The sequence below is a fragment of the Hyperolius riggenbachi genome, chromosome 9 (assembly GCF_040937935.1).
Source record: "Hyperolius riggenbachi isolate aHypRig1 chromosome 9, aHypRig1.pri, whole genome shotgun sequence".
NCBI classification, from domain to species: domain Eukaryota; kingdom Metazoa; phylum Chordata; class Amphibia; order Anura; family Hyperoliidae; genus Hyperolius; species Hyperolius riggenbachi.
The window spans coordinates 115969534-116175237 of record NC_090654.1 but is presented as its reverse complement, the minus strand read 5'-3'; the positions used below and the strand labels follow the sequence as shown (position 1 = coordinate 116175237).

Genomic DNA, 205704 nt, shown 5'->3' with positions numbered 1-205704 from the left:
TTCACAGTATTTTCTATGGAGCTGAACTCCCCATCAGAAAAAAAACTTTGCAAGATGCTTCACACAAAGATGCTGTAGACATTCAAAAGATCAGTATCTGCAAAAGATCTGTTCCTGCAAAAGATCCATTCCTGCAAATTGCATTCATAGTCTATGAGATCTGCAGATCATCATACACACCTTGTTTAACTGACATTCATCTGCAGATCACACAATCATCTGCAGATCTGAAAATACATCCTGGTGGATCTGATCTGCAGATGATCTGCAGATGATTGTCTGTTAAACAAGGTGTGTATGAGGATCTGCAGATATCAGACTATGAATGCATTTTGCAGGAATGGATCTTTCGCAGGAACAGATCTTTTGCAGATAATGATCTTTTGAATGTGTACAGGCATCTTTGTGTACAGCATCTTGCAAAGATTGTATCTGATGGGGAGTGCAGCTCCATAGAATAGACTGTGTAGAGTAAGGCTCTCATACTACATGGAAGGGGGTACAATTTGTCTGTGATCTTGCCTTTTCCAAAGACTTTTATCTCAAGTGTGTATGTAGCATTAAGGTGCCCATTAGGGATGATCACAGATATGCAAATTCTTCCAAGTTGATGCAAATATATGCAACTTGAAAATTGACCAACCAATTTAAACCCAGGTTTAAATTGATTGGTCCTTTTTCAAGCTGCATATATTTGTATAAAATTTGCATAATTTCAGAAGTATTTGCATCTCATTGATGTGCCCTAGTGCCCATACATGGTACAATTTTTCATTTTTTTCCCCCGAATAGATAATTTAGTTCGCTTATTCCATTAGATCGAATATAAAGATTTTTCCAACATGTCTGATCAGATTTTTATAGAAAAAAAAAACATGGGAATAATCGTTCGTTTTTCTTGATCGACAAAAAAAATATTTTCAACTTTCGTTCAATTCGATCGTCTTGTTAAAAAAAAACAGGAAAATCTAACGTTACTGTACCATTAGGGCTGGAACCCACAGGAGCGCTTTTGGCAGCGTTTTGGCAGCACTGCGATACGCTAGCAGTTTGCCAAAACGCTGGGCTAATGTTAATGGATGGGGCAACTTCCACAGGAGCATTTGCGTTTCTCAGAAACGCAAACGCAGGACGTGCAGCATTTTGGGAGCGTTAGCGCTTCAATGTAAAGTATTGAACCGCTAGCGGAAACGCTCAGCAAAACCTAAACTGAGCGGTTTTGCTAGCGTTTTGCGGTTCAGCACACTGTAACAAAATGAAAAATAATTCACAGGACCAATCAGGATAAAAACGCAAAACGCTACACACCCGCTGGGCAAAAAAATACAATGTTGCAAAACACGACCAAAAACGCGCATGAATCCGCTTGCAAACCGCTCAGACAAAACGCTAGCGGTTGCGTTTGCGGATTTCAGTGGGTTCCAGGCCTCAGTGTTAGAACAGCTGTCCCAGGAAAAACAAGGTCCTGTGGACAGTGGGATTATGTCAACATTATAGTCTGTAGAAAGCCTAATAAGTAGTATTGTGCAATCTGTGCACCATGACAACAGATCATCTCAGTCTGCACCTGGTGAGGATGATAATTACCAAAGTAACTTGTCAACAGTATGTCCAGCGTTATAATCCAAGCGTTAGTTGTTAAGATGCATGGTTTAATAATTGATCAATATTTGTGGCACAGCATTGGATAACTGTCATCTATTGCCTACCAGCAATGTAAATCGTTATAAAGGAGATGAAAAGAAAAGGGAAACTGTAGAGTTTCCTAATTTACTTTGCTTGTGAGGAAGACCCATTGTTGTGATATACTCGGCAATTAGATTCTTTAGTGCAATCCACTGCAGTAAGCCACACAAAGGTCATCAAATAGACTGTTACTGCTGAGCACTTACACGAGCGGAGCAGCATTAAGCCCCCTCTACACCATTCAACTCCAGGCGCGATCGATCGAATTCGATTGGATCAAAGTCGATTAGATCGATTAAATCTGACATGTCTGATCAGGATTCGATCGATCGTGTGATCAATTTTGGAATAGTTTACAATGCAAATCGATCACACGATCGATCGAATCCAGAACTGGCATGTCGGATTTAACCGATCTAATTGAATTCCAGCGATCGCGCCTGGAATTTAATGGTGTAGAGGGTGCTTTAAAGAAAAGGGGGAGAAAAAAAAACAAAAACGAAAAAAAAAAAACCTTATGTCATTAATATTAGCATTATAGTGTATGTTGTCCTATGTACTAAAGACTCTCTTAGTTACGCATCTCAGACACTATTTTTGTAAGTGACTCAGGGGAGAACAAACTTCACACTCACACTTTTAAATAATACCAGTTGCTTGGCTATCCTGCTGATCCTCAGCCTCTAATACTGTTATCCATAGACCCTGAACAAGCATGCAGCAGATCTGGTGTTTCTGACATTGTCAGATCTGACACTATAAGCTTCAGGCTTGTTTCTGGTGTTATTCAGACACTACTGCAGCCAAATAGAGATCAGCAGGGCTGCCAGGCAACTGGTATTGTTTAAAAGGAAGTAAATATAGCAGCCTCCATATTCTTCTCACTACAGTTGTCCTTTTAGGTGGTACTGAACTTGCTTGTGACAGTGAAATCTACACGTGGGCAGCCTTGCTGTAATGCACTGCGCATCATTCTCAAGGTTTTGTTGTAGCCCTCTACATGAGGACATCATGTATTACATGAAGGGGAGGGCTCCTATCCAGCCCTCTTCCCCAACATTAGGGTGGAGCAGAATCACAAGTGGGGAGGGGGCAGAGGAGGAGGGCTGTCAAGTAAGGGCAAGAGAGTAGATAGGTCCAATACGCAGAAGAGGATAATACATAATCCGACACCCCTCCCCCCCCTCACAGTGCCCTACTATGATGACCCTTTTGCCATGGCAATATACATTATAGGACAACTGAAGCGAAAGGGACATGGAGGCTGCCATATTTATTTCCTTTTAAGCAATACCAGTTGCCTGGCTGTCCTGCTGATCCTCTGCCTCTAATATTTTTAGCCACAGACCCTGAACAAGCATACAGCAGATCAGGTGTTTCTGACATTATTGTCAGATCTGACAAGATTAGCTGCATGCTTGTTTCTGGTGTAATTATGGGTCAAACACTACTGCATTTAAATAGATCAGCAGGACTGCTAGGTAACTGGTATTGTTTAAAAGGAAATACATATGGCAGCCTCCATAGCCCTCTCCCTACAGTTGGCAAATGATCAAGTACAACCGTTCGCTTGCTGTAGATTACCTTCTGTATTCCTACAAGCCAAGCTTCATAAAAGTAAACCTGAAAGGAAAAAAAGAGCCCATTTTGGGTACTTACCCCAGGAGAGGGAAACCTCTGGATGCTCCAGAAATTTCCCCGTCACCATTCTCCTTGCCATTCCAGTACTGAGAACCCCACAAGCCAGTAAACAAGGGCAGCTCTGTGGTGGCAGCTCTGTGCTACTGGACAGGCATGAGCTGTCTGTGTGTGCACAGTGCAGGCAAGCACCAGAACTTTGGGGGTCCCAGCACTGGAATGGAGAACAGGGGAAGCCTCTGTGGGATCCAGAGTCTTCCCTCTCCTCAGGTAAAAATATCCAAATTTTCTACCTAAGGAGCTTCCAGATTTCCTTTAAGTTCAGGGATATCGGTAGTGACAAGGCATACATTATTGCTCAAGACACACTTTGTTTTAGCGGGAAAACAGAAGCCTTAGCATCAGCTTCCTGTTGAAATGACTCCCTTAAAGTGTACCCGAGACGATGGGACATGAAAGTTTTATACATACCTGGGCCTTCCTCCAGCCCCCTTAACACAGATTGTTCCTTCGCCGGCATCCTCCGCCACCTGGGTCCATCGGTAGAAGCTCCGTTACCTTCGGACAGATGCTGCAGACGCAGTCTGCCCGCGTGCGCTCCCCATCTCACTCCCACTGCCAGGAGCATTCTGCACATGTGCAGTAGTACTGTGTAGGCGCAGAATGCTCCACGCCGCACATGTCCAGGACGCCCCAATACGCAAAGATAATGGAGCTTCTACCGATAGGTCCAGGAGGATGAGGGAGCTATCGGCTTGGAGGGGCCTGGAGGAAGACCCACATATGCATAAAACGTTTATTTCCTGCTGTCTCAGGTGCACTTTACATTCAGCAATGAGGCAGTAAGTAAGTAATCTATACTGGATATTAAACACTGAGAAGAGATACTGGAGAGATGTTCTACAATTGATTTACACATCTATTTTGTTCAGATACACGTTCCATTCTGTGTGGATTACAAGTACACTTGATGTGGGCACTTCTCACACACATTTCTTAGACTTGCACTAAGACAGAACTATAACTATTAATATTAAGAGAACAAAAGTTACCGTATTTATGTAAATGAAATGACTTGTGTTTCATCAAATACAAAAGATTTTTGGGAAAGAAATTACATCGCACAGCTTTTCTCTCTATACAAATGGAATGAAAGGGCTCATCTGTAATGCTGGGAATACACGTTAAGTTTTTACTTTAGATAGATGGGTTCGATAGATAAATTCCAACCTGTTGGATCTGGTCGATTCTACTTTCGTTTCGATTCTCCTCATTCAAGTGAATGTAATTGATAAGAAGAGATAAGGAATCGAGAGGGGAATCGAGCAGTGAATCGAGAGTAGAATCGATTGAAAGCGAAAACGACGGCAAAAACGAACGCAAAAACGCATCGTGTATTCCCAGCATAAGACAGGTTCATCCACCAACAAACACTTCCCACCAACTGTCCGGATATTAGGAGAAGATCAGATGAATAACAGGCAGCAGTTGAATAAACCACTTCAGGGCTCCGCAGCTGCAGGATCCTGATCCTTCTCACTGGGTGTCAAAGGAGTCTCGCCAGGTATGAGACACTGTACTTCCTCTGCATTTAGTGCAACTTTCTCTGGCTGCAGCCACCGCTTTAAATGTTCCAGTGTGCTGGGAAAGTGAGAATTGAAAAAAGGGAAGAAATCAATAGGCTTAGGCAGCTAAAGGAAAAAGAGCCGAAACAAGATTAAGCAAGGGTAATGAGCTGTGATTTTATATCATGTCATGTTCAGGTAATGGGTTGAAATAAGTGTTGTAAGATAAAAATAGTTGGGTGGAAGAGGAATAGGTATTGTTTTTTTATTAACTAAATCATTTCTGAATGAGTCACGCAATACAATTATGGAATTGAGAAAAGTAAAGTGAAACATTATTAGACATGTAAAATAAAAAACTACAAAAACAGTAAAGGCATCAAATGTATAATTCAGCCAACCCCCTATAGGTTTCTTAGCCAGCTTTCAAGTAAACAGGAGTTCTCTGCTCAGCCTTGCCACAGGTCTACCTTAGGAGGCAAGGCCATGAATGACTTACTGGAGTTGGTATCTTCCAAGACAGCCACCTGAAACCATTTACTCATCTCGCGATGCAGGGAGATCGATCCAACGACATCTCCCTGACGACGAGTGCTCATCCCTATCCATCTTCTGGCCGGCGGGTATGCGCCACATAACACAACAGGCACAAATGAGACTTCAAGCAATCGCGGTACATTGCACGGGAGTCATCGGGGATCTTAAAGATCCGTCGTGACCATGGATGTCCGCACGTCTGGCAAAATAGGGCATTGGCCCTCCCCTAGCCAGCTGCTGCGACCCCCCCCCCCAGACTGCCAAACCCGGAAGTATGAGGAGGTCGCGGCCGACAGTCCTGCTGCTGCTGCACTGCCTTATGAGTCTCTCGACTCTCACCGACTCTGACACAGGCTGGGCTGCAGCTGGGCACCGGGCGGGCAGCTGGCTGATGATCAGCGATAGCCGCCCGCATCCGCAGCACGATCTGACGCTGGCTGGCCGCTCTGCTCACAGGGGGGTCCCTGTCACTACCTAACCTGGGGGGTCCCTGTCACTACCTAATCTGGTGGGTGCCTGGTCACTACCTAACCTGGGCGGCACCTGTCTCTACCTAAACTGGGGGTCCCTGTCACTACTACCTAACCTGGGGGGGTCCCTGTCACTACCTAACCTGGGGGGAACCCTGTCTCTACCTAACCTGGGGGGGAACCCTGTCCCTACCTAACCTGGGGGGAACCCTGTCCCTACCTAACCTGGGGGGAACCCTGTCACTACTACCTAACCTGGGGGGTCCCTGTCACTACCTAACCTGGGGGTCCCTGTCACTACTACCTAACCTGGGAGGTCCCTGTCACTACCTAAACTGGGGGTCCCTGTCACTACTACCTAACCTGGGGGGGTCCCTGTCACTACTACCTAACCTAGGGGGGTCCCTGTCACTACCTTACCTGGGGGGGGTCCCTGTCACTACCTAATCTGGGGCACCTGTCACTTCCTAACCTGGGGAGCGCCTGTCACTTCCTAACCTGGGGGGCTCCTGGCGCTACCTAAATTAGGGGGGCACGTGTCACTAACTAAACTATCCAGGCCAGCCAGCCCAGCATCACCACCAGCCCAGAATCACTGTCAAAAAGGCCACAGCATCACCGCCAGTCAGGCCAGCATTTACTTCGACCAGCCAAGCACAACCCAGCATCACCGCCAGCCAGCCCAGCCACAGCATCACCGCAAGGCCTTTCAGCCCACAAATCATCCCCAATCCAGCCAAAAACACTATTGCCAGACAGGCACAGCAGCCAGTAGAGGAGAATTGAGAAGCCAGGTATGAAGTGTCTACCATATTAAGGGGGCATTCTGCCTATTTATGTGAAATGCTGTCTATTTATGTGCTTCATGACTGCTGAATTTGTCTTGTTGGGGGCATCACGATTGCTGAATTTGTCTTTTTTGGGGGTCACATGATTGCTAACTGCGAGACTAATGCTGCATACACACTTGAGATAAAAGTCTTTGGAAAAGGCAAGATCACAGACCAATTATACCCCATTCCATGTAGTATGAGAGCCATACTCTACACATTCTATTCTATAGAGCTGCACTCCCCATCAGATAAAATCTTTGCAAGATGCTGCACACAAAGATGCCCGTACACATTCAAAAGATCATTATCTGCAAAAGATCTCTTCCTGCAATAGATCCATTCCTGCAAAATGCATTCATAGTCTATGAGATCTGCAGATCATCATACACACCTTGTTTAACAGGCAATCATCTGCAGATCAGATCCACCAGGATGGATTTTCAGTTCTGCAGATGATTGCCAGATATGCAGATGAAGTCTGTTAACCTCCTTAGCGGTAACCCCGTGCTGGACACGGGGTAAGCCGCCGGAGGGTGCCGCTCAGGCCCTGCTGGGCCGATTTTCATAATTTTTTTTTTGCTGGACGCAGCTAGCACTTTGCTAGCTGCGCCAGCACTCTGATCGCCGCCGGCCCCCGCCCGATCGCCGCTATCTGCTGCGGCGCGCGCCCCCCCCCCCCAGATCCCGTGCGCTGCCTGGCCAATCAGTGCCAGGCAGCGCCGAGGGGTTGTTCGGGACTCCCAATGACGTCCCGACGTCGCTGACGTCATCCCGCCCCGTCACCATGGCGACGGGGGAAGCCCTCCAGGAAATCCCGTTCTTTGAACGGGATTTCCTGATCGCCTATCGCCGGAGGCGATCGGCGGGGCTGGGGGGATGCCGCTGAGCAGCGGCTATCATGTAGCGAGCCCTGGGCTCGCTACATGATTTAAAAAAAAAAAACAAAAAAAAACTGCTGCGCTGCCCCCTGGTGGAATTTTTCATACCGCCAGGGGGGTTAAACAAGGTGTGTATGAGGATCTGCAGATCTCAAAGACTATGAATGCATTTTGCAGGAATGGATCTATTGTAGGAAGAGATCTTTTGCAGATAATGATCTTTTGAATGTGTACAGCATCTTGCAAAGATTTTATCTTATGGGGAGTGCAGCTCCATAGAATAGACTGTGTAGAGTATGGCTCTCATACTATATGGAATGGGGTAAAATTGGTCTGTGATCTTGCCTTTTCCAAAGACTTTTATCTCAAGTGTGTATGCAGCATAAGGTTGAAGCTGAATCATCATCATCATATGAGACAATAGCATTAAACCTACTTTCTTAGCTTTTTAAAACAGAAAATAAAACTGGGAGGTTCTAAAATAAAAAAAAAAGAATACATTTTTCAGGAGTAGGATGGATGAAATTGTTTATCTTCACAGTTTATTTTTAACTTGGATTTTCCATAATGTTCATGTATGAGTTAAAACGTTTGTATTTAGTTTAAATTGCTGTTGCCACTTTGGGCCCGTTTCCACTATAGCGTTGCGGAATCGCCGGCGAATCACCGCAGGCAAATCGCATGCGGGTGCGATTCCGCATGCGTTTTTTTGCCGCGATTTCGCATAGGTAAGGCTGTATGCGAATTTAACCATGTCACTGCCTGTGTAAATTAACATTAATACCCATGCGAAATCGCGGCAAAAAACGCATGGGGAAAACGCATGCGATTTCCCTATTAAATACATTGCGTGCGATTCGCCTGCATTCCACACGCAGGCGAATTCTGAGGACCCTACCCTGCAGATTTTTTCTGCACAGAAAAACGTGCGGGGAAACGCACAAGTGGAAACAGTCCCATCCACTTGTACTGACTGTGCGAATCCGCATGCGGGAAACGCATGCGGATTCGCGATAGTGGAAACGGGCCCTTTGCGATAGACAGACTAGTGACTTTTGGGTTGCAGTTTGGGCACTCGGCCTCCACTGTCCTAATCTAATGTTCCACATTGCCAAGTTCATGTAAATTTGTCTCCCCTCATGGCCACACCCACATTCTGGTCCATGGCCACACCCATTTTTCAGCCGACGCGCTATACGCGCCACACAACGTAAGCCTCATATTTTTCGGCGGGCTGCACGCGCCGCACAAATTCACTAGAGTCTTCACCACACCCCTTCTTCCCTGCCTTTTTGCCCCCCCCCTGGAAAATCCAAAATGGATTACATTCTTTGTTTCCCTTAATTCTACACACAACACCCCATAATGACAATGTGAAAAATGTACTTGAGGTTTTGGTAAATTTATTAAAAAAACAAACAAACAAACAAAACAAAAAAAAAATGAGAAAGTACAGCCTTTGCCATGAAGCTCAAAATTGAGCTCAGGTGCATCCCATTTTCCCTGATCATAGTTGAGAGGTTTCTGCAGCTTAATTGGAGTCAATCTGTGGTAAAATCAGCCGATTTGACATGATTTGAAAAGGCAAACACCACTCTATAGGAGGTCCCCACAGTTGACAGTTCATTTGAAAGCACAAACCAAGGATGACGTCAAAGGAGTTGTCTGTAGACCTCCGAGGCAGGTTTGTATTGTGTGCTGTGAATACTTTCTGGATGCACTGTGTATCTACTATGTCAGAAAGAAGGAAATCATAAATCTAGCTTTTTCAGACAACTCTTCATATGACACAAAAAAAAATTGTAATATACAATCTAGAAAAGACAAGGTCATGGAGAAGATCTATTTATTCATGTACACCTTTTTTTGTTTTAATAATGCCTTAAGGACCAATGTCGGGAGAAATTCTAAAATGCTTGTCACCGAACAGTGATATACCTCTGTTTAACCATTTCAGCCAACAGGTTGTTTTCACCATACGGACGAGAGAAATGTTCACATTTCAGCGCTCCTACCTTTCATTCCCCAATAACTTTATCACTGCTAAGCACAACAAAATAATCTAGACCTTGTTTTTTCCCGCCACAAATTAGGCTTTCTTTGGGTAGTACATTATGCTAAGACTTATTTCATTCTAAATGCATTTTAATGGGAATAATCAGAAAAGGGGGGAAAAAAAAAAAAAAAAAAAGAAAAAAAGGGAAAAAAAAATTCATTTTTCAGTTTCGGCCATTATAGTTTTAAAATAAAATGTTCTCCTGTGAATAAAAGTCACACATTTTATTTGCCCATTTGTACCGGTTATTGCAACATTTAAATTATATCCCTAGTACAATGTATGGTGACAATATTTAAATTTGGAAATAAAGATGCATTTTTTTCAGTTTTACATCCATCACTACTGCCATGCCCATAATATAATAATAATAATAATAGATAATAATAATGAACCCTCTTGGCATACATATAGAGAAAAAATTATTCACTAATGTATCAAGGTGTACTATTACTATTTGGCCACAAGATGTCCTTGCGCATTATTTCCTATAAGCGTACAATAAGTACGCATAATTGAAAGTAATGTATAGCTGTGTTACTCGGAAGTAACGCAGCCATCTTATTGATGCCTGCGATCACGGTGGCCTAGAGGGGAGATGAATCAATGGGAACAAAGTTCCCATTCATTAATCTAATGATCGGCGACAGGAAGCACCAATTGAGAATGATCACCGGTTTTTGAACAAAAAAAGTGATCATTCTCGGCGGATATGCACGGATTGGCTCAGGGAGACTTCTGTCCCCTGCCACTTCTGTCCCCTGGAGTTAGGGCTGGTTCAGACGGACGTCTGCGTGGCGTCGCGTCTGGGGGCGTTGCGGCGGCTGCGCGGTCAGGCTTTCAGTAGCCTTCGGTCGCGTTTTTTTCCCCCCTAGGGGAACATTAGCCGTCGCGGTTGGCCACTCCCTGGAAGCTACATGTCGCTTCCAGGGGCAGCTCGAACGCAAACGAAAATCGGGACCCGAACGCCGCTTTCAGGTAAAAGCGTGCAAAAGCTTGGTGTAAAACGCTCCCATTCACTTGAATGTAAGCGTTTACCGCGACGTTCCGAACGCTTGCGGTAAACGCTCTGCAAGCGTCCATCTGAACCAACTCTTAGAGGGATACTGTGGGGGCAGGGAGGGGGGGGGGGGGGGGGGAGTTGGGGGAAATTGAGTTGAAGTTACCCAGGGCTTCTAATGGTCCCCCGCAGATATCCTGTACCCGTGCAGCCACTCACTGATGCTCCGGCCCCGCCTCCGGTTCACATCTGGAATTTCAGACTTAAGTCTGAAAACCACTGCGCCTGCGTTGCCGTGTCCTCGCTTCCCCTGATGTCACCAGGAGCGCACGGCGCAGGCACAGACCATAATGGGCCTGCACAGTACGCTCCTGGTGCCATCAGCGGGAGTGATGACACGGCAACGCAGGCGCAGTGGTTTTCAGACTTAAGTCTGAAATTCCAGATGTGAACCGGAGGCGGGCCGGAACATTGGGGAGTGGCTGCGTGGGCACAGGATGTCTGTGGGGACCATTAGAAGCCCCGGGTAAGTTCAACTAATTTTCCCCTGACCCCCCCCCCCCCCCCCACCCCCGTGTCCCTTTAAGAAAAAAAACAAACTGCCTGTACTTTGCTATTTATTTTTCTAGTAACTGGATTAGGACTTGAGAAGTTTGATCAACAATCTGAACAACCCTTAGCATTTATGAATCATTTCAAGATCCAGACTATTAACTGCAGCATCTAAGGTTTCAGATGGAGCATTGTTCTTTATTGCAGCAATTCCTGCCTGATGAATAATCTCAGAAAAGGTCCAGTGGCTTTGAAGTACTGGGAACCATGCACTTCTGGAGAACCAGAATGACCTTCACCTATTCCTCCTGAATTCTCCTTAGATCCCGTAGAATTAGATGGAACACAAGAAAATGCATACAGAGGCTGCTGTGGCCAAGTGATTGCTAAGGCAACTATGTAAGCTTCTGAAAAGAAGTGGTGAAGAGGAAAGGAACAACATTTTGCTATTCCAAGGTAAAGCTAATAAGTCAATCATGGGGATTTTCCATCTTCATCAGAATGGGAACTAAAACTTATGATTTTTAGTATCATCAAATTCCAGAAGAGTGTGCTGTACAGCATTGTCTCAATGATTTTTTTATTTTTTTTTAATAAAGAGGACTACTGTACCTACAGGTAAAGAAGTTACAGGTGTTGATAATTACCCTTGTTAGAAAATTAATCACTGTGTGTCAATGTGTGTGTATATTATCAGGTCAAAACGTCAAGGGTATGTAAATCTTAGATCAAGGCCATCTGGGGCTTTGAGATTATAACTATGCGATAACAGCTTCAGCCAACCACTAATCATGAATGTAAAGGTACGTACACACCTCTGATTTTTCAAAACGGCATGTGTACAAACGATCGTTCGGCTGATAAGATTGATTTTGACCGATCCGCCAAACGGATCCGTCAAAACCAGCATTATCAGCTGAACAACGGTTTGTACACATACCTGATTTGACGTCCAAACGACCGGTCGTTTGGAAAAACCAGACGTGTGTACACACCTCAGAGAACATTTTGGGCATGCTCAATTATAATTCCCCCCCCCCCCCCCAAAAAAGTCAAAGAGTATTTATCTTTTTTTTATAAAAAAACAAACAAAACAATCAACCAACCTTAGATTAAAGGGGCACTACAGCGAAAAAGTGTAAAATTTTAAATATGTACAAATATATACAAATAAGAAGCACATTTTTTTCAGAGTAAAAGGAGCCATAAATTACTTTTCTACTATATTGCTGTCACTTACAGTAAGTTGTAGAAATCTGACAGAAGTGACAGGTTTTGGACTAGTGTCACTAGTCCATCTCATTATAGGGGATTCTCAGGGATATATTTATTTTCAAAACCACTTAGTGAATGGCAGTTACTGTGTCCAACTACCAAAAAAACGGTGTAGGGAGCAGGGAAGCCGGCCAGTATCTTTGTATAAATACTTTTTAGGGAATATCTTTATAAAGAATAAAAGTCTTGCTGAGAATCGCCTATGAAGAGATGGACTAGCCCAAAACCTGTCACTTATGTCAGATTTCTACTGCCTACATTAAGTGACAGCAACATAGGAGAAAAGTAATGTATGGCTCCTTTTACTCTGGAAAAAAATGTACTTCTCATTTGTCTATGTTTGCACATATTTTAAATTTTACAATTTTTCGCTGTAGTGCCCCTTTAAGGCTGTAGACACACTACAAGCACGTTCGGAGTGCTTTTTTGACCATCAGAGCTTTCTGCCCGTTTTTAAAAAACACTCCCATTAACTTGCATTAAAATCACAAGGGAAAAAAAAAAAAAAAAATCAAAAAAAAAAAAATCGCAACAGCAGCAATTTTACCGCAATTTTGATGCAAGTCAACGGAGCGAGTTTTTGTTAAAAAGGTCAGTTTAGACTTACCTGGTAAAGATGTTTCTAAACATCTCAGTGTACGGCAGGAAAAGGAGAGACTCCAGGCTCCTCCTCCAAGGGAAACACAATTGACAAGAAGTTTAAAAGGCCCCCACCCCCTGCTACCCTCAGTATATAGACAAGAAATCCGGCCAATGAGACACCCAAACGTGACCCAGACTCCTGTCTACTGCTCAATCCACACCAAAACAGTGCAAAAAAAGTCAGGAAGAAAGGATAGAAGGCAGCATAGAGGGAGGGATGTAGTATGCCGTACACTGAGATGTTTAGAAACATCTTTACCAGGTAAGTCTAAACTGACCTTTCTCTAACCATCTCAGTGTACGGCAGGAAAAGGAGAGATAGGCAAGTAACCCCCTACTCATATGAGGGAGGGACTGCTGCCTGAAGCACCTTTCGACCAAAATGTTGGCCCTGACTGAAGAAGAGTCCCATCTAAAATGCATATCTGGACCAATCAGTCTTTGGTTCTCCCAAAAAGCTTATCGCTTCAATTCTCTGTAGATTGAAGATTGAAAATAATGCAAGGCAAACAGGCCTATGCGAATGAGCGCAAGGCTAACGAGCCTATGCGAATGAGCGCAAGGCTAACGAGCCTATGCGAATGAGCGCAAGGCTAACGAGCCTATGCGAATGAGCGCAAGGCTAACGAGCCTATGCGAATGAGCGCAAGGCTAACGAGCCTATGCGAATGAGCTGCAAGGCTAACGAGCCTATGCGAATGAGCGCAAGGCTAACGAGCCTATGCGAATGAGCGCAAGGCTAACGAGCCTATGCGAATGAGCGCAAGGCTAACGAGCCTATGCGAATGAGCGCAAGGCTAACGAGCCTATGCGAATGAGCGCAAGGCTAACGAGCCTATGCGAATGAGCGCAAGGCTAACGAGCCTATGCGAATGAGCGCAAGGCTAACGAGCCTATGCGAATGAGCGCAAGGCTAACGAGCCTATGCGAATGAGCGCAAGGCTAACGAGCCTATGCGAATGAGCGCAAGGCTAACGAGCCTATGCGAATGAGCGCAAGGCTAACGAGCCTATGCGAATGAGCGCAAGGCTAACGAGCCTATGCGAATGAGCGCAAGGCTAACGAGCCTATGCGAATGAGCGCAAGGCTAACGGGCCTATGCGAATGAGCGCAAGGCTAACGGGCCCTATGCGAATGAGCGCAAGGCTAACGGGCCTATGCGAATGAGCGCAAGGCTAACGGGCCTATGCGAATGAGCGCAAGGCTAACGGGCCTATGCGAATGAGCGCAAGGCAAACGGGCCTATGCGAATGAGCGCAAGGCAAACGGGCCTATGCGAATGAGCGCAAGGCAAACGGGCCTATGCGAATGAGCGCAAGGCAAACGGGCCTATGCGAATGAGCGCAAGGCAAACGGGCCTATGCGAATGAGCGCAAGGCTAACGGGCCTATGCGAATGAACGCAAGGCTAACGGGCCTATGCGAATGAACGCAAGGCTAACGGGCCTATGCGACATGAACGCAAGGCTAACGGGCCTATGCGAATGAACGCAAGGCTAACGGGCCTATGCGAATGAACGCAAGGCTAACGGGCCTATGCGAATGAACGCAAGGCTAACGGGCCTATGCGAATGAACGCAAGGCTAACGGGCCTATGCGAATGAACGCAAGGCTAACGGGCCTATGCGAATGAACGCAAGGCTAACGGGCCTATGCGAATGAACGCAAGGCTAACAGGCCTATGCGAATGAACGCAAGGCTAACAGGCCTATGCGAATGAACGCAAGGCTAACAGGCCTATGCGAATGAACGCAAGGCTAACAGGCCTATGCGAATGAACGCAAGGCTAACAGGCCTATGCGAATGAACGCAAGGCTAACAGGCCTATGCGAATGAACGCAAGGCTAACAGGCCTATGCGAATGAACGCAAGGCTAACAGGCCTATGCGAATGAACGCAAGGCTAACAGGCCTATGCGAATGAACGCAAGGCTAACAGGCCTATGCGAATGAACGCAAGGCTAACAGGCCTATGCGAATGAACGCAAGGCTAACAGGCCTATGCGAATGAACGCAAGGCTAACAGGCCTATGCGAATGAACGCAAGGCTAACAGGCCTATGCGAATGAACGCAAGGCTAACAGGCCTATGCGAATGAACGCAAGGCTAACAGGCCTATGCGAATTGAACGCAAGGCTAACAGGCCTATGCGAATGAACGCAAGGCTAACAGGCCTATGCGAATGAACGCAAGGCTAACAGGCCTATGCGAATGAACGCAAGGCTAACAGGCCTATGCGAATGAACGCAAGGCTAACAGGCCTATGCGAATGAACGCAAGGCTAACAGGCCTATGCGAATGAACGCAAGGCTAACAGGCCTATGCGAATGAACGCAAGGCTAACAGGCCTATGCGAATGAACGCAAGGCTAACAGGCCTATGCGAATGAACGCAAGGCTAACAGGCCTATGCGAATGAACGCAAGGCTAACAGGCCTATGCGAATGAACGCAAGGCTAACAGGCCTATGCGAATGAACGCAAGGCTAACAGGCCTATGCGAATGAACGCAAGGCTAACAGGCCTATGCGAATGAACGCAAGGCTAACAGGCCTATGCGAATGAACGCAAGGCTAACAGGCCTATGCGAATGAACGCAAGGCTAACAGGCCTATGCGAATGAACGCAAGGCTAACAGGCCTATGCGAATGAACGCAAGGCTAACAGGCCTATGCGAATGAACGCAAGGCTAACAGGCCTATGCGAATGAACGCAAGGCTAACAGGCCTATGCGAATGAACGCAAGGCTAACAGGCCTATGCGAATGAACGCAAGGCTAACAGGCCTATGCGAATGAACGCAAGGCTAACAGGCCTATGCGAATGAACGCAAGGCTAACAGGCCTATGCGAATGAACGCAAGGCTAACAGGCCTATGCGAATGAACGCAAGGCTAACAGGCCTATGCGAATGAACGCAAGGCTAACAGGCCTATGCGAATGAACGCAAGGCTAACAGGCCTATGCGAATGAACGCAAGGCTAACAGGCCTATGCGAATGAACGCAAGGCTAACAGGCCTATGCGAATGAACGCAAGGCTAACAGGCCTATGCGAATGAACGCAAGGCTAACAGGCCTATGCGAATGAACGCAAAGCTATCAAGCGTCTGCAAATGAACGCAAAGCTATCAAGCGTCTGCAAATGAACGCAAAGCTATCAAGCGTCTGCAAATGAACGCAAAGCTATCAAGCGTCTGCAAATGAACGCAAAGCTATCAAGCGTCTGCAAATGAACGCAAAGCTATCAAGCGTCTGCAAATGAACGCAAAGCTATCAAGCGTCTGCAAATGAACGCAAAGCTATCAAGCGTCTGCAAATGAACGCAAAGCTATCAAGCGTCTGCAAATGAACGCAAAGCTATCAAGCGTCTGCAAATGAACGCAAAGCTATCAAGCGTCTGCAAATGAACGCAAAGCTATCAAGCGTCTGCAAATGAACGCAAAGCTATCAAGCGTCTGCAAATGAACGCAAAGCTATCAAGCGTCTGCAAATGAACGCAAAGCTATCAAGCGTCTGCAAATGAACGCAAAGCTATCAAGCGTCTGCAAATGAACGCAAAGCTATCAAGCGTCTGCAAATGAACGCAAAGCTATCAAGCGTCTGCAAATGAACGCAAAGCTATCAAGCGTCTGCAAATGAACGCAAAGCTATCAAGCGTCTGCAAATGAACGCAAAGCTATCAAGCGTCTGCAAATGAAAGCAAAGCTATCAAGCGTCTGCGAATGAAAGCAAAGCTATCAAGCGTCTGCAAAATGAAAGCAAAGCTATCAAGCGTCTGCAAAATGAAAGCAAAGCTATCAAGCGTCTGCAAATGAAAGCAAAACTATCAAGCGTCTGCAAATGAAAGCAAAGCTATCCAGCGTCTGCAAATGAAAGCAAAGCTATCAAGCGTCTGCAAATGAACGCAAAGCTATCACGCGTCTGCAAAATGAAAGCAAAGCTATCAAGCGTCTGCAAAATGAAAGCAAAGCTATCAAGCGTCTGCAAATGAAAGCAAAGCTATCAAGCGTCTGCAAATGAACGCAAAGCTATCACGCGTCTGCAAAATGAAAGCAAAGCTATCAAGCGTCTGCAAAATGAAAGCAAAGCTATCAAGCGTCTGCAAAATGAAAGCAAAGCTATCAAGCGTCTGCAAAATGAAAGCAAAGCTATCAAGCGTCTGCAAAATGAAAGCAAAGCTATCAAGCGTCTGCAAAATGAAAGCAAAGCTATCAAGCGTCTGCAAATGAAAGCAAAGCTATCAAGCGTCTGCAAATGAAAGCAAAGCTATCAAGCGTCTGCAAATGAAAGCAAAGCTATCAAGCGTCTGCAAATGAAAGCAAAGCTATCAAGCGTCTGCAAATGAAAGCAAAGCTATCAAGCGTATGCAAATAAATGCAAGGCTTAACAAGCTTCTGCAAAAGAAGTCAAGTCTTGCGAGCCTATGCACATGAAAGCAAGGTTAACAAGCATATGCAAATAAATGCTAATGAATGCAAATGCAAGGCTGACAATCTTCTGTAAATTGAAGCAAAGCTATCATGCATATGTAAATAAAAGCAAAGCTGACAAGTATATGCAGATAAATGCAAGGCTTAACAAGCCTCTGCAAAAGAAATTAAGTCTTGCAAGCCTATGCAAAATGAAAGCAAGGCTAACAAGCATATGCAAAGAAAATCAAGGTTAACAAGTCTCAGCAAATAAATGCAGGGCTAACCAGCCTAAGCAAATTATAATCTGCACACAAATGCAAATCAGGGGACCACCTGAAATTATTCAGAGATTTGTTGGGTGAAAGTTTCTATACCCCTAATTCTGCCAATCAACTTTATTCCTGTGCAGGCTTGACCAGCTAATTTGTTATAATCCCAGGGAAGCCTATTGTTGCAATGGCAACATTCCACCTTCATCCAGTCCTGCATCTATTGCTTGCTTGTTTGGACACAGGAGAAGAAATAGCACAAAACATACAAGGGAAACCACTCTAATCTCAGCCATGTGAATGCATTTCCCCAGCAAATAATTATCAGTCCCCACAGCTAGCATGTAACAATCCTATGCAAATGCTAGACCTGAAAATTACTTCTGTAAACTCACAGGAATAGGATCAGGGGTAAGGGCTTTTAGCAATCGCTGAGCCCCATCTGGAGAAAAGAGAAACTTAGGGATTCTAATCTTTGTACTGTCCCCTCAGATTCTCCCCCCAAGCAAATACATGGTAAACGCTACATCACCGTGTTGTCTGCCGACAGAGGATCCGCCATGACTTGCAACAGCAACCGCTCAGCCGGCGTCTCTGTCTCCTCCATTATACTGGAGTGATCCGGAAGTACCACATCCTTAAGCTTCTGCTGTGATCACTTCCTACGGCTGCTGGAGGACGGCGTTGTCCATATACAAAAATGTTGGTGCCGTCTCATCCTAGCCATCTCCCCCTTGTCAGATGCCACTGTGCACCCACGTGCACTCACCGCTCAAACTGCCCACCTGGCCGAGCTAAGTGAGATCATCTGCGACCCTTCAGGCTACCGAAGGGGGGAGATTCCCAGCGTCATAACACACACAGACATGATGACAACCTGGGAACAGAAGCACTATGTCTAACTATTGCAGGCAGGATAAACTTCCCAACGCCTGATCACAGGCCAGGATAGGATCTTATCCCAAACAAACTGCTCTGCATAGCTACACAAAGTCGCCAAATAGATAAATAAACTAAAGCTGTCAACTGTGTCCTCGGCAGGCCGGAAACACAAGATACTGAGGGTAGCAGGGGGTGGGGGCCTTTTAAACTTCTTGTCAATTGTGTTTCCCTTGGAGGAGGAGCCTGGAGTCTCTCCTTTTCCTGCCGTACACTGAGATGGTTAGAGAAAAAATGCTCAAAGCTCTAGTGGTCAGAAAAGTTCTCAGAAAGCACTCATAGGCATAGGGCTCTATTCTCAAAGAGCCAAAAGTACCGCAAAATTTTAGCGCTAAATTCCCGCCAGCGGTAAACTCCGCATTTTTTCAGCATTCACTAACATTTTCCGCATGTTTTCCGCATGCGGGAAAAAAGATGCGGAAACAGGCATTATTCATGCGGGAATCATGCGGTAAAAAGGTCGCATGAAAAAGTGTTTAAAAAAAAAAAGTTAAAGTCCACCAAGCACAGCCCTTAAGCCTCCACACTTCATTAAAGTCAATGGGATGCGGAATATATCACCTACTACTTGTAGGTGATAAAAATTCGGTAATTAACGAAGAAATGATGCGCCTGAACATCTTTGAGAATTGATCTTTTATTGCGGAAAATACCGACTTTTGTGGAAATTTTACCGCATGAATCCCGCACTTTTATCACACTTTTTCCGCATGCGGAAAAAACATGCGGAACATTTTGAGAATCCCAACTTGCCGGTATTTTGGGTGCAAACTTCCCGCATGTACTTTACCGCATGCGGGAAGTCTTTGAGAATAGAGCCCAATGTGTGTTTATAACGTTTCTAAGATTGTCCCCAGTGTGACCATTTCCAATAACAACTGCATTGATTTAAGTTAACAGATCAAGCAGAACAACATTGCTAGTTGGTGATTCTATAAACTGTTGTGTTGGGAGTGTATAAACTTTTTGGCCTTTTTACTACCTACAGATATAAATAGATAGATAGATAGATAGATAGATAGGATAGATAATTTTTACCTGGGTAAGGTGTGTGCTACTAACTGTGCATGCAAATCAGAGCAATAATGTCATGAATTAACAAAGGTTTCAGAAACTGCAATGAAGTCACAAAATTTGGTATTTGTATTTTGTTATAAACTGTGGAATTTGGAATTACAAAACAGTGGTGAGCTCACACATACCTGTTGTCTGTGTCGCTTGTTCCAACATAAGCCTCAGGTTCATCTGTCTCCTGCATAAATCTATCCCAGCATTCCTTCTTTGCCTGGCCTAATGAATGTAGCATTTCCTTAGACGTCAGTTCACGAGACTGGCCTTTAATTTTCTGTAACCTGCGTTCTAAGGATAGAATATCAAGTTTATTATCACTGGTTACTATAAAGGAAAAAAAAAGCTTTTGCAATGATAATACAAATAATAATTACAGTGACATACTTGGCACAGTACCCTATAGGTCTACTAAATTATTGTACTAAGAAAGTAACATGACAAAAAAGCTCAGATCCGTAGTCTTCATAATATGTTAAACGTTTGGTAACTAGCATGCCTTAAAGGGATACTGCAGTCACTTTAACCTCTTAGGGCTTGTTCACACTAGAGGCGCTTTTTCATTTTCTTTTTTTTTTTACGCTTTTTAAAAATCGCCCTGAAAGCGTTTAAATCAGGCTTTCCTATGCGCTAGTTCAGATTGGGGCATTCCATTCGCTTTACGATTTGAAAACCGCTGCATGGACCATTTTGGGGCGATTTTGCAATAATGGGGGGGGGGGGGGGGGTATAGGAAAAGTGCAAAGCTAGAAAAAGCGCTTTTGCCAGCGATTTTGTGGGCGTTTTCCCTGTAAATTTAAATTTGAAGTGTTTCTGGGATTTTTAGGTCCTTTTCCCTTTAAAAATAAGGCCTAGGACACTTAGAAATAGCAAAACGCCCAAAAAAGCACTTACAAAAACGCTTACCAAAAACATCCAATGCACAGAAATTGCCAGGAATCGAAAAAAAAATGCGTAAAAAAAATGTCCAACGCGATCGGAACGCAATGTGAACAAGGCCTTAGCGACTACAGGGCATACGATATTAACCCATTTTTACAATTTTGATTTATGGTGAATGGGTTTATCTGCACAATCGATTCTGAAATACAGTGTGTAATTTTCACCTTGATCTGAGAAAATAAATAATAAAAATTAGGGAGAAGAGCTTAATGGGGAAGATAAATTAATACTTTTATTATGTAGAAGGTGTGGTCTTAAAAGTGGCCATGATTAAACAGTATATTTTACTGTAATAGTTTCCCCTGTATTCCTATTATTATGGTTTCCTTATTCTATGCCCCCATTTAACCTGTCCTCCTTTTATTTGCCCCATGAAAGCGTCTGATGCTAACCCACCGATCCTGGAGGCATTAAAGGACAACTGAAGTGAGAAGAATATGGCTGCAATATTTATCTCCTTTTAAACTATACCAGTTGCCTGGAAGCCCTGCTGATATATTTGGCTGAAATAGTGTCTGAATCACACTAGAAACAAGCATGCCGCTAATCTTGTCATAGCTAACAATGTTATAAACATTTGATCTGCACATGTCTGTTCAGGGTCTATGGCTAAAAGAATTAGAAGCAGAGGATTGGCAGGATAGCCAGGCAACTGGTATTGTTTAATTGGAAATAAATATGGCAACCTCCATATCCCTCTTGCATCAGTTGTCCTAGGTGTTTATACTGAAAGCACTCTTTAAAAGGGACGCCGAGCACCTTTCATGTGCATGCCTTTAAGACTCCGACCAGTACTGCAAAGCACTTAAAGATGCATACCTTCCTGTAGCTTGTGCTCTCCTCTTTCGTTTGATGCCTGAATCACCGTTCTACACCAAATAGTTTTCATTAGATTTCAATTTAAAAATCGTGGCTGCCCTCTTGGCTATGTTATAACTTCTGGGTCACCCCTGTCTTCTCAGTTAGAAAAAAGCATCACTGAGTGAAGCAGGAAGAGGAAGTGACACATGGCCATTGCAAGAGGCAATATACACATATACAGTGGCTTGCAAAAGTATTCGGCCCCCTTGAAGTTTTCCACATTTTGTCACATTACTGCCACAAACATGAATCAATTTCATTGGAATTCCACGTGAAAGACCAATACAAAGTGGTGTACACGTGAGAAGTGGAACGAAAATCATACATGATGTCAAACATTTTTTACAAATAAATAACTGCAAAGTGGGGTGTGCGTAATTATTCAGCCCCCTTTGGCTTGAGTGCAGTCAGTTGCCCATAGACATTGCCTGATGAGTGCTAATGACTAAATAGAGTGCACCTGTGTGTATTCCAATGTCAGTACAAATACAGCTGCTCTGTGACGGCCTAAGAGGTTGTCTAAGAGAATCTTGGGAGCAACAACACCATGAAGTCCAAAGAACACACCAGACAGGTCAGGGATAAAGTTATTGAGAAATTTAAAGCAGGCTTAGGCTACAAAAAGATTTCCGAAGCCTTGAACATCCCACAAAGCACTGTTCAAGCGATCATTCAGAAATGAAAGTAGTATGGCACAACTGTAAACCTATCAAGACAAGGCCGTCTACCTAAACTCACAGGCCGAACAAGGAGAGCACTGATCAGAAATGCAGTCAAGAGGCCCATGGTGACTCTGGATGAGCTGCAGAGATCTACAGCTCAGGTGGGGGAATCTGTCCATAGGAAAACTATTAGTTGTGCACTGCACAAAGATGGCCTTTATGGAAGAGTGACAAGAAGAAAGCAATTGTGAACAGAAAAGCATAGGAAATCCCGTTTGCAGTTAGCCACAAGCCATGTGGGGGACACAGCAAACATGTGGAAAAAGGTGCTCTGGTCAGATAAGACCAAAATGGAACTTTTTGGCCAAAATGCAAAACGCTGTGTGGCGGTAAACTAACACTGCACATCATTTAGAACACACCATCCCCACTGTCAAATATGGTGGTGGCAGCATCATGCTCGGGGGGTGCTTCTCTTCAGCAGGGACAGGGAAGCTGGTCAGAGTTGATGGGAAGATGTATGGAGCCAAATACAGGGCAATCTTGGAAGAAAACCTCTTGGAGTCTGCAATAGACTTGAGACTGGGGCGGAGGTTCACCTTCCAGCAGGACAACGACCCTAAACATAAAGCCAGGGCAACAATGGAATGGTTTAAAACAAAACATATCCATGTGTTAGAATGGCCCAGTCAAAGTCCAGATCTAAATCCAATTGAGAATCTGTGGCAAGATCTGAAAACTGCTGTTAACAAACGCTGTCCATCTAATCTGGCTGAGCTGGAGCTGTTTTGCAAAGAAGAATGGGCAAGGATTTCAGTCTCTAGATGTGCAAAGCTGGTAGAGACATACCCTAAAAGACTGGCAGCTGTAATTGCAGCAAAAGGTGGTTCTACAAAGTATTGACTCAGGGGGCTGAATAATTACGCACACCCCACTTTGCAGTCATTGATTTGTAAAAAAAGGTTTGGGAGCATGTATGATTTTCGTTCCACTTCTTACGTGTACACCACTTTGTATTGGTCTTTCACGTGAAATTCCAATAAAATTGATGCATGTTTGTGGCAGTAATGTGACAAGATGTGGAAAACTTCATGTTTTTAGCTTTCAAATACAAAATACTACTGCTGGATTGTTAAAAAAAAAAAAAAAACAGGAAGAAGAAAAATCCTATTTAGGAGTAGGAATATATGTTTCAGGTTTCTTTGGGTTCACGTTTGCATAAAAGTGCTTACAATGTTCTCTGTGTGTAGATAAATCATGAGTAACATTTGTGAATACTGATACGTAAGAAATGACACAAAATCAGTAGATAAGGATATAGTTGCTAACCTAGAGATGCTAAATAGACTTCAGAATCTTGTAAGGGAGCCCAGGGCTTCTGAATGTAGCTAAGAGTGGCACATGTATTGTCATGACTGGTTTCAGTGACGGGAGAACCCAGAAAGGAGTCTGAAAAGGCTACTTCATGACTTTGCTCCTCTGCGTCTGGAGCACATGGACAGATCTCCGCCCATAAATCCTGACTGGACACAGGGCTGCCACAGTCTAGGCCTTCTAACATCCTCATTGATGCACAACGATCTGTGAGAAAAATAAAGACAAAATGTTGTATTACGATATTGTTATTCTGGAGGATACAAAAAACATTCAATATGAATCAAAAACCTACAGGTAGGTTAATAACTTCCCTCAGAATTGCCTAGCCATGCTATCTTCTGAGAGGCATGGCAGGGCTTCCATGCATCACACCTCTCAGATTGCTGGGAGAGGGTGTGGCTGGCATAATGCTCAAAGACCCTTATTCAATTAAATTGTTCTTATTTTTCATCTTCTGTTTAAAATAACTTTTCAGCACTGTGCAAAGTATCAAATAGTACCGTAGGTGAAAAAGTATTCTCAAAATTGTTTGCTGGTGGCTTAAAATGCATTTTATTGACAATGTATCTACGCAATTAACTTTTTCTCCTGAGTTTTCACCTAGGAGATAATTTTTCATCTTTTATTTAAAATAACTTTTCAGCACTTTGCAACTGAAAAAAGTACCAAGCAGTAGGTAAAAAAAGTACTATCAAAATTATTTTGAGTATTTTATTGCTTGCTGGTGGTTTAAAGGACATTTCATTCACAGTACACAGGACATCTAGTGGTCAAAAAGTAAAATTCCACCTATATACATTGAAATGTATACATTTGGAGAAACAACGGACGGGGGTTTCTGCTGTGCCTGTCATTCGTCATTATCGCACGCCGATACTGCCACGCACCCAATCAACCACATTGACCTAAGCTTTCCAAGCATCTCAGATTGATCCATCTGAACAATTTCTGCTTCAAATCAGTCAAATCTTCGAGTGGGGATGCTTGAGGTGGCACCAATTTTCATTCGATTTGATAATTATGAAACTGCTTGGTCGATCGACTGCTAAGTCAACAGATGTATGGCCACCTTAATTCCCCAAGGCTAAATCACCCCACACACACTTATGTCCTCCCCTTCACCCCCATCTCTACTTATCCCTCATATATGCCTCTCTTCCATTTCAGATACCTCTTCCCCCTTTACCAGACCACCCTCTCCCTCAGTCAGGTAACACATCTTTACTAATCTCCCATCACTGTTGACGCTCCCCCCACCCTTTCCCCCCCAACATCCATGCCTTGCTTGCCAGATTTTTATTGGGGGTCAGTGACAGCGCCTCGCTGTCTGCCCACTATAGTAAGACAAGACAAATAACTTAGATCGTGCTTTTCTCCTGGCGGACTCAAAGCGCCAGAGCTGCAGCAACTACGACGCGCTCTATAGGCAGTAGCAGTGTTAGGGAGACTTGTCTAAGGTCTCCTACTGAATAGGTGCTGGCTTACTGAACAGGCAGCGCCGAGATTCGAACCCTGGTCTCCTGCGTCAGAGGCAGAGTGTCACAGGAGCCCTAGTGGCTGACCGCACTTAGCCTTCTAAACGGTGCCAGCGCACAGATCGTGCGAACTCTGGTCGCAGTCAATGCGCAGGAACCGTTAAGAATTAGCCGCAGACAACTCAGAAGGGAGCCTGTGAGACACGGGTAATTACAACGTCACCTACTGGTTCAGAGTAAACTGCCACCACCGCGGTTACCATGGGACCGTGGAGCCCACTAACTGACTGACTAGTCCTGCGAATAAAACTGTTAAACACACGGTATTCTGTCTAGCCAACAACAAACAAACAGTAGCGTATCTTCAGAGACCCGGGATCAGTTCTGTGTGTGTGCTGATAAGCAGGGTAGCGGACAGTGAATGACTTGGAGAAAGTCGTTTATTCACGCAATATAAATAATTAATATATACAGACAATTATTAAAATCACAATTATTAAGACAGTAATAGCCAGTATAAAAAATAAAAGAAGGGAGAAAAATACTTAGTTCCTGGAAAGATGTCCTTTGTGGGAAAATCAGAAAGTTCAAGCAAAACGGTTTCAAAGTTCAGCAGAATTCTTTGTTCCAGGTTACAGAAGATGGCCAATCAAGATGGCCGCCAGCACATGTTCCTTTGTTTCAGAGCTTCATTCAAAGTTCAGCAAAATGGCCACCAGCCCTATGTCCTCTGAGCTGGCAGCAGGATGTTCTCATATGGATGGAATGGGAGGACCCCTTTCCCAGGCAGCTTATTCACTTTTAATAGAGCTGAGATCAGAGGCGGGCTTCCAGAGTCGGCCCCCAGGCCGGACTTTGGTAATCACATCTGGGCAGGGGCTTTAGCAACCTCATAATCCTGACATGTTCCCTAGGCAGACCTGCGCGGCCGGCACACAAATAATAATTACATATTCTCGATCCCCAGAACCTACCGATTAATATGATATCAAACTTGGGCATGTTTGCATGCCCGGCTAAAAAACGGTGGAATTCCCCGAGTTCTGATTCTGCCAGTGGCCCCAATTTAATATCAAAATACTCACAAGATCCGGACCAGCAGAAGGATATAACTCCCACAGCTCTCCGATGTATGGTACTTCTAAAACATGCATAAAGATCATAACTCTATGTTTCCCTATCCTGGCTGAATGGTTCCGCTAAGTCTGCCCCCTGCTGGGATTAGCTTCCTTGGCTCTGAAAAGACTCCTGGTTTGTTAATTAACATCTGAGTGTTACCCCTCTGGCTTCATTAGCAAGTCACAGGGCACAGGCTTCATGGAAAGAACTCTGCTAACTACTCCCCTGAAGACAGCAGAGACTCCCCAGGCTGGACTGCCTGGTGTCCACAGACATGAGATTCTGATTGGGGCAGTGCAACGACAACCGAGGCAGGAAGTCGATTGCGGCTGCGTTTTCTGCGCACTGACGGCTCGTCCGTCACACCTCCCCTTTCCGATGCTGTGTAGGGGGTTGTCACCAAGACATCCTCCGTAGCAGCCATTGGCGCTGTTGGGTCTAGTTCCCCCTGACACCGGGACAGCCCATCAGCGTTCCGGTGTCGGCCAACCTGGCTGACGGGTCTCGGGTTGCCGGTGCGGTGGGGAAACCTATTGGAGCCCGGGGCTCGGTTCCCCTGGACCGGTCGCGGTCTGCTACCCTCAGGGTTGACCCGACATGGACCGTTCTGGACAGGGCGTTTGCGCCACTGCAGTCGGACGTGGTGTCTGCCGGGACTGCTGACAACGGGCAGTGGGTTGGTTAGGTCAACAGCCAGCCCACGCAGGGTTCCCCTGCTAAGTGGCTGTGGACCTAAGGTAACCCCGCGGGAATCCCTGGACCTTCCCAGCTCCTGACAGACGGCACATGCCACGCAGTAGTTTGCTACATCCCTGTTCATTCGGGGCCAATAAAACTGGTTCCGAATACCGGCAAGTGTCTTGCGGACACCCGAGTGCCCTGTCAGAGGATGACCATGTGCGGATTTCAGCACATGTCCCCTGAACGCACTCGGGACCACAAGCCATTTGGTATTCGCGTGGGATCTACCTGTAGGGGGCTGTACAGACTCACTGTACAGTCTCCCACCTTCCCAGTACACCTTGAAAGCGGCCCCGTCTGCGAGGGGCTCAGCGGCTTGCTGCCTGAGCACCTCCAGGCTTGGGTCACTTTGTAGTGCGGCTGAAAATACGGCGCTGTCAGTTTCAGCCAACTGGCTCATGTCACACGAGGCCAGCGGCTGAAAGGTCTCATCCCTGCGGTCAGAGGAGGGGGAGGAGGCCGGAACCCCCTCCACCTGTTCTGAGCTCGGGTTCTGAGCAGTGCAGCTGCGCGGTACTGCTAGCACAGGTACACTGTCAGAATGGCACAGACGGACATTACTCAAATCATCATTGCATGCAGTAATGACATTGACAGGTATAGACATTTTTTCATTACAGACAGGTTGTACAGTAAACTCAGGTACAGTTACAGCATCATCACAGCAGACAGTCTGTACATCAAACTCAGGTGCCTTTGAAGCAGGCACTATTGAACCTGGTACCCTTGAACTGGGCACATTCAACCCGCCTCCCCCTGGTGCTCCCCCAAGTGTATAAAGTACCTGGTGGTGGGTGGAGGGTCCGTCTCCTTCCGTGAGCGACAAGGCGGTCGTGGCAGGTTCATAGTAGGACACAAGCTTGCCCAAATCAGTCCCCAGCAACACAGGGACTGGGAGATCCTTCATAATCCCAACAACCCTTTCATGGATCCCTAATCCCCAATCCAGCTTCACTGTCGCGTGGGCTATGTGAAAAAGGGTGCCCTCTACTCCAGTAAGGGCAAGGGATCGGCTGGAGCTGATGCTCTCCTTTGGCACAAGGTGTGAGTGAACTAACGTGATGTCAGCTCCGGTGTCTTGAAATCCGGTGACAACTTTTCCGTTCACTCTAACAAGTTGCTGCTGGTCGGTTCGGTCGCGGATTTCCTTTCCGCGGGCAAACAGGACAAAATCTGATGATCCAGGCTGTGGTTCGCTGGCGGGCTGCCTCTGCTGTGGGTGAGGTGCAGGTGATGCAGATGATCCAGGTGCTGGTGGTGTCTGTCTCCGCTCCAGACAGTCGAATTTCATGTGTCCGGGCTGGCGGCAGTAGTGACAGGTGACCTCTCCAGGCACTGCAGGCCTGGGTGCAGCAGCTGCGCTGGGTGGCCTCTGTGGCGGATGGCTCACAGGGGCAGGAGGGTCTGCCGAGGTATTGGGCTGACCTCCTCTCCAGCTGGATGGGACAGTTCTGCGGGTATCAGCCACCCGGGTAGTTGCAAAAGTCTCAGCAAGGTCTGCAGCGACAGTGGCTGAAGCCGGCCTGCATTCTAACACAAACTGTCGTACATCAGCAGGGCAAATGTTCAGAAATTGTTCGAGGACTATCAAGTCCTCCAGGACGCCATAAGACCCTTTGGTGAGGCCTAGTGTCCACTGGCGGAGTGTGGTGAGCAAGCTGCTGACCACATCTCGGTACGAATCAGAAGACTTTTTCTGCCAGGCCCTGAACTTTTTCCGATAGGCTTCTGGCGTCAGCTGGTACTTAGTAATGATAGCGTCTTTTATAGCAGCATAATCATTATCCTTCTCCGCAGGCAATTCTGCGAAGGCATCAAGCGCTTTGTAGCGCAGCAAAGGTGTCAGATGTCTGGCCCACTGGTCTTGGGACAGACGATACTGACGGCATGCTTTTTCAAAAGACCGCAAAAACAAGTCAATGTCTGTGTCTTTTTCAATATTAGCAAATTTAAATTTTGCACTTACGGGTGGTGCAGCTCCTTCAGCAGGGAGGCTGGGCGGTGAACTCCGGCTGGCCTGTTGCACTTTTGCCATGTTTAGCTCATGCTGTCGTTGGCGCTCCCGTTCTCGCTCAGCGGCATCCCTCTCCGCGTGGCGTTCAGCAGCAGCAGCTTGCCGCTCCCGTTCCTCCCGCATTTGGCGCTCTGTCCGCGCTTCTGCAGATTGGTGCTCCTCACGCATGTACTGCAGGTACTTGTCCAGGTCAGTGTCCATCAGCTTTTGTAATGCCTGCTGCATTAGCGGATCAGTACAAACGGACAGTCCAGTACTGGCCGGTTCCAGGCGAGTACTTTCAGAAACTCTGGGATTGGGGTCCATACTGACAGTCTCTGGCGTAACTGTTGCAACAGGGCCCGCAGGATGCTCAACCTCTGTACGCCTAGGATCTTCAGCCTCTGGTTCCCCTTGCCTTGAGTCAGATGGGGCAGCGTCTACCTCAGCAGACACATCCAGCTCCCGCGGTTGCTGGGTATTCCATTGAAACAAGTCATTTACCATGTCCTGTTTGTTCCTGCGGAGGGTGTCAATGCCCCGCAGCTGACAAAGATTTTCCAGGTCGGATACGGCCATGAGCTTGTAGTTCCCGGACATTTCCATGCCAAATAAAATAAAACTTTTGGGGAGGGGTACTGGCTACACAGTCTCTCTGTATATATAAAAAATATATTGCCTTCCAGCTACACCAACGAATTAGTTCGTTTCTCGATAGCGCTATCGCAGATACTTTCAGCACAACACAGGTCCCAACCGCTGCCTAACACTGTCACAGGAGCCCTAGTGGCTGACCGCACTTAGCCTTCTAAACGGTGCCAGCGCACAGATCGTGCGAACTCTGGTCGCAGTCAATGCGCAGGAACCGTTAAGAATTAGCCGCAGACAACTCAGAAGGGAGCCTGTGAGACACGGGTAATTACAACGTCACCTACTGGTTCAGAGTAAACTGCCACCACCGCGGTTACCATGGGACCGTGGAGCCCACTAACTGACTGACTAGTCCTGCGAATAAAACGGTTAAACACACGGTATTCTGTCTAGCCAACAACAAACAAACAGTAGCGTATCTTCAGAGACCCGGGATCAGTTCTGTGTGTGTGCTGATAAGCAGGGTAGCGGACAGTGAATGACTTGGAGAAAGTTGTTTATTCACGCAATATAAATAATTAATATATACAGACAATTATTAAAATCACAATTATTAAGACAGTAATAGCCAGTATAAAAAATAAAAGAAGGGAGAAAAATACTTAGTTCCTGGAAAGATGTCCTTTGTGGGAAAATCAGAAAGTTCAAGCAAAACGGTTTCAATCAAAGTTCAGCAGAATTCTTTGTTCCAGGTTACAGAAGATGGCCAATCAAGATGGCCGCCAGCACATGTTCCTTTGTTTCAGAGCTTCATTCAAAGTTCAGCAAAATGGCCACCAGCCCTATGTCCTCTGAGCTGGCAGCAGGATGTTCTCATATGGATGGAATGGGAGGACCCCTTTCCCAGGCAGCTTATTCACTTTTAATAGAGCTGAGATCAGAGGCGGGCTTCCAGAGTCGGCCCCCAGGCCGGACTTTGGTAATCACATCTGGGCAGGGGCTTTAGCAACCTCATAATCCTGACATGTTCCCTAGGCAGACCTGCGCGGCCGGCACACAAATAATAATTACATATTCTCGATCCCCAGAACCTACCGATTAATATGATATCAAACTTGGGCATGTTTGCATGCCCGGCTAAAAAACGGTGGAATTCCCCGAGTTCTGATTCTGCCAGTGGCCCCAATTTAATATCAAAATACTCACAAGATCCGGACCAGCAGAAGGATATAACTCCCACAGCTCTCCGATGTATGGTACTTCTAAAACATGCATAAAGATCATAACTCTATGTTTCCCTATCCTGGCTGAATGGTTCCGCTAAGTCTGCCCCCTGCTGGGATTAGCTTCCTTGGCTCTGAAAAGACTCCTGGTTTGTTAATTAACATCTGAGTGTTACCCCTCTGGCTTCATTAGCAAGTCACAGGGCACAGGCTTCATGGAAAGAACTCTGCTAACTACTCCCCTGAAGACAGCAGAGACTCCCCAGGCTGGACTGCCTGGTGTCCACAGACATGAGATTCTGATTGGGGCAGTGCAACGACAACCGAGGCAGGAAGTCGATTGCGGCTGCGTTTTCTGCGCACTGACGGCTCGTCCGTCACACCTCCCCTTTCCGATGCTGTGTAGGGGGTTGTCACCAAGACATCCTCCGTAGCAGCCATTGGCGCTGTTGGGTCTAGTTCCCCCTGACACCGGGACAGCCCATCAGCGTTCCGGTGTCGGCCAACCTGGCTGACGGGTCTCGGGTTGCCGGTGCGGTGGGGAAACCTATTGGAGCCCGGGGCTCGGTTCCCCTGGACCGGTCGCGGTCTGCTACCCTCAGGGTTGACCCGACATGGACCGTTCTGGACAGGGCGTTTGCGCCACTGCAGTCGGACGTGGTGTCTGCCGGGACTGCTGACACGGGCAGTGGGTTGGTTAGGTCAACAGCCAGCCCACGCAGGGTTCCCCTGCTAAGTGGCTGTGGACCTAAGGTAACCCCGCGGGAATCCCTGGACCTTCCCAGCTCCTGACAGACGGCACATGCCACGCAGTAGTTTGCTACATCCCTGTTCATTCGGGGCCAATAAAACTGGTTCCGAATACCGGCAAGTGTCTTGCGGACACCCGAGTGCCCTGTCAGAGGATGACCATGTGCGGATTTCAGCACATGTCCCCTGAACGCACTCGGGACCACAAGCCATTTGGTATTCGCGTGGGATCTACCTGTAGGGGGCTGTACAGACTCACTGTACAGTCTCCCACCTTCCCAGTACACCTTGAAAGCGGCCCCGTCTGCGAGGGGCTCAGCGGCTTGCTGCCTGAGCACCTCCAGGCTTGGGTCACTTTGTAGTGCGGCTGAAAATACGGCGCTGTCAGTTTCAGCCAACTGGCTCATGTCACACGAGGCCAGCGGCTGAAAGGTCTCATCCCTGCGGTCAGAGGAGGGGGAGGAGGCCGGAACCCCCTCCACCTGTTCTGAGCTCGGGTTCTGAGCAGTGCAGCTGCGCGGTACTGCTAGCACAGGTACACTGTCAGAATGGCACAGACGGACATTACTCAAATCATCATTGCATGCAGTAATGACATTGACAGGTATAGACATTTTTTCATTACAGACAGGTTGTACAGTAAACTCAGGTACAGTTACAGCATCATCACAGCAGACAGTCTGTACATCAAACTCAGGTGCCTTTGAAGCAGGCACTATTGAACCTGGTACCCTTGAACTGGGCACATTCAACCCGCCTCCCCCTGGTGCTCCCCCAAGTGTATAAAGTACCTGGTGGTGGGTGGAGGGTCCGTCTCCTTCCGTGAGCGACAAGGCGGTCGTGGCAGGTTCATAGTAGGACACAAGCTTGCCCAAATCAGTCCCCAGCAACACAGGGACTGGGAGATCCTTCATAATCCCAACAACCCTTTCATGGATCCCTAATCCCCAATCCAGCTTCACTGTCGCGTGGGCTATGTGAAAAAGGGTGCCCTCTACTCCAGTAAGGGCAAGGGATCGGCTGGAGCTGATGCTCTCCTTTGGCACAAGGTGTGAGTGAACTAACGTGATGTCAGCTCCGGTGTCTTGAAATCCGGTGACAACTTTTCCGTTCACTCTAACAAGTTGCTGCTGGTCGGTTCGGTCGCGGATTTCCTTTCCGCGGGCAAACAGGACAAAATCTGATGATCCAGGCTGTGGTTCGCTGGCGGGCTGCCTCTGCTGTGGGTGAGGTGCAGGTGATGCAGATGATCCAGGTGCTGGTGGTGTCTGTCTCCGCTCCAGACAGTCGAATTTCATGTGTCCGGGCTGGCGGCAGTAGTGACAGGTGACCTCTCCAGGCACTGCAGGCCTGGGTGCAGCAGCTGCGCTGGGTGGCCTCTGTGGCGGATGGCTCACAGGGGCAGGAGGGTCTGCCGAGGTATTGGGCTGACCTCCTCTCCAGCTGGATGGGACAGTTCTGCGGGTATCAGCCACCCGGGTAGTTGCAAAAGTCTCAGCAAGGTCTGCAGCGACAGTGGCTGAAGCCGGCCTGCATTCTAACACAAACTGTCGTACATCAGCAGGGCAAATGTTCAGAAATTGTTCGAGGACTATCAAGTCCTCCAGGACGCCATAAGACCCTTTGGTGAGGCCTAGTGTCCACTGGCGGAGTGTGGTGAGCAAGCTGCTGACCACATCTCGGTACGAATCAGAAGACTTTTTCTGCCAGGCCCTGAACTTTTTCCGATAGGCTTCTGGCGTCAGCTGGTACTTAGTAATGATAGCGTCTTTTATAGCAGCATAATCATTATCCTTCTCCGCAGGCAATTCTGCGAAGGCATCAAGCGCTTTGTAGCGCAGCAAAGGTGTCAGATGTCTGGCCCACTGGTCTTGGGACAGACGATACTGACGGCATGCTTTTTCAAAAGACCGCAAAAACAAGTCAATGTCTGTGTCTTTTTCAATATTAGCAAATTTAAATTTTGCACTTACGGGTGGTGCAGCTCCTTCAGCAGGGAGGCTGGGCGGTGAACTCCGGCTGGCCTGTTGCACTTTTGCCATGTTTAGCTCATGCTGTCGTTGGCGCTCCCGTTCTCGCTCAGCGGCATCCCTCTCCGCGTGGCGTTCAGCAGCAGCAGCTTGCCGCTCCCGTTCCTCCCGCATTTGGCGCTCTGTCCGCGCTTCTGCAGATTGGTGCTCCTCACGCATGTACTGCAGGTACTTGTCCAGGTCAGTGTCCATCAGCTTTTGTAATGCCTGCTGCATTAGCGGATCAGTACAAACGGACAGTCCAGTACTGGCCGGTTCCAGGCGAGTACTTTCAGAAACTCTGGGATTGGGGTCCATACTGACAGTCTCTGGCGTAACTGTTGCAACAGGGCCCGCAGGATGCTCAACCTCTGTACGCCTAGGATCTTCAGCCTCTGGTTCCCCTTGCCTTGAGTCAGATGGGGCAGCGTCTACCTCAGCAGACACATCCAGCTCCCGCGGTTGCTGGGTATTCCATTGAAACAAGTCATTTACCATGTCCTGTTTGTTCCTGCGGAGGGTGTCAATGCCCCGCAGCTGACAAAGATTTTCCAGGTCGGATACGGCCATGAGCTTGTAGTTCCCGGACATTTCCATGCCAAATAAAATAAAACTTTTGGGGAGGGGTACTGGCTACACAGTCTCTCTGTATATATAAAAAATATATTGCCTTCCAGCTACACCAACGAATTAGTTCGTTTCTCGATAGCGCTATCGCAGATACTTTCAGCACAACACAGGTCCCAACCGCTGCCTAACACTGTCACAGGAGCCCTAGTGGCTGACCGCACTTAGCCTTCTAAACGGTGCCAGCGCACAGATCGTGCGAACTCTGGTCGCAGTCAATGCGCAGGAACCGTTAAGAATTAGCCGCAGACAACTCAGAAGGGAGCCTGTGAGACACGGGTAATTACAACGTCACCTACTGGTTCAGAGTAAACTGCCACCACCGCGGTTACCATGGGACCGTGGAGCCCACTAACTGACTGACTAGTCCTGCGAATAAAACGGTTAAACACACGGTATTCTGTCTAGCCAACAACAAACAAACAGTAGCGTATCTTCAGAGACCCGGGATCAGTTCTGTGTGTGTGCTGATAAGCAGGGTAGCGGACAGTGAATGACTTGGAGAAAGTCGTTTATTCACGCAATATAAATAATTAATATATACAGACAATTATTAAAATCACAATTATTAAGACAGTAATAGCCAGTATAAAAAATAAAAGAAGGGAGAAAAATACTTAGTTCCTGGAAAGATGTCCTTTGTGGGAAAATCAGAAAGTTCAAGCAAAACGGTTTCAATCAAAGTTCAGCAGAATCCTTTGTTCCAGGTTACAGAAGATGGCCAATCAAGATGGCCGCCAGCACATGTTCCTTTGTTTCAGAGCTTCATTCAAAGTTCAGCAAAATGGCCACCAGCCCTATGTCCTCTGAGCTGGCAGCAGGATGTTCTCATATGGATGGAATGGGAGGACCCCTTTCCCAGGCAGCTTATTCACTTTTAATAGAGCTGAGATCAGAGGCGGGCTTCCAGAGTCGGCCCCCAGGCCGGACTATGGTAATCACATCTGGGCAGGGGCTTTAGCAACCTCATAATCCTGACATGTTCCCTAGGCAGACCTGCGCGGCCGGCACACAAATAATAATTACATATTCTCGATCCCCAGAACCTACCGATTAATATGATATCAAACTTGGGCATGTTTGCATGCCCGGCTAAAAAACGGTGGAATTCCCCGAGTTCTGATTCTGCCAGTGGCCCCAATTTAATATCAAAATACTCACAAGATCCGGACCAGCAGAAGGATATAACTCCCACAGCTCTCCGATGTATGGTACTTCTAAAACATGCATAAAGATCATAACTCTATGTTTCCCTATCCTGGCTGAATGGTTCCGCTAAGTCTGCCCCCTGCTGGGAATAGCTTCCTTGGCTCTGAAAAGACTCCTGGTTTGTTAATTAACATCTGAGTGTTACCCCTCTGGCTTCATTAGCAAGTCACAGGGCACAGGCTTCATGGAAAGAACTCTGCTAACTACTCCCCTGAAGACAGCAGAGACTCCCCAGGCTGGACTGCCTGGTGTCCACAGACATGAGATTCTGATTGGGGCAGTGCAACGACAACCGAGGCAGGAAGTAGATTGCGGCTGCGTTTTCTGCGCACTGACGGCTCGTCCGTCACACAGAGCCTTTAATCATTACACCATCCAGCCCCCCTACAGGCCACATACATACTCGGTAATGATAGGTAAAGAAGTCATTACTATACCCTGAGTGTAACACCCAGGCAGTTCTATATCCCTCTAGTTCCCCATGACCTTTCTACCAGTGAAGTTTTTCTAGCGGCCACCTCAGACCTCAGCTCATCCGTCCTCAGAGTCAGGCTAAATGTGGTTTCGAGGCAGTGTCTCACCCTCAAGTGCAGGCACTGTCTGGCAGCCATCAAGGATCCCGCTCTCCTCCAATCCAGCATCACTGAAGTCTCTCACAGCTTGCAGCTAGGTCACAGCACGTTGCCTGTGACTGAGTCTGCAGTTTGACCAGGCAGCACCAATCAGAAAGCACCTATCAAAGTGCCGTGCACCAAGGCGGCAGACAGGGCCAGCCGGGTGCATGCATGTATGTATGATGCATCCAGGACCGCTATCAGAAATCTCTGGTCCCCATACTCGGCAAACCTACGTAGCTCCCTACTCCTAATCTCAATCTGCTGAAAAAAAGCTTTTTGAGCAAAACAAAAAAATAGTGTTTCCCACATAAGGCACCACCAAACAAAAGTGGGCAGAGTATCCCCATAAATGCAGTGTTCCCTGGTGGTCTAGTGCCACCACAGTATTCCCTGTAGTAGTCCCCCCTCCCTTATAGTATTCCATGGAGGTCTAATGGTCCCTCAATCCTTATATAAAACTTTCCCTTGTGGTATAGTTACCCCCCCCCCATCCTAAAAAAAAAAAAAACCTCCCTGGTGATCTTGCGGTACACCCACATAGCTCTTCCTGGTGGTCCCCCTAAATCCCTCACAATATTCCCTGGTGGTGGTCTAACGTTCCCAAAGCAGGAAATTTCGGCACCCGGCAGTGAGCCAGGCGCCCCATAGCAGCAATGCTACGTGGGGCGTGTAAGGGTAATTTGGGGCTCCGGCGGTTGTCAGACGCTGAATTACATCTCCCTCCGAGTTGCAAAAACTCAGAGGGGGAATAGTATTGAACAGCACCAGGGAGTTTGGGGTAGCAGGGAGAGCCGTCATTCAACTCTTCCGGCGCTCACTGGCGACATGTACATACGCACACAATGTTCCCCCCTTACCCACATAGCTTTCATTTCCTGGTGGTCTAGTGTACCCCCAGTAGATGCAGTGCTATGTGCTGTACTGGGTTTTCAGATAAGACCCTCAACTCCAACGCTGGATGTCTCATCTATCCTCAACTGGCCTCTCTCCACCTGTCTTGATTTCCTGCAGGAGAACTAGGCAGTAGACAGCTAGTGGCCGCTGCAGAGGATGCACAGGACATCCAGCCCTGGAAAAGGTGTGGCTCTAGATCAGTTCCCATGCCTAGAGAGTAAGAGAGTAAAGGAGGTAGGCCTTGGGAGAATGAGGATCCGCCTGACAGATTGCTTTAGCCAATGCGACAGCCAAGAGCTTTGTTGTCCCCACTGACCACACCCACTGTTACAACTGTTCTGCTCCACCCCCCCCCCCCCACACACACATCGCTAGCCTGCAGGCTAGAGATACGGCTGTATAGGGTCAGCCTACAGTGTCGCCTGAGGGCTAGGGTACTGATCCCTGTCGGGTGGAATTCCTTACACATATGTACAAGGTTTTAAAGAGTAACTGTCAGGCATAAAATCCAAAATTAATTCTCTATTTTTATCAGTTAAATAAGTAAAACAAGTAAACAGGCAATCCAAACGTTCATAATCGATCTCACTTTTCTTTTCCAGAAGAATATCATTTCCCAATTACCCTGACTCTTATTTCGTACATCTGCCGCACTAAGGAATTTGCAGTGCATGCCCCCCCTTTTTTTTTTTTTCATTCTTTACTTTCCTCCCCTTCCCCTCAGACACAGCTAATTCAATCTGATTGGCTGAAGCCTCTATTCCTCCCACGCCTCTCTGATTGACCGCCGAAGTGTGCCACCGTCCGCCCCCTCCCTGCACTCCAGCTAGTCCAGCATCCCCCCTCCTCCCTGCGGCATCTCCCCTCCGTAGTGCAGAGTATAGATGGAAACTCCATTGCCTGGAATCATAAGAAGGGGAGTCTGTGTGCGCTGTCTTTATTCCTCTCTGCTGCACTATGTAATGCTGCAGGGAGGAAGGGGGGATGCCGGGGAAGTAAGGGAGGAAATTACATCAAGATTGGCTTCAACCTGTGGGAGCCAAGATGGCAACTGCCTACAACAGAATTCTCTTTATTTACTATATAGATTTTATTGAAATCAAAACTTGGACAGTGTAATACATGTTATGTAAGTAGAGCAAGTATTTGTCAACTTACATATGTGGTTTTTTCTCCTGGCATAGTATAGCTAACAGCTCCTCTTTAAAATTAGGGCTATCTGTTATGGGAAATACGTGTTTTAAGAGTATTGAGAAATCAGGGCATCAGTGTTAGGAATTTGAGTAGGAAGGAGTTCACAAACGTCTGACCCAGTACCTCAATGCCAAATCACTACTAGACCCACTGCAATCTGGATTTCGGCCTGCCCACTCAACCGAAACGGCTCTCACCAAAGTAGTCAATGACCTTGCCTTAGCTAAAGCTGAAGGTAAATACTCCATTCTCCTCCTCCTTGACCTTTCAGCAGCTTTTGATACAGTAGATCATCTCCTACTCCTCCAGTCCCTCCAATCCATGGGCATTCACGATCTCGCCCTGACCTGGCTTTCATCCTACCTCTCCAACCGCTCCTTCACAACCTCCTTCAATGAGTCCTCGTCCATCACCAACCACCTCTCAGTGGGAGTCCCCCAAGGCTCGGTCCTTGGCCCTCTACTGTTCTCCCTATACACATCCTTCATTGGCAAGGTTATCTCCTCCATGGGTTTTAACTATCATCTGTATGCAGATGACACCCAAATCTACCTCCATACCCCTGACATATCCACCACTACCTACCATGGACAAGGTCTCCTCCTGCCTATCTGCCATCTCCTCCTGGATGTCCGCTAGGTTCCTGAAACAAAATCTAGACAAAACGGAAATTATGATCTTCCCAAACCAGTCAACCCTGGACCACCCAGATGTGCAGGTCACTGTTAACCACACTACCATTCGCCCTACCTCTCAAGCCCGCTGTCTGGGTGTCACCCTGGACTCCGCACTCTCCTTCACTCCCCACATCCAAAACCTCACAAAGTCCTGCAACTTCCACCTTCATAACATCTGTAAGATTCGCCCTTTCCTGACCTCTGCCACCACCAAACTCCTCATCCATGCCCTCATAATTTCCCACCTCGACTACTGAAATGCCCTTCTGTCTGGTCTCCCTATGACCTGAATAGCCCCACTGCAGTCCATCATGAATGCGGCTGCCAGAATTATCCACTCCTCCCATCGGCTCCACCAGGGCGGCTCCCCTCCGTGAATCCCTCCACTGGCTTCCTATCCAGTCCAGAATCAGATTCAAGATATTGTGTCTGACCTACAAATCCGTCCACAATACCTGTCCAACCTACATTTCTGATCTAAGGCCTGAAACACACCAGAGGAGTTTTTCTGAGCGTTTTGAGTTTTTAAATCTGCTGCTAATGTTATCCTATGTGTCTGTGCACACTGGAGCAATGAGGTTTTGTAAAAAACCCCATAGCATTACATTGGGAAGAGCTTTTAGAGGTTTCAAAACCTCTTCCCAATGTAATGCTATGGGGTTTTTTACAAAACCTCATCGCTCCAGTGTGCACAGACACATAGGATAACCTTAGCAGCAGATTTAAAAACTCAAAAACGCTCAGAAAAACTCCTCTGGTGTGTTTCAGGCCTTACTCAGAGATACACACCAAGCCGCTCACTCCGCTCCTCCAATGAACTTCGCCTGACCGTCCTCCACATCACCCAGTCCCAGGCACGCCTTCTCAAGAGCCGCTCCAACACTATGGAACTCCCTACCTCCACCCATTAGGGCAGCCCCCTCCTTCGACACCTTCAAGAAGGCCCTCAAAACTCACCTTTTCACTCTGGCCTACCACCCCTCACAATTGCTCTAAACCCACAGCTGAACTCTGGTCCCCTACCTCTCGTGTCCCTACCTCTCCCTCTAGATTGTAAGCCTTTGGGCAGGGTCCTCCTCCTTTTGTGTCCTACCGGATCATGCACCTCCATTACTGTGCACCCATGCTATGCATTTGAGTGAACCTAACTTGCCTAATCTCCATGCTCCCCTCCAGTCACTGACTAAGCATTACCTTGTACTCATACTGTGCTGTGTGATCTGGTTTTCTTGTATTCCTGTATTGTCATATTGCTGTTTGTCACCCCTAAATATTGTCTGTAACCTAAATTAATGTCCAGCGCTGCGTAATAGGTTGGCGCTTCATAAATACAATAAATAATAATAATAATAATAATGAGTTCTAGTTAGGTCAAAGTATCTAACATGGAGGAGGTTAGGGGAAATTAGCACTAAGGTTAGGAGAGGGACCGCCAAAAGTGAGGTAGTCCTCGTAAGGCAGCAAGCCAAGCAGGAAGTGACACTCACTTACTGTGGCTTAATCAATGATCTGCGCGAAAGCATACTGCTAAAATATGCTTCCACGCATGCACGACACAAAACTTGCAGCGGTCATTTTAAAAACCACGCATCGCTATAGACTTACATTACCTTCAGTCCGCGGCATGGTAATGTAGGTATGCAGCACTCCGTGTCGCATGTAGTGTGATATGACCCCATGGACTTTTATTGCCCTAGCGTTAAGCTGCAGTAAATGCTGCTTAACGCTACATTTTGCACAGATCGTTTGAAATTACCATCGATGTGGCTGGTCGATAATCAGCAGATTCGATGATAGTGAAAGAATCTGTTGGTAAAAATGTATGCATGTATTGCCAGCTTTAGGTTAGGGTTACTAATAGCAAGATTGGGGTGATTAAATTGTGAGGGTAAGATGGGGGGGTGCAAAGTAGAAAGTGACAGAGGAGAAAAAAAAGGGGAAAGACAAGACAAAGAACATTTATATTGCGCTTTTCTCCTGGCGGACTCAAAGCGCGCTCAGGCAGTGGCTCACTCCGTAGGCGTTATTAAGCTATGTATTAACCACCAGTCCAGTGACGTCCCCTTGACGACGAGTGTGTGGCAATTCCTTTTCTTGCTTGCAAAGTCACCTGATGTTACACGATGGACACGAACAGGAAGTCAAACGACCGCGGTACTTTGTGTGGAGTTGTCGGGGATCTTAAAAATCCAATTCCACCATGACTGTCATTATCAGCGCGTCGCTAAAAGTTGCTCGCGTAATGACACGGCTGTACCCACGTCGCGAGATCACAGAAACGACTACATCACTCAAGCAAATCGGCGTTCGGGAAAACCACATGGTGGGTAAACGCCTCAATTAAAGTTATCCCAAGGTGGGGATTAAAATGTAAAAAAAAAAAAAGCAATGCTACCTGATCCAGGGGGCTGGGCGTATCAGGTAGCTGTACTCCCCACCACTCCAGTGGTTTGCCATCCATTACTTTAGTTTTCGTGACCCCAGGGGTCACGATGCTAGAAAAGCAGCTCTGTGTGTCTTACACACAGAGCAGCGTGCAGGGAGGCGGGGGAGCGGCCAGGGAGAGACAGAGCTGCCCAATGACAGCTGGGGAAGGCCTGCAAGAACTCACCCAGTGAGCCTTTAAGTAGGCAATACCTCCACTCCCTTCCCCTCGAAATTGGCGACAATCGCATGTTACCAATCTTGGGGGGGGGGGTGATAGAGCAGCAGTTGGGGGAGGCAGAGAACAGCACGGGGGGGGGGGGGGTCACAGAGGCTTGCCTCTGTGTCCCATCTTTCCCCCCTCCCTCCCCCCACCGTGGGTACACTTAAAGGGAGTCTAGCCCAAGGACTCCTTTGCTGAATAGGTGCTTGGCTTACTGAACAGGAAGAACCAAGATTTAAACCCAGATCTCATGTAGACACACCTCCAGAACCGCTGGAATGCAATGATGTGTCAGCTTGTTAATATGTACAGAGCCATAATAATCCAACATGCATACAGACTGTTTCGGATTGTTTGATCCTCATCAGTGCATGGCATGGATTAATTTGGCTCTATGGAGTAGGGCTTGTAAATCCGAGAGGCACAGACTAACCAGCAAGCTCATGGTGACCCAGAACTCATTGGGGTGTGTAAGGGACTACAATGGTCCTAAAAGCCCCCTTACTGGAGGTGTGTTTAGCTTCTAAGGGTACAATGGTTAATTTGCATATATTCAGCAGTGGTGCCTGGGAGACATCTCGAGCTCACTCCAACCTGAATTATCGCAAATTCTTTCTGTTTTAGGAAAGCAAACTTTTGTTTTTCTTAACATCTTAGTAAGGGGGCTTTTAGGACCATTGTAGTCCCTTACACACCCCAATGAGTTCTGGGTCACCATGAGCTTGCTGGTTAGTCTGTGCCTCTCGGATTTACAAGCCCTACTCCATAGTAGAGATGGGAAGTTCGGATCTTTTCAATGATCCGGATGATTCGAATCAGATCATTGAAGAGATCTGGTTCTTTGATCCGAATCTCGGATCATTTTACTACCGGAAGCATTCGGGTGTGAAATGAACAGCAGGACAGGTCTGTGGACAGGAGAAGGGGAGGGAGTGGACACACAGAGAAGGTGAGAAGATGGACAGAGGGCAGGGAGTGGACAGAGAAGGGAGGAGGGACGAGCAGAGAGCAGAAATGTTTGCACGTAATACCCACATGCTGAAGTCATATGCTTTACATATATTTCACCTATATGTTCATCTGTACACTTTAAAAGAAAAGGTCGCACAGTGAAAGAAAGCATTCCCAGAAGATAAGTGCAGCTGTTTAGTGCTGAGTGCAGGAGGATTATATTGCCTTTCAATCACACTGTCTGCAAAGTTACTGAGCTGTGCTGAGCCAAAAGTTTCCCATGTGTTCACTGTGCAGCACTACGGAACAGACAGCCTGTAATGAGCAGCACATTATAGCCAGTATGTGTGCTCTACACATATCTGGCAGTGGCACCCATGTCCCCTCTCTCTCAACTACCTGTGGCTGCAAGGCTGGCTCCCCTCCAACTCAGCGATCCATCCCTGCTCTGCTTCCAGGACCCCGCTGCCCGCTGAGAGGGGGCGTGTCGCTCCTGACCCCGCCCCTTTTGCAATCCGAATCACTCATTTTGATGATTCGGATGATCGACTCATAAAATAGATTCGGATCAAAGATCCGAATCGTTCATGATCCGGACAACACTACTCCATAGAGCCAAATTAATCCATGCCATGCACTGATGAGGATCAAACAATCCGAAACAGTCTGTATGCATGTTGGATTATTATGGCTCTGTACATATTAACAAGCTGACACATCATTGCATTCCAGCGGTTCTGGAGGTGTGTTTAGCTTCTAAGGGTACAATGGTTAATTTGCATATATTCAGCAGTGGTGCCTGGGAGACATCTCGAGCTCACTCCAACCTGAATTATCGCAAATTCTTTCTGTTTTAGGTAAGCAAACTTTTGTTTTTCTTAACATCTTAGTAAGGGGGCTTTTAGGACCATTGTAGTCCCTTACACACCCCAATGAGTTCTGGGTCACCATGAGCTTGCTGGTTAGTCTGTGCCATGTAGACACATGAGATCTGGGTTTAAATCTTGGGCCATTACACCATCTAGAGAAAGGGGCGAAAGGCTAAGGCCCGGTTCACATTAGCGGTTGTTTGCCAAACGGACCGGATGACCTGACCGGATCCGGATCCGGTCAGGTTGCATCAGGTGGTAATCAGGATGCGATCCGGATCCGTTTGGCAAAGTTAACGTAAAAAAAAAAAAAATGTTGGGGTCTGGGAGGTCAGCAGAAGAGGGACCTGTGGAATCAGGCCCTCTGCTGTTTAGCACTCACCTCCACCTCCGACATGCTGCCAACATCCTGCCAACACCTCCAGCTCGTGCTGCTCCACTCCAAAATGCTTGCCCATGTGTCCCCAGCCAATATCGCCGCAAAAATCCGCATAGGAAGTGGGGTAGAACATCCGGATTTCTCAGCCAGTGTGTTGTGCGGCCTCCGGTTCCCATTTGTTTGTATTGGCCGGATGGTGCAGTCCGGCTCCGCCCCGGATACGGCTGCCGGAGGGGCCGGATGAAAAAATAGCGCATGTTGGAACGGAGGCCGGATCCGGCCCGGATCCGGTCCGGCTCCGGTTCTGCAGAACGGACCCATGTGAACGGACGCATAGGCTTTAATTGCTATGCCGTGCGTCCGTTCCGTCCGTTCTGCAGGCGGTGCGGCTCCGGCACGGCGATTCCGGAGGGCCACCGCAAGTGTGAACCGGGCCTAAAAGGGAAGGAAAAAGATTTACCTCGCCAGGATTGTTTTATTTCCTGGATGACAAGAAGACACAGACAGCCAGCACTAAGGGAAGGGGGAAACAAAGGGGAATGAGGGAGGGAAGAGGAGTGGAGAGACTGAGAATAGCTTGAGATGGAGCAGAAAGCTTATCTGTATAGCATTCCCACATCCTGTAATATGACTCATGTCCCTGCCAATCTCTCACACAAGCTGCAAGCAGCCCTCCTGGAGTCAAGGGACTGTCAACATTTTTTTCAATCTGTGCAATACCTTATCTAGCCCAAGCTGGTCCATATGCAGTCTTTACAATAGTGAGAGAGCAGGCAATTTTTTTTTCTACCGACCCTGCAGAAAGCAAGCCTCCAAATCTTATTATACTGTACAGTCCATATTCAGTCTCAATGCAGAGCAAGAGAATTACATTTCACAACGCATTCAGTAGTAATATTAAGAATAGCTGCCCTAAATGACTGCCTCGGGTGTTGCTAGCATTACAAAGCTGTCACAATCTGTTCACACAGAAGCCATGCATCTACTGTCCAGCTCAATATTAGACTGTGCTTCGCCCTCCCATAAACACAACGCTGAGATAAACACACTGTACCAGTCTATGGCCACCCCACTACATACAGCCCAGCTCAACCTACAACTCACCCTCTTTTTCTTCTCTCTGGCACTTCCGCCCTTCTCTGGGTTTGTCTAACCTCCACTTATCACAGCACCTCATAGTGGAAGCTGATAGGATGTCTCCTCTGTCAATCCTCAGCAGCAGCAGCCATTTGTACAGTACGTCTTTGAATAGAAGGCGGAACGGCTTGGTTGTTAGGGGGAAAAGGAGACGTCCTCAGGAAGCTATCTTAGCAACCAACCAATTGCGTTCTTCACTGTTTATATACGGCTGTCGCGAAGACTAATGTGGGTGTGCAGGTGAGTGTGGAACAGAGTTGCCAACCCCCAGTAAATAAAGTGATTTATTATTTCCAGGGGAGATTCACCCCCAGGCTGCCTCTTAATGATTTAGGACGAGTAGCAGTGCAGTGCCTGGTGCATTCAGGTTTTTGAAGTACTAGGCTGGCTGAGGGAAATAAAAAGTGCAATTACAGAGTGAGGGAAGCTGGTAAGTGTACACAGCATGATACAGAGCACAGACTTGCCTGCATGAGGGTCTGTAGGAAAAAAAACTGCTTTCTCACCGATGTAAAGACTGCATGTGAGCAGCAAGATGAGGTACTACATCATAGCTCCCAACTGTCCCTCTTTCGGAGGGACAGTCCCTTTTTGGGAGCCCTGTCCCTCTTTCCCCCTCATTTGTCCCTCTTTCAGGACTTTGTCCCTCTTTCAGGACTTTGTCCCTCTTTCTATATAAATATTTATATTGCTATACTAAAAATGTGTTTGATTGACTCTAAACTTTATTCCCATCCTTTAAATTGATATATTACTAATATTACAATGTAACTATGAAGGAAAATGAACCAGGATAGAAAGGTTTGAATTATAAAACATATTTTTCTTATGAAATCTTTATGGTATGCATGACTAGGGCATGGTGGGGGCGTGATCAGGGGTGTGGCATGGGCGTGGCTTAAGTGTCCCTTTTTCTCATCTCAAAATGTTGGGAGGTATGCTACATGGGTTGAAAAATTTTCCACAGTCCCTAGACTCCAGGTGGGCTGCTTGCAGACTTGTGTGACTGCCAGGGACAGGCGTATGAGATGCACCATGTGTGGGAGATTGGCCCCTACAAGATGCACCATCTTTTCCACTCAAGTGGCAGCTTCTGGCTTATGTAATAACTGGTGTGGACTGCGGCAGCGGCAAGCAACGCAGTAAAACATCCTGTCGCTGTCAACGGGGACAAACAGGACATTTTAATGTGTATAGTGGCCATTATGTGTTTAAACAAAAAAGAAAAGCAGCACCAAGTGATTTGGGTGCTGAATCATGCGGTAAACCAGTGTTGTCCAACTTTATGTGTAGGGGGTGTGCCTAGCACTGGATTTTTTGGCTGGAGGGGAAAGAGCATCCATGTCCTGGCTTCAGGGGGCGGAGACAAGGGGTGGGCCTGCCATAGGAGGTGGACTGACAGAAAAAATAGTCCGAGTGCGGCCCGTGGGCTGTCAGTTGGACAGCCCTCTGTAAACTATTTATGATAGTTAAGACATCAGTGATGTTACAGACAGTGGCTTAGGGATCACCATAGCAGCCATAGTGGGTGCTATGGGACCCGTAGTCAATGGGGGGGGGGGGGGGGGGGGCAATGTTTTTTTCCGATGATAAAGGAGTCTGCTGCAGGGGGGGCTTTTTCCTCTGTACTGCCTCCTCAAAAGATCAGGACCAGCTGCATCAGTGTAATAGAAAGTACAGCTATAGCTGCAGACACAGACAATGCTGCGGCTGCACAAATAGGCCCACCCCCATACCTGTTCCCCTGGCTGTCACTCCTCTTTGCTGCTGTTGCTTCTTATGTCGGGAACTAGTGACGTTCCTCTGTCTTGCTCCTGCTATTGGGTGCAGTGCTCCGCCTCCCTGACCTGGAACTTCAAACTGCAAACCACTGCTCGGTGCAGCAGGTACTGTGTGCTGCATTTTAAATGTGTGCTAACGTGTTACATTATATATGTGAGCTAATGCATGCCGCATTTTAACGCGTGACACAATTTATTTGTGGGCTAACACGTGCCGCATTCATATGAGGAGTAACTTCTACTGCATTTCCTATGTAAAGTAATGTTTGCTGCCTTTCATACATGGGGTAATGATTACTACAGTACTAACCCCTGGAGTGGAGTGCTGGAGGGAAGTATACCTGTCCTGGCTCCACCTATGATCTACTTTTCTCATAGTGCCCTTGTATCTATGACTACTGCGCCCTCTGTGGAAAAAGAAAAAGAAGCTGCTCCACCTCACGACATATAGCTGTTCTGTGTGTAGAAGAGGGCAAGAGACAGGAACACCACTCCAAACGACCATATGAAGCAAAGTTGTCCACATTCCTTCATCGTATTAATAATCCATATCTTTATCCAGTTCGGCCTATCTGGACGAGCTTCCTCGTCCAGATAGGCACTGCTGCTCCCGCCGCATGGTGCGCGCGATCAGGCGTGCTCCCGCGCGCGCACCTGCCGCCCACCACTAGCCCCCCGATCAGTGAATGGGAATATAATTCCCATTCACCGATCTAACTTCCCTGCAGAAATAACAACACTTTCTATCCAGAGAGCGCGGTTTTTCTGCCCCCAGGAAACTTCTCACCTGTTTTTAAGTTCCTGGATGCGAGATCGTTCGTATCCAGGACTTTTTTCACTGTGGCCATCTTGTGGCCAAATAGTAAACTGCACCCACATACATTTTAGATTAAACAATTATAATATTTTACATATAAAATAAGCAGTTTCCCTCACACACCAAAAATTACCCACATACATTTTTTATTTAAAAAAAAAATACAAACAAACAAAAACAACATAAATAGTTACCCAAGGGTCTAAACTTTTTAAATATGCATGTCAAGAGAGTATGTTATTATATTATTTAAAATTCTAAGCTTATAAATAGTGATGGACGCAAATTGAAAAAACGCACCTTTATTTCTAAATGAAATATCGGCACCATAAATTGTGATAGGGACATCGTTTAAAGTGAACCTCCAGACTAAAAATTGACTCAGCAGCACTGGAAAGGTCTGGTGTTTCTTTAACTGTTTCACAGCATCAGAACTTTTTTTCTCTTATACCAGCCTCATTTTTAGCTGCACAGAAAAAAACTGCCCAGGCATTTTTCCCCTAATGCTGTGCAAAGCATGATGGGATTTCTGAAGTTGTTCTCGTTCTGCTGTTTTGGTGCAATTTTTTTTTTTTTTTACATTTTGAATTTGACATTTGAAGCCTAGTGTGTGCAGCTGGGAGGGGATATCAGGACACAGGACAGTTAGAACTGTGTCTCATGCTCCCTGTCACCTCCTTTCAACCAAAAAGATGGCTGCCCCCATGACAAAGATGGCAGCCCCCATGAATCACAAACATTTGTCTGTTCTTTTAAAACGGGGTCGGTAAGAGATTATATTACCTATCTATTCTAATTAACATAACTAATGTAACTTAATGACAGTATGTTTGTTTAGGCTGAAGTTCCCCTTTAAACGGGTTAATAACTGGGACAGATTGGCAAATAAAATACATGGGTTTTAATTACGGTAGCGTATATTAATTTCAAACTATAATGGCCAAAAACTGAGAAATAATGAATTTTTTTCATTTCTTTCTTAATCTTCCTGTTAAAATGGATTTAGAAAAAAATAATTCTTAGCAAAATGTACTACTAGTGGCGGAAAAAAACAAGATATAGATCTATTAATTGTGATAAGTAGCAATAAAGTTATAGGCGAATGAATGGGATGTGAACGTTGCTCGGATGCATGAGATTTTCGGCACTGCGGTGCTGAACCGGTTATTTGATCATCATTAAAAGGTACAACAGTGGTACATGGCAGTGCAAGATCTACTTTCCTCATAGCGCCCTTGTATCCATGACTACTGCACCCTCTCTCCTTACGAGGTTATGTGATGAGAGAGGTGCTGTAATCATAGAGACCTGAACAAAAGCAGAAAAGTAGATTATCGGTGGAGCCACTGAGTAGTATGTCACTTCCTTCCAGTGCTCTGCTCACTTACTACTCTGCATATTGGAGGACTAATCTGCTACCTATACTTTAGGATGAGCTAATCTGACTACCTTTACTGGGGCCCTTCTGGCTACCCACACAAGGGGTACCTATACTGTGGGTTACCTAATACTGGGGGATATCTCTAGCTCCCCATACTACCTGAGGCACAAAAATACCTTTTTGGTTTTTTTTGGGGAGGAGGGGGAAGATCAACAGCGCCACCTGCCGGATGCGCCCGGCTAACGGATAAGTACCAAAACATTTATCAGGTTTTTATTTAAATTTGAGCAAAAAGTGTCTAGTCCAAAATTATTCATACCCTTCACAAACTGTCACAGTCTGTGGAAAAATCCAAAGTTCTATACCATTCCAAATAGTCCAAGCTGTTCTAAAGCATCCTAATTACCCTGATTAATTGGGAACAGCTGTTTTAATCAACTCATCAGGTGAAAAACAGCAGCTCTCTGCAGTTGGTTTGTGGACAGTCATGGTTAAGACAAAGGAGCTCGGTGAGGACCTGCGGCTGCGCATTGTGGCTGCTCACAAGTCAGGAAAGGGCCACAAGGCCATTTCTAAATGTTTTACAGTACCATTGGCTACAGTGCAAAGTATTATTAAAAAATACAAGATGTTCTGTACTGTGGAAAATCTCAGAGAACATGGTTGAAAGCCAAAAGTGACACCTGTGCTGGCCAGGAGGATAGTGAGAGAGGTGATAACGAATCCAAGGATCACCACCAAGGCCATCCTGATGAATCTGGGCTCTGCTGGTGGCATTCAATATCATTCATATAAGTATGTGCGGTAAAAAAAATATGGGCGGTAAAATGCTGCATTCGGTGTGCTAATTCATAAACATTTTCACAGCTGCGATAGAAATGCTGTGTTTTCCCGAAGCCCAGCTGTTGGTAACATTGGCCTCAATTCACTAAGCTTATCTCCTGTCTTTAATGTAGTATTCAGGAAACCTTTTACCTCAGGCAGACCTAAAGTTAACTCTTCAATTCTAAGGCTGCTTACACACTAAGACGTTACAGGCGCACGTTAGTGCAGCCTGTAATGCTCCCCCAACGCACAGCAATGTAACACAAGTGGGCTGTTCACACTGCCCACGTTGCGTTACATGTAACGCTGCACGTTCTTCCGAAAGTGCAGCATGGTACGGCGTTACAGCGGCTTAAGCCGCGTTACACTGTTTGCACACAGGGCTGTGGAGTCGGTCCGAAAATCCACCGATTCCCACTCCGACTCCTCAGTTTAGGATTCCTCCGACTCCACGACTCCGACTCCTCTAATTTGCATATTACAATTTTGTTGATTAAAAGTATGTAACATGAAATTCGTCTCTTAACTGCCAACGCTTAGGAATTTTACAAGACAACTGAAGTGAGAAGGATATGTAGACTACTATATTTATTCCCTTTTAGACTAAAACTAGTCCTTGGTAAGAGTACTTGTAAAAGGTACAAACCGGAACAAAGAACATCTATCAGGCCCTAGGCAATGTAAGTGTGGGTACATGTACAGGTACTCTGCAGGGGAATGAGGAGATTGTAAACAGACAACACCTCTGTGTTCAATGTGCACAGCATTCTCAGTGGATTCCCTGCAGCTCTGTGGGGAGTGCATATGTAGAGTATAGTACTACTGTGTAACAAAGTAAACCTGAGACAGATGAAATTAAAGTTTTATACATACCTGGGGCTTCCTCCAGCCGCCTTCAGAATAATCAGTCCCTCGTTGTCCTCCTCCACCACCTGGATCTTCTGCTATGAGTCCAGGTACTTGAGCCAGTCAGGCGTAGTGCGCATGCACACACTCCGCTGCCAGGAGCATACTACACCTGTGCAGCACTATTGCGCAGGTGCAAAATGTTCCTGGCTGTGGGAGCGGCATGCGGCCGGACAGCGCTGACTGGCTGAATTACCAGGACTCATAGCAGAAGATCCGGGTGGTGGAGGACAGCGAGGGACTGATTAGCCTGAAGGGGGCTGGAGGAAGCCCCAGGTATGTATAAAACTTTACTTTTCATCCGTCTCAGTTACCCTTTAATTTGTAGTCACCAAACCAAATTTTAATAACATATCAAATTATTTGATTTCATCAGCAAAGGGAGTGCATACATTTGCATAAATCAGCATCAATGCGGAATTATTTCCATCTCATTGACCATCTCTATTAGTGACACAGCTACACATCAGGCTTTATACTTACAGCATAGATGTTATTTAGTGCGGTATATATAAGAGATTCCTGTGTACACATCATATATACAGTCACAATCAGATATGTATATCTGACCTTAAAAATACGGGAACTGCTTTATTGAAGCAGCACAAGTAACTAATTTTGATTGGTTTATTTCATTTTTGTGGACAAAGCACAGCTATTACTGTATATATACTGTATATATACATTATTTTTAATGACTATTATCTGAGAAATAGAACATTTTATCATATTTTCTATTTTAATTACAGTTACAAATTCATTAGGAGTCGGAGTCGGTGCATTTTTTCCCGACTCCGACTCCAGGCACCCAAAATTGCCCGACTCTCCGACTCCACGACTCCGACTCCGACTCCACAGCCCTAATGCGCAGTCATGTTGGGGAGGAGCGGAGAGCGGCCAGGCACATGGCTAATTAATATTCACTGCACGTTGTGACGTGCAGTGTTTACTTCCTGGTGCAGCCGCTCTGTGCGGCGATTGGCCGGCGGGACCACGTGATGCCGCATGCGTCCAAGAGTACGCATCACGGACGCCAGAGTGAGCTGCACAACGCGGCTCACGCTGACGTCCACATCGAAGAGCACCAGGCCTTGCGTTAGGTGCACGTTATGCGACCTTAACGTAGCACCTAACGCAACGTCTTGTTGTGCAAGTAGCCTAATTCTAAAGTTTAAAAACAGTCTGTTAATTAACTGTGTGAAAATAACTACAGAGGAGGTAACTTAACTACAGGCAGGGGCGTTCCTAGGGTCCTTGGAGATCGGGGCACCTGTGGGCACTAGGTGAGGGTATATTAAAAATGGGCGTGGCCATGCAGTGAGTGGGCATGGCCATGGGTGGGGCCAAATGTACATGAACTTAGCGTCCCACGCCGGCATGCGCAGTACAGCTCGGGGGACGTCCGATGACGTCAGCGCGCCGGCGTGGGACGCAGAAGTGCCAGGAAATGGAGCGCAGAAGAGCCCGACCTGGCAGCCGGCCTGGCCAGGTCGGCGAGGGCACTGGAGACCACCGGGAGCCTGCGGAGCGGCGGCGAGGGCACCTCCTGCCTGCCACGGGCTGGAGGAAGCCCCAGGTAAGTGGAAATTTATTTTTATTTTTTTAATCCCCTCCCTGAACCTGAATGGTTAGCAGACAACCACATTAACGTTTTTGAGTAGCCCAGCCAGAGTCCTGACTTGAATCCAATTGAGAATCAGTGGAAGGAGCTAAAGATCAGGGTGATGGCAAGAAGACCCTCCAACCTGAAAGATTTCGAGTTCATTGCTAGCGATGAATGGGCAAAAATACCTGTGGAGACATGCAAAAAGCTGGTCTGCAATTATAGGAAGTGGTTGCTGTAATAGCTAATAAGGATTTTCTATTGATTATTGAGAAGGGTATGAATCATTTTGGGCTGGACACTTTATGCTTAAATGTAAATAAAACCCGAGAAATGTTTTTTTTCCACAATAGTTCCTCTTGTACATTGTCTTATCTTTTGGGAGACACCAATGTCATTTCCTGTCAAAAAATTACTTGCTGGTTGAATAAAAGTACGGTAACTTTAAGTCAAAATTTGCCAGGGGTATTAATAATGGGCAGCACTGCATATCTTGAGTTCAGCTATATGATAGCCAAGATACAAGCTACACTGGGCATGATTCACAAAGCTTTTTCACCTGTTTTCACCTTATCTATGTTACTTTTTTTTAAGCTTCCAAAGAACAAAAATATAATATAGGTAAGAAAAGTAATATTAACCTCCCTGGCGGTTTATTTATTTTGCCAGGGAGGCTGCAATGTGGTTTTTTTTAAATTAAAAAAAAAATATTTCATGCAGCCAACTGAAAGTTGGCTGCATGAAAGCCCACTAGAGGGCGCTCCGGAAGCGTACTTTCGATCGCCTCCGGCAATCGAAAGTAACAAGATAGGCCGCAATGAGCGGCCTATCTTGTTTCACTTTCCTCGTCGCCATGGCGACGAGCGGAGTGACGTCATGGACGTCAGTCGACGTCCTGACGTCAGAGCCGCCCGATCCAGCCCCTAGCGCCGGCCGGAACTGTTTGTTCCGGCTGCGCTGGGCTCGGGCGGCTGGGGGGACCCTCTTTCGCCGCTGCACGCGGCAGATCGCCGCGGAGCAGCGGCGATCGGGCAGCACACGCGGCTGGCAAAATGCCGGCTGCGTGTGCTGCTTTTTTCAGAACGAAAATCGGCCCAGCAGGGCCTGAGCGGCGACCTCCGGCGGCATACCCCGAGCTCAGCTCGGGATTACCGCCAAGGAGGTTAAAATGAAGTTAATCAGGAACAACTTACTTTTGAGTGACTATTTGGCTTGTAAATGTGCTGAAAGGTTATTTTTATCAATTGGGTGATAAATAAGTAATTTATGAGCAGTTTTGTGAATAGAGCCCATTATGGTCTGTGGCTGCGCCCAATATATTGATCAAGCTGTGAACCCAAATCTCCTGCTTTGTTAAACCATGTGTAGTTTATAGCTCCACATGATTTGCTTTCCCTAGTGTTTCGGTCCAGCTGTTCCCATGATTCATTGATTCATATTGTTTCAAATGCTTCGGGCCCATTCCCACTTACAATTGCAAAACGGTAGCTCTTAGCGCTACCGTTTTGCACAAGTGATTTTACAGTGATTAGCACGGTTAAAATTACTGTACACTTCCATGATTCAAAGCGATCACAATCAACGCTTTATTAACTATTTGACATTCCTGGACGTGAAACTCACGTCCAGGAAGCCATGTGCGCTTCTGCGCGTTCCCGCGGCCGATCGCGCGCGTGCACGCGCGCTCCCGGCCCGCGGTTTGTTAGCCAGCGAATCAGTGAATCGGGCAACGGTGCCCGATCACTGATTCCTCTCCCCCGCAGAAAAAGCGACAGCTTCTCTCAGAAGCCTAGCTTTTTCTGCTTCCTATTTCCCCTACGTCGCTCTAAGCGTACGTGTTACAAACGTACGTGTTGTAAACAAACTCATGACTGCCATCTTGTGGCCAGAAAGTAAACTACAGCTAAATGTTAAATAAAAATAAAAATACACATATTTACTCAAAAAAATACAATTTAAATCCCACCCTCCCAAAAATACCCACATAAAATGTTTAATTAAAAAAAAAAAAAAAAACATTACAATTAAAAAAAACAAAAAACACAAATATTTACCTAAGGGTCTAAACTTTTTAAATATCTATGTAAAGATGAAATATTTCAATTTTTTTTTTTATTATAAGCTTGCAAATAGTGATGAATGCAAAACGGAAAAAATGCACTGTTATTTCCAAATAAAATATTGTCGCCATACATTATGATAGGGTCATAATTTAAACGGTGTAATAACCGGGACAAATGGGCATATACAATACGTGAGTTTTAAATATGGAGGCATGTTTTATTTTAAAACTATAATTGCCGAAAAGTGAGAAATAATGATTTTTTGCCGTTTTTTTTCTTATTCTTCCTTTTAAAATGCATTTACAGTAAAGTGGCTCTTAGTAAAATGTACCCCCCAAAGAAAGCCTAATTGGTGGCGGAAAAAATAAGATATAGATCAGTTCATTGTGATAAGTAGTAATAAAGTTATAGGCTAATGAATGGGAGGTGAACATTGCTCGGATGCATAAAGTGAAAAACGACTGAATGCGAACTGGTTAAGCACTGTATTGCGTTCGCTCCAGAATTGCGGCAAAATGCTGCAGGTAACACATTTTTCGATTGGCGCTAATTGCCCGTGATCAGCACCAATCGCCGCAGTGAAATCACTGCCATAGGGTTAGAATAGCACTAGCGCTTTACAAAAAGGAATCGCCTGCTGATCACCATAGTGAGAATGGACCCTTCACTGACTGCTAAACCTGATCCCTGAATTTGCTGTTCTCTGCTACTCTCCAAGCAGATACTGTAAAAACTTGGATTGAGAGTAACTTGGTTTAAGAGTGCTTTGCAATGCAAGCAAAAATTTTTGCGAAATTTTGATTTGATATACAAGCAAAAAAAGTATGCATGAGTGACGTCATCACAACTGAGCCAATAGTTCTTCTTGCTTCGGCGCTGCGGGATTGTACTTAATTGTACTTAAAGTGAACCCGAGCTGAAGCTCGGTTTCCAAACTTGCTACTTACTATTTAGTGAGGGAAGCCTCAGGATCCTAATGAGGCTTCCCTTGTTGTAACAAGCCCCCCATTGCTGAGCGTATCCCCTCTTCACATCGGTGCCGCACAGCTCCTCTTCCTGGTTTAAGCGCGTGCAATGGCCATGCAAGCCCATCTGAGCATGCGCAGTGGTATGGAGCCCGAAGTTCCGTGCTACTGTGCATGTGCTGGTGGGCTCAGTCGGCTATTTTTCGCACTTGAACCAGGAAGAGGAGCTGCGCGGGCCGGATGTGATTAGGGACAATGCATTGTCGCTAATCTTCCAGGGCCACGCTCAGTGACTGGGGACAATGGAGTAGCCTCAATAGGACCCTGGGGCTTCCCTCTCTTAAAGGTAAGTATCTGATTTTGTACCCAAGCTTCAGCTCAGGATCACTTTAACCTAAGTGTAGAGACTGTGCAAAGTCACATCTCCATGAAATCCTCAAAAGTAACTGTCATTGGATAAGTTCCTTGTTAACCACTTCAGGACCTCAGGCTTACACCCCCCTAGTGACCAGGCCATTTTTCATAACATAGGGCTGTGCAGCTGTGTTAGCGTGCTGCACAGCCCTTCAACTCAGCACACAAATGAATTTCACCTCCTTTTAATGTCCTTAACCACTTGCCGACCGCGCACTCATAACGCGCGTCGGCAAAGTCGTAGCTGCAGGACCAGCGACGCAGATCTGCGTCGCCGGCTGCAGTCTAATTAATCAGGAAACAGCCGCTTGCGCGAGCGGCTGTTTCCTGTCATTTCACGGCGGGGGGCTCCGTGAATAGCCTGCGGGCTGCCGATCGCAGCTCGCAGGCTAAATGTAAACACAAGCGGAAATAATCCACTTTGTTTACATTTTTACAACGCTGCTACAGTAGCAGCGTTGTAGTAGATCAGCGATCCCTGGCCAATCAGCAGCCGGTGGATCGCTGTCACATGACAGCGGGGAGCCTGTTAAAGGCTGCACAGGACAGATCCGTTCCTGTGCAGCCTCCGATCTCTCGGGCAGGGAGAGAGAAGAGGGAGAGGGGGAATCTTGCGGTGGAGGGGGCTTTGAGGTGCCCCCCCCCCCCCCGCCACTCACAGCATGCAGGAGCGATCAGACCCCCCCCCCCCCCAGCACATCATCCCCCTAGTGGGGAAAAAAGGGGGGCGATCTGGTCGCTCTGCCTGTCATTTGATCTGTGCTGGGGGCTGTAGAGCCCACCCAGCACAGATCTGAAAAAACAGCGCTGGTCCTTAAAGAGAATCTGTATTGTTAAAATCGCTCAAAAGTAAACATACCAGTGCGTTAGGGGACATCTCCTATTACCCTCTGTCACAATTTCGCCGCTCCTCGCCGCATTAAAAGTGGTTAAAAACAGTTTTAAAAAGTTTGTTTGTAAACAAACAAAATGGCCAACAAAACAGGAAGTAGGTTGATGTACAGTATGTCCACACATAGAAAAATACATCCATACACAAGCAGACTGTATACACCCTTCCTTTTGCATCTCAAGAGATCCTTTGTGTGTTTCTTTCCCCCATGCACTGAAGTTTCAGGCTGCTCTTTTCTTCCTGCAAACAGCTTTGCCCTTGTTTGTAATTCCTCAGTATGTGAAAGCCCAGCCAGCTCAGAGGACGATTTATCCAGCTTGTAAAAGATAAGAGAGAAGAGAGAAGCTGCTCTAATCTAAATAACACACAGGCAGTGTGCAGAGGGGGCCTGAAAGGGGGAGTTCATAGCAGAACCACAACACTGAAGAACTTGGCAGCCTTCCAGACACAGGCCGACAAGTCTGACAGGGGAAAGATACATTGATTTATTACAGAGACAGTGATAGTATAAAGTGCTGCAGTAAGCCACAACACATTAGAATAGCTTTTGGAACTTGTAGGATGATAAAAAACAGGATGCAATTTTTGTTACGGAGACTCTTCAAGGGGGGGGGGGGTAAAGGCTAGGTCCTCAAGTGGTTAATAGGACACTCTGCCAAAAGCCTCTGATCACTGCTGCAATGTGTTTTTTTTTTTTTTTTTGTTCTTTTAAAAGAAGGGAAGCTTTTCCCTCCCTCTTTCCTCCCTCTCCCTCCTTCCCTGCTGTGCCTTCCTAAATCGCCACAGGATGGCGATCGGCACTGTTTCCCGCCTCTCATAGGCGTTAGCCTATGAGAGGCCACGCAGTATGAGCCGCTCTGAGAGACAGCCCAGTGTCCCTCGGAGATCGCAGCGCTGTACAAATGTAAACAAAGGGGAATACTTTACCCTTTCAGCCCTAAACAGTCTTCTAGTCGCGATCGTTCCCTGCTAAACTGCAGCTCCAGGAATTGACGCCAATCGGTGTTAGGCAGTCCTGGGGCTGCCGCCGCGGTCACGCCAATCAACGTGACGCGGTCGTTAGGTAGTTTAAAAAAAAAAGTTGGGGCGAGCCAACAGATGGCAATGATTCTGTTAGTTATAGTGAAAGACTTGTTTACATTTTTATTTTATAGTATTTTGCTATAACTTTGTGGATTGTGGAACAAATTAACTGGGTTTCCATTTATTCTTATGGGGAAATTTTGCTTTGATATAAGAAGCAAGCTTCCAGAATGAATGATGCTCGCAAACCAAGGTTCCACTGTACAAATTTGGCACATGAAAGTCCAGTCCGGTACTCGGACTATGAAAAGCAGCAGCATGATGATGAAATAATAATAAAACGAACATTCAGGAAATGCTGATCTATTAAAGAACTGCAGGATATTCTAAATAAAAGTATCCTCCTGGTTATATCCATTATTGCAATTATCTTTTGAATATGCTTTTTTGCCCACTTGCTTATAACCTGCTTTAAGAGATAGCTGAAAGAAGCCTTCTGCTGTTGAAAGCATTATGCATTGTGTATTGTAGCGTTAGTGCAAATGTGCTCTTATTCTTACCCCCTGCAGTTTAGATCCTGGTCATTATTTTGTGTTTTTAAAAGTAAGCCAGTTGTCTTCACAGAAATGCAAAAATGCTAGCAGATTTTGAAATGCTTTTTCTTATTTTTCTGTAGCGTTTCAGCTAGCAATTTGCGGTTTTGGGAAGCGTTTTTGGTGTAGTACATTTCATATATTGTTACAGTAAAGCTGTTACTGAACAGCTTCTGTAACAAAAACGCCTTGAAAACCACTCTGAACTGCCGTTTTTCAGAGCGGTTTGCGTTTTTTCTATACTTTACATTGGAGGCAGAAACTTCTCCGCTTTTCAAAAAATGCCTCACCCCGGGAGTATGCGTTTCAGCAAAACGCCTCCCGCTCTGTTGTGACCCACCCCATTGAGATACATTGACCAAGCGTATCTGCAGCCACAAGCGGCTGCAAAAACGCCAAAAAAACCACTCGGTGTGCACCAGCCCTTTCTCTGCTCATCTACTGATTCATTTAAACAAGTGGCTGGTTAGAGCAAGTGCTTAAAATGTGTGCAGTTGCATGTTCATTTTGTAAAGGAAGGATGGATAGAAAGGCAGTGGATCTCCTGCTGAGAGTGCCTGCAGTAAAGACAGGCTAAAAAAAAAAAAATCAATCCATGCAGACTTATTATGCAGTCATTGTTTAAGCAGCTTAAAGTGGGTCGTAGCATCCAATATAAAAAATATATTAAATACAGTATATTATATCCCTTTTTTTCCCCCTAAAATTCTGTCCCTATATGTGACATTTGTTTTATTTTATTTTTTTACCTGGTGTTTTTTTCCCCCTACAGTACCAAGCTTATCCCAAAATGCAAATAAAGCTGGCCATACACTAGGCCGATTACCCGCCGATCGACAGCAGATTCGATCACTGGGATTGAATCTGCTGTCACATCATTCACGCTAAACGCTAAATTTTGATCTATTTCGTCCTGAAATAGATCGGTCCCGTCGATCGCTCCGTGTGGGAATTTACCGTTGATCGCCCGCGGGTAGGGAGCGCATCGCTAGCGGCGAATGATTGACGCAGGTATACATTACCTGAAGCTGGCTCCCGGCATCTTCTCCGCATCGCCTCCCGGCTGGCATCTTCTCCGCATCACCTTCCACATCATGGCATCCGTGTATAACTTCCTGTGTCACTGCAGTGACAGTGGAAGTACAAATAGAGGGCGCTCTATTTGAACTTCCGCTGTCACCGGAGTGACAGAAAGTTATACGCGGATGCCGTGATGCGGAGAAGATGCCCGGGACCAGGCTTCAGGTAGTGTATGCGGGGGGGGGGGGGGGCAGGCGGCAGCTCAGCAGATGGTGAATCGGTTTCAGGCTGAAATCTATTCACAATCTGTTTGCAGTAAAGGCAGCCATACAATCCCTCTGGAGGGATCTATCTGTTGGTCGAAACTGATGGCAAATCGACCAGTGTATGGCTACCTTAACAGAAACTTCACATTTCAGATAAGAGAAGGACCCTATGACAAGAAGAATTATCCTTCCCTTTAGGTGGCCATACATTAGACCGATTATGGGCAGATTCGACCAAGAGACAAATTTATCTCTAATCGAATCTGATTAGAGATAAATTTGACTCTACTCGAATCTGCCCATACACTACAGGCCGATTCCCGTCCGATTTCAGCAGGGAATCGGCTGAGCCGCGCCATCCACCCCGCCGATGCCCCCAAAATAAATGTATGAGATGTAGTGCATATATACATTACCTGTCCTGTAGCAGCTTCCGCACTGTGTCCATCCATCTCGCCGGGTAACAGCCGCATACATGCTAGCGGCGCATAGCCTCTGACGTCAGACGCTATGCGCCGCCGGCGTGTATGCGGAACCCGGCGAAATGGACGGAAACCGCGTGAAGGCTGACACCGGACAGGTAATGTATAAATGCACTACACTACATACATTTATTCATTGCGGCGGGGCTTTTGTTGCCCGTCGCTCATTCGCAATTCGGCCGCCATACCGCCGTGCACCTGACCAACCAACTTCGGCCCAACATCTTCCAGCATGCGCGATCGACCGTGCGGCCAATTTCTGTCCCGAAATTGGTCGCTTTGTCGGTCATACACTTGGCAGCACCAATTTTCATCCAATTCAATTATAATAATCGAATTGGATGGTCGGTTGGTTGGTTGGCTAGTGCATGGCCCCGTTTTGAGGAGTTTACACAGTGGTATAAGTCTGTTATCTAAGTAACGTTTGCTGTGGCAGGGACAGGAATCTGTAAAATAAGTAGTAAATTACTGAGATGGATTAAAAACAGAAAAAGGCAGAAGTAATATCACTTTCTGCATCGCAGGGAAAAAGAAAAATGGAAACCAGCAGAAATATTCTATTCTCTTTTCATATCACATTTCTCTTAGCTCTGACACTGAACACTAAAAATAACTCGGCCCCCCTACAACATCGCAAAGGCTGAGTGAGCCTCAGTGAACTTTTGACTTTTATAAAAATGTAAATATATCTAACTATAAAAGATAGAAAGATGATTTTTACAGTACAAATGAGCACATACACAGCACTACCCATGCATATCAGTTTTTATGTCTGTAGGTTGTTGTATGAGTGCTAAGGCCCAGTGCACATCGAGCGGATTTGGATGTGATCTGACGGCCGCATCCACCTGTAAATCCGCTTGGCTAATGTATTTCAATGGGCTGGTGCACACCAGAGCGGTAGGCGTTTTGCAGAAACGCATACTCCCGGACTACAGCATTTTTTGGGATTTCGGAGGCGTTTCTGCCTCCAATGTTAAGTATAGGAAAAACGCCAGATCAGAGCGGTTTTCCAGGCGTTTTTGTTACAGTAGCTGTTCAGTAACAGCTTTACTGTAACAATATCTGTAATCTGCTACACAAAAAAAGCTACACAAATCCACAAAACGCTTGCAACACGCTTCATAATAATAAGTAAAAACGCATCAAAATCTGCTAGCGTTTTGCGGATCTGCTAGCGGTTTTTGGTGTGCACTAGGCCTGAGGAAACACTAGGCTTCACACAGCCTAGTGTTTCCTATTCCTGCTATACTTTATCAAATGAACAGGTATCAGTACTGGTGACATTTCAAACCACACATCAAGTATGTCTGTATTTTGTACTTGTGTTGAAGGATGTCCTGATTGTACTGTGTGTTGAACTACTCCTGTATCTATGCTCCCCACTGATGTCTGTTCCGTACTTTGTACATCGCTGTGGAAGATGCTATCGATTTATATAAATAAAAAATAACAATCTCTTCCACAGAACACACAGCTCTCAAGAGTAATGAGTTTGATGTCATGGAGGCCTGCGTAAAGCCTCAGAAAAGCAAACCTCCCTAGTAGGGATGGTCAATGAGAGGCAAACCATTTCAGCTTGCATCCAAATTGTATGCAGATTGGAAGTGCAGTCAGATGCAGCATGAAGTAAATATGATCGGCTCAGTTACAACACACATACAATTTGCATGCAAGCTCCAATTATTTTCATTCTATTGACCATCTCTGCTCTATTAAATGAGAGCTAATAAATGGGCTGGTCAATTTTCAGGCATGTTCTACAGCTGAGTTCATAGTTGTCATCTCTTCATGATGTCACACATTATACAGTAGGCTTGGCAAGTGACTGACTTGAGAATCAGGATGGAGGGGTGTCACACGCCCCCTGGTCGCCAGATCGCACAAGGCCTTCCAATCGGTTTCAGCACACAGACCATCCAATCTCGTGGACGCAATCGGTGTGTGGAAACCGCTGGAATTCGTCTGCAGACAGACTAGAAGGAGGCGTGCAAACTATAAAACACAAAATACTAGGCTGCCACCATCTCTTTTTAAGTGGGAAAGAGAAGCCTACTCTGACTGATTCTAATGATGACCTGTAAATAAAAATTACACAGGCTATTCTGCATAATAACAACATTTCTCGGTAGTGAATCTTCAGAAAGCGCGGATGCGTTCTGATTGGCTGAAACAGGGTGTAGCTAGGCAACAAATGAATTCAGGTCTTTTATTATAAATGCAATATACAATAATTAATATATACAGAAAATTGTTAAAAGTAACAATTATAGAGACAAGAGTAGCTCAATGCAAAAATAAAAAAAGGGAAAAAACCAAGCGAAACAGTATACTTAGAGTTCAGGTGGAAATGTCCTTTTTGTGGAAGAAATGGCTAAGTCCTCGATTTCAGAGTCAGGGGACTCAGCATCAAAGTCCAAACAAGATGGATGCCAGCATATCCTCAAGCTGGCAATATGTAATCCGGATGATGTTCAAGTTGGAGAACCTGGAGCTTGGGTGCACTGCTCTGGTTATACTCCTGGCACAGGAGGGTGGGAACCACACACCCCTTGGAATCTGAGATGAGCCACCCCCCTTCTCATGGAGACAGAGCCCATATATAGTTTAGATCTGGTTTTCTATCTCCCAGATCTGCACATGTCAGGGCAGATTTAATAACATTTTCAGGTCAGTCAGGATTTATCCAGAACAATGATACCAAACAAGGTAAGCGGGTTACTTTGCACCTGTCTTACTTTTGGTCTATACGTATTGTTCTGGAATCTTCTCAGTACCAGTGCCAGGTAAGGTCCGACACACTCTGCGAGTTTGAAGGGCCTGGCAGCTTTGCAACATAGGAAATATGAGAAATCTAGCAGTTTATGGATTATCTTATAAATAACAGTTCACTAGGAGTTTATAGTTCCCAGCTGGAGAAATTTGTTTTCCTTTGAACTCCTCAGCTCAGGGCCTACGTGACAATTCCTGCCGGGGATGGTCCCGCTTCGGCTTCACCAGGACTCTCTTTGAGGTTCTGTCATCTTAGAAGTGCGGAGACCTGATTGGTGAGCACTAAGCTGGCTCCATATTCTGTATCAAGCCTATTTAACCCACTCTCGCCTATTCAGTTCCCATACATCCCCAAATTGCCCTAGGCGTGGAATGGTAGACCCCTACTTTTGGTCTCTAATATAGGAATGCTCACCAATACTGAAGTTATGGAAACAAGTTCAACATTTTTTGTATGACAGCCTGTATTAAAAAAACAAAGGATGTTCCAACGATGTAGCACCGAAGATAGAGAAAAGGAAGCCTTTTTCTTCAAGGAGGTGGAACTATGTGCCAGAGCCTAGCTGAAATGGGACTCTTATAAGACACAATGGGCTCAATTCTGGTAGCTATGTGAGGTAAATATTTTTTTGTAGGTAAAATACCTCATGAGGTATTTTCCTCTTCTTTTATCAATTCTGAAAGATTTTTCTCCATTTCCAAACATGAGGTAAATGCATGCGCTTTGAGTCCGCAGGGAGAAAAGCGCAATATAAATGTCATTTGTCTTGTCTTGTCATAGAGTGAGATAAAACATGAGGTATTTCAGTGGTAAGCCTGCAGCAAATAAGTAAGTCTTTAATTGTCTTCCATAAGTTAGGATAGTCATTGGAAGATTTTTTTTTTCTTTTTGAGGAGGGAAGGTGTCAAAATCCAGCTCATTTACCTTTAGAGGCTGGGGGGAGGGGGGGGAGCACTTTTAGAGGCTGGGGGAGGGGTCAGCACTTTTAGAGACTGGGGGTATGAGTACTTTTAGAGGCTGGGGGTCTGGAGGGGGGATAACAGCACTTTTACTTTTAGAGGCTGCTGGGTGGCCTCGGAGCACTTTTTACCAGAGGGGGGGGGGGGGGGGGAATCGGTGTTTGCCGCAGTTTTACTTAATTTAAAAAAAAAAAAGGCTGTGGGTTGGAGCATTTTTCCTTTTTTTTTTTTTTCAACCTGAGGTTGGGGAATGGCAATGTTGAGGGGGGGGGGGGGGGGGGGGGGCAGGTGAAGGATTGTACAGGGTTTGGAGCACTTTTTCTTTTTTAAAACAAAATGGAAGCTGGGGGGGGGGGTCCTTGGTCAGATCACTTTCACTTATGTCAGCAAAATATGGGGGCCCTGAACAGAGAACAAGCTGAAAAGGCTCCATGTTATGTGTCAGATTTCACAATTCTGTCACAGCACTACATTTATCATGTGGTAGAGGTAGGTCTAATTATGTGAGGTAAAAGACATGCAAACACGCACCTTATTACACTTCAGAATTCAAGTGTGAGGTATTTCACTACTAAATACCACACATTTTTAGTAGAAAATTACCACATGAATTACCTCATGAAATTACATGAGGTAAAACTTTACTTAAACTACCAGAATTCAAAAGTTTATTTTCCTCATGAGGTAAATCAAATTCCATGAGGTAATTATCTACTAAACGCTACCAGAATTGAGCCCAATGTCCCGGGGCATTATAACTCTACATCATTACAGTATCTCTCTTTTTTTTTTTTTTACATTCTACATGGAACTAAAACTGGATTCTAGGGATGAGCTTCGGATGAAATCTGAATGAGTTTCTTTCAGATTTCATCCTCCTAATTAGTGCAGCTCAACAGGTGTGTGTGTGTGGGGGGGGGGGGGGGGTTAAACTTACCCATCAGCCTTATTCTTTAACCTGTCCCACGCTGCGTTACCAGCCACGGTCACGTGACTACAAACACTTCCTCCTTCCAGGTTGAAGGAGGAAGCGTAGTAGTCACGTGGCGCAGCTTGGAATGCAGCGTGGGACGCGCCATGGGATTTCATCCGAATTTGATCCGGAGTTTATCACTGCTGGACTCTGGCTACAAATCTAGTCAATGGTGATGTATGCTAGCAAGCTATTGTTCTGTAAGAGATTCTATTGAGGTGTATGAACAAGGTCACATGGAACAGTAACAGAGACACACTGGCCCTTATTCATTTCACTTTCTCCTAGGTGAAATTTTCACTCCTTTTCAATAAAATACCTTTCATACTACCAGCAAGCATGGAAATATTCAGAATAATTTTGACAGTACTTTATCACGTACTAGTTGAAACTTTTTCAACTTAAAGTGCTGATAAGTTATTTTAAACAGAAAATAAAGAATCATCTCCTTGGAGAAAACTTGGGAGGAAAAGTTAATTGAATAAGGGCAACTGTATCTTCCAATTATTTCTCCACATAATCACCTCCTTATTTAACATCCCTGGCGGTAACCGCTGGGAGCTCAATGCAGAGTATAGCGCTTAGCGGGCATTTTTTACTCAACTCCCGGGGGATCCAGATGTCGGCAGCTATTCTCCTTCCTGTCCTCCGAGGCTCTGAATCACTCTGGTGAGATCACCGTCAGTGATCTTACTACAGAGTTAGAGCGCCAACCGGAGGACGGAGGGAAAATTGCAGCGCTAGAGCCCAGGGACGTAAGTACAGGGGTTGCTGCAGGCATTCTGACAATAGGATATTTTTTTTTTTAGGGTCTGAAACGTGCTGAAAAGACGCTAAATATCTGGAAATAATCATACTGCCAGGGAGGTAAAGAATTTATCAGGTTTACAAGATTTTCAATACCTTTGTTGTAGTAGCATCACTATGGGTAGGAGGAATTGAGTGGGCAGAGCTTCATGTCAATGCTGCTGGACAAACATTTACTTGAGTTCTGCAGTCATGTGACTAGTGCTGCAGGGAGAAAAGAGGTTAACCTGACAGATGCAAGTTAAATTACACAGAAAGAATACCTTGCCTAAAAGCATACGGCTTATACTTTCTGAATGACCCTCCTACTTTCAATTGCTGTACAAGAACAGTCACTACACATGCCTGATAGTATTTGCAATAGACTGACTGTAACTTTAATGCACTTTCAAGACTTCTAGTAAAATCTTGATTTAATTAAAAAAAAAAAAAATCAGAGCTGCAGGGAGACTGGACTTTTTAGCACACAGGCCTCAATTCACGGAGCATTATCAAACGTTTATCAAACACTTTATCAAACGTTTGATAATTTACCTCATGGGTAAAATCTCATTTTAAATTCACTAAGGTGTTATATATTTATCGAATGTTTTACCGATAAAACGTTCAACAAATATATAACATCTTAGTGAGATTTTACCCATGAGGTAAATTATCAAACGTTTGATAAAATGTTTGATAAACGTTTGATAATGCTCCGTGAATTGAGGCCACTAAGGTGTTATATATGTATCAAATGTTTTACCGATAAATGTTCAACAAATCTATAACACCTTAGTGAATTCAAAATGAGATTTTACCCATGAGGTAAATTATCAAACGTTTGATAAAGTGTTTGATAAACATTTGATAATGCTCCGTGAATTGAGGCCTTAGTTATAAACCTTTACAGTGAAGAAAATGAAAAAGTAATACAGACAAGTTCTAAGTAGGATTCATAGTATATGTATACAGGCTTTTCTTGTCATACACCATGGGTTGATTCCACTTGTCCAGCCTTGAGCCCCTGCGGGTCCAATCACTTTAAGGCCCCATTCACCATTTTTCCGGCGATTTCAGCAAAATGCTCAAACGCTAGCGCTTTTGAAAGCGCTAGTGTAATAAAACCCTATGGGCCCGTTCTTATTTGTGCGATTTGCACTAATTGCCGCAAATCGCCCAAAAACGCGAAACGCAAATGCACAGCCAGCACCATTTTCAGGTGATTTCCCGGCGATCGCGTTTCATTTCTATAGAAGCGCTAAACGCGACCGCAGAGAAGTCGCTGCACTGTCCAGTGATTTTTTTTTTTTTTCAAATGTGAAATCGCGGAAAAATCACTCCCGCAAAACGCCGGCAAAAATCGCTGCGTTTTGCGCTTCTGAGTGTGAATGGGGCTTAAAGGACATTATCCCCGCACTTTGGCCCAATAGGCTGCCTGTCACTTGACAGGAAACTTGACAGGCAGCCTATTGGGCCAATCAAAGTGCAGGGATAATGTCCTTTAAAGTGATTGGACCCGCAGGAACTCAGGGAAGTGGAGCTCTCGTCATTGCCAATTAGCAGGCATAAGTTCATAGCGCTCGCTATGCTACTCTGATAAGGCGCGCTATTTGTTATAGTGACTCAACCCCAATGTCACTTCAGGTACAGGTGTTTTCTTCATAAATTTGAAATGTAATACCTCCTATACATGAAATGTAACCGACTGTGCAATTGTATTTTATATAGCTAACTAAATGTTGTACTTTTATTTTTACACATGCTGGCGATGATGCAATCAAAGAGGATCTCACCATAAGGTGAAAGAAGTGCGTTGCTTTTTTTCTGTGTGGCTGTCATTGTTTACATATACGGTTGTGCAGTACTTCTGATGCCTTCTCCATGTGGATAGGTCTCATTGGTAACTAGTGGTAAGCCAAAAAATTCTCCTGATAAGCTTCATCACACAGTGTAACGGTTGGTGTCAGCACACAGAGAGAATCTGATTATTGATGATCTGCAGAATCGTCAATAATACAGATGTGTACTTGATTATGGATGATCTGCAGAATCACCAATAATACAAGTATGACTAACCTCTGGACACCTAATGAAGTGTAAGTGTTTGGTGCAACTGTAGGCTATCTCCCGTGAGGCGGGAGACACAGGCAGCTCGGCCAGAAACCACCTGAGGGGCAGGTGGCCCTCGGCTGTGCAGGGACTATCTCCTTGAGAGAGGGAATAGAGAGAACCTGGCAACCAGTGATACTTGGTGATCAGATAATAGACTGTACTGCAGCCAGGGGACTTCAGAGGAGTAGAGGCCACTGGCTGCTAGCAGGCCGGACTCTCTGAGGAGCAGGAGTCCTAACAGCTAACTGACACTTGGTGGAATAGTGTCACAGCTAGTACAGATAGACTGAGCACTCAAGGGATGAGTGACAGCCTGGAGGGTCGGGCAGGCCAGGTTGGCAACACACGAGCAGATAAGGTACAGAGACAGAAGGCTGATTCGGTAACCGGGTACAGGCAGGGTTTGGCAACAGGTAGGCAGATATGCAGAGGTAGGAGAAGGAGCAGGAATGATCGGCACTGCAATGTACATTTATTCTTCAAAAAGTGAGGCACAGTCCGAATGCATAAATACAAAACAGTTGTGCAGCATACATGGACATACCGGTGCTCAGAGGTGTGATGGTGACGGTGGGTGCTGGGCACTGCTCGCCTGACGGCCGTTTCGCGCTGTAACGCGCCTCCGTATCTTGCTCTTCTTGCCTGTTCGCCCCTGCTACTGAATAGCCTGAATTCAATACCAACATATAAATATACTATAACGATGAAAATCGCAGTGATTTATCCGTAATTTTAATGAAAGTGAATGGGAGCGATTATTTTTTTTAAAAGCCCTAATCAATTGCAAAACTCTGAGAAAAGCGCTTCTAGTGGGAATGGGCCCTAAAAGAGTTCTACGCAGCAGAAGACTACAGCAGAGGCAAGGGTCAGTTTCCTAGAAGGAGTGACCTGTACTCTGTACCCAGCATAGTAACACGAAGCTGCTCCTGCACAGAGGGAAAAAGCAGTGCGCGTGCGTCTCCGTGCTACTGCACAGACACCTTGTAGCCAGGCTCTTGCAGTGAGAGGAATGCGGCCGCTAAAGCAAATTGGACAAGCTCCTTTTGGATTTGCTTAGAAGGTCCTAGTGCTGGATCTGTTGGGTTGAGGATGATGGGGGAAGCCTCAGGAATATCCAGAGGCTTCCCTCTTGCAAGGTAAGTATCCAAATTTTCTTCAAAATTTAGTTTCAGGTTTACTTGAAAGAAACCCATGGATGTTGCCATTTCAGACCACCTTCTGAAAATGTACGTGATTAAAAATGTTCTAAAATATCAGCCGCTAATGGCAACTCTTCATTTTTCTCTCATGCGTTTCCTCATGCAAAAGTGTTTTCTAATTCTGGTGATTCAGATCTCAGTCAGAATGATCCCTTGTTCCAGTAAGTTGCCACTTTACATGAATGGCTGCCCAAGGGAGAACTAACAAAAACATCTGCAGTGCCCATTTTAACATAAAGAGAAAATATCGATCTTGTGTAAAGAATATTGTCTGACACCGTTAACATTTTAAAAGTACCCAATACAAGCAGTCCCGTGGGCTCAGAGTGCTATTCCAGTGTTAGTAGATTTACTGTAATATACATATCACTCCACTAAAGACATGAAATCTGTTCAGTTTCAATATGACATTTGATGCCTTCTTTTATTAATCTCTATATAAAGGTCACATTGTATAACTTTGAGCAGCCTGTAGAAATTATAAGAGAAGAGCAGGCTGAGTGTCGGGCCCCAGGAGGATGTTAAGCCATTTTGAGCTTGTTTATGTGTACATCTCTCTTGGGGCCCCTCTGATTTTTCTTAGTGTGAAAGATTACAGAGGACATTATTGCCAGATTATGTGTGGAATGTATATGCTGCCGCTGTTGCCTTCCTTTTCACAAGGTTAATCTTATGATTGTGCCTCCATCATGAAATGAGATAAGTAGTCCTTCCTGAACGACATGTAAGACATTTCTTGCATTTTTTTTTGTTTGTTTTTGTCATGTAGTATTTAACCATTTATGCCGCCCTGACGTGAAGCTCACGTCCGGGCGGCTGCTCTGCTGCGGTGCCGCGCTTTGGCAAGCCCCCCTGCTGTCCCCCGGTAGCCCTAGAATCAGTGAACGGGAACATGTTTCCCGATCACCGATCCATGTCCCCAGCAGAAAAACCGAAGCGCTCTTACAAGAGGCTTCAGTCTTTCTGCACGTACAATTTTCCGCCTCCCCCTTGTGCTTCCGGATAGCGAGAAGCACAAGAAGGTAAAAAAAAACTCAAGGTGGCCATCTTGTGGCCAAACAGTAAAATTACATCTACATATTTTTTACATTACAATTTACACATAATAACATTAACCTATTTTAGTTCCTGGACGTAGTTTCTACGTCCAGGAACCATGCGCGCTCCCGCGGCCGATCCTGCGCATGCACGCGTGCTCCCGGCCCGCGGTTCGTTAGCCAGGCAATCAGTGAATCGGACTATGGTGCCCGATCACTGATTCCTCTCCCCCGCTGAAAAAGCGACAGCTTCTCTCGGAAGCTGCGCTTTTTCTGGCTGTTGCCTCCCCCATGCGTCTCTCTAAGCGTATGTTACGCTTAGAGTGACGTCATGTAAACAAACTCATGGCCGCATCTTGTGGCCAAAAAGTAAAACTACAACTAAAAGTAAAAAAAATAAAACTAAACACACATTTACATTATAAAACCATTGTTTACATCCCACCCTCCCAAAAATACCCAAATAAAATGTTTAATAAAAAAAAACAAAAAACATTACAATAAAAAAACAAAAAAACATGAAATATTTCCCTAAGGGTCTAAACTTTTTAAATATCAATTTAAAGATGAAATATTTCTGTATTTTTTTTATTTTAAACTTGTAAATAGTGATAGATGGAAAACGGAAAAAATGCACCTTTATTTCCAAATAAAATATTGTCGCCATACATTGTGATAGGGACATAATTTTAACGGTGTAATAACCGGGACATATGGGCAAATACAATACGTGAGTTCTAAGGAGGCATGTATTATTTTTTAAAACTATAATGGCTGAAAACTGAGAAATAATGAATTTTTTTCCGTTTTTTTCTTATTCTTCCTGTTAAAATGCATTTACGGTAAAGTGGCTCTTAGCAAAATGTACCCCCCAAAGAAAGCCTAATTGGTGGCGAAAAAAACAAGATATAGATCAGTTCATTGTGATAAGTAGTGATAAAGTTATAGGCTAATCAATGGGAGGTGAACATTGCTCAAGTGAAAACGACGGAACGCGAATGGGTTAAAAATTAACTGTTTATTTCCCACACCAAAATATTACTCAAATAAAAAATTTTTATGGAAAAAAAAATTACAATAAAAAAAAAAAGACATAAATAGTTACCTAAGGGTCTGAACTTTTTAAATATGCATTTGAAGAGGGTATACTAGAAAGATCTCTGTAAATGGACAATTGTGTGTTAAAAAAAAAATTAAAAAATTGTCATTTACAGAGATATTTCTCCCACCCAGCATGGGTATGTGTAAAAATACACCCCAAAACACATTATACTACTTCTCCTGAGTACGGCAATACCACATGTGTGGCACTTTTTTGCAGCCTAACTGCGCTAAGGGGCCCAAAGTCCAATGAGCACCTTTAGGCTTTACATGGGTGCTTACAAATTAGCACCCCCCAAAATGCGAGGACAGTAAACACACCCCACAAATGACCCCATTTTGGAAAGTAGACACTTCAAGGTATTCAGAGAGGGGCATGATGAGTCCGTGGCAGATTTCATTTTTTTTTTTTGTCGCAAGTTAGAAGAAATGGAAACTTTTTTTTTTTTTTTTGGTCACAAAGTGTCATTTTCCGCTTACTTGTGACAAAAAAGAATATCTTCTATGAACTCACTATGCCTCTCAGTGAATACTTTGGGATGTCTTCTTTCCAAAATGGGGTCATTTGGGGGGTATTTATACTATCCTGGAATTCTAGCCCCTCATGAAACATGACAGGGGGTCAGAAAAGTCATAGATGCTTGAAAATGGGAAAATTCACTTTTTGCAACATAGTTTGTAAACGCTATAACTTTTACCCAAACCAATAAATATACACTGAATGGGTTTTTTTTTATCCAAAACCCATTTTTCGCGCTGCATGTATACAGAAATTTTACTTTATTTGAAAAATGTCAGCACAGAAAGTTAAAAAAATCATTTTTTTGCCAAAATTCATGTCTTTTTTGATGAATATAATAAAAAGTAAAAATCGCAGGAGCAATCAAATAGCACCAAAAGAAAGCTTTATTAGTGACAAGAAAAGGAGCCAAAATTCATTTAGGTGGTAGGTTGTATGAGCGAGCAATAAACCGTGAAAGCTGCAGTGGTCTGAATGGAAAAAAAGTGGCCGGTCCTTAAGAGGTAGAAAGCCCTAGGTCCTCAAGTGGTTAATATTGAAACCAGTTGCGATTGGATCTTTGGAAAAAAAAAAATCTACTGCACTGATTGATAATAATGCTAACATTTGTATAGCGCCTTTTTCCTGTCAAACTCAAAGCCCCTGAGAGAAGCAGCCACTAAAGGAGTCTTTCCCATGGACTCCATAATGAATAGGTAATTGCTTACTGAACAGAAACCGGCAAGATTTGAACCCTGGAATCCTATGTAACCAGTACACCACCTTCAGCCACATGCCGCATACAAGTGACAGTCAGAGACTTCACCATGTCATCTGTCTATCTGAGAGTACTGACTGGGTAGTGTACTGGTTAAGTAAGCCAGCACCTATTCAGTAAGGAGACCTTGGGCAAGGCTCCATAGCACTGCTACTGCCTAAGGAGCATGTCCCTAGTGGCTGCAGCTCTGGCGCTTTGAGTCCACCAGGAGAAAAAGTGCAATGTAAATGTTCTGTATCTTGTCTTGAATTTAGCCTGTTATAATCTTCAGGATAAAAAGTAGACTGCACGGTCTCCCATTTCAGCCCGCGGGGATTTTACATTATTTTAATTGGAGTTCCTCTTTAAAGTGGACCCAAATTAAAAATTCAAGATTTCAGAAATAAAATCTTTTTTCTAAATTATAATGATAAATAGCAGCCTTTTTTTCAGCTGCATGATGACAAATATAAAATATCTTACATTTATTGGAGGAACGCCTCCCTTCCTTTCAAATTGCTGGGATTTTTCCAAACTGGTGGAGGAGATTAAAAACAAAACACAGGCTGCTACTAATGATGTCACAGGGGAGGTGTTCTCAGCTTGTGTGAGATTTCACATAGACGATGCCCCTGTGAGGGAGGGCAGCTGATGACAAACACACCCCTGATCTAAAACCTCCTACTAAGCTCAGAAGTAATGGCTGCCACCTGTATAACCCTAGTAATGAAATGAGAAGGGTGAAAAGTATGCACTGAAATGCTCATAGGCTTAAAGGAGTGTTTATTTATCTTTGTATGTGTCAGAGTGGTGCAACTAAATATTTTGAATTAAAAAACAATGTTTGGTTTGGGTCCGCTTTAAGGACAGCTATTGATAAAAAAACAACTTTTTTAACCATTTCAGCCCACGGGGATTTTTCACCTTGTGCATCAGAGCAATTTTCACCTCCCATTCATTCGCTAATAACTTTATCACTTCTTAAAGGGAACCTTAACCGGCAAGGAAAAAAAAATTCACTTACCTGGGGGCTTTCCCAAGCCTCCTGCAGCCGTCCTGTGCCCGCGCCGGTCCTTCGGTGCCCTCCGGTCTCCCTCCGCCGCTAAGTTTCGTTTTCGGACGACTGCCAGTCGTCCTCGGGCAAAGCGTCATCTTCTTCCGGATTCCCCGTCGTAAAGAGCCGTAAAGCACGTCCGCATGACGCCAAACGCGTCATGCGGACGCGCTTTACGGCTCTTTACGACGGGGAATGCGGAAGAAGATGACGCTTTGCCCGAGGACGACTGGCAGTCGTCCGAAAACGAAACTTAGCGGCGCAGAGAGACCGGAGGGCACCGAAGGACCGGCGTGGGCACAGGACGGCTGCAGGAGGCTTGGGAAAGCCCCCAGGTAAGTGAATTTTTTTTCCCCGCCGGTTAAGGTTCCCTTTAACACAATTTATTGATCTATGTCTTGTTTTTCCGCCACTAATTAGGCTTTCTTTGGGTGGTACATTTTGCAAAGAATTATTTTTTTATAAATGCATTTTAACGGGGTTAATAAGAATAAAATGGAAAAAATTTATTATTTCTCAGTTTTCGTTTATTATAGCTCTAAAGTAATCCACGCTACCATAATTAAAACCTATGTATTTTATTTGTCCGTTTGTCTCGGTTATGACACCATTTCAATTTTGTCCCTATCACAATGTATGGTGCCAATATTTTATTTGGCAATAAAGGTTCATTTTTTCCGTTTTGCGCCCATCACTATTTACAAGCTTATAATTTAAAAAATGTTCGTAGTATACCCTCTTCAAATGCATATTTAAAAAGTTCAGACCCTTAGGTAACTATTTATGTCTTCTTTTTTTTTATTGTAATTTTTTTTTTCCATAAAATTTTTTTATTTGAGTAATATTTTGGTGTGGGAAATAAACAGTTAATTTTTAACCCATTCGCGTTCCGTCGTTTTCACTTGAGCAATGTTCACCTCCCATTGATTAGCCTATAACTTTATCACTACTTATCACAATGAACTGATCTATATCTTGTTTTTTCCGCCACCAATTAGGCTTTCTTTGGGGGGTACATTTTGCTAAGAGCCACTTTACCGTAAATGCATTTTAACAGGAAGAATAAGAAAAAAACGGGAAAAAAATCATTATTTCTCAGTTTTCAGCCATTATAGTTTTAAAAAATAATACATGCCTCCTTAAAACTCACGTATTGTATTTGCCCATATGTCCCGGTTATTACACCGTTAAAATTATGTCCCTATCACAATGTATGGCGACAATATTTTATTTGGAAATAAAGGTGCATTTTTTCCGTTTTCCATCTATCACTATTTACAAGTTTAAAATAAAAAAAATACAGAAATATTTCATCTTTAAATTGATATTTAAAAAGTTTAGACCCTTAGGGAAATATTTCATGTTTTTTTGTTTTTTTATTGTAATGTTTTTTGTTTTTTTTAATTAAACATTTTATTTGGGTGTTTTTGGGAGGGTGGGATGTAAACAATGGTTTTATAATGTAAATGTGTGTTTAGTTTTATTTTTTTTACTTTTAGTTGTAGTTTTACTTTTTGGCCACAAGATGCGGCCATGAGTTTGTTTACATGACGTTACTCTAAGCGTAACATACGCTTAGAGAGACGCATGGGGGAGGCAACAGCCAGAAAAAGCGCAGCTTCCGAGAGAAGCTGTCGCTTTTTCAGCGGGGGAGAGGAATCAGTGATCGGGCACCATAGCCCGATTCACTGATTGCCTGGCTAACGAACCGCAGGCCGGGAGCACGCGTGCATGCGCAGGATCGGCTGCGGGAGCGCGCATGGTTCCTGGACGTAGAAACTACGTCCAGGAACTAAAATAGGTTAATGTTATTATGTGTATGTAATGTATATGTAGATGTAATTTTACTGTTTGGTCACAAGATGGCCACCTTGAGTTTTTTTTTACCTTCTTGTGCTTCTCGCTATCCGGAAGCACAAGGGGGAGGCGGAAAATTGTACGTGCAGAAAGACTGAAGCCTCTTGTAAGAGCGCTTCAGTTTTTCTGCTGGGGACATGGATCGGTGAGTTTTTTTTTTTTTTTAAAATGCCAGGGCAGTATAGGAACCCCACTAATGACCCCATTTTAGAAAGAAGACACCCCAAGGTATTCCGTTAGGAGTATGGTGAGTTCATAGAAGTTTGTATTTTTTTTTGTCACAAGTTAGCGGAAATTGATTTTAATTGTTTTTTTTCACAAAGTGTCATTTTCCGCTAACTTGTGACAAAAAATAAAATCTTCTATGAACTCACCATACTCCTAACGGAATACGTTTGGGTGTCTTCTTTCTAGAATGGGGTCATTTGTGGGGTTCCTATACTGCCCTGGCATTTTAGGGGCCCTAAACCGTGAGGAGTAGTCTTGAAACAAAAATGACCTGTGAAATCCTAAAGGTACTCATTGGACTTTGGGCCCCTTAGCGCAGTTAGGCTGCAAAAAAGTGCCAATCATGTGGTATCGCCGTACTCGGGAGATGTAGTATAATGTGTTTTGGGGTGTATTTTTACACATACCCATGCTGGGTGGGAGAAATACCTCTGTAAATGACAATTGTTTGATTTTTTTTACACACAATTGTCCATTTACAGAGAGATTTCTCCCACCCAGCATGGGTATGTGTAAAAATACACCCCAAAACACATTATACTACTTCTCCTGAGTACGGCGATACCACATGTGTGACACTTTTTTGCAGCCTAGGTGCGCTAAGGGGCCCAGCGTCCTAATCACAGGTCATTTTGAGGCATTTGTTTTCTAGACTACTCCTCACGGTTTAGGGCCCCTAAAATGCCAGGGCAGTATAGGAACCCCACAAGTGACCCCATTTTAGAAAGAAGACACCCCAAGGTATTCCGTTAGGTGTATGGCGAGTTTATAGAATAGAAGATTTTATTTTTTGTCACAAGTTAGTGAAAAATGACACTTTGTGAAAAAAAAAAATCAATTTCCGCTAACTTTGGACAAAAAATAAAATCTTCTATGAACTCGTCATACACCTAACAGAATACATTGGGGTATCTTTTTTCTAAAATGGGGTCAGTTTCTGGGGTTCCTATACCGCCCTGGCATTTTACGGGCCTAAAACCGTGAGTAGTCTGGAAACCAAATGTCTCAAAATGACTGTTCAGGGGTATAAGCATCTGCAAATTTTGATGACAGGTGGTCTATGAGGGGGCGAATTTTGTGGAACCGGTCATATGCAGGGTGGCCTTTTAGATGACAGGTTGTATTGGGCCTGATCTGATGGATAGGAGTGCTAGGGGGTGACAGGAGGTGATTGATGGGTGTCTCAGGGGGTGGTTAGAGGGGAAAATAGATGCAATCAATGCACTGGGGAGGTGATCGGAAGGGGGTCTGAGGGGGATCTGAGGGTTTGGCCGAGTGATCAGGAGCCCACACAGGGCAAATTAGGGCCTGATCTGATGGGTAGGTGTGCTAGGGGGTGACAGGAGGTGATTGATGGGTGTCTCAAGGTGTGATTAGAGGGGGGAATAGATGCAAGCAATGCACTGGCGAGGTGATCAGGGCTGGGGCCTGAGTGCATTCTGAGGGTGTGGGCGGGTGATTGAGTGCCCTAGGGGCAGATGGGGGTCTAATCTGATAGGTAGCAGTGACAGGGGGTGATTGATGGGTAATTAGTGGGTGTTTAGGGTAGAGAACAGATATAAACACTGCCCTTGGGAGGTGATCTGACGTCGGATCTGCGGGCGAACTATTGGTGTGGGTGGGTGATCAGATTGCCCGCAAGGGGCAGGTTAGGGGCTGATTGATGAGTGGCAGTGACGGGGTGATTGATGGGTGGCAGTGCCAGGGGGTGATTGATAGGTGGCAGTGACAGGGGGTGATTGATGGGTGATTGACAGGTAATCAGTGGGTTATTACAGGGAAGAACAGATGTAACTAATGCACTGGCGAATTGACAAGGGGGGGGGGGTCTGAGGGCAATCTGAGCGTGTAGGCGGGTGATTGGGTGCCCGCAAGGGGCAGATTAGGGTCTGATCTGATGGGTAACAGTGACAGGTGGTGATAGGGGGTGATTGATGGGTAATTAGTGGGTGTTTAGAGGAGAGAATAGATGTAAACACTGCGTTTGGGTGGTGATCTGATGTCGGATCTGCGGGCGATCTATTGGTGTGGGTGGGTGATCAGATTGCCCGCAAGGGGCAGGTTAGGGGCTGATTGATGTGTGGCAGTGCCAGGGGGTGATTGATGGGTGGCAGTGACAGGGGGTGATTGATGGGTGATTGACAGGTAATCAGTGGGTTATTACAGGGAAGAACAGATGTAACTAATGCACTGGCGAATTGATAAGGGGGGGGGGTCTGAGGGCAATCTGAGCGTGTAGGCGGGTGATTGGGTGCCCGCAAGGGGCAGATTAGGGTCTGATCTGATGGGTAACAGTGACAGGTGGTGATAGGGGGTGATTGATGGGTAATTAGTGGGTGTTTAGAGGAGAGAATAGATGTAAACACTGCGTTTGGGTGGTGATCTGATGTCGGATCTGCGGGGGATCTATTGGTGTGGGTGGGTGATCAGATTGCCCGCAAGGGGCAGGTTAGGGGCTGATTGATGGGTGGCAGTGACAGGGGGTAATTGATGGGTGGCAGTGACAGGGGGTGATTGATGGGTGATTGACAGGTGATCAGTGGGTTATTACAGGGAAGAACAGATGTAAATATTGCACTGGCGAATTGATAAGGGGGGTCTGAGGGCAATCTGAGCGTGTAGGCGGGTGATTGGGTGCCCGCAAGGGGCAGATTAGGGTCTGATCTGATGGGTAACAGTGACAGGTGGTGATAGGGGGTGATTGATGGGTAATTAGTGGGTGTTTAGAGGAGAGAATAGATGTAAACACTGCGTTTGGGTGGTGATCTGATGTCGGATCTGCGGGCGATCTATTGGTGTGGGTGGGTGATCAGATTGCCCGCAAGGGGCAGGTTAGGGGCTGATTGATGGGTGGCAGTGACAGGGGGTGATTGACAGGTGATCAGGGGGGATAGATGCATACAGTACACAGGGGGGGGGGTCTGGGGAGAATCTGAGGGGTGGGGGGGGGGTGATCAGGAGGGGGCAGTGGGCAGGGGGGGAGATAAAAAAAAAATAGCGTTGACAGATAGTGACAGGGAGTGATTGATGGGTGATTAGGGGGGTGATTGGGTGCAAACAGGGGTCTGGGGGGTGGGCAGGGGGGGGTCTGAGGGGTGCTGTGGGCGATCTGGGGCAGGGGGGGGAGAAATCAGTGTGCTTGGGTGCAGACTAGGGTGGCTGCAGCCTACCCTGGTGGTCCCTCGGACACTGGGACCACCAGGGCAGGAGGCAGCCTGTATAATACACTTTGTAAACATTACAAAGTGTATTATACACTTTGTATGCGGCGATCGCGGGGTTAACATCCCGCCGGCGCTTCCGTATAGCTGGCGGGATGTTGCGGCGGGCGAGCGGTGACAGGCGCCGGCGGAGGATCGCGTCACGGATGACGCGATCGCTCCGCCCATGCCCTTACAAGGACCGCCGCCTCTGTGGGTGAGCCGGTCCTTAAGGGCTCCACTTCCCGGCCGCCCCTGTGCGTTAGGCGGTCGGGAAGTGGTTAAGAATGGTTTAGAGTCTTTAACTCCTTAGCAGCCACTTTATTTAGAGGCTTGCAAGTGCACCAGGCTAATTTTATTTTAGCACATTTTTTTTTATTTATTTGTTATATTTTCTTACTTCTAATTAATACTGCTGTAATATGTATTTATAGCCAAAGAGACTAGTTGCGCTGGGCCTAAAGATGTTATCTAGCAGTTTAGCGAATAATAGATACTGTTCAACTTAATGAAAACATTTATCAGAATTTATTCAAAATATATTTATAAAACACAAACTGTCAGTTGTTGTATAAATAAAGCAATTTTTTCATCACGATATTGCATATATTTCATATTCAATGTATATACATATCATCCACTCACTCAGACATACACAGACCTTCCAATGTGCATGAAAAAAATCAAGATAAAAAATGGGATAAAAACTAAAATAGAGAGGTTTTGAAATAAAAAATCTGTATGGTATAGTCTCTATTGATAGCTCTGAATATGTGTCACTTGTAATGTCTTTTTAATCCTTAATAGGAGTAAAGTAAGTTGATGTGCTCCAATAGAGATACCCCATGGGGAACTAGTTATCACATCACAAGGGTGTATCCTCTTCACTATAAGTTCCAAGTAGAGCCAGATGAGTTATTAGTGTTTACCTTGGCGTCTATGGTTCCTGCAATAAAGCATCCACACTAGTTCTACTCACGTTCCTGACGGGTAGGTTTAGGGTCAGGTTGGAGTCCAGTATTTGAATCAGAGCTCCGGCCGGCTGCTCCGTGACTCAACTCAGCGTGTGCACACGCTGTATCCTCAATCCGTTCCGCCGTCCACCACTAAGGTAGTTCCGGGTGACGGCTGGTTCACTTCCGGTGACGTCACCTATTCCCCGCGTCCTGTATTGCTCAGCTGTTGCCTGGTAACAGCTTGGGTGGGTCAGTCCGTTAAGTGCGTCCTGTACCTAGTTGATGCGGCTGCAAGGCATTTGTTCCTGTAGCAATTTTGGACAGCGTGGGTTGTATGATGAGGGCTTACGCGTTTCAGCGGACTACGGACGCCTTTCTCAAAGCCTGTGATTAGTGAACAGCCATCTCTGGATTGATATACTCCATTAGCTCCTCCTCTCCTGCTGGTGTGGATTCCCCTGGGTCCTAAAGTGGCTGTATTCCGTATTAATACGTATTTTCCGTGTCAATACGTATTTTTCGTGTGTCCTTCAAACTGGGGTCCTCTTGCGTGCATTTAAGCATTACCACAAATCCCTAATCTGTACAAGATAAAAAAAATATATAAAATGTAAAAAATAGAAAGGGGTGTAGTAATGGAAAAATTGGGAATATGGAGAAAATGTGAAATGTGGAAAAAATATATATTTTTGAGGGCTGGGAGTATTGGGGATGTGAATTATATAGGGTGTCTATATATGTGTACATGTGACATGTGCACGTGCTATAATATCCCCTATGAGTTCAAAATCAAATAGAGAAAACAGAATTAAAACCTTCTTTACCAGCAACCAACAAATAGAGGACAAAGGTGTACACCTAGAAGATATGATTGGTGATGTAAGATACTTGGAGAAACTCTTGACCAAAGAAACAAAGAATATGTGGGAGGTAGCCACTTTAGACCAATATCTCCTATGGAATATTAGCCCGGTAGGGCTCACTATATACAAACAACTGGCTGTGGACCTCGCTAACCAAGAAACCCAGACAGAATGGGACCGAATGTTCCATGAATTTTCACTACAAGTTATGACCTTTATAAGAGATATAAGGAAAGGACAGTGCCTATCTTTAGGCAAGGACATCAAAAAAACAAGACTAGATATTATACAATATAGACATTTACATGAATACCAGGAGTTGGAAATCAGTATACAGAAACGACTGGTTGACTTAGAAAAAGAGATCATTGAAAAGAAAAAACGGAAATTTCTACGTGATTCAATTCCAATTAGTGCACTAAATATAAATGGAGAGAAGGAGGACGAGGAAGAACTTAATTGGAGTACACATGAAACATCATGCATCTCCCCTCAAACCTTCAAAACTATGGATGAAACGGGACCATGCTTAACAGATGACCAACACATATGGGAACCCGCAAGTGACCTAAGTGATTGTGACATCAATGATGACTATACCGGAACCAATACAGCACTATCAGGGATTTGGGAATCAACCATACCAGCGAGTACCATCAGAAAAACTCTAGGGACCACAGATAGAAGGAAACAAACAGATAGAAAAATAGCCAAAGAAATCACTAGGAAAGAGAGTAACTCTAAGAGGACCCAACCATTGGAAACAGACCAACAAGATATCAGACAATCGAGTAAGGCTAAGAGATCTCAAATAAATAGAAACTATATACATACAGCAGATGAAAACATAATAAAAGAAAAGTATTGGGAACAAAAAGGAGCAAAACCAAAAGGAAAACAGAATATGGACAATATGAACACAAAAAGAAGCGAAAGGAATAACTGTATGGATAAGGACAATGAGAGGAATAGAAACAAAGAAACAACCTATAACATTCCAGTCCAAAATAGATTCTCACCCCTTGGAAGAAAAAGGAGAACACCCCAACATTTGAACCCTGAAAAAGACACACAGAAGCAAGAGAACCCAAAAGGGGACCATGTATCCCACAATACAAGATCAAGGGGTTGGGACCGGGGCAGAAAGGGAAACACCGTGACGAATACCCTGGATAAATATTTTTTAGGAAGAAGAGGGGCTGCAGAGGAAAAGGGCGGAGGGGGAGGAGAGGGGTGGGTACACTTCCAGGGAAAACAGAGACGGAACAAGAGAACCTAAGAAAAACAGATAGAGAATTAGGTATCTTTAATTTGAGCAACTATGAATTAAAAGAGGCAGAACGCAGTCTACTTTCTAAAGGCCTTAAATTCGCCCCTACAAAAAAACTCAACAAATTTGAGGCATACATCGACATTAAGAAATATATTAGAAAATTGTGCCTTAAAAAGTTTTTTCTGAAGAAAGAAAATGGAAACAATGAAGAACCAGACGAAACAATATATAAACATACCACCTTGAAGAACAAATCCAGATTCAATCCCATCCAGGAGATGAGTAAGGAGATGCGACTTTTTGAAGACTTAGTCGAAAAAGACCTAAGGAGATTAAGGGCTCCTACGAAGTATGATTACAATAATCTGAATCTGAAAGAAATTAAGGCTCTGAAGGAATTACAGAAGAACAACCAATTAACCATCCGCCCCGCTGACAAAGGGGGTGGAATGGTGATTCAGGACTCACACAACTATGAACAGGAGGCACTACGAATTCTAAGTGACCGGAATGTTTATAGGAAACTGAAGGGAGATCCAGGAGATACATTTGGGAAAGAATTGAAATCTCTATTAGAAGAAGCATATACTGAGGGCATCATTAATAAGAAGGAATTTGAATTTATTAACATCAAATATCCAAGAATTCCCATAATGTACCATCTCCCGAAGATCCACAAATCCTTGGATAACCCACCTGGAAGACCTATTATATCAGGGATTGGATCTTGTACTTCAAATTTATCAAGATACATTGACACATTCCTGCAGCCCTATGTACGGAACACACCTGCATTCTTGGAGGATACTAGACATGTAATCAATACTTTAAAAGAAATCAAATGGGAGGAAGGATGGATTCTTGGGACATTAGATATTACTTCCCTATATACAGTAATCGACCACAAAAAAGGCCTAGAATCCGTACAATACTTCCTGGAACAAGATGACACCTTACAATATGCACAACGACAATTCATATTGGACTCTATATGGTTCATTCTAACACATAATAACTTCTTGTATAATGGTGACCACTACCTACAGAACAGCGGGACAGCCATGGGGACCAGGTTCGCTCCGGGATATGCAAATCTATTTATGGCACACTGGGAATACAACCACATTTACGGTGGCGAGGGACCTGGAGAGAACCTGGTCCTCTGGCGTAGATTCATCGACGACATCTTGTTCATCTGGAGGGGGAGTATGGTAGCATTGGAAGAATTTACAACAAAGATAAACACTAATAATTTAGGGCTGATCTTCACAGGAGAGAAGAGTACGAAAAATATACACTTCCTAGACCTGGAGATATATATTGAGAAGAACGTTATGAAAACAAGAACCTATATAAAACCAACGGATGTAAATAGCTACATACTTACCACAAGTTGCCACTTTCCGCCATGGCTGACCAATATCCCAAAGGGGCAAATGGCGAGAATCAGAAGGAACTGTACTGAGGATGATCAATTCAAACAAGAAGCTAACATACTTAGGGAGAAATTCATGGAGAAGGGATACCGAAAGAACGAATTAAATATAGCCATCCAGACCATGGGAGGTAGAGATAGGGAAGAACTGCTAAAGAAAAAACCCAGGATACCAACAGATGATCACGTAATGAGGATTAGTATGGGATACCATACAAATAATAAAAGGACACAGAATATCATAACAAAACATTGGAATGTTCTTAGGAGAGACAAGATCCTAAATACAATTATTCCGGAAACACCGTCCTTTATATTCAGGAGGGCCAGCACAGTTGGACTGAAAGTAGCCACAGCCACTGGCGTATGGAACAAAAATAACAAAAATATTAAACTTGGAAAAGGATTTGTTAGATGCGGAAGATGCCCCAACTGCAGAGACACTAGAGGCTACAACAAAATCACAGAGGTTGCCACAGTGAGTGGCCCCATGAAGATTAATGAATTAATCACATGTGACACACGAGGAGTGATTTATTGCATCAGGTGTCCATGTGATAAATACTATGTAGGTAGAACCAAACGATTACTTAGAGAAAGGATAGGGGAACATCTCAAAAACATGAAGAAAGGATGGGATGGACATCCCCTATCAAGACATTACAAGGAGAAACACAATTGCAGCATTCAGGACACCAAATTCATAGGCCTAGAAATAGTAAGCAGAGACCCGAGGGGGGGTGATTATATAGCACGAATGTCCAATAGGGAAAGTTTTTGGATCTTTAGTCTAGGAACTATGGCCCCCAGGGGATTGAATGCAGAGTTTGAGATATTTGGGTTCCTATGAATGTAATGCCTGCATACAGACCTACCCAATGTGACAGACAATCCATATGTGCAGGGGACTATATGGCCCCTATCCTAATGTAAAATATTGTGCATTCATGTCCCTTATGGGTACCCTTCAAGGTTATATATATATATACATATACTTATTGAGGTAATATGTATCCATTAGGTAGTCCCCCAATTTTGAACGCATAGGGGATATTATAGCACGTGCACATGTCGCATGTACACATATATAGACACCCTATATAATTCACATCCCCAATACTCCCAGCCCTCAAAAATATATATTTTTTCCACATTTCACATTTTCTCCATATTCCCAATTTTTCCATTACTACACCCCTTTCTATTTTTTACATTTTATATATTTTTTTATCTTGTACAGATTAGGGATTTGTGGTAATGCTTAAATGCACGCAAGAGGACCCCAGTGTGAAGGACACACGGAAAATACGTATTAATACGGAATACAGCCACTTTAGGACCCAGGGGAATCCACACCAGCAGGAGAGGAGGAGCTAATGGAGTATATCAATCCAGAGATGGCTGTTCACTAATCACTGGCTTTGAGAAAGGCGGCCGTAGTCCGCTGAAACGCGTAAGCCCTCATCATACAACCCACGCTATCCAAAATTGCTACAGGAACAAATGCCTTGCAGCCGCATCAACTAGGTACAGGACGCACTTAACGGACTGACCCACCCAAGCTGTTACCAGGCAACAGCTGAGCAATACAGGACGCGGGGAATAGGTGACGTCACCGGAAGTGAACCAGCCGTCACCCGGAACTACCTTAGTGGTGGACGGCGGAACGGATTGAGGATACAGCGTGTGCACACGCTGAGTTGAGTCACGGAGCAGCCGGCCGGAGCTCTGATTCAAATACTGGACTCCAACCTGACCCTAAACCTACCCGTCAGGAACGTGAGTAGAACTAGTGTGGATGCTTTATTGCAGGAACCATAGACGCCAAGGTAAACACTAATAACTCATCTGGCTCTACTTGGAACTTATAGTGAAGAGGATACACCCTTGTGATGTGATAACTAGTTCCCCATGGGGTATCTCTATTGGAGCACATCAACTTACTTTACTCCTATTAAGGATTAAAAAGACATTACAAGTGACACATATTCAGAGCTATCAATAGAGACTATACCATACAGATTTTTTATTTCAAAACCTCTCTATTTTAGTTTTTATCCCATTTTTTATCCCAATTTTTATCTTGATTTTTTTCATGCACATTGGAAGGTCTGTGTATGTCTGAGTGAGTGGATGATATGTATATACATTGAATATGAAATATATGCAATATCGTGATGAAAAAATTGCTTTATTTATACAACAACTGACAGTTTGTGTTTTATAAATATATTTTGAATAAATTCTGATAAATGTTTTCATTAAGTTGAACAGTATCTATTATTCGCTAAACTGCTAGATAACATATTTAGGCCCAGCGCAACTAGTCTCTTTGTTTACTATTGATCTATCAATTTATATGAGGTGAGTGGGTCCCCATATTTAACTAGTTTGCAGCAGGTGAAACCGCACGCTCATAGGAGCACCTCCACAAGCGCCCTCCATATTGCTTATAAATGTATTTATAGCCACTTGTCACTAGGGGGCAGCGTGAGACAATAACAGAGGACTTCTGCATTCAGTTTATATATTTTCTGCTAGTAGAGAGAGAAATCAAGAGAATTCCAAGCATTTACAGCACAAGGAGTTCTGCCCACTGAGGTCAAAAGCAGTGCACTTCTATTGAAACAGGTAATGGGTTATTGTTGTGAATCGATCTGATGAGATCTGAATGATCATATCAAAAATACGATCATTTGCGGAAAAAAACACTATTAATGGGCAACTTTAGTGTGGGCTACATTTCTTTTCAAATACAATTGTTCTTACTTAGATATGGCCAGTTGTTAATAAACTGTAGTCTCTGTGCCAGGTCAGCGCTTCAAACCATAGGTACACCCTGTGGTAATTGCACCACCACCAGGAAGGTGCAAGGCTCCCCACACCCTGTGGCTGGTAACTTGCTCTAAAAAGATAAAAAGGGACATTGGATTGGGAGAGACCAGCCACAGGGTGTGGGGAGCCTTGAAAATACCCCAGAGGCGCAATAAGGCCACTGTAATACCTGGCCCACCAGTATTGGTGAGTGTGGATCCTTTAGGGTGTTCCTGGTGGTGGTGCAATTCCCACAGAGTGTACCTATGGTTTGAAGCGCTGACCTGGCACAGAGACTATATTTGAATTGAAGGACTTACTCAAGCCTTTCTTCTAGGAGCGCACCCATAGTCACAGGAACTGGGTGACACACACTGGTTATCTGGAGCATACATCATATTGGTGTAGACATTGCATATGTTTTAATAATATAAATCATATTGATTGTTGTTGTTGGCATCTGAGCGCTGTATGAAATTTTGGTTTGATTTGTTAATAAACTGTGTCAGAGGATTCTCAGAAACTGTTTTTCCTCCTCCATGTGTATGGCCCATACTCAAGGGCTACATTTGTGGCCTGTCGCTAGCACACGGGAGCGTGTGCGCGACAGGCCGGCGACAGCTCGTCGCCAGGTCCCTCCGCATACACACGGCGGAGGGACCTGGCAACTGATGCTGCGGAAGCTGTCGCTGTTGTTCCTCCGCCCGCCGGAAGCTCAAGGTATTCCCTGCTTGTTGCTGTCGCTAGTCCGCATACCCACGCGGACTAGCGACAGTTGCGGTGGCAACTGTCGCCAGGCGATTGACCGCGTCAATCGCCTGGCGACAGCAGCGACGAGCGACGGTTCGGGGTGCGCCTCATACTCACAGGCGACCTGTCGCCGCAACACGCGCGCGCCGTGTGTTGCGGCGACAATTGTAGCCTGTGAGTATGGGCCATAAGAGATTGCATGGATCACTTTAAATATAGTCTGAAAAAATATTCTGAAACAAATGTCTGTTTGTGAAATACTTAAATGTATAAAAATAGGAGTTCTTGCATTTCCAGCAGAAATTGTAATTGCAGTTAGCGAAGTTTGGAGTGGTCTGTTCAGCAGTCCATAAATCGGAGCCTCTAAGGATTATCTCCAGGGAGAGGTCTAAAAATACGTTCTAATGGCTTAATAACAAACGTGCTCAGATTGTACTTTTGTATGGGACTCAAGGATTCTACAGCTAAAAATATGGTTTTAAAAATGTGATCACAAATCCTTTAACAGGCATGTTGAGGCATTCAATAGCAGACGCTGCAGGTTTTGTGACTGCTGTTGTCTGGATTGGTCCATCCTGCTGTTTATACTTCAAGGGGGAAGGCACAGACTGAAACTCTTGTCGATTCCAGGCAGTAGCAGTAACAGTCTTTGGTATCAGAAGTGGCCAGTATCTGGGCTTTTGACCAGGAACCTTTTTAGGTGGTTTATTTGATCTCATCCAATCAAGGAGCTTTTACACAACTTAAACATTAGTGGGAAGTTTCAGTCTGCCCCTGCATTGGGGCTTTATGCTTTGTACACACACTATATGATTCTGGGATGAAGCTACTGCCTGGGGCCACCTCTGTCACGAATCGTGTGTGTTGCAAGGTTAGCTGAGTTTTTGTATCCAGTTGTGTTGGAGTGAAGGGACAGCACTGCAGGGTTAAGGACGTCTTCTGTGTGTATCAGGGGAATATGTCTGAAATTAGTTGGGAGGTACTTTGCTGGTCATACATTTCTGCTGCAGGGTTATATTAAAATACTGCAAGACCTGTCAGGTTTGCATCAGAGCACACCAGAACTGAGAGGGATATAGAAGCTGAACCATTTCCTTTTAAACAAGGCAGAGTGCCTGGCTATCCTGCTGATCCTGTGCCTCTAATACTTTTATGCATAGACCCAAAAAAACATGCAGATCAGGTGCTCCAACTGAAGTCTGACTTTATTAGCCGCATGCTTGTTTCAGGCGTGTGATTCAGACACCACTGCAGCCAAAGAAATCAACGGGGCTGTCAGGCAACTGGTATTGTTTAAATGGATGTAAATATAGCAGCTTTCATGTCCCTCTCAGGTCAGGTGTACTTTAAAGTCCATGTCCAGGGCCAGGCACAGATTTCAAATCACATCTAAACCCACAACAGTCAGAAAGATCAAGTGTTACCTTCCTTATGTCAAATTCAGCTTTCGCAGGTAAAAATGCAGTCTTGAAATTCAGATCATGTGACCAGAGGCAGGAGTTCAGCTTCCAGACTCTGTGGGTGTGAATGATGATGATGATGATGTCTGGAATTCATCATATCCACTAACTAACTGTGCTAGTGGAAGGGAACATTTTGATGCTGTCTGAGAAGATTGCAGCCAATAGCACAGACAGTCAGGCATTGGTTAGCAGGAAAGGTGTTTTACACATGTGTCTTGACCAGGTGTTTTACAAGTACATACAGAAACAAGCTCTGCAGCTGAATTTAGCAAAACACTGTGCCTGGATCATGAAAGTTTTTACTGTCTAATAATTGTAACTCAAACACTTGAAAAAAAGTTATTGTCTAGCAATCAGGCTTCATATAGCATTTACTGCTCCACTTATTATCCACAGTAAAAGTATGATTCTGTATTTGTAATGAGCTTAGCTACCAGGGCTAACTGCGTACTTTGGAGCCAACATTTGAAGTCTTTCTGTGGGCATGATTGCACCAGAGAAGGTTTCCCTCTAGCCTGAGTAATCTGACGCTGCTCATGTTTTTTTCCTGATTGACAGAGCAGTCTGTGGATCCCCTCGCTTGTCCTGTGACATGAGCAGCTTCGTACGGCTGGCTGCAATCACATTACCATTCGGATTCCTGTTCACGAGAGCCATGGCCTGGGCGTCCAGTGGAAAAACGCACAGCGATCTCGTTAACAATCTGCACAGTAAGTTAGAGCCTCTTCTTATTTGGATAACAAAAGCTATATGCAAATGTTGTATCTAAACATTGTTTAAATGAAGGCCTCCTTTTTTTTTTTTTTTTTTTTCCTAATAAATGCAAGGTTGTTATCTAATTTTATCAGACAGGTGAACTTGTTTGCTGCCACCCATTTTAATTGTTGGGTTGTTTTTTTGTAGTATGTTTTTTTCCTAAATGCAAAAGGAATATGACTGGTTCCATTGCTGAGTATGTTTTTGAAAACTTTTGGCTGGCCTTTAAAGCCCTAGATAAGACTTTTGTTTTTGTTTTTTTGTTAATGTAAATTGTGTGCCTCATATAACTTGCAGTGTACCAAATTTTTGCACATAAAACATTTTTGCGCTAATCTTTTTTTTTTTTTTTTGCTGGCTGGGTGTGCAGTGCTCATTTCCTGTGTCAGATCCCGCTTGGCTGGACTGAGCAACAGTCTATGAGCGGTCCAAACTCCTCCTCCTTGTCCCATCATTACCCACAGGAAGAAGTCAGGGAGGAGCTAGCAAAAGGTATCAGTCAGTATCTTCTTGGGAACACAGAGTTGACCCCGCCCAGCTCCTTATCTACTCCACAAGAAGGAGCAACGGGTGGTGGTGGGCAAGGTCAAGTGATGGCTCTGTGCAGAAGAAGAAATTCTTACTCTGCTATTAGCTCTATATATTGTTTGCACAGACCTCTGGGTCATCGGACTGACTTCCAAATAAAATTTATCTGAACCAGTTGCATCAAAATAAGCCACAACTGTAGCATAGTAGCCAGGCAACTGGAGTTTATCAAACAGTAATCCAGTTTGATAGGCACATTAAGTGCATGTTATAGTTTGTGGGTGTTGCAAAACTCTTAGTGTGAACCTACCCAAACACTAGCTATAAATGAACATCACATAGGAACTACATACTGGGTATTTCTGCAGTATCATTCCTGCTCATGAGATGGATTACTTGACCTGTCCAGTGGATATTCGTATCTGTAAGAGCAGCCTTAGACTGGGGGACATGCCAACATCTCAACCATTCCTTCCTGGCTTTAAGTTTCACTAGCTGAGTCCTGAGCAGGAGACTGGAAGAATCACCCATGTTATTGGGGGTATACTATCATTGGACAGTTTTCTCCGTGCTACAGAAAGTAGATTAGTAGTATATGAGCCTTTCAAGGTACTTTCCTCATTGCTGGGAAAAGCTGACAGACTTTTTACCTGTAGGAATGCTGCTTAAAGAGGAGCTGTTAGGTATAAGGTCTCAGAGAAAATAAACACATATATCAGTAGCTAAAGATTGGCTGTACTTACATTACATATGCATTTCACTGTCCACGTTTGGATTTCACAGAATTTGTATATAGTATATGCAGAGATAGATGCTCCTGACAGCTCATGGCAGGCTCCATGTTTTTCTGTCAAATGTGTCGTCATGTCCTGCCTGCTTCCTGATCACAGATAAGCTCCTACTTGAACAACACAGTGTGCAGTGAATATTAATGAGCCATGTGGCTAGGAACAATAGCTGACTCCTGCAGTGTACTCTGCCCGAGATTTATCAGTGCTACGCGATTACAAGCTGCTGTAACGTCTCATTAGCAGCCGAGGGGAGAGCCCCAGAATGCTTTGCAGTATGGTATGCGGCTTGCGTCTTCTTAAGAATAACAGCCTTGCTGATAAGCACACATCAAAGGTAACTGAGATTTTTATCTTCACTAATTGCTTTTGGGCTTCCTTCTAAACTAGTTAACACAGGAGAATAGAGGTTTAAATTAGCTTCTGCAGCCTGACAGTTACTCTTTAATACTGCGTTAAGCAGAATTGCCTGCGTAAAGTCTTAATCCTGATGAGTAGAGTGTAATGCATTGCTCGTTGTGTGGTAAGACTACACATGTAAGGGCTGGTTCACACGGACGCTTGGCGGTGATTACCTCTAAGCGACCGGGACTCGTCAGCTAAACGTTCCCATTCAAGTGAATGGGAGCATTTAGCATTGCGCGGTTACCGTGGATTGCACAAACGCGGAGTTCCGATCCCGATTTACCGCGTCATTTCAGGCGACCCTAGAAGCCGCATGCGGCGCATCTTCATGTCCCCTCTCATAGACAAATCACGACGGGATGCCGACGATTGCCGCAGGAAGCCTGGCGCTGCCCCCGAACGTGACAACACAGAACAGAAGGCCGGAGGACGCCACCACGCGTCCGTGTGAACCAGCCCTTACCCTGTTTAATGCATACACCCCATTGTTACCAAACATCCGTATTACTGCAATGCCAACCTTTCTGAACTTCCTGAGACCAGACTGCGACCCCTGCAATCTGTTATGAATGTAGCTGCCAGGCTCATTCACTCTCCCACCACTCCTCTTCAGTTGATCCTGTTTGCAAGTCCCTTCACTGGCTCCCTGTTCCCCTCCATAATTCAATTTAAACTGCTCTGCCTGACATACAAATCCATCCACCATAATCCTCCCCCCCCCCCCCTTTCGTACATCATCCAGAGAAACTCCCCAACTCACTCTCTCTACTCCTCCAACACTCTACGAATGTCCACCCCTTGTATCACTTGCTCACTCCCAACTTCTACTCTATGGAACTATCCATCTCCCTTACCAGGCTTGAATCCGCCTTCATCTCATTCAACCAGGCCTTAAAGTGAACCAGAGACAAAGCACCCTAATGTATTTTACCATATGTACAAGTGGGAACATTAGAGAAAACACCTACCCTGCTTCATTCTTCACTGCTCAGCCTGCTTGTAATCAGCCCTGATAAAATCCCAGACTGAGCATTCAGTCTGGCTTTGCTCTGGAATCATTATAGCTGAGTCTGTCTTCTCTGATGTCTTTTCAAGCCCAAGCCTGCCCCTTCTGGCTCTGCTATAATGACTCAGCTATAATGATTCCTGAGCAAAGCCAAACTTAACCACTTTACCCCCGCGCGTACGTATTTCTCCGCCCCTTTTTCCATCCTTTAACAACCAGGGACGGAGAAATACGTACTTTCCGCGTTCCCGACGCTGTCCGCTCTCCCGCTCGTAAACACGCCGCCCGCCGCTAGTAAACACGCCGCCGCCCGCTCGCCCGGAGATCAATGAACGGGAAAATCCATTCCCGTTCGTTGATCTAAACCCCACAATGATCCGCTGCTCTCCTATGGGCAGCGCGATCATTGTGAGAAAAAACTCACGTGTCCAGCCTCCTTATACTTCCTCCAAGCTTCCGGAAGGAAGCTTGGAGGTCGCATTAAAACAAAAAGTTACTGTGGCCATCTTGTGGCCAAATAGTAAACTACACCCTACACATTTTTCACATACAAATAAATGACTTTTACACATAAAATTAACTCATTACCTCCCATACTCCCCATTTTTTTTTTTTTTGTAATTAAAAAAAAATTAAAAAATTTACAATTAAAAAAAATACATAAATAGTTACCTTAGGGACTGAACTTTTTAAATATTTATGTCGAGGGTATAACACTGTTACTTTATAAACTATGGGCTTGTAATTAGGGATGGACGCAAAAATGAAAAAAATGCACCTTTATTTCCAAATAAAATATTGGCGCCAAACATTGTGATAGGGACATAATTTAAATGGTTTTATAACCGGGACAAAAGGGCAAATACATTTCATGGGTTTTAATTACAGAAGCATGCATTATTTAAAAACTATAATGGCCGAAAACTGAAAAATAATTATTTTTTTCCCTACATTTTTCCTATTTTCCCATTAAAACACATTTAGAAAAAAATAATTCTTGGCATAATGTCCCACCTAAAGAAAGCCTAATTGGTGGCGGAAAAAACAAGATATAGTTCATTTCATTGCGATAAGTAATGATAAAGTTATAGACGAATGAATGGAAGGAGCGCTGAAAGGTGAAAATTGCTCTGGTGCTCAGGGGGTAAAACCCCTCAGTGGTGAAGTGGTTAATGCTCAGTCGGGGATTTTATCATGGCTGATAAGCAAGCTGAGCAGTGAAGGATGAAGCAGAGAGCAGGGTAGGTGTTTTCTCTAATGTTCCCACTGATATATATGGTAAAATACATGAGGGTGCTTCGTCTCTGGTTCACTTTAAAGACCCATCTATTCACCACTGCTTACCCACCATCTTCGTAGCTCCACCCCTCCCCCTACCTTTGGATGTACACCACATCCACCATTATGTGTCCCTCTCCCCCACCCCTTACATTGTGAGCGTATTTGGAAGAGCCCTTCTCCCCGTGTGCTCTTCTCTGCCACCATATGGAATCAGTGACTCGCTTGCTATATTTATCCCTGCATTGCAATCAGTGCACCATTGCACAATTGTACGCACTATATTGCGTACAATTGTTTAATGCTGTAATGCCCCTGTGTAACATTGCTACATGTTGTAATGTCTCCCCTAGCAGCGCTATGTGTATTTTTTTTTTAATAGAACGTTTATCAATGATAAGAATGATTTAATACTACTTAATTACTTCGTAGTAGAAACTATTTGTGAAAGTTATCTTATTTTTTTTTTTTTTTTTCAAGGAAAAAAAAAATAGGACACAAACATTTTAGTGGGCCATGGACCCTAGCAGCCTAGGGGAACCCTCCAGCCTGTACTCGCATACTGCTGAGGGCGCTCATTATAGATTGTAGAGTATTTGCGCGAAGCGATAACGTTTTCAAAATTCACGATCGTGCGAAAATGCACGTGAAGACGGCTGTGCTATCAGTTAGCACCAGGGCCGGCCCCGCTCATGAGGCGGGGTGAAAGATTTGCCTCAGGCGGCACATCTGGGGGGCGGCACTCGCCTGTCCGTGGGTGGGGGGCCGCCCGCCGAGCTGGAGGAGTAGCGGGCAGAAAGGGGGTATTGGGCCTAGTGGTGGGGAGGGGGGTCGGACCCCCCCCCCCCTCCCTTGCCTGGGTCCCCCGATCTGCGCTCCCCTCCAGCTGTAAAAAGTTAAGTACCAGCGGCAGCGTATAGATTAAGAGGCAACGGGCGGGGATCACTCACCTTTTCTGCGTTCCAGCGAGCGCTCCACTGACGTCACTTCCTGCAACGCCGCCCAGTAAGCTCAGTGACCCCCCCACACCCGCAGAGGGGGGGGGGTGGGTCAGGGGCGGCGATTTTTTTTTTTTTTTTTTTTTTTTTTTTATTTTGCCTCAGGCGGCAAAAAGTCTAGGGCCGGCCCTGGTTAGCACTCTTTTGTGAATAAAGCCCATGGTGTGAATGAGCCCTTTGTGTATGACACCCTTAGTTTCTGCTCGAAGGGCTCAAACACACTAGCAGCCTTTCCTAAGCTCTAGTGATTTGAAAAAGCTCTTGCTGATGCAATGCTATGGGGGATTTTTATAAAATCACATCTCTCAAGTGGGATCACAACCATAGCATTACATTAGCAAGAGCTTTTCAAATCACAAAGCGCTCAAGAATTGCAGTCAATTTTTCTGACTGTAACATTTCAAAAATATGACCAATGTGCCACACACATACAGTATGTACAATTTTTCCCCAATTATGATAAAAATGATTGGAAACTCTGACAAAATTGCTAGGGTGTGCATATTACGGTAATAAATTGGAAATCTAACACACACCATACAATCTTTAGAAAAAATTGAAGCAACATTTCCAGCATTCCGGATCGATAACTATATCAAAAAAAAATTGGAAATCCGATAGGATTTTTAATTCGAATGAAAAAAAAGCTCTTTTTTTTTCCGGGAGATCCAATAATATTTATCGAATTCCTGTAAAATTGGATCATTTTATTGTATCGTGTGTAGCCACCTTTAGAGTTCTTAGAGTTAGTGTGAAGAGGACTGGTGTATAGCCTGTTTTCTGCTGATGACAGCATGGGGCAAACATGGTCCAGGTTAGAAGGTGTTAGACACTTGGCATTTCAACACTCTCTTAAAGCCATTGTTACCCCTCCTAAAAAAAAAAAAAAAAAAAAAAAAAAAAAAAAGTCAGATACTCACCTAAGGAGAGGGAAGACTCGGGTCCTTATGAGCCATCCCTCTCCGGGTGCCCTCGGTGCTGCGCTGGCTCCCCTGTTTAATTCCCCCGCCGCGGGGACTTCGGAAGTCTTCAGGAGCCGAGTCCTTCCGAAGACAGGCGGCTCCATACTGCGCACGCGCGAGTGTGTCATAGAGGGCTGTAGAGAGGCCCGTCTTCGGGAGCACTCGGGTTCCCGAAGCATTTCTGAAGCTTCCCTTCAGCGGGGGAAACAATCGCATTTGACCGAAACGGTCGAATACCGCTACGGGGGAGCCAGCGCAACAGTGGGGACCGGGAGAGGAGGGGAATGCTCTGGGACCCAAAGCCTCCCTCTCCTTAGGTGAGTATCTGACTTTTTTAAAAAAAAAAAAAAAATTTATTTCAGTTCCCATTAGCTTAAAGGTACATGCAGACGTCGGATTTGCGAAAACGACCCGTCGTTTGGAAGCGGATCGCTCAAGTCCGCTCTTATCAGCTTGACAGACTGTACACACGCCCTATTTGACGTCCGGACGACCGGTCGTTTGCGCAAATCCGACGTGTGTATGTACCTTTAAATGTCCTGGTTAACCAGGTGTAGTCTTAATGGTTTTCACATAATTACAGTACTGGTGATTAGTCTGATTATGCAAGCAACTGATACAGACATAAAATAAAAATCACTGTCTGGCAATTTTTATATCATATCACGTGACTTGTCTCTAGTTTTACCATGGACACCATAGGCTAATTTCCATTAGTGGGACTGAAAAAAACATTTGCTCGGCCAATGGCTTTATCTTCATCATGAGAGCAATAAACCCTAAGTACAGTAGTTAGTAGCACAGTTGGGCAATGTAAAGCAGAGGGTGGCATGATTTTGTTTGCACATCCAACTAACGTTTTGTGTTGATTGTTTTTGTGTGTGTGTGTGTGTGTGGGTTTTTTTTTTTTTTTTTTCCCCTAGAACCTCTAATGTATCTAGCCGTTGAGTGCATGTTTTGACCTCTTAATGTGTGACGTTTTTTCTTTCAGAAAATGGAGTGATCCGGTCACAGCGTGTGTTGGATATTATGCTGCAGACAGACCGGGTACATTATATCCAAAACTTCCCATATATGGACTCCCCACAGAGTATAGGTAGGACATTTAAGGCATCTGTTGTGATTGATCTAAGGGGGGATGGGGGGGTGGGGGGGAGTGCTCTAAATGGATACTTAACAAGAATTTAACTTCATCCCAATCAGTAGCTGATACCACCTTTTTACATGAGAAATCTATTCCTTTTCACAAACGGATCATCAGGGTGCTCTGTATGGCTGATATTGTGGTGAATCCCCTCCCACAGGAAACTCTGAGGACCATGGTCCTGGCAGTTTCCTGTCTGTGCACCTAGTTGCATTGTGGCAAATAGCTGTTTACAGCTGTTTCCAACTGCCAAAAAAGCAAGCAGCAGCTACTGACCACTGACATCATCTGCCAGCAGTAAAAATGTCACCATGTGATAAATATAATGCTGGAAATACATGGTATTCGATTATGCTGCCGGATATACTTGATTATGCCGCCGGATCGATTCCTGCTCGTCCCCGCGGGCAATTCTCTTATCTTCTGATCATTTTCCTTATCTTTTTCCATTGTCCGCCCGCGGTATCGAGCGTGGAATCGATCCAGCGGGTGATCGGACATGTCAGAAATGATCAATCGAGCCATCTAATGTACCGTGTATTCCCAGCATCAGAATGTTAATCAGGGAGAGGAAAGATTTTACATTGGCCAAACACTGACTAAATCATTTATACATAATTTATTGTATAAATGGAGCACTTTGAGGCAAAGGGGAGCTGGGAGATTGGATGGTAGTTGGCAGGTAGGAAGAGGATGAGTGAAGGGTTTTTCAGCAGGGGGAAGTACAGTGGCCTGTGTGAAAGCCGAGGGAAAGATGCCAGTGGAGAAGTTGAACAAGGAGTTGAGCACCAGGGACAGGTCAGGGAAGTGGAGGGCATTAGAAGTGGCCAGCAATAGATTCACTTAGTCAATGGTGGCATACAGTATTTATAGGTCTGTTATTTTCAAGAGGAGGGATGTACTTTAATCTTTGCAGACTTCTTAAAGTGGACCTGAACTCAGAACTTCTCTCTGCTCTAAAATATACACAGCAGCATAATAACCTTTAAACAAAAAGCATTTCTTTGTTACAGCTGATACAAATCCTAACCTAAATCTGTTTCTACTTCCTGATTCATGGAAGCAGACATACTGTATTGTTTACAGCCTGTACTTTCAAATGGGCTTACCTGCCATAGGCAGTCATGTGATACAGTGGAGATCAAATTACAACTAGTGATTAGACATAAATGAGGGGTAAGTACACTGGCTAAACTCTTTAAATACATACAGGGTGCATCTGTTATGTTTTCCTTGTGTCCTGTGCAGGTCCACTTTAATCTATATCCACCATAATTAATGTATGCATTCTAAATTTATATGTGGGTTCTAAATATTATAGAAGTAGGAATCATAAAAATGATAATTATTATAATATTAATAATTAATTTTTAACAGAATGTTGTTTTTTTCCCTTCTATGCTGGTTTTAATAGATTTGTAATATTTCCTTGTCCACAGGATACAGGGCTACAATTAGTGCACCCCATATGGTAAGTGTTGATTAGGGATGCTAATAGTTCCAGCTTGCATGCAAGTTTAATGCAAATTGTAAGGTGGGGAAGGGCAGTATTACACTCAGCAGGATCCTAGGTCATCCTCTTACCCAATATTTCTGATGTCTTCATCACGCGCTGGCCATGGGTGTCTTCCAGGACTTCGTAGTCCAGCTCCATGGGTTGTGCTCACTGCGCTTATGCAGCACAGGACTGGGTGGGGCGGGGAAAGACGGGCATGACACCAGCACTTACATGAAAGCCAGAATTATGCAAACCCTGGCTATACAGTACTCAGTGCTAGTTGCTCCTCAGGAGTGTCCAACTCTCTGTCCCATGTCTTTTTCTGTCAGTCAGTCCATTTCCATGCCTTCTCCAGTTAACCTTGTCCATCTAGCCTGCCAATTAAGTACCCAGCATGTCAGTCAAGATCTTGACCTTACTCCACCAGTCAGTTTAGTCAAGCCCTGACCCTTTTACTTTCTGTCTTGCCCTCTATTGGCAGCCTGACCAGTTTCCCATTACCCTGTCCTGCCCTCTACCAGTCCTTTCTCAGAGTGATCATGGCAAAGTCCTGCCACCATTTCCCCTATTCTGATCCTATGCTCTCCTTCTCTACTCTGCAGGGTTCACTCCCCTGTTGTTCTCTCCACCAGCGGGGTAACCTCAGGGGTTGTGACCTGGTAGTCACTTGCAGCAGAGTCGTTTTCTCATAGCGACTCTGGAGAAAATCAGTGGCCACGTAGATTGTTTCCTTTGTAAGCCCCACGTGTTCTACTGGTGCTGAGATCATCAGGGCCCTGACATTGAGGATGCTTGGGCTGCACAGTTTTACTCGCTTGGCTATAAGCCTCAACTTCAGAGAATGCTGGCTCTCCAGTACTACCTTGTCTGAACTATAACTCGGTCACTGAGGGAGTTGGGGTCAAAGAGGCAGTTTAAGTGCCCTCAATTATACTTGTAAGTCAACTCTCAGTAAAATGATCCCAATGTGAAAGAAACTTTAAGAACACCTTTTCTAGCCTCCAAAGATCTAATTGGGCCCTGTGCTGTTTTTTTGTCCTTCTCTCCATCATGCTGATGTTGCCCCTAAGGCTAGGTCCACACTAGGTCTTTAACGTATCCGTGGCTCAGTTTTTAAGGCTGGCTCAAAACCGGAGCCACAGATACCAGTGTTTTAGATAGCAGCTGTCTTCACCCATAAAAAAAAAGTATCTGCCTGCGTCTGTGCGGAGACCCGTTTTCAAAACCTGAACGGAAGGTCCAGATCTGCTGCATTTTCACACAACTGATCTGGATCCTGATACACGCAGGGGTAGTGGCAGGCAATAGAAAAACTGATCCCCCTCTACACAGGCAAATTTGGACACAGAAACGGATCTGTTTCTGTGTCACAGCCTGTGGGGGCAGAGGGGGCCGCCATGCTGGAGGGGTATAGCAGGCAGGACAGGGGTGTCAGCGAGACACCCCTCACCTGGGTCCCCTGTCCTCGCTACCCCCTCCAGCTACGTGCTGCAAAACTTGTTTAAATGTATAGCAGCGGGGAGCTTACCTTCTCCTCCTCCTACTTCCTCCGCTCGCACGAATTTTGGGGTGATTGCGCCCCCCGATCCCATTCATTATAATGAATGGGATCTCAAGCGCCGCTCCCTGAGGGGAATCGTGTGCAACGCAAAGCCGTGCTAACGCACGGCTCCTCCACTGCATAATGGAAGTGAGGCTTAAGGCTAGGTCCACATTGGTCCGTTCAGGAACGGATCGTTGCAAATGGATCCATTTTTCTAAACTTTTTTTTTTTGTTACAATGTATAGCGGGGAACTTACCTTCTCTCACTTCCTCCGCTCGCTGCGTCACTGCCTGCAATGCTGCCCTCCGAAGTATGGAGGGCGGCATTGCAGGCAGTGACGTGGGGGCGCAATCGCCCCAAAATGCGTGCAACCATGTGATGCAATTCAGTGGTGAATTGCAGCACATGTATGGAAACAGAGAGTGCAGTCTATGCAATTGTGTTTCCATAAGCGCCGCTAAAAGCGGTAATATGGAAACGAGCCCTTATTAAGAGTTGCAGCTACAGCGTATGCTCTCTCCCCTCTGCCCGCCTACTCAATTGTGCTCTTTAGCCGCTGTGCATTGCAGCTGTGGCCAGAAGCTTCCAGCCACAGCAGCTGTGCATAGCGACTGGGGTGTGTGATTAAGGAGGAGCATGAATGGGACAGAGAATGTGCCATAGTTGTGACTGTCACCTCACCACTTTTAAAGAGGTGTGACAGCAGCACGATAGAGGGAGGTCAAAGGAACAGATGGGCTGGTTAGATTATGGGTGCTAGAAGAAGTCCCAGGTATGGCTAAATCTTAGGGGGGAGGAGGAGTTGAGTTCATGTGTGCTTTAAGGCCCCCAAACAAATAAAAGGCCCTGAATCTAAAAGCAAATCAAACAGAACTGTTTAATGTGCTGGCATGTGCTGTGGGATTTTCAAAAAGGCCTTATGGTTTAGATTTTTACAAAATTCTACAAAAAGATGTTTTCTAAATTCTGTAAAATAACACTTTGCTGTGGTACACTATATTATATAGCACGTTCTGTGTACACATTTTATACATTTTACAGCAAACGTGTAATCCAGCACTGAGGCCCTGAAGGTTTGCGTGGATTACGTGAAATCAATTCAATTCCAAAATCGTAATTAGGTATTAATGTAATTGCAAAATTTTATGTGAAATTTTGCATAAGTAGAATTAGCACATTACGCTAGGACAGGAGGAGGCACAAAGGGGGACAGAAGGAGGCACAAAGGAGAATGGGGGTTGGGGGGCAGAGGTGGTACAGAGGAACACAGTGGAGGCATAGAGGGGGACAGAGGGGAACACTGAAGGCAAGGAAACAGGGGTGACACACAGGGACACTGGAGGCACAGGAGGGCATAGAGAAGGTACAGGGGACATAGAGGGTTCAGTGTTCTGACTAAAGAATGGATTCAGGTTAAGAACGAACCTACATTCCCTATCTTGTTCGTTAACCGGGACTACCTGTACTTACCCCAGAGGGAAGTCTTTGGATCCTCCAATCCTTCTTAAGCCGCTGGTCGCCAGGACCCTCTTCGTCTTTGCGGCTGCGTCTGTGAATGAGTGCAGGCGCAGTGACGGCCTGTGCAGCAGCACGGAGCCGTTCATGCATGTGCAGTCTTGTGCAGTGTGGCCCTCATTTGTATACGAACGGGAGCAAGGACTTTTTGAATAGGTTCAGAGGGTCTCAGCACTGAAAAAGCAACCTTGAGCGGGATGGGGATAGTCTCTGGAGTATGCCTTCAGCCAGGTACACTTTAAAGATTTTTGAGTACCAGAGAGACCCCAGATTTCCAAACTCCAGCATCACATTCTGCTCTCTCCAAAAAAAAAGTTCACTGTGATATGCAGCCTTTTTCTTTTCCACATCACAAAATCCAGAGAGTAAACCACAGGTGGAATAGATAAAGGCTGCGTATCACAGTGGATTTTTTTTTACAGTGTGCTATAAATATAAATTTTATATAGAACTTCAAAATAACACTGATATATGCATGATCTAACCAAATTTTTATAGACAAATGTTACATTGCAAGCAATATATAACAAATAAAATGGTCATTTTTTTTTTCTTTCATCATTTAGGTCAAAGTGATGCATCGTGGGAAATCACACTTGCTCACTTAAAGGAGTACTGTAGGGGGGTAGGGGGAAAAAGACTTGAACTTACCCGAGGCTTCTAATGCCCCCCCCCCCCCCCCCCCAGATGTCCTGTGTCAAACATTCCAGGAGTGAACTGGGGGTGGGATCGGAGCATTGGGGAGTGGCTGTGCGGGCACAGGACGTCAGCGGGGGACCATTAGAAGCCCCAGGTAAGTTCAACTGTCCTGTGCCCGCACAGCCACTCACCGATGCTCCGGTCCCCGCCTCCAGTTCACTTCTGGAATTTCCGACTTTAAAGTCTGAAAAGCACTGCGCCTGACTGTACTGGGCCTGCACAATACACTCTTGGTGAAGTCAGTGAAAGCGCGGCTGCAAAGGTACAGTGGTTTTCCGACTTTGAAGTCGGAAATTCCAGAAGTGAACCGGAGGCTGTACCAGAGCATCGGTGAGTGGCTGTGACGGCACAGAACGTCTGCGGGGGACCATTAGAAGCCCCAGGTAAGTTTTTAACCTTCCCCCCCACACCCTCCTACAGTAGTCCTTTAAATAGAAACAAAAATAAGATCCTCTGTGTGATGTTGGTCTTAGTATTTCTGTGATGTTCTTGTGTTTTGCAGCACGCACATGCCCTGGAGTTGCTAGAAGATAAATTGGTTGAGGGGGCCACAGCACTGGACGTTGGTTCTGGGAGTGGATATCTCACCGCCTGCTTTGCTAGAATGGTTAGCCCAAGTTTTAATTAAAAAACTTTTATTATTAATCACGGCTGTATGCAGTGGCGTAGCTAAGGAGCTCCAATGGCACCAAAACCTGCCAATGGCAACTACAGTGTCAGAGGTGCAAGAAGGGGATGAGGAACAGTTTGTTAATGTTTACCACTATTCAAAGTATCCATAGAAGTGATTATTATGAGCACAGGACCAATAGAAAGCTAATACTGTAGTTGAGGGAGGGCCGTTTGGGGCCCTGATGCGGTCGCTACCTCTGCAACCCCTATTGCTACGCCCCTGGCTGTATGCAATGAATAGTAAGGCAAGTTGACGACTTGGTCTGCTAATGGATGTCCAGATGTGTCACAGTAAATGCCAGGTGCTGAGTCCCATGATAGCCACACAAAGTGTGCTTTGCTGTACTGTGATTTTGTTGAAAGAGATAAATATACATGGGATTTAAACTTTGTTCTTTTTCAGCATTAGGAGAAAATGTATTGACTATCGGTTGGCAAAACGGTTTGTGAAATAACTGTCACTTCTAACAGTCATAACAGCTTGTTAGTGGTACTACATAATCCGAGTTTCTCAACTGATTGTCCATTGTACTGAAATCCATAGCGTCAAATTTACACAGCTTAACAATTTTTCAGTTTGCAAGAAAAGTTTAATAGTTTCCAACAGTGTGTTTAAAATACAGCCCTACGTGTCTAAAGGAGGTGCTCTTAAGAAAAAAAATGTAAATGTTGCTGAAACTTCTTATAATGATGAAGCTATGTAAGAAAGTAATGGAGTAAGTGTACAGTATTTTAATCAGGTCGTTTCTAGCCCTTATGTCACCCTAGGCAAGAAATCCAGTCCCTCTTTGGGAACCCAATTCCCTGTCCTCTTTCTTCCTCATTTGTCCCTCTTTCAGGACTTCTGTATAGATATATGTAAAACATGTATTTTTCTACTCAAAAATGTGTTTACTGGACTTTAAACTTTGTTCCCATCCTTTAAACTGATATACAGTATTTCTTATGTTCAAATGTTAATATGAAGGAAAATGAACCTGGAGGGAAAGGTCCAGTGTGGTTTGTATTATAAAACAACATATTTTTCTTATGAACTTTTTATGAATCAGAATCTGAATCAGAATCATTTTTATTCGCCAGGCACGACAGGGTCGTGCTCGGAATTGGGTTTGGCACGTACAATTTCACAGATAAAGATAGGAATATAGATAACAGAGGGCATACAGTAAACAGAGAGTCATAGAAAACACAAAAGGAAAAGCACATAAACCAAAAAACAGCTAAAACAGAAGACCAGATTCATAATTAGTTCATGAACAGGGTGCAGTTCTGGAACACAATGTTGCTCAGGTGCTGGGCTCAGAGCGAGTTAATGAGTTCAGGAGGGTGACAGCTGAGGGGAAGAAAGAGTTCCGGTGCCTAGAGGTTTTGGTGGCGATGGCCCGAAACCTACGGCCTAACGGAAGTCTGCTGAAAAACCGCTGGCCAGGGTGAGAGGGGTCGCCAGCAATCCTCCATGCTCTTGAGCGTAGCCTGGAGTTGTGGAGGAGGTCAAGCGAAGGTAGAGGTCTGCCGATGATTCTCTGCCTATCTAATGACCCTCTGTAGTTCGTATCTGTCTCTGGTGGAGTAGCCAGCGTACCATACTAGGATGGAAGAGCAGAGGACAGACTCGATGGTGGCGGTGTAAAAGCACGTCAGTAGCTCTTGAGCCATGCCGAACTTCCTCGGCTAGCGGAAGAAGAAAAGCCTCTGCTGGGCTTTTTTCTGGGTCAAGGCTGTGTTTTCCTTCCAGCTCAGGTCTTTGGAGATGGTGGTGCCCAGAAGGCGAACGCTGGCTACTCTCTCGACCTCGGTGCCATTGATAAAGATTGGTGGGGGTGGAGGGGCATGCTTCCTGAAATCCACAATCGGCTCTACAGTTTTGGATGAGTTGAGGACCAGCCTGTTCTCCCTACACCACTGGCAAACTCTGTTAACCTCCTGGCGGTAGGCCTGCTCATCATTGTTTGTTACTAGCCCAACGATGGTGGTGTCATCTGCAAATTTGATGACCTTGACAGAGTTTTCCTTGAATCTGCAGTTGTTCATGTAGAGGGAGAACAAGATCGGTGACAGGACGCAGCCTTGTAGGGCCCCCGTGTTCGTTGTCCTCGGTCGAGAGGTGACCTCCCCAAGCTTGATGACTTGAGTTCTGTTAGTCAGGAAGTCTGTGATCCACCCACGGAGTATGGGAGGGACATTCAGCTCTGTAAGATTTTCCTGCAGTATGCGGGGGCAGATGGTGTTTAATGCTGGGTACACACAATGAGATTTTATGGTCGATTTACTGTCAGATCGATTATTTCCAACATGTTCGATTTGCTTTCAGATCGATTTCCGAGCATTTTCCGATCGATTTCGGAAAATGCTCGGAAATCGATCGAAAAGCAGATCGAACATGTTGGAAATAATCAATCTGACAGTAAATCGACCATAAAATCTCATAGTGTGTATCCAGCATAAGGCAGAGCTGAAGTCCAGTAGTAGAATCCTGGCGTATGTGTTAGGTTTGTCCAGGTGGTCGTATGTGAGCTCAAGGCAGATGTTGACAACATCATCAGTGGATCTGCTCGCCCTGTATGCAAACTGATACGGATCCATTTGGGAGGAGGTAATAAGCTTGATGTGTGACAAGACCACTCTCTCAAGGGTTTTCATGATGTTGGATGTCAGGGCAACTGGTCTGTAGTTATTGAGGTCAGAGTTACCCTGCTTTTTGGGGACAGGGATTATGGTAGACTTTTTGAAGCATGCAGGGACTTTGCCGACCTGGAGGGATTTGGAGAATATGGAAGTGAGGATGGGTGCCAACTGGTGTGAGCAGGTTTTCAGACAGGCTGGTGACATGCCGTCCGGGGCAGTGGCTTTCCTGGGATTTAGTGAGGACAGGTGGAAGAGGACATCGGCCTCGCTCACAGCTGGGGGGCTCGAGACTGAAAGATAATCTGCGCTAGTAGAGGGGTGAGCCGGTGCTGTTACTGGCTCCCCCAGTGCCTCCAGGTCCTCAAACCTGCAGTAAAAGTTGCTGAGGTCCTTGGCTAGCTCAGTACTGGGTGTTGCGTATTGTGGGGGAGGCTTATAGTTTATGGTGGCTTTAAGCCCCTTCCAGACAGCTCGTATATCATTTGATCGCAGGTTGCATCTTATCCTTTCTGCGTACTCCCTCTTTGCGGCTCCCAGTTCTCGCTTCAGGTTGTTCCTTGCCGTCTTGTATTCCTCTTGGTTGCCGGACTTGTGCGCCACCTCCTTGCTCCTCCGCAGTTTCCGTAGTTTGTTGGAGAACCACGGTTTATTGTTCGGATAGACTTTGACGGTCTTGGTTGGTACGCAAGAGTCTTCACAAAAGCTGATGTATGAGGAGATGTTGTTCTCCCACTCGTCAAGGTTTGGAGAGTCCATGGCCTTCCAGTCAGTGCAGTCGAAGCATGCCTGAAGTTGGAGTTTGGCCTCGCTTGACCACACTTTGGTGGATTTGAGAACAGGTTTTGCTGACTCCAGTCGCCTCCTGTAGGTGGGGATCAGATGAATGAGAGAGTGGTCCGAGGAGCCCAGCGCTGCCCTTGGTATGGCTTTGTAGGCATCCTTCAGCCCTGTGTAACAGTGATCGAGAGTGTTCTGATTTCTGGTGGGGCAGGCCACATACTGGTAAAAGCGAGGAAGCTCCTGGCGGAGGTATGTGTGGCTAAGGGTGTGCTGTAGGCGTAATTAGGGGTGTAGCAGGCACGTGGCTTAAGTGTCCCTCCTTTCTTAACTCAAAAAGTTGGGAGGTATTCAATGGTCATCTGGTAATTTAACCAGGTTTATACCACCCTAGTGACCAGGCCATTTTTTTTTACAATTCAGCACTTCACAAATTTATTGGTTTATTGCTCACTCATACAACTTGGCACCCAAATGAATTTTACCTCATTTTCTTCTCACAAATAGAGTTTTCTTTTAGTGGTATTTGATTGTCGCTGTGATTCTTAGGGTTTTTTTTATAAATACAGTAGGATTTTTTTTTTTAAATATATTTTTTATTCCCCCTTCCCCTTTAATTTGGCCCTAGACTATGATTGATATACACTACACTATACATACATAGGCATATGCCTATGATAGAGATTAGATTGTGAGGCCCTCTGGGGACAGTTAAGTGACAAGAAAATCCTTTGTACAGTGCTGCGCAAAATCGCAGCACTGAATACTTTATTTTTTTTGTTTTTTTCATTATAAATGAAAAGAACAGCCTGCCAGCGCTGATCGCGGGCTGGCAGGCTGATCGCTGTTCCCCGCTGTGTTTACAGACGGGAGCTCGTGCGAGCTCCCATCTAATCTCACTCCTCGCGAGATGACACCATATAGGGCATCGTTGAGGAACAACAGAGCCACTCTGCCACCAGCAATTGGCGTTAGGCCGTCGGCAAGTGGTTAAAACAGTTTACATGGTAAAGCAAACCTGTGTCACAGTTATGCTTAATAAGTTGAATACATGTTCAGATATTGTGGATAATAGCGATTTTTATCTGGTTTCTTAATTGTGGTCTACAGATTTTCTAATTCATGTTTACAGTCTCTCGTGGGTTACATAAGCACAGGAAGTGTGTGTCCTGCATTTGTATTCCCCTGAATCATTTCCATTTCCTTCTGTGATTTTACAGTGCTAATTTGAAAATGAAACCACAAATATGAATGTTTACTATAGGCAACAAATTCTCTTCCCACACATAAGGCCCTGGGTTGCAGTTGTATTTTTCACACAGGGACGAAGGATGTGTATGTCTATGAGAGTTTGTGAAGAAGCATGTCACCATTTGGAGCAACTGATAGATTTGCAAACCTCTGATATAATGTGATCACTTCCTGATTAAGCACATGATCTCGACCAGAAAATCCACACTTTACAAATCTATCAACTGATCCAGCAGTTCACATGCTTTGCTTTTAGCTGTCATAGACACAATTACCACAAATGCAGACTGGTGCCCACTAGTCTTGTCACTGGTAGCATGTGGCTAATGGTGGTGACAGTGAAAGGTGATTTGGGACTGAGTCTCCCTTTATACACCCAAGAAACAAGGATATTTCAGATTAAAGAAAAATTACATGAAAATCAGACATCTTAAAGGGAGCTGAGTGCCAGTAAAAAATGTGTTTTTTTTTTTTTTTTTTAATGAACCACCCCACAAGGGAAGTTTGTAATGGAGTCTGCCCTTGGGGAGGCAGGGGTTGGGGTGGGCCTCACTACTTGGCTACAGAGTGCTGCTCCTCTGGCACCGGGACTGTATGGAATGCGACATCTTTTCCACTGACCTGCTGCATCTGCCTAATTTTGTAGTTCCCGGGAGTGTCTTGCGTGACGCAATGCATGTTGGGAGATGTAGTCTGTGGATGTAAGAACATCTGAATTACACAGAAAAAAATGCTGCCTGCTGAAGTGACTCACAGAACTCATCCGAATCCCCATAGAGGTACATGCAAGTTCACATCAGCACGTGTGCCGCGTCTGTCAGGAACCGGCCCCGCGGTACGGTTCCCGACTGCGGGTTTGACCAGATCAACCGGGGAGCAGCCTTATTCAAGCTAAAAACAAGGCTGGGACCGCTCAAACACTTCTCACTGCCACCACTAGCTGTTGCTAGACACACTCCTCACTCTGATGTCGAGCTACTCGCACTGGCATTTTCGTACGTTGGGTCACCTGCGCGCTTTAGGCCAACGTATGACAAACGCCCCACACACACGCACAATTGCAATCTTACACTCTAGTGAAGAAAAAACACTAACAGTCGTTCCGAACGATACTGTTGGCCACTCCAAGACTTCCCACTCTGCTGTCGAGCGCGGAAGTGCCCCATACACACAATGCAATTACAATCCTATACGGTAGTGTTGCTCAATCATACAATCAGGCTTGGACTTATACACTGTTACACTTCAGTCTCTTCTAGGCTATGAGTGTTAGTTTAGTACAGCAGAAGTCAAACTTATTAAATAACAATTTAATATTCCAGGAAAAAAAAGTGGAACAATGCAGAAAATAAAATATACAAAAGATTTACAAAAACAAAATAACAGTTACAAAATATAAGTTATTAGGATACACACAAAACAAGTTGCAAAAATAAAAGGGAAATAAACGTAAAGTGAATTTTTACCAGCGCAAATGTCCAACCGTGGAGGGACACGGATTAACCATTTCGATCGGGATCAGCTCTGGCGATGTGCTACCCTCAAGAGAAGATAATTTTTAGGCATCTGGCCCTGCTTTTTATACTGGGATATATGCCTGGAGGCTGCAACTTCATTGGGAAGGGGAGGAACTAGTTTTAATTAACTTTTCAGACATAATTTAATTCCCAGAGATCTAACTTCCACATGTAAAAGTTTATTTTCGCACATACCTCAAAGACTTTTTGAGTAAAGCTGTCATATGTAAACTCCTGGCTCAGGCTGGTGTGGTCTGCAGCCAGTCTAGGTGACACCTCTGAGACAGTATTCAGACGAAAGGGTCCGACCACCTGTATAGGCTTCAAAGCCTGATTAAGTGTTTCCTAATTAGAAGCAGACAATGGTAGCTTCCCCCTGCTGGACAATGAATGCAGAGTTAATTTACATCTACATACAGACTCACATTAGCCTTCAGTTTCCTCTGGCCAGATGACCAATTACCCTGAAGCCATCTGGCTTTGATCAGACGTACACATGACATAGGCAGAAAAATGAAAGAATATGTTCCTGTATTATCCTTAACATCATCAGCACCCCAATATATCACCACAGCGTCCGTTCCAGAAATGGACGCGGCACACAAGTGGAAACTTGCCCTTTCCACAGAATTCAAAACTGGAAAAAAGGATTTACCTGGAGTTGGGCTTTGCTTTCATAATCTATCAAAATTAAAACACTCTTTTCTTCTTAGGTAGGTCCAACTGGGAAAGTTATTGGAATAGATCATATTGATCAGCTTGTTCAAGACTCTATGCGAAATGTTCAAAAGGATGATCCAACTTTACTGAGCTCTGGACGCATTCGGTTTGTAGGTGGGTTTGTGTTACTGCTGTCTTAATTGATAAACATCTAGATTGCAGAGGAAAACACGCACGCACGAACACACACACACACACACACTTTTTCTGCCTTGATTGTAAACCTGAGGTAGAAACACAGGCCACTACTTTTAACATTTAGTATTCCCTGGTGTGTAGTGCTTCCCCCTCCCTCCCCCATAAGTGTACCTGGTGTTCAGTGGTCCCAACCCCGCCTCCCTCCCCCATACAACATTACCTGGTTTCTAGTGCTCCTCCTTCCCACACTATATAGTGTACCTGGTGTCTAGTGGTCTCACCTCCCCCCCCCCCCCCCCATACAGTACATAATATACCCTCATGACATACATATTAAAAAATAAAGTTGAGTCCCTAAGGTAAAACTATTTGTTTTTGTTTTTTTATTTCATTTTTTTTTTAACTAAAGTGTTTTATTTTGGTAACTATGGAAGGGAATGTAAGGGGTTAATTGACGGGTATTTTATTTAGGCTAGGTGCACACATAGAAGAAATGCTAGCGTTGCGGAAAACGTCACGTTTTTGCCGCTAATGGAAGCCTATGGGCCTCAGGAAAAAAACGCAGATCCAAAACGCATATGCGTTTTTGATATGTGCATTTTAAAAAATGTTGCTTTTGTTGCATAATCTACAAATACGCACATAATGAAAGTCAATGGAAACGCAATGGTATGCGTTTTTCCATGCATTTCTCTTTGCATTTTTCCACTTCCTGTTGTCTTCCTAAAGATTTACATAAATGTAAAAGAAAAGCGCATATGCGTTTTTGTTTTAAAATGCACGGAAAACGCTTGTAAAATGCATCTGTGGTAAAAAATGCTAACGCAAACACACTAAAACGCATCAAAAACGCACACAACATAAATTGAAACTTGTCATAAAATGCAGCGTTTTATGTTGTGTGCACCCAGCCTCAATGGGATGTGTATGTAGGTGTAATTTTACTATTTGGCCACTAGATGTCCACTTTTATTTTTATTGTGTTAGTTTTACTGCATACATGCATTCAGGAAGTAACGCATGTATGACTTCCACTTTCTGTTTGGACAATGAACACGGCATCTTATTGATGTCTGTTTCATTGATCATCGGCAGTCAGATCAATGAAAGGGAACGGTGTTTCCATTCATTGATCTCTGTACTAACGGGCAGCCACATAAACACTGGCTGGAGTACGCGTGGGGCCGAGCGGGAGTGCGTGCAGTGGCGGTCGCAGCGGAGATACATATATCTACGCCCCTGGAGCTTAGATGAAGTCTCTGATGCGTAAATATACTATACCAAATACGGTAACCGGTTAAAAGGCACTTTATTGACAAGGTGTGAAATATCACCTATGAGTAAACAAAGGAGAAAAAATTAATGTAAGCATTTTTGGGTCGCACGCCTTTTTTAAACGTCCTGTTGGTCCCTCCTAACGGACCACAAGACATTTTGGTAAAAGGGAAGAAGTGTTCATTGAACCAATCAAAGTGCCTGTAAGAGAAAGATCATGGCTTCAACGAGAAGCCAATGATCTTTGCTGTAACACTGCTTGTTCAAAGCACACAGACTTCTAGTGGTAAAAAAAAATGCATATAAAAATACACCTTCTTTCAGGTTCTGAAAGCAGTGCAATTTTTTCACATGCTTTAAAAACATAAAAATCATACCGCTAGATAGATCTGTGGCAGCCCTGCACATTACACACCTCCCCTGGATCCAGCTCCTGGTTACCGCTCTGAGCTGCAGATTTCCGTCCTGAGCCTGACTTGGGATTATCGCTAAGGAGGTTACAATGGCTCCCTCTCCCCTGACACTCCCCCTGTTAACCCCTGCCCCCCCCCTCCCCCCCCAAAAAAATGACAGCATTTAAAAAAAAATACATAAAAAGTTATGTTAGGGACTACGCTTTTTTACTATGTATGACATAAGGGTATATTACTGTTATATTTGGATATATAGGCTTGTAATTTGTGACTGACGCAGAACTGAATAAAATGCACCTTTATTTCCAAATAAAATATTGTCGCCATACATTGTACTAGGGACATAATTTAAACGTTGTAATAACTGGGACAAATGGGCAAATAAAATATGTAGGTTTTATTCACAGTAGTACGTTTTTTATTTTAAAACTATAATGGACAAAACTGAGAAATAATGAATTTTACTATACATGTTAAAATGCATTTAGAATAAAATAATTCATAGCAAAACGTACTACCCAAAGAAAGCCTGATTGGTGGCGAAAAAAAAAACAAGATATAGATAATTTTTGTTGTGACAAGTAGTAATAAAGTTATTGGCAAATGAAAGGGAGGTGCGCTAACAGGTGAAACTTGCTCTGGCTCGTTAGGGTAAAAACCATCGGGGGTGAAGTGGTTAATAAGGGTTCTGGGCCCATATGCAATTCACTTTTTCTCCTGAGTTATGTCCTAGGAGATAATTTTCATCTTCTTTTTAAAGAGACACTGAAGCGGAAAAAAAAATATGATATAATGAATTGGTTGTGTACTATGAATAATTACTAGAAGATTAGCAGCAAAGAAAATATATTCTCATATTATTATTTTCAGGTATATAGTGTGTTTTCTAACATTGCATCATTCTCTAATTTGTGCAGATTACACAACACTCTGCATTCAAAATGATTCTTTCAGAGCAGTTTGTGAACTAATGACCTCTCCTCTGGCAGAGAAAAAGAAAACTGTTCACTTACAGTTGAGATAATAAAAGTCAGAAGACAGCCCTCTCCACGACTTTGAAAGTCGTAGAGATTAATGGCTTTTTTGCATAGAGATAACAACTGGAGTTTCTTAACTCTTCCTGTACTGGAAACAATTACACTGATGTATCTGATCTTAATGTTTTATTTCTTAGCTGTGCTACACATACAAATCATAATATCATAATTTTTTTTTCGCTTCAGTGTCTCTTTAACCTTCTTGCCAGTCCAATTCCCGCCGGCAAGGAGGCAGCGCAGCACTTTTTTTTTTTTTTTCAAATCATGTAGCGAGCCCAGGGCTCTCTACATGATAGCCGCTGAGCGGCGGCATCCCCCCCACCCACTGCGATTGCCTCCGGCGATCAGAGTAAGCAGGAAATCCCGTTCAGAACGGGATTTCCTGCAGGCCTTCCCCGGTCGCCATAGCGACGGGGCGGGATGACGTCATCTACGTCATGGACGTCGGGACGTCAGAGGGAATCCCGATCCGCCCCTAAGCGCTGCCTGGCACTGATTGGCCAGGCTGCGCACGGGTCTGGAGGGAGGGAGCGGCGCGGCGGGTAGCGGCGACGATCGCGTACTACACGCAGCTAGCAAAGTGCTAGCTGCGTGTGGGGAAAAAAATTATGCAAATCGGCCCAGCGGGGCCTGAGAAATCCTCCTGCGCAGGTTACCCCGAGCTAAGCTCGGGATAACCGGCAAGGAGGTTAAAATAACTTTTAAGCATCTTACATTTGAAAAAGTACCCAAAAGTCAGAGAAAAAGTACTATTGAAATTATTTTGAGTATGTTTTTGCTTGCTGGAGGTTTAAAAAGGCATTTATGACAGGGTGTAAAAATATAACCTAGGAGAAAACTCAGGAGAAAAAGTGATTTGCATATGGGCTCAGGTGTTGTGACCCAACTATAAACTTAGATGTTGCTTTGTGACACATTTTAAGAGCAAAAAATCTCGATTTATACTCTAGTATATGCAATATGTTTTAAAGAGACACTGACGCGAAAAAAAATTTGATAATGAATTGGTTGTATAGTATGGATAATAACTAGAACATTAGTAGCAAAGAAAATATTCTTCTTTTTATTTCCAGTTATATAGTTGTGTTTTTTTGTTTTGTTTTTTTTTGCATAACCTTGCATCGTTCCCTAATATTTGCAGTTTACACACTACTCAGCATTCTAAATGATTTTACAGAGCAGGCTAGTGAAATTTTGAACTTTCTTCAAAACAAAATGCATTGACTGACACTTGAGATAATAAGCTTCAGAAGACAGAGCTCTCTGCCACTTTGAAAGTTGTAGAGATCAGTGGCTCTTTTGCATAGATAAAATCCAGTTGTTAACTCTTTCTGTACTGGAAACAATATTAGACTCATGTCTCTGCTCCTAATGTTTTATTTCTTAGCTGTACTACACATACCAATCATACGTTTATTTTCACTTCAGATTCCCTTTAGCACCTTTCACACATGACAGAATTTGCATGTGATCATGTGATTTACATCGATGTGAATTAGCATTCAATGGTATCACATTTGACTTGCGTTGTGTGAATTTTCCACAGAAAAAAAAAAACTGCTTACGGGCTTGTTTTCACTAAGGGTGATTCAGAGTGAAATCATGCATCCGGATGCAGTATCGCAACCTATTGAAATCAATAGTCTGTTTCCAATTTGCATGTGAGAGAAAAAAATGGTGCCTGCTGCATTTCTTCAGACATCACATCCATAACCACATAGCCAAGCACTGGCATTACTATTAGATTCAGATGCTATTTCGCTTCAGCACGGGTGCCGCGTCTAATTCGGAAACTGATGCAGCAGCTTTCTGGAAAACAGAAGCCTACATGCTTTTTTTTTTTTTTTTTTTTGCATCAGACATGCGATTTGCATACATACAAGTCAATGGGAATTGCAAATTTTTGTATTCCAAATGCAAACTTTGCATGGGATGAATGAAGTTAATTACACACACTTTCATGTAAACATACCTTATTGGTATGTACAAAAAAAATGCGGGAGGGGGGGGGGGGAGATTTGAAACGTATAAGATTGCAGAATCTCAAATGCTAAAAAAAATGCGTCCAGAAATCGCAGGGAGAATTGGGAATGCTGCCTAAATGGTGCAGTCTTTTGTTTTTATTTATTGTTTTACAGTGGCAGTTAGTGCTTTGATCACCTAATTGACCTAAATTGAATTGGTAATTCACTGCTCTGTTCACTTAGATAGGATAGCGGATCAGCACCTATGACAGTTAAAAATACAAAAAAAGTTGCACTAATGGAATATAAGATTGACACGTGGAGCGCACTGAAATGCACTAGAGGGAGTGCAGAATTATTAGGCAAATGAGTATTTTGACCACATCATCCTCTTTATGCATGCTGTCTTACTCCAAGCTGTATAGGCTCGAAAGCCTACTACCAATTAAGCACATTAGGTGATGTGCATCTCTGTAATGAGAAGGGATGTGGTCTAATGACATCAACACCCTATATCAGGTGTGCATAATTATTAGGCAACTTCATTTCCTTTGGCAAAATGGGTCAAAAGAAGGACTTGACAGGCTCAGAAAAGTCAAAAATAGTGAGATATCTTGCAAAGGGATGCAGCACTCTTAAAATTGCAAAGCTTCTGAAGCGTGATCATCGAACAATCAAGCGTTTAATTCTAAATAGTCAACAGGGTCGCAAGAAGCGTGTGGAAAAACCAAGGCGCAAAATAACTGCCCATGAACTGAGAAAATTCAAGCGTGCAGCTGCCAAGATGCCACTTGCCACCAGTTTGGCCATATTTCAGAGCTGCAACATCACTGGAGTGCCCAAAAGCACAAGGTGTGCAATACTCAGAGACATGGCCAAGGTAAGAAAGGCTGAAAGACGACCACCACTGAACAAGACACACAAGCTGAAACGTCAAGACTGGGCCAAGAAATATCTCAAGACTGATTTTTCTAAGGTTTTATGGACTAATGAAATGAGAGTGAGTCTTCATGGGCCAGATGGATGGGCCCGTGGCTGGATTGGTAAAGGGCAGAGAGCTCCAGTCCGACTCAGACACCAGCAAGGTGGAGGTGGAGTACTGGTTTGGGCTGGTATCATCAAAGATGAGCTTGTGCGGCCTTTTCGGGTTGAGGATGGAGTCAAGCTCAACTCCCAGTCCTACTGCCAGTTTCTGGAAGACACCTTCTTCAAGCAGTGGTACAGGAAGAAGTCTGCATCCTTCAAGAAAAACATGATTTTCATGCAGGACAATGCTCCATCACATGCGTCCAAGTACTCCACAGCGTGGCTGGCAAGAAAGGGTATAAAAGAAGAAAAACTAATGACATGGCCTCCTTGTTCACCTGATCTGAACCCCATTAAGAACCTGTAGTCCATCATAAAATGTGAGATTTACAAGGAGGGAAAACAGTACACCTCTCTGAACAGTGTCTGGGAGGCTGTGGTTGCTGCTGCACGCAATGTTGATGGTGAACAGATCAAAACACTGACAGAATCCATGGATGGCAGGCTTTTGAGTGTCCTTGCAAAGAAAAGTGGCTATATTGGTCACTGATTTGTTTTTGTTTTGTTTTTGAATGTCAGAAATGTATATTTGTGAATGTTGAGATGTTATATTGGTTTCACTGGTAAAAATAAATAATTGAAATGGGTATATATTTGTTTTTTGTTAAGTTGCCTAATAATTATGCACAGTAATAATCACCTGCACACACAGATATCCCCCTAAAATAGCTAAAACTAAAAACAAACTAAAAACTACTTTCAAAAATATTCAGCTTTGATATGAATGAGTTTTTTGGGTTCATTGAGAACATGGTTGTTGTTCAATAATAAAATTATTCCTCAAAAATACCACTTGCCTAATAATTCTGCACTCCCTGTATCCTGTAAATTGCATAAAAAAATCACTCCTAAAAATTCAGAAGCGCTCAATAGCAAAAATTAATGTAAGTTCAGTTCAGAAAAGTCACCATCCAGTAGTCCAATGCAGATCATCCAACTGAATGTCCCGTGACGTTAGCCCCTGATGAGTCATTCTACATGATGAAATGCATAGTGCGGAGCTACGTCACGTGACCGGCAGACGACGAAGCAACAGGACGTGAGGGTCTGAGGCGGCGTGTGTGTGAGCAGCTACCCGGGACTGCAATCCACACATACGTTTTATGTTCTTGATGATCACCTACGCTTGTGAGTGCAATTCTTGTACACTTTCCAAGCGTAGGTGATCATAAAGCACATAAAACGTATGTGTGGATTGCAGTCCCGGGTAGCCGCTCACACACACGCCGCCTCAGACCCTCACGTCCTGTTGCTTCGTCGTCTGCCGGTCACGTGACGTTGCTCTGCCCTATGCATTTCATCATGTAGAATGACTCATCGGGCTAACGTCACGGGACATTCAGTTGGATGATCTGCATTTGACTACTGGATGGTGACTTTTCTGAACTGAACTTACATTGATTTTTGCTATTGAGCGCTTCTGAATTTTTAGCAGCACCCATGACAGTTAAGGCCCACTATGCGATTTTTTTCTGGCAATTCTTTTTTTTTTTTTATTATTCATTTTTTTTTTTTTTTTTTTTTACAACTGCCAATTTTTTTTTTGAGCGATCATTTCCTGCAATCTGGTGACATGGGTAGAGGCACGTGGGATTACACGAATTATGCTTAGTGACATGGCGGATCGGATCTTTAAGATCTCCGAAAACTCCTGCGCAAAATACAGCGATCGCTTGAACTCTTGTTCACGCCCGTCGTGTATACCTGCCACCAGGGGTATAGATCGGGGAGCGCTCGTCACCGTGGGACATCGCTGGGATTCATCTTCCTGGATCGTGAGGTGAGTATTCAGCTTTACTTTTCAACAGAAAAGTTATTAGTTCAAAGCCCATTGACTTGAATTGCAGCCACATATCACAGGTGGTGATTTGCAGCAAACTGGAGTTAAACAATGTGGTTCTCAATTGTAAAGACAATCAGGAGAAACTGGTGATCCATTTATAATGATGGCAATCTTTTAACCTATTTGCCACTTTTTATAAATATGGGCCTCTACAGAACTCCAGACAAGTAGTACATCAGCAGAAATAACAACACTTTTTTTTGGCAATTTGCAAATTGCCATTTCCAGGGCTGGATTTACCATAAGGCACTGTAGGCACGTACCTACAGGCGCCTTGGGCTGGAAAGGCGGCTCACTCCACTCCCCGAGCACCTCCCTCCCTCCTTCCCTATGCAGAGTCCTGATGAGAGTGTAAATGAGAATGCTCTTGGCATTCCACTGACGAGAACTTCCTTCAGTCTTGGGCACCTCTTGCTACCGAATACTTCCACTAGCTACCTACTTGGTGGCACCTCTAGCTACATAATACTGAGGGTACTTCTGGCTACCTGATACTAAGGGGCACCTTAAGCTGCCTATGATGGGAAAAGAAAGACGTGACAGCCAGGGCAGCCAGCACAATAGCGGTGCGGTTTGGCGGGGGTTTGTAGGTACATGGAGGATGAAGTCTAAGGTGCCAGGATATCTCTGCCTATAGGCTCCTGTGAGGTAAATCCGGGCTTGGCCATTTCTATAAATAGGCATCTTGATACGCTGTACATCATAAATCACCTGCTCCATGCCTGTACACGGCTTCCATAGCTATGTACACACTGCTGTGCTTGCGCTGCGCTTTTAAAATCGCATGCGTTTTTTAATCGCAAGGACTTTTGAAAAATCATGAAAGTCGTGAAGACCTGTACACACTGGTGCAATGCGTTTTTTTTCTATTTTCTTGAAGGCTTTGTGATTTTAAAATCGCATGCGGTTTTAAAAGCGCAGCAGTGTGAGTTTGAATGTGTTTTGGAAAAATATGCAGCAAGTGTTTTTAAAAATGCGTATTGCAGATGCGGCCAATGGACTAACATTATACGCAGTAACGCTAGCGTTTTACGCTGTGCTGGTGTTTCTGCCTAGTGTGTTCCTACCCTCAAGCCTATAAATGTGGTTTTAATATTATTTGCCCATCTGCAGTTTACTTATGGTAATAATGTAATTAATAGTGATTTTCTACATTGTATGTTTGTGAATTGGAAGCCAAAGAAGAGGATCATTCAGACAGGGGCCACACTTGAGAAAAGCCCCAGTGATTAGCCACATACCAAAAACGCATGCGGAAACTATATAGTTGCGTTTTCCAGAGGCATCTGCGATTCAAAAAAAGATTTAACCTGCACTACTTTCCCACACAACACGTGTTTTCTCAATGAAATCAGTGCTACTGTAAAAAAAAACAAAAAACAAAAAGACAAGTGTTAAAATGCACCACAAAACTCACAATAGTGCAGCCAAAGGCTTGCTGGGAATCTTCTGCAATTTCCGCAGATGTAAGTGTGATGCCTCCCGTAAACTGTAATGAAAATCTTTAGGGCTCTTCCACATCTAACAATGCGTAAGAGCCGTTCTCCTGCGCGCGTTGAATAGCCTGCGGCGTGTCATTGGGATGTTGTGAGACGCAATCAGCGGCAGTAGCTATTAATTCACCCGATGGGAAAATGCCGCCTCCCGACTATTAAAAGCTCCCGGGTGCATCGAACCGCAACGCACCAAAATGCAGCATCGGATGTGAAAGGTAAAATGAAAGTCTATGGACTTTCATTTTACCTTGGTTAATGGAAAGTATTGACTTTGTGTTACACCACAGAAAACGGGCTCTGGTGTGGAAGAGCCCTTAGTGGTTGGCTCTGCTCGCATATTTTGTTGCAGAGTTGTAACAATGTCCAGACATTTCCCATTGACAGAAAAGTCCCAACTTCATGCTAGTGCACATTATCAATTTATAAACACCAGGCATATTTGGGGTGTATGCAATAAACTGCGTTAAGCAGAATTACAGTGCTGCCCCTAATTATTCATACCCCTGGCAAATATTGACTTAGTTACTTATATTCAACCAGCAAGTAATTTTTTTATGGGAAATTACATAGGTGTCTTCCAAAAGATAAGACGATGTACAAGAGTCCTTATGGGGAAAAAAAACATTGCAGAGGACGTGGTCAAAAGAAAAAGTGACACCTGTGCTGGCCAGGAGGATAGTGAGCGAAGTGAAAAAGAATGCAAGGATCACCACCAAGGCCATCCTGGTGAATCTGGGCTCTGCTGGTGGCAATGTCTGAAGGCAGACAATCCAACAGACACTGCACACTGCTGGGTTCCACTGATGCAGAACAAGAAGGATGCCATTTATCCAGATAAGGCACACAAAAGTTTGCTTGGCCTTTTCAAATGCTCATTTGGACAAAGAAGACATCTGGTCTTCTGTGCTATGGTCAGATGAAACAAAAATTCAATTGTTTGGTCACAATGATTTTTCCTTCATTTGGCATAAAAAGGAGAAGCCTTCAACCCAAAAAACACCATCCCAACTGTCAAACATGGTGGTAGGAACCTAATGCTTTGGGGATGTTTTTCAGCCAATGGACCAGGGAACCTAATCACAGTAAACGGCACCATGAAAAAAGAGGTATACATTAAAAGATTCTCAACAACAATATCAGGCAGTCTGCAGAGAAACTTGGCCTTGGGACATTTCCGCATGACAATGACCCAAAACGCATAACAAAGGTGGTGAGGAAATGGTTAGCAGACAACAACATTAATGTTTTGGAGTGGCCCCACCAGAGTCCTGACTTGAATCCAATTGAGAATCTGTGGAGGGAGCTAAAGATCAGGGTGATGGCAATAAAACCCTCCAACCTTAAAGATTTGGAGCTCATTGCTAAAGATGAATGGGCAAATTACTTGCTGATTGAATAAAAGTAACTTTAAGTCATAATTTGCCAGGGGTATGAATAATTATGGGAAGCACTGTACACGTAAAATGTAACTGCATGATGAGTAGAGCATAATGGATTGCATGTAATGTATTGCATTCTGCTCTACTCATTGTGCTGTACTATTTTACGCACATAATCCTGCTTAACGTAGTTTATTGCATTTACCCCAATGGCCTAAATTCACTAAGTTTCCAATACAAGGATCGCACACACGTCGGTAGGTAGGCTGGTGCTGGCCCCCCAGGCAATGTGGAAGTAATTTTCATGAAGGAGTCCGCACACAAACCGTAGAAGCAATAAACGTGAAGTATTTATTCTCCCATCACATACATGTGCAGACACGGTCTGACCTGCTTAGGTCAGACCGTGTCTGCACATGTATGTGATGGGAGAATAAATACTTCACGTTTATTGCTTCTACGGTTTGTGTGCGGACTCCTTCATGAAAATTAAGAAAAACTAAATTCACTAAGGGCAGGTCTGTAAAATAATTTTGGTATTTTACACTTTTTTTTTTGTTTTTTTTTTCCAAATTCACTAAAGTATTTTTGCATGAGGCAGAAGTTTGTCAATTTACCAAACAACGTTGCCTCAGTTCACAAAGCCTTGCTCGGTAAGTGTAACTTACCAGCTGTGTAGCAGGTGAGGCAAGGAGCTCTGTGTATGAGTCTGGCGCATGCATGGAGAGAGTTGAATTATCAGCTGCTAAGAGCTGGAGAAAAGTATTGAACACTTTTGCCCCATTTACCGACTGCGTAAATCTTTGTGAATTGCAATTTCTTGATATGTCCTGAGGCATTTACCGCACAAGTCAGTAATTGTAATAGGTTTAGTGAATTGGAATTTGGGAAGGTGATCGGTAAAATCAGCTGTTTTCAGCATTACCGAATGCGGTAAGGTGTAGTGAATTGAGGCCCATGGGTGGGATTACCAGAGTGCACATGTTTGCAGTAGAGTGGTTGTTATCACATGCACTACTATGGAATTGTACATGATCTATTCATTTCAGTGGAAAAAAGATAGGTAATGACAATTGTGTGTATTGACCAACATTATTTGCTGGGAAGAACAAATAATGTTCACATGGAATTTATTATACAAAAGTGTTTTTTTCCTCTGATTCTAGAGGCAAAGGAATAATCCTAAAGAGATCAGTCAAGACAGCCACCCGCTTGCAGCCATTTCGAGTAAATTGCACAAAGATTAAAACTCTTCAATCAAATCTCTTAAAGATCCCTGCTTCTCATGAAATCAAGCATTTCATGCTGAAATCAATCGGTAATTGGTCTGCTGTGTATGGGCAGCAGACAGATCTCTCCGATCAGAGAAAGATCTGTCTCTTGGTCGAATGTGCCCATTATTCTTATAATTGTTCTGCAGGGGAATAAAGTAATATAACATACAGATAGACTTCGGAATTTTTTTTGTTTTGAAATCTAGTTGTTTGGTTCTGATTGACTGAATTTAAAACTGGACTACATGATGCGTTACATGTCTGTTTTTATGTGCTTAAAGTTTTACTTTTATTTTGAACTGCCCCACCTACAGTGGGTTGCAATAGTATTCGGATCCCTTGAAGTTTTCCACATTTTGTCATATTACTGCCACAAACATGAATCAATTTTATTGGAATTCCACGTGAAAGACCAATACAAAGTGGTGTACCTGTGAGAAGTGGAACGAAAATCATACATCATTCCAAACATTTTTTTTACAAATAAATAACTGCAAAGTGGAGTGTGCATAATTATTCGGCCCCCTGAGTCAATACTATGTAGAACCACCTTTTGCTGCAATTAGAGCTGCCAGTCTTTTAGGGTATGTCTCTACCAGCTTTGCACATCTAGAGACTGAAAACCTTGCCCATTCTTCTTTGCAAAACAGCTCCAGCTCAGTCAGATTAGATGGACAGCATTTGTGAACAGCAGTTGATCTTGCCACAGATTCTCGATTGCATTTAGATCTGGACTTTGACTGGGCCATTCTAACACATAGATATGTTTTGTTTTGAACCATTCCATAATTGCCCTGGCTTTATGTTTAGGGTCATTGTCCTGCTGGCAGTGGCGGTGCCACGCTGGGGCTTACCCAGGCTTCAGCCCCAGCTGTCAACTTGCCAGCCCCCCTAAAGCCCCCCGCGGGCTGCGGCCGCCGCAAGTCAGTACTCGCGGTTCAGAAGAAGGAAGGAAGGAAGGAGGTGGACTGGAGGAGGGCTGGCCGGGCTTTCAGAAGGAACCCCACCCCTGCCCGGGTAATTATACAGTCTGTCTGTATACAGATGCACCACGCACGTAACCAGGCACAGAGCGCCCGCAAGGGAACATTCGTGACTCTTAAATTTGTGTCACATGATGACGCCCATCACGTGACACGCAGCAGTGTGCAGCGTGTCGCCTGGCCTGCCTGCCCGCCCAGCTTCAGCTCAGAGGCAGAGCAGAGAGGCAGAGCAGAGAGGCTTGCTGCTTTTCACTCCGACAGCGCCGGGGACTCATTGCAGCCACCAGACTGTCACTCACTACTAGTGACTCACTCACGGAGACGCAGGAGGACATCCATTGACAGCTCAGCAGAAGGAGGAGGAATCAAGGTGGGTTACTGTTGGGTGGGCAGCCAAGCCAACTTGAATTTTTTTTTTCACATGTGATGCTGATGTGAGCCTGGGGCCCCCAGCCCACTACTACTAGCCAGACTTGAGCTGCCCCCCCTGGGGCCCCCAGCCCACCATCACCAGCCAGGCGCCTCCAGCCCACCACCAGGCAGACCTGAGCTGCCCCCCTGGAGCCCCCAGCCCACCATCAGGCAGACCTGAGCTCCCCCCTGGGGCCCTCAGCCCACCACCAGCCAGGCCTGAGCTTCCCCCCCCCTGGGGTCCCCAGCCCACCACCACCAGCCAGGCGCCTCCAGCCCACCACCAGGCAGACCTGAGCTCCCCCCCTGGGGCCCTCAGCCCACCACCAGCCAGGCCTGAGCTGCCCCCCCCCCCCCTGGGGTCCCCAGCCCACCATCACCAGCCAGGTGCCTCCAGCCCACCACCAGGCAGACCTGAGCTGCACCCTGGGGTCCCCACCACCACCACCAGCCAGGCCTGAGCTGGCGCCCCCAGCCCACTACCACCAGCCAGGCCTGAGCCTGGGGCCTCCAGCCCACCACTAGGCAGACCTGAGCTGCCCTGGGGCCCCCAACCCACCACCACAAGCCAGACCTGAGCCTGGGGCCTCTAGCCCAGCCCACCAGGCAGACCTGAGCTGCCCCCGGGCCTCCAGCCCACCACCAGGCAGACCTGAACTGCCCCCCCTGGAGCCCCCAGCCCACCACCAGCCAGGCCTGGGGCCTCCAGCCCACCAAGCAGACCTGAGCTGCCCCCGGGCCTCCAGCCCACCACCAGGCAGACCTGAACTGCCCCCCCTGGAGCCACCAGCCAGGCCTGAGCCTGGGGCCTCCAGCCCACCACCAGGCAGACCTGAGCTGCCCTGGGGTGCCCCCAGCCCACCACCACCAGCCAGACCTGAGCCTGGGGCCTCCAGCCCACCACCAGACAGACCTGAGCTGCCCCCAGCCCACCACCAACCAGGCCTGAGCCTGGGGCCTCCAGCCCAGCCCACCACTGCCTCTTATGTGCATTCACTGGGGAAACCCTGTCTGTCATTATGTGCATTAACTGGTGAAACGCGGTCTCTCATTACCTACATTTACTGGTGGAAGGCTGTCTGTCATTACGTGCATTTACTGGTGAAACGCTGTCTCTTATGTGCATTTAGTGGTGAAACGCTGTCTCATTACGTGCATTTATTGGTGAAACGTCTCATTACGTGCATTTACTGAGGAAACGCTGTCTGTCATTATGTGCATTTACTGGGGAAACGCTGTCTGTCATTATGTTCATTTACTGGGGAAACGCTGTCTCTCATTACATGCATTTAGTGGGGAAATGCTGCCTGTGATTATGTGCATTTAGTGGGGAAACGCTGTCTGTGATTACGTGCATTTACTGGGGAAAACGCTGTCTGTCATTATGTGCCTGTACTTCATATTTTTTTATGTAACTACATTAGCTGGTACAACTACATTAGTTAGCCCCGCCCACATGACGTCATTACCACGCCCATTTTTTCGCCTCCCTTATGAGCCCCGCCAGCAAGCCATTGTGCCCCTTTTGAGCCCACCCAAAAATCTGAAGCTGGAGCCGCCACTGCCTGCTGGAAGGTGAACCTCCGCCCCCGTCTCAAGTCTCTTTGTTAGGCTTGGTGGTGTATTCTCCACAGTCAGCATGCAACGCATGAGCTGACGTGAAGGAGGTACACACACTAGCACAAGGAAACAGGCTATCCCTAGTATAGTGGAGGGGAGGACTGACTCCAATAGGAGATTGTGGCGCACAGAGCCGGTGCAGATCCGACAGCCACAAACAATACTTTCGCGATAACGTCTCAGCGCAAGGTAGCGCTGAGCGCATAAACCAGAACTGAGGAGATCAGGACAGGTAGACAGAATGAACAATCAAACAACAATGAATGCTGCGCTGTCCGCAAAATTAAACCTCCTTAACGTTAATATATTTGAATGATCACAATCAAATCCTAGACGGTGCGCTGCGGTATCTCCTGTTGGTAGAATAGTTCTTATGGTGCCTTGCACTCCGCCGCGCTCTCATCCACAATCAACCTAAATAAAACACCTCACATAGCGTAATACTGTTTAGGCATCAGGTTACAATGTTCTATATTCCCCGTGCACGTGATACAGGTGTTTGCACACAGTGCCCACCACCTTGATATTCACAAAAGGCTCACCAGATGCTATCCACCAACTTACAGGTGGTAATCTCGCTTTTCCATATGTATATCATTCAGGAACATCAGTGATCACATCCACTTTCCATTAAAATTGGCCTTTAATAAAACATATAAAAAAACTCATCGCGCAATACAACTGTGCAAATTAGCAACACACTGCGCCTCTCGCGCACTCCTGCCACTTACAAGATCCCAGTAGGATGGTTAGCATGTCATATCGGCAAGTCCCTCAGGCTCTAGCGTTGTGTGCTCTGCAATACCGTTCGCGGCGTCCCGCTCCGTCGGCTGCTAGGTCTTTCCGGACTTCCGTGTATCGTCACGTGACCTGCGTCAGGCGTACTGGCTCCGCCCTACGCGTTTCGTCACCAAGGACTCATCAGGGGCTAGCGTTGCCAGTACGCCAGCCGCAGTTATACCACTCGTCCCCGCCCATCACGTCATCATTCCCCTCGGTCTTGCCAGTATCACTTGCCTCACAAAAACTGTAACATTCCATATACTCTTCCTCCCGCAATAATCACCATCATTATAACACATATTCTCCCACTTACCCTCCCGATCCATAACTTTAAATTATTCCTTCTCATATGCAATAATGACCTTCGCACATCTTACGTGAACCCCTATTCCCTCTAATGACCCTAATCCTGTGTCAACCCTCTCTGCATAGTGACATCTTGTGGTGAAATTTCAAACTTTTTTTGGACATTAATCATTGGCAATAAAACAGTTCAAATCAAATTCAATGTTTAATCCAGTTGGTGCAAAAGACCTCAAATTATAAATCCATCTGCCTTCAGCTCTTGAAATGTCTTTCTGTTTATTGGAACCCCTCCAATTGGGGATCCATTTTTCCAGGCCCATGAATTTTAATAAAGTGGGATCACGATTATGGGCCTGCCTAAAGTGGTTAGACACACTGTGTGATTCCAATCCTCTAGATATATTGTACACATGTTTCCCAATTCTCTTATGAAGTGCCCTAGTGGTGCGGCCCACATACTCCAGGCCACACGGACACCAAAGAATGTAGACCACCCCAACTGAGGAGCACGTGATGCATTGCCTCACCTTATGGGTCCTACCAGAATTTCTTCCCACAAAATGATCTCTTACCGGGACCGCCTCCCGGCACCCCCTACACTTTCTGCAGGGGAAGAACCCTTTTTGCCCCAACAGGTCAGTGCTTGCTGGTTTTGGAGGAGGGTCTATAAAACTGGCCACCACCTGGGATTTCAAATTAGGTGCTTTTCTGTAAATAAAAGCTGGTTTCCTTGGTAAATACTCACCCAATACTCCATCCAATTTAATGATGTTCCAATGCCTATTGACTACCCTTTCTACCTGTCTGTATTGTTGATTGAATCCCAACTGAACAGCAAACTCATGTTGATTATTTGGGGGTTTGTAAGTCTCATTTACCAATACTTTCCTACCCAATTCCCCCACTTCCGCAGCCACCTTTTCCACCATTCTCCTATTATATCCCTTTTCCACAAACCTCTCCAATAGTGTTCTACTCTGTTGTTCATAATCCTTCTTGAACGTGCAGTTTCTCTTTAATCGGGTAAACTGCCCCTTGGGGATGTTTTGTATCCATCTATCATGGTGGCAGCTGGATGTGGGAATGAATCCATTTCTATCCGTAGGCTTGAAATAGGTTTTGGTCACTAATCCACTTTCCCCTTTCCATAACTCCAAATCTAGAAATTGTACCCCATTTTGACTAACTGTGAACGTTAATTCAATCTCTTCCCATATAGTATTCATCTCTCCACAAAATCTATCCAGATCCTCCTTCGGGCCCCTCCAAACAAAAAACAAATCGTCAATGAACCTTGACCAATGTATAATTCTCTGCCCCCTATCTCTCCCCAGCACCTCTTCCTCCCATTTCCCCATGTACAGATTAGCTACGCTTGGGGCAAACTTTGCCCCCATCGCGCATCCCTGTTTCTGCACAAAAAACTGCCCATCATACCAAAAATAATTATGCTTCAATGAATACTCTAGAAGATCCATAATAAATTCAATCTGTTTTATATGTAAATTTCCCCCTTCCAGCAAGGCCTCCCCCACTACCTGCATCCCTTTGGCGTGTGGGATTACTGTGTACAGGGATGACACGTCAGCAGTAATAAGCCAATCATTGGGTTCAATTCTGATACTCTCTAATTTTTTTAAAAGATGTTTCGTGTCCTTTAATAGTCCTGGTAGCTTCCTAACCTCCTCCTGTAAAAATACATCAATATACTCACCAATACGTTGCGTGAGTGACTCCACCCCACTCACGATTGGCCTGCCTGGGGGATGATTAACATCCTTATGGACTTTTGGGTTGAAATAAATAACTGGGGTCCTGGGTGTATTGGGTAGCAAATATCTGAATTCTTGAGTGGTAATAATCCCCTCCCGTTCTCCCCCAAGTAGGATCTCTTTCAAACTATTTTTATATGTAGTAATTGGATTCCCAGGTAATTTGGCATAAGTTTGGCCATCACTCAAAATTCTCTCCATTTCTCCTTTGTACTGATCTTTACTCATGATGACCAATCCCCCACCCTTATCTGCTGGCTTCAAAACTATATTTTTCATCTCCACCAACTCTTTAATTTGTTGGTCTACAACTCTTTTTCCCCTCTCTTGTTTCACTTGAATCTTCTCCAAATCCATCAATACTGCTTTTTTGAACGTTTCCATGGTGTTACCCTTCCCCCCGTTACTGCTGACGTGTCATCCCTGTACACAGTAATCCCACACGCCAAAGGGATGCAGGTAGTGGGGGAGGCCTTGCTGGAAGGGGGAAATTTACATATAAAACAGATTGAATTTATTATGGATCTTCTAGAGTATTCATTGAAGCATAATTATTTTTGGTATGATGGGCAGTTTTTTGTGCAGAAACAGGGATGCGCGATGGGGGCAAAGTTTGCCCCAAGCGTAGCTAACCTGTACATGGGGAAATGGGAGGAAGAGGTGCTGGGGAGAGATAGGGGGCAGAGAATTATACATTGGTCAAGGTTCATTGACGATTTGTTTTTTGTTTGGAGGGGCCCGAAGGAGGATCTGGATAGATTTTGTGGAGAGATGAATACTATATGGGAAGAGATTGAATTAACGTTCACAGTTAGTCAAAATGGGGTACAATTTCTAGATTTGGAGTTATGGAAAGGGGAAAGTGGATTAGTGACCAAAACCTATTTCAAGCCTACGGATAGAAATGGATTCATTCCCACATCCAGCTGCCACCATGATAGATGGATACAAAACATCCCCAAGGGGCAGTTTACCCGATTAAAGAGAAACTGCACGTTCAAGAAGGATTATGAACAACAGAGTAGAACACTATTGGAGAGGTTTGTGGAAAAGGGATATAATAGGAGAATGGTGGAAAAGGTGGCTGCGGAAGTGGGGGAATTGGATAGGAAAGTATTGGTAAATGAGACTTACAAACCCCCAAATAATCAACATGAGTTTGCTGTTCAGTTGGGATTCAATCAACAATACAGACAGGTAGAAAGGGTAGTCAATAGGCATTGGAACATCATTAAATTGGATGGAGTATTGGGTGAGTATTTACCAAGGAAACCAGCTTTTATTTACAGAAAAGCACCTAATTTGAAATCCCAGGTGGTGGCCAGTTTTATAGACCCTCCTCCAAAACCAGCAAGCACTGACCTGTTGGGGCAAAAAGGGTTCTTCCCCTGCAGAAAGTGTAGGGGGTGCCGGGAGGCGGTCCCGGTAAGAGGAGATCATTTTGTGGGAAGAAATTCTGGTAGGACCCATAAGGTGAGGCAATGCATCACGTGCTCCTCAGTTGGGGTGGTCTACATTCTCTGGTGTCCGTGTGGCCTGGAGTATGTGGGCCGCACCACTAGGGCACTTCATAAGAGAATTGGGGAACATGTGTACAATATATCTAGAGGATTGGAATCACACAGTGTGTCTAACCACTTTAGGCAGGCCCATAATCGTGATCCCACTTTATTAAAATTCATGGGCCTGGAAAAATGGATCCCCAATTGGAGGGGTTCCAATAAACAGAAAGACATTTCAAGAGCTGAAGGCAGATGGATTTATAATTTGAGGTCTTTTGCACCAACTGGATTAAACATTGAATTTGATTTGAACTGTTTTATTGCCAATGATTAATGTCCAAAAAAAGTTTGAAATTTCACCACAAGATGTCACTATGCAGAGAGGGTTGACACAGGATTAGGGTCATTAGAGGGAATAGGGGTTCACGTAAGATGTGCGAAGGTCATTATTGCATATGAGAAGGAATAATTTAAAGTTATGGATCGGGAGGGTAAGTGGGAGAATATGTGTTATAATGATGGTGATTATTGCGGGAGGAAGAGTATATGGAATGTTACAGTTTTTGTGAGGCAAGTGATACTGGCAAGACCGAGGGGAATGATGACGTGATGGGCGGGGACGAGTGGTATAACTGCGGCTGGCGTACTGGCAACGCTAGCCCCTGATGAGTCCTTGGTGACGAAACGCGTAGGGCGGAGCCAGTACGCCTGACGCAGGTCACGTGACGATACACGGAAGTCCGGAAAGACCTAGCAGCCGACGGAGCGGGACGCCGCGAACGGTATTGCAGAGCACACAACGCTAGAGCCTGAGGGACTTGCCGATATGACATGCTAACCATCCTACTGGGATCTTGTAAGTGGCAGGAGTGCGCGAGAGGCGCAGTGTGTTGCTAATTTGCACAGTTGTATTGCGCGATGAGTTTTTTTATATGTTTTATTAAAGGCCAATTTTAATGGAAAGTGGATGTGATCACTGATGTTCCTGAGTGATATACATATGGAAAAGCGAGATTACCACCTGTAAGTTGGTGGATAGCATCTGGTGAGCCTTTTGTGAATATCAAGGTGGTGGGCACTGTGTGCAAACACCTGTATCACGTGCATGGGGAATATAGAACATTGTAACCTGATGCCTAAACAGTATTACGCTATGTGAGGTGTTTTATTTAGGTTGATTGTGGATGAGAGCGCGGCGGAGTGCAAGGCACCATAAGAACTAGACAGAATGAACGCTTGCTAGCTAGCTGCTACTTAGTGACAGCAAGCATCCACAACAAGACAGACTGGAATGAGGCAGCCAATGCGTTGCAGCGATGGCGTGCCTCACAAAGACAGGACAGGATAGTCAGGAAATAGCAGGATCAAGATAGATGAACGTAACACAGACAAATATACAATAAGTATGTTTTTCTAGCGTATTACAATTACAGCTATCAATGAAACTATTTTCAACATCTGACTAACATATGTATATATCGGCAATGAACCGATATGACATAAGCAGGAACACTGACTAGGACTGGAGCAATACAGGGAACAGGATTCAGAAGGATTCATTATCTCTTCGCAGAGATGAACGCAATCCACAAACAGAACCAGGAGCAGGATAACTAACTCAGCACGGGTGATCACGATACGCACAAACTACCAAAACGTGCTGGAAAGCTGACTAACTGAACACAGGATATAAACAGTTCATGTACGTATACATCAGCGACACTGATGTATCAACGTAACACGAATACAAGGAAAATAACAAACGTGCTGGTATGCATATATATTGGCAATGAACCAATATATGATGCAAGACCAGCAAAGTATCTTTAGAACAAGAAACACGATCTGGGGCTGAAGCAACAGCAAGACAGGCTTAAACTGAAGCTATGATAACCCGAGGAGTCCTGCAGGAAGCAGATCTTTATACTGAGGTCATCCAATGGGAGCAGACATGCAGATTCCCACACAGGTGAATGATAATCAGTCACAAGCTGACAGCAGGGAAAGGCAGACAAAGCTATGCAGCTTGCATGGAAAGAGATCAGAACTGCCTGAGCTGCAGCACTACTACTGCCAGCAGTACCTGCTGCAGCAGCGATCATGACACTCTTGCAGTCTCCAAGAGGTTTTCTTCCAAGTTTGCCCTGTATTTGGCTCCATCCATCTTCCCATCAACTCTGACCAGCTTCCCTGTCCCTGCTGAAGAGATGCACCCCCCGAGCATGATGCTGCCACCACCATATTTTACAGTGGGGATAGTATGTTCAGAGTGATGTGCAGTGTTAGTTTTCCGCCACACATAGCGTTTTGCATTTTGGACAAAAAGTTAAATTTTGGTCTCATCTGACCAGAGCACTTTTTTCCACATGGTTGCTGTGTCCCCCACATGGCTTGTGGCAAACTGCAAATGGGACTTCTTATGCTTTCTGTTAACAATGGCTTTCTTCTTGCCACTCTTCCATAAAGGCCAACTTTGTACAGAGCATGACTAATAGTTGTCATGGGGACAGAGTCTCCCACCTGAGCTGTAGATCTCTGCAGCTCGTCCAGAGTCACGATGGGCCTCTTGACTGCATTTATGATCAGCGCTCTCCTTGTTCGGCCTGTGAGTTTAGGTGGATGGCCTTGTCTTGGTAGGTTTACAATTGTGCCATACTCCTTCCATTTCTGAATGATCGCTTGAACAGTGCTCCGTGGGATGTTCAAGGCTTTGGAAATCTTTTTGTAGCCTAAGCCTGCTTTAAATTTCTCAATAACTTGATCCCTGACCTGTCTAGTGTGTTCTTTGGATATAATCTATTCTTTGGATATTCTCTAGTCTAAGACAACCTCTAAGGCCCTCGCAAAGCAGCTGTATTTGTACTGACATTAGATTACACACAGGTGCACTCTATTTAGTCATTAGCACTCATCAGGCAATGTCTATAGGCAACTGACTGCACTGAAACCAAAGGGGGCCGAATAATTATGCACACACCACTTTGCAGTTATTTGTAAAAAAAAAATTGGAATCCTGTATGATTTTCGTTCAACTTCTCACATGTACACCACTTTGTGTTGGTCTTTCATGTGGAATTCCAATAAAATTGATTCATGTTTGTGGTAGTAATATGACAAAATGTGGAAAACTTCAAGGGGGGCAAATACTTTTGCAACCCACTGTATATGGCTTTACTGGAGTACATGGTTATGTTGTGCTCAGTGACCTGTCTAATTGTTTTATCTTTGTGCAGTATTTTGATCAGATTCAGTCCTGTTTTTTATGATCTGCCTGGCACTAATGCTTTGTACACAATATTTAATTTCCCCTTTGATTGGTGGATAATCTAAGGGGATGTTGTATCATGTGTACATGTCCAAACTGTTCCCAATTGATAACGAGATTAATTTTTCCCATGCTAACTTTGCAAAATCAATCCCGTAATAAAACGAGCAGATCGGACATGTTGGAAATAATTGTCAGATTCCTGTCAATCGGACAGGAAATTGCCTCCTGTGTATTTAGTATAAGTGAATAGTTTAATATTTTCAGCTTTGATTGTAACAGATACTATTGTTGGTTGTTTGCAGTGGGTGATGGCAGAAATGGCTATCCAGAGGGAGGTCCATATGATGCAATTCACGTAGGTGCAGCAGCTGCTACAGTACCACAAGCAGTAAGTAGCTCTTAAATAATGCATTCCTTGCTTTAATAGTATCTTAAAGAGAAACTCCGACCAAGAATTGAACTTTATCCCAATCAGTAGCTGATACCCACTTTTACATGAAAAATATAATGATTTTCACAAACAGACCATCAGGGGGCGCTGTATGACTGATTTTGTGCTGAAACCCCTCCCACAAGAGGCTCTGGTACCGTACGGTACTCTGGGCAAACTGCCACAATGTAACAATGACACACACAGGAAATGGCTGTTTATAGCTGTCTGTTAAAGCCAGAACAGCTACATAATCTGCCCACAGTAACAATGTCACCATGTAATACATGTCAGAATGTGAATCTGGGAGAGGAAAGATTTTACAATGAGCAAACTCTGACTAAATCATGTATACATAATTATTGTAAAAATTAAGCACCTTTATATATTAAATTATTTTCACTGGAGTTCCTCTTTAAAGTAAACCTGTAACAACAAAAACTTTCCCTGGGGGGTGATCACCTCGGTAGGGCGAAGCCTCCGGATTCTATCAAGGCTTCCCCCGTCCTTCTGTGTCCCATGGCGGTCTCGCTCTGGCCCTCCGAACAGCAGGGATGTAAATATTTACCTTCCCGGCTCCATCGCAGGCGCAGTATCGGCTCTCCGCTCGTAGATAGGTGGAAATAGCCGATTGCTGCAGGGCTGCCCTACTGCGCAGGCGCAAGTCTCCTGCGCCTGCATAGTAAAGCAGACCTGGCGGAGATTGGCCATTTTCGCCTATATCTGTGCTGAGAGCTGCAACAGCACCCCTGCTGGAGCCAGGGAAGGTAAATATAGCGAGCCTTGTCAGGCTTGTCGAGCGTGGATTGCGGCAGACTTCAGGGGAGCTAGCTCTGGACTGCCTGCAGCTACAGCGGAGGGGGAAGCCTCATTGGGACCCTGAGACTTCCTACCGAGGTGAGTACCCCCAGGGGAACTTTTTTTTTGTTACAGAGTCTCTTTAAGTCTTTTGTTCATAACCGGTTTGGGACCACCGAAAGTTATGACTATGCTGCAATTGTGGCTGCTTAAGCCTGATGCGGTGTAGTTTTAACACCGACTGCTCCCTTGCAAGGGACGTAATCTAAAGACAGCTGAGTTCCGTGCATCGGTCAGTAGCCCGTTTCATTGGCTCCTGATCACTGTGGGCCAATCACAATGATCAGGAAGTTCTGAATTAAAAACTTCTGAAGCCTCCTGTGGCAACACAGAGCAGTATTCGACCAATTGGTCAAATACTGCTAAAGGGGGTGACAGCGCTGGAACAAGGGGACCAGGAGATAGGACCCAGAGCCTTCCCATAGGTAAGTATCTTTTTAAAAAATGCTTTGTTAGATCGCTTGACATCCACTTTAATATGACCTAAGGGCAGTTTCTATCATAGGCTGTTAAGCTCCAAGTGCGAAGGTGTATAAATGCCCCCCCCCCCCTTCTTTGTGGTATAGTTAGCCAGAGCCCTTCCCCTCCTGGTATAAGAAGCCAGAGAACCCCCTACCCCCTGGTATAGGTAACCAGAGAGGCCCCCCTCCTATATTATATATAATATACCCCTTATACAGTCCCCTTAATGCCCTCCTCACCCCTATGCACTATATAACCCAGCCGCACAAACTGTCCCTTATATCCTCCACACCCTTATGGACTTAAAATCCCACCACCTGCCCTTCCCATGTTATTGCTGATGTTTTGCTTTGGCAATGCCAAATGTATTTGGTCCTGCCAATAAAGTTTTTTTGGGGATTTGGAGAGCCCCCCTATCGTTATAGTTAACCAGAGAGACTCAACACCAGCCCCTCTCCTGATATAGGAGCTAGAGAGCCCCCCGACCTTGAATAGGTAGCTAGAGAGCCCCCCCACCTGGTATAGGTAGCCAGAAAGCCCCCCCCCCCACCTTGTTATAAGTAGCTAGAGAGCCCCCCCCCCCCCCTTCTGGTGTTGGTAGCTACAGAGCAGCCCCCGCCCCGCCCTGGTAAAGGTAGCAAGAGAGCACTGAATAAAAGTATGTATCCAGAGAGTCCCCTCTCCTACCACTGCAAGGGCTGGTTTGCACTACACCTTGATTGATTTCCAATCAGGGAACTGATTGATTGCTTATCTATTTGGATCACTATTAACTTAAAGTGTACCATTCACATGGGGAAAAAGAGGATGTATACTTAACTGGGGCTTCTGTACTGTAACTGGGGCCACTATAGTCTGTCAGCTCCCTCGGTGTCCGTCCGGTCACCTCCTTTCTGCCACTGTCCACCCCAGTAAGGTCTGTGACTTGGCTCAGTCGTGAGATACTGTGCATGCGCGGCCCTGGCCTCGCGCCTCCTTGATCCTGCTCCAGTAGCCAGGAGTGTTTTGCAAGCTTTAACTGCACAGGCTCAGAATGCTCCCAGCAGTGGAAATGCGATCAAGCAAGTGCGGGGCCGTGCATGCACAGTAGCTTACATCGGCAGGAAGGAGGGGACCAGATGGACACCGTGGAAGCCGATGGACTATAGGGGGCTGAAAAGAGCTCTGATCAGGTGTGTGGCAGTAACGGCGTGCAATATCAGGACAAGCGATGGAACCCCTGGTGCTGTCCCCCCTAAAGTAAATGTGCCCCATGCAGTATACTTTATCTGTCAGTCTGGCAATGTGACGTCTTACACATGCCCACATTACGCAGGTAACCACATGGGCGCATGTATGTGGACGCAGCACGGAGCTAGCGGTGGGCACCGACAGGTTAAGTATACTGCACGGGCCACACAATAAACATTGAGGGGACAGCCCCGTGGTCGGCGAGGTGGCAGATGCAGTGTCGCATGCTGTCATGCTCAAAATTGTTCGGGAATCAGCCTGCAGTGTAAGGACACTCCGATAAGATTCGATCAGTGAGAGATCTGTCTCTTAGTCGATCTGCCCATACATTGTCTGATGTATGGGCACCTTAAGTGCCACATAGAGATTACACCACACTCTAAGGCCTCTTTCACACCAAGACATTGCGTTTTAGGGGACGTTAAGATCGCATAACGTACCCCTAACGCAACGCATGCTGGTGTTGAAGTTGGACGTCAGATTGAGCCGTGTTATGCGGCTCTTGGTGCGCGGTGCGCGGTTTTCGTTCTATCTATACTAATAGAACAGTGGATAGTGATGGGAAGTCCGAATCTTTTCAAGGATTCGGATGAAAAGATCCGGATCTTTGAACCAAATCATTTGAATCATTTTACTAGGGAAGCAGACTGGGGGTGAAATGACTAGCAGGACAGGACTTTCCCTGCACTGTACATTCTGTATGTTACGGTTTCTTCCAGACAGACATCCACTGTGAACCGAATCGTTCATTGTGAAGATCCGGATCAAATGAATGATTCATTCATGATCCAGACAACACTGAGTCCAGGTTACCTCACCACAGTGCAGTGAATATTAATTAGCCATGTGGCTAGTCACTGAGCATGTGCAAGCAGTCTAACACAGCTAAAGCCCAGTATAACGCACAGCATGCTGCACTTTCCCAGAACGTGTAGCGTTACAATGTAACGCAACGTGGGCACTGTGAACAGCCCATTGATTTTTCATTACTGTGCGGTGGGCTGCGTTACAGGCTGCTCTAGGGTGTGCCTGTAACGTCCCACTGTGAAAGCAGCCTTAGGGCGGGTTTCCACTTGCGAAGTGAAGCGAGTGTGGCTACGCAGCCGCATCGCATCACTTCCCCGATGCGGAAGTGTATTGAGGAGATGGGACGCAGCTGCGGGTGGATGCGGGCGTGCGAAAATCTGCAGCATGCTGCAGATTATTGGATCGCACCGCACCACTCCGCACACCATGCACGCAGTGGAAACTGTTCCACTGGCGTGCATGTGTTTCAGCACACCTGCGGTGCGATGCGGCTCCTAGTGGAAACTAGCCCTTCATTTTTGAAAATGTGACAGAATCTCCAGAAATAAGCAGCCTTTCTTGATTTTTTTGCAAGTGGTTCAGTTTCATGACTGCAAAAACCATAAAAGTAACCAGGTAATTGTAGAGTGCAGTCACAGCTGTTACACAGGGACGGATCAAGACCAAGTTGCGCCTGGGGCAAGGTCAGGTTTTGGCGCCTAAACTGCCATTAATTTTGCCGCCTTTTTAAGAATTCAACAAACTGTGCCTGGTGCAAGATACCTGCTTGCTCCCCCCCGATCCGTCCCTGCTGTTACAAAAGCAAAGCCTGCAATAGTTACTTACAGTGATTGAAAAATACCCAATATTAATATAAATGTGTTTTTTTTTCATGATGGTAGTTCATGATATTTTTGATAAAATGATACAGAGGGATTTGCATGAAGTAATAAATTGTTCAGCATTGATAAGGTTAACAAAATTGCCGTAGGCTGGTTTCACACTGGAAACCAGCATTAGCGATGCGGTTGTTCGCGCCTGACGCACCGCGTCGCACCGTCAAAAACCGGCTTCTGCGCGGTGTTCCCTGTCTTGCAGCCGGCCAAGCAGGAAGTGACGCACGCTTGCCATCACTTCCTGCTTCAGGTATGCAGAAGTGCACGGAAGCGTATTGTTAAATTACGCTTGCGCATATAGCGTCAGTGGGTTTTTTTGGGGTTTTTTTTAGAACCCACACATTGCCATAGACTAACATGACTTCCGGGCCGACGCAGATCACCACAGAATCCGCGCGGTACCGTGGTTCTGGCCCTGCGTCGAGGAGGATGCGAAAACATCACTTCCGTAACGTAGCAGTCTTAATAGACTTTCATTGCATGGCGGTGGGGTGCGGTAAAAATACCGCACCGTCTTGGTGTGAAAGGGCCCTGAGGGAATTGAAATGAAATTAAGAAAACTGCTAAAGATCCTATATATTAAGGCTCCTTTCACACTATGCACATTGCTTGGTCATAAAACAGTGAGACATGCAGTACAATGCAGTACAGTATGCAGTACAATGAAAGTATGCCTCACTAAAGTACCACGTGAGTGTTTACAGTGGCAAACACACTGCATGCTGTTTGTATTAATGTGATAAACCAATAGGAATGTCAATGCATCACATTGTGATGCAATGATATTGGCTGTAGTATGAAAGGAGCCAACAGTGAAACAGAAATAAATGTTCCTTTGCAGTAAATAACCATTGTTTTGTGTTGGGCAGCTACTGAATGAGTTGAAGCCAGGAGGACGGCTGATCTTGCCTGTGGGTCCAGAAGGTGGAAGTCAGTCTCTGGAGCAGTACGACAAGGATAGTGATGGCAATATCACAAAAAATCGCTTAATGGGTGTGATGTATGTTCCTCTAACAGACAGAAAGAAGCAATGGCCAACGTAAGAGCATCTCTATGAGTTTATCATACCAAGTACAAGACACTGGGCCCCATCCAATTCACATTTCCTCTTAAGTTTTCTCTTAGGAGATAATTGTTATCTTCTGTTTAAAAATAACTTTTCAGCACTCTGCAGTTGAAAAAGTAGGAGAAAAAGTACTGTCAAAATTATTATGAGTATTATTCTGAGTATATCTGCTTGCTGGTGGCTTAACCTCCTCAGCGGTAAGCCAGAGCTAAGCCACCACGGAGGATTTATCAGTCCCTGGTGGGCCGATTTGCTTGCTTTTTGCTTTGTTACACGCAGCTAGCACTTTGCTAGCTGTGTGTACAAGCCGATCGCCGCCGCTCCGCGCCAATTCGCCGCTACCCGCCGCGTTAGAGGGCCCCCCCAGACCCCTTGCGCAGCCTGGCCAATCACCGCCAGGCTGCGCTAAGAGGTGGATCGGGACTCCCCCAGACGCCATGACGTGGATGACGTCATCCCGATCGTTGCCATGGTGACGAGGAAGCCAAACAGGAAATGCCGTTCTGAACGGAATTTCCTGTTTGCTCTGATCGCCAGAGGCGATCGGAAAGGGTGGGGGGATGCCGCTGCACAGCGGCTATCATGTAGCTAGCGCTAGGCTAGCTACATGATTTTAAAAATTTTTTTAAAAATACTGCGCCGCCATCCTGGCGGTTTTAATAGACCTCCAGGGAGGTTAAAGGGCATTTTATTGATAAGATGTGAAATATCACCTAGGAAAAAACTTAAGAGAAAAAGTGAATTGGATTGGGCACACTATCTTTAGTGAAGCAGACAACAATGTGCACTTTGCAGAAATGTTTAAATTATATATAGATAAATTTTCATTGATCTGATAACAGATCTGATAACAAAAAGCAAAATCGGGTCACAATGGGTAACTCTACAATATCGCCCTTAGCACTTATTTTAAAATGTACACATGGCAAGATTCTGCTTATTTATTGTTGTTTTATTAATAAATTATATATATATATATATTCACCGGTATTCTTGTGTATTTCTGCAGCAATACCTTTACACAGACCTGCATGTGTAAAAATCACAGCTTGCATAGGGAGAACATCATATAGCTCATAACCATTCACTTGAATGTTTGTTTCCAAAAATAGTACTTTGTAGAAGAGATTAGACCGACACCATCCATCTGTATTTATTGCCCTTTATTTAAAGGAGTTATCAGGCAATAATACGTAAAATAAGGGCTACTTTCCCGGGGCTTCGTCAAGCCCCAAGCTCCCAGCATGTCCCTCGCCGCAGCTCTACCCGCAGCCGTTCGCCGCCACTACCTTCCGGTCCACAGTGATGACGTCAGGTCGGCCTGTACTGCGCCTGCGCGAGCGGAGCGGTCAATCACCGCCATGTGGACCGGAGCGTACTGCGCAGGGCTGCGGCGAGGGACATGCTGGGAGCTTGGTGCTGGATGAAGCCCCAGGTAAGTAGCCCTTAATTTACTGCGCAGTCCGCTCCGGCCCACGTGGCGGTGATTGACAGCGCCGATCGCACAGGCGCAGTATAGAGCGACCTCCAGGTCGCTCTGACGTCATCGCCGGGGACCGGGACGGACCTGCGTTGAACGGCTGAAAGGAGAGCTGCGGTGAGGGACGTGCTGGGAGCTTGGAGCTGGAGGAAGCCCCCGGTAAGTAGTACTTATTTTCTTAATGTTTGCCTGACAACTCCTTTAAAGAGACCCTGTAACAAAAACAAGTGCCCTTGGGGGGGGGGGGTACTAACCTCAGGAGGGGGCAACATCTGGATCCTATTGAGGCTTCCCCGTTCTCCTCCGTCCCACAGTGGTCTCGCTGGGCCCCTCCGAAATCACAGCCAAAAATTTGTCAGGCTGTGGCGTTGGCACAGAATTGCCTGCAATATTTACCTTCTCCGGCGCAGTAGCAGCTCTCGGCTCGGGATCAGGCGGAAATAGCCGATCCCAGTTGGATCAACTCTACTGCACAGACAACTTGTGCCTGCGCAGTAGTGCAGATCTGACTGGGATCGGCTATTCCTTCCTGATCCCGAGCCAAGAGCCGTTACTGCGCTAGAGCCGGAGAGGTAAATATTTACATGGCCGACGTTTGGAGGGGCCCAGCAAGACCACCGTGGGATGGAGGATGATGGGGGAAGTCTCGATAGGAACCAGAGGCTTCCCCCTCTCAGGGTAAGTACCCCCTCAGGGGCACTTTTTTTGTTACAAGTTTTCTTTAAGACAGATATAGCACATTGGCCTCAATTCACTAAGATCATACTGGAGATAAGGCAAGAGAAAACTTGCCACCACGCAGTGAGAGAGTTATCTTCTCTCTTCATTCCTTAAGTTACCTCCTCTGTAGTTATTTTCACACACAGTTAATTAACAGCCTGTCTTTAACTTTAGAATTCTGGAGTTATTTTAAGGATTGGAGAGTTAACTTAAAGACAGAAGAGGTAACTTTAGGTCTGCCTGAGGTAAAATGTTTCCTGAATACCACATGCCTCATCACCATGGTGATAACTCTAGAAACGTTATTAAAGACAGGAGATAAGCTTAGTGAATTGAGGCCATTGTCTGACAACTACCTCACCTTTTTATATCATTCAACATGGATTATTAGCCAATCGCTGCATGGTAAATTATTTCAGCAACTAATCCCATTAGGTCCTGCTATGCGGACCCGATGGGGAACTTCAAACTCCATATGCACATATATGTGGAGAGGGATCACCCTCTGACTTATGCAATAGTGGCAGGAAAACTCCACCACAGAGAGCCGTGCCACCGCTAGCGAATGTGCAGCCCAAAACAGATTACATCACCACGTTACCACCTCTCCGGCGCCCAGTGTGATGGGGAACTGGGCTGGCTGCGTGTGAGCAGTGAAAACGCCATGATGAATGAGATAGAAAAGGGGTATGTTTGAGTCACTTGTCAGACAGGTAGCATGGCTTGACAAAGAAGGTTTACTCTCCGAAATGTTGTTGGAACTGACAATGTGCTATATCGGTCTTAAAGAGTAATAAATACAGATGGATGATGCCAGTCTCCTCTCTTCTACTATGGTTCATTGTGCAGCTGAACCAATAGACCTGGCACATCAATACAGTACACAGGAGTACATCCTTCCCCTATCTCCTTAAAAAATAGTACTTCAGCATGTCAGAGCTGATGTGGCTAATTGGCTCATGTTTAAATGAGCTCCAGTCTCTTTCACCTAGTAACGGTGATCAGTTATACCAATGTCCAAGTTGATGCCAATGTTATGCTGATATCATGCAAATATAGGCAGCTTAGAAATGGACCAGTCAAATGTCAAAGGTTTCCCAAAATCTTTCCCATTGCGCCACACAGACATAAGAAGGCGATCAGTTAATAATTAGCAGTGCACTGAAGAAGAGGAAGCAAAAGCTGTGAAAAGAAAATGGCAGTACCTATTTACAATTTGGCTGATTAATTGTTCTGTATACTGCTATAGACCTGAGTTGATCATGCGATTTGGAGATTCTCAACTCATATCTGCGGGTAGCTTTATCCTATGTGTTTCTTAAAGGGGAACTGAAGAGAGAGGTATATGGAGGCTGTCATGTTTATTTCCTTTTAGACAATACCAGTTGCCTGGCAGCCCTGCTGATCCTCTGCCTCTAATACTATTAGCCATAGCCCCTGAACAAGCATGCAGCAGATCAGGTGTTTCAGTGGTTCAGACTTATAAGTCTGATCTGACAAGACTAGCTGCATGCTTGTCTCTGGTTTTAATCAGATACTACTGCAGAGAAATAGACCAGCAGGGCTGCCAGGCAACTGGTATTGATTAAAAGGAAATAAACAGGACAGCCTCCATATACCTCTCTCTTCAGTTCCCCTTTAAAGGACAACTGTAACGAGAGGGATGTGGAGGTTGCCATATTGATTTCCTTTTAAACAATGCCAGTTGCCTTGGCAGTCCTGCTGCTCCTCTGCCACTAATACCTATAGCCATAGACCCTGAACAAGCATATGCAAATTAGGTGTTTCTGATATTATTGTCAGATCTGACAAGATCAGCTGCATGCTTGTTTCTGGTGTGATTCGAACACTACTGCAGCCAAATAGGCTTCCAGGCAAGGGTTGCCATATTTCAAAGGAAATAAATATGGAAGCCTCCATATCCCTTGTTGCAGTTGTCCATACACACACGTAATAGATGTCGCCCGCCGATGGAGATCAGGACCCGATCTCTCGGGTGACCTCACTGAGGCGAGGCTGTACAGACACAAAACATTGGTATTGCGCTTTTCTCCTGGTGGCCTGAAAGGACCAGAGCTGCAGCCACTAGGGCGTGCTCAGTAGGCAGTAGCAGTGTAAAGGTCCGTACACACGCCGAACTGCTGGCAACGACGGGTCCGTCGTCACCTGTCGCTGGAACGCCCACCCAGCGGGAGGTGACGACGGGCCTATCGTTGCCTGCAGACCTTTAGGGAGTCTTGCCCTAGGTCTCGTCTCCTCACTGAATAGGTGCTGGCTTACTGAATAGGAAGAGCCAAGATTCAAACCCATTTCTCCTGTGTCAGAGGAGACTGAGAAGCGCAGGCGGCCCCCCCAAGCATGGCCAGTACCAGGGGGAGCCGTCCACACCCGTCTCCCAAAGGATATTTACATTTGTAAAGTTATAGGTTTAAAATTGTGCAAAAATCCTAAATGTATTTTCCCTTTTTCTATAGGGATGAGCTGTGAAATTGCTTTGGGGCCCTTACAGAATAAGTTGATGAAAATGGTACTTTTCACATGTGGTTTCCAGGCTGTATTGCTGGAGGACAATGCTTGCTGTGAAACCCATAGGGCCAGAGATTGTTCGGTGCTGCGTAAGAACCACACCTAGAAATCTGTTTGGAGGACACAGCCGGAGACATTTTAAATGTGTAATTATCAAGACATTCAGTAATACAAAAACATGTTTAAAGTTGAACTAAATAATTTTCAGAGTATCACTAAACAGATGACCTAACCTAGGTTTTTGCTGTATGAGGTATAAAGAAATGAGCGCTCACGTGATTTGTGTCCATAGTCATAATGAAATAAAACACAACTGCTTCTTTAATATCAATAATGTTCAGGGCAGTGAGAGGGACGCTTGTAGTCATGCTGGGGAAAAAAGTATCACTGTTTGGTGGATTCAAATTAAGTGGAGAACTTCTTCTTTGGACAACCATCATATCTTCCCTAAGGTTGAGTCAGTAGCTTTTACTGTTCTATCGCAACACAAAGCTACCGTATGTATTAAGGACAGCTATTGATAAAAAAAACCCAACTTTTTTAATACTCTGTATTAGGGTTCATATTACCACTAGTACTAGAGGAACTTAAATTATTCCCACAGTTCTCTCTCCCTCTCTATGCTTTAAAATCATCCTTCACTACTCACACAGCTCAAAATTATACTTTACTGTGTCCTCCTTACAGCATGCAAGAGAGTCTGAGGAGGACAACAAGCTGATCAGAAGAGGTAACAGGTAGCTAGATATGCTGTAATATAACTAGTAGTCAGGGACTGTATACGCCACTACTGACTGACTGCTTGTGATGTTACACTTTTGGCTCTGCAGCAAGTAACTTCCAAAGCTCTGGATGCTCTGTGCTGTCCATGCTGGGAGGGAGGGAGGGAAACATTGATAAAGAAATACTGATAATGCCTTTGTGAACAAGTCAAATAAGTGAATATAATAAACACACATTACTGGAAACTTAACCCCTTACCACCACCTGCATAAGATTATTTCAGCTAGGTTATTACTAGACTATACACTGAGTTGATAGTAACCCCCCTGTGTAGGAACATGGTCCAATCCTGCAGAGCCACACTTTGTATCTGGGGTGTCAGGGTGATTTTACAGCACATAGGCAGAGCTGTGTGAGGAAAGAAATTGCACATAGTATTTTCATAGGGGGGTTTACAGCTGCCCAGAATCCCCCCTCAGACCTGGGGCAGTGTCTGGAGACAGGCACAATTTGTAGTGAAAAAAAGTCACATACTCACCTATGCAGAGGGAAGGCTTTGAATCTTATAAAGCCTTCCAGGTCCTCTCACGGTGTCCTGTTTCCAGCGCTATCCCCCTGGTTCCAATCTGTTACCTCCAGGAGTCCTTGAAGCAGTCGAAACCCCGATTGCTTTCGAAGACAGGCGGCTCCAAACTGCACATTTGTGTTATGGAGCTGCCCGTCCTCAGAAACACTTTGGGGCGCGACTGCCTCCGAGAGCTTCTAGGGTCTTAAAGGCATAATCGATCAGTTGGTGCAATGTGGGGGACAGCACTGGAAAGAGGGGACCAAGCGTAGACAGGGAAGGCTCGATAGGATCCAAAACCTTCCCTCTCAATAGGGGAGTATGTGACTTTTTTCCAGTTACTGTAGCTTCAGTATCACTTTGAAAAGAAGACCATCTCAATACACTACTCACCATGTGAGCATTTAGGTAGTTGAGGTTCCGAATACCATACAGCATGATGCCAGTTATCTTGGGTGCTATTAAAAGAAGAAGAGGAGGAAGACGCCACCTAAAAACATGCAAGGGTATGGTATCAGCAAGCACTCTGCAGTTGGTCGATATCAAACAATCTTTATTATTCCAACGTTTTGGAGCCACTGAGAAACCATTTCTCAAGGCCGTCAGACCAGGTTAATTAAACACCGGACAGTCTTTAGCACTCACAACTACAGCGTTGTGGAGTGTGGCATACACTATGTGCTGATATCATACCTTTTGTGTGATCAAATTGCATGCATTCTGGAATAATGGCACCACCAATACTTTGTAAATCACACTGCTTTTGTGATCGGCAAAACGAGTATGATTTGAAAGTGTGATGGGGAAAGGGCCCACAATACCGATGCAGAGATTATCAGTAATTATTATTGTTCAGTGCCTGCCATTCCTAAATGCTACTAGCTAGTGTTTGTGTACTCTGCCATCTAATAACAGAATCGGCCCACCATTGATGGCTGTTCCCACTGCAAAGCAAACAAGAAAAGTGTAAGGATCTTTCTGTGCACTCATTTTTGGTGTGATTGCAAAGTCCAGATCAATAATAGTGAATTAGGCAAAAAAAAGTTTCTGTACCATTTTAGCCAAACAAATTGTGTAGGTAAAAAAAGTTTTGTAAAAGTAATACCTTTTAATGGCTAACTGATAAAGTTAAATATGCCTGAAGAATCGCACTAGATCACCAAAAGCTTGCATAATTTAACTTTATCAGTTAGCCATTAAAAGGTATTACTTTTACAAAACATTGTTTTTTCTACCTGCATAGTGAATATAATAGCATGTGTACCAAAAATCATGCATGTAGTGTTTTGGTAAAAATCGGATCACATTAGTGGGATCAGAATACCTTGATTTGTATTCTAATGAAAATTATGTTATTGGGCTGAAACATGAACTGAAAATCGCATCAAAAGGCATGCAGTGGGGGAAAATCCCATAAAAAGCCTACCGACAAAGTTTATCTGTAAATTTCTTGGACCAAAATTAAGCAATTGGTCAGCATCTCCTCCTACCACAGGGGAATGATGCTCCAACAAGCATTCCCTGAATAAAGAAACCACCTAAAAATGAGAATGTTAGGCCCCGTTCACATCTAAAATCACAAAATGCTAGCGATTACCGCTAGTGTTTTGCGGGAATGATTTTTCTGCAATTAATGCCGAAAAATTACTGGACACTGTAGCGTTTTGGGAGCAATTGCTATTAGCGGTTCTATACATTATAATCGCAATCGCTCAGGAATCACCGGCAAAATGCTGCATGTAACGTGTTTGCGGTTAATGCTAACCGCAAAACGCAGTGAGTGAGAACACTGCCATGGGATTAAATGGCTAGCAGTTTTTAAAAAAAACGCTAGCGGTTTGCGGTGAGTGGGAATCGCGAGATTCCCGCTCATGTCTGAATGGACCCTAAGAGTATAACCTCACCCCCCATTAGCTGGCACCACCAGAGACTGACAATGTTAAAAAAAAGGCCTAGCTAAAACAATACTATACTCCACACTGTATATTTACCATAAATGCCTTATTAAATTCATTTTAAAATACAGTAATTAAAATTAAGACAAAGGACAGGCTTAACTAAATGCAACAGAAGTTTATTGCTGTATAAAGATGTTAAAGTAGAGTTATGCATCCAGCAAGGCCAGGATTTTCTTTTCTGGTTGCTTGAGGATTCTGGTTAATGGAGCTCTGGATAACCGGCTTTTACTGTAAAACCGTTTTAAACATTCCTGCAAAAAACTTATCTGTTTACCTCTGAAGACTTTAGTTCCACTTTAAACTCTTATTTGTGATTTGAAAACAACTTTTCATGTCAAAAGTTTTCACAACTGTAATTTTGTATAAAGTAATAATTTTGCTTAATATAGTTTATATTACTTAGGCTGGAAATTTAAATTTAATCCTGAGTATATTGAATCAGTTTGTACAACTTAAAATTCAAACCTTTAAATTTGTACTACTCATTAAGTTTTGCAAAGAAATTAAACCTCTAAATACGTTATTTGTAATAGTTTGTACGGTGTTTGATCTTCCGATCTCCCAGCCTTTATGAACTGATCTTATATCTAATTAAAAAATAAAAGTGAACTAGTGCAGAGTCAGATTATAAGACCATTCATCATGACTATCTGTGTTCTCCTTAAAGCAGTAGGATCAGCCATACTATGCCAGGGAAAAAAATACATATATAAGTAGATAAATACTTGATCTACTTACATAACACATGTATCATACTGTCCACGTTTTGATTTCAGTGAATGTTATATAGTAAATTACGAGAATTCTGTTCCTGGTGGGGGCCATGTCTTTTGCCCACAGTTAAGGCTAACTCGTGATGATGGATAAAAAGAACTCCCAGCATGCAATTCTTTGGCACGACTACTAAAGGGCCAGTGTTCCTTAAAGAGAACCTGTACTGAGTAAAAATATTTAAAATAAACACATGAGGTAACTTCAAATGAACATTGCATAGTTACCTTGCCATCATTTCCTCTCAGAAGCTCACCATTTTCTTCTGACAATAATCCCTTCCAGTTCTGACAATATTTTGTCAGATCTGAAATATATCAGTTGCTGTCAGTAAAATATCAGTTGTTGTCAGTTATAGCTGATAGGAAAACTGATGTACCAGGTAATGTCCACCTTTCCCTATGGCTCAAGTGGGCGATGTTACAGTTTAACTGTGTGCTGACCAGAAAGCTGTTATGGGTAATGCCCATTTTCAAAATAGAGGACGGAAAATTCCCTTGATCACAGTGAACAAACAGGACGCAGGACAGGAGAAGGACACTGAGGAGTAGACTACATGGAAGGTAAGTATAACTTGTGTATGCTTATTTTGACTTTTAATTTTCGGTTCAGGTTTTCTTTAAGTATATAATAACTCCAAATCATAACAGCAGAAAAAGTTTTGAAAGTTTTGAATGCAGGATTAGCATCTTTATCACTTAATACACCCAGACCAGTTGCTGTTGAAATTTGATTTTTATGGTGACTATACCGCTTTAAAGGATGGTAGCTGGCCTTTCACAATTTTGGTGAGTTGACTTGATCTTTAAATGGATACTTAAGTCAAACAAAAAAAAAAATGAGTTTTACTCACCTGGGGCTTCCAATAGCCCGCTGCAGCTGTCCGGTGCCCTCGCCATCTCCCTCCGATCCTCCTGGCCCCGCCGGCAGCCACTTCCTGTTTCGGTGACAGGAGCTGACAGGCTGGGGACGCGAGTGATTCTTCGCGTTCCTGGCCACAATAGTGCCATCTATGCTGCTATAGCATATATCATATACCATATAGCAGCATAGAGGGTGCTAATGTGTCTGGGAACGCGAAGAATCACTCGCGTCCCCAGCCTGTCAGCTCCTGTCACCGAAACAGGAAGTGGCTGCCGGCGGGGACGGGAGGATCGGAGGGAGACGGCGAGGGCACCGGACAGCTGCAGGGGGCTATTGGAAGCCCTAGGTGAGTCAAACTCATTTTTTTTGTTTGACTTAAGTGTCCCTTTAACCAATTATACATTAACTTCTATCCTTTTACCTGCCCATGCTTGTGACACCAACACAGGCTGGGGCGACAGTGCAACACTGTCTTGAATCACGTGTAGGGAGTAGTGTTGTGCACTAAGTACGTAGCAACTCGTAATCTAAATTTAAATTAGACAGCGCTGCCCGCAGCAGAGAGGGGGCTAACTTACCCGTGCCTCCGCTTTAGCGCTCCATGTCACTCCAATGCTTCCTTCTTCGGGGTTGAAGGAAGAAGCATAGGAGTGATGTGGAATGCGAGTGGTGTATATCGGCTAAGGCAGCGCCATGGATAAGTTAGCCCCCTTTCTGCCACTGGCAACGCGCTAATTCAAATTCCAATTGCAAGTAGCTACGTAATCTTATACTCGTAACCTTATAACTAGTATACCTGTAGTGCACAAACACTACTCCCTACATGTGATTCATGTCAGTGTCACACTGTGGCACCAGTCTGTGTCAGTGTCACAATATGGGCTTACTAGGCAAAGAAAACAAAAGAACAGAAATTCCAGGAGCCCACACTTACAAATCCAGGTTGCTTAGTCCAGCAACCATCAATGCAGCATGTGTGCCCCAGCGTAGTGTCACTCATGCCTCAGAGTTGTAGCAACCCGGAGGGAGTAATTCGGGCTCAGGCTATTGGCAGCAAATGAATTACCTAGGGTTTTTTTGCCAATTTAAGCTCCAGCTATTGCAAGGACCCAAATTAGTCACTGAGCGCTGCTCTAGCTGTAATTAGCTTTATGGCCTATGACTATGCCAAAATCGTCTGCGTTGTGCCGAAAATAGCTGTCTCGTCAGTCAGGTCTATAATTAAGAACTATTGTTTCTAGAGTTTGAATTTCTAGTGTTCTTTAGTAAAAGAAAAATGTGAGAAAAGGATAGACCTACCAATCAATCCCTTAGGCTATGTACCTAGTGGGGTGGTGTGGTGCAGCTTAACAGGCGCATGGCAACACAAAGTCACACTGCAATTATAACCCTTGTCCAGATAGTTTATACATGTAAGCCACAAGCTATATGCTCCTGATTTTACGCTCATGTGAGACTACCTCAGCGTGTTTCTTCAGCTGTTTATACAGTATTCTCAGGTAGGGGAGTGAACAATGCACTTGATTTTTTTTTTTTTGCTGAAGGATGCTTAAAGTGTACCAGAGACGGGGACTTTTTTTTTTATACATATCTGGGGCTTCCTCCAGCCCCATGCGCATGGATCGCTCCCACCTATGCTGCTTGCAGCTCTGGTACCGGGTCTCGTAACTTCCTCCAGTCACGGCCAGTCTGCGCAAGAGAGGTTTGCCCTCTACATATCTCTCCGGTGGTCGCCAAAGAGATATGCAGAGAGCACACTTCCTCTTAGCTCTAGAGATTGGGTGATCATAGAGAAAGACGCTGGCTGGTAGAAACCTTTCAGGTGAACCTTGGATATCAGTTAAAGATAGAGGGCTCTCTTCTGGAGTTCCAATATGGATTAAGAACACCCTCAAGCAATAGGACTTGGTAAATCAGAAGTTGGAATGGGCGCCTGGACTTACATACCTATGAATATGCTGACGGGAGATTTGGGCGCAGGATAAAGCCAATATAAAGCTTACCATGCTCATGCACAAGTCCCGGCAGCGTTAATTACTATTCCCCCTCCAGGTCGATGTGGATAGTGGGGAATGATATAATTCGACTTCCAGCTATTGCTGGCGGCTGAATTAGTGTTTTAAAAGTGATTTGCGCTCCGTCTTATGGCAGCGCCCAAGTTAATCACTGACCGAATTCCTATTACGGCCTATGACAGCGCCCAAATCTCCTGCGCTGTTTTAATAGCGTTTGCCAGACTTTCCCTGCTCACTTCCCTAGAACGTTATCCATTCTTTGCTCCAGGTCGTGAATCTAGTTATTTTTTGCTCTTGGTCGGCAAGTACATCACTGAGATTAGGCAGTTTACTAAATCAAGCTATCCTGGAATCCTTAGAGTTTAATGTGTTTTCATTTGATTTCTGGAGACACCAACCGCTTTCTCATTGGTTACAACTGAACTCTACCAGTCCCAGACCCATAACAGATCTGTCGGGAGTGGAAAAAGGTGCTGTATCAAGGAGGAAAGGGTAGAACATGCCATATCATTCCTATATAGACAAATTGTGGAAGGTCAGAGTTGAGCTAAGGAGTCACACAGGCTAAACTAAATTCCATTGCATCCTTATGGATCAATGGGCCAGATTTATCAAGAGTGTCTGAGACAAAATATTAGGAGGTTTTTAGAAATCCGTGCAGAACTGTCTCCGACATCCTAAGAAATCACTAGATAGTGCAGATTCCTTCTTAAACTGTAAGGAATAGAAGGAGCTAAGACGGTCTCTCAGACAGAGCAGTGTGTGAGGGGGAATTGCTGTTGCTGAGGTAACCAACACACCTGCTGTCAGCAAGCTCTGAGTGAGGAAGGAGGAGCCCTTCACAAATCACATTTAGCCTGCACTGTCTTTAGAACTGCTAATGAGCACTTCTTATCTGCAGCAGTTAAAGAGACACTGAAGAGAGAATAAATCTCGCTTCAGTCCCCTGCTAAAACGCCGCTATCCCGCAGCTAAACGGGGTCCCTTCACCCCCCCCAACCCCCCCCCCGCAAAATCAACGACCAGATTGGTCGTAGATTTTGCTGCTGCTGGAGGCAGGGCTAGCGGCTGCAGCCCTACCTCACAGCGCGTCTATCAGCGGCGCATCGCCGCCTCTCTCAGTGAAGGAAGACTGAGAGGGGCGGGGGAGAGGCGGAGATACGCGCTGACAGACGCGCGTGGGGCAGGGCTGCAGCGGTTAGCCCTGCCCCAATGCGGAAGCGCTTCCCCGCTGCACGGAGGGGATTTTGAAGGTAAGGGACCCCGTTTAGCCATGCGATAGCGGCGTTTTAGCAGGGGCACGCATGCCCCTGCTAACTATGAGCTCTGAAGCGAGATTTATTCTCGCTTCAGAGTCTCTTTAAGGAATGGATTTGCACTTTTCTTAACTGTGGTGTAGCTCTAGAAATCCACCCTAAACTGCCATTATCACATAGGCTTTGGAAAGTTTCTTACTATCATGCAGAACTGCTGGTTAGAACAGTTTTAGAAGAAAAAACTGTCAGTAATGCTTTGATAAATCTGGCCTAATGTGCTGTGCAACTCCTTGGCTTAATTCTGCTACAATAATGGACAGTTGACCTAGAATTGCAAACTTTGAGCTTATCCAGCTTTGTGACTGAGTGGAGATGAGCAATGAATACATTTGAAGATTGCGATCTGAAGCAACTTTACTGGTGCAGGTCAGTCAAGTTTGTACACATTTTCTGGTGTCCATTGTCTCACAGTGGTTTAACCATTGCACAGGTTGTATAAGTACCTGAAGTAGAGGGGTGCACTCACATCTGTACACTCTCCCATTGGTCATCAATACTTGATTAACCTTTTCTGGACCGCCTCTATGAGATCCTACGCCGCACTTGTGGCTGTTCTAGCCTGATGCGGCGTAGGATCTACACCGGCCCGCAGTTTCCGCTCCCGACGCGATCGTACGCACCCGGAGGGGTAGATTAAGCTGTCATATGACAGCCGACATCTCCCCCGAGTGATCAGCACCCATCGCGTATGGCTGCTGATCACGTGATCACTACGATCGCCATCGGATCGTAGTGATCAGTTTGACAGCTCGGCGGCAGGGGGGGAAAGAAGAGGATCCACTCACCTCCCTGCCGTTCCTGCGACGATCGGCTCCCCCCCTTCCGCTCTGGCCGGCATCTCCGCTCCATCTGACGTCAGCACCGGGTCCAGGCTTGATGACGTCATCAAGCCACGACCCGGAACTGATCGTCAGATAGAACGGAGATGCTGGCCGGAGAAGAAGGTCCCATGCGGCTCATCGCTGGAGCCTGGAAGGTAAGTGAAGGCTGCGGGCAGAAGGGGGGGCACCTGCCACCATGGGGGGGGGGGGACACAAATCGGGCAGCCACAGACGGGTACCGGCCGCCTGACCCCCCCAAACGCGCGCACCCCCTTCCCGCACAAAATGCCTGGTCCTTAAGGGGGGGTAGGTGGCCGGTCCCGAAAAGGTTAAATTAACAACTTCCCTTCATCCCCTGTAGGCCTGTTTTCAGTTCTAGCCTCTTGAACATTCAATCATCAACACAGTTACATGACAACATCACATGACCACTGGGCCAGTGAAGAATAGACAGGGAGGCTCGAACTTGGGATCAGCAGTGTGTAAAGAGGACAGAGAAGACAAGGCGGAACATTGAAAACTTTCTCACCCTGCCAACTTATCTCTTGAATCCTCTCTCACAGGGTAGAAAATGCCAGGGAACTCTTCCATACATTACTATATTTGCACCATCAATATCCTGGATATTCGATCATAACGAATGATGCTGCAATGTGGCCACCCGATCTTAATTTCAATCGATTTTTGGCTGAAATCAATCAAAACATAGGAACACTTTGCCAAACCTACATTGAATTAGAATGGGCCCATCAAGATCGGAGAGCACAGCTACTAATTGAGAAAATGGTATTTGCTTGTATACAGTATAGCAAATAATGGTAAATACAATTTTTCACACCATGAACATTATTATTTAGGATTTATATAGTGCCGACATCTTCCGCAGTGCTGTACAGAGTATATATAGTCTTGTCACTAACTGTCCCTCGGAGGAGCTCAGAATCTAGTCCCTACCATAGTCATATGTCTAATTATGCAGTGTATGCATTGTAGTCTAGGGCCAATTTAGGGGGAAGCCAATTAACTTATCTGTATGTTTTTGGGATGTGGGAGGAAACTGGAGTGCCCAGAGGAAACCCACACAGACACGGGGAGAACATACAAACTCTTTGCAGGTATGGACCTGGCTGGGATTTGAACCGGGGACCCAGCGATGCAAGGCGAGAGCGCTAGCCACTACGCCACAGTGCTGCCCAAGAGTATTTGTATTAATGACAGTATTCTTGCATGTTATGCATGAGCTTAATGATGTATGCTCAACAATTCACTCAATGGAGTTGCTGCCTCAAGGTCATGTACCAGTAGCAATGTTTGCCAAATCTTTATGTATGGAATCTCTTAAAAACCTTTTTGGTTAACTTTAATAATACATAAAATAAAATAATTAAAAAACAAAAACAAGTGTTAGAGTTTAGATAAAATAATTTATTTCACTCTTTCCAAATCTATGGAATGTAATTTAAAAGACATTTAAACTGAGAGGGACATGGAGGCTGCTATATTTATCTCCTTTTAAATACCAGTTGCCGACTGTCCTGATGATCTCTGGCTGCACTAGTATCTGGATCATACACCAGTATTAAGCATGCAGATAATCCAGTCAGACTTAACCACTTGCCGACCGCACACTCATAACGTGCGTCGGCAAAGTGGCAGCTGCAGGACCAGCGACGCAGTACTGCGTCGCCAGCTGCAGCCTAATTAATCAGGAAGCAGCCGCTCGTACGAGCGGCTGCTTCCTGTCAAATCACGGCGGGGGGCTCCGTGAATAGCCTGCGGGCCGCCGATGGCGGCTCGCAGGCTAGATGTAAACACAAGCGGAAATAATCCGCTTTGTTTACATTTGTACGGCGCTGCTGCGCAGCAGCGCCGTAAGGCAGATCGGCGATCCCCGGCCAATCAGCGGCCGGGGATCGCCGCCATGTGACAGGGGACGTCCTGTCACTGGCTGCACAGGACGGATAGCCGTCCTGTGCAGCCCCGATCACCGGGGGAGGCAGCAGGTAGGAGAGGGAGGGGGGAATTTCGCCGCGGAGAGGGGCTTTGAGGTGCCCCCCCCGCCACCCACAGCAGGCAGGAGAGATCAGACCCCCCCAGCACATCATCCCCATAGGGGGGAAAAAAGGGGGGCAATCTGATCTCCCTGCCTGCACCCTGATCTGTGCTGGGGGCTGCAGAGCCCACCCAGCACAGATCAATCAAACCAGCGCTGGTCCTTAAGGGGGGGTAAAGGGTGGGTCCTCAAGTGGTTAAAGGGATACTGTAGGGGGGGGTCGGAGGAAAATGAGCTGAACTTACCCGGGGCTTCTAATGGTCCCCCGCAGACGTTCTGTGTTGGCGCAGCCACTCACCGATGCTCCGGCCCCGCCTCCAGTTCACTTCTGGAATTTCTGACTTTAAAGTCAGAAAACCACTGCGCCTGCACGCCCGTGTCCTCGCTCCTGCTGATGTCACCAGGAGTGTACTGCACAGACACAGACCATACTAGGCCTGCGCTGTGCGCTCTTGATGACATCAGCAGGATCGAGGACACGGCAACGCAGGCGCAGTGGTTTTCAGACTTTAAAGTCTGAAATTCCAGAAGTGAACCGGAGGCGGGGCCGGAGCATCGGTGAGTGGCTGCGCCAACACAGGATGTCTGCGGGGGACCGTTAGAAGCTCCGGGTAAGTTCAACTCATTTTCCCCTGACCCCCCTACAGTATCACTTTAAGTCAAACATCACATCTGCATGCTTCATAGTCTATGGCTAAAAGTATTAGAGGATCAGCAGGACAGCCAGGACATGGTATTGTTTAAAAGGAAATAAATATGTCAGCCTCCATATCTCTCTCAGTTCAGGTGTCCTTCAACATTTTCCAGCTCAGTCTTCTGTCCATTCATCTTTCGCCCACTCTGGTAGTTCAGCGGAAAAGTCAAAGTCTTCTCCTTTATACCGTAGAGCATGAAGGTACATGACAAGGTCTTTGGGTGATGGGTCAGGTCTTACAAGCTTACATTCCACACAAAGTGAGTCTTTTTCCCCTAGCTCCGTTCCCTCTGTAGCACTGCTATTTTCTGCAGTACTTGGTTCCTGTCCGGTTGCTCTGAGATCACCCTGTTTAGATACAGACGTTTCATTGTTTGTTTCTGTACATAACTGATCGCCCTTAACTGGTGCTGTGCCACATGAATCAGATAGTGAACACTGTTGGTTCCCCTCGTTTTCTTTACTTTTTGCAGTCAGCAGAAGGTCCTCTTCAGAAATATCCAAAATGTCCAAACTTTGTGCTGCTTTATGTTCTTCTATCAATGAATGGAGCAGCTCTTCATCGGTCTTGTTGATTTCACCTTTCTTTCCTCTATTGGGTCCCCAAGCTCCAGAGTTGTAGATTGGATCATTGATAATAGCATGCCCCAAATATTGCAAGTGGACCCTGATCTGATGTGTCCGACCAGTATAAGGGAAGCACTTCACCACACTAGATTTACCATTGTAGCTTAGCCTCTGGAAGACTGTTTTGGAAGATTTGCCTTTAGGATCCACACGACATACACCAATCTTATAAGACACAATCAGTATGGGTTCCTCGCAGGTGATGGTCTCTGCAGGAAATTCACCTCTCACTCTGCAAACATACTCCTTCTCCACCTGTAAATATAAGGCCACACAGAAAAATCAGACACAATACAACATTTACAAAGGAAAGCAAATAAAAACCTCCTTAAAGGGATACTGTAGGGTGGTCCGGGGAAAATGAGTTGAACTTACCCGGGGCTTCTAACGGTCCCCCGCAGACATCCTGTGCCCACGCAGCCACTCACCGATGCTCCGGCCCTGCCTCCAGTTCACTTCTGGAATTTCTGACTTTAAAGTCATAAAACCACTGTGCCTGCGTTGCCATGTCCTCACTCCCGCTGATGTCACCAGGAGTGTACTGCGCAGACACAGACCATACTGGGCCTGCGCTGTGCGCTCTTGGTGACATCAGCGGGATCTAGGACACGGCAACGCAGGTGCAGTGGTTTTCTGACTTTAAAGTCAGAAATTCCAGAAGTGAACTGGAGGCGGGGCCGGAGCATCGGTGAGTGGCTGCGCCAACACATGATGTCTGCGGGGGACCATTAGAAGCCCCGGGTAAGTTCAACTCATTTTCCCCCGACCCCCCTACAGTATCCCTTTAAGTAGCCAAACAGAAAAATGTACAGTATTAGATCGTAAAAATGGGGGGAAAAAAGTGCCCCAGAGGGGTACTCACATTGGGAGAGGGAAGCCTATGGGCCCTCCAAAGGCTTCCCTGTCTTATGCTGGGTCGTTCCAGCATTGCGTCCCCAAAAGCGCTTGTTGATGGCTCATGCATGCAACAGAGCAGAAAAAGCCAAGCCTGATCAGGTCCATGTTACTGCCCATGCATAAGCCATCTATGAGCTGCACTGTAGCACAGGCCTGACCAGGTTTTGCTTTCACAGCTAAAGCCCAAGCAGATCTGTGCTAGTGCGCGGGCGCAGTGTGCCTGCTATCTTCAGGGGTCTCAGTGCTGGAATAGCCCAGCGGATGATAACTATGGAGGACGCAGAGGCTTCCCTCTCCCAAGGTAAGTTTGGGATTAGCAAAAACACTTTAAAAGCTGGGCTGAAACACAGTACATCCAATTCTATTATAAAAAAAATGCTTTACAACAAGTTGCACTCTGGCTGGCTTCACAGGTTCACAGGCACATACATGATGTATTAAGTAGGGATAAGCAAAACATTAATAAAAATAAGGCAGTCCATGTTTTCTTACTTATGGGGCCTACCCTGCAGCATCTAAGGTCACGCACAGCTTGAGTATTTAGTCTGTGGCTCCTAAAGTTGTTTATTTGTTTTGTAAATATATTTTTATTGAGTTTTTAAACTAAGGGCCGGTTCACACGGACGCTTGGCGGCGTCTACCGTCAAGCGTTCGGGACCCATCGGCTAAACTCTCCCATTCAAGTGAATAGGAGCGTTTAGCATTGCGCGGTTACCGTCGATTACCGTCGATTGCATAAACGCGGCGTTCTGATCCCGATTTAACGCATCGTTTCGGCCGTCCCTAGAAGCCGCATGCAACGTCTAGGGACGGCTAGCCGGCGCGTCTTCATGTCCCCCTGCGGGGACGAGAAACGCCGATCGCGACGATCTCTGTACCGCCGCCACCGAACGGGACGTCACAGGACGACGCGACTTCCTGGCCGCCCCAACGCCGCCTGCCGTCCGTGTGAACCGGCCCTAAGAGAGAATCTAAGTACATCCTTAGACCTCTTGCACACTGCACGCATTTCAGATTCTGATTTTTAATCGTTTTTTACATCCAATTCCGATTTTTAATCTTTACTGCATGCTGCATTTTTTGATCCATTTTTTCTGTTGAATGTATTCAGGGAAAATCTGAATTAAAAATCAGAATCACTATAACAAAACGGATTTGCAGTGTGCAGGGAGCCTTAATGTTAATTTACGGTAATAAAGAAAATCAACCCATTAAAATGAAAAGCTATAGAACAATTTATGTGAACACAACTTTAGCATAGAGTCCATAACATCAACCTTTTGGTTGGAGAACAGTGTAGCAAAGGCCTATTTTACTTCTTGGAACAATAGATCTAAACATGTCATGATTTAGTACAATTATTTAATTTGAGAATAATCTCCTGGCAGGGATGATCTCATGAGTGCTCTCGAGCAGGGCCGTATCTATTAAGAGGCACCCGTGGGCCGGTGCCATGGGCGGGTCCTGGGGGGGGGGGGGGGGCACTCATAGTTCATTTATTTATATATTTTTTTTTTAAAAAAAAATCTTTAAAAAATTTTTATTAAACAAGTTTAAATTATTTTTTTCCGAAGAGGGTCAGGGCGGGGGGTAGGGGGGTCAGCACAGAGAGCGTACGCACACATGGAGGGGAACTCTCTCCCCCCTCTCCCTCCAGCAGAGTGGCAGCGGCCGGCAAGCCTGTGAGCCTTCTGCTTCTTCCTGTATTGGATGTGGGGCCCCGCCCCCTTCCTGTCCCGGCCATACAGCGGCAGTTTCAATGTGTCTCTGAGACACAACACAATCTGGTAACCAGATTCTGGTTACACTATGGATCTTACAAGTTCCCCCTGGCCAGAGGAGATCTGTGGTGGAGCAGCAGCATGGCGAGTGAAGGGGCCAGAGGAGATCAGCGCAGCAGCACTGTGAGTGAAGGGAAAGGATTTCTGGCAAGCTTTATGACGACTGGCAGGCTAAAGGTAGCAGATGTGCACAGTGCTTCTTCACTCTGCAGTTTACAGAAGTCAGCTGTCATTACTGCCTGTTTCACTGGCTGCTGTGACACAGAGTGCCCTGGACTATTGATTCATTATTCTGATCAGAATAATGAATCAATAATGCAGGTCAGTCTGGTTTTGCAGTGGCCAGTGAGACAGGTAATAATGACAGTTAACGTCTGTAATACCAGGAGCAGCACTGTGTAAGCTGGGGCAGTTTAGGTTATGCCTCTGATCTCTCCTCTTCCAGTATCTCTTCCCCACCCTCCTCCCCCTCTGCATTTATCAGCATGCTCCTGTTAAAACGGGACAAGTGAAGGCTACAGTCCTGGTGAGCTCTCCCTGGCCCTGCTGTTCCCCTTTTACCCCAGACTTTTTGACTGTCTTTATCTCCTCTCTTATGCCTCCACCTCTTTCTTATATTCCTCTTTTCTCTTTCCCACATTCTCTTCCTTTTACCACAATCATTCATGTGTCCTCTTTCCCCCACACTCCCTACTCTGTATTCTCTTCCCTGTCTCTTTTACTTGCTCTCTTTCCTACCATCTCCTTCCTCTTCTGTTTATTGCTGTGTTATACACCCTCCTCAGGGTGTATAATCAGCAATGTCTGACCTTAACCACTTGAGGACCCAGCCTTTACCCCCCCCCCCCCCCCCCCCTTAAGGACCAGCACTGTTTTTTATGATCTGTGCTGGGTGGGCTCTGCAGCCCCCAGCACAGATCAGTTTACATGCAGAGCGATCAGATCGCCCCCCTTTTTTCCCCCCTATGTGGATGATGTGCAGGGGGGGTCTGATCGCTCCTGCTGGCCGGCATTATGCGGGGGGGAGCACCTCAAAGCCCCCCTCCGCTGCGAAATTCCCCCCTCCCTCTCCTACCTGCCCCCCCCTGGTGATCCGGGCTGCACAGGACGCTATCCGTCCTGTGCAGCCTGTGACAGGATGTCCCGTCACATGGCGGCGATCCCCGGCCACTGATTGGCTGGGGATCGCCGATCTGCCTTACGGCGCTGCTGCGCAGCAGCGCCGTACAATGTAAACAAAGGAGACATACGTCTCCTGCGTTTACATTTAGTCTGCGAGCCGCGATCAGCGGCTCGCAGGCTATTCACGGAGACCCGCTCCGTGATCTAACAGGAAACGGCTGCTCGCGCGAGAGGCCTTTCCTGATTAATTAGGGAGGCACCTGGCGACACAGATCTGCGTCGCTGGTCCTCCAGCTACCACTTTGCCGCCGCACGGTATGTGTGCGGTCGGCAAGTGGTTAAAGAGACACTGAAGCGAGAATAATTCTCGCTTCAGAGCTCATAGTTAGCTGCTAAAACGCCGCTATCCCGTGGCTAAACGGGGGTCCCTTCACCCCCAACCCCCCCCCCTTCCTCCCCGCAAAATCAATGACCCAATTGGTCGTACATTTTGCTGCTCCTAGAGGCAGGGCTAACGGCTGCAGCCCTGCCTCTAGTCGCCTCTATCAGCGGCGCATCACCGCCTCTCCCCCGCCCCTCTCAGTGAAGGAAGACTGAGAGGGGCGGGGGAGAGGCGAAGATACGCGCTGACAGACGCGCGTGGGGCAGGGCTGCGGCGGTTAGCCCTGCCCCAACCAGGAAGAGATCTCCCGCTGCACCGAGGTGATTTCGGGGGGTCAGGGACCCCCGTTTAGCCGCGCGATAGCGGCGTTTTAGCAGGGGCACACATGCCCCTGCTAACTATGAGCTCTGAAGCGAGATTTATTCTCGCTTCAGCGTCTCTTTAAAGGGAAGGTTCAGGGACTATGAAAAAAAAAATCCTTATTCACTTACCTGGTGCTTCCTCCAGCCCGTGTTCTGAGCCTGCGCAGTACAGCCCAGAGGACGTCCAATGACATCAGCGCGCCGGCGTGGAACGCACAATGGAGCGCAGAAGAGGCCCAACCTGGCCGCCGGCCTGGCCAGGTCGGGTCGGCCACCGGGAGCCTGCGGAGCGGCGCCGAGGGCACCTCCTGCCTGCCACGGGCTGGAGGAAGCCCCAGGTAAGTGGATAAGGATTTTTTTTTTCATAGTCCCTGAACCTTCCCTTTAAAGGACTTCCGGGGCCAAGTGTAAAAAAAAAAAGTGGAATAATGGCATCACATGTGTAGGCACGGAGGACGCCGTCCGCAGCCTCCGTGTCGTTCCGCCGGGCCCACGCCGCTCAATAGCCCCGAGGGCCGGCTCCCGACCGCACGGCCCGGGTCGGGCTCTCCTGCCTCCACTAACATGGCCGCCGCTGCGCAGGCTTTTTCCTGTAGCCTGGATCGAGGGGTTGGCCCTAGAGCTGCGCAGCCACACTCGCGGCTATGTGGACTGCGCAGCCGCGCCCAGCTCATGCAGCCATGTTAGTGGAGGCAGGAGAGCCCAGGCCGTGCGGTCGGGAGCCGGCCCGGGGGGCTATTGAGCGGCAGGGACCTGGCAGAACGGCACGGAGGGCGCGGATGGCATCCTCCGTGCCTACACATGTGATGCAGGTATTTCAAATTTTTTTACACTTGGCCTCGGAAGTCCTTTAAAGAGAGTCTGAAGCCTACAAAATTACATCTTTTTTTTAGGCAGTCCTCTTCAGCATTAATGGCATAACTGAAACACCGCTATCCTGCATCAAAACTTCCCTGGCCGCAATAGCAGCATAGGGGGCGATATACAGGCTGGGAACGTGAACAATCACTCGCGTTCCCATGCCTGTCGGCCGGTGACGGCGAAACCAGAAGTCGTCGCCGGCGGGTCCAGAGGCATCGGAGCGGTGCTGCGAGGGCACCAATCGGCTGCAGGGGGCTGAGGGAAGCCCCAGGTGAGTTCATCTCATTTTTAATTTTTATTTTTTTTGACTTAAGGTTATCTTTAATCGCCCCAACTACTGGGGCAAAAATCCGCGACTTTCTAGGATGTGGATATTGCTGCCCGGGGAGGCAGAGCTTAGCGCTGTAGGCTCTGTCTCCAATCGCATCAATCTCCACGGATCACCACCTCTCCCTGCCTTCACGCTGCTGTGTGTGCCTGCTCCGCTCTATCTTCTCTGCTTAAAGTGACTAAAAATCGACTCAGCAGCACTGAAAAGACTTGGGGCCATATGCAATTCACTTTTTCACCTGAGTTTTCACCAAGGTGATATTTTTACAACTTAAAATAAAATGACTTTTAAGCCCCCAGCAAGCTAACTAATACCGAAAATAATTTTTACAGTAATTTTTGACCTACTTTTTGGTACTTTTTCCATTGCAAAGTGCTAAAAAGTTATATTAAATTGAAGATGAAAAATTATCTCCTAGGAGAAAACTCAGGTGAAAAAGTGAATTGCATATGGCCCTTGGTGTTTATTTTACAGTTTCACAGCATCAGAACTTTCTTTCTCTTATACAAGCCTCACTTTTAGCTGCACAGAAGAAAACTGCCCGGGCTTTTTTCCCCTGATGCTGTGCAAAGAATGATGGGATTTCTGATGTTGTTCTCGTTCTGCTGTTTTGGTGCAATGTTTGTTTTTTTTACATTTTGAATTTGACATTTGCAGCCTAGTGAGTGCAGCTGGGAGGGGTAATCAGGACACAGGACAGTTGGAACTGTGTCTCCTGCTCCTTGTCACCTCCTTTCAACCAAAAAGATGGCTGCCCCCATGACAAAGATGGCAGCCCCCATGAATTACAAACATTTGCCTGTTCTTTTAAAACAAGGTGGGTAAGAGATTATATTACCTATCTATTCTAATTAACATAACTAATGTAACTTGATGATAGTATGTTTGTTTAGGCTGAAGTTCCCCTTTAAATGATGCCCACTGTACGATTATCTTCTGGTGTTATGCTGCCCACATTGCTATTATTCTCTGCTGAAATGTTGCATTCATTGCGATTATTCTCTGCTATAATGTTGCACTCATTGCAATTATTTTCTGGTGAAATGCTGCCAAACGTTGCGATTATTTTCTGGTGAAAATTGCTGCATTACGATTACAATTATTTTATAGTGAAACGCTGCCCCATTATGATTATTTGGCACCTATGGGGGGCCCCATCCAAATTTTTTGCAAGGGGGCCCAGTGATTTCTAGTTACGCCCCTGACTACTACCTAAACTGGGGATACCTATAGACCTGGCTATCTATACTGGGAACACCTATAGTATGTCTGCATTGGGGATACCTATAGACCTGGCTACTTTATACTGTACTTATACTTATTATTTATATAGCGCCAACATATTATGCAGCGCTGTACAGAGTATGTATTGTCTTGTCACTAACTGTCCCACAGAGGGGCTCACAATGTAATCCCTACCATAGTCATGTGTGTATGTATCGTAGTCTAGGGCCAATTTAAAGGAGGAAGGCAATTAACTTATCTGTATCGTATGCTATTGGGATGTGGGAGGAAACCAGAGTGTCTGAAGGAAACCCACACAGACACAGGGAGAACATACAAACTCCTTGCAGATGTTGACCTGGCTGGGATTCGAACCGGGAACCCAGCGCTGCAAGGCGAGAGCACTAACCACTACGCCACTATGCTGCCATACTACTGTACTATATTGTACTGCCATCTTCAGCAGTACTTCACAGAGTACGTAGTCGTGTCACTGACTATCCTCTGAGGAGCTTACAATCTAATCCTGCCATAGTCTAATGTCCTACCCAGGGCCGAGCCTGGGCGGGTGCTGCGGGCGCTGCTCATCCTCACTCAGACCACGATCAGGCGGCGACCAATCTTGCGGGTGCTAGGACCCAGCGCCCGCACTGATATGCGGAAGTGACATCACTTCCGCATATAGAGCGGGTGCGTCCGGCGCCCGCTCGTACTGGTCGGGTCGCCGCTGATCCTGAGGTCTGCAAGGTGAGGGGGGGGAGTTGGAGCGGTGGCTGGGGGTCTCCCTGTCACTCACTAGCTAAAGGGGCTCCCTGTCACTCACTGCCTAAAGGGGCTCCCTGTCACTCACTAGCTAAAGGGGCTCCCTGTCACTCACTAGCTAAAGGGGCTCCCTGTCACTCACTAGCTAAAGGGGCTCCCTGTCACTCACTAGCTAAAGGGGATCCAGGCTGTCTACATATACCGGGGACACTGGCTGTTTGTCATTATGTGCATTTACTGGTGAAAAGCTGTCTCTTATGTGCATTTACTGGTGAAAAGCTGTCTGTCATTACGTGCATTTACTGGTGAAACGCTGTCTCTTGTGTGCCTTTAGTGGGGAAATTTTGTCAGTAAAAATAATCTTTTGTCAGTAAATTTTTAGGTATTTATCAGTAAAAAATAACGTGAAAGGTTGGCAACACTGGCAGGCTGCGCGGCGCAACGGGAAAGATACAGGCAGCCCACCTCGGGCTTGGCGGGGGGAGGAGCCGACGACAGCGAGCGAGAGTAGGGTGGCTGCAGGCAGGCATAAATACGCAGTGTGTGACTGCGTCGCACTCGCAGTGCCTCTCAATCTGAGTCAGTCCAGAGACTAGCAGACTCGCAGGCAGCCAAAGCCAGCCAGGAGCAAGCCCATGGAAGAGGGGTAGGAATGGGGTATCGCATGCATGCGTAAAGAGGTGGAAGGTGTGGGTGTGATTAGGCAGGACATGGTTATGTGGTTGGGCACGGTTAATTTAACCACTCCCATAGGCGCCAGAGAAAATCTTGCACCCAGGTGCCAGGCACCCCAGGCTCACCCCTGGTCCTACTCTATTATTATGTATTTAAATAGCACTGGCTATTTCTGCAGCACTTTGCAGAGAACAGTTATGTTACTGACTTTTCTCAGGGGAGCACACAATCTAATACCTACCACTACTTTGTGCGAGAGAACACTGGCTAATGTGTGTTGTTTTTTTTTGGGGGGGGGGGGGGGCATTTCCTACTTGCTTTTTTAGGGTCACTTGCTTTTTTAGGGCCCCACCGACTTTGGGCTGCACTCTTACTAGGAAATTTTAATTGGCCACACCCACTGTATGTTACGGACACGCCCACTGCATTATGTGGCCACGCCCATCTTTCGGCGCGGCCCGCCCGCCTACCGGGGAGGGGGGGCGCCATAAGTTTGGAGTGCCTAGGGGAGCCCAAAACCTAAATACAGCCCTGCTCTCGAGTAGTGAGCTACTTGAATTTGTCATTAAAATGAGGTTTGTTTCAGATGTGCAGCTAGGAGACAAGGGGTTACTTTCCCACAATGCCGCCGGCTTCTATGCATATCACATCTTGCATGCGGCCTATTGGACGCAAGACTCACTAGCACGCACTTCCTCCTTCAAGCTGGAAGGAGGAAGTGTGCGCTAGTGAGTCTTGCAACGCGTCTAAAAAGCCGCGTGCAAGACGTAATACGCATAGAAGCCGGCGGCATTGTAGGATAGTAACCCCTTGTCTCCCAGCCACACACCTGAAACAATTAAGCCTCATTTTAATGACGAATTTGAGTAGCTCATTACCCGTGAGCACTATTGAGATCATCCCTGTCTCCTGGCACATAACGATCCTGGTTCTCAACCTTAATAACCAGGGCGTACAGTCTATCTGTGGTGGTCAGTTCAGAGGTGCAAAGAAGGGGGGGGACCAGTGATTACCAGTAATCAGCGGGCAGTTGAAGAGTCAATCTCCATAATATACATTACAATTAACAGCATTTTTGCCAAGTCAAAAGACTTGTCCTTTCATAGAGAATGGGAATTTTTGGCTTTGGATAGATATTCTATTTTTAGATTAGAGTCAACCACTTGAAGAACGTGTAGTAAGGAGGGTAGTTGTGATTGGTTCCAATATGTTACTATTGGGTGTCTAACTCCACATAAGATATGAGTGACCACTTGTTTTAAAGGGGCACTATGGTGAAAAACTGTTAAATTTTAAAGTATGTGCAGACATATACAAATAAGAAGTATGTTTTCTCCAGAGTAAAATGAGCCATAAATTACTTTTCTCCTATGTTGCTGTCACTTACAGCAGGTAGTAGAAATCTGACAGAAGCGACAGGTTTTGGACTAGTCCATCTCTTCATAGGGGATTCTCAGGGATTTATTTATTTTCAAAAGCACTTAGTGAATGGCAGTTGCTCTGTCCAACTGCCAAAAAACTGTAGCGAGCAGGGAAGCTGTCCAGCATCATTGTTTAAATCCTTAAAGGATACCCAAACTGAAATGTGACATAATGAGATAGACATGTGTATGTACAGTGCCTAGCACACAAATAACTATGCCGTGTTTCTTTTTTTCCTTTCTCTGTCTGAAAGAGTTAAATATCAGGTATGTTAGTGGCTGACTCAGTCCTGACTCAGACAGGAAGTGACTACAGTGTGACCCTCACTGATAAGAAATTCCCCTTTTTATCTATTTCTTGCTCTCAGAAGCCATTTTCTGCTAGGAAAGTGTTTTATAGTTGGAATTTCTTATCAGTGAGGGTCACACTGTTATCTGTGACTGATAACAAGATGTGATTTGATCTCTCAGCTGTGTCAGCTGGCTGCCATGGCAGAGCAGCAATTTTGTAAGCACAGGATGCTAACCCTATGTATGCTTTCATGAAAGCAGGAAGTAGGCAGACTCTAAATATATTGCAGGATTTGTATCAGCTGTAACAAAGAAATGAGCAGAGAGGAAGTTCTGAGTTCAGGTGCGCTTTAAAGAAAAGTGCCCGATTGCGTTTACATTTAATTTCTCCTGGCTACAGGAATATCATTGGGTCACCTTGACCAAATCACCTTGATTTCTTAATCCAAACACAGAAAGCTTCTGTGTGCAGACTACACTGATTATAAAAGCAGCACACTATTTTCAACACAGGACAGCTTATTGATTCAATTGGTTATTACATCATTTTGTAAGATGTCTGCATCCAGTTTGAGTTGACTATGACCTGGGGGAAATGGTGATTTTTTTTTATTTTTTTATTTTTTTTTAACATGACTTTGTGACAAAGCCAGCTATGGCAATTATATGAGCAATAAAGAGTTGGAAGAGTATTTTCATTTCATGTTACTGTATGCCAAACTGTGATTCTGCCTTGGTTTGCTTTTTAGAATACTCTTTGCTATAATAATACAAATATTTGTATAGTGCTTTTCTCCTGTCGGACTCCAAGCACTTTCACAGCAGCTACTAAAGCAAACTCAGTAGGCAGTGTTGGGAGTCTTGCACAAGAACTGAAGTACTGAATAATTACTGAATAGGTGCTAGGTGCTGGCATACTGAATCGGAAGAGACATGATTTGAACACAGGTCTTCTATGTCAGAGATAGAGACCTTAAAGGACCTCTATCTTGAAAAAAGTAGGCAGTAAATCTGACAGAACCGACAGGTTTTGGGCCAGTCTATCTCTTCATGGGGGATTCTCAGGGTTTACTTTGTTCTCAACCGCAGTTGCAAGGTCTAGCTGACAAAATAGTGTGCAAGTGATTAGGGAGGCTGGCATCTTACTATTTTGGCAGGTGAACTGCTGTTCAGGAAATGTTGAAAAAGAAAACCCCGAGAATCCCCCATGAGGAGATGGACTGGCCCAAAACCGGTCGGATCGGTCACATTTTAACTGCCTACTTTTTCGTGATAGCGGTCCTTTAACCATTACACTATCTCGCCAGATTAAAAAAAAAATAAAAATCGCATTTCATTCACCTGTCTTCCTCGTACTTGCTCGCTCATCTTTTTTGACACTTCCAGCGTTTTGGCAAACATAAGTACGCCTGAGGTCATTCGGTCAAGGCGATGGATGGTGTGTAGCTCCTTCAAATTATGCTCCTTTCCCAAAATAAAGAGAACCGTATTGTGCCTGAAGCGGCCACAAGGATGCACTGGCAGAGAGGCTGGCTTGTCCACTGCCACAATCTCATCATTTTCAGCTATGATCTTCAGGGGCTGGGCAGTTACTGGAGGCTCGTGACGATGCACTATGTTCTTGATTAAATCATTATCCTACAAGGAATATAAAAGGAAAAAGCATTAGTAATGAACACGGGGAGCAAAAAGAATTAAAAGCATAACATTTACAGTGCAGTGATGTACTGTGTATGAGCCAGTAGTTATAATAAAATACTTTATTAGTGGAGCCACATCACTGCAAAAATTTCACATGGCCTAGTACATGATATACTACACCTACAACGTATATACACTGTACATAAATGGTAAACTTATATATACTACAAATGTAATTTTGAAACTATAACCAGGCATGTTAGTGACACAGAATGACAAAATAAGACTGGACAAAAATAAAGGGTGTACTGCTGAATAAAATTCGACATATATACAAATGTACCATATAGTTTGGTATAGGTCGTATTATGCCATCTAGAGGAGTCTTGTGACACAGCAAGTGCGTCACACAGGCTAATTAAGAAACCCTGGTGCTGAGGTCACGACTGCAAGCTAGGGGGAATGCCTATATATGGGGTCACAGCTGGGTACAGGGGCACCCAGCCTATACAAGGGGCACAGCTGGCTATGGGAGGGATAGCTAATACACGGTGCACTGGTATCGGTGGCTATGGGCTGGTGCCAAATACAGGAGGCTCATTTGGCTATTTATACTGAGTGAAGGGGGGGAGGGGACTGATAATAAAGGCACCTGGCTATTTATACTATGGAGGGAGCTATACTGGGGAGGGGCTTATATGCAAATCTAACACTTTTTCCTGGGTACTGGAAAAAAAAAAAAAGGTAGGTGCCTTGGCTTATACATGAGTATATACAGTAAATATAAAACCCCATATATTGTTTGAAAATAGAGGAACTATTTATAAGATAGCCCACTCAGTATTATGGTTTAATACAACATCTCTGTTGATGCATACATAATGCATTCAGTGTGTTTGTATATGGCTTTACATCTCCAAAAGGCTCCACACCATCTTTCCATAAAACATAACTTTATGCGTTCCGGTCTGACTGATCCTTTTTTCAAGTTGTCAGATCTATCATCGGTCCAAAACGCCATACACCAGGCCTTATGGAGACTCAGCACACTGATCCTTTCTGTTTTTAATGATGATTTATTGAAGTTACGCTTTATGGAAAGATGTTGCGGAGCATTTTGGAGATATAGTGAATTTTCCCCGTGGACTCCAGGGGATGGTTACAGCACATTGATAAATCACCATATGTGTTAAACCCTTTTCTATACTTTGTATATGTCTGTGTCCCAACTGTGTGTATGTGGGTGCTGTGAGTGGACCATTTAAAGTGAACCCAAAGGAAGTGTGATATGGAGGCTGTCATATTTGTTTCCTTTTAAAGGATATGGATTTTTCCTTGTAAAATAATACCAGTTGCCCGACTTTCCTGCTAATCCGGTGTCTCTAATACTTTTAGCCACAGCCCCTGAACAAGCATGCAGATCAGGTGCTCTGACTGAAGTCAGACTGGATTAGCTGCATGCTTGTTTCAGGTGTGTGATTCAGCCACTATTGCAGCCAAAGAGATCAGCAGGACTAACAGGCAGCTGGTATTGTTTAATAGGAAACATCCATATCCCTCTGTTTAGGTTCCCTTTAAAGAACACCTAAAGCGAGAGGTATATGGAGGCTGACATATCAATTCCCTTTTAAGCAATACCAGTCACCTGGCTGTCTAGCTGATCCTATGCCTCTTAAAGCGGGAGTGTCACCATAAAAATCACATTTCAATAGCAACTGGTCTGAGTGTATTAAGTGATAAAGATGCTAATCCAGCATTCAAACCTTTTTCTGCTGTTATGGTTTGGAGTTATCACTTAAGTAGTCAGTGCCAAACAGTTGCATGCTGGGGGTTCTTTTTATCTATAATATATTACTCCTCTTCCCTTTATTTCCCCGCCAGCTGCTTATCTGAAACCTGATCCCCTGCTCACTTGTGTTTACAAGCAAGGCTGAGGTGACTCAGCGATTGGAGGAGAAAAGAAAAAAAGTAAAGGGCAGAAATGACATCACGAGTTAGCCTAAACTGTGGGCAAAAGACATGGCCCCCACCAGGAACAGAATTCTCTTCATTTACTATGTAATATTCACTGAAATCAAAACGTGGACAGTACAATACATGTGTTATGTAAGTAGATCAAGTATTTATCTACTTATATATGTGTTTTTTTCCCCTGGTATAGTATGGCTATACCTACTGCTTTAATACCTGTAGCCAAAGACCCCGAACAAGCATGTAGCAGATCAGGGGTTTCTGACATTGTCAGATCTGACAAGATTAGCTGCATGCTTGTTTCTAGTGTGATTAAGACACTACAGCGGCCAAATAGATCAGCAGGGCTGCCAGGCAACTGGTATTGTTTAAAAGGAAATAAATATGTCAGCCTCCATATTCTTGGTAACAACTGGTATTATTGAAATGCTGTTACATAAAAAGTGCCCCTGGGGGGTACTTACCTCGGGAGTGGGAAGCCTCTGGATCTTATCGAGGAATCCCTCGTCCTCCTCCGTCCCACGGTGGTCTCGCTGGTCCCCTCCGAAGGCGGAGGCCATGTAAATATTTACCTCTCCAGCGCAGGAGCAGTAGCGGCTATGAATCAGGCGGAAATTGCCGATCCCAGTGGTGTCTGCTCTACTGCGCAGGTCTGCGCAATACAGTGGACCCGACTGGGATCGGCTATTTCTGCCTGATCCTGAGCTGAGAGCTGCTACTGCGCCTGGGCTGGAGCCGGTAAATATTGCAGGCGCTACAGCTTGACAAATTGTCAGCTATGGCTTCGGAGAGGCCCAGTGAGACCAGCATGGGACGGAGGAGGACGGGGGAAGCCTCAACAGGATCCAGAGGCACTTTTTTGTTATCTTTAAAAGCAAATAAAATGGCAGCCTTCATATACTTCCCCCACTTTATGTTCCCTTTAATACCAGTTGCCTGTAAGCCCTTCTGATCTATTTGGCTGCAGCAGTGACTGAATCCAACCAGAAACAAGCATGTAGCTAATCTTGTCAGATCTGACGATAATGTCAGAAACATCTGATCTTTTTCATGCTTGTTCAGAGTTACATAGTTATTGTGGTTGAAAAAAAGACATACATCCATCGAGTTCAACCAGTATAAAGTACAACACCAGCCTGCTCCCTCACATATCCCTGTTGATCCAGAGTAAGGCGAAAAAACCCTTACAAGGCATGATCCAATTAGCCCCAAAAGGGAAAAATTCCTTCCCGACTCCAGATGGCAATCAGATAAAATCCCTGGATCAACATCATTAGGCATTACCTAGTGATTGTAGCCATGGATGTCTTTCAACGCAAGGAAAGCATCTAAGCCCCCTTTAAATGCAGGTATAGAGTTTGCAATAACGACTTCCTGTGGCAATGCATTCCAGATCTTAACCTGCTGAGCGGTCTGGACGAGCTCAGCTCGTCCAACACCGCCAGAGGCTGCCGCTCAGGCCCTGCTGGGCCGATTTGCACCAAATAAAAAGCAGCACACGCAGCCGGCACTTTGCCAGCCGCGTGTGCTGCCTGATCGCCGCTGCAGCGCGGCGATCCGCCGCGTGCAGCGGCGAAAGAGGGTCCCCCCAGCCGCCCGAGCCCAGCGTAGCCGGAACAAACAGTTCCGGCCAGCGCTAAGGGCTGGATCGGAGGCGGCTGACGTCAAGACGTCGGCTGACGTCCATGACGTCACTCCGCTCGTCGCCATGGCGACGAGGGAAGCGAAACACGGAGGGCCGCTCATTGCGGCCTTCCGTGTTATCTCTTGCCGCCGGAGGCGATCGGAAGATCGCCTCCGGAGCGCCCTCTAGTGGGCTTTCATGCAGCCAACTTTCAGTTGGCTGCATGAAATAGTTTTTTTTTTATTTAAAAAAAACCCTCCCGCAGCCACCATGGCGATTTAATCAGAACGCCAGGGTGGTTAATCACTCTTACTGTAAAGAACTCTTTCCTAAATAAATGGCTAAAACGGTTTTCCTCCATGCGCAGATCATGTCCTCTAGTCCTTTGAGAAGGCCTAGGGACAAAAAGCTCATCCGCCAAGCTATTATATTGCCCTCTGATGTATTTATACATGTTAATTAGATCCCCTCTAAGGCGTCTTTTCTCTAGACTAAATAAACCCAGTTTATCTAACCTTTCTTGATAAGTGAGACCTTCCATCCCACGCATCAATTTTGTTGCTTGATAAGTTAGACCTTCCATCCCACGCATCAATTTTGTCGCTCGTCTCTGCACCTGCTCTAAAACTGCAATATCTTTTTTGTAATGTGGTGCCCAGAACTGAATTCCATATTCCAGATGTGGCCTTACTAGAGAGTTAAACAGGGGCAATATTATGCTAGCATCTCGAGTTTTTATTTCCCTTTTAATGCATCCCAAAATTTTGTTAGCTTTAGCTGCAGCTGCGTGGCATTGAGTACGATTATTTAACTTGTTGTCAATGAGTACTCCTAAGTCCTTCTCCAAGTTTGATGTCCCCAACTGTATCCCATTTATTTTGTATGGTGCTAGACCATTAGTACGTCCAAAATGCATGACTTTACATTTGTCAACATTGAATTTCATCTGCCATGTATGTGCTCATATAGCCATCCTATCCAGATCCTGTTGCAATATGACACTATCTTCCTGAGAGTTGATGATTGTGCACAATTTTGTATCATCTGCAAAAATAGCAACATTGCTCACTACTGCATCTACTAGGTCATTAATAAATACATTGAAGAGCACTGGACCCAGAACAGACCCCTGTGGGACCCCACTGCTAACAGTCTCCCATTTTGACTATGATCCATTGACCACAACTCTTTGTTTTCTGTCCATTCGCCAGTTCCCTATCCATGAACACAGACCCTTCCCCAGTCCTTGCATCCTCAACTTTTGCACCAGACTTTTGTGGGGAACAGTGTCGAAGGCCTTTGCAAAGTCCAAGTATATCACATCTACAGCATTCCCAATATCCATATTAGCATTCACTACCTCATAAAAGCGGAGCATGTTAGTCAAACAGGACCTGTCTTTAGTAAACCCATGTTGATGCTGAGAAATAAGATTATTTTCTACTATGAAGTCATGTCTCTTAGTAACCCCTTAAATAGTTTGCATACAACTGATGTTAAGATTACAGGTCTATAATTTCCTGGATCTGATTTTTTGCCCTTTTTAAATAATGGGAAAACGTGGGCTGTACGCCAATCCACTGGGACTCTGCCAGTTGCAAGAGTCACAAAAGATAAGATAAAGGGGTTTATCTATAACTGAACTTAATTCCCTTAGGACCCGAGGATGCATGCCATCCGGGCCAGGTGCCTTGTCTATTTTTAATTTATTTAGTCTTGCCTTCACTTATTCCTGCGTTAAGTATTTAATATTACAGTTAGAAGATTGAGACTCTTCCGCCTCTGTAGTTTGCAACAGTGCTGTTTCTTTTGTGAAGACAGAAGCAAAGAAAGCATTTAATAACTCTGCCTTACCTTGGTCATCCACCATTGAGTTCCCACCCTCATTGTAGTCCCTTACACACTCCAATGAGTTCTGGTTCACCATGAGCTTGCTGGCTAGTCTGTACCTCTCGGCCCTACTCCATAGAGCCAAATTAATCCATGCCATGCGCTGATGAGGATCAAACAATCCGAAACAATCTGTATGCATGTTGGATTATTCTGGCTCTGTACAAATTAACAAGATGACACATCATTGCATTCCAGCAGTTCTGGAGGTGTGTTTAGCTTCTAAGGGTAACAATGGTTAATTTGCATATATTCAGCAGTGATGCACTGGGAGACATCTCAAGCTCACTCCAACCTGAATTATGACAAATTCTTTCTGTTTTAAGAAAGCAAACTTTTGTTTTTCTTAGCATTTTAGTAAGGGGGCTTTTAGGACCATTGTAGTCCCTTACACACTACAATGAGTTCTGGTTCACCATGATCTTGCTGGTTAGTCTGTACCTAACTTTGATAAGGTGTGCCATTTGTCATATCACGGAAAAGTGAATCAACCCCTTAAAGGACAACTGAAGCAAGAGAGATATGGCGGCTGCCATATTTATTTCCTTATAAGCAATACCAGTTGCATGGCTGTCCTGCTGATCCTCTGCCTCTAATACTTTTAGCCATAGACCCTGAACAAGCATGCAGCAGATCAGGTGTTTCTGACATTATTGTCAGATCTGACAGTAATAGCTGCATGCTTGTTTTTGGTGTTGTTTAGACACCACTGCAGCTAAACAGATCAGCATAGCTGCCAGGCAATTGGTATTGCTTAAAAGGAAATAAATATGGTAGTCACCATATACCTCTCACTTAGGGTCCGTTCAGACTGCACGCGTTTCCAGCCGCGTTTTGGAAACGCGTTCAGGAGGCCGACACGCACGACATCAGACAGTGCATAGAGTGCACTGTCTGATGTTCACACTGCATGCGTTCTGGACCTGTGCGGTCTGGGAACGCATGCTGCACGCAGATTTAGCAAAAACGCGCGGCTGTCCCATTCACTTTTCAGTGATGGGATCAGCCACGCAACGCATACAAACGCGGATGGCGTGCGTTCGCATGCGTTGCGTTCCGCACACGTCCGTCCGCGTTTGTAATGTGAACCGGCCCTTAAAGAGTAACTGTCAGGCTGCAAAAGCTAATTTAAACCTCTATTCTCCTGTGTTAAACAGTTTAGAAGGAAGCCAAAAAGGCAATACTGAAGTTAAAAATCTCTCTTACTTTTGATGTGTGCTGAACAGCAAGGATGTTAGACCCAAGCTCTTAAAAGGACGACAGGCCGCATACCATACTGCAAAGCATTCTGGGGCTGCTTGGGTCCTCCCCTCGGCTGCTAGTGAGAAGTTACAGTCTCATGTTACAACAGCCAGCACTGAAAAATCTCGGGGCAGGGTATACTGCATGAGTCCGCTATTGTTCCTAGCCACATGGCTAATTAATATTCACTGCACAGTAGTGTTGTATTTTTTCTGAGTGGAATCATCAGGAAGCAGGGAGGATATGACGACACATTTGGCTTCACAGGAGACAGACAAACATGGAACCTGCCATGAGCATCATTCTCTGCAAATACTATATAATAATTCTGTGAAATCCAAACGTGGACAGTGAAATGCATATGTAATGTATGTACAGCCAATCTTTAGCTACTGATATGTGTTTTTTTTCTCTGAGACCTTATACCTAACAGCTCCTCTTTAAGTTGTCCTTTAATGTGATTTTTTTTAATCTCTTTTGTACTCTGCACACAATATTTGCTATTGAAAATAAAGATGTATGAAAAAAAGAATTCCATTATATCATGTGGGTTGTTATATATACCAGAACCCAAAGTTTGCCACTTTGGGCTTTGGCTGGCCAATGTGTGAAGTGGCTGGCTCATATGGCTATTATGTGAATGCTGGTGACATTTTCAGACTTTGACCAGCCAAAACACAAAGTGACAAGACCTTGCTGACCAAGTCCCAAAGACAGGTGTCCTTTTCTCCTCCTGTCTCTTCTCTGTATCTCCAACCCTCTGCTCCACATCCTCCTGTGTTCCCCTCCAACTGGTGGTGTTCTCCTACTGTTCCCACTTTGCACCTCTGGCCCCTACGCTCCATATTCTCCACTTTGTGCCTCTGTTAGTGGCCCCCACCCCAGGACTTCTGCTGGGTATACACTAAGCTAATTCCCGGCCAATGGAAATCAGACGATTATTTCTGTCAAAGCCGATCTGCTCCCCTTTGATAACTGAATCAATTTTCTGAAGTTATCCTGGGAAAATCGATCCCATTATTGATCAGGAACAGTTTGGACATGTAGATGCAATGCAACTTTGCAGATTACATGTTGATCAGACAGGAAATTGCATTGTGTGTACCCAGCATTCCAGTTGTTGCAGCTCTCTCAATCACCATCGTCTGTGGGAATTGGCCTGCCGGGTTCTGTAATTTTTTGAATTCTGGATAGCCCAAAAAAAGAGCCCACCAATGTAAATTCTACATTTATTGGCCACATCGCAGTGCCCTGACTTCTTCATGTATTGGCCACATCGCAGTGCCCTGACTTCTTCATGTATTGGCCACATCGCAGTGCCCTGACTTCTTCATGTATTGGCCACATCGCAGTGCCCTGACTTCTTCATGTATTGGCCACATCGCAGTGCCCTGACTTCTTCATGTATTGGCCACATCGCAGTGCCCTGACTTCTTCATGTATTGGCCACATCGCAGTGCCCTGACTTCTTCATGTATTGGCCACATCGCAGTGCCCTGACTTCTTCATGTATTGGCCACATCGCAGTGCCCTGACTTCTTCATGTATTGGCCACATCGCAGTGCCCTGACTTCTTCATGTATTGGCCACATCGCAGTGCCCTGACTTCTTCATGTATTGGCCACATCGCAGTGCCCTGACTTCTTCATGTATTGGCCACATCGCAGTGCCCTGACTTCTTCATGTATTGGCCACATCGCAGTGCCCTGACTTCTTCATGTATTGGCCACATCGCAGTGCCCTGACTTCTGGATATATATATATATAACAGCTTTGTTTGCCAGTAAAGAAAATAAAAGCTGTTGTGATAGGGAACCGAAAGCCAGACCAGAGAGAGTGGTAAATCAATTCAAAAACGTCTAGGAACAACACTTATCTAATTCTCCAAAACTCAAATATTAGTCCAAGTACCCAACAACAAAGGAGAAGGTAGAGGCACACCAACAGACCTTCAGCACAATATTCAGATCCCTGACAACCTCTCGGTTGAGAGTCAGTCTACCGGCCTCAGCAGCCAGCTTGTAGTACTCCAGAGGCTGCGCACGGAACTCCGAGCTGAACACATCCATCAGACTTTTCCCCAGCCAGCGGCCTTTGCAGTACGTCTCAAAGTGGAAATAATAGGGGCGCACTTTGCGCAGCCCATTCTCTAGATAAGTCTCGGTCTCCTGGAAATGTTCCTCTCCGAAGCTCACTCCCGGTTTCCGCTTTGTAGGCGGCGGCACGAAGCGATCACCAGCATCGTCTCCCTGCTGCCGCTTCCTTCTCTTCTTGCCTCTTCCAGGTTGCTTTTCCTCCATCTCCGTTCTCTTCGCCGACATTCGAGAAACAATTAGCGTGCGGGACACAGAAGCAGCAACGTATCCTCTACAGCTCCGCGCCACACGCAGCATCTCACCACGTGGGCACAGGCTGGGCGCTTTCTGATGACGCCAGGCCACAGTACTGGGCAGTCAAAAGTTGTTCCTGTGGCTGTGAAATCTGCAGTATTGCAGTACTGTATATACGAAGGCTGTAGAAATTCATACTGAGATTGTGTGCATTCTCCCATGGTGGTAGAATTAGCTGGGGAGAGCAATTATTATTATTGTTGTTTTATAAAGCGCCATCATATTCTGTGGCGCTGTACAGAGTGAGAACAAAGCAGGGTACATGGTGATCTAGAAAAAGGTATATAGAATATATAGATACTGATACAGAATACACAACTGGTAGACATAGTAATTCCAGTAACAAATGTAGTTTAATGGACAAAATACATAGCAAACTCCAAGACAGGAAAGGATGATAGAGTCCTGCCCTTGAGAACTTACAAATATGATGGCTAGGACCTGTTCAGACTATGCGCGTTCCTAGACGTTTTCAGGGAACGTGTCTGGGTACCAAAAACGCATAGAAACCAGGGGCCCCAACCGTCCCGATTTCGTCTGGACGTTGGGGGAGGGGTCCCGCTGTCCCGGGATACCCCCCCCCCCTTGTGTCCCGGCAGGCAGCGGAGGTGAAGAAAGGATCGAGGCGCCAGCTGGCGGTGTGTTGTGTGGGATGCGGGTCTGGTATAAGATTGTCCGTCCCTTCCTCCGCATGTGGCCCCTAGTGTCCCCCTGTATGCAGAGATAACAGCGGAGCGGGCAGTCTTACCATTCATTCTCGCATCCCGGGCATCTGGTCTTCTCCGCTTCCTGTGACGTCACAGGAAGTAGATTGAAGCAAGATAGATGCCCAGGATGCGAGAATGAATGGTAAGACTGCCCGCTGCGCTGTTATCTCTGCATACAGGGGGACACTGGGGGCCACATGCGGAGGAAGGGAGGGAGGGACAGACAATCTTATACCAGACCCGCATCCCACACAACACACCGCCGGCTGGCGCCTCGATCCTCTCTTTCTCCTCCACACCTATGGGCACCCTCACCCTTCTCTCCAACATTTTTTTAACAAATGACTATTTATTCATTTATGCAGATATATATATATATATATATATATATATATATATATATATATATATATATATATATATATATATATATATATATATAATGATTGACTAGGGGTGTGTCAGGGGGTGTGATTGGGGGTGTGGCTTAAGTGTCCCGGTTTCTAATCTCAAAAAGTTGGGAGGTATGTAGAAACGGCTCCTAATGCTTTTGAATGGGCTAGTTCACATGTATGCGTATGAGACGCATACGTTTCTCATCCGCATTGCTGCACGCAGTTCTGTGCGTCACGCATAGAAACGGACGCAATGAAAGTCTATGGATGCATATCAAAAACCCGTACTATTGCGTTTTTAGCGTCCGTTTTCCTCTGCTGTTCCCATAATTCTTTTTTTTCCCCTGGGTCACGTGTGTGTGCAAAACGCAATAGAATACGCATTAGAACGCAAGAAAAACGCATGCGTTTTCAACTTGCATTTCTTTGATTTTAAACGCATTCTTCATACGCAGATAGTCTGAACAGGCCCGTAAGTAACATCAGGCAATATAGAGAAAATAAGATCTACTTACCCGGGGTTTCCTCCAACCCCTGGCAGCCGATATGTCCCTCGCTGCAGCTCTGTGGTCCCCTCCATTTGGGATGCTGACCTCGTTAGGTTGGCATCTACTGCGCCTTTGTGAGAGCCACTCGCGGCCATGCTGACGTGGTTCAGAGTGTACTGCGCAGTAGCACAGAAAACTCCCAACCATGTAAGCACCATTGTGAGCAGCGCAGGGGCAGAAGATGCCGACCTCACCCGGTCGGCACGGCATCTCCAACGGAGGGAACACTGGAGCTGCGGTGAGGGACATATGGGCTGTATAAGAATAAGGTATGCACACCCACAATCAAGCATAAACAATCAGTGTAGCTGGGTGCTAGGTATGATAAATAAGGCTTATAGCCCCTATAACCAATAAAAAGTAAAATACACCTGCACACCAAAATGTATGTTGCAAGAATGTTTGTATTAAATATACATAGTCAAAAAGTACAACAATCACATGCAGAGGGCCCAACCGTCCCGATTTGGGGGGGCTCTCCCGCTGTCACGGTATGAGCCCCCCAAGTCCCGGCGGCAGTGGGCAGCAGTAAAAAAAAAATGATCGAGGCGCCAGCCGCGCGTGGTATGCGGGATGCGGCCATATCATTACTACCTCCCTCCCTCCTTCCCTTGAGATCTGCCCCCCCTGTGTCCCCGTTAGCAGAGTGCGCAGCGAGCGGAGCGGGCTGTCATTACCTGCGTCCATGCACGAGTACCGATGTCCGGCTTCACTCTGCTTCCTGTGACGTCACAGGAAGCTGGATGAAGACACGGTACTCGTGCATGGACGCAGGTAATGACAGCCCGCTCCACTCGCTGCGCACTCTGCTAACGGGGACACAGGGGGGCAGATCTCAAGGGAAGGAGGGAGGGAGGTAGTAATGATATGGCCGCATACCACGCGCGGCTGGCGCCTCGATCATTTTTTTTTTACTGCTGCCCACTGCTGCCGGGACTTGGATCTTTTTTTGGCACCCATCCTCACCCTCCTCCCCACCCACGGGCACCCTTACCCTCCTCCCCACCCACGGGCAGGGTGTATGAGGGTATATTTAGTAAAGAAAAAAGAATAAGGGCATAAATATTAATAAAAAAAAAAATCTTCAAAAAACGATGGTAGGCGTGTCTTGGGGGTGTGGTTAGGGGTGTGGCCAGTGTCCCGGTTTCTTAGTTTAAAATGTTGGGAGGTATGCACATGTGGTGACAGTATTGCACAAACTGAGACAAACACCCAATATGGACACTCTATCAATGGTAATATAACAAAGCAATCTATATGACTAGGAGCATTAAGCAGAAAAGAGCAATATATCCAGCATTAAGCAGGACAAAGTGATGCCGGGGATGCCAAAAAGTAGATAGCTATGGTGATGACCACGCAGACTCTGGAAATACAGCAATTATAGATCCTAATAAAGCAAACAGAGCAAACATGATGCACGCTGGAGAGTAGTGTTGGGCGAACATCTAGATGTTCGGGTTCGGGCCGAACATGGCCGCGATGTTCGGGTGTTCGACCCGAACTCCGAACATAATGGAAGTCAATGGGGACCCGAACTTTTGTGCTTTGTAAAGCCTCCTTACATGCTACATACCCCAAATTTACAGGGTATGTGCACCTTGGGAGTGGGTACAAGAGGAAAAATTTTTTTAGCAAAAAGAGCTTATAGTTTTTGAGAAAATCGATTTTAAAGTTTTTAAAGGGAAAACTGTCTTTTAAATGCGGGAAATGTCTGTTTTCTTTGCACAGGTAACATGCTTTTTGTCGGCATGCAGTCATAAATGTAGTACATATAAGAGGTTCCAGGAAAAGGGACCGGTAACGCTAACCCAGCAGCAGCACACGTGATGGAACAGGAGGAGGGTGGCGCAGGAGGAGAAGGCCACGCTTTGAGACACAACAACCCAGGCCTTGCATGAGGACAAGAAGCGTGCGGATAGCATGCTTTGTACCGCCATGCAGTCATAAATGTAATAAAGATAAGTGGTTCAATAAACAGGGACCACGCGGCAACGCTAACCCAGCAGCAGCAGACGTGATGGAACAGGAGGAGGCGCAGGAGGAGAAGGCCACGCTTTGTGAGACACAACAACCCAGGCCTTGCATGAGGACAAGAAGCGTGCGGATAGCATGCTTTGTACCGCCATGCAGTCATAAATGTAATAAAGATAAGAGGTTCCATAAACAGGGACCGGCAACGCTAACCCAGCAGCAGCAGCACACGTGATGGAACAGGAGGAGGCGCAGGAGGAGAAGGCCACGCTTTGTGAGACACAACAACCCAGGCCTTGCATGAGGACAAAAAGCGTGCGGATAGCATGCTTTGTACCGCCATGCAGTCATAAATGTAATAAAGATAAGTGGTTCAATAAACAGGGACCACACGGCAACGCTAACCCAGCAGCAGCAGACGTGATGGAACAGGAGGAGGCGCAGGAGGAGAAGGCCACGCTTTGTGAGACACAACAACCCAGGCCTTGCATGAGGACAAGAAGCGTGCGGATAGCATGCTTTGTACCGCCATGCAGTCATAAATGTTATAAAGATAAGTGGTTCAATAAACAGGGACCACGCGGCAACGCTAACCCAGCAGCAGCAGACGTGATGGAACAGGAGGAGGCGCAGGAGGAGAAGGCCACGCTTTGTGAGACACAACAACCCAGGCCTTGCATGAGGACAAGAAGCGTGCGGATAGCATGCTTTGTACCGCCATGCAGTCATAAATGTAATAAAGATAAGAGGTTCCATAAACAGGGACCGGCAACGCTAACGCAGCAGCAGCAGCACACGTGATGGAACAGGAGGAGGCGCAGGAGGAGAAGGCCAGGCTTTGTGAGACACAACAACCCAGGCCTTGCATGAGGACAAAAAGCGTGCGGATAGCATGCTTTGTACCGCCATGCAGTCATAAATGTAATAAAGATAAGAGGTTCCATAAACAGGGACCGGCAACGCTAACCCAGCAGCAGCAGCAGCACACGTGATGGAACAGGAGGAGGCGCAGGAGGAGAAGGCCACGCTTTGTGAGACACAACAACCCAGGCCTTGCATGAGGACAAAAAGCGTGCGGATAGCATGCTTTGTACCGCCATGCAGTCATAAATGTAATAAAGATAAGAGGTTCCATAAACAGGGACCGGCAACGCTAACCCAGCAGCACACGTGATGGAACAGGAGGAGGCGCAGGAGGAGAAGGCCACGCTTTGTGAGACACAACAACCCAGGCCTTGCATGAGGACAAAAAGCGTGCGGATAGCATGCTTTTTACCGCCATGCATGCAGTCATAAATGTAATAAAGATAAGAGGTTCAATAAACAGGGACCGGGCGGCAACGCTAACCCAGCAGCAGCAGCACACGTGATGGAACAGGAGCAGGCGCAGGAGGAGAAGAAGGCCATGCTTTTTGAGACACAACAACCCAGGCCTTGCATGAGGACAAAAAGCGTGCGGATATAGCAGCAATGCTTTTTGCCGCCATGCAGTCATAAATGTAATACAGATGAGAGGTTCAATAAACAGGGACCGGAAACGCTAAACCATCCCAGATGTTCATTGGTCATGTTACTTGGTTGGGGTCCTGGAGTGTTGCGTAGTCGTTTCCAATCCAGGATTGATTCCTTTTAATTTGAGTCAGATGGTCTGCATTTTCTGTGGAGAGGCGGATACGCCGATCTGTGACGATGCCTCCGGTAGCACTGAAACAGCGTTCCGACATAACGCTGGCTGCCGGGCAAGCCAGCACCTCTATTGCGTACATTGCCAGTTCGTGCCAGGTGTCTAGCTTCATGCCCGGTTTCAGGTCCAGCGGTGCCAGCCACAAATCCGTCTGTTCCTTTATTCCCCTCCAAATTTCCTCCCCTGTGTGCTGCTTATCCCCAAGGCAGATCAGCTTCAGCAACGCTTGCTGACGCATGCCAACAGCTGTGCTGCACTGCTTACACGATCCTACTGCTGCTGGTGCTGGGTTAGCGTTTCCGGATGAGGTACAGCTTTGAGATGCGTTGGAGGAGAAGGAGTCAGAGAGGTAGGTGCTGCTGTTGTTATCCAGTGGGAGGGACGGCGGTGCAGCTGTTTGCGGCGTGGGCAACACCCGCGCCGTAGCAGGTGAGGAATCGCTGCCAGGCTCCACAAGGTTCACCCAGTGCGCGGTAAGGGAGATGTATCGACCCTGGCCGAACACACTCGTCCAGGTGTCAGTGGTGAGGTGAACCTTGCAGGCAACGGCATTCTTCAAGCTTCGGGTTATTTAGCTGACCACGTGCTCATGCAACTCAGGCACTGCAGAGCGCGCAAAGTGGTAGCGGCTGGGAACCACGTAACGTGGGATGGCCACTGACATCATGCCCTTGAAGCTGTTTGTCTCCACCACTCGATATGGCAGCATTTCGCAGGCCAGAACCTTGGCTATGCTGGCTGGCTGTTACTGCCACGGCCCGGGGGTCATTTGCTGGCAATTTCCTCTTGCGCTCAAACATCTCAGAGACAGACAACTCAACCGTAGGGCTGCACACCGAAGGGCTGTTGGTTGTTGTGTTTGATGAACACTGGGAGACCTCAAGAGCACTAGTCCGGAAAGTGACAGTGTCAGCATCGTCTGATGTTTGTGAATGTTGTGAACCACGCAATGGCTGGGCTACTGCTGCTGCTGAGGCGGGTCTGGTGGTGAGTCTGGTGAACCCAAGGGAGGCAGTGTTGCTGGTGGTACCCTGTCCTGCCGCGTTTGCCCACAGAGTGGGATGTTTGGATAGAATGTGGCGGCTCATGCTGGTGGTGGAGAGGTTGTTAATACTTTTCCCCCTGCTCAGGCGGGTCTTGCACACCTTGCAAATCGCCATGGTAACATCCTCAGTGCAGTCTTCAAAGAAAGCCCAGACTTTGGAGCACCTGCCTTGCTGGCGATTTCTGTTTGCGCCTCTTTTGCCTCTCACTTGAACTTCCATGCTTGCGGTGCCTGAAATTGCGCGCCGCCTACCTTGTGGCACAAGGCGAACTCGTGCAGCAGTGGGTTCCTCAACAGACTCATCTGTGCTGCTGCTACGACGGCGATGTTCTCGTTCACAAACAAAATCTGGGTCTATGTCCACATTGTCCATACCCTCCTCTTCCATCTCCTCAAACTCGTCATATGTCATTGTGGGGGGCCGCCGCCGTGGAGTAGAGCTCCCCAGAACAACCTCTGCGCAGCTCACTCCAACGTCGTCTGGTTATCTGGCAGTTGTGTGCGTGGTGTCGCTGCCGGTTGTGTCAGCTTTGTGCCCACTGGCTCCTTGTAACTGGCTGAGGACTCGGACCTCGTGCGTGATGTGCTGGTGCTGCTTAACCCACTGCTGGACGCTTGAGAGGTCATCCAAGTAATTATCTGGTCCTGTTCTTTTGGATCTGTGAGGGTTGTTGTCCTGGACAACATGGGCGGTATTGAGTGGGTTTTCTTGGGTGCTCCCCAGTGGCCTGTACGTGAACCGTCAGGGGAAACACCTCTTCCCTTGCCCCTCCCTCTTTCACCGGATTTCTTCCTCATTTCACTTATCCTTAAAGTACACGCTGACTGGCAGCAGTACAGTGGCAGTACAGAAATGCTATACAGTGGTGGGTGAGCGGTGTACCACTATTGTCAGCAGCGACACAGAGCACAATGCTATACAGTGGCGGGTGAGCGGTGTACTACTGTTCCCAGCAGACACAGAGTGGAAGTAAACACAATGCTATATAGTGTGGCTGAGCCGTGTACACAGAGTGGCATTAAACACAATGCTATATAGTCTGCTATATAGCTCCAGCTTGGACCCTGATACTCTGGTGTTTAAATACAACAAATGTGTGTCCTCCACCTTTGAGACCATTGCTCCTCTGCGCACCAAATATCTTACTCCACACCATCATGCACAGTGGTTTGATAACGCTATAAAAGAGCTGAAAAGACAAGGCCGAAAACTTGAGAGACTGTGGCGCAAATCTCAGTCCCCAGAAGACAAACATGCCTTAATCCTCCACTTGAAGAGCTACCAAAAGGTAATCACGGGAAAAAAATCATCCTTTCTATCACAAGAGATTGCAAATGCAGTTAACAAACCAGCCCAACTGTTCCGCACAGTGGAAAAACTCTGCAACCCGGCATGTCAAAAACTTAACATCGAGTCTTCAAAGGACCTCTGTGACCAATTTGCCCATTTCTTCACAGACAAAGTCTCCGCTATAAGGTCCGCCATCCAACTTACAGCATCTGAGCCTAATATAGCGCCGAAGACCATTAGCAGAGACAATGTAACACCTTGGTCAAACTTCAAAGAAATTGATGAAGAAGTCACATCAAGCATCCTCCTTCACGTCCGCCTAACTACCTGTGACCTAGATCCTGGCCCAACACAGTTCATGTTGAACTGCCCCGACCTGTTCGTACCGGTATTCCTAAAAATTGTTAACTGTTCCTTAAAATCAGGGATATTTCCTGCTTTACTGAAGGAAGCAATCATCAGGCCTCTCCTCAAAAAACCCTCCCTGGACCCAGATGCAATGACCAGCTACAGACCTGTCTCTAACCTTCCCTTTCTGGGCAAGCTAATTGAAAAAGCTGTTTACCTCCAGCTAGAAGCCAAAATCCTACAAAACAACAGTTATGACCCATTCCAGTCTGGCTTCAGGAAACACCACAGCACTGAAACGGCCCTCATCCAAATATGCAACCACCTGCTCATGGCAAGAGACAGAGGAGAGTGCTCCATCCTCATACTGCTAGACCTTTCTGCAGCCTTTGATACAGTTGACCATGACATCTTGATAAACAGGCTACAGGAATACTGCGGCATTGATGGCATAGTTCTTCAGTGGTTCCAATCCTTCTTGAGTGGCAGAACCCACAAAGTGTCTATGGGGCCCTTCCTGTCCACCCCTGTATCACTTAGGTATGGGGTGCCCCAGGGCTCAATCCTCTCTCCCCTGCTTTTCACGATTTACATGTTACCGCTGGGAAAACTAATCAAAAAACATGGCCTGACATACCACTGCTATGCAGACGACACTCAACTATATCTTTCCTTCAAGCCTGGTGTGACAGACCCAACTCTAACTATAAACGCCTGCTTACGTGAACTACAGCAATGGATGAATGACAACTGGCTGAAACTAAATGCAGACAAAACTGAAGTCCTTCTGATAGGAGGGCAGAGCATGATAACAAAACAACTTAACTTGCAGTCTTTACCACTGGGAATAGGAGGCACGGATCTGCGCAGCTCTGATCATGTGCGTAGCCTGGGAGTTCTAATTGATTGGGATTTAAACTTTAGAACTCAAATCTCTGCTGTGGTGAAATCATCCTATTTTCACCTGAAGAACATTGCAAAAATCAAGCACCTCATACCCCCAGAAGATCTGCCAACCTTAGTCCACGCCTTCATCACATCTCGACTGGACTACTGCAATGCTCTCTACACTGGCCTTCCAAAAAAGGTCTTGTACCGACTACAGCTGATACAGAATACTGCTGCCAGACTGCTAACCAACCAACCCCGTCACTGCCACATAACGCCAGTCCTGCACTCCCTTCACTGGCTACCTATAGAATGGAGGGTCCTATTCAAGATCGGCCTACTGACATTTAAATCCCTGAATAATTTAGGCCCTGGATACATGAAAGATATGTTGCAGCTGCGTAGCAATCCCCGCATTCTCAGATCAACAGGTTCTAATAATCTAGTCATACCCAGAGTCCACTTGGAAACTTTTGGTCCCAGAGCCTTCTGTCATGCTGCCCCTACGTTTTGGAACTCCTTACCTCAACAGATCAGGACAGCTCCATCCCTGGATGTGTTTAAATCCAGACTGAAAACCCACCTGTTCAGTTTGGCATTTGCAGAAATATAACTTTTGTTGTGTGAATACTTCATCCTACTAATTACTGAATCTGAGAGAGCCTAAGCGCTTTGAGTCCTATGGGAGAAAAGCGCTATAGAAATGTTATTGTATTGTATTATTGTATATAGTCACCCCGAACAGGGTGATGTTCTGCAGAACCCGAACAGTGGCAAACACTGTTCGCCCAACACTACTGGGAGGGAACGCAGATTTTAGTACCTAAACACACGATACAACATGTTTTCCGGGGTCGGACTCTGAGGCACATACAGATGGTCCCGATCATCATCCTCATCATACAACTCTTCTCCTGAGTCTGACCCACCCACCACCTCTGCCACCCCAACATCCCCAGACACAGACCCCTCATCGTCCTCAACATTAACTTGGGATGCTGGCCTGAGCCAGACCTCCTCCTCCACATCAGGCCCCATCATCTCCTCAATGGCAGCCCTCATTAATCGCTCTGGCGACGGACCGATGGACACAACGTTCTCCTCCGGGGAGGGCTGCTGCTGACCACTGGCTGCTGGGGTGGATGTTATAGCTTGCGTGGGGCGTTGGCTGTTGCTGTTGTTGGGAGTGCTGCTCACAGCGGAGGTCTCTGGGGAACTCATGTTGAGCTCATATAGTGGTTGACGGTGAGTGGAGTATTACTGATCCCAGCAATATACACACTGACTGGCAGAGTACGCAATGCTATATAGTGTGGCTGAGCGGTGTACACAGACTGGCAGTAAACACAATGCTATATAGTCTGGCTGAGCGAGCGGTGTACTACTGTTCCCAGCAGAATCAGAGTGGCAGTAAACAATGGTATATAGTCTGGCTGAGCAGTGTACACAGAGTGTCAGTAAACAATGGTATATAGTCTGGCTGAGCGGTGTACACAGAGTGTCAGTAAACAATGGTATATAGTCTGGCTGAGCGGTGTACACAGAGTGTCAGTAAACAATGGTATATAGTCTGGCTGAGCGGTGTACACAGAGTGTCAGTAAACAATGCTATATAATCTGGCTGAGCGGTGTACACAGAGTGTCAGTAAACAATGGTATATAGTCTGGCTGAGCGGTGTACACAGAGTGTCAGTAAACAATGGTATATAGTCTGGCTGAGCGGTGTACACAGAGTGTCAGTAAACAATGGTATATAGTCTGGCTGAGCGGTGTACACAGAGTGTCAGTAAACAATGGTATATAGTCTGGCTGAGCGGTGTACACAGAGTGTCAGTAAACAATGGTATATAGTCTGGCTGAGCGGTGTACACAGAGTGTCAGTAAACAATGGTATATAGTCTGGCTGAGCGGTGTACACAGAGTGTCAGTAAACAATGGTATATAGTCTGGCTGAGCGGTGTACACAGAGTGTCAGTAAACAATGGTATATAGTCTGGCTGAGCGGTGTACACAGAGTGTCAGTAAACAATGGTATATAGTCTGGCTGAGCGGTGTACACAGAGTGTCAGTAAACAATGGTATATAGTCTGGCTGAGCGGTGTACACAGAGTGTCAGTAAACAATGGTATATAGTCTGGCTGAGCGGTGTACACAGAGTGTCAGTAAACAATGGTATATAGTCTGGCTGAGTGGTGTACACAGAGTGTCAGTAAACAATGGTATATAGTCTGGCTGAGCGGTGTACACAGAGTGTCAGTAAACACAATGCTATATATAGCGTGGCTGAGCGAGGTGCACAGTGGCAGTACACAGAATGCTATATAGTCAGGCTAAGCCGTGTACACAGAGTGTCAGAAAACACAATGCTATATATAGCGTGGCTGAGCGAGGTGCACAGTGGCAGTACACACAATGCTATATAGTCAGGCTAAGCCGTGTACACAGAGTGTCAGAAAACACAATGCTATATATAGCGTGGCTGAGCGAGGTGCACAGTGGCAGTACACACAATGCTATATAGCCAGGCTAAGCCGTGTACACAGAGTGTCAGAAAACACAATGCTATATATAGCGTGGCTGAGCGAGGTACACAGTGGCAGTAAACAATGCTATATATATAGTGTGGCTGAGCGAGCGGTGTACTACTGTTCCCAGCAGCGACACACAATGACTGGGGGGGACCCTGGCTAGCGTGGCTGGAGAGCGAACTACCCTGCCTGCCTACCCAAAGCTAAACCCACAGAGAAATGGCGGAGATATGACGTGGTTCGGGTATTTATTTACCCGAACCACGTGACCGTTCGGCCAATCAGAGCGCGTTTGGGCCCGAACCACGTGACCCGTTCGGCCAATCACAGCGCTAGCCGAACGTTCGGGGAACGTTCGGCCATGCGCTCTTAGTTCGGCCATGTGGCCGAACGGTTTGGCCGAGCACCGTCAGGTGTTCGGCCGAACTCGAACATCACCCGAACAGGGTGATGTTCTGCAGAACCCGAACAGTGGCGAACACTGTTCGCCCAACACTACTGGAGAGCACAGGATCCCACAGAGTCTATGACAGAGTGTCAAATGTCCATTACCCTGACAGCACCGTTTCGGATGAAAATCCTTCGTCAGAGGGTCAGAGGATGCCCAAGGAGTGCTGCCTGGACATATGGGCTGCCAGGGGCTGTAGGAAGTAGATCTCATATTCTCTATATTGCCTGATGCTTCCTTTAACCATTTCAGCCCCTGGGTATTTTTCACCTTATGCCTCAGAGCAATTTTCACCTCCCATTCATTCGCCAATAACTTTATCACTAATTATCACAATGAATTGATCTATATCTTGTTTTTTTCCGCCACCAATTAGGCTTTCTTTGAGTGGTACATTTTGCTAAGAATTATTTTTTTCTAAATGCATTTTAACAGAAATATTAAGAAAAAAATTGAAAGAATTCATTATTTTTCAGTTTTCGGCCATTATAGCTTTAAAATAATACATCCTACCATAATTAAAACCTGTGTATTGTATTTGCCCATTTGTCTCGGTTATTACACCATTTAAATTTTGTCCCTATCACAATGTATGACGCCAATATTTTATTTGGAAATAAAGGTGCATTTTTTCAGTTTTGCGTCCATCACTATTTACAAGTCTATAATGTAAAAAATGTCAATAAAATAGATGTCCACGCTTAGTAAGGTATTTCAGGGTAGTGTGTATATGACAACTTCCACAGATGCACCAATCTAGGTTGTTCTCGATAGTCTGCAGGCCAATACCCTCAATTGAGACATATATATGTCCGCCTTCTAGGCACAATTATCTCCAAGGACCTGATGTGGAAAGCCAACACTGCCTCAACACAGAGGAAAGCCTAAAAGAGACTTTTCTTTCTCCGCCAACTGAAAAAGTTTGGTATGGCCCAAAAACTTCTGACAAACTTCTACTCCGCCACAATCGAATCTGTCCTATGCTCGTCCATCGTGGTTTGGTACGCCAGCTCCTCTGCCAGCGGCAGGCAAAAACTGCAGAGGGTCATCAGATCAGCGGAGAGGATCATCGGGAGATCGCTTTCCACTCTGGACCTCCTCTACCACTCCAGGCTGAACTCCAGAGCTTTAAAGATCACCAACGACCCCTCTCACCCAAGCTACCGCTTCTTTAGTCAGCTCCCCTCGAGCCGGAGGCCCCGGTTCCGATCCATCTTCACCAGGACCTCAAGACATAAGAGCAGCTTCTTTCCCTCAGCGGTCAACCTTCTGAACTCTCTCCATGGAAATGCCCCACCCCACAATATCATGCCCGCACTGAGGCACTCTGCACATAGTTGACGCTCCAGCTCAAGCGTACTTTTGGTTGTTTTGCTGGGTTTTTTTGTGTGTTACTTATGCCAGATTGTCACCCTCTGCATAAATGCTATACAATATAATGTAATAATGTTCTGTATAATGTTCTGTTCCTACTGCATGTCCCGTAATGTATCTGTAACTATTTCGTGTATCAGTACCCTGTACGTGCCAAGCCTAATTCCTGGCACAACCCTGTCGTGCTTGGCAAAAATAAAATTTCTGAATTATGAAAAATGTCTGATTCTGATATATGAAAGAAAAAACATATAAAATAATAATTATTTCTCAAAACTGTTGCACCTCCACCTTCACCGTGCAGCCCACTGCTCCAGTGAAAAACTCCTCCAGTGGAGCACACTAACATAAATGCAATGCGCTCACCAGATGATATGGCTGTTATATCACAGACAGCAATAACGCATGTAATAATCCTCTGGGCAATCAGTGGCTCCTTCTTCTTTGCATACATCCACAGAACTTGAACTTCAAAGAATGGAGAAATAACAGAACATAGTGTAATACTGTAATCATGACCAGGGCCGGTTTAAGCCACACGGGGGCCCTGGGGTAAAAAAGTAAGATGGGGCCCCCTACATACCCCCCCAGCAAAGTCAGCCCCCGAATCGACTGCTGCCCCTCGTGGTCTCGCATAGACTTTTCCCATGGCTCTGGCACATTGTGTAGCTCAGCTGCCTTGTAATAACTCACCTGTATCAGCTGCTCCATCCTGAGCTTTGCCTTCAGCCCTGCTGCCTGTGTCTCCTCCATCCGGCACATGTTATGTGTAAATAACATGCACAGGGTCATAGAGGTAGGCAGCGTGGCTGAAGAGGGAGCATCAGATGGAGCTGCTGCAGGGACAGGTGAGTTATTACAAGGCAGATGGGTAGGGGTGTAACTACATCAGCCCCTCTGCAGAGATTTGTTGGTGGAAAGTTGGAAACCCCCTTTGGACCAGAACAGAGACATACCAGCAGAATCAATCAGTAAAGAGTGTCACCCAAGAATGTCCCACAAAGCTACATATGCCATGTTCCAACAGACATTTAAAAAAAATCACCAGGATTGCACTTTTATTTAGCTTTCCTTTATAACAAAGACACAGACACCCAGCACTAAAGGAAGAGGGAAACAAAGGTAAATGAGGGAGGGCTGCTGCACACCAAGAGGGCTTCTGAACGTTTTTCAAATCGACAGTGATTTGAAAAGTGTTTGGCTAATATTACCCTATGACGGTGTTCTCACAGCAGCATTGTGATTTTTTCAAAATTGCAAACACACTGCACGAAGCATTTTAATTCAAAAATCGCTCTGAAAATCGCTTCACACAATCGCACTCACAAATTGCTAGCAATTGCTTTTGTGATTTTGGCGTGCACTAGCCCAGAGAGAGAGGAGGAGTGCAGAGAAATTGAAAATAGCGATGATGGAGCAGAGATGGAGATGGAGCAGAGAGCTTATCTGCAGGGATGCTCACAAATTCGAATTCGGATGAAATTCAAATAGGCTTAATCGAATTTCATCCTGCTAAATGCAACACCTGTGCGGGTGGGCGAGGGGGGGTTAATCTTACCCATCAGCCGTCTGCTTCGCTCGTCCCTCGGCGCCTCCCACGCTGCGTTCCAATCCGGCGTCACGTGACTATACACTTCCTCCTTCAACCCGGAAGGAGGAAGTGTTTGCAATCACGTGACCGCCGGATTATAACGCAGCAAGCTCTGCATCATGCTGTGTATATTTACCAGCTTGCCTGCCCTTTAATTGCACTTTTATCAGATAGCCTAGTGTTTCACATTGCCTTACAACAACAAACCTGAATACACCAGGCCGGCCCTAAATCACTGAATGAAAGGCGGCCTGGGGGGAGAGTGCCCCCTTCCCCCTTGGCCAGTGTGGGCCTGCCTGCCACTGCAGCTGAGCTGAACATGCAGGCATATTGGAACAGTCAGAAAGACCACCTGGGGGGCCCAGCAGAGGTCGGAGGCCCTGGGGCAACTGCCCCCTTTGCCTCTATGGTAGCGCCGGCCCTGATCACGACTCCACGAGCTTCCAGTGATCTCAGTGACCAGTGTACTATTATCTGCAACCACCTTGTGACCACCACCGACATCAAACATATGCTATCACCAGATTCCAATGCTGTTTAATCACAAACAGTCTCAGCGCTTTGCACTCTGTGCTAGTGATAGCTTCCTTTCACTTCATAACGTTGCATGAACTCCCTTTGAAAACTAAAAACAGGCTCCCATAGCGCAGATAAAAGACTTTAATAGTGCAATAAACATTTAGGAGTTGTGAGGAAACGCGGAAAAACAGCCGCAAACACTCAGGGTAAGGCGGCTGTTTCCGCGTCTGACATGGCAGCGCAACGCGGAGAAACCGCCGCTTGCCGCATGGGCAGAGCGGCGGAATCCGCGTTGGATGCGGCGGAATCCGCGTTGGATGCAGTGGATTCTGTGCAAGACAAGGTTACTGACAGCATGGGGGAACGCGGGGTAGCTGCCGCCTGCTCGGAAAGCAGTGCGGCGGGCCCCGCGTCCAATTCAGCGCATACATTGCAAGACATGTCTGGTGTGGCTGGGACTGATAGTCCACACAGGTTCAGAAGGACGCGTGCGCGCGCTGAGAGGCAGAACTTATATGGCAGCCAGAAAAGGGTCAGCTGACCAAGCTGGTCAGCTGACAACTCTGCTCCCTTTCATTGGTCCAGCACTTAGGGAGGGGCTGGAGAATGTTTTAGTATATATACTGCTGGCTGTTCATTTGCTGGTTGTCTGGCGTTGCGATCACAACGTGGTAGCACTCAGACCTGTCTGTATTTGTGTTCTAGCATAGTTTCCAAAGGTGTTGACGGCCAAGGATCTCACACCTTAGCGTTAGGAAATTATACTGTATTATCTGTTATGACCTTATGCTTGCCTGACTATTCTTCTGAACTCTGATCCTGTACCTTGCTATTCTGATACTCTGTTGCCGAACCCCGGCTTACCCTTAGACTCTGCATCTGCCTCCTGATTCTGTACCCCGATATATCTGATACCCTGTTGCCGAACCCTGCCTGTTTACTAGACTCCGCTTCTGCCTTTTGAAATCTGTACTGTATCTGTCTGTGTGGTAACGACTTGGCTTGTCCGACCTCGAGAACCGACCTTACTGTTAGAGGCGGTTCCCAGTCCCGTTAGTGACACTTTCTCCTAAGTGTCACTCTCGTTTTGGACCTTCCCACTTCCAGGCGGACTCCTCCCCCGGGGAGAGTCCAGGCCCTCTAGAGTATTGTGCAGTATTCCTTACTGCTCTGAGGGTTAGTCCTCTAAGTATTACTGTTGCACCAAACACTCAGGTGTCCAGAGGTTAGCTAATATATCTGATTATCGGTGATACTGCAGATCATCAATAATCGGGTATATATCTGTATTCCCAGTGATACTGCAGATCACCGGTAATCAGATCCTCTCTGTGTTTCACCGATCGTTACAGGAGTACACTCACATTTCCATCAGTATAAAACAGCATTTCTATAAAACATCCAGCATCCTGGTGTATCGCCTAAGCATGCCGTCTCCATCTGCCACCATCAAGCTCCGCCCAACGCTTTTCGTCACATGGACTCATCAGGGGTCCTGATGAGTCCATGCGACGAAACGCGTTGGACGAAGAATGGAATTTTTATTGCTCTATTAAAATCTTTTATCTGCGCTATGGGAGCCTGTTTTTAGTTTTCAAAGGGAGTTCATGTAACTCTGACAACTAGTCTACCTAAGCCCATTTAAAAACGGGCTCTAGGTAGTGATACCTCGCGATCGCAGACCCTTAGGTAACTATTTATGTTTTGTTTTTTTTAATTGTAATTTTTTTTTTCATTAAAAATTTTATTTGGGTAATTTTTGGTGTGGGAAATAAACAGTTAATTTTAAATGTAATAATGTGAGTTTATTGTATTAAAAAATGTATGTAGATGTCGTTTTACTATTTGCACCACCCCTGCGACGTTCACAGTGCGAAGGATGACAGGTTGGAGCATCGTAAGCACTGTAAAGCCATCGCTTTGTGTAAGGCTGCACTGCAAGCAGCGACCCCTGATGACGCCAAAACCAATTTGAGCTCTCTAGAGAGTGGGCATCTCAATGTTTTTACCGTTTATGTGAAAAGCACGTCTAGAGCTTCAAGGCTTTTACTGTTTGATCAGGTCCCTGTTGTATAGGATCTGCGATGTGAGTTATTGTTTTTTACTTTTATCTGTAATGTTTTAAATAAATACTTGTGGAGTACACGCCTGCATACTAATCAGTGGTTTTAATTCATACTTGGAGATGGTCAACTTGTTTCTGTGAGCACTGGTGGTTGCAGGAGTATGCCTTTTCGATCTGTTTTACTAAAGCCCCCAGCAAAGCAAATCTCCCAGCCCAGCAAAGTCCCCAGCCCTGCAAGGCAAAGTGTCCAGCAAAGCCAATGCCCCCAGTCTTCCTCAGACCAGCCCCCAGCTTTTCTTTATTTTTACAGGGGAACAGTCCTCAAGGGGGGGTACAATTTTATTGTTTGCCGTAGGTGCCATATTACCCAGACACGCCTCTGGGGAGGCACGGACCCATCGATCGGCCCATTTTGAGAGATCTTTCCATCTGGAGCAACCGATAGCTTTGATTGATTTCACCCAGAAAACATTCAAAATTACGATTGGGCAGTCTTGTTGGGGCATTGCTCTCCGGCAGATTCGATCACAGTGATCAAATCTGCCAGGGGGAAATCAATAAGATGCGCCGCACTTTAAAGGGAACCTGAACAGAGTGAAATTATTTAACCTCCTGAGCGTTACGCCGCTCAGGAGGTTTTGTTAGTTTCTGCCCCCAAGATTAATTAATTTGTTCACATGGCTGTAAAAGCTTTAGCTAGTACTAGGCTAGCTAGTAAAGGTGTCCTGCACCCGCCGATCCAGCCAGTTTATACATTACCTCCCCCTGGATCCAGCGATCGCTGCAGCTTCCCCGCACAGCTCCAGTCTTCACTATGGGGAGGATCACACATGACGTCGCCGACGTCATGCGCAAACACGATCCTCCCCATAGAGAGACCGGAACTGTGCAGCGAGGCTGCACGATGGCTGGATCCAGGCTGGGTAATGTATGACGGGGGGATTGGGGGGGGGAATCGCAGGCGATCAGGGGGTGCCAGACGCGTACGGTAAAAAGGGGCGCTGGGAAAAAAGGGCGCTGGGTTTTAAACGATAAACATGGATAACGTTTAAAAATATAATGTACTATATTTTGTTTAAATATTCGTTTTTATAAAGTTATAAATCATTAAATAATGTTCATGAAATCGGCAATTGTGAAAACGTTAATCTTCCGTTTAAAAAGTGAAATGTATAATAACGTTTAAAAAAAAATTAGTAAGTAACCCTCCCTGTACCTACCCCTAACCCCTAGACCCCCGTATTGGTGCCTAAACCTAAGACCCCCCTGGTGGTGCCTAAACCTAAGACCCTCCTGGTGGTGCCTAAACCTAAGACCCCCCCTGGTGGTGCCTAAACCTAAGACCCCCCTGGTGGTGCCTAAACCTAAGACCCCCCTGGTGGTGCCTAAACCTAAGACCCCCTGGTGGTGCCTAAACCTAAGACTCCCCTGATGGTGCCTAAACCTAAGACCCCCCTGATGGTGCCTAAACCTAAGACCCCCATGGTGGTGCCTAAACCTAAGACCCTCCTTAGTGATCACTGTATTGTGTGTAGAATAATGTTTTAGAAACAGTAAAGGATAAAATATATTACAATTTACGTTACGTACTGATCGCTTTATTTTGTGAATAATAATGTTTTACAAACAGTAAGGGATAACATTTAAAATAATGTTTTATTGAAATAGGAAACGTAAATCATCACAAGCAGTTATAAAACATTAAAAATCTTCGGGCGCCCTTGGAAAACGTTATTATTCTCGGGCGCCCTTTTTTCCCGTTCGGCGCCCAGTAAACGATATTTATTATGGGAGTGAATGGCGGCGCCTGATTTGTCCACTAGCCTCCTGCACCTTTTTTTACTGTTACCGTGCCAGACACCCTTACTAGCTAGCCTAGTGCTAGCTAAAGCTTTTACAGCCATGTGAGCAAATTAATTAATTCTAGGGGACTCCTGAGGACAGAGAGCGGTATGCCCAACACAGTGTCGGGCACACCGCTAAGGAGGTTAAAGGACAGCTGTAGCGAGAGGTATGAGGCGGCTGCCATATTTATTTCCTTTTAAGCAATACCAGTTGCCTGGCTATCCTGCTGATCCTCTGCCTCTAATACATTTATGTAACGATCGGTGTAACACAGAGAGGGTCTGATTACCGGTGATCTACAGTATCACCGAGAATGCAGAATATAACCGATTATTGATGATCTGCAGTATCACCGATAATCAGATATATCTTCTAACCTCTGGACACCTGAGGGATGAGAGTGTTTGGTGCAACAGTAATACTTTGAGGAAAGCACCCGTAGGATGGGTGCTAGAAAGTAGAGGCTACTGTTATGGATCAGCTTCCTTCCACAGGCCTGATGCTCCCCAAGGGGCGGAGCCAGGCTGAGACAGTGGGAAGGACAGAACGTGAGTGACACCAATAGAGAAGTGTCACTGACAGATCTGTGAACTATCTCCTAACAGGAGAGATAGTTCTCGAGGTCGGACAAGCCGGGTCGTTAACACACGGACAGATAAAGTACAGAGACAGTAGGCAGATTCAGAATCCAGAGACTAGCCGAGTTTTGGCAACAGAGAATCAGAATGACAAAGGTACAAAATCAGAGATCAGGAGAATGGTCAGAAATGCAGAAAGTCATAACAGGTAATCAACAATGCCTAGACTTGAGTGTGAGCTCCAAGATTCTCACACTCCAGGAACTAGACTAGATAATACAAATAATACAGATGGTACAGAATTCCTAGACTAAGGTGTGAGTTCCTTGGCCGTCAACACCTCGGAAACTGGTCTAGATAACAATACAGATAATAACAGAATTCCTAGGCTAAGGTGTGAGCTCCGTGATCATCAACACCTACGAAACTGACTAATAAACACAGATACTGACAAGGTTTGAGTGCTACCACGTAGTGATCGCAACGCCAGACACCAGATGAATGACCAGCACCCAGTATATATACACCGGCGCTCTCCAGCGCCACCCCTAAGTGCTGGACCAATGAAAGTTGCCGCAATTGTCAGCTGACCGGCTTGGTCAGCTGACCCTCTTCTGACTGCCATAAAGGCCCTGCCTCTCTGCGCGCGCGCGTCTTCCTAAACCAGTGTGGACTATCAGTCCCAGCCACACTAGTCCTGTGTTGTAAAGTTTCTGCTGTGTTAGATGCGGAATCCGCCGCACCGCTGTCTGCCCGTGCGGCGTTTATTCCGCATTCCGCCTTACTGAGAGAAGCAGGCTGTCACAAGGACCCTAGTGGCTGACCGCACTTAGCCTTCTAAACGGTGCCAGCGCACAGATCGTGCGAACTCTGGTCGCAGTCAATGCGCAGGGACCGTTAAGAATTAGCCGCAGACAACTCAGAAGGGAGCCTGTGAGACACGGGTAATTACAACGTCACCTACTGGTTCAGAGTAAACTGCCACCACCGCGGTTACTATGGGACCGTGGGGCCCACTAACTGACTGACTAATCCTGCGAATAAAACGGTTAAACACACGATATTCTGTCTAGCCAACAACAAACAAACAGTAGCGTATCTTCAGAGACCCGGGATCATTTCTGTGTGTGCTGATAAGCAGGGTAGCGAAACAGTGAATGACTTGGGGAAAGTCGTTTATTCACGCAATATAAATAATTAATATATACAGACAATTATGAAAATCAACAATTATTGAAACAGTAATAGCCAGTATGAAAAATAAAAGAAGGGAGAAAAATACTTAGTTCCTGGAAAGATGTCCTGTTTGTGGGAAAAATCAGAGTTCTGGTTTCCAATCAAGTTCAAGCCAAACGATTTCAAGTTCTTAGAGTTCTTTGTTCGGATGGGTCAGCAAAATGGCCACCAGCCCTATGTCCTCTGGCTGGCAGCAGATTGTCATGAAGATGGTAAAGGGAGGAGAAGCTTCTCAGGCAGCTCATTCACTTTTAATGGAGATGAGCTCAGAGGCGGGCTTCCAGAGTCGGCCCCCTAGGCCGGACTATGGTAATCACACCTGGGCAGGGGCTTTAGCAAATCCATAATCCTGACAGGTTCCCTAGGCCGACCTGCGCGGCCGGCACACAGATAATAATTACATATTCTCGATCCCCAGAACCTACCGATTAATATGATATCAAACTTGGGCATGTTTGCATGCCCGGTTACAAAACGGTGGAATTCCCAGCGTTCTGGTTAGGCTAGGGGCCCAAATTTAATATCAAAACACTCACAAGCTCCGGACCAGCAGAATTATATAACTTTCACATTTCTCCGACGTATGGTACTTCTAAAACATGCATAAAGATCATAACTCTATGTTTCCCTATCCTGGCTGAATGGTTCCGCTAAGTCTGCCCCCTGCTGGGATTAGCTTCCTTGGCTCTGAAAAGACTCCTGGTTTGTTAATTAACATCTCCATGAGATCAGCTAAGTGTCACCTGGTTCCCAGAGCCAAAAGGGAAATTGTGCCTTCCACAGGGAATATGTCCCAGCTAATTAACAGCTTCCCCCCAGGCTGTCACTGTAGCTTAGGAACAGCTGGGGAATCTGTCTTAGCTGAGGGATACTGTCTGAAGCGCAATCGATGCAGGAATCGAGTGCGATCGTTCTTTACTTCACGGGCGGTGCCAGGACGCGCCTGCGTCCCCGCAACCGTCCGTGACAGCCCTCCCCCTTGTCCGCGGCTCAGCCACTCATCCGCAAGATGTGTGGCGGCGCCGCTAACCTGGCTGACGGGCCTCGAGTTGCCGGTACGGCGGGAAAACCTATTGGAGCCTGTGGCTCGGTTCCCCTGGACCGGTCGCGGTCTGCTACCCTCAGGGTTGACCCAACATGGACCGTTCTGGACAGGGCGTTTGCGCCACTGCAGTCGGACGTGGTGTCTGCCGGGACTGCTGACAACGGGCAGTGGGTTGGTTAGGTCAACAGCCAGCCCACGCAGGGTTCCCCTGCTAAGTGGCTGTGGACCTAAGGGAACCCCGCGGGAATCCCTGGACCTTCCCAGCTCCTGACAGACGGCACATGCCCTGCAGTAGTTTGCTACATCCCTGTTCATCCGGGGCCAATAAAACTGGTTCCGAATACCGGCGAGTGTCTTGCGGACCCCTGAGTGCCCTGTCAGAGGATTACCATGTGCGGATTTTAGCACATGTCCCCTGAACGCACTCGGGACCACAAGCCATTTGGTATTCGCGTGGGATCTACCTGTAGGGGGCTGTGCAGACTCACTGTACAGTCTCCCACCTTCCCAGTACACCTTGAAAGCGGCCCCGTCTGCGAGGGGCTCAGCGGCTTGCTGCATGAGCACCTCCAGGCTTGGGTCACTTTGTAGTGCGGCTGAGAATACGGCGCTGTCAGTTTCAGCCAACTGGCTCATGTCACACGAGGCCAGCGGCTGAAAGGTCTCATCCCTGCGGTCAGAGGAGGGGGAGGAGGCCGGAACCCCCTCCACCTGTTCTGAGCTCGGGTTCTGAGCAGTGCAGCTGCGCGGTATTGCTAGCACAGGTACACTGTCAGAATGGCACAGACGGACATTACTCAGATCATCATTGCATGCAGTAATGACATTGACAGGTATAGACATTTTTTCATTACAGACAGGTTGTACAGGAGACTCAGGTACAGTTACAGCATCATCACAACAGACAGTCTGTACCTCAAACTCAGGTGCCTTTGAAGCAGGCACTATTGAACCTGGTACCCTTGAACTGGGCACATTCAACCCACCTCCCCCTGGTGCTCCCCCAAGTGTATAAAGTACCTGGTGGTGGGTGGAGAGTCCGTCTCCTTCCGTGAGCGACAAGGCGGTCGTGGCAGGTTCATAGTAGGACACAAGCTTGCCCAAATCAGTCCCTAGCAACACAGGGACTGGGAGATCCTTCATAACCCCAACAACCCTTTCGTGGACCCCTCCCACTCCCCAATCCAGCTTCACTCTGGCGTGGGCTATGTGGAAAAGGGTGCCCTCTACTCCAGTAAGGGCAAGGGATCGGCTGGAGCTGATGCTCTCCTTTGGCACAAGATGTGAGTGAACTAACGTGATGTCAGCTCCGGTGTCTCGAAATCCGGTGACAACTTTGCCGTTCACTCTAACAAGTTGCTGCTGGTCGGTTCGGTCGCGGATTTCCTGTCCGCGTGCAAACAGGACAAAATCTGATGATCCAGGCTGTGGTTCGCTGGCGGGTTGCCTCTGCTGTGGGTGAGGTGCAGGTGATGCAGATGATCCAGGTGCTGGTGGTGTCTGTCTCCGCTCCGGACAGTCGAATTTCATGTGTCCGGGCTGGCGGCAGTAGTGACAGGTGACCTCTCCAGGCGCTGCAGGCCTGGGTGCAGCAGCTGCGCTGGGTGGCCTCTGTGGCGGACGGCTCACAGGGGCAGGAGGGTCTGCCGAGGTATTGGGCTGACCTCCTCTCCAGCTGGATGGGACAGTTCTGCGGGTATCAGCCACCCGGGTAGTTGCAAAAGTCTCAGCAAGGTCTGCAGCGACAGTGGCTGAAGCCGGCCTGCGTTCTAACACAAACTGTCGTACATCAGCAGGGCAAATGTTCAGAAATTGTTCCAGGACTATCAAGTCCTCCAGGACGCCATAAGACCCTTTGGTGAGGCCGAGTGTCCACTGGCGGAGTGTGGTGAGCAAGCTGCTGACCACATCTCGGTACGAATCAGAAGGCTTTTTCTGCCAGGCCCTGAATTTTTTCCGATAGGCTTCTGGCGTCAGCTGGTACTTAGTAATGATAGCGTCTTTTATAGCAGCATAATCATTATCCTTCTCCGCAGGCAATTCTGCGAAGGCATCAAGCGCTTTGTAGCGCAGCAAAGGTGTCAGATGTCTGGCCCACTGGTCTGGGGACAGACGATACTGACGGCATGCTTTTTCAAAAGACCGCAAAAACAAGTCAATGTCTGTGTCTTTTTCAATATTAGCAAATTTAAATTTTGCACTTACGGGTGCTGCAGCTCCTTCAGCAGGGAGGCTGGGCGGTGAACTCCGGCTGGCCTGTTGCACTTTTGCCATGTTTAGCTCATGCTGTCGTTGGCGCTCCCGTTCTCGCTCAGCGGCATCCCTCTCCGCGTGGCGTTCAGCAGCAGCAGCAGCAGCAGCAGCTTTGCGTTCTGCAGATTGGCGCTCCCGTTCCTCTCGTGCTTCCATGTACTGCATGTACTTGTCCAGGTCAGTCTCCATCAGCTTTTGTAATGCCTGCTGCATTACCGGGTCAGCACCCATGGACAGTCCAGTACTGGCCAGTTCCAGGCGAGTACTGTCAGAAACTCTGGGATTGGGGTCCACACTGACATTCTCCGGCGTAACTGTTGATGCAGGGCCCTCAGGATGCACAACCTCTGTACGGTCAGGAGTCTCAGTCTCTGGTTCCCCTCGATTGTCAGATGGGCTGGTATCCACCTCAGCGGACACTCCCGGCTCCCGCAGTTGCTGGGTATCCCATCTGGACAAGTCGGCTATCAGGTCCCGTTTTGTCTTGCGGAGGATGCCAATGCCCCTCTCTTCGCAAAGATTTTCCAGGTCTGCTAGGCACATGTTCTGGTAGTTCCCGGACATTTCCATGCCAAATAAAATAAAACTTTTGGGGAGGGGTACTGGCTACACAGTCTCTCTGTATATATAAAAAATATATTGCCTTCCAGCTACACCAACGAATTAGTTCGTTTCTCGATAGCGCTAGCGCTATCGCAGATACTTTCAGCACAACACAGGTCCCAACCGCTGCCTAACACTGTCACAAGGACCCTAGTGGCTGACCGCACTTAGCCTTCTAAACGGTGCCAGCGCACAGATCGTGCGAACTCTGGTCGCAGTCAATGCGCAGGGACCGTTAAGAATTAGCCGCAGACAACTCAGAAGGGAGCCTGTGAGACACGGGTAATTACAACGTCACCTACTGGTTCAGAGTAAACTGCCACCACCGCGGTTACTATGGGACCGTGGGGCCCACTAACTGACTGACTAATCCTGCGAATAAAACGGTTAAACACACGATATTCTGTCTAGCCAACAACAAACAAACAGTAGCGTATCTTCAGAGACCCGGGATCATTTCTGTGTGTGCTGATAAGCAGGGTAGCGAAACAGTGAATGACTTGGGGAAAGTCGTTTATTCACGCAATATAAATAATTAATATATACAGACAATTATGAAAATCAACAATTATTGAAACAGTAATAGCCAGTATGAAAAATAAAAGAAGGGAGAAAAATACTTAGTTCCTGGAAAGATGTCCTGTTTGTGGGAAAAATCAGAGTTCTGGTTTCCAATCAAGTTCAAGCCAAACGGTTTCAAGTTCTTAGAGTTCTTTGTTCGGATGGGTCAGCAAAATGGCCACCAGCCCTATGTCCTCTGGCTGGCAGCAGATTGTCATGAAGATGGTAAAGGGAGGAGAAGCTTCTCAGGCAGCTCATTCACTTTTAATGGAGATGAGCTCAGAGGCGGGCTTCCAGAGTCGGCCCCCTAGGCCGGACTATGGTAATCACACCTGGGCAGGGGCTTTAGCAAATCCATAATCCTGACAGGTTCCCTAGGCCGACCTGCGCGGCCGGCACACAGATAATAATTACATATTCTCGATCCCCAGAACCTACCGATTAATATGATATCAAACTTGGGCATGTTTGCATGCCCGGTTACAAAACGGTGGAATTCCCAGCGTTCTGGTTAGGCTAGGGGCCCAAATTTAATATCAAAACACTCACAAGCTCCGGACCAGCAGAATGATATAACTTTCACATTTCTCCGACGTATGGTACTTCTAAAACATGCATAAAGATCATAACTCTATGTTTCTGTTATGATCATGTCTGCAGCGTTTATTGCTGGCTGCAGTGGTATTGTAACCCAAGCAGTTCTGATGACATTACATGCATTTTCTTGCATAGTTTGGTTTGCACTTGAACTAGTTGCTGATTCCATCTGCAGTCACTCTGAAATTAATGACAGTTTGACATGCTCTTGTGTAAACAAACATTGTCTGCTGCAGTGGAGGGGCAGTCCCTTTCCTGCGGGCTGCATATCATTGTCTGCCTTTTCCTGCTATCAGCCTGTGATTAATTACCATTCACTTGTGTGGGAATCTGCAGGTCTGCTCCCATTGGATGACCTCAGTATAAAGAACTGCTTCCTGCAATGTCTCATGGGCTATCATAGTTTCAGACTCTATCTGTTACTCTGCTCGTGCCCCACCTCGTTCTTGGTCCGTGTGGACTGCGCTGACTCCTGCGAAGGGGTCAGCGAGTCCTCCTAGTTCTGCTCTTGTTCTAGAAGTTGCTACTTGCTTGTCTTGTGTCATATATTGGTTCATCGCCAATATATACGCATACTTGCGCATTTTGTTATTTTCCTTGTATTCGTGTTACGTTAATATATCAGTGTCGCTGATATATACGTACACGAACTGTTTATTTCCTGTGTTCAGCTAGTCAGTTTTCCAGCACTTTTTGGTAGTTTGCGCGTATCGTGAACACCCGTGCTGAGCTAGTTATCCTGTTCCTGGTCCTGTTTGTGGATTGCGTTCATCTCTGCGAAGAGATAGCGAATCCTTCTGAGTCCTGTTCCCTGTATTACTTCAGTCTTAGTCAGAGTTCCTGCTTATGTCATATATCGGTTCATTGCCAATATATACATATGTTAGTCAGACGTTACGAATAGTTTCATTGATAGCTGTAATTGTAATACGCTAGGAAAACATACTTATTGTATATTTATCTGTGTTACGTTCATCTATCTCGATCCTGCTATTTCCTGTCTCTCCTGTCCTGTCTTTGTGAGGCACGCCATCGCCGCAACGCATTGGCTGCCTCATTCCAGTCTGTCTGGTTTTGGACGCTTGCTGTCGCTAAGTAATCGCTAGCTAGCAAGCGTTCATTCTGTCTACCTGTCCTGATCTCCTCAGTCCTGGTTTAGGCGCTCAGCGCTACCTTGCGCTGAGACGTTATTACGAAAGTGTTTGTGGCTGTTCAGATCTGCACCGGCTCTGTGCACTACAATCTCCTATTGGAGTCAGTCCTCTCCTCCACTAAACTGGGGATATCCTGATCCCTTGTGCTGGTGTGTGTACCTCCTTCACGTCAGCTTATGTGTTGTATGCTGACTGTGGAGATTACACCCCCAAGCTTAACATTATGATAGCCCCATTACCAATCCCCATTGTGGGGGGGGTTCCCAGCAAAAATGACACTGTTTGTTATGGTTCCTGTTCCTTTAAGAAATTTGAGAAGCTCAATTCTGAAACAGAAAATGAGTTTTTTTCCGAATGTGCCAGGTTCCTGGCCAATCCTGAGCTCCAGGCTACTCCTGTTTCAACGTGGGCCCCCCAGCTAGTTTATGTTTTATTTAAGGGAAGATTGTTTCAGTGGGCCTACGATGTCTTGGATCATACCAATTTAAAAGAAAGACCACTGGAATTTCTAGCGTTTGTGATCCATAACTGGCTGCGCAAAACCGATTTGCCTAGCCCTTTTGATAAGCTCCTGGCAGCTTGTCAATCAGCTGCTCCTTCTACTGCCTACAAAAATAATCAGCAAGCAGATAATTGTTCTGATAACTTTTCTTCTGCTAAGGCAGCAGGGTCTAAAGCCAAACGTAAACGCTCCAAAAGAAAAGCGTTACAATCAGCGGAGTCGTTGCCCTTGGCGACTGCGCATCAGATCTGTAACGAGACTCCACCATTAGCAGATAATGAAATTCAGTCACCATTCAGGGGAGTCAAATGGACCTATGAAACTACTAATGAACTTTCATTGCTAGCCAGGGAAAATAAAGGTTCTTGTTTAAATGAATTATCTGAATATGATTATGAAGATATATTACAGAGTATTGAACAGATCAATTTATTCGTGCAGCAAGGGAAATTTGCATACACTACAGTTCAATACTTGCTACAGGTATTGGAGATCCTTAGGAATAAGAAATCGGCCAATCACCTGCTAAATAACCCAATGTATGTTTCTGCCACTAACACATTTGCAAACTATGATCAGCCGGAATGCTCAGCTGTTAAATATGCATGGGATCCTCCATTTGAGAAAGGAGAGATGGAAGCTCTGGTCTATGAATGGAAGAAAGATGCAAGTTCATTTTGTCAGTTTTACAGTGCAAAAAGTGAATTAGTATTGAATGCATGCATTAAGTCTGCTTATAACCTAATAAAAACTGGTGTGTGTGGGTATGACTTTGTGGCTCCATTGATCGATGTGTGGAGAATGATTCTGGACGATTTTTATGCAATTCAATCAGTTGATACCAGGGAAGACACACTGTCAAGTGGAGATTGTTCCACTTCCTCAGTTCCTGAGGACTCGCCTGCTTCAGCACCTTTGGCTGATTCAGCGAGTGATTCAGAGCTCCTTTTGTGTGAAATTGAAGTTCCTGTAATTCCACCCTGTACCATGGATAACTCAGTGTTACTTCCCAGTAAGACAGAAATTACTAATACTTCCTTAATCTTGCCCTGCACAAATTTCTCAGCAGAGGACCCAGAGGTCCTGCTGACTTCTGAGTCCAGCCTAGCCAGTACTCATGAGTCTTTGTTCAGTGAAACAGACACCAGAAAAATCTTGCCTGTCTCTGCAAACACTTCTGCAGAAATTACCTGTGTTAATAAAGTTCAACTCCTGTCTGATCCAGCAGATGCCAATAGATGCACTACATCAGTTTCTGAGTCCCAGCGATCCTGTCCAGAAATCTCAGAACCCCAGCATCTGAATTTTCCAATTTCACAATTGAATGGTGATTTAGATGCGCAAACATTGTGTTTTGATCTTCCTGTTTCTACACCTCACTCTAGTTTCATGAATAACTCAGAGCGTCTGCTATGTGAGTCCGAAATCGCAGAATTATTACCGTGTTCAGAAAATGTTCCAGTGAACTTGCCCTGTACCATGAATTGTGCAGTAGATCTCTCCAATGAAACTCAGGTCACAGAATCATTATGCTGTCCAGCAGGTGCTTCCATGGTTTTGCCCTGCAGTGTGGACTGTTCAGTGATCCTGTCCAGTGAAGCTGTGGTCACAGAGTCTTATGCTTCACCTAGTACTTTGGATACTTCAAACCCTCTAGCAGAACAGTCTGAGGCACTGCTTACCTCAGTTGGTGTTGCAGTAATATTCACTTGTCTAGCAGCTGTTTTGGAATTACAGTCTGCTCTAATAAAACTTGATGAATTTCTGCCCAGCGAAGCAGAAGCCATTGAAATATTGTCCTTGTCAGCAAGTGTGTTAGATACCTTGCCCTGTACACAGTCTGATTTAACCAATGTTGTTGAGTCCCTCTCCAGTGTTGTAACAGCCGAGGAACTCCAGCCCTGTCCTCTGAATGTTTCAAAAGTCTTGCCCTGTAACATGGATAATTCTGACTCGCTGGAAAAAATAATAGAAATCTCAGAATTTCAGTCCGGGTTAATGAGTGTTTCTGAAACCCAGCCCTGTATCCTGGAAAATTCTGGTTCTCTGGCCGGTGTGGCAGAAGTTCCTGAGTCCCCTTCCTGTCCAGTGAGTTACTCAGTTTTGCCTAGTTCAGTGGGGATTGCTGCACTACTGACTTGTTTTGCAGCCCTTCATGAGCTCCAATCCAGTGTATTTGATGAGTCTCTGTCTAGTCCAGAAGAAGTTATGGGAACCCTGTCTAGTTCGGTGCATACATCAGAAGATTTGTCCTGTCTTGTAAATGCCCCTGAACATGATTTGTTAATAACTTTGCTGGAATCAGAGACATCTAAGTCTAATCCTGCATTTTTTAGTGACAATCCAGTAACTGTGAAGTCTAGTCATGATGATTTTTTTTTGCCCAGTCCTGGTTTCGGTCCTACCTTGACTGACTTTGAGGTTTGCAGTTCCTTGACATGCCCAGAAGTCTCTCTTGTGCCAGTGTGCCCAGATGTGCTTCGTATGCCAGAGTGCCCAAGTGTGTCTGTGTTGGCGTGCTCACACGCTTCCCTAGTGGAGACATGTTCTGATGTTGCCGGTTGGCCTGCATGCCCGGAGATGGTTCTGGTCCCTAAAAACCCTGATCTTGATGTTTGTCCTTGTGACCCTGACTCTAGAGTTGCCCTGGGTTCCATAGGGGTTCTTGATGGTTCTCCATGTGAACCTAAGGGGCGTTCTGACCTGTGGGGATCTCTTTGGAGCTTCCAAGTGTTCTGGGAGATCTCTGAGGAAACTTGTCCTGGTACCTTGGACTGGTTCAACGGTGGGTTTTGTGTTGGTGGGGACAGTTCCGGTGGGCATTGCAAAGGCTTTGGCGTTTTTGGACAGTCCCGAGAAGGCGGTGGGTATCGCTCAGAGAGTTTCTGGGGGCTTTTCTCTGGAAGTCGTGGTTCTGATGGGTATCACACTGAGGCTTGTGGTGCTGACGGGCATGGTTCTGTAGGTTCTGGTTCTGATGGGTCCAGTCTTGTGGGGACTGATTCTGGAATTTGGTCTTGCCGGGCTGTCCCGGTCATCATGAATTATCAGTCAGATTGTTTTGTTGGGAATTTCAGTTTCA

The 205704-nt window shown here is 45.7% G+C and overlaps 3 protein-coding genes across 7 annotated transcripts; 1 reads left to right on the top strand and 2 right to left on the bottom strand.

The window, feature by feature from the left end:
* Positions 1-435: 435 nt before the first annotated feature.
* On the bottom strand, positions 436-44892 carry CCDC32 (coiled-coil domain containing 32). 3 transcript variants are annotated; one of them, XM_068253389.1, is made up of 4 exons: positions 44727-44881; positions 23610-23861; positions 19950-20106; positions 436-4965 (listed from the first exon to the last, which is right to left on the bottom strand). In XM_068253389.1, exons 1-4 carry the CDS (start codon positions 44797-44799, stop codon positions 4827-4829), a joined length of 621 nt encoding a protein of 206 aa, XP_068109490.1. In that variant the 5' UTR covers positions 44800-44881; the 3' UTR covers positions 436-4826. The 3 variants fall into 3 exon arrangements, with proteins under 3 accessions (XP_068109490.1, XP_068109492.1, XP_068109493.1); XM_068253391.1 differs by lacking the exon at positions 436-4965 and adding an exon at positions 9096-9338 and having other exon boundaries at positions 44727-44892; XM_068253392.1 differs by lacking the exon at positions 436-4965 and adding an exon at positions 9096-9335 and having other exon boundaries at positions 44727-44891.
* LOC137532644 (protein-L-isoaspartate(D-aspartate) O-methyltransferase-like) lies at positions 44869-145244 on the top strand. 3 transcript variants are annotated; one of them, XM_068253386.1, is made up of 9 exons: positions 44869-44999; positions 88441-88592; positions 95595-95699; positions 97187-97218; positions 101506-101610; positions 108559-108679; positions 131418-131503; positions 136647-136816; positions 141518-145244. In XM_068253386.1, exons 1-9 carry the CDS (start codon positions 44986-44988, stop codon positions 141528-141530), a joined length of 798 nt encoding a protein of 265 aa, XP_068109487.1. In that variant the 5' UTR covers positions 44869-44985; the 3' UTR covers positions 141531-145244. The 3 variants fall into 3 exon arrangements, with proteins under 3 accessions (XP_068109487.1, XP_068109488.1, XP_068109489.1); XM_068253387.1 differs by lacking the exon at positions 44869-44999 and adding an exon at positions 67065-67092; XM_068253388.1 differs by lacking the exon at positions 44869-44999 and adding an exon at positions 67120-67194.
* An 8026-nt stretch (positions 145245-153270) lies between these two features.
* RPUSD2 (RNA pseudouridine synthase domain containing 2) lies at positions 153271-174857 on the bottom strand. Its single transcript, XM_068251672.1, has 3 exons — positions 174403-174857; positions 165427-165723; positions 153271-154231 (listed from the first exon to the last, which is right to left on the bottom strand). The coding sequence occupies exons 1-3, from the start codon at positions 174844-174846 to the stop codon at positions 153464-153466; spliced, it is 1509 nt and encodes a 502-aa protein (XP_068107773.1). The 5' UTR covers positions 174847-174857; the 3' UTR covers positions 153271-153463.
* Between the last annotated feature and the right edge of the window lie 30847 nt (positions 174858-205704).

What these genes read in the sequence shown, in the direction of transcription:
- CCDC32 (XM_068253389.1), bottom strand. Translation starts at nt 44,799, where the DNA reads ATGAGGTGCTGTGATAAGTGGAGGTTAGACAAACCCAGAGAAGGGCGG. An exon ending in AGTCTATTTAGCATCTCTAG is followed by an intron (nt 20,107 to 23,609) that starts GTTAGCAACTAT and finishes TTCTATCCTTAG; the next exon opens with AACGCAGGTTACAGAAAATT. An exon ending in ACAAGCGACACAGACAACAG is followed by an intron (nt 4,966 to 19,949) that starts GTATGTGTGAGC and finishes TCACTTTCCCAG; the next exon opens with CACACTGGAACATTTAAAGC.
- LOC137532644 (XM_068253386.1), top strand. An exon ending in GGACTCCCCACAGAGTATAG is followed by an intron (nt 95,700 to 97,186) that starts GTAGGACATTTA and finishes CCTTGTCCACAG; the next exon opens with GATACAGGGCTACAATTAGT. An exon ending in TGGACGCATTCGGTTTGTAG is followed by an intron (nt 108,680 to 131,417) that starts GTGGGTTTGTGT and finishes GGTTGTTTGCAG; the next exon opens with TGGGTGATGGCAGAAATGGC.
- RPUSD2 (XM_068251672.1), bottom strand. Translation starts at nt 174,846, where the DNA reads ATGCTGCGTGTGGCGCGGAGCTGTAGAGGATACGTTGCTGCTTCTGTG. An exon ending in ATCTGAATATTGTGCTGAAG is followed by an intron (nt 165,724 to 174,402) that starts GTCTGTTGGTGT and finishes TATTCCTTGTAG; the next exon opens with GATAATGATTTAATCAAGAA. An exon ending in AGCAAGTACGAGGAAGACAG is followed by an intron (nt 154,232 to 165,426) that starts GTGAATGAAATG and finishes TTATATTTACAG; the next exon opens with GTGGAGAAGGAGTATGTTTG.